This window comes from Diadema setosum, chromosome 2, assembly GCF_964275005.1.
Source record: "Diadema setosum chromosome 2, eeDiaSeto1, whole genome shotgun sequence".
In the NCBI taxonomy this organism is placed as follows: domain Eukaryota; kingdom Metazoa; phylum Echinodermata; class Echinoidea; order Diadematoida; family Diadematidae; genus Diadema; species Diadema setosum.
Genome location: NC_092686.1, coordinates 37,901,171 through 38,189,528, shown reverse-complemented (window position 1 = coordinate 38,189,528; position 288,358 = coordinate 37,901,171). Strand labels below are relative to the sequence as shown.

At 38.8% G+C, this 288,358-nt stretch overlaps 6 protein-coding genes, 1 long non-coding RNA gene and 1 other non-coding gene across 8 annotated transcripts in view; 4 read left to right on the top strand and 4 right to left on the bottom strand.

Moving 5' to 3' along the window:
• LOC140242463 (ATP synthase subunit gamma, mitochondrial-like) overlaps nt 1–515 on the bottom strand; it is a 14,717-nt gene extending 14,202 nt beyond the window's left edge. The window contains exon 1 of the mRNA XM_072322199.1: nt 387–515. The gene's annotated coding sequence lies outside the window, so the exon portion shown is untranslated. The remainder of the gene's footprint in view (nt 1–386) is intronic.
• Nucleotides 516–8,112: 7,597 nt separating this feature from the next.
• On the top strand, nt 8,113–56,349 carry LOC140242453 (NUAK family SNF1-like kinase 1). Its single transcript, XM_072322190.1, has 7 exons — nt 8,113–8,409; nt 12,927–13,047; nt 17,857–18,005; nt 25,417–25,482; nt 53,232–53,351; nt 54,016–54,148; nt 54,362–56,349. Exons 1-7 carry the CDS (start codon nt 8,182–8,184, stop codon nt 55,510–55,512), a joined length of 1,968 nt encoding a protein of 655 aa, XP_072178291.1. The 5' UTR covers nt 8,113–8,181; the 3' UTR covers nt 55,513–56,349.
• A 3,831-nt stretch (nt 56,350–60,180) lies between these two features.
• On the bottom strand, nt 60,181–68,061 carry LOC140246289 (creatine kinase, flagellar-like). Its single transcript, XM_072325755.1, has 4 exons — nt 67,869–68,061; nt 65,991–66,054; nt 65,036–65,194; nt 60,181–63,948 (listed from the first exon to the last, which is right to left on the bottom strand). Exons 1-4 carry the CDS (start codon nt 67,897–67,899, stop codon nt 60,564–60,566), a joined length of 3,639 nt encoding a protein of 1,212 aa, XP_072181856.1. The 5' UTR covers nt 67,900–68,061; the 3' UTR covers nt 60,181–60,563.
• Nucleotides 68,062–77,170: 9,109 nt separating this feature from the next.
• On the bottom strand, nt 77,171–97,928 carry LOC140244838 (FYVE, RhoGEF and PH domain-containing protein 6-like). Its single transcript, XM_072324451.1, has 20 exons — nt 97,797–97,928; nt 97,105–97,109; nt 96,200–96,262; nt 92,979–93,252; nt 89,988–90,142; nt 89,185–89,341; nt 88,650–88,737; nt 87,102–87,152; nt 86,542–86,600; nt 85,456–85,527; nt 84,866–84,934; nt 84,273–84,356; nt 83,519–83,595; nt 82,669–82,771; nt 80,781–80,924; nt 80,226–80,325; nt 79,587–79,690; nt 78,849–79,037; nt 78,079–78,173; nt 77,171–77,440 (listed from the first exon to the last, which is right to left on the bottom strand). Exons 1-20 carry the CDS (start codon nt 97,926–97,928, stop codon nt 77,404–77,406), a joined length of 2,058 nt encoding a protein of 685 aa, XP_072180552.1. The 3' UTR covers nt 77,171–77,403.
• An 11,117-nt stretch (nt 97,929–109,045) lies between these two features.
• LOC140244826 (uncharacterized) lies at nt 109,046–234,539 on the bottom strand. Its single transcript, XM_072324442.1, has 4 exons — nt 234,296–234,539; nt 162,810–162,898; nt 110,792–112,167; nt 109,046–110,746 (listed from the first exon to the last, which is right to left on the bottom strand). The coding sequence occupies exons 2-4, from the start codon at nt 162,838–162,840 to the stop codon at nt 109,046–109,048; spliced, it is 3,108 nt and encodes a 1,035-aa protein (XP_072180543.1). The 5' UTR covers nt 162,841–162,898; nt 234,296–234,539.
• LOC140242446 (uncharacterized) lies at nt 113,942–117,936 on the top strand. The gene is made up of 4 exons (XR_011902137.1): nt 113,942–114,704; nt 115,381–115,516; nt 116,154–116,251; nt 117,813–117,936. It is a non-coding gene; the product is annotated as an uncharacterized lncRNA (long non-coding RNA).
• Trnas-gga (transfer RNA serine (anticodon GGA)) lies at nt 124,653–124,725 on the top strand. The gene has a single exon. It is a non-coding gene; the product is annotated as a tRNA-Ser (tRNA).
• Nucleotides 234,540–243,785: 9,246 nt separating the features above from the next.
• On the top strand, nt 243,786–281,101 carry LOC140242435 (alpha-aminoadipic semialdehyde synthase, mitochondrial-like). Its single transcript, XM_072322174.1, has 21 exons — nt 243,786–243,946; nt 249,544–249,854; nt 254,285–254,461; nt 256,298–256,450; nt 256,833–256,979; nt 258,132–258,210; nt 260,812–260,939; nt 262,021–262,416; nt 263,238–263,297; nt 263,931–264,004; nt 264,775–264,893; nt 265,934–266,063; nt 266,746–266,856; nt 268,131–268,239; nt 270,267–270,343; nt 274,663–274,897; nt 275,945–276,040; nt 276,773–276,894; nt 277,357–277,445; nt 278,769–278,945; nt 280,634–281,101. The coding sequence occupies exons 2-21, from the start codon at nt 249,600–249,602 to the stop codon at nt 280,747–280,749; spliced, it is 2,850 nt and encodes a 949-aa protein (XP_072178275.1). The 5' UTR covers nt 243,786–243,946; nt 249,544–249,599; the 3' UTR covers nt 280,750–281,101.
• The last annotated feature ends 7,257 nt before the right edge of the window (nt 281,102–288,358 follow it).

The window sequence follows — 288,358 nt, the reverse complement described above, 5'->3', positions numbered from 1 at the left end:
GAAATGATGTAACATGCATGTGTTGTGACAGTAGAATTTGCTGGCTTGCGATATGTGATAAGTGTCTCGATTCTGGAGGTCGGCTGAAAACTGGGGGTTTTACTCTAACGTTAGTGAATGCATTCACTTCACTTCATTCACTTCATATTTCATTGAAATGGGCCTGCGCCTGCATACTGCAGTCTGACTGTAGTGTAGTGTAGTCGACAGTCCGCAGCCGGACTACCTTTTTTAGTACCATGATACCACTACCTTTTACCATACTTCTAAGCTTCCTATGCAATCAAAATTAGGATTTACATCTTCTTGAGAACCTGAAAACTCATTTAATGTTTATTACATACACTTAAAATACACGTCAAATAAGAAACAAGCTCTTTTCTTACCCCTCTCTCCGGCACTTCGATATCCGCCGGTTTCACGCCGAATACCATACGAGACCATTCGCTAACCACATACCAATGCACTTCTTACCATGGGGGGAACATGCAAAACCAGCCGGAGGCAAGAGCAGCGAAAAGCGCATGAACCAGTTAGGTCACGGTCAAACTATAGAGGGCGCTTACATTTTTCTTAGCATTCCAGACCTGCAGGGCCCCGTTGCAAGAAAGTTGCAATCAGCAATTAGCAATTAGCAATTAGCAATTAGCAAATAATTGCTAATTTTGAAACAACCATTCTGATTGGCTCAGGGTCTGCCCTATTAAGAAGACATGCATGCAACAATGATTTTGATTGGCCAGTGACAATCAGTTGCAAGTTGCGTTTAAACGCAAAGTTTCTAGCAACGGGGCCCTGGAGGATAAATTGACATTATACTACGCGAAATGGGAAAACTATACTTCATACAATACCGGGTTTAATTATTGCATCTTGTTAAGATATATCTTTTGTATTTACCTCAGCGAATCTATCTAGAATGATTCGAATCTCCTGTGTTTTCAGCTTTGCCCGCTCCACTTGCTTATTTTCTCCGATCCTCATATCATTAAATACTTAATCAAATATTTTTTGGTTATGAATCTCCACTTGCATATTCACCCTGCGAGATATTAGTCATTATGATGTTCATAACTGGTGAATAGGATACATCTGAAAGATTTTGAAAGTCCATCACCTCTCACGTTTTTTGTATTTGTTTTAGATAAAATCTTTATTCAGACTGATGACTCCTTTCCTTGAGTAGGAAGGCTCAGTGTCGTAAAATTATGTATATTCCATTTCTGTATGAGGTGTTTATTGTACATTCATGAATCATGTCAATGTGTACAATTTATGTATGTTTTATCTATACTACTTTGCACACAACCTTTTGTTTTCCGTTAAACATTGTATTATAGTTATATTTTGTGTCATTACAATGTAACAATTTCATTTGATTTGTCTGAATAAAGGTTATAAAAAGCGTCAAAAAAAAAAAAGACCTGACAGTGGCCACTCTGCCCTACTTTGGCAAAAGGAAAACGTCCCTGCAGGGACGCAACTTGTATTATAAAGAAATCCACTCAAAAATTTTATCAAATTCATAAGAAAGATTTTCAAAAATCCCTGCAGAAAATGTTGGATGGAAGAGGGCTTAACAGTACACCACGAATTTTTTCTTGGGTATTATAATCAGTATGTGGCACTAAAAAAGACAAAGTATCGACAAGCATGTTCTTGCCGTTTTCAAGTCGAGAGATATACGATTATTTCCATCGCCATGGAAGCCCTCTGAATTAATTTTATCATAGTGCAAAAAAAAAATGATCAAAATCGGATAAGTAATAAAGAAGTTATGACATTCTGAAATTTCAACATTTTCGGAAAACACTTCTTGACCAGTGGTGTAGTATATTCAAATCAGCAAGTAGATGACGTTATGCTCTCACAATTTCTTGTTCATTTTCATTTATAGAAATTACAAAAATCTCATATATCATTTCAGCTGCATTAAGAGAAAACTTGCCTTAAAACTACCAAAAATAACAAAGATTACATATTGTCTCTGATACATTTTGTTATGGGAATATGTTCTTACCTGTATTAGCTAAAAAACAACATTTTTTTTTTTACCGAATTCCACATATAACATTTATACAGGTCTGACAAATTGAGAGGACATGAATCAACTCGCTCATTTAAATGTTCATAAGGACTGGTCAAGAAAAAAAGAAGTATATATATATATATATATATATATGTATACATGTATATATATATATATATATATATATATATATATATATATATATATATATATATATATATATGTATACACATATATATATATATATATATATATATATACACATATATATATATGTACATATGTATATATACATATATATATATATATATATATATATATATATATACATATATATATATGTACATATGTATATATACATATATATATATATATATATATATATATATATATATATATATATATATATATGTATATATATATATACATATATATATATATATATATGTATATATCGATGTAATGACGCCATCACAATCATCATGTCTTCATATTTTTCTTTTGCTTTCTTCTTCCTCTTTCCTATTAGATTGACCCCCACACGCCACGCGTCTCAATTTCCTTATAATGTATTCAGTGGCCTTATAACCCCTACACTAACGACAGATACATGTTTCCACATAATACGACGTTATGTTGCTTTTGTTCTGTGCTGTGTTTTGGGGCTTTTCCTGTCACATACGTGTTTATACCTTTATTTTGGTTTTATGCCGATTATTGTCAATTGTATAAGTGTCACAATAGTTTTCGTATAGAGGAGAATATTATTTATCATTAGATTTGTAGAGCCTTCTTTCTTCTCCTTTTCACGTGCCATTAAATCATTTATTTTTTGTGTGATTTTTGTTCATTTTGATGAAAATAATTTCAATCATTAATTCAATAACAATCTTTAATATGGTATAATTAATAATGATTATGACTGCTAGTATTTATTTAAGACATAAAGACAGGTAAAGACATCAGTTATTATCAACACAAGCAGGAAGCAGAATTCGAATCGGGGCTGCTTAAATTGAAAGTCTAGGGTCTTATCCTTATATAGACAATGTTTATATTTTAGTTGTTAAAGTATACAGCTATTTAATGAATGGTAATCACGACATTTTTTTTTTTTTTATATTCACTCACTTGTTTTACCGGCGACCTACAGGTCATTGTCATCGACAACAGAGTCGGTTGCGGCTCTGGTCGCCAACTGGTCGCCAATTCTTTATAGCGCCCTCTGACGATAAATTATAAAACGTCAAAGTCATGGAATTCTAAAGTTCTACTTATAGTCATTATTCTAAATGACATAAATAATTATTGCAAGCGAATTAAACGAAGAAATGATATCACGACCTCACACAAATCTTCAAGATTATTATCAGTTTTCCTTTTTTTTTTTTTTACATGATATCGACATGGAAGAAAATGCATCCTTACACAATTATTTTTTTTTAAATGCATATTAGTGGTAACAGTAACCTAGGATAGGTAGGATTAATCGCTAACAAACAATAACACACACTTTTTTCATTCTTTATTCGAATTTCGTTCAATTTCACACACACACACACACACACACACACATATATATATATATATATATAAGTAAACGAATCAGTAGAAGAAGAACGCCGTAAAAATAATAAATCCTAGATCTTGAAGATCTTAAAATCTAGGATTTATTATTTTTACGGCGTTCTTCTTCTACTGATTCGTTTACTTATTATCATCAAGATGCCGAGCAGACCAATTTTCTTATTACGTTTCTGTACTGTGTACTTTTTCTGCTACTCTTCCGACTGTTGGCGATGAGGCCCTTTTCAGATTCACTGTTTTGGAGCCGGAGATTTGCCATGTCATCTTGCAGTCATGACTACGCGTCATTGGATGCGTCACTATGGACACTGTGCGCTACCTCCATTCTGTTTAGCGCGGTGACTTCTTTGAAAGGTGAGTTTCAAAATCCGTCTGCCCATGATCAGACGTGTTTTCATGTCTGTTTCAGAAACGGGTTTGATTAACATCTTTTGTCACACCATGGGCACTGATGAAGAGTGTGACCTTGCCTTTCAGTATTTGAGAGCTATGCTCCGTTTTTAAGATCTTCAAGATCTAGGATTTATTATTTTTACGGCGTTCTTCTTCTACTGATTCGTTTACTTATTATCATCAAGATGCCGAGCAGACCAATTTTCTTATATATATATATATATATATATATATATATATATATATATATATATATATATATATATAGATAGATAGATATACATGTAGATATATATAGATATAGATATAGATATAGATATAGATATAGATATAGATAAATATGACGATTTTGTTCCTGCAAAATCCAATGGGAGACTTTCATGAACTAATGACAGCATAATCACCTCAGCCCACCAAGGTCCTGTGATGCAGTGCAACCAGTAGTAACTAATAACTTATTAAATCGGTGGAAAAAAGAGATCATTTTCATTTTTTTTTTCGCAACTCTTTCTTTCATGTCCGATTTTGATTTTTTTTAAAAATCTATCACTCTGCTCATCGGATTCAATTCTAATGATTTAAATAAAATGTGAACATAGAGTACTTGATAATAATACTAGTACACTGATTTTCACTTGCATCATTCCGTCACATGTTCAGTGGCTATAATATGATGGCGATAAGCTTTGAAAGAAGCCAGCCATATTTACAGCCAAATATGATATTCAAGTTTATTCAACCCTACATACTCTCCATTAAAAACATGGAAATACTCACAGAACATATTCAGAAACGGAAATGTAAATTAATGTACGAGAAGTTCATACGGGCCTACCTTATATAGAAATATGCTTAGCAGGAAAGGAAATAATGGTTTTGAAGTGCTATAAGCAAGTTGTAAATCAATATAGTGCATCCATGCCTCATGAATGAATCATTATGAGGAAAGAAAGGATTTTCCACTTGAAGATCGGAAAAACTTTGCCTTGAAAAAAAAAATCATGCAATAATCTTATCATCGCTTCCGCGACATTTATACACTTAATTCTTCACACATACAGACACACACGTTTTCAAACAGCTTAGCATTTGGGCGTAACTGTGCAAAAAAAAAAACAAAAACAAAAAGCAACAGCAACAACTTTCGAAACTAGCTGATACAAGAAAAAAAAAAAGCATTATAATCTGCACGTCGGTTTGTGACGTAAAGGTACGTAATTGTGTCCGACTTTTAATGTCAACGCCATGTTGAATGTTGTTCGGGGTTTTCCCCAGACAACTTTATGTCTGTGCAGTCTGTCATTATAATTTTAGCTCATAATTAATATAGATGCGCGCTTATGGCGTGTGGAAAAGTACAATCATTTTAGATTTCCAGGCCAATAACAGTAACTTCCAGCAAATGAAGTCAAATCCTGGCGGACAATGCTGTGGAAGTTTCATCATCATTGGATATAGATTGAGAGCGTTGTGGGATTTGAGTTTCGAATGTTATCACAGCTTAAAATAAAGGATGGTGGTTGACCGTGGTTATGATAATAATTCTCACAGATCGCATACTTTGGGCAAAAAGAAAAAGAAAAATATAAGCCGACAGTTTAGCAAGTACAGTGTACATTCATTTCCCCAACAGAAGTCATTGCTGCTACGTTATTGCAACATATACGCGCGCACACATAATATAATACACAGATAAAATGATGGGAAGGCACGAGTTTTTTTTTTTTTTTTTTAAGCTTTTTTAGATTTCGCTTCAAAACGGATATCGGAAACATATGAGTACATAGATCAATAAGAGACCTATGAAGTATATCATTATGACATTATTATCTCGTTTATCTCGTTTGCACGTGTGGGCGCTACTGATATTACTATATATTTCGTGAAAACAAATGAAACTGTGAAATTTCATAACTTGTCAGTTCCGATCTTAATTAAACCCGCACAAATTTTTGCAAGTACATTTGATTTTACTCCATTCATAAATCCAACTAGAACACGATGGGGACTTTAAACCTGTAAGGAAATAACCTCTACCATGTCTACCACATTTGATTTGACTTTTATGAAAAGAAAAATAAGATCCTGCCATTAGAATGACAGAGGTTTCCTCAAAATCGGATTTAAACTGAAAAGTTGCGGAGTTTAACACATTCGCATGTTTTGTTTTGTTTGTGTGTGTGTGTGTGTGTGTGTGTGTGTGTGTGTGTGTGTGTGTGTGTGTGTGTGTGTGTGTGTGTGTTACAAAACAGTTTGATACTAGGCGTAACCACCAAGTGCCGAATTGGGAAGACAGCGATGATGTCATCAGCTTCCAAGTCTCATATTGACCTGTACATAAAACTTTCCTATTATGACGTCATTATTATCTTCCCTTTTTGACACGAAATTAATTAGAAGTAGTTGCGCATTCGTGTCCAGTTTTTCCATTTGTATAATAGCCTATAGGAACAACGATCTTATTGGGGAAAAGGATGTAGTTGCCAAATCATCACCAAAAAGAGTCATCATTAGACCATTTTTGGGTTTATACCGATGGAATAAGGGAGTTCTGAGGTAATGACGTCATTGCCTTTGCTTATATGCGTGTCTAGATCCTGTCAGCGTTCTGTGACATCTTGTGAAAATGTAAAACGCCCTAACTGTCTTATTCTACGTCCCATTTTTTTTTTTTTTACTTCGACCATTCCGTTTGTCTGATTTTTCTTCATTTCTCAAATTCAACTTGAATATGGTGTGGATAGCACTTACAGTATATAACTGGGTTAGCCAACTGACCGGCTACAGCTAATTAAGCGTTACCAATAAGTTTTGGATGACTTAGGATGACCATTCCTACAACATCCCCTTTCTCTGCGATTCCACACAAAATATGAACTGACATGTTCAGTATAGAGGTTCTCCAATTGCTGCATAGGCTGTTATATACTTTTAACAATGTTTCTCCAATGGCGAAGATTATATCCATGATAAATAATAATATGCCATCGTGTAGGCTTTTGAAGGTATAGTTAGAATCCCACAGATTTGGGCCTTGATATACATTGATTACCTATATCATCATCGTCGTGGTCGTGGTTGTCATCATCCCCATCATCTCTCTGGAATAACATCGTTATCATTTTCATTGCTATGGTAACTAGAAACCGGAATATACAGATAACGGAAAAAATAACGAAAGGATGACATAAACCCGGATGGATGGAGTGGTAATGGTGAGTACCGGTACTATTTGCAATTATCGATTAAGGGATTATCAGTTACTGGGCTACGTTTATTCATATGATAAAGACTGATTCCCCCGATTCCGCCTTCTCTCTTCCCAACAAAATCAAACAAAGGAAACAACAACAAATCAAACAAAGGAAACGCGAATCGTCGTTTGATTGCGTAGGAAGTCTTCAAAAACCGATTTTCAGGGGAAATCCCTGTTTGGTACTCGTGTACTCGCGCCACGGATTATAAAGAATGTGCTCAGTTTGTAATCTCAAGTGAACACTCATAATCATTAGCGCGATGACCTTAAAAAAATAGTCCAGTCTGTTCACAGCTGCTGATGCTTCGTTGCACACGCGTTGCACGGGTCCCGAGTGTAGAGTCCTCGCCGTACGTTATTTCGGATGCGAACTTCGATGATTCAGTTCCGAGGAGGCAGGCGCTCGCCGCGTACCGATCCAACAATCTAGCTCTCACTTCGTGTGAAAGGCGGGCCAATATCACCCTCTCGCTGTCAGTCTAGCTGCTATCGTGAGCCAGGTCACATATCTCCTGACAGTCACCGGTGTGTCTTCGTAGTTGAATTGCCTCGAATAAGTTGTGCCTCAGCTCATATTCACACAACTCAAGTTTGGAAGTGACTGTCGAATAGTCTCACGTGCATGCATGCGACGGTCTTCTCAAGTACACCACCATGGTAACTAGGCTTGAAGCTCCAACTGTGTGAATGAAGCGTGCTGCTCTTTGTTCAATTCCAGCTCAGCTGGTCTTTGTGTGACATTGACATTGGAACGAGCTGTTGCAGCTTATTGCTTTGATTAGGTCGATATTTGTTTGTGATTGTCCAGATAAACTATAAAACATTGAGAATAATAAACTAGCCGTCGGTCATAACCTGCATCGGTGTTGAGCGCATTGGGTTATCATTTTGATCCAACTTGTCAGTGAGACGCAATATGACGGGCGACAGTCCGGTCACTGCCGCCGTTAGGGAGAGCGATAACGGCAATGACCCTTCATCCTCCCCCGTGCTGCCCGGTGCGGCTCCTAGCCCCTCGGCGGCCAGTGTCAAGCACCATCGGCATCGTCACAAGCTGAAACACAGATACCGCTTTGAGAAAACGTTGGGGAAAGGAACCTACGGGAAAGTGAAACTTGCTACTGAAATAAGCACCGGGAATCAGGTCAGTACGAAAAAAGAAAATGTCATTTGAACCTGTTCAAAATACTCTGACATGAAGGTAAATTATCACGAATAAGAATATGTGAAATGTGTACATTGCTTACTGTGGTATTTATGCTTGAATATGAGAGCAATCAGCATAATCAGTTGAAGTTGACGGTAAAATGAGTGACTGAATTTGCTCTTGTACGTAACTGAGTGTGTGTGGCAAAGATACATACTTAGTGATATGTATCTGAATTTGACATCATTACTAGAGGTGTGCAATGATTCAAAACAGTTGATCATGAGCTTCAGATTTTCATGGGAGTCAGTTAAAATTGGTAACCTTAGCTGTGCCCTGTCCAAAATTGCTCTACAAAAAATTGCACAGCTCACTAGTGGCAGCATGCAGTTTTGACCGATAGATCGGTCTGTATCTGGTCGTCGGGGGGGGGGGGGGGGATGTGTTCCGCGGAGACTGCGTCTGCCTTCACGGATCCCTGGAGGAGAGCGATAACGTCGAAAAAATAAAAGACTCCTCCGGGCAGACGGATCTTTCTGTCTACATGCAGTGGTACCTTTAAACTGTGTGTCGCATGATGAGCGATCAACCAATCTGATAGCTAAGACTACTTTTTAGGTGTTGTATATTCTAATCTCTATGGAATCAGATGTCGAAAAAATTAAAGACTCCTCCGGGCAGACGGATCTTTCTGTCTACATGCAGTGGTACCTTTAAACTGTGTGTCGCATGATGAGCGATCAACCAATCTGATAGCTAAGACTACTTATTAGGTGTTGTATATTCTAATCTCTTTGGAATCAGCATGTGAATTCACAATGAATTCACAATGAACACCGATTAAATTTGTACAATAGAATGTGCACAGTATGTGAGATTTGATTTGATTTAATTTCTGTGAAATCAAAAATATTTAAGCCTCTTCGACTTTCTAAGAACATTGTAATAGATCTGAAAAATATATTGTTTTTGTACTGTCACTCCAAAAAATTATCTAAAGACTTTGCTGTGATTGAGAAAATCACAGCAAAGTACAGAGGCTCAGAGCATTATTTTGTAATTTCTGAACCTATCCTGGTGTCAAGCTTTAAACTTAACATTTTTTCGGGTCGATAGTAGGCTTTCAGAAAAGGGTGTAGTCCATCAATTTGTAGTCTCTGCTAGTGGCTTCAAGAACTAAACAAAGGGAGAACAAAAGAGTGCATTGTTCACTCACATAGTTGGCTTCAGGGAGTTTGCTTAGGGGGAGTTATCCAGTTTTACTGTGCCATTGTGATGATACAGTAATCCTTGTGTGATCCATGTAAGGGCTACTGTCATGGATAATGGTATTAGCATCAGACAGGAACTGTTGTTCCTGTCTGAGAAAGAGTCATTTACAGGAGACAACAGGAGCATGTAAGGGTGTGGTAGAGGAGAGACCTTGATTTCAAACTCGCAGACAGTGCCTCTTTGTTTGTTTTTTTATTTGTTGGCAACTAAATCAGGAGACTGTCTTCATATTGGTTTTGTAGACTGTAGAACATTCATCAATCAGTGGTATAGACAGGAACCCAAAACTAAAATTAAATCCTTAAAATGTAATTTGTGTTTTTTAGAGTGCTTAGAATCATACTCAGTGAAAGTAAAACATATTGCTGCATCTTATGCCTTTAGGCCTATCAATTAATGTACTTGGTTTGTCTACAAGCTTCCCGTGTATATAAGACAGAATGTGAATGAGAATTGGTGACGAAGATGCAATGAAAAAAGTGAGGCATGAAACTGAAAGGATTCTGTATGCTACTGTGCATTGTTATGGATACAAAATGTGTAGACAGCTCTTTACACTATTCAGCCAAGACCATTAAGGCATATAGAAACTGCATGGGATGGCTTTTTAATCCTGCTGTTTGCACTGTTTTTTTAGGTTAACTAGATCATTTGTTGTTCATTTTGTATTTACTACCTCCGCCAAGGAGATTTCTATCACCGTTGGTTTGTTTGTCTCTTTGTCTGTTTGCTGAATAACTCAAAAAAAGATAAACAGATTGAGATAAAATTTTCAGGAAAAGTTGAGAATGACCCAAGGAACGGATGATTCAGTTTAACCCGTTGAGGACGAGTCCCGAGTATACTCGGGCAGGTGTCTATGGGAAATGCGTGTTGTAGCAATATCAGTCCGTCCTCAACGGGTTAATGGTATTTATGCAAATTACTGTCTGGATCAAGGACTTTAAAAAAAAAAAAGGTATTTGTTTGTTTGTTTGTTTTTTGTTTGTTTGGTGTTTTTTTTTTAAGGATTCTTTATCAGTGGGAAATAGGACCATTTTGGTACATTTTCTGGGTTTTGTAACTACTTTTGAAGACTGTAGAGTGTTATTAGTCATGTAATTGTTCATAATGTCAAACACACATGTTAACAATGACTCCCTGCTGTATAAACTCTTGCGAGAAAAGGGTCAAGGAGTACTTAGCCTCAAAAGCTTTAGATCTATCAGCCATGCAATTGCTTCATGCTATAGTTACCAAGCATATACAGTATGACTTTACTTGCTTCTGCTTTCTTACACTTGCTCACCATCTTGTTGTTTGTCTGAAATGGCTAAAGCAAAATAAGTTTACATGCATTTTCAGGATTGGTAAACATTTTCTTCTTCTTCTTTTTTTGTTAAGGATTAAGAACCAGAAAAACAAAATAGATTCAGAGAGAGACAGCACAAGTTTTCCGAAACACCCTGCGGTGATGGAGGTCATTGTAGTTTTCGGAGAAACAAGGAGGGTCCTTCAGGGAGGCAGACAGGGGGAATGGGATAGAGCACGTAACCATCTACCTACTCTGTCTCTGCATGGTTGTCTGAAGTGATTAAAAGCCAGACTAGGAGTCTGCTGATGTTTTTAACCCTGAGTCAAGACACTCATGAGAGAGACAGAGAGGTACAGCCAACAAACAATGACCACAGAGGGAATTCCAGGGTTGTTGGAAGGCATCCATGACCATTTGTTGACATTAGCGACACTTGTGAAGAGCTTCATTGTTGTCCCCTTTGTTCTCCACCTTGCCAGATTGTGGAGACAACCTGAATCCCTTTACCAAGAAAAACAAGCTTGATTCTGAGAGAAACTGTCCCTGCAATATACTGTTGGGCCTACTTCACATGTGTCATATCATTTTTTGCCTCTATCCCTTTTCTCCCTCCTTTTCCTCCTCCTCCTCCCTTCCTCCTTGTCTTCTTCTTCTTCTTCCTCCTCCTCCTCCTCCTCCTCCTCCTCCTCCTCCTCCTCCTCCCCCTCCTCCTCCTCCTCCTCCCCATCTCCTAAATACTTATTGTCCACATCCTCTTCTTCCTCCTCCATGCATTGCATAGTGTCCCTTTCACCCTTTCATCTCCCCCTTCATTCATCATTAACATATAAAGTGTCAATTTTGTCCTATGCAATCCTTCCTTCCTTCCTGATAAGAGTCATTTATCATGGCTCTGAATTGAGGAGAAGGGGAGAAAATGGGAGCATCTTTGTAATTTGTACAGATTGTTGTGCATACATGAGTCATGTCACATAAAATGCTTTAATATATCCCGATATTGATCATATAGGCATGATGTACACAATTCATTAAAGCATTCCTTGAAATGTGGTATTTTAAAACCTCCTCTGGCAGGATTGCACTCTGATGTAACAGAAAATGTACTTATTTGTTGATAAAATCTTTGACACTTCCTGGTTTACGGTGGATGTAAACTCAAAACAGTGCAGGATGGGACATCTAGGGTCAGTAGCACTTTATCTCATGTTTACGTAAAATCTTATCACATATATGCACTGACCCTGTCTCTGTTATACATGATATATTTGTAATTCTGAGAATGATAGCGATCAGACAGTTGTTTAAAAGAATGAGCACGTGATCATCACTTTGCGTCATGCATTAGTGAATACCATCCAGCATATGAGACTGTTATGTAAACATAGACTGAAGGTTAATTATCAACTAGCATGGTGCCACAATTAAATGTGCATTGTAGCAACCTGATGCTTTCTGTAGGATAGACCTACCATATGAACAAAACACAGATTTGCATTCATAAATAATCATCTGTATTTTTCCATCATTTACTGTCACCAAACAGTGACAAATTAAATACTATCACTCTGAATTTTATTGTGTAAAAACGTTTAGATCCTGTTGACAGTGAGACAATCAGAATATTTGGCTTAAATTTCAAAATTTTGTTGACCATTCTGACTCAACTGAACTTTGATTGTGGTAACTCTAGATCTGTATCAACTTTAGGATGTACAGCTGTATATTTGTATGTGGGTCATTCCCCATTTTTACAGTAGGATGTGTGAAATTTATCTACTTTTTATAGCAAACAGTTTACATGCATTCAGTGTATGTGCTATTCAGCATTCATGAATCCTAAAAGATCATAAAAAGTAGGTTTGGCTCATCAATGCACAACAAATGCAATGGTGAACAGTAAAATTTAACACCGACTTACTTTGAGAAATCTCTCATTGCCTTCACTCAGGTTGCAATCAAATCCATTCCAAAGAACAAGATTGAAGATCCAGAAGACATGCGGAGAATAAGGCAGGAGATAGAGCTTATGTCTACCTTGGACCATCCCAATATTGTGAACATCTATGAAGGTAAGAAATGTAAACTTCTGTGTATAAAGTCAGAAAATGTGTTGTTGTTTGTTGGTTGTTGGTTTTTTTTTTTTTTTAGCTTGGGTGCACTCAGGGTGCTTGTGAGGATTTCAAAGATGAAATGGTCAAAAACCTACAGAGCACATAATATTTTTTTTCCTGAATGATTCAAAAGAAGCCAATGCAGCAGATGGTGAAGTCATGTTAAAAATTTAGATTCTGAAAAAAATCCATTCAGTGATGACTCGTGACACTTTATACTATGTGTTTCTTTGTGCTTGAATAAAACCGATAAGTAGATTATGGTCATATATGACACAAATATTTTCTCCCTTTTTTTTTTTTTTTTTGTCTTCATGCATACACTGTACTTCTGTTTCGTCTTCATGCATACTTCTGTTTCTTGAATTCTCAAATCTCAAGATTTGTATCCAACACATTTGTGCTTTTGTAAATCCCGCTATCATATTATATCACCTGAATCTAAACCACAAGAAACCTGGGTGGAAAGACACAGTTCATTCTAAATGCAGATGGGTAATGAAATGATGGGCATAGAGGACAAATTATTACATGTCTAATTCATCTGGTAATTTCCTTAATGACAGCGATCGAGCAGTTTTAATCACATTGTGTCGTTTCAGCTCGCTCCACTTTTGTGGCTTTTAATCGCAGTCCCGTGATGCGGAAAGCTGTTACAATTATTCCCATAGTCAGTGACCCTGGAATGGTGCCTCAAAGGCTGTGCAAATATATGTTTCAGATGCTATTAAAGGCATTTGCTTGAAAATCACACTTCAGTAGATATGAGATGCTTTTTGAAATGAATATTGTTAAGGAGTTTGACATTATTTGTAAGTAAAATGCCTTGGTATTGATGTTCTGCTCATCAAAGAAGCAATTACATGTAGAGGTATGAAATTAGATGGAATGTGATAGAAATTCTGCAAAATCCCATGCTTAAAGAGGATTCAAGCTTTTTCTCTTGCTCTTCTCATTAAACTTTGATTTCATCTTGTCTCAGCTACATTGTAGACTCCGTCATAGTGGCTGTTAGTGATTTATGGCTATGCATGTTGACTCATTGTAATGATAGTCCTACTGCCTCGATGTATAGTACTTTTGATTTACACACTAAATGTCTTCATTTATATCCATTATAAATATGCTTCACTAGACAAAACAAAACAATGTGTACCATAAAATCTGACATTCATGTGTTTGATTTTTGCATACGATGTTTATTGTGCTGATTATGAGCATGCAGAAATGAAATAAAATCAATCGAGACATAAATCTAAAGTTCAGTGTGTCATGTGGACTGCAAGAAAGGATCAAAACAGACACCAACCTGCTACATTGGGGTTAAAAAAAAATGTTTGCCAAGAGAGCAAACATTCACCCCAATGCCATGGCAAACCACAGTCGAGTCTAGACATCAGACAGTGGTGTGCCATTGAGCAATGCCAAAGCTCTCATGGGAATGTTTTGTTGTTTAAAAAACAGCAATGTGAAGTTCATGTCCCTGACAGAGAAAAAAAAAATGTGAAAGAGAAACTTTTCTGAAATAGTGTGTACTGGAGCAAAGGTACTTTCTGAAAAAGAGAAAATTTACCCCTACATTGAGAAAAACGTAATCAAAAATATATAATGGGATAGGCCAAAACAAGGAGTGAAATTTGACAAAATATGTCTTTTTAAAAAATGAAAGTTTGATTGGTGGCAGATGCAATGTACAGATGTAGTCTGGCAGTACATTCTTGTGGGTAAGACGGATGCATGCCATATCATCCTATTGGTTTTACCAAATTTGCAGACATTCTGCTGTTGTTTGAAGTGTTTCATTTTGATATAATACAAAAAGCCTCTTATAACTATACATAATTTAATGAGTGACTTTAAAGGGTCAGGACTTATCTTCTTAAAGTTTAAAGGGGATGGCTAGTAACTGATCAGTGGGAATCAGTGGGAATGCTGAGGGATGATTGTTCCAATCCTTGTGGGATTCATTTCAGAGTACATTATATATCTATTGTTGTGTGAAAATTATTTGCTTCAGAATAGTCTCATATTCAAGTAATGTGCAGTTTAATGTTTCTAGGTTAGCATGCCTGTATAGTGATGGGGCATGAAACTGCACATTACTTGAATATGAGACCGTTCTGAAGCAAATAATTTTTACACAACAATAGATATATAATGTACTCATGGAATCCCACAAGGATCGGAATGATCATCCACCAGCATTTCCACTGATTCCCACTGATCAGTTACTAGCCATCCCCTTTAAAGGAGAGGAGGCATATCAATAATATAAATCAAATATGTCATAAGTATGCCTTGAGGACAAGCATTAAGTAGTTTCAATGTCTGCAATTGAAAGAGCTATTCAAATGCAGTACCTACTCCAATCACTTTTACTTTTCGTTTCTGACAAGTCAATGCACATGTCATTCATTACCTTTTCTTTATTCTGTCTTTATGTATTTTTAGACTGATACTTGCTCTCTCAACAATGGAAAGAGACATGCCTATTACATCAATCACATTAGATTCATCAGCATGATCATTTAGATGAGAATTACATTAAACATCTGGCCAATATGATCATTTCCTGTTATGTTTTTGTATCGTGTTGCATCCCTCTGAAACATGCTCGGCACCATGATTACAAAATGCTAATGACATTTAATGCAAGATGGTGCTGACAGTGTTTAACCACACGGCAGGAAATACATGTAGCTGCTGGTGAAAAAGGACCTCATCATCCTATGTTTTTGCATCTGATCTAGCTTGTGTAGGATGAATCATATGAGTATGATTTCAGTATGCCTAGGTTTTAATGGTCTCCATCACAAAGCATGGAATCTGAAGACCATGGTCATGCAGATTTGAATTCCCACATAGAGCTACAAACTAGATTACTATACGTATGTGTATGACATGTGTGTTTCATTATGTACCGTAGTTGTTTTCCTCAGTCAGCCACAAATAATGAATTAATCAGTTATGGTACAGTTTAGACACTGATTATGGTAATCTTGTCAGTGAATCTAGCACCTGTATTTTGAAAAAAAAAAGTAGTATAAGTGAGTGACAGTATTATTATGCAGGTGTATTTTATGACAAGGAAATTAACCAGACCAATAATTTTCCAGATAAACTGTCTGCTTTTATTGTGAAACACAACAGAATAGTTGTGAAGTCTTGGTGTGAAATATGCCAAGCATGGCCAGTGACAATGATGAAACCAGTAGACAGTATCGGGCTGTAGTCCACTGTCCTTCATGGGAGATTGCATTTTAATTTAGATAAGTGTGAAGTATATTAAGACCATGCATGTCATACCATACAACAAACCCCTCCCATTTTTCAAAAGAAACGAATTGGTAAATATCGGGGGGAAAAATAACCACAAGTACCTGCAGTACCAGGGTAGAAGCATTTTGCTGTCAGGGACTTGGCAGTGTTTGGGACATTTAAAGATCACTTTGTGCTTTTTCATACTTGCCAACTAGTAAGATTTTATCAGATTCAGTAAGATTTTTTACGTTAAAAATGGCAAAATCAGATTTTCTGTCAGAGAAATCAGATTTAAAAAAAATATCTAGATACCTTTCATGTGTATTTTCTGAAGATTTGACCGAAAGTAAGATTTTTAACTTCAGTTTGCATATAAAATAAGATTTTTGCAATCCACGAGTAAGATATTTCATCTTGAAATGTTGGCAGGTATGCTTTTTTGCAAAAATGACAGGATCAGGATCTCACAGAACAGAGGTATTGTTCTGTGGAATGAGTCATGCTTGAATTAGTGACAACAGAGATTGGTACGGTTGAGACCAAACTGGTGGTGCCACTATTACCCACATGCTTTAGTTGTGTGCCAAGGTAAATCCCCTTCTCCAGCCCTCCTGGAGTCCGCCGATTTTCGGGATGGGCAAAGTTCGCCAACTGGCTCAGAAGTCAAATATTGACAGGAATTATGAAAATAAGTCATGCTTTTGTTTGCATGGCATCATCCCCGCATGTGGCTGGGTGTTGTGTGAATGTTAAACATTGCGCATCAGAGCTGCTTTGAATAGTTATTATGAGCTCAAGGCAAAGGCAAAGAGTGTGGGGAAAACCTCTTGGGAAAGGCAAATATTGTCAACCAAAGAATCTCGTTAAGAGTGGCATCATTCTCATAAAATGCAAAACAAACACATCTAAGTAATCAAAATTACTGATACTGTGTACCCTCAGCAGTCTAGAGATGTTGACAAAAAAATCCCTTTACAATGTCTGTTCAAGCAAAATAATGTAGAGCCTTAGATAATGTAGTTGTATGGCAACATTCCAACATGATCACTTTAATAGTGTACATTTACTAGAGGCTTCCTGTAATAACATCAAACTTTGGAAATGGATTTGCATCAGTCTTTAATTTTGTGATGTTCCCTCATGCCTGGATGATGTAGATCAAAGGTGATACCCATCCCAGTTCTAGGTGATGATTTTGTACATCGTATGTGCAACTACAGCACATTGTGATGTAACACATGCCTAAATACAAAGTTTATGAGATGTTCTAAATTTGCTTTCACCAAACAGTACGCACACATGTACAATGGTATTTTGATCCTCAAGCAATTTTGTATTTTTTGTCTATATACATGTCAACAGTATAGGTGATTTCATGCGTGGTGGAGAGGATGATGAAAATGTAACATTGGCAACCTGTCTTATCATTTATAGGTATGTAAACATTTGCAATGATTATACATGAAGTGTTCATTTTGGTTTCCTTTCTTGCTATACATTTCGCAGTGTTTGAGAGCAAAGAGAAGATTGTCATTGTCATGGAGTATGCCAGCGGAGGGGAGCTTTACGAGTTCATCGACAGCAACAGCACCCCCGTGGAGGAGGTACAGAGAATCTTCAGGCAGATTGTCTCGGCTCTGGCCTACTGCCATCTGGTAAGGGTCCCAAAACCATCCACCTTGTAGATCTGGAGTATCACTGCCCACAAATGATAGAGTCTAGTTTTCTCTTACAAAAATTACCAGTTGTAATGCACCATGACCGCAGGGTGACATCATAATGGGTTAGGGCATTTTGTAGACTCGTTCCACCATCTAATAGGTTGGGAAAGAAACGGCATTCTTGCAATGGCTGAGCTAGCTAACATGAGTTTGGCATATGTTCAGCAACTTGTATTTCAAACTTAATCGACAATTGTGTAATGCGTAACATACAATTGTAGCTGTAATTGCTCTGCAACAATCAGGTCCACATACATTCTGAAATGAGTCATGAATAAGAGACAATGTCAGTGAAGAGTAGTGCATTTTCTCAGCAATTACCCAGTACACATACATAGAAACTATGATATCCATAACATTTCATCCATCATGGGAACGGTGTTTGACTGTAGCAGACACTATTGTCTGCATACTGTAAACGTCTATATTTTCACACAATTAATTTTTGGTGCCGAGTGGCTCAAAAACATACTCTTACTTTCTTGAATTTGCACTGTGCAACTGCTTTATACTTAGCATGTTTTCATCCATTCACAGCAAAGTTGTGTTGCCCTATCCATTCGAATGTGTGGCCTGTACAGAAATATGAATAAATTTTCTGCACACGCAAATTCCCTCGAATGACTAGGGCACATGCACACACACACACACACATGTACCATGAAGGGCACCACTGACGAAGCACAAGATTCAACTCACACAAAATGTGCAAAAAAAATATGAAGATATTATCACAGGTTCTAGAATTCGTACTAGGCAAAAGTAGCACAAAATAGGCACATATTAATGTACTGTGAAAATTTCTGCATTGACAGTATGAGACAGGTAGTGTATTGCTGCTCCCATGAGGAAAATTTTAATATTTATTTTTTCCAATGATTTCTGTCGGGGCAAGTTACACAAGTCCATCTTTTTGGTCAGCCGCAGGACAGGGGGTGCAATTGTGTCTGTGGGGCACCACAAAATAAACAGGGAATATTGTCTGTGATGTGTCATTAGGTTTGTGTGGTCGAGGACGAATACATCATCATCATCATCATCACCCAAAATGCTGATGGTTTATCAAGAGGGGTTAGTGGGGCATATAGGAACAGTATTTGCTATGACCTAGTACCCTCAGGTCAATGGTAATGCCACTTCCAGGCAGTCTCTCTATTTTCATTTATCCTGATAGTGAGAACTGTTGCTGATGCTGGCAGGCAAAGCAGGCTATGCACTGTGGCTATGCACCATCCTTTTCCTTTTCCTCCTCTTCCTTTTCTTCCTTCATTTTCCCTTCAATTTTTTCTCTTCTTTTTTGTTTGTCCTCTTCCTTCCCCTCTCATCTTTGTTTTCCATTATCTTCAACCCATTCTTCTACAAATCTATCTCTCTTTTTTTTTCTCCCTCATCCTCCCTTCCTTCTCTTCCTCCTTCTTTCATCTCTTCTTTTTCTTCTTCTCTTCTTCTACGTCTTCTGCTTCTTCTTCCTCTTCAAGTCTTCCAACCGGATGGACTGACTCTCAGTCTTAGGTACAGTCCCCCCAAGTTCTAGGGTTTGCCAGACAAGAGTAGTTTGTGTGTTATTGGCTCAGGCTCAAGTCCATGGGGGCCCACTGAGGAGGAGGCGAGAGATCTATCACTGACTTCACGTGGCACGGAGCCTGATGTGGTTCAGCAGGGGTAACCAGTTCACTCAAACCAGCCAAAAGTTCTATGGGTCCTAGCTGTTGAGTGACAGTGATGTGCCTCATAATATTTAATGGGACTTTTCTCCCCCCCCCCCCCTCTCTCTCTCTCTTTGAACATGACAGGTTTTCATATCTGTGCTCTATGAATATGGGTGGACTGTAAACCATTTCATGCATAATTTAATGCATCTTATTTCCCCTCATGTTGCAGTTCTGTTTCAGTCTTTCATTTGTTGGTAAAGCATATCAAGATTTACAGAATCTACAGAATTCCGAACATAGTGAGTGCACTGAATTAAGTGTATGTGTAGGCTATTCACATTGTACATGTATGTACTTGGGTACGCTTCAAATCTTACCGTGTAACACATACTTTCTCTCTCACACTTGTATGCAACACACATGCGCACACCAACCTTCGTGAAGAATTTGGAACAAATAAAATATGACATTGCACTAAATACGCTTCTCATTTTGGGACTCAGTGTTTCCCCCTTCATTTATCTACAGAATATGGAGGACAATCTGTAAACTTTTGCCACGTTTATCAGTGTCATCCTTCAGAGTTTAGCCAACAGTGGAAGGGGGAAACGTTCCCATCCTGCACCCCTCTTGCCCTCCCTAGAGGTGCTTCTTGCTTTCAAGGGCTTTAGCTGGTGGTTTTGATCCTCCTACAGGAAGTGGGGAAGAAAGGGGGGAAAAGATCTTGAGTGAGCTGGTATTGAAGAGGCCAAGTATGCCAGCTATGTAACCTTGGAGTTGAACTGTGTCTGTTAGATGCTCATTTCCTCCCTAGATGTGCTACTTAGGAGCAGTATGTCTGAATCTAGTCTTCACTGTGCAGACTACACAGATATTGGTGCCTGTTCTTCATGCTCTAGGTAGAACGTAGAAGTCTTTAAAAAGAGTTGGACCACAAAGAACTCATGTTTGTCACAGAGAGAAACTCATACTGCTTCGTGATGAATCTGCTGCAGTGATAGTCTGATTTTCTCAGTGTTTCTCTTTCACATTATACATCTTCACATTATTTGGGCAGAGTTTATTGGCAGGCATGTGTATAACTGTACTACCACATCTGTACCTCTGACAGAGAATTATCAGGGATTTTAAGATAGCAAAGGTGGTATGTGTAAATGAAAATCTAATCTGTCCCCACGTACAGACACCCACCACTATGTTGTTTTGCCTTTTTCTTCACTCTTCTGACATTTTAAAGGTTGCTTTTTCTGCTATGACTCATTCCTTTTACTTTTGACCATCTTATCGTAAAGTGCCTATCTGTGGCTGAGTCACCTGGCATTAGCAAACAACGGTCTGCTGGAGTCCCCCCAACGAACATGTGGGAAGTAGATGAGTGATTGGAGAAGACTGTGGGGGGGGGGGCAATTGAATTACTAGAAGACTTTGTTACAGAGTCATGAATGTCATCAGGGTGGTGGATGATGGTGGAATGTTTGTACCTTTACCAAATGTATCTTTGTGGTAAAGAATGTGAACTTTTTTTTTTTTTTTTTTTGGGGGGGGGGGGGGGGGCAGGAGGACTTATTGAAGGGGGAGAGGCCAAGACCAAGGAAAGCAGGTTTGAGCAGAATGGGGCTAAACCCACCTGTCAGAGGCTCTACCTGTATGATACTATGTGGCAACTCTGTTTTGTGATACAGTGTATTTGTCCATTGTGCAATGTGACATCATTATCTTTTGGGAACTCTGATTTTATGCTATAAGGCTATGGAGTTCCAAAAGTGAAATAGCTGATGTTTCACTTTTCAGGTTGCAACAAAAAGTAGGCCTACACATTTGAAATTGAATCCAATGTCAAGCAAACTTACTTCTTGATGTCAAGGAACAAACCTGAATATGTTAACATCCCTTTATTATATCTTTTTGAAAAATATATGACTAGTAAGAAATGATGGCTTCAGTATCATTGTGGTAAATTTGTATAATGTAAATGATTTTGTCTTTGGTGTTTTCATCACTTTTTCCAAACAAAATATCAAGGGAACTCTAGAATGACTAGTTCATCAAGCAGAAAAGTCAAATCAGGGTTATGTTCTTCCATTAGAGCTATGTGCTGGTGATAAGGAAATTGTTAATTGTTTACCTGCCTGTATCAATCATATTGATGTACTTCATCGTCTGACACTACGTCAAGGTCATATATCGGTTCAATAAAAAGTATACAAGCCTGGTAGAAAGAAAACTTTCTCTGGACTACCCCTCCCCCATCGCCCATTCCTGTTTTCTTCTCTCCCTTGTGCTTCAATGTGTCCCTGGGCTGTTGTGGCCTGCCGTTTCCGCTCTTTGTTGCGTTCACGCCACATCGCGGTGAGGAAATTGAAATCTACCGTGACAGCTAGCGAGTCGGTCGTCATCACCGGTTCCCGTCAACCCGGCGAGCGAGCGAGCGCTGCCCCGCAGTGACTTTGTACTTGTCACATGTCAACTCGATGGAGGGGGAGTTCAGTTTGAATGAAACCAACAGTGAGCAGGTCGTTGAGCTTGGATCATGTACCTGCCAATAAGACTGTTGACAGCTGCTCAACTGGTGTCACACACTTTTATCTGTGAAAAAAAAAAAAAAAAAGTAAAAACTTCCACTAATTCGGACACCTTGCTGCTGCAGCACACATTTTTCATTTATTTTTATTTCTGAGAATTTCTTGTTTCTGAATTGCAGTGAAAAGTGAAGCTGATACTTTTGTTTGTGTACCGTCAACCCATGTTAGTTTCATACACTAGTCTCCTGTTGTATTGGAATTTATTATGACACGTCCTGCATGCAAACAACTTGAGATACACATTATTCATATGTGCCAAAGATTAATACAGCGATCGTAGATTGTGAATGTTTTTTATGATGAGTGGATGTTATTATAGCAAGTGGTTTCTATGCGAAAGACTTGTACACAAGAAGAGAAAAATAAAATTTTCAAATGCAAAGTGGCCAGTGAGAAAACAATCAGATGGGGAATTTTTAGCCATCACAAACAGAATTTCACCATGATGACGAACTCATTTGCCTCCAATTCTTTCCCTTGTCTGCTAAAGTGGTGACATACCAGACTAAACTATGTGACTTTTCTTTTTCTCTTTTTCCCCTACTGCACGTTTCTGGTTGACATCAATTTGATATTTGGCGGGGTCAAAAAGAACATCCCAAGTGTACCAGAGAATGAGTCATATTAACCCACCTGGCCTTTCAGTGATGCGGGAATAGAATTACATTCTCCGCCAAGTTAAACCGTTGTGACAGGGTCCCAAAGTCTGTCTAATCCATTCAAAAGCAGAATCAAACACAAATAGTACTGTTAGACATTCCAATTCTTTTTCGATTCTCCTTTGTGTCAGAGTCTATGGAGTGAGACCGAACAGGTTGGGAATGTGAAAACAGTTATGAGTCAATCAAAATTTCCCCCCAGATCAGCCGATCTTCTTGGGACTGTTGCCCGTGGTCTTTTGTTAACCCCGCCTTCTTATGTTCCAGCAAACCCGCTCCAGGCCATTTTCTACAATAGATTGGGAATTTGAAGAATGTCCTAGGAGTACAATGCCACAAATAACAAATCGCGATCTCTCTGCTCTCTTTCCGTGTTGCCTGGGACCAAAGAAACATGCCCGCTTGTAAAGTCAGTGTGTTAGACATGATATTTTTAGCTGTTTGAATTTTTTGCTGCTCTAAATTTCAAGTGCCCTTTTGTGACAGCGCAATGATTTGACACTACTTGTTGTGCTTGTCCTTGATAAGTGTGCACATACGTCAGATATCTAGTATCAGCTGTCAAACATGCTTTTTTAGTTCTTTTCTCTCCCCCCCCCCCATCATGCAACCCATCTTAGTACAGTTTGTTTTTGTTTCTTTTTAACATGTTCAAAAATGCGAGTACAAAGAAGTCTATCCATAGTTGTCCTTCCAGCCAAACTTTTGTTTTAAGACAATCAAAGTAATGTCATGATCTTATTGTTATGGTTATATTCCCAGCCTGAACGTTGAGAAACCAGTTGCATAGATAGGTTTATACTAGATGTAAGAGAGCCTAAGAACCCAAGGATAAAACAAAACCCTTCATCTTCATCCCAGATGCTATAATTGGTACACAACAATACAACCGAAAGTCTAAAACACTTGAAGGAGTCGTTGATATGCAAATTTATCATGATAGCTGTACATTTCTTGTATGACGATTCTGACCAAATAAGGTTGTAGTTCATTTTACAAATCTTGAGTATGCCATTGCTTGTGGGAGCTGGATGAACTATGTGTGGGTAAAGGGTAAATTACCATATTCTCAGGAGGCTGAAAGTTGAAACAGGCCTTCGAGAACAAAACAAACAGACAGCAACTGCTCCGTCTACACGTTACTAATCACAGGTGAAGATGACTCCCAATGTTGTCATGATATTGGCCAGCGACCCAGTGACCTCTGCTTGACAGGGGGTACCACAAGTGGTCTGTTTGGGTGACTCATCCCGTTAAGCCTCCGCGTGCTTGTCCAATCACAGAGCCCGATGGAAGCCAGTGATGGTCCCCTAATCTGAGGCTGACTGCTTGTAATGAATCCCATCAAATACATTACAAAAAAAAAAAAAGATCAGACTGTGAATGAAACCTCACACACACACAAACGTAAAAGCATATATTACACAGAGAGAATGTACACATAGAAAGAGTAAAGTTAAGAAAGAAAGAGAGAAATATATACCCTGTTCAGAGTGCCCATCTAGGAGGACCTCAGGAGGACATGCTGATGAAAATTAACATTTTTCTAATACTTACTGGGCAGGGTGGGGGCCTTTGAGAGATACCCTTGTTTCGAGTCCCCTTTCCATGTAGTGCGAAGTTGACGCACTTTTCTATGGAAACCGTGAAAGGGCATGTCTTAGAGAGAGAGGCGGCAGTTTCTCGTGCACATATAATATGCGCACTCCACATAAACAGCGCGGGTCACCGGAAGTGTATGCCGTGCCATGGTCACCCCAAAGACCGTTTAGAGTCCCCTCATCTAGCACAAGTCCAGCACAACTCTCACCCCTCATCTAGCACAAGTCTAGCACAACTCTCAGAGGTTGTGGTAGACTTGCGCTAGGCTGTCTAGTACGATCTTTACCTCAGAGTCACCTCAGACACCTTCTGCCAGGACTGTTTAGAGTAGACAGAGTTATAGAGAGGAAGATATGATATGCTATGTGGTAAATTTGAGCCTGACAAAATTAAAAACAGGAAGACGTACCTTTTTTTGAAAGGTACCCGTACTAAAGATGAAGTGTATTCAACCATGGGAAAAAGTGAATGTAGTGGATGAAAAGCAGCTAAGCATTAAATATAGACAGAGTTAGCATTGACTCTTGGGTTCATTTCATAGAGAGGTTTATACTTCTTGTAAATAGCAGCTCCGTGGTAGCAACTAAGCTCAGCTTTCAGTCTTGTTAATGCTGTTGTAGCTGCAATAAAAATTTCAACTGACATTTTGTTTTTAGGTAATGAGATGAAAAGCAAAATGTAGGTTAAATTCAACAGAAATTGATCATGCATTGTGGTGTTTGACATGGAGGAGGAGGCTTCCCAGTTTTTTGTCAGTGATTTTCATTTTACCCTGGTGTTTCTTTTTTTCCGCCAAGACAAATATCCTAAAAACTAAACTGATACATATTTCTTCTGTCTTTCATTACAGAACAACATTGTTCATCGTGATCTCAAGTTGGAAAATGTCTTGCTGGACCAAGACGGAGATGCAAAGGTGAGAATGCGTAGCAGTTTGTGCTTGCTAGTCCCACAGGAACAAGTCTGTGTGGGCATGACTCTCTCGAAGCATCCCAAATAATGCTTGCATACAATATAGCCATTGCACAAAAATTGTCATCAAAAGGAACATATACCCAGACTGTCCGGGAATCCCAGTGCACATTCTTGTAAACAGAAATGCGTGCATGATCCTGTTTGTAAGTAGTTAAATGTGAGACACCTATGAAGCAAATACACATTGTGCACAAAGAAATCACACAGGTTTGACAAGAGCTACCTCAAACATTAAATACTCAAAGTGGGCGGGGATTTCAGTTGTATTTTTACACAAATTTGTTTGATCCATAAATAAGGCACTCTGCACTGTGATATTATTTGCACATACCAGAAACTACGTGCTGCGTGCTGTACTTTATAATGCTAGGATGAGGAGTGTAAATATGGTATTTGTTTTGCACATTCCTGTTCCGTGCCTAATGCTGCTTTTATAGACCGAAGTGTGTCTTTAATATGTTGTCATTCAAACATCACCATGGTAACCACATCTGGCCAAGTCTTCAGCTGTGTTGTCACTCATCAGGGAACGGTTGTCTGGTGTCTTGTGACAGAGCAAAAAATTGATGGTGTCATGCGGGGAGATGTCAATACCAAGTTGCCAATCATCATGGCACGCCCCAATAGGAGACCGTAGCATGACTTCAGCAAATTGACTATTTGCGAGTATGGTAGGAATTTCAAAACAGGGCAGAACTACCACTGATACATGCACCAAAAAAAGGCAGAAAGAAAGAGAAATACAATTGTTATGTTATAAGTGATGTTTGTGCAGTCGTGATACTACATGTAGCTGGTTGCATATTTTTGTGAAGAGGTCTAAGCATATTTGAGAAAAGGTCAAGGAAAACGTGATGAGTATAATTCATCTTGAGGAGAAAACATTATAAAATTCAAGAGGTGAAAAGTCATAACCATGTGAGCCAATTTTCGTTTTCTTCTCATAGCCTTATCTGGACACATGTAATTTGATAACATTTCTGAACACAAAGCTTTATTAAACATTGTGTAGTGAATTTTAAGCCACACCTTTAGAGTGGCTTAAAAGAACCCACAAACTCTTGTAGAAGTAGTGGCGACAATGAGATATGCTTATCTTGAAACCGATTTTGCATGCAGTGCTCTGTCAGTTCTCAGTACCTCACTTCTCAGTGCCTTGTTACTGGTAGAAATCATGTATCCCATTTTTGCTGTTGTTGTTCCCATAGAAAAATGAAGAGAAAGAAACCAGAGTAGAGAAAAGTTTGAACAGCTGCCTGGAGGCCCCTTTAACACTGACATCATTTTGCACTCCCACAAGTCTGAAACAATTCTCATTCGATGCCAAGAACTGTCACACTTGTCACACCCAAGGACAGAGTTTACCCCAAGAATCAACCTATACCTCCCTGCTCCCCCTTTTTTTAGCATGTGTGGTACAGTGCCCTGAGAGTCTATGCTTTGAGTTCTGACTGTCACAAAACCCCATAGCATGGTACGCACTGTCCAAAGTCCGTGGTACAGATAGAGTTAAAGCCACTTTCAAACACACCATGTTATAGATATGAGACCATTCACATCCGGTCATTGCATATTCATACAATGCATGAATATTTGGTGTGTTAGTATGATACGATATCCTGACATACATCAACCCTGTGGCAGCATCAGACTTCACGCTCTGTCATGTTTCGTGGGAAGCTCATGAATATGCATGAATCTCTGCCTCGTGCAATATGAACTAAGAGCGGGTTTTGCACATCGTGTTTTACTGTGCAGTGCATTCATCGGGTTATTCGTGTTAACCCTAGTGAGCACTGCAAATATTTGAGCCCTGCCTGCTCATACAACATATGGATTAAAGTATTCAGACACGATATATGTCGCATGTATATATGCATGCATTCATTGAAATTATACTTGTATTGTTTCAATTTACGAGCATTTAAACACATAAAAACGTTGTATAACCATACATTTATATCCAATTATGAACAACTCTCTGGTCTGAAAGGGGAGTAAGACCAAACAAAATGTTTCCACTTCACATGTCAATCATAAATCAAATTATTTTGGTCACCCACTGAGGATTCCAGTAAAACGGTGGGGTGAGTTTGGTCGCATTCCAGGAGATGCTTTACTCAAAGATAGGAAAAAGGTCCAGACCCACGAACAAATTTGCGAAGCCTCTTTTTAGCAACTACATACCAGATGAAGACCTGTGAACTCTAAAAATTAAATAGGAAAAAAGTGAGACAGCAACCAAAGTGGGCATGTGTGGATTTCTCCGCCAGCAGTTTCTACAAGTGGAAAACATGTTTACTGTCTTTACCCAGTTTTCCCAAATCTCCAAAGGGAATGGTACAATGTAACCATTTAAATGCGTTGCTGGAAATTGGAGCTGATGTGTTTTTGTTATCACGGTTGTAGTCTAGCTTTCCATGTTTGGTACAGATCACCTGATGTTATTTCAAGCTGGCGAAATGTCTGCCACTGAACCCCATGCACGCCATGTCAGCAGGTTAAGTGGGGGAGGGGCAGCAGCTGAAAGAGAAGTCTTACAATGTAGGAGTTGGTAAACAGCAATGAGAAGGCCCTTTCAGATTGTCAGAAAAAAACAGATCTCTTTGTAAACATGTTCAGAAGAAAGTTTTCTGCTTCTCCAGTATATATGTATTTTTTTATGTTTTTTTTTCCACAAGTCTGAAAGTAAACTTGACTGATGTTCTTCCCAAATACCCATGTCATGTTTGGCCAGTTATAGTCTGAAGGTGTTATGGCCATCAAGCTTTGCTGGATTCACAGTGTGCATTTGCAGTCTGAATGGTTTGATCTCTTGAAAGAACATTTATTTTGTTGTTATTAAGAGTCTGAACACATCAAGAGATTGTCGAAGACACAAGTATGAACGAGTTCACTTACAAGTAAGTCTGAAACCTCTTTAAGCAATCAAGGCAGTTTGTGCAATGTTGCTCCCAGGGGAATGGGCTGTCTTTTGTAATGCATTTCTTTCACCACTGTATGACATACATCAATATTGTGCAGTGCCCTTTGGGCAAGTAACATTCTTGCCTGGAGTGTGCATGCAGTGACTTGTGAAATTAAACCTGTTTCCTCCAAATAGATTAGGATTGATAAGTCTAACCAACAAGAAGAAAGAAGAAAAAAGGGCTTATTCATCCATCGGTACGATTTTTTTTTCTTCTCTTCATTGGGGCAGAACATTTGCTGCATGTGAGTGGGATCTTACTTTGAGGATTCATGATTGGGATTATAAAACAAATAATGCACAATAAACACATCCCCAGCAGTGAAAGAGCAGTCTAAGTTCTACTGGAGCTTGATTTCATTTATGTTATTTTTTTACACTTCCCTCTCTCCCTTCTCCCCCCCCCCCCTTACACACACACACACACACACACACACATTAGTAGATTTGTTTTTATAGTAAAGGATCTGCTTATTACAAGAAATAAAAAATCTTGCAGTTGAATAGGAGTGATGCTGTTTTTCATAATTTTAAAGCAATTTGTATCATTTCATTTCAGACGTGGAGAATTGACTCATGTTTTGACAGATGTGTCATTTTTGGGTCTTAATCTGGAGAATTTTACTGTATTTTCTTTCCCTCTCTTTTTTTTTTCTTTCATGATGCTCAATCTGCTGATCCCTCAGCACGAAGCATAGAAAAGTGAGGATTCTACTGGAAGAAATGAACTCTACTCACTGGATGGAAAGTTCCATGAAAAGAAGCAGTGTGATTAAGAGGTTTACTGCAAGCAAATTATAGATTTATGATTGAAATGTATTCAGAGAGAAGTGACCGGTCAGGTTGAAGGATAATGGGCATCAGCTATTTAAGTTTGGTGCCTTTGGTCATCTCATCCTTGCAGAGTGGATCTGACCACTGCTGCATCCACTTTACTTCTCTTCAGGAGGGGGTTAGCCTCGATAGAGAGTTGAACTCCTTTATTAGGGTCCTGCCTGCAGTTTCCGATAGCGTGTGTGCTCCGTTGATTCCTACATACCAAGGTTCAGCTCTATTTTATCAGCACAGCCAGTCTGCGCTGGAACAGGAAATCTTCTAATTCGCAGACCTCGACCAGACAGAGGAGGGGCTCTGTCGCCATGGCGACAAGAGAAATGTATTGTGATGCATCTGATGGTAACAATGCAAGTCTTGTGCGTTTATCCCTCGTGGGGTGAAAGTATAAGTTACAGGAAGGCCACTTCCTGGCTTGGAGATGCATGTTCAGGGACAATCGAAAGTACCCTTTCAAAATGCTGTATGTTTGTTGCAGTTGTGTCATGTACATTGTATGCGAGCTGAGAATTTGTTACATGTGTGGTAACAGAAGACAAATTCTCTTTTGTTGGTTCTCGGGCTCATTATTGCAGTCTGTATGAGACTTCCATTTTGACTCAGACTTCAATGTGGCAAATCTCTGCTGAAAGTATGTGGTAGAATAATCTGTGAATGCTTCATTTTGATTCTTTCAGAAAAGACAGGCCTTCATGAAGTCATACCAAGTCGGATATTCCACTGTAGGTCCTCAAATGTCATAGCATTGTAAACTATGATTGATAGCTTCACAATCTACCCACAACAATTCTTGTCAAAAATTTGCACTCAACATCATTCACATGACATGAGACTGAATTGATTTATTATCGTTATATTAACTAGCCTGCAATGATGTAAAAATTCTTGGTAATCCAGGTAACTGGACTCTTGACCACAAATGATTCTGTGCTTCTCAAGGTTTTCTGAGGAAGCCTTGTGAGCAATGCAGCATTTTCCAGCATGGGTTGCTTATAGTCCAGGAATACGGTACTGGAATTTTCACAAAGTCAAATCAGTCACAGTTTGCACACCTGCTGTTAGAGCAAGTAGGAAACCTAATATGAAATTTATTATCTGTCCTTCCGCCTCTTTGTTCAGTTTCATTTATTTTAGTTTGCATCCTGGTCTCACAATGTCAAGTTGTTTCAATTTCAGTTTATTTTATTTGTACAAATGGAAAAAAAATGAATGTAATAGATTAACCACAGTTTAACTATGAAAATGACAAAATGAGATACATGTATCTTACTCATAACATAGACATACAGGTACATGAAAGAAATGAAATGTGTGAACATTTACATATTTCAAAGTGCAAGCAGAGGAGACCGTTCAATTAATTAGCAGTGTGTGCTAGATTGGGATGACTGCCTAGGAGTAACATAGAAGAAAATTCAAAATTCTTATTGGAACTAGAGTAGTAACGGCCGAAGGAAAAAGAACAAACTGTTATCTTGGATGTTACTTGTAGTATCAGTGAAAACCTACAATCTTCAATGGAATATTCTTTTTTTCCTAAAAATGTGTTGAAAAGCTAAATATATGAGCAGTTTGCAGTCCTGATTTTCACAATGCAGGAATGGTATCTTCTCTAATCTATGTACAGTGCATTTTGTTTTTTTAAACGAAATGAAATGAATACAATGTTAGAGAAGGAAAGAACATTGATGCCCCTCGTCATTGACTCAAACTTGTGCTGTGATGGCCCCAAATCAAATATGCTACAAGATTATGTGATGTGTGTTGCAACTCGGTGCAGTGTGCAAATCTGGGCGGCCAGATACACCACTAATCACCAGGGAAGTCGTCGTCTGCATATCAGCAAAGGGGGTCACTTCCTTGTTTGGTATGTAAACAAAGGGCAAATATTTGTTATTATTTGTCAGCGATACCAAATCCTTGACTTTTTCATATATCATGCAGAAGATTTATTGCCCTGTGGGTTTTTTTTTTCCATAAACCATTAGTAGATGCTTTATTATGATTTTTTTTTTTAAAGCCATAGTACACCTATATTACATACCACTTAGTATAATCAATTCATACTCTTGAAGGATTTAGTGGCAAGTGAAATAATTTCTAGAAATGGTTTAATGTGAGCATTTCTTAACCATATGCCTTCCAGTTTAGCTGAGTAAGAGATTTGTATCTAGTTCTTGAGGCATCCATGGGCAAAATAACTTCAGATTGATTTCATATCATCTCTCTTTGGAATGAATATGAACATGGGAATGTTTTTGCCATGACATAGTAAGAAAGGAAAAGTGGCTTTCTGCAGTGAGTGTATGTTGGACTAGGTACTCAGACTTTGTGTGTGTTGGGGGGAGGGAGTTGGGTTGTTAGGGGGTAAGGTGGACTGGAAGTGATTAATGCGTCCTCCGAACATTTGTCGAGATAAACCGCAGGCAAACCAGTCCTGACAGCAAGCATCCTTCCGCCATATGCAATCTCTGCGAGTCAAACATTGCTCCATTAATCAGTGTTTTTGTGCTTCCACTGTGGGCTTCAGCTGATGACCGCTCAAGGTCGCATATTTCCTTTCAAGTTCAAGGCTGTACGAGATGTTATTATCAAACAAAATACAGGGATTAAAGGGCCACTCTCTTTTAGTAACTACAATCAACCTTGCTTAAATAGATCTCACATAAGTCGTATCATCGTCTAAGTCGAAGGTCCTCTTCACTTTATATTCTGTTGATCTTAATCCTTCATATAGTCGGGTACCTAAGGGGGGGTCACCGTGCATCCCCCCCAGGACTCCTCGAAACTTACATTTTCAGGATCCTCATGACATACCAAAACATAATCAAGATGTTAACAGGAACGAAAAGTGGCTGTTCTAGGTGAAATTTAATGTATTCTATTGTTTTTCATAATTTCTTATGTATTTCTTTGTTTTTCAACTTTTTCAACTTTTGTTTTTTCTTTGTTTTTCTATTGGAAATTGTCACTGACCACTTTTCTACCATAATTAGCACAAAACTAATCAATGAAAGTGATTAATTGTAAAAATAATCAGGTTTTTATGACCTTCATGACAGAGCACCTGTTTTCCATTGGAAATGTACACAAAATCACAAAATTGTGCCCGTTTTGGGAGGACATTCCGTTACAATAATGGGCGTGACTTCGCAAAAGTATACGCGGATGTTGCAAATTTGGTCTCAAAAGTTGTGCGAGACTTGAACAAACAAAGTCAAGAAGCCTTGCGACAGATTTATAGCGCGAAACTTTGAGGGAGGGGGGTGGATCCTCCTTCCCCCCCCCCCCCCCCCCCCGTCCTTAAATGGTTAATGTTGCATGAAAAAAAAAATCAATTTTCACATAATCTCATTTTTAAGGAGGTGGTATGCTTTACTAAGTATTTATCCATATCTTTCTTTTTGATAAACCGACAGTCACTTAACTTCGTGGGTGCGTTTGACATATAAATGTATTTCTTCTGTTTCCACGACAACAGGGTGTGCTACATATTATGTATGTATGTGCCTACATAGGGCCTACATAGCAGGGTACCTAAGGGGGGGGGGGTCACTGTGCACACCCCCCCCCCCCCCAGGACTCCTCGAAAATTACTTGAATTTGTTTTATTCAAGTCTTGCACAACTTTTGAGACCAAATTTGCAACTTCCCCGCATACTTGTGCGAAGTCACGCCCATTTTTGTAGCGGAATGTCGTCCCCAAACGAGCACAATTTTGTGCTTTTGTGTACATTTCCTATGGAAAACAGTGCTCTGTCATGAAAGTCATGAAAACATTATTATTTTTACAATTAATCACTTTCATTGATTAGTATTGTGCTAATCATGATAGAAAAGTGGTCAGTGACAATTTCTGATAGAAAAACAAAGAAAAAGCAAAAGTTGAAAAAGTTGAAAAACAAAGAAATACATAAGAAATTATGAAAAACAATAGAATACATTAAATTTCACCTAGAACAGCCACTTTTCGTTCCTGTTAACATCTTGATTATGTTTTGGTATGTCATGAGGATCCTGAAAATGTAAGTTTCGAGGAGTCCTGGGGGGGATGCACGGTGACCCCCCCTTAGGTACCCGACTAATAAGTTGAAGTTTCTCACAAAGTTGAAGCTATTTCTTCAGTCCAAATAGGTTCGACTTCGGCAAGGTTGACTGTAATTTTCAAATTAAGCATATGACAATGTGATTTCACAGTTTGGTTGCTCGGGAAGACGTTTTCAATCATTTCAGACAAACGACATGAACTATGACATTTTCTCCGTAGACTTGCTGCAAGTGACAATAGTGAAGGCATGATTGATATGTCATGCACAAGAATGGCTCACACTGCTTTGATTCTTCTTTGGCTCTTTCTGATTTTTGTGACATGAGATTGTGAGAATATAGAGATCATATTATCTTTGTGAAGGCAGCAGCAGAACATTGTGCCAACATGCCAGTCAGTGTGCTAATCACAGGCTGTATCATGTTACCATGGATGAGGAGTTAGCAACTTGACGTCAGTTCGTCCTGTCATTCTTTTTTTTTTTATTTACTTATTCAGCCAAGTATGTGAGATGTTATTGCTGTGGGGAAGAATAATCAGTGGGCTTCCTTTTCTGCTATGAAATTACTAGAGTAGATATAATCTATTCATGACTTTTCATCATCCGTGGATTTGTCACCTTTAGCTTGTTGTTGTTTTTGAAATACTTTGTGATTAAATCGTGGGTGTGTGGAATGTCTGAAACAGCAAACATAAAAGTGAGTGAGTGCAGCCGATTTTTTTTTTTTAAATAGAGGCTGCATTTATCAACTTTCCCATGTAATGTTTGAAATGTATTTGAATACCCACTATCAAAATGTGTTTGCAAATGCCTTTCAGATCTTATTAATTGAGTTGTTGTGTGTAGTAAGTCTGTCATGAGTAGATTGAGAGGCCTTGTCACTGCGCAGCCCCATTGCACAGGTTGACCTGAGGAGTGGATAGTATAGTCGGCAGTGGTTGGCATGGGCAGGTCCGAACTATGAATGCATTTCAAAACAACTTTGCATTTATCAACTATTGTCAAAGTATTGCTAGGGGATATATGGTTTTACACTTTGTTCAAGTTGCACAAAATAGACCGTTGGTTGCTTGCACCAGCCTAGACTTGAAATTTGGGGTCAGCCGTTTGGGATCCAGGAACTTAACCGCTCTGACCATAATGGTGATTTGTTTGTTTGTTTGTTTGTTTTTGTTGACACTTGCTGGCTGAGCTCTATGTAGAAGTTCAATTATGACTTTGTCTCTGGTACGGGAAAGAGTATGGGACAAAACATGCTCAACCTGGCAAACCACACTACACTTCTTCTGTTATGTTGTGCATTGGATTCTTGGCTATGTTCCATTTATGCTATGAATTGATATATTGGGGTTTTTGGTGGGTTTTTTTTCTTCAGCAAGGTAGTAGATATGGATGAATCAAAGGTAAACACATAGAATAGTGTTGTCACATACAAACCATCAAATCTGAACGTAGTGATAGTAGTGGTCGAATTAATGGTTGAAGTAGTGGTGACATGATGTGTCATGACATTAATCATTGTGCATGATCACAATTATCTGTCAAAATGACAGAGAGTCTTTATCATTGTTTTGAACACTCTGAGTATCGTGATCCATAGACCCTGGACCTGCAGATTTTCAGTTAGGCTCAATACTGAATTGATTTGTTCCCGTTGATTTGTTTAAATTTGCATTTTGTCACCTTTTGAAGCAGGGACAGTTGTAAAACTCAGTTTTTGCCTTCATCTTCAAGGATACAGAGGCAAAGTCATATCAATGTCAAATCAGAGATCAGAGATTTGTGTGTGTGTCTTTTATTTCACTCTCTCCCTCAAGCAGCTGGCAGAGTTATCCAGTAATGACAGACAGTTGTGCGAATCCGGCGTGATGCATGAATTACTCACGCTAACCTGGAATCCTCATCAAACCACGGCCAATAATCGGTCATTATTGTCGCTTGCCCTCTCCCACCAAGGCTGGTCATCATACTGGGAACAGGGGTAACCCTCGTGATATTAACCTAGGTTCCATGCTATCATGCTCTACTTTCTTTCTTTCTTTTGTATCATGATCTGTTCCTACTTGACTCAGTGGGTCTAGTACAAAGAGACTACCACCCATCATTAAACTCCACCACTGATGCCTATAGAAGGGAAGATGGTTTGGAGGGGAAGGGGCTCAGAGAGAAGGAACAGGAGGAGGAGGGGTGTTGATGAGAGTTTTTTTTTTTTGAACACCAGACTCTCTGGTTCGATGAATATTACTAACCCTTTTCCAAATCCTTTCTCTGAAACGACTTGAAACTAGGCTGCTACTTGATATCAAGACAGAGGAAATATTGAAGATGGAGGAAGAGCAGAGGGAGTGATGGACTGATGTAGGTAGAAAATGGGAGTGTGGAGGGATTGGATGATGCATTTGTTGGGGTGACGACAAAGACCTCTTCTTCATCATAGACATCTTTGTCATCGTTGCCAAGTATCCAAGATGATTCAGTGGCAGTCATCCATGTGTTCAAGGTGCCTGGGGAGAATGGAAGCAGTAGCTTACCAGTAATAGCTTCTTCATCAGCCGATCACATACCAATTCCAGGTACTCGAGGATCAAGAAAAGTGCTGCCTCACAGGGCAAAAAGGCACAGCAATTCAAGATTCTTAGTTCATTATCCCAAGGGAGGTATCCCCATTCATGCATAACGAATATTTGAATGCATCAAAGAGATTAAAAAAAATAGTGTGTCCCATGTTTTTATTAAGTGAATTCACCTCAGCTGTGATGATCACACAGACCACAGGTGAATCTCGGGCAGTGCAATAACCCGTCATTAATGAGAGGATGATGTCACCGTGTCGACTGCTTGTCTGCCGTCATGTGAGTCATGCGATTTCAAGGGCGATGCGGGAATCACTGGCTACTTGCGGCATTCATAGAGGACAACAGGCTTGTAAAGCTTAGCCATGTGGCGCACACAGTCTGCCAGAATGGGTGGTTTCAAAGTCCCTCCTCTCCCCAGATGCACTGATCGTGACAAAAACGCATGCTTTAAAATCAGAATTTGCATGCAGTCTACTAAGGGTATAGATTTTATGCCAATAGCTGCATTTTTCTACTGGGAAGGTAATACATAACATTTGACAAACTTGTGAATATTCATTGCATATCATTTTTTCTTCTTTTATTGTGTTTCTCAGCTCTCTTCTGCTTTATCTATTCATGCAAACAGAATGCATGTTCTGCTGTTTTAGATTAGTGTGATATTATATGCTTCATTCCACTGAGAATTTTCCTTTTTTATGCCGGAGGGAACAAAACATAATTTGTTAGAATTAGCACATGTATTTAAACAATAGGTAATAAAACTAATCAGTGCAATAATGCCATCTTTAATATGTAACCACCGACTCAGTTGATATGTCTGAACTACCGTTATGATGTGGAAGGATTGTTCATATATTAAAGTAGCATAATTATTCAGGGGTTTCATAAACCAGGGAGTGTGCCCGTGAAGAATTATTCCTTTGATTATTATTTGATTATATCAGAGATTTTACTTCTATTGGAATAATGAATACAGTTGAACCTCTCGTATCCGGACAAGTCGGGACCGGAGCTCATCCGGATAAGGGATTTGGCCGGATACGGGAGACTCAATGCTTTATACATGTACATATACATACACATGTACTTGTAGCCCATTGTAGTACCACATGTAGTAATGTGTATACCGCAACCTTTTCATTGTTACACTCAGTAACAGACCCCAAAATAGAGGTTCGTGTTTGCAAGAATGAAATCATTTTCTTTTATAAATTCTTGGGATGATTTACCTAAATCATTATTAAGAAATGTATCAAGTATATGTAATTCATGTGTGTTTGTGTATAGGAGTTCTCAAGGAGTTGGGAATCCCCCTTTCCTCCCGTAATTCTTTAAAAAAGATAAAAAAATCACGGCGAGATTGCGTCCGGATAATAGAGAGATCCGGATAAAGGGAGGCCGGATAATAGAGGTTCAACTGTAGTTACATTCCTTTAAAAAAAATAAAAAATAAAAAATGGGAGGGGTCGCAGAATAGGTCTATGTGGCATTTACATTATTGTACATCAGTGGTATGGCGATGTTGTGTTCTTGTTTGACTAAGCTTCAGTTTATCTTTCTTTAACTTCATGATTAGGCTACAGTTGATCATTCTGAATGTAAATTATGTATTTATTTTGTGCTTGAAGATATGTTCAATTCCATTCTTGCTTATCTTCCCCCTCCCCTGCTCTTGAGAGGTAAAGAGCAGTCACATATGATGTAGGAACCAGATTGTTCTCGTTATGCATTAATCCTTCCTTCCGCTATGATTGAGGGGGATTTATCAATGATAGGATGAAGTCTTGTCAGACATTGCAGACAGGAAGTGGATCATCGCTCTTTGGATCTCAAAAGATGACAATGTTCTTTTCTTTCTTTGACTTCTTTGCATTTATTATTTGAGGGTGTGGGGGAGGGCAGTGTTTATAGGATATTCCTTTGACCATGTGGTGTGGTACGTGCTTTCTGGACTCTAAGGGGGGGGGAGAGCTAAACAAGTCATAAGTGACTAGGGAAGTGGAGAGGGCCTCGAGGGGAAACCTTGGGTTGTAAATGGGGAGGACCTCACGTTTTTCATCACATGTCTCTGATGACCTTTTTTGCCTTTTGTAGTGACCAGCTCTAGTCTTGCCACAAGAAATTTGAGAATATCTGTAATTTTCTGTCCTCTTTTGCAAACAAAATTATTGCACTGCATTTGCATTCCTAATCCAGATAATCAAATCAATAGGTGCCGCAGCCATCAGCACTGGAGCAAACTGTTGTGACACCCTTGTATTTCACCTTGTTGAGCTGCATGGCTGAGGTGTCGGTCTGGAATCGAGACTATTCCCCTACCCAGTTTTGAGCTGACCCTAAGCCTGGCCTTCCATATACTGGCTAAAGGGAAAATGAGATACAACATGTATTATTAATTGGGCTCCAGGGACAAAGAAGATAGTGTGATGAGGGTTTGGAATCCCGTCTCCTCGTTTCTCTGACATGAAGGCCATGCTTTATGTCTTGTGATTACTTCTCCACCGCATCGCCTGAGGAAGCAATTTGTACTCCAGTCATCCTCTTTTCATGTTTGCACAAGTTTGCCCATGTCTTGTTCTGGTGCATGATTGTAGGTGTCATCACTTGAATACCAAGGGGGCTTCCTCAACCAGTGAGTTCTCTTTAGCAAATGTGGTTCAGATCAATTTTAACAAGTACTAGTATGGGGAGAGAGATTTGGGAGGGGGGGGGGGGTGGTGGTGGGAGAGGGGAGGGGAAAGACAAGACAGAATGTGAGGGTGAGATGGTACGAGCGTTATTGTCATCAGATGTATCTTTTGGATGTGAGTCAACATTGGGAGGATGGTATGGTGAAGGAGACACAGTATACCACAAGTGGGTGATTGTGGCATTGGAGAGGGATAAACGATGTCTGCATGATGATGTGTAGGCCTAATCCATATGGCAACGAGCCAATCGACGGTGAATTGCATGAATAATCACCTGATAGTGACTCTCTGTCCTTTTAAAAAGCAAACTTGGACTCTGTGTCAATGCCGAAACTCTGCAATGGTTTGACTTGCAAAAATTGAAATCCTATTATTTCTCTATGAATTGACCCCCCCCCCCCAACCACAGCAAGTTCAGCATTTCATCGAGAGATATATTTAATCTAATAGGGGTTAGCTAGACAATGAAAGTTTTCAAATTGTTAATCCACCGCATCATTTGATGGCACACTATGGAGGTAGCTCTTGAACGTTCTGTTATATTGTTCTGCTTGACATTGTTTTTATCTATATTAAACATACATTTATACATCATGTAGAATGAGACTATTGACAGAGATATAAAACCAGTTATACAGTACCTGTTGGAAATGTGATGTAAGAATGATCCTTGTGATGTTGTCTTTGTCAAGAGACAGTTCTGCGGCAGTGGTGCCAATTCTTTTTTCTTCCTTTGCACCAGCCTACATTTGCCCCGAGGTGATTTCTCAATAGTGCTATGCTTTGAGACGAAGTGGAGGTGCATATCACTGTTGGGAATATGTGGCGTATGAATTTCATAACGCTTGTGGTGCATTGTCTGTGTTTGAGGGTCACAGCTGTGTGTATTTATGGAAGGGGAAGACTAGCATACCACTGGCAGATGGAATGATGGGATGAGAGATAGGCAGGCATTGGAAGAGATGAGATGATAGATGAATTGAGAAAGATGTAGAGAGAAAGTGAGAGATGGAGGCAGCTCATGTACATGCAACAATGTGTTCTAATACTTGGGTCACATGCATCTGCTGCAGAGCTGCATTGGTGTCAAGTACAATGTGTAATTAATTTGCTTTTGTAATTCAAATTCAAATGCAAGTACTTACTAATGAACTATTCAGTACTATTATCTTTTTAAGGAAAGCGACAAAGGGATGTAAGGTGACATAATTATCAACTATCTTGTGCTCAGGGATATTATTACAAACATGATGCAAGTGCAGAGTCACGATAGACAGCATTATAATAGCGCCTCTTGGAGTATGGTGTATGGTATGTCTTTATCACATACATCAAACATCATGATGTATACAACATGCTTGATACAACTGTTCTTGAAGATACACATGCAGTCTGGAAGTGGGCCTATTACCAATGGGGGTGGGAGGAGGGGGCAGGGTGTAAGTTGATAATTGCCTTATGATTGCAGGGTCACTCCACATCTTCTGAAGATCAGCGTCTGGGTGACGTCACAGGAAGGCAATCGGAATGGGATGAGCCATCTAAGCTGTGTGAAGTGAAATTCCCTTGGTAGCAGCACATCAATCATAGTGATAGCCTTTCCTCCAGACCCAGAGAGGCACGAGACTGAACTCTTACACACCCCTTTAACCCTGTCACCACTGTGGAGGACCCGTTTGCGTGCATACCCAGTGGGCACATTGAGATGGCGGGGCTAACAGGGTTAATAGTGACCTCACATCTCTCCGTCCGTCATTTCAAATGAGGAGAATGAGACCGATACTGTCCACCCACTGACTGGTATAGCAGACAGCAAGGCAGACATAGATGCAGGTGTAATAACTGTCTTTAGAAGCTCTTTGGCGGATGGAGGGGGTACTCAATTGGTGTTTCAGACATCACAGTAGGATGCCCTCCTTTGCCAGCTGCTGACCCTATCTAGGTCAAAGTACCCTCTGCTCCTTCCATTTCTCCTCCTCCTCCTCCCCATCCTCTACCTGGAACCACCCCACCCAATCCCCCATCCCCCAACACCTCCTACCGAGGACCTGCCTCGATCCCTCCCTCATGATGCACATTCTTCAGGAGCCACTCTCTTTTGACATGTCTATTGCATGGAGAGCTACATTCAAGAGTGCTATTTTTAGGGTTTGATGGGTCGTATGTTTACAATATGGACTTTTGTTTACAATATGGACTTTCACAGGCACCCCTTCCAACAGGTCATAAATATTTTATATTATTATCCACACCTTGCCACTATAAGTCACATCTAGTATATATTGAGTTGGCATAGATACATGGCTTCCAGTGTTTGTTGGTGTGACAAACTAGCTCAGTTGCTACTGCTACCAGTCAGGAGCAATAGGTTTGTGAAAAATGAAAGAGGACCAAGGGAAAACCATTTGGCCTTTCATTGGATAAATTGTGCTGCCAATTATATTGATTTAAAAGTTCTCTTTAACAGTGTCCATGAGAGCAAAGAGAGGGATAATTTTCTTGAGACAAAAAGAGTGTGGGTGCTGATTTGTGAAATGGGGGGGGGGGGATGGCATGTGTCTGTCCATGTGGATCTTGAATACTCCCCAGCATGTCAACACCATGTCCTTTAGACCGTCATACCTTTTAGACCTCTGGATTCAATAGCCTCTTTTATGCTGCAAGGATGTCAGTATAAATACTAGACCTGTGCTGTTACATGTGCTCTCACAAGAATTGATTTTGTTTTTCTGTCTAAGGCTTTTGATTAGACTCTTTAGAAATCCAGTCAGTGTTCCACGGGTTGAGCAAGGACAGGTAACACCCTCTTCCCCATCTTGTGATTACATTTTATCCTAACATGTAGTAAAACATTCTCTGTAGTTTGTTGCCTATATGTCTTACATTCACTCTTCTCCCTTACCCCCTGGCTGGTCTTTCAACCCAATTCTGATGAACTCTCTTTTAAGCTGACCTCAAGAAAAAAAAAATAACACTTTGAAAAAAGATATTGGCTGTCGATCTACATTCAGAGCAAGGTCTTTGAGCCCTGTATAAAAGATAAGCAGGGTTATATGACAGCATTTTGTTGTGTATTGGTAGAATGACTTTATCAACCTGTACACAGTGTTGTCTAAACAAAAGTTTGATGGAAAAGTTAAAAAGGGATACTTTTGTTAGTACCAGTAGAAAGAATGAAGATAAATAGGTGTGTTCACAAAGTCCTTAATATGCTTCTGAATGCTGTGTAAAGCCCCTTCACCTGATGTGAGATTAGAATTGAAAAATTTGTGGTCGTGCAAGTCACTGCGTGTAGAGTCCAATAGTAATCATGGGTTGGTAGGAAATGCACGGCAGGAAACACAGATGAGGCTGGTTTGTGGAAGGCATTGAATTTCATCCGATGACCTCAAAACCATTATCAATGCTACGAATATTGCAGCAAGTGTCAGTAAAGGTTTTGGTAGCATTCCCTTTGTAGACCCCCCCCCCCCCCCCCATTGTCAAATAGTTTGTTTAGATGGCATCCAGTGGCAAAAATAATTTGTTTCAATTTTAATCACCATTTTGGGTTATGCTGGAACAAACAAAAATGCCCCATTGGTTGTCTCAAATACTCATTTTGTTTTCGAATCACAAGGCAAATACATTTGAAGTGCTCACGTAACTTTCTGACTATAGCTGCAGAGTTGTGATTGTGATATGAGTGTCTTTTCTGTTTATCAATCCATGTTAACATTTTATCCACTTTCTTTCTAGATCCTCCACAATATACCATTAGTGGAGGGAGCTCCAACCTTTTTACTGTTTCATCTTTGCTTTTTGTGTGTTTTGGCCATATCTAATTGCCACCACAGTGCGGTATGTTACCCAGAAGCAATATTTACCAGCTACGTGTAAGTCCCATGGCGAGTTTCCAAGTAAAGTGGAAGTGTGAGTGGTTATGTAATCATTATGAGTTCCTCGCATGTCTGGAATGATTGTATCACAACAGCTATGTGAGGTCCTTCGTCACCACCGGACACTGACGAAGGAGCACATCCTTTTCTTAAAAATGCACGACGTAGCCGTTGGTGCCGCTGTGTAGGTGGTGGAATGTGATGATGAACTCCCGTCAGGTGGAGTAATTAGCGTGGCAACGTCAATGTCTTGTTTTAGACCAGGAATGTATTCGATACGGTTGGCAGGAATCTCTCGTGTGCCAGCTGCCCTTGGACCTCATAGCTAATTGATGTGTGCTTTGATGCAGTAAATTGATTAACTCCTCATCTGGGTCCTTTGTACTTTCTTACCACTCAAGCTGTTCTCTACCTCTCACCACCCCCCCCCCTTACTTGAAGATTTCGTGACGGTGTGACACACGCTTTATAGTGATGCCTTCTTGTTTCTTCTTGCGAGCAGTTATTCTTCTGTGATCATACTTACATTAGGCCCGTTCACAAACAACGAAAATCGAAATTTCAGTCGCGATCCAAATTTCGATTTTCTTTTCGACCGTTCATACACAGGGAAAAATCGCACTTCGCAGCAAGGAAAGAACGATCAGTGGCCAAACTGCGCATGCGCGAAACTTGCATGACCGAAGACTGACCCCGCCCGCAGTCCCAATAGAGTTTCGCACGCGCTACGAACGATGGGATTAAAAATACCGATTTCCGAATCTCGATCGCGCTCACACACACGACGCTTGGCAAAATAATCGCGATTATTCTGAAAAATCGCACTAATAGTGCGAGTTGGATCGCGATAAGGATCGCGGTAATTAGTGAGATTTTTCTGTCCACACTGGAAAAAATTTCGAAATTTTGATCGCGATAAGAAAATCGATTTTTAAATCGCACTTTTTCCCTTGTGTGTGAACGGGCCTAGTGTACACTTAGTAACTGCAGACTTCATTCATGCAAAAAAAAAAAGTCGTAAGTTTTCAATCTGCCATAGGAATTAAATGGCATACTGTACTTTTACTTTTACTAAAAGGATTAAAAATGCCTACCCCAACCCAAACACACCCATTTTAAGTCAGGTTTACAAATCTTTTCACCGTAATGCTTGTAACTAGGGAGAAATGGTCGTCACCCTGCGGTCACGTCTTCCTGTCGGGCACAGTTAATCCCCGTGTAAACTGAGAGATGCGCTGAGTCGCTGTCATTGCCACGCTCGTTCCACTCCTTGCTGATGAGCTAACGAATATCAAGACATAAGTCTCGAGTACATGTAGCAAAGGTATGGAGTTGGGGGGGGGAGGGGTGGGATGGGATGGGGCGGCAGAAGCACAAGATGAAAGGTTGAAGGAGGGGGTAAGGTAAATGGAAGGAAAAACGAGACTGCAGGAAGTGGTGATTTGAAGCAAATGTGCTGCCCTCGCTTGCTCGAGTTTTTCCGGGGAGAGCAAGGCAAGCATGAGCCATTGATACGGGGATGCAATGAGTCACAGCTTTTCTGTCTGACATTTGAGATCTGAGTAAGATCTCAGCCAATCTGTGGGGATTAGGAGGTTCCTTTGAATTGGGTTTGCTGCTCGGTATGTTTCCCAGTACAGCTCCATGTGTATTGTGTAAAGGTTAGAATAATAAAAAGGTATTTCTTTCTTAATTTCATGCACAGGATGTAAGAAAGTTTTGTCTCCCTAAAAAATTGGCTACTTTTATTCTGTAATTCCTTGTCAAATTATTCAGGTAACCACAGCTACATAATGATTGGTGATTTGTTTGTTTTGTTTTTTTCTTTCATGAATTTCAGGTCTCATTTCTTGTGCCTTATGACACCAGATTCATGCACTAGTATCGCTACAGTGCACCAATTTCTTTGCAGCAGTATGGAATGTCTCATTTCCGCCAAGCACTGAGAGAGGAAAAGTGAAATGATTACAAGAAGTTAATGCTAACTGGCAGATATGTACTCCAGGGAAACTCACTCACTTGGCCGGAAAATAGGCAATTCCTGTCAGAGGTGCACCTTATTGGAAGTTCAACCCCCTCCCCCATCACAGTGTTGTTGCACGGAGATGAGAGAGCGAACTGAAAAGCAATTTTCAGTTGAAATCTCACTTCACTGTGCTCTATGACGAAATGTTGGTGATAATGGGATATGCTAAAGATCATTCCAAAGTATCATATTTGAAAGCCGTGTGTGTTTTGATATCACAGAGGGCAATAAGGCCACGTTCATGCGAATTTCGTAGCCAGAATCACAAACATGAATCATGATTCAAAACGGCGTTTCAAATCACGGTCTCAGCGGAAGAGCGTTCATGCAATGCTGATTCTGGCTCAGCTCATCCTTTGCCATTGCGCAGCGCACTGCGCAGTTTGACCTTGTCTCTGCAACTCGAGCCAGACCCCCTTATTCCAGCTGTACAGGCCTTTACGGTTTTATTTCGGTGAATACTTTCCGATAACTGGCATTCAGGCTCTGCCCACAGATCGAGGAACAGATCGAGGAATAATCCTAATTCTTCGTCTCTCCAATTGTTTCCCTTGGTAGACACTGCGCTGCAACCATTACTTTTATCAACTCAATCGGAGAGTAATTACATGTATTATTATATTAAACAGTTAACGTTAGATACTAGCATAGGATCAGTGTATGGCGTTGATGTAAACAAACAAGTGCAAGTATGGTACCAAAACACACGATTCATAAGACGTACACAAGCGCGCGAACAGAACTAGAAGCTGTGCATGGGATACCCCATGAGACACGCATGCGCACAGCGCACAATGACGTCATAGAATCATGATTGAAATCACGGTTGCGTTCATGCGGTTTCTGTGATCGTGATTCTGGCAGAATCATGATTCAAAACGCCCTTTTTTCTGCGTTTCAGATCGGCGTTTTGAAACGCGTTTAAATGGAAAAATCACATGAACGCAACGCAACTAAACACGTTTAGTGACTAAACGTGTTTAGAAACGCAATTCTAGTTTCGCATGAACGCAGCCTAAGTGTGAAGTATACTGGCATGCATGAGGCTGTATACCACAACCATTTCATATGCTACTGTAATTACACTTGCTTGTCAGATAGATGCCCAAGTACGTTGTTTGCTTTTTCTTTATGTCTGTTTCTCCCTATTGCCATTTTTACACAGTTCAAGAAACATAATTGCAATGCTGAATTACCAGTACAATTATGATTACAATATCTATCAAAATTATCGTCCAAATCTATCATCCTGAACCTAATCCTAACCATAACCCAAATGTTAACCATGAACCTAACTTTAACCCTAATATCTTTACGCTAACCTTATCACTAACCAGTATTTAGCCCGGTTGGGGGGGGGGGGGGGGTAATTGCCCTGATACACATCCAAGAAGATGGGTATCCATGGGCGTGGCATGTTGATGACCCTGGACTGAGAATGATGAACAGTGGGATGAAACCGTGGAAGTGAACAAGAGAGCTTTTGCTCAAACCGTAGAGCTATTGTAGCCCCATGTTTCAAACAATAGTCTGAGGCCTCGCAGCTTGGTAGACAGCGTGCCCATCAGGAAGTCATCCTCTCGTGCCATATTGTCCTTTCTCATTGCGTGTTTAGGGTGTCGTCTGCCCAGAACCACTTGCTGTGACCGGATTCCAGGTCTCTTGTAATGCCAGGCAGCTGAGGAATGCGCTTCGGTCCACTGGCATTTGTTTTCCCCTCATCTGCTAGCATATGATATGACCTGTCAGCATACCTGAAATATTCCAGTCTTTCCACACTACAAAAACAGTTCCAAGCAATATTATTTGCCCCAAGTGCATTTTTTTATTTTTTCAGTTATCACAAGTAGATGGCCTTGTCAAGAAATTTGGGCTAAATTAAGCTATAATAGAACTGCTGAAACCATTGTGGAGCTTTCTTGGAAAAGACCGGCATTCTCTTTTATCTGGCAGTGCTATTTTGAAATATTTGGCTATTGACGTTTCAAGCAGTATGCCCATTAGGTTTTGTCAGACCTTAGTTTTGATACATGTTTTTGTGTAGTGTAAGTTTACTCATGCAAAAAAGGAAAAGAAGGATTTAATAATTTTCCAGTATTATCCCTTAATGCTTATTTGATTGATGACCCATCTTGGTATAGTATCGCAAGTCACCACCTCTCTCAGTGATTTAGCAACAAAAAAATCTTTCTTTGATCCAAATTGTATTTAACCTTCCTGACACTTTTGACAACATCTTCTTGTTTTGTTCACTAGCATTGAATGAATTGATGGAAACAGAGCACTCCATAGACGAAATGGCCACATTTTCAAAGTTTTATCAGATTGAGAGAAACTCTGAGAATTCAGACGCTCACGACTGTCTCTTTTGACATATTGTTACAATGCCCATAGTAGTTCCCCCAACCGCTTCCCAGCCTCTCAATTTGAAGTCGGTACAATTTACAAAGGAACCACGTCATACATCTTGTAACATGTGTTTACTTTCTCCCTAGTGATAGTGTAGACACTTCTTGTCGTTGTCGTTGATGTTTTGTTCTTCTATAAAGCAAAGAATGAAAAATCCTTGGGTGGAGCAATCACATCTAGGGCCCTGTAGATTCCTGGCATAGTAATCTATTGTTGCACGCTAGTAAAATGTGTGCATGGCACCTGCTAAAATCTACACTAATACCATGTCAATGGACATGTTGTTGTCGTTGTTGTTTTTGACTGCATTGTTCCCTTTGTGCCAGCTGGAAGTGCTTCCAAAGGAATTTGAAAATGGAGGAGAATAGAATTGTGGGTGGCAGAGTAGCGGACTTTAAAGGATTGTCACTTATCCTGGCAGAGTAGCGGACTTTAAAGGATTGTCACTTATCCTTGCAAGTGATGAATTTATGCAGCTCCACAATGAAAGGATGAATAAATAGTGTTCTTTTGTTGCTTGCATTTGGTACTTCAGAGTCATTCAGCTGTGAGTCCTGTTTAATGAGATTAGGATTTCAGTAAGAAACACCACAAATGAAAGCCAGTGCTGCTTTGTGTATGGGACATTCAAACCTCATTTGTTAGTTTTCTTTGCTGTAATCTGTGTATTGGTAGTGTATACTAGTAGAAGTTTCTATAAACCGCACCCGCTGGTAAACTACTTTTCTAGGCCACTTTCTTTTCAAACTCCCACAAGCATCCCTAAAGATTTCGGCTCTCATCTGTATTGATTATCATTGACTTTGATCTACGATTTGAGATTGAGTGATATCCTTTAAAAAGAATATACAGTTACAGACATTTTTTTTTCATTATGTCAGCTGACTTATAGCACAGACTGCTAGAGTACCAAAGCGATGATGTCACTGTCTTTTGTTATAGCTTGGGTTGGAACCAGGTGCAAGCATGGTTAGGAACAATAGTGTTCACCTGCCCAGGCCAGCCAGGTGAGGTTGTTTAGAATCAGTTTCCATGGTGATGAATGGATGAATGGCTATGACATCACACTTTGGTACTCTATTGCAATCAGGTAGCATCAACTGTTCTACCCTGAGCTAACCAGCTGAAGTGATCCATACCAGACAGTGTACATGGCATGAGTATTTTGCATTTGTATCAAGGTATGATACCAATTTAGGAAATGTGATACCTGCAGTGGAAATACAATTGGGACAAAGTTATGAACATAATTCGCGATCAGGAAGAAGAAGTCATGTGAAATCCGCTCGGTTCACGCGACAGTTCTCCAGGCAAGCAAATCCTTCCAGTGAATCACCCTGTGCCCAATAATCATTCTCTGTAAAGTAAAGAGATGAGGACATGCTGTAAAGGATGGAAATGTTGTCTAAAGCTGTTTCCATGATGTGATGACTTTGGAGTTGTCAGGTGGCATATCTTGTTTGCTTTCATCATTGATTGCTGCCGACTTACTTTAAAATTCTATACATTTTCATTGTGTGATTATCACTAAGTCAGATTATTCTTAACTTTCATATAAATGTGTTCTCTCTTTCATTACTTTTTCACACATTTTTCAATTTTTAAGGTCTGTTTGTTGAGGGTAAAGTTAACATTTTTCAAAGAAGTTGGAAAGTTTGGTTTTGCATTCTGTGAAATTGCATGCTCATATTTGGAAGTAACAAAACTATCTGTGATATTGTAGATCCCTGAAAGAAACAAGAAAATGATAAATTGAAGAAATAGAAAAGGGCTGTTAATCATACTTTGCGCCATGAGAAATCTTGGTGTATGCGACATTTGAGAAGTGGATGTTGTTACAAGGCATTTAAAGCTTTGAAGAGTAAACTCTGAAGGTGTTTACTTACTGTGGGTGAGGCGAAACTTTGCAAGCAAGAATTTGAGTCGAGGAAAATCATGCTTGATCGTAGACTTGAAAGCATTAGTGTGCTCCAGGCTCTGTCCCTGTGTAGCCTTTATGTTCAAAGAGCCGACATTTGGTGAAACGTGATATGCAGAGAATGTGACTCTACATCACAACCACACCTTAGGTAGGCAATACCAACCGTTCATGCAAAAGTTGGTCAAGAACACCCCCCCCCCCCAAATCCCTGTGGTACAAACCTCCATCTTGCGCCCATTTCCGTTCTGGGGGAGTCCAAGGCGAGGGTAAAAGCCCCAAGTTGGCGGGAATCACATGTCAATTACATATGAAGCAGGCTAAAGGTGTGAGCCATGTACTGTGTGTTTAAACAAACAGGAAAACAACTGTGTTCTGTATACCTATAATTTCCATTGCATGATGCAAATTTGGATATTTTTTGTTGTCTATTTCCTCAAAAACTGTTGCATTGTAGACGATCATCTGACATTCAGACCTTCCTTTGGAAGGAAGCCATTTTGAAATTTAAAATCTACTGTCTGCATCCAGATATTACTGAGTATCTAATTGCATTGAAAGTCACCTCTCTTTAAAAAACAGAACAATATTTTTGACAGATAATGGCATCCAAGGAATCAGTGAAAGGGAAAACCAAATTATGCAGTTGATCTTGTCTGGCATCTCTAAAGCATTTCAATCTCAATCACAAAACCGTGACGTATCTCTGGATGCCTGCCCCCCAGCTTGTGGTGAAAGAAGTTTGGTCCATCAATTTCCAGGTTCTGAGAACTGTATCCAATTAGTTCTGCTGTATGATAAAAATCAAGACTTGAACAATTCAAGAAGAGTTCAATCACCTGAAGAAGGGATAAAATTTGACTGGTGCCCTGTCTTGCTTTAAAGGTCATATGTCCCTTTTGCAAATGTCACAAAATTTTTACATGGCTGAAGAATAATGTCTCCCAGCATCGTGTATGAAATCTTACTATGATACACTTCAAGAGTTTATTTAAAAAAAAAAAGATGAAAGAAGGAAAGGACAAAAAAAAAATGAAAAACTTACCTGTCACTTGAAAAATATACTTCCCTTTTGTATGGAGAATAACATAAATTTTAGGGTTTGAATAAATTCGCTGGAAATCTGTAGTATTGTTTCTCCCTCAGTCAGAAAGAAGTCTCCAGTTTTATTATTCTGAGGAAAGATCAGAATTACCTACCTCTAAATTATACCACCTTTAAATTAAAAGAGTCTACATGTAATTTTCAGCATTGCAAAAGGGTCACACAAACTTTAAGCTTGTGAAATATATCATGTGTGCATTCCTAGGAGACACAGGATTCTGTGGTAATCCTGCCGTTTGCCTTTCTCTCTCTGTCTTTGACAAGGCAATAAAGATTTCTTCCTGCGAAAAGGCCAGAATATTGGCAGTGAGGGCATAGAATGACAACAGCAGCCGCTTACCACCTCCCTGGTGGGAGTCATCAGTTCATGAAAGATGTATCTTTATAATCTTGAAGAATCATTGTTCAGTCTTTATGGACCCCCCATGAAACTGATCATGTGCATTGTTCATTCAAGAGTTTGACAAGGGTAGCCATGGGAATGAGTTGTCCCATTAAAATTTGGTGTATCATGCATTGCATTAATCTGCATTTCAATCTGTCAGCAAATTTGATGTTGTAATAATCTAGATATAAAAGATAAAGATTCTATCTTATGCATATCATGCAATCTTCTTGACATGGTTGCTTGTCTGGTGACGAAAGATGGCTCGGGTGATGATTTAGCAAGGAGCATCATAGGTAGATGCGTCAAGAACATTACGTCACAGCATTGTGTAATCCTACCGCACATTTTCAGCGTGCCTAATTCTATAGAAGGGTACACCTAATAGCATGTCAGCATTGTGACACAAGTTAATAGTCTGCAAGAAACCTCCCAGTCAAATGAGCATGCCATGCTACATTTGCCATTTAAATCATGTGAAAGTAAGATCAAATTTAGATTTCCCTCACCTCAGCAGCCCACTCAAGGCATTATTTACCATTTACAAATGAAGCAAAAACCTAGCTTTAGTGCTTCAAAATAGTTCTAAAATGTGAGTTAGGGATAGAAACTACCAATGTAAAAATTTGAATCAGTATGACTAATGTCAAGTATTGTTAAATGTGCAAAATGCGAACAATAATTTAATAAACCTGTTTCTAGACTAAACCATCTACAGTTATGATTTGTTGAGAAAAATAGTGATATTTCCTTATATTTTAGGCTTTAATTGGAAAATTTTTACATGGTAGGATGTTTTGTGATAAAACTGACCTACACATATGTATCAAATGTGATATCTCAAACATTTTAAATCACTGCTCCCAATGGTAAACAGTACCTTTAAGTGTTAGTGAACCTGGCTGAGCAGGGGTCTCCCCAGATGAAGGGGTGAGGGAGAATGAGGGGGTTGGTAGTCGCCAGGGATTCAGGAAGTAGGGGTGGGGCAAGGTCATGGGATGGGCTGTACCTCCTCCTACACCCTTTAACACAACAGGAGATGGCTGGGCCATCAGCAGAATTCAGAGCCATCACTCAGCACACAATCCAGTTTTCAAAGTTCTCCTGACACCATGTGGCGGAGTTTAATGGAAGAGTCTGCCATTTTTTCATCGAAATAAGGATTAACATCTTTCTTCTTCTTATTTTTTTAAAGGCTCTTTTAAAGGAAGTAGCTTTGTGGCATACATTTTTATTTATTTTGTTGTTAGTGATGTAGAGTCTGTCTGTATCATGTGTATGACTCTCCTTGATTTGCTGGATTCTATTTTGTTGAACTTTACTTGGCGCAGACAGCCACAACTTTGATTAGCCGATGCCTACAAAATTACATAACTTTGTTATTTCAATCACAAAGTGTCAATGCGAATTAAAAGCATGTTGCAAGAAATGAAACTCATTGTTCAAGTATTCCTGAAACATCTGTCAGATTGATTCAGAAGAAACACTTGCATTTGTTCCCACAATTTTTCGCGTGTAAGGAAAAATTCTGAAAATATGCAGCAGTATTGTTAATGGAAAGGGTTATTTCCGTGGCTTGTGACAAACTGCGGCGTAAATGGGCCTCCTGTTGACTTCCGACCCCGTCAGTAACTCTCAGGGGCAGGGAGGGAAAAGGAGGAGTTTTGACTGGGACTCCTTCTCCCCATCTGGTGATGAATATTGACAGGAACCCACTGGGGCACTGCTGTGTTCACACTGGCAGTGCCTGGGAACCAGTGTCTGGCAGAACAGTTGCAATAAAATCTTCAAATCAAGCATTTGCCATGAAGTATTGTCCTCTCACAACACCCAGATGAATGTCCTACAAGATTTAAGGGGTCACCCCAGATACAGTGCATACATGAATAGTGTCACATCAGTAACAAAAATTATCTTTAATCATATGGGGAAAAACACAATTACAAACAAACAAGAATGAAAATCACACCATAACAAAACAAAATGATCTCAGTAAAACAAAAGTGGCATAACTTGTATTCAGGTTATCAATGATGACCTGCAGGACTACTTGCTCAGAACATGTATTTGTAGTCTGTGTAGAAACAAAGTACACAAAATTATCCTATCAGAATATCATTGCCATGTAATGATATGATAAGATAATGGACTCTCCGGCTACTATCAGTCAGAGTAAACTGTAAAACACTGCCTGAAGCTGCTGTCTACTCACAAAATGCTATCAGGAAACAAAAGGAAACAGGATCCTTTGCGATCATCAGGATTTCAATATTTTTCCGCTCTGAAAGGGTAAAGACAAAAACCAAGCAGAAAGTTGGAAATTAGAAAGGGGGGTGCGAAGAAGAAGAGAGGATATTCAATCAACGTGGGAATGCTAGCTCATTTCTGGGGAGAATTTTCAAGACTTCATCGCTTGCTCCAGGTTTTACTGGCAAAACTATCAACATTGTTCTCAAATCTCTCTGAGGTTACGAAAGTTAGGCAAGGGTAGTGGGGCACAGCTGAAGGGTGCAGAGTGTCAAGATTTGACTGTCTAGAGGATTGGAAATGTATGAGAAACAATAGAGAGCAGGCTTATGCCTTCTCCTTTCCAGTGGACTGCTTTTTCATGATTAAAAGCTCAGGATATTTCTGTTAAAACAACCAAATAGAAATGTAAGAAAGCATTAAGAGCATGTTTACTCAAAAGCTGATGTCTCCAGAGTTGTAACACATTCATCGTAGTTCCACAGACAAGTCATTCAAAATTTGCTTATGTTTATCAAAAGTTCCACCAGGGGTGCAAAGTCACTTGTCTAATTACTTGTTTGTTTTCTTTTCTACCCCTTGTGGTTTCTACCTCAACAACAGATTGCAGACTTTGGGCTCTCGAGTTACTATAGCGACAATGACCTCTTGCACACATTCTGCGGAAGCCCGCTCTACGCGTCCCCCGAGATTGTCAGCGGCCAACCTTACCACGGGCCGGAGGTAGGTGCAAGTTGGGAGGAAGGGAAAACTTTTAGAGAGAAATATTCCTCTTGCGTTCAAGTTTATAGTATTGTGAAATCAAAATCATTCTGAGCTGTAAACTTTGTATGAATATCTTGCAAAATAAGAAAGATGTGGAATTATCAGGTTTCCCGCAACAGTAATATGCAATCACATATGCAAATCAAGGCTTGCAAAATATATGAAAACCACTCTGTGTAAATTCTTGATACACTAGATCCTCAGTTTTTATACTTCAGTAGCACAGTGCTTCAGTGTTTCAGTGTCAAATTGCTTGATATTATGATAACTCCCTCTTCTTGGCAAATCACAGCTAAAACCATACCACACTTTTATATCGCATTTTCATAATACTGTAAAACGAGGAATGTTCGCATGCATTTTAATTTTGCAAGAGCCAAGATTCGCCAAAATTAAAATGCATGCGCGAGTTCTTGTCTACACTATATATGCATTGAATGCCAGTGGCAATTAGCGGAAATTTCATCCTGCAATAAAAGACCACGGCTCCAATTTACAAAAATTTAATGTCGTTAATTTTTCTTGCTGTACAGTACTCTGCTAAAATCAAGTAGAGAGTACCCTATACTCATATTCAAAGGGTAAACTTGACTTGGTCAAACATGTTTGTCTCCCTCTGTAGGTGGACTGCTGGAGTTTAGGTGTCATCCTCTATGCCATGGTGTACAAGACGATGCCATTCGGGGGAGATGACTTCAATCAACTGAAAAGGCAGATTATGGAGGGGCGCTACTATGACCCTTGCCCTGGATCTGGTAAGAAATTTATCCCTAAATTGTACAATTCTTATAAGTACAATGTAAGAGCATTCTACATTTTCTTTACAAAAGTATCTAATGTGCTTTCAAGGAGCAAAATCAGATAGCTAATGAGATAATGATATTTGGGCAATGTATGTATGTATTTTTGTTTGCACTTTTACAAGTTTCTTTAACTTTATATGATTTTTGCTTGTCATCACTCTCCAGTGCCATCCCAGCTGATTCGATTCCTCCTGACGGTGGACCCACGATACAGAGCAACCATTTACGATGTGGCTCACCACCCCTGGGTGTTTGGCGAAGATGCAGATGAGGTCCTTGCCCTAGAGCTGGCAGCATGTGAGGGAGAACGCCCCATGGACTCTGTAAGGGAGCAGGGAAGTACATCATCCAGTGACACAGAGAGCGAGAGCAAGCTCGTTGCTGTGCAACCGAGGAGTATCCTGAAAGGCTCGTCACAAGATGATGAAGTGTCAATGGAACATTCAGCGATAGGCGCAAATCCTCAGACACTGCCAGTGGAGGCAGGCACTAGTATCTGCTCAAAGGGTGATATGTCAAACCTCCAAGCCAAATCCCCTGGCATGCCACAGACACCCAGTGCGATTCAGCATGAAACAGACAGCTTCCTGAGCTTAGCTAGTTCAACAGCAACTCTTCCAGCAGAAAGTGTCAGTGCAATGCCCATTGGTGGCGCATACCAAAGTTCCAGTGTGGCTTCCAGTGACCAGGAAGTCGTGAAGCGAAGAACTGATAATGGGAAACAGCTGCGAGTGCAGAGACCTGCAACAGTTGGTGGTTACTACCCAGACTTACCTTCCCCAAGGACATTAGTAAGACAGCTGACGGGAGAGGATACCATCTTTGAGTGCAGTGCTGATGAGAAGCGGTCCAGTGCGCGGTTGTCTAAGCGCATCTCCTGTGGCAAGTACTCCAAGATCGCAGAATTGTGGGAGTCCATCTTTAATGAAACACATGTGCAGGCCATGATCTCGTCGGGAGCAGCGTCGGGCTCCAGATCGCCAAAGTCAGAGACGGGCTCCGAGGAGAGCTCAGGCTCGAGCTCCAGTGAGGATCTCCTGGACATCCTTAGCTCCACCCAGCTAAAGAAAAGCTTCAGCAGCTCCTTCAGGCACACCCGGCAACGGTTCATGGCCCATCGGCGCTCCATGCGCACGCACAAGGAGATGATCATCATGGAGGCGCACCACCATCACCAGCAGCAGTTCAGGTCGGGGGCGTTCTTTGAGAAGCAGGAGTTCCGCAAAGGCGCCCGTGATTCCGGTCTAGGTGATGACCTAGAGAGCCTGGCCAAGGTGTATCAGAAAGCCTTGGAAATATCCAGCAATCTCAACTGATTAAGTGATCATGGTTACCTGATGTAATGCAAGCTGGACTAAAATTTAAACTTGCTCACCACAGGCTCTCAACTCTTTAATGCTATTTTGCCAACAGAGATCAGGATTGGTCCTTTCGTATCAGAGATATGAATTTACTTGCTGCTAATAACATTCACAAACATTACTCTTCAAATGATGGAAAACTTTGTCCAAGAAATATCTGGTATGTTAGTTATGGTTCAAAAGAATCTTGCATTCGACCTAGAAGTGTCAGTGAAAATGATATGTCAGCAAAATATTCAGCTTGATTGTGCTTCATCGTGGCCAAAATGAGGTTCTTGCTTCACTTATTTGATGTTTCAGACCCTTTCTTATTGGACAGTTCCACATGATTGAACATGTGGTTGAAGTGATGAATGAAGTGTGATGAGAAATTGTGCAATTATATTTTGCTCTTTGTTTTAGTATTGGCATTGTTTTTAAGAAAGTTGGTCATATTCATAATAATGTGTAGCTTTGTGTGACCTCTCTTTACAGGTGAGACTGTGAACTTGATTGGTATCACATGTGACCAAGGCATCAGAATTCACATAAACATCTCGAAAATGAAGATTGAATTTCATGAAGCTTGTCAAAGAGTAAAAGATTCAACTAAATGTTGTCATTCAAAGTTAAGAAGATGAGTGTGTTAAGCTAAAGGAACATTCCACATGACTGTCTGATAGTGAGCCAAAAGAAGAAACATTGTGCACAAAAACAAAATCAGTTTATGTATCGTCGTTCAATATACAGATGTGAAATTTTTACTTTTCTTGCCACAGAAATTATTCTTTCATATCAGCATTTGTAAGTGCAAGGATTTATCAAGGAAAGAGATATTGATGCTCTTTGAGAATAGCAATGATGTCTTCATAATGGTGTCTAATGAGAATTTCCACAATTGTCATTCAATGTGAATGACGTCAAACAAAGTGAAATCCTGTGATATAATTCAATTTACTGGCATTTACATGACTTATTTCCCTCCTTTTTGATTTGTCTGTAAGTCTTTTCCTTCTATAAAAATTTATCTCTTGTTGGCTGATTGTCTGTGTCATGAATCCATGGTACATGATGGCAGTGCCTTAGTTACCTAGTAGGAAACGCTTTTATGGACAAAGATCTCCCCAGGAAAATACAGCCTTTGTAACTAAGTGGTATGTTTTTAAATGTCTGAAAACATTACACATTTGATAGCAATGATTCCAGTATTGCATTGGTAAAGCTTGCCCCACCCACATCTCTATAGAGATATCATCAATCAAACTTTTCCTTGTGTCATCTTTGATCCATGATGGCAAGGAATTATATGTTTCCATGGCAATCACACCATTGCAATCTCATCCTCCTACTTGATATCAGAGATATTAGGGTCCAACTTTTGAAATTCTAAGCATTACCATGTTTATGATTGGAACAAATCTTATCACATCTATAATGACATGGGTTGATTTTTTCAAGTAGATGGGAGACATATTTGAGGTCAGTTCTGATGTCACATATTGGTTGTTACAAGTGAAAACCTTCAAAACATACCCCGACCCACTAAGGTATGTGGATGTCATAAAGATAACCTTTCCCCAATAGAATGCCTAGGTTCAGGGTGTTGGTGTGAATTTTCTTTGTGTTTATCATTGCTTTCAGGTTCTATTGATTTGTCCAGCAGTTGCTGTAATCTCTGCATTCCTACTGATCAGGAAAGTAAGAGCACCCACTTTGATTGACATAAGTCAGAAAAAATAGATGTATATTCAGAGATATACCATGAATGCATGAGCTATGTGTCTCTCAGTCATGCCTTGTGTGTTGTTTGATTTGCTCTTACCAACCCAGTGTCAATCTGTAGTGAATGCTCTTTGACGTTTTTTCAAAAGTCACCGATATCTCTCTCTAAATCCCCCCCCCCCCCCGCCCAAAAAAAAAGGATGCTCTTCCTTTGCACTGATCCTTACTTAAGTGAGATATGTGGTATATGATGATTCATAACATTGCACAATGTTTTCAGCACAGCAGTGAGATACATGTTCAAATGAACATGCTCATTTACAAGGTTGAAGTCTGTCACTTTTTTTGAGTAGGCATGGAAGTGTACCAACTGTGCACTACTTGTACTTTTGAGGGGTTCCATGGATGAAGAAATGAGCTTATACTGAAAGTACAGTGTACTGGTTACTGGAAGGAGTTCAGTGGTAAGAAGTATAGATGTGAAATGCCATTTTTAAAATGCCTCATTTGTCAATATTTATTTGGTTGTCAAATTGCTTTGCGAGAATGCTGTGTCGGTGACAACTTGAGCCAAACCCAAGGCAGACAATCACCCAGTCTCACCAGACCAAATGTGAACCCTCTTCATTATGTTTCAGCTTTTAGAATTCAAGATGGAGTCCATTTCTAAAGATGACCTGCTTATACGAAAGATGTTTGGTTTGATCCTGAGATGCATAAAGCCATGATTAGACCTTGAATTCGGGAATAGCCCAAAATGCCATAAAGGCAAGATGGGGCAAGGAATCTTTTAATCTTCGTATGTTGGTTAAATCACATTAAAAATCCAAAGTTAAAAATCTAATTCTTGCCCATCTCAGCCTATATCCAGTAATTCCGGCAATCAATCATGTACTCACATCTAGTTAGCACCATCAGGGCTATATTTGCTTGTTTGAGGGGTTTTTTCTGCCCTCATCCAGCCTTGTAAGAATGTTAATTTAATAAAAACAAAAGTGTGAGAGGAGGAAGGAAATTAGCGTGTAATATTCTTTGCCAAAGGTGAGCCCATTTACTCAATTACATTACTCAACTGTTGTCTGTGGAGCATAAAGGCAACTTTGTACATCTCTGTCAATTTTGCAATAAAATTTGTATTTTTATAGCATTTGTTATACTAAGTATATAAATTGTAATGCATGGATTTTATGATTAACTTCTTGGTTTTGTTATTCCAGTAATATATATTCAGTAAGCAGATTATGACTTCATTTGCACTAGTCGTGAATATTGAGGAAATAAAATTTCCTAACCCAAGGTAACAAAAAGTGTTTTGTTTGGTCAATGCATTGCTGCTCTATGTGTTTCTGAATTAATGGATGCTTTGCAAGGAACATCTACTAAATTGAAGCTGCAGGTAGTGGCATAAATGCATGCTTGTTGGTGTGAATTATAGTGTGTGTGTGTGTGTGTGTGTGTATGTATGTATGTGTGTGCATGTGTGCATGTCACAAAAATAATGCAGTGGTGTTTTTTTTAATGCAACAAGATAATCACAAAAATAAATTACAATACAAATCACAATTGTATATCCACATTAATGAAAAAAAAAATGAATTACAAAGAGAAGCTGAGAAGTGTAACTGGAAGTGTAAAGGTGAATGTCTGCTTATTGGTGTGCACTGTAGCGTGTCTGTGTGTCTGTGTGTCTGTGTGTGCACATCAAAAAGAAAGAAAATGCAGTGTAGTTTAATGTGACAATATAATCACAAAAGCAAATAACATGATTATATCCTCATTGATCATTAATTTAAAAAAAAAAGATTTATGAAGACGAGGATGAAGGGTTTTAATTATCATCGTTTATAATGGATTTTTTCTTTCTTCAGAAAAGGCCTGGGGACAAAATGTACAAGCACTGAGATAGCATAGACATACATAACATGTTTTGTGGGTTTTGTGATTTTTTTTTTTTTTTTTTTGATGGCTTCTACCAAGGACACAGTGTGTTTACAAATGTCTTGTCAAGGATGACAAGACAGGATTTGGACCCCATCAGACAGGGTTTGGACAGGGTCTGCATTAGACAGGGTTTGGACCACACATCTCTTGTTTATTAAGAACCTTATCCACTACACCACAGAGCTCCCACAAAAGGCAGGTTGAAAAGCAGTGACATTTTGGTGCGTTGATAATGAGAATGTATGAATGCAATTATCTCTCGTACAAATGTAAAAGGTTCATTAAATGATAGACGGCATTACGTTAGCGTTCAAAATGAATCTCCAGATTGCTCAGAAAGACGGCGGCATCGAACCCCGAACCCCGAGCAAAAATACACCTGTAGAATTCTTTTGTGCATGCATAAAAAACTGACAGCTGTTTGAATGATTACAGCCGGTTGGAACTCCAGCTCTTCCCTTGATGCTACATTATTTTACACACACACACACACACACACACACACACACACACACACACACACTCACACACACACACACACACAAGTGCAACTGCGCCTATCAAGCTGTATATCACACATCCCGAACAGTGATAACACATACTGTACACACATACACGCACACACATGCGCGATCAAACACTTGCTCATTCATAATTAGATTATGGTGTAATAAGAGGTGAAGCTTCACTGCATGGTTTTCATTTTCCCCTATCTCTTTGTTTTTATGTAGAAACCAACAGGTACATGAATAGGCACGAAGCAAAATATCAGAGCAATAGCTCGGTACCGAGATATACTCCCGGAGTGTATAAGAAGCATCACAGATATGTTAACTATTTTGTGATGCAAATTCGCCTTCACCATTTACCATTTTCAGACATTTACTTTTACAAAACGATACTCTCATGGCATATGTGTGAGTGTGTGTGTTTGTATCTGTGTGTGTTAGTATCAAATTAACAGAAAGGCTCACAACATAATTATGAAATGTGCAATATCATCTTTTAATGCGACCATCTTCACTTAGTAAGAAATATGGTGTATCAAAATAAGCTCGCAGATGATAATATACTTTGCCATTATAAATGTACAATGCTATTATGTTTTCTATGGAAAGCTTTTTAAGTATTGTCCATGAATTTGAATCATTATTGCTAATTTCAATCGGACTCATTATTTCATTACTTAACGTCATGCTACTTTGAAAAAAAAAAACAGCGTGAAGGTAGTTGATATTCTGTAGGATAATTTTCTAAATTCATGTATAATTTGCCATGCCACAATTGATATCTACGGTTGATTACAAATGATTATATTTAGTCCTCCTGAGATATTATGCGATTCTAAAAACGGCTCCAGGGTTCTAAGCTTCCTCAGGCTCAGCCTGGTCCGCTTTAGTTGGTTCCTGCAGTTCTTCGGGCAGCAGACAGTTGATGTCCTCTCCCGCCATCAGAGCTTTCTCCAGCTTCACGAGTAGCGTGACCCCGTCAACGATCCGCTGGACGAGCTGCACTTCCGAGTAGCCAATGCGATCTGAGTTGGATATGTCGAAAGTGCCATCGGTAGATGCCGTGTCTACTCCTCCCGTTCCTCGCTTCTGGAGCCGCATGTGATCGAGGATGGCATCGAAACAGCTCTTCTGACTCAGGAGCGGCACTTTGATGTGGACCCCAGCGCGCAGCCCTGTGCCAAGGTTGGACGGACAGGTGAGAACGTACCCCAGGTGCTCATTCCACATGAATTCATGACCTTTGGCCTTGATGGCGTTTTCCACCTTCTGTAGGCCATCGCAGAACCGCTCGAACACGCGCTTCATGTTGCCACCCTTCTCCATAGAGATGACTCTCGTGTGGTCCTCCTCGTTGATCCAAACCAGGAAGTTCTTTTCGTTGTTGTGCCAGATACCACGGGCTTGGGGCCAGTCACGTGCCATGTTGGCGCAAAGGAGGAGAGGTGATACGGGCTTGTCGAACAGAAAGTGATCTTCAATGAGCTTGTCCTGCTGCTCCTCGGACATTCCCGTTAGCGGGTAGTACTGACCCCTCAGAGGACCAGTGAGCGTCGCCAACGCGTCACATGCGATAGCTTCTACAGCAGCACGTTCCTGTCGAGTGCAAACCGGTGGTAGTGTGTACCCACGGATACTGCGACCAGTGCGCACACGACATGATAAGACAAACTCTGGGTCAAAGTCATCCCCTCCGACAAGTTCAGATGCATTAAGGTTGGTCGGGTGTTTAGCTGAAGGGGAATAACCATTGTGTCTTGCCTCTATTACTGGATCAAAGAGAGGAGCAAACACCTCGTAGCTTTCTTCATCTCCAGCCACCAAACCTACGGTCATGATGAAAGGGTGACCTGGGTTATCGACTCCCGTCTGGATGCAGTCATCCAGCGTGACTCCGTTCTTGGTCTTCACGTTGCACAATTTATTGAAGACATCCTCAGTCATACATCTGGCCATCCAGTTGTTATGCTGAGACAAGTCTGGGTAGTTGGAGCTGGTGGGCTTGATGGGTGGCCGTGGGCGACATTTCTCCGGAAGGAGATCGGCAATATCATCACCCTTCTCAAGAACCTTTTCCATCTTCACGAGCAGCTCGACACCATCAACCACATACTGGACTTGCTGCACTTCAGACGAGCCAAGTCTGTCAAGGTTAGAAATATCGAAAGTGCCGTCTGTAGAGGCAGTGTCAACGCCACCAGTACCCCTCTTCTGCAGTCGTAAGGCCCTCAGGATCTGATCGAATCGAGGATATTTGGAGAGGAGGGGCAGTTTGACGTGTACACCCCCACGCAGGCCTGTTCCCAGATTTGATGGACAGGTCAAGACGTATCCGAGATGTTCATTCCACATGAAGCCCTTTCCGTCCTGCATAATCATGTCCTCAAACTTTTTCAAACCCTCGCAAAAGCGTTTGAAGACCGCTCTCATGTTCCCGCCTTTCTCCATGGATATGACTCGAATGTGATCTTCCTCGTTGACCCAAACGAGGAAGTTCTTGTCATTGTTGTGCCAGATACCTCGTGCCTGTGGCCAGTCGCGATGCATCATGGCTGCGGTGAGAAGTGGCGAGACTGGTTTATCAAACAGGAAGTGGTCGTTGATAAGCTTTTCCTGGGTTTCATCGGACATGCCCTCAAGAGGGTAATATGATCCCTTGAAAGCTCCTTCGAATTTGTCCAGCGCTCTTACTGTGATTTTTTCCACGGCTGCTCGTTCCTCTCTGCTACAGTGTGGGGGAAGAGAATAGCCTCTGATGCTGCGTCCAGTACGCACACGACAGGATAGGACATAATTTGGATCGAGCTTGTCTCCACCTTTCAGATCTTCAAAGTTGAGGTTTGTGGTGTGTTTTGCATCTGCCGGGTATCCACCGTGTCTTGCATCAATTACAGGATCGAAGAGTTTGGCAAAGACGTCATAGGACTCCTCATCTCCTGCGACCATTCCAACTGTCATGATATGTGGATGTCCTGGATTCATCACACCCGTGCGGATGCAGCCTTCAAGAGTGAAGCCATTCGGTGTTTTCTTGTCCTTCAGCTCTTTCCAGATGTCATAGGTTAGACAGTGAGCGAGATGGTTGTTGTGCTTTGAGAGGTCCGGGAAGCCCTCTTTAGCTTGCTCCGCCCTGACAGCCGCGGGATCCTTAGGAATAAGCTGCTTGATGTCTTTCTTCTGTTCCAAGGCCTTCTCTAGTTCAACGAGCTTCTTGACGCCATCAACGACTGACTGGACTTGTTGCACCTCTGATGATCCAAGTCGATCGAGGTTGGAGATATCGAACGTACCATCAGTGGAGGCAGTGTCAACTCCACCTGTTCCTCTCTTCTGTAGACGGTAGTGAGCCAGGATTGTTTCAAAGGCTGGGTGTTTGCACAGCAAAGGCACCTTGACGTGCACTCCAGCACGGACGCCTGTGCCCAGATTTGATGGACAAGTAAGTACATATCCAAGATGCTCGTTCCACATGAACTCATATCCTCTCGACTTCAGAAGGTTTTCCACTTTGTTTAGGCCAGTGCAAAATCTCTGGAAGACATTCTTCATGTTGCCGCCCTCCTCCATAGAGATGACTCTCGTGTGGTCCTCCTCGTTGATCCAAACCAGGAAGTTCTTTTCGTCGTTGTGCCAGATTCCGCGAGCGTCAGGCCAGTCGCGAGCCATGCGTGCAGATGTAAGCAGTGGTGAGACTGGTTTGTCAAAGAGGAAGTGATCTGCAATAAGCTGTTCTTGCTGCTCATCTGTCATTCCCGTTAGCGAGTAGTACGATCCCTTGAGGGGACCATCCAAAGATGCCAAAGCTTCCGTGACGATCTTCTCGACATCCCGGCGCTCTGCTCGCGTGCAGTGAGGCGGGAGTGCATATCCTCTGATGCATCGACCGGTCCGCACTCGACACGATAGAACATAGTTCGGATCGAGATCGTCTCCGCCTTTGAGGTTATTTGGATTCAGGTCGGTGACGTGCCGGGCGTTGCGCGGGTACCCATTGTGCCGCGCATCGATGACGGGATCGAAGAGATCGGCGAATAAGTCGTAACTCTCCTCGTCGCCGGCGACCAGCCCAACGGTTTTGATGAACGGATGTCCAGGGTTATCCACCCCCGTCTGCATGCATCCATCCACTGAATATCCGGATAGAGTGCGAAGGTTGCAAAGCTTGTTGTATATAGCTGGTTTCAAACACTCCGCCAGGTAATTGTTATGCTGGCTTAGGTCGGGGTAGTTCGGATCAGGCCTTAGAGAAAAAAAAAAATGGAGATATTGTTACCTATTGTAAGATTTCTCGTTGTTAAGATGATCAAGCGAAATATTTATGATCTATCATAGTATGTTTCTCTCTACCCCGAACGCCACTTCATAGATATGGCAAATACAACTGAGGAAACGCAACCGCCTGATGAACCAGAATACCGAATTTAATAAACAATATACAGGTGTATTGATGATAATTCTAACTTATTGGCCAATCGTGCATTTAACAAACTTACAATCAATCGTAACTCTGTATAAGCCATACTGACCTAAGCACGCGTACTGATTTGTCACCGCACGACTTATTTTAATTGTTGTTTTGGAGGCTTCCAATAGGTCTATTCCATTTCTGATTCTCACATGTCCTGCATATTAATTCATACGTCTAGTCGTGGGCAAAGCATTGACGTATATTGTTATTTCTGTTGTGCTGTTACGTCTTTCGGTGCTTTCCTTTGTTTCTGTTTAATCAATTTTAATAAAGTGATGTTGTTCTTCTATATCGGATTCCTAGTATTTTGTAGATGACACAAAGACCCAGCTTTAATGCTTAAAAATAGTTCTATAATGATAATGTGAGTTATGAATTTAATTCAGTATTACCAATTAAGTATTGTTAAATAGATATAATGTGAACAATAGTTATGTATAATACCAAATTTTCCTATTTGGAAGACTATACCGTCTACAGTTATGGTTTAGACAGAAAAATAAAGATATATCCTCATATTTTAGGCTTATCAGGAACTTTTTATTTATTATACGATGTTTTGTGATACAAGTGACAAACATATATGCATAAAGTGTGATATCTTGAACATTCTTTTATGTTAAATCACTTCTCCCAATGATAAACACTACCAATTGAGCGGCGTCGAAGGCTTTACAGATCTTTTTTTTTTTTTTTCTCGTGCCTCATTGTTTGTTTTTTAATCTCTCTCTCTCTCTCTGTCATTTTACTCACGAGTCTCTTTTTCTTTTCTTTTCTTTTTTTTTGGGGGGGGGGGTTGTTGTTGGTGCTGTTGTTGTCGTTGTTGTTTTTGTTGTTGTTAAGGGTAACCTGTACTCACGGAACGTCCTCAGTCGCATCTTTCGTGAGATTTTCGGCCGCCTTTGGCAGATTCTCAGGCTTTCCTGCAGTTTGCGCTTTGTTGGGGGCTGGTTTTGTTTCAGCTTGCTTTGGACCAGGTGCTGTTGCCGTTGTCGCTGGTGTTGCCGTAGATGACGCTCTGTCATAATATCGAATCACAATCAGATTACCAAGTCACCGATAGGTACCTACCAATTAATATTATTGTCAACTACACACTCGGTCCAATATAATTATCTTACAAGCATACATTTATATCGAATAACAAATGCGTTTCCCAAAATGGACGAAAATGTCGGGATACATTTCCTTCAACTCTTCCAATGGTGTGGCTGTCATGATAATAATGTAGAAATCACTTATCTTTGCTTTTGAAGGTGTTGAGATTAACGTAATCATACTTACGTGTCAATTATCGTTTCCTCTCATACAAAATAAAGTTGTTCATAATCGATAGGACACGGTTTATTTAGGTTTCTCGACATAATAGATCCACAAGTACTCGATTCTCACAGTGTATTTTACAAGCTACGATCACTGGATTCTGAATTAAACGAAAACATGCATAATCAGAAATAATTGAATATTACTCAGAACAGCTTGATTTCTCTGTGGCATTATGTAGATGTGCGACGAAAGACTCACTTCGTTTAAGATGTCGTCGCAGTTATGTTCTGTGTGTATAACATGCACAGACAATACGTTCTTTCCCATTTCGCTCAGAATATGTCAAATTATTCAAACACTGTCATGTAAAGGAAGTATATAATAATTCCTCCAATCATTTCTACATGATCTGTCCTGTGCACAATAATTTCCGCTATTCTGATGTTTTGTTTATCTGTTTATACATTCCCGTCCTTTATAACGTGTTTGTATGTTTGTTTGCTTGTTTGTTTGTTTGTTTGTTTTCTTTTAGGATTATTACAACTCACTGTTTCTCCTTGGTATGGGCAGCCTTCACAACGGGTTTTGAGTCAAATCCTCCAGGCTGACCACCTAAGAATGCGGACGTTGAAAAAAAAAAATGCATACCGGTGATAGCCCTTTTAAAACGATGCTTTGTGTTGCTATTTATACATTATTAGACAGTGGGTGTTCATTGCCAGGCCACGTGCAATACTGAAAGTTCTTTTGTTTCTTAAAAGAGTAGTAGGCCTATACGTATTCTGTTATTGTGGGGTGTGTTTTTTTTTTTTTCATTTGGGAGGGGGTATTTGCACAGATGACAATTGCGTGGAAAAAAAAATAATGTGGTATATTACAGTTCATGGCAACCAATCATGGAGAATTACAGAATACCGGAATACCAGAATTACAGAATACCAGAATACCAGAATTATACAGTATACCATTTTGCAGCGTAAGACGCTGCAAAATGAAACTGTGATCAATCGAACATGAACATGTGTATATCATTAACAGTTGCATGGTGTCTTTGTTCAATGATGAACAAAGGATTGTATAATTATAATTTCTTGACAGCAACAGAGCATTTCCCCTACGGAGATCAAAAAGAGACATGTTGTGATGTCTCGACATCACATCATGCCCATGTTGTGATTAGCATCATAAACATTAATTTCATGCATGAAGTTTCATACATGAAATCTTATGTACTTCAGTAATATCAATCTATTTCAGAAATTTTATGTATTCAAGAAATGTTATTCTATTTCATACCAGAAGTTCATGTAGAAATCTATGAAATTGCTAGAAAGATATGTCTGAATTCATGCTGACACTATGTGCCACTCGGTGAATTTCAGAAATCATATCATCATCATTGCCGTCCAATGACCCCTCTAGGTATAGCACCTATAACAATTCAGTTAGATATGCTATAACCTCTATCCATTACTAATATTATCATAATTAGCATTGTCTATCAATAGGCCTAGACTTCTACCCGTTCTTCTCAAAACGGGTGGGACGCGAAATTCTAGCAGGTGAAGATTTATATTTGATCTAACTGTCATGGGCCTCGAAAAATTGTGTCGATTATAGGAGCCAAAAGCGGGCCTTGAGTTTAAAAAGGTTGAGAAGCGCACACCACCACGTGTCTAGACCCCTAACTAGACTTTCTACATTAATCGCTTCTAACACCGTCTAATCTGACAGCGAAACGTTCCATATTTCTACCCGTCGTTATGACCATCCCCACTAACCACCACAACCACTAGCAGTTGGAATATCTACATGTATTTTTCTACCAATCACCGTCATCACCACCGTCAGTACCAGGCCAGTATGCCATTCTAGGGCCTAGAGCCTAGTTATTCTATATATCATGATCAATCTAACAATTCTCAATATCTTTATTATAGTCTAAATGTCATTATCAATACCCCACATAGCATCGTCTCCAACAGCCAACACCTGGGGGCATTTCATTTGTCCGACAAAGTTGTCGGACAAATTTGCTCTCAGCCAATCAGATGCAAGGATTTCAGTAACTTGTAACAGTTTGTCAGAAAAATATCCGACCAAAACGCTTCATGAAATGCCCCCAGGTGTCATCCTCGTGATATCTTTTTAATGAGACTGGTGTTCTGACGTGCATTCAGCTGAACTCTCTGACGAAAAGTCTTTATCGCAACCACGATACCATTATCTCTATTTATAGGCATCATCATTATCGATATTATCTGTCCAAAATATTCTGAAATACAAACTATCGTATAAAGATAGATTATCTCTTCCCTCTCTCTCTTCCCTCTCTCTTCCCTCTCTCTCTCCCAGAGTGTCTAAGTATAGCTCCCACAGGAGTTGAGGTATAATCAGCCGAACATCACGATGTCATACATTCATACCTGTTTGTTGGGTAGAAACTGCACATCCCATGATTCCTCTAGATTCTCTGAGTCATTGGCGAAAAGAAACTTCGGTTTGATAATGTTAAGTTTGTATTGTTGCTTTTGTAATATTTCCGTTCCTTTTTGTTTGGATCCAAGTCGGTAGCACTAGCCCGCTTGTTGTGTTCCTGTGCTGCTGTTTAGTTATCAGTTCGTGTTTCTGTTTTGTTATCATTCAGGAATCACGCGCGTATTAAAAATTAGCATTTTCTTATATCATAGCAACCTTGTGCAGATCTATACGCAGACGCTCAGATATCTGTGAATGCAAGGCGCAGAGTAGATTATGACGTCTTTTATTGAGGCGCATTTGGCGGAGAGATTAAATTTGGACATCACACTTATCCCGAGATGCTCTTTTATTCAGCATTTGGGACATACTTTGACGGGACAATTTTACATCGCTGTGCGACATTTCGGATTCATTAAATTACACTGATATTTTCATCATCCACTGTGACATGAATAAACATCACTTGCCTGATTTTCATCGCAATATATTTCATGTTTTGGAGAAAACTCTACGCCAGATTTTCAAATAACTTTGCGTGGTATGTGCGTAGATTATTACATCCTCGTATCCATAGCGACAAGAGCCCCGCCAGCGCGCATCCTCTTTTCTCTGCTGGAACTTGCCAGTGAGTGCGCCAGTTTATATCTTGGTGCATTGTCTTGCAATACGCGTTATTGTGACGTCATTATGGAATCCGATAACCACAGGCGGCTTCGACATTTTAGTTGAGGAAGTTGCCGTGAAATCAGAATCATCTAATTTCGTCGTATAATCATTAAATAACTTTCAAATCTCCTAAACACACTGAAGGCCTCACCACTTTCATGCGCTCACCACCCTTCATATGCAATCCACCTCGCACCCCCCCCCCCCATGGCCTCCCGTCCCCACGCTCTCATCCCAATACTCATCCTGGATAAACGTTGTCTATAAATTTTGTCAACTGGGCTGTTTCCGCTCTCAAGCGTAAGCTTATAGGATACAGCCTTTTTCTGCAATTGCTTCCCTGAGATTGTACCTTTGAATTATTTTTCTTTATCATTAATGTACCGTGTAATTTGTATCAAATATTTATCAGTATTTTGTATTCATCAAGTTTATCAATTCTCCCTCAAAAATCCTATGATTTGTGCAAAAGAAAAATGTATTTGTTCATTACAGTTGTCATGAAATAAAAGTAGAAATGAATAAATATCAAATCTTGAAATCCTGTCTTTGATTATCGAAGAGGCTGTTTAACATACCCAGGTGCGGCTACCACTGACGAGAGAAAAGAATACCACCTCGGAAGTAACAGAAAGGGTAAACTACTGCATGTCAACATGGTTGCTGAGATAGCTCTGCAAGGTTCTGATCACCATCCTACCAATCATCATCCAATCCGAGACTCAGGCAGTGGTGAAAGTCGCTATTGAACAGCTATCCAGTTTCCGGTTGTCTAACACCGTCTCCATTCTGGAAAGCAGGCCAACGGATTCAAAGTCGATCGGCCAGAACAGTACTATTCGCAAAGGAAAACACGCCAAAAGTGTTTAAAGGGACTGTACAGTACTGGTTGAGGTGAGGATTCAGGTTTATAACATTTTTTTGGTGATATAATGAGAAACCTCCTATGAAATATGAAAGAGCATGCAATTTTAAGAAGGATTTAACGTTTATTTGATGAAAATTGGCCTTGAAATGACCGAGATATCCAAAGGGCGATTCTAATAAAACTGACTGGGCACGACTTTTATTAGGATCTCTTTCTTTTCCCTTGTTTTTAGATATATATCAATCACTTCAAACCCGATTTTCATCAAATAAACTTTTGATTCCCCTTAGAATTGTATGCTCTTTAACATTTCACAGAGTGGTTTCTAAATATCTCTTAAAACGTTACAAGCTGAATCCTCACTTCAACCAGTACTGTACAGTCCCTTTAATCCAGAAGCATATACTGTATTGATCAGCTCGATATTTTTACTATGCTACTATGCCTCTCTGAAACTACACATTGTACTTGTAACGACATCAATTTTTTAATTCACAAACCGATACTTTTTTTTCTTACGTTTTTCACAAAGACAATAATAAAGACAAGACAATCGCAAGATTAGAAATCCGTATATGGTGCTTATGGTATTAGTGTATTCCTAAAGCATGTAAAGGATGATGTATTCATGCATGTTCTCGGTTACATTTCGTTACTGCAAAGACTCGCAATTCCGAAAATGAAATGAGGTTCGTTATTGCGACGGTTTGTTTATCCGGAAATGAAAAAAAAAAAAAAAAAAAAAAAAAAAAAAAGAGGGAGAGAGAGAAAAAGGTTCGTTATTCCGAACGTCCGTTAATCCGAAAACAAAATAAGGTTCGTGATTCCGAAGAAATTTCATTTTCGTATTGAGGGACCTTCGGAATAACGATATTTATGCCATTTGTGGGATTACGAACCATCAGAATAACGAACCTTTGGAATAACGCCACAAAAAAATGTCCGGAATAACGAACCTTATTTCATTTTCGGATTAACGGACCTTCGGAATAACGAATATCACGAGTTTCTCTCATGGAGAATGTTAAAGAGAAAAGAAGCTCTTGGGTTGTCATTTATTTGAGGAACCGTGTACATTCCTCAAAAACTCTCGAAGAACATGTACATTGATGACTCGTTATTCAATGATAAGGCTATGGATGTGATAGCGCCGTGTAGGCCTACAATTTGCCAGTTTGTTTATTGGGTGATTTCAACACAAGAGCCAGAATGTCAATAGAATGTGGTACTGCGATACATTGTTCCAATGCCTCAAGTCACCAATTTCCTAAAGTCATGATAAACATATGCCTAACGAGATGCGACAGTAACAAGGTAGGCCTACACTGTATGAACAACATCACAGCAGACTGCTAGAACGTAGGCCTATGGTAAGATGTTTTAATACTGTATTAATGATTGTAATGACCGCTTTGGATCAGATGAATATTATGGAGATTTTACTTGCGGCCTAGTTTTTGCGTTGCGTCACAAGAATTACATGTGCTTCGTTTATTCAGTGACTTCAACGTTGATGCATTCTATCCCATACTCTTCGACAAACACAGTTCCATTGTTATGACAGTGGGGGATTTATGAGCTGACCAGGAAATCACTTAGGCCTACATGACCAATGACAATAATGTTTACACAAAATGGTTGAAAGTGAGAATGGAAAGCTAACTCTATGTAAACAATTTTGTAATTACTGGCAGGCCTACACTTACAAGTATTAAACATTGTTGGAAGCATTGAAATATTGGTAGCTATTTAAAACTGAAAAGGATTGTGAAAAAAAAAAAATAATTCAAGAATACCTTGACAAATGTGGTCCATAAGATGAGAGACGTTCATCCAAAAGCAGACGATAGTACTGATATGGTGAAGTTATATAGGAAACGTCATTATTTGCACAATAATTGAATATACTCGCAGTAAGAAAAACAGCAAAACGTAGTCTAATGAAAGGAATTAACGTTCTCTATTGTTTCATCTATAAAAAAAAAAAAACAGGCAAAAGTAATAAATCACAAGTTATCCGCAGAGAATTGATAAGACAAGAAAACGTTTAAGCACGTACACTGTACTGCATTTCGTTTATAGACAGTTTGCTGTAAATCTGCACACAGAGTCAAACGTACATGCCAAGTTTATGATTATTGGAAATTATTAATCTTCAAATGGAAATAAAGAAACTAAACTACCTGTTGATTTAGAAATTCTTCAGGAACCGCACTTCATTAAGTTGTCTCAAAATTCAATTTCATAATGAATGTGAAATTCAATGTCGTAATCAATCTTGGAATGACAGAAATAACCTTTGAAGAAGTAGTCAAAAAGATTGAGCGCCTAATAAAAAAAATCAAAGCTCACTTCACGAATGTCTGAAATCCAGCACGTAATTCCTCACATACTATGTCGTTGGTAAAATGTTAAATGCAGTGCATGCATTCGACAGTGAATGGTTCCAACGGAATGGACGATAGGTTTGCTATACATTGTACCTTCTTTCCATGAAAAAAAAAAAAGTTATCAAGCGATCCCTTACGGAGGAATAACTCTATACTGAAGATATTCAAACGCGAGATCTCTCTCCCCCCCTCTCTCTCTCTCTCTCTCTCTCTCTATTGCTGATCTCCCTACAAAGAGAATAGCCTCGTATGGATTCAGATGTTGTAATCATCATTTGTATAGTGTCAAAAATATACTCCGATAAATGTATTCATATAGGACCATGAGACAGTGTGTTTTGTGTAATCTCACGAAGCTAGGTGATGAGTTAATTATCTGATTGAATGCCCCCATTTTTTGCAAATAAGCCTTGCTTATTCTATCTTTCTACAAGGCCTAACAGTATAAGATGAAGGAGCTCTTTAATCCTACAAATTCCAACCTTAGCTCAAATCTAGTAAAACTTTGATTATGCAAGGCGTACATGAAAGAGTTCATAGTACAGTGTATGCATTTTCCATTATATGAATGTATTTTGTACTGAACTTTGTGCATTATTTTCACTCACTTTTGTTGTTAGACTTTTTACCGCTGCTGGATAGTGCTTTCATGCTTTGTTTGTTAAATCATGGACCTACTTTTAGGTCCATGGTCTTCCTATCTCCCCCTTTCTCTCTTTTTTTCTATTCTCTTTGTTTCTGTCATTGTGTTCCCATTTGTTTTCATACAAATTTACATTCATCATGATATTCATGTATTGTGTAAAAATTTATTTTCTTTTTGTATTGCATATTCTCTTTATGATGTGTGAAAAGTGGTTACAATTTGCAATTCTGAAGGTCTGTAATTCTACGAAATGAAATTTTTGTATGGTTTGTTATTTTGGAATGAAAAAATCATAACTGTTCTGAAGTGTGTGTGTCATGCATACGCCTATACATTGACACATACATGTACAGTCAACCTTGCCGAAATCGAATCTGAAGAAATAGCTTCGACTTACAGAAAACTGAACTTATGAGGGGCTAAAATCAATAGAATATAAAGGGAAGAGGACTCGACAAGACCTTCGACTTACGTGGTTATTCAACTTACGCGAGGTCGACCTAAGCAAGGTTGACTGGTCAAGGTTTAATGTCTACTCTCATCCTGCATTGAAACCTTGACACCGATGGCCATTGTTATGCAATCTTCTCATGAAGACATACATGTATATTTTACATACACACACACACACAAATATCCTCTCCTCGACAATGACTAGACTTGCATGAAAGTGGTTCTCTACCATTTCTGAGCCATATCCTGCACTACGTGCATCAATATTCTGCATACACGCGGATCTTGGAGCACACTGCCGATTTGCAAGGCAGGGTAGTTTACTACACTGTATTGCTGTTCCAGTTTTGATGCACTTCCTCACACAACCCTGCACAGCATACCATATCTCCCTTTCTGCTCTGTTGGCACACAAATCTATAACACAAGGACACACATGTGTTCTTTGATAAGAATGTAATCATTTTAATATTGCTGTGAAGGTGAGGCAAAATAAGTAGGCATTGGATTAACTGCTGCAACAGCAAATCAAAATGAGAAAGATCCTTCTTTTCTTTCCCAATGACACAAATTACATAATTTTGGTATCCAAAGGCAAAAATAAAATATCCTTTGTATATATATATTGCCTTGCAGAAAATTTTCTGAAAACAATCATCTTCTCCATGTATGAATATATATATATATATATATATACTGTATATGTATATATATGTACAACTCTATAATATACAAAACTGTAAAATATTTGTTCGAAGATCAACTGATGTCCAAAGCAACTGATAATGCTTCTCAGTTTTAGGTACAAATTGTTGTTCACAACATAATAAGCCTTGTGCCTGTTGTATGCCTTTGTTGCACTTTTCAATTCTGCAAAATAAATGATTGGCCTGAATGTCTGGAATTGGAACCTTTTGCAAAAGGAAAAAATCGTGGTTGTAGTATTGTAAGTGTGCTGAATCAAAGTTGCATAAATTCCTCGGGGGTGCAACTGTGGCAATACACGAGACATCCAACACAAACAAATTGCAAGTGTGATCCCCCTGCAAGGCGCGACAAATAAACTTCCCTCAAAATTGTGTTTGGCATATTTTCATTGGTCCACAGATATCATGCATGACTGCATAGCTCATTAGGTGAATATATCAATTAACTTAAGTACATCATATCCAATCCTTATACTAAACTACACAATGCGGAGAATCCAGGTTATTCAATGAATAGAAACTGATCAGAAGTGTGTGGTTTTTTTTTTGTCAAATTCATAAATCTCCAACTCATGGCAAGATGCAGTTCTACTATATCACAAATTCTTGATCACACGTAAAATTCTGGTGAGTATCAACCATTACCCAAAAATATCCTGCGAAACATGCTTGGATTTGTGAAAAATCCCTTCACAATTTCAGAAGACTGGCCATTTCAGATTTGCCACCTGGAAGTGCAGTCACAGATTTGTGGCACATAAATTGTCATTTTAAAAACCACAAATAGGCCCTAGAAAAAAAAAAGAAGAAAAAAACAAACACTAACACACTCTCACACACAACCCCATCCCCGTAAGTATTTCACTTTCCATTTATGCTTCACACATTCTGTCCTACCATTTTAACGGCAAATGTAATATCAATGCTGATTTCAAAAAGTTGTATCATATAAGTTAGCTTCCAATAATATGTACATGGGAACCTTGGCGAATCATCTATGTACAGGTCAAACTCATTCCAGTGAGACATCCCTAGTGCAGCCATCAGATTCAAAGGTTGGGTTCACTGGGGTATGTACACAGGGACTTCAGTCGATAGAAGTAGCCTCCTTGATTTGATTGAACTCCCTCCTAGATTAAGTATGTTCTGATTGCATCACTATACAGTCAGGTACGGTGCACTCCTGTTATTATGAAATTGTTGTTACAATGACGTAAAGATTCAGGTCCCAAAATTATCATCTACACATATCTTTCCATACTTATCTGTTCTGTTATAACAGAATTTTGATATTATGAAAGAAAACTGCCGGTCCTGATGACTTGTTTGTTAAAACAGGAGTGCACTGTATTCTCATTATCATCATTAATACTACAATCAAGATTAAAAATTGGTTTTAATTCCATTTGTGATAATTGCTATTGTAATCATTACCAATACAGAGCAGTTGATACTATGTTGGAGTTGGAATAAAGATATGCTGGATAGGAATTTACAATTTGGCACTTGAGATATAAATCGCAATGCCAGTGAGAACGCTTTCTTAAATGTGGGTTTCCAGAACACCAACAGATTTTTTTTTTTTTTAAGCTAAACAAAAGAATATATTTATTGACATGTATAAACATTTCTTAGCTACTTTGAATATATCCCTCTTCACTCCTACCCCCTTCTCGCAATTGACAATACAAAATTTTGAGTGCAAGAACTTTGCTGAAACCATGGAGACTCCAGCTGCTTTGAAAGGTGTCTCCAGCGAATGAAGTACAGTCGACCTTGCAAGAGTTGACTTCGCTTGGGTTAAAAACTTGGTCGAGCCAAGAGAAAAAAATCCTTCTCTTAGACGGACATAAGCACATGTTACTTTTATCGTGCAGTCATAATGAAATGTTGAATAATCTTCTCTAGTCCCTTTGGACTGGACTTTGATAAGGCTGACTGTATCTACTGAAATACTTGATGCACTCTTAAAGCTGTGACTAGGACAGTGCTACTGACACTAGGAACCAAAGACTAAACTTTCTACTCACTGACATATTATTTCAGTAAAAGAGGCACTTTGTGATTGTGTAACAGGAGTTATTTGTTTGTGAAGGACATCTGGCAAAACGGTGCAAAAAAAAAAATGATTGGAGTACACAGACAATAAATGGCTGCCCAAAAGTTATATTGAAGCCCCACAACAGTGAGTCATCTGAGCAGCAAAAGCAGAAACGTTTTGTCACGCTTCATTTCACATGGAATTTTGAATGGAATGTCGGCCTGTAACTTGGCTTAAACAAATACATGAACTTTGCAATCTTTCTCTGTACTACATACACTACATAGATCATTCAAGTTTGATGAGCACACTAAGACGGTCACTCTGATATCAAAAGTTAGAGCAAGCATGCCATACACCTTTTGTGAAGCCGATTGTTCTTTTTCTTGCAATTCCTGCCACTGTTATTCTACAGTGTATGTGCATGGAAAAATTCATTATTGGCAGAGGTGCACTAAGCCATTTGAATCAACAAGACTGTATGAATAGAAAAGATTATCGAAATTTTTTAGGTATTTGCAAAGAGAAAGCCCATTTTGTGTAGTTCACACATACGTCATTCAAGAAGAAACAAATATGTAATGCTGTGCCGAAACTTGCTGTCATACAGAATACATGCGGAAATTGGTGTGCAAGTAACGTGGGTGATTGATAATGCTGTGCAAAATCTTGAATTGTGATGTCTCTACCATACAACATAATAAAGTTGAACATACAACACACAGACAAGCATAAACCATTTTGTCAGAAACTTTTAACATGGACACAATAAAGACGTGGGTACATTAAAAAAAATCTGAGGACTTCTGAGTAACTTTTAGAAAACCATTTGAACTTTTGATCATCTTAGTTTGTCACCAGATTACTTTGCCATGCCAGAGTGTTGGCTATTTATGGCCTTCTGCACATCAAAACAGAAATTGAAGCTCTTCTCTCTATTGACAGCAACCATTAAAATTTTTCTGTATTTTCTCACAGCACATCGGTGGTGGACATTATCATATACTGGTCTCCTCCAATCATGCTATCATAAAAATATTGTACCTTGTTCAGACAAAAATGCAGAAAATGCAATGCAATTCTGAGTTTTTATTTTGCATGCCACCTTCTCCTTTTGGGCATTAGCCCCTTGTATTTAAACAAGTTGAGGTACGGCATCACATGTGGCAAGAGCTGATCTTACTTCTAAATTTGAAAAATGTTCACATTTAGTCTGTTTTCTTCATAATATTGAAATGTTTACTAAGGAATACCTGCGTTAACCATATTTGTGAAAATATTGGCATAGAATATACTTGTGTGTTTCTGGATAATGTTTGTAGTACAGGGCCCCATCAAAGGAGCACTTCTTGAAAAGTTCAGATCCTTTTCCATGCCAAATGCAGGTGCACTGGTGAAGACACGCAAGAAACATGGCAAATTGTCACTTCATTGTGGTATCACACATGCACCATTGCATACTGTCACTACACCAACCCATCCCAGTCTAGCGGTGCTGCAGCTGCTTCAAGGGATTACTTTCGTTTTCGTCGAGACTCAAGATTTGCCGAAGACGGCAGAATGGAAAGAATTCATCTGCAACCACCTTCATCCACCGTCCATGAAGTCTCTGTTGGGGCCCACTGGCCCAGCTCTTTCGTGATGCTTGTCTGGGATGGGCAGGGGGTGTCGCTTCTGGGAGAAGAAATCCTTGGGATGAGGGGATGTGGCTACAGGCAGCTTGCTTCAACCATCGCCTCATTCCACCTGGAAAACAAAGAAGGGGGGTTTAAAATGAATAAGTTTCCCATCAATTACACAGATGGTAACAACAGGGATGTGTTTAACAGATTTGACTGAAGAAGGCTAATTCAATAAGGTTATGAACTTAACCACAGAAGAAAACAGACCTTCTCATGGATACAGATCTGTGTATATAGTAAATACAATGGAAATCACTATATAACTGGAAAGTGCTAGTCTTTCGCAAGGACGAGTTGTCCCTGCTTCTATGCAACACATACATTTGAAATAGCAGCATGCATTTGAGCGTGTAAGAGAGAGGGTTGTAGATGTCTTGGGTAAGAAGTATCCCTCGCAGTTCAATAACAAAGTGTAATAAAAGAACATGTCTCTCATCAAAATAATCTAGATATATGGCTTGGTCCCACCACACAAATGAAAAACTCCATAATCCATTACTTATACACACACACACACACACACACACACACACAGAGAATGACAGCATCACAATTAACAATGTAATTTTGGTATTCAAGTGTACATTTTTCTCAAATAATGTTCAATGCTTATGGTGCTGCAAGAAAAACTTGGCAGGGGATTGGGGGGGGGGGGGGGAACAGTAACGAAAGGATTGTTCTCATGACTCCTCCCTCTCTTACCTCTCGCAGGTTTCTACTGTGTCTGCCCTCAGGATGTGCTTCATGGGTCCCTGGGTCAGCTGAAGGATAAGGCCTGCCTCAAAGCCCTCAAATGGCTGCAGATGGAAACGCACCAAGACAAGGATTCATGTCATAAGTCATGCAATATCTTCTCGTCTTATATATACAGAAGAGTAAGGGATCCTCCACAAGGAAAACATACCAAGGCTGTGGATGGAGTATTGCAATGTCCAATAAAAGCACCATTTTGAAATATTCAATGTGTCACACATCGATTGTACGTTCGTGAAAGATTTACTCTTCAACAACTCTGCTCTACAATCCAATGTCCTTCACTTCAAACATCATCTGGCAATCATCAAGGTTTCTCATTGATCAAATGCTTGTGAAAGACTTTATGTAGCAATCTGTGCTCTATTTCCATCTAGTCAATAGGCTGTAATTAAGATATCTTTCCTCGCAACCCTTGTGCTCTATTTCAGTGCAGGATTTAGAGAAGTGGTCAATTGACAGCCAGTGTCTCGGTGATGGAAACATTTTCTTGCTTATATTCTGAAAGGAAATTGATTAACTTCTTTCATTCAAGGAAAAACCATTCACAAAAAGCTCTTCATTCAATGTTACCTATCTATCAATGCTCCATGACTATTTATACCTAACAAGGGCTTTCCACCTTTAAATTTCCTCTGGGTATTTCATAGTGTAGTAAACAAACAGCAATGGCATCAGAAAACTCTCTACGGGTTTTACTTCTCATTTTAGATACTGACCTCATTGATGATGCAGACCGCGTAGCCCAGGAGGGGCATGCTCTGCAGGGCTACCACATCCTCGCTGGCCTTGTAGGAGTAGAGCACCTTGTCCTTGATCCGGTACCACAGCCGCTTCCAGTCCTTTTTTTGCTTCCGCATCCACAGGTAGCCGCTCATCGACGAGTTGGTCTGGTCCTTGGCGCAGACCTGGAACAAGTTAGAGGGTGGGTGTGAAAAGTTTGACAAACAGAATAAGAGAAATGACGCCACTCCCCTTGCTCCGATCAAGTGAAGTTGCACAGCTAATGATCAGGGCACATTGTGTTGCTCTTAGTGTCACAAGACATGACGGTGAATCATTATTTCCCTTCCTAACCACCTCCTTCACATTTTCTGCAGAGATGCTAATATCAATGACACCTTCATCCTCATAAAACCTGGTGTCCTCTTGGCAGGTCTGCCAACATTCCCACATCCAAATCAGGAAGATTCCACACAGCAATTGGGGAGATATCTGTGTGTTACATGCATTTCAATGGGTGAAAATAATTCCCAAGTCAGGGAGATTTTATCAGACATGACCAGATTTTTGACATTTTCAGGCAGACTCCTGCAGAATTGGGGAGACTTGACAGCTCCGTCTTAGATGCCAAATCCATTCATTTTACTATTTGAGTTGTTAATATGAATGAAAACTTCTGCCTCCTGGCCCTTTTGGGTGCAGACTTATGAAATCACTGGCAAATGGGAACTCACTTTAAGTGCACTGGGTCGGACAGGCTGCCTGTTGGACTTCTTGCGGTTCGTCTTGGATCTTTCCTTCCTCTCTTTGGGGGAGTCTGTGGTTTCCCTGCCTTGAGCTGTAGGAGAAAGAACAGATTTTACCTTTAACTGTTATTTTCTTCAAATAAAACCCAAAGAAACAGTTGAGCATATACTGGGTACCACGAATTTCACTGCTAATCAACGGGAAGACAACAAATGAATCAATTTTGCATCCCTCTTCATTTAAAATGCTATCATTTCCACCCAACTGGCGGAGTGTTATATTTTAAGATGACGGCATCAATGTATTTGATTCATATAGCTATTGACTGTGCGTACATGTACAAGCAAACTTCATAGTAAGTGATATTGTTAACTGTTGAATATGGTTGTTAATCAATCCAGCATTTCTCATATATGAGAGAGACAAGACTCCTTGCACTCAAGTAGCAAATGGTAAATGCGTACTTAATACAGCTTCAGGCAGCAAATGGTACTGCAGCGTTATGATTAATGGTAATTGCACTGCGTACAGTCGGCTTCTTGCCAATTATCTTGAGTTGGTTTTCCCCCACCCAGCGTTTTTTTTTTCTAATATGCTCCACTAGATACCAGTAAGGTTTCACTCACATGTCACCAGGGTCTCGTAGCAGTTGTCGCACACCCTGGCCTCTTTACTCTTGAGGTACGTCAGAGGAGCCTTGTTCCGCGAACAGTTGCCACACGTCACCTACGAAAAGATACAGCAAAGTTTGATCAACAGGGCCCAGATTATTGTCATATGGCTGCCCCTAAGTGAAAAGTGCAAGAAGCCTGTACATCCTTGTTTATACACATCACTCCTTGTTTTCTATCGCTTCATAAGTGCATGTTCTCCTGTAAGGTTTACTGCTAGTTATAGCTGTGTATGAGGAGGAAGATGGGAAGGATGAGGATGAGAAGGAGGAGGAGGAGAAGTGGTAGTGGAGGAGGAGGAGGAGGAGGAAGTGGTGGTGGTGGTGGAGGAGGAGGAGGAGAAGTGGTAGTGGAGGAGGAGGAGGAGGAGGAAGTGGTAGTGGAGGAGGAGGAGGAGGAGGAGGAAGAAGTGAAGGAGGAGGAGGAGCGAGGGGAGGAAGAAGAGGAGAAAAGGAAGAGGAGGAAGAAGGGGAAGAGGGGGAAGAAGAGGGGGGCATGTGGGGCACTCACCTTGCCGCAAGCCCTGCAGTGGTGCCGCCTCCAAGTGATGGTGAACTCGCTGGTGCAGATCATGCACATGGTGACCCGGCTGTCAGGAATCCACAGGGGAGCCTTGCGGCCGAGGCTGGATGAATCGCCCTCGGACAGTGTGGGCTGCAGAGCAGATGAAAGAAAGAATAGAGAGGGAGGGCTGTAAGTTCATTCCCATCTTACTTCCTATTAAGAACTGATCAAAAGTAGCCAAACACATCATAACCCATGCTACTGAAAATTTTGTGAACATCTTCAAGGCAAACTACACAAACAGCAGAGGTGATAGATCATCAATAAATAAATCCACCAATCAATAAACTGAAGACTAGGAATAAAATTCTAAAATTCTTAAGGGTTGAGGAAACTTGACCGATGTCAACAGACTTGAAGCTGCACATCCGGCACTTAACTTGGCTTCACAGTTAAGTGTTTATAAAAATCTTGCTGCTCACAGGGAAAGGAATAACGCGAATGGAATATTGCCCTTTCTTCTTTTTCTCATATACACTGTAGCAACTGCACATCAATTTCCTGCTGAATAATGCAGGCAATATCTCACTGACAGATACAGATGCACTCATGCTCTCAGCCAAGCAGACAGCAAAAAAAGAAAAAAACAACAACACATATGCCTCTGGCACCCTTTGGATGGAGGCATAAAAAAAGGAAAGAATGTTGAAAGAGAGAGAGAGAGAGGGAGCCAGCAAAGCAAGTGAGCAAGCAAGCAAAGCACTTTTCCAAAGAGTCCCTCAGTGCGGCGGCGTAGAACATCACACTTTGCATTGATTTCAGGTTGTAACTGATAAGAACTGGCTAGAGGACCCTGTTACCAGTATACTGCCTGAAATAATGCACCGTGTGACAGGAGGTCTGAAGGAGAATCTTTAGGGCCCATCTCCCCCGGAAAAGCTCTCGCTTTGCTGAAAACGATGAAATGTGTGGGCGGCAAGAAAAAGGGACATCTGACATGTGGCATAACGTGAACAGAACTCGGAGCAAAATGACAGATCAGCAGAGCACACTGGAGGCAGCTCTGGATTTGCAGTTCAAAGTTCTGTTTCTTTGCTTTGCTTTTCCCATCTCCCCAGATAAATATAAATTATGGCACTTGTAGGGCTACTCTTTAATGAGCTGGTATCCCGAAGCCATAGATGGCAAAGAGGAGATTAGTGCTTGGAGGAGGGGGAGTATCTTTCAATTTATCACAGCTGCCACACATATTGAGAGACTGACACTTTGTGTCATGTCTGTGATAGACATGTACTAAGGCGACATGTTTTTTTTTTTTTCTTTTTTTCAGCGTAAGGCAAAAATCTCACGACCGACACTCCCACACAACAAGAACCGAGGGTAGAGTTGCCATTTGTCTACAAAAAAATCTGTTTTGTTGATCATTATGGCCCCAGGAGAACAAGTCCTCTCCAAATTGCATCCTGCCTCTTCCAGTCTACATTTAACTTCTCTGTTTTGGCACAGAATAGCAGAGATGTTACATCAGATATTGTCCAAATGATATATCTAAGTATCTTTCTCAATATTGTTACATGCTAACATGACAAAAACAACACCACCAACAAAATTTTCTCAACAATATTGGAACAGACCTAACACAACAGAAAGTAAATGGGATAATTTATTTTCCCCTATATTCTTTTAGAGGACTTATACATCAGAGATTTGCCTGTGGAATATTTGGACTTGTTAAACTACAATGGCACATCAACAAGTATTCAATTAAAAGAAAAGAGAGGAGGAGAAAACTCGGCCACGCTTGGCAACACTTTCAAGCAGTACTGGAAAGTGCAAACAAATTTCAGCGGTTGGCAATTTTAGTTGCAAGCCTCACAGCATAACGACAACTCACTCGGAGCTCTGGTCGGCCAAGCCCGAAGGAACTCTTTTTGCTCTCATACTCCTCGATGGTCTTCGTGAGGGCATCGTACCAAGAGTCACCATCCTCCTTGGACCTGGGAGGGGAAAAACAAAACACAAAAACATTTCATCATCATTAATTCACTACTGATAAGTTATGGGTGACTTCAGCTTTCTTTTAAGTAAACATTTCTCAAATATTCGCATGAATTAAGGAGTTTCCCTGTCCGACAGAGCCCAAAGACAAAGAAGGAAATTAGTCTTTGGATTTTTTCATCTCTGTTTGTCGATTATTTTGGAAGGACCACTCGTTTCCTTATGAGAGTAATTCTGATGACATGGACAAAGTTATAAGAAGTTTGAAAAGAGAAAATCATATCACAGAGGTAACAGCAATGTTTTGGAGAAATTCAAGCGGTCATGGTCCACCCTCCCCTCCCTGACGTAGAAGAGTTGATTCCGACAGACTCTAATAAAGCATGAAGTGCTCCCATCTGGAAACCTGAATCTTCATACTGCCGAACGAGAACACTTGGAAGACAGTCAAGATCATATGTGCGCAAGACTGAATTGAACGAACCCTCTGAATTTTCATCCACCGCTTCCAACTGCAGTGGCAAACTATGCATACTGTATACGCCTGTATTTCGCGAGTCTCAATTTTCGCGAATCGGGAATTCCCAACGATCATGGTGGAGTCATGTACTGAACAGAGAGTGTTCACGCGTACGTCACATTCACATCGGGATCAGAGTCAATATTTTCGCGTGTCTTTAATTTCGTGAACAGCATCTGACTCGCGAAATGCGAGAATAGAAGTCAGATGGAGGTGGAGAACTTACGAGGCCAGTAAGGTGAAGGATCTCTGCACACTTATGATACTCAGTTCATAGCAATCATCTTGGATGTTCCTGGAAACCTGTTGGAAAAAAGACCAAGAAATTGACAAGGTCAAACATTTTCATTAACATCTTCTTTATCACACCATATGGATCCCCGGTACAGAAACTGATGTAAAACAGAGTCGACCACAACAGCATTCGGGAGGTATTCTTCTTCTTTCTTTTTTTTTTTTATAGTGAGGAAAGAAAATTTTGACTTTGTATCATGAACAGGCATTAAAGTGTGCTATTCAGAGTGGGGATGTTGTTCTACTTGCCATTAAAAAAACAAGTCTCTAGCATCAAACACAGAAAAAAGAAATAATTATTAAGTTCTGCTCTTTTTGCTTACTTACATGTAGGTAACAGCAGCAAACAAATTTTTAAATAATCTTTCCAGTTGTGGAGAATATCTTTGATATACTATGACATACAAATTCTGAATATAAGGTGTTATTTTGAACATAAATGAATTGGACGTTACAAGTCAGCATCACTAAGCATTTCATTAAAAAATCTCAAAATCTACTCCATAATAATACACTTTTCCATAGTATAAACATGGCTGTTTTCTTCCTAGTATATAAATGCAAGTGGATGCTTGAAGTTACGTCTTCATTCATGCACAGTACCACTCACAAAAAAAAAGTTTCAAATTCTACCCTTAATTGGGAAAAACTGCCTCAAAGAAGCAACAGATTGGAAGACACCTCACCTTCATTCCAGCCAGTGAGAGCTCATTGTTCAGCTTGTACTGTCCAGGTGGGAATGGAGTGGTGTGTAGGAGAATATCACTCAGCTGCAGAAAAGAGAATAAAAAATTGTAAGAAAATCACCTTTGTTTTTCATTTTTCCTTTTTTCTTTTTAGCAAGGGATGCTGCAAATCGCACACCTGGATATCTTTACTCAACACTAGCCTCTATACCAATGGCTACCAGGAGATCTGCATTCATTCAATATTCCATGATTCCCCCCCCCCCCCCACACTTGTTAACAAGATGTACACATCCCCTAAAAAATGTGAAAAATGGTCAGCAGATAAGAAAAACGTAGAGTGGAACCCCTCTGTATCATGGATATCTGGTTAGGATAACTGAAATGCAGGCACAAGACAAAATACATCTACAATTGCACCAGTATTGTAATATATCCTGAAAAAAAAAAATTGTCCACTATGGCACCCAATAATTTCCTTTATGTTTCAAAGTAGATTATGTTGAATGAATTGCAAGTCACACCTGCTACCAAAATTTGACCATAGTGTTCAAACAACGTTGAACTGCTACTGAAATGGTAAAAGGGCTTACCAAGAAGAATTTCCTAGGTTGGTTGACCCGACGTGACATTTTCTGCAGCTCTCCTTCCTTGATGAATATCTGAAACGACAATTTCGTAATCTTCTAATACTGTGGAGCACACATAAATACTGAATACAAATGGAGGAACAATGAACCCCTCCCCTTTCACGATTGCCTCATTGCTTGTGGTGGACTAACTCGGTCAGCAATGGGAAAGAAAGACACAAATGAGCATCTGGAAAAAGAAAGAGGAGAACTTTTATATCTTTTGTCGTGCCCTAACACTTAATATAAACCCCTTCAGTACATCACAATGTATATTGCCAAAGAAGATGGTTTGCAGTGTGCTGTTGGTCACAAACAATAACCGACTCAAATCTTCTGCTCCCTTTAGAAAATTTTAGTGTCAAACAACGGAAATGGGCCCTTCAAACTGTTCTTGTATCAAAATCTGGTCAAAGACAATATGACAAACAGTCTTCAGCTGACAACCAGAAGGGCACAAACTCCTGGAAAAATTCTGTTTGATGTTTTAACTTTCCTTCTGGCTCTCAGTAGACGAATGCTGGAATCCTAAAGACAGATCTCATGACACTCACCCTGCCTGGCTTCACGATCTCCTGACTGCCGATGAGACTGTGCTGAATGGCTAGCAGCTTCTCAAAGTTATCCTGTCACACAGACAAAAATGGCAAGATGAACAAATAAATCATACATAAAAAGGAACACTGTTTCACAATTGTCTAGTGTGAAAGGTCTGATCTGCATGGTCTCCTATATGTGCTTCCACGGCCCGCATTCTTAAATAAATATGAAGCTATGCAAACAACAACAAAATCATTTAAAAGTTAACCCCTCATACTTCACAACATACACTATGAGTGACCAGATTTACCACACTAAATATTTGCCATAGACAACAGTGTTACAATAAGCCATTCAGAAAGGTTCATGACCATGGTGGTATTTGTTCATATACCTCTTGATAGTGACAGCATAATTCTCTAAACTTCTGCATGCTTGTGTGTTTTTTTTAATTAGTCTGCACATTATAACTCCAGTCAGCAAAGATGGACAGAGTGAGAGAGAGAGTGTGTGAGTGCAAAAACCAGCACAAGATATACTTGTTTATAAGAATGACAAAGTCTTTTTATTGCCCAAGTGGGTCTGACACTAGAATAAGATCATTCCCCACCCAATGGAATAGGGCAATCCACCTCAAACGTACACACATCAATCAACCTGTCTGACAGTTCTACATCATACATGCATAATCTTATTTCCAATTGATCTCAATCAGAGACAATGCATAAACATAACCTGCTGTCTGGGTGGTTGTAGTTTATGCATACACAGGCTCTTAAATAATTAATTATCCTGTCAATGTTTCACAACAAAGGACTACAATCACTTCAAATAGTGGTCAGCAACCTTGCTCTCTGTTTCACATGTAACATCATACCTGCCAAAAGCCAATAAAGTCTCCCCTAAATCACTTTGAAACCTGAAGTGCTCTTCTTCAATGGCTCATTCAGCCATACACCTCTGAGGACTATTAGTGATCAGAGACGAGCTTTACGTTACAACCATGCAATCCATTAAAACTTTAATTGGAAATAATCTGCCGCTTGTATTGCATCACAGACTAAAGTGTCGAGTAATGAATGTCCAATGAGAATACTCACTCCTTGTCTCATACTCTCGTTGGCGTGATTGGCTACCTCGCTGACAATATTTAGGGCATCTGCGAGGAGGAAAAGGGCATACTCCATGTTATTGTCAACATCAAGCAATATACTGATTCTTATATAAAATGTCAAGGATTGCCATATTGCCATGCCATATTAAGTTAAGATGTGAGTAAGCAAAATTGTTCACTAAATCCTGCCAAAATGTCACAGTCACAGTTTATTAATAAATAATGGCAGAAATATAAAATCATTAATACAGAATGTCTATCACTTTCTATACTGTCCTTTTATACATTATCTAACATGCATATAGTTAGATAGATACACTGTAGACTGGTAAGTAGGTAGGTATACTGTAGGTAGATAGATAAATAGATACACTGTAGATATATCAGTTACTGCTACATGCCAGAGACCCAGTACAGATTGCTGGGCAGTAGATAAATAGATACACTGTAGATATATCAGTTACTGCTACATGCCAGAGACCCAGTACAGATTGCTGGGCAGACTTTCTGTATTACTGAGGCCAGTAAGACAGTTTAGATTCTCACCTGTCGTCTTTTGATGTTCCTCACTGTTTGCATCAAGCTGCTTCAGGTAATCTGTGAAAAAAGAAAGAAAGCAAGGGCTTTATCAACTTTAATGCAGACACTACAGCAGTATCAAGTTTGTTTACTTAACCCTAAAAAGACTGGGGGGGGGGGGGGCCTAAAAGGCCCCCCCTTCGACATTTCGCGCGATTACTCAGCAACACGCAATGCTCTCGCCGCGATGCTCTATGACTTTTTTCTTTCGAGTTTCCCGCACATTTTGACACCAAATTTGTGACGCCCGGGTGTACGGTTCTGAAGTTACATAACTTTTTGTACATGCACGTGAGACCGAAAATGGCTCAAAAATGTGATTTTGTGTACAAAGTCAATACAAATTGAGTTTTATCACATGGTTCATATAAATATGCTTATTTTTACTCTCAATGGCTAAAATCAATTTGTTTTAGTAGTGTTATGCTTCAAAAAGGGTCTGCCACAAATTTTGCTGAAAAAAAAAACAACAAAAACAAAAGGTCAAAAAAACAAAGAAATACATAAGAAATTCATAAAACAATAAAATAAATAAGAAATTAATTTTGATACCAAATTTTTTTTTCAAGTACATTTGCTAAGAATGCTACAAAGAATTTCTAGACCAAAAATGAGCACTTTTGGAGCTTTATTTACTGATATAGATAAAAAAAAAGTGATTTCTCGCATAAATTAGCATAATTAATCAAAATAAAATAAAAGAAGACTATTTTGGAAAATTTAAATATACGATCTTGTAGATTACATCGCACACTACCATTGTGCAAATTTCCGCGGCGATCGCGCGATCCACGGCCGAGATCTTAAGGGGGGGCCCTTTAGGCCCCCCCCCCCCCCCCCCCAGTCTTTCGAGCTACCAAAATAGCCCAGTCTTTTTAGGGTTAACTCTTTTGTGGGAAGAATGGCTGGAAGTATTCAGATGTCTGAACCTTCAGCAAAATTAAACACATGGGGGGGGGGGAGAGATTATGCTGAAATTGAGCATTTCATAAGCAAAGGTCAAGAATAACACTATATCGCAATATGTGCAGTCAACACATCACAATTCACCTCAAAGAACTTTCATTCAGGGTCTTTGGATGGATGCTGTAAAGATGACAATGTTACAGGTTTTCAAAACAAAAAGTTCTGATATTGTCACTCAAGGTTGGTTATGAAAACCAAGGTTGCTGTAGCAATAGCTAGCATGATCAGGGTCTTTATCAGTCAAACCTCAACACTTGCCTTGCTGGAGGCATTAATGGAAGACAAAAATGGGCAAACAAGGTCCTCTGGAGATGTTTGGTCTAACCTTACGACAGTTTGACACCACTACGGCACTACCAAGTCTGATGCCAGTAGCTGGCAAAATGAGAGATTTAACTGTGATGAAGAGAGGTCTTTCAATCCACAAGTTTCACCTTCCTCTCAGTGAACCCCTCTCATGCTCACAACTAGAAAGTATCAATGACACTTTGTTCAGTAGACCTGCCTTTGACAACGGAAGGGTTAATATTGGGGAGGCTTGTGCTTTACCTGTGAGGAGCAGCTTGTACTGTGGAATCCTCTGGACAGGCTTCAGCATGTAGTGCTTGATGGCCAGGCTCTGGCACCTGGGGCTCATCTGCAAACAAAAAGACAATCATGAGTCATTTTTTTAACTCCATCTTATTTTAACTCTCCCCCTCCCCAACAGAAGATAGGCCTGTACATGAATCAGGTGTGAATAGGCTAATGCTAATGGCATTCCATCACCAGTGTACATCTTTACCTTCCTATGGATGCAAATCAAGAAGTCAATAAACTTAACTAACCTATTAACAAGTATTAGAAACTGTTTGAGTGATCAAAGACAAGCTAAGAGCACTCCAATAAATATACTCTGGTCTCCTCACATCTTAAAGTATTCAGGCAGAGTAAGCCTGGGACAACATGTACTTGGGGTATGGAATTGTTAACATTGGTCATTAGGCCCAGTGGTTTCTATTTTTTTTGTTTTTGTTTTTGTTTTTGTTTTTTTTTTTTACCCATCGCGATACCAGCAATTGCACTTTAAAATCAAGTCACTCACCTCAAATTCCTTGACTGCCTGGCAGAAGAGGGGGTATTTGTTGCAAGCCTCGTCGAAGGCAGCAGTGATGTTCTTGAAGTCCAGAATGTACTGGGAGTACAACTTGAGAAAGTGGCCCTTGGTCAAGAAGATGTCTGCTATCCTGGGATTGGTGGACCTGACACACACACACACACACACACAAAAAAAATAAACAAATAAATAAATAAAATATGTAAAGGGGCGGGGAGTTGTGAAAACAGAGGAATAACAGTGTCCATATCAACTATGAACATATGATCCCTTTATACTTCATTTCACATTTCTTTTCAGCAATGTGGCATCTTGGCCAGGAGCTTCACATGTAGAGTTGCAAGATCAGAATTTTCGGAAGTTTAGGGTAATCTCAAAAGTCAGTGGAGACAAGGGAGGGAATACATCTACCAATCATGAATGCAGAGTTCGCAAACACTGAAAACTTTAACATCAGTCATAAATGCTCATTTAACTCTTTGACTTGTGATCAAAACATTTGACTTCTAGCTTGTAATCGAAGGAAAATCAGATCTCCACCAAGTAATTCACATACAGTCAGGGTCTTCAATCGTGTGTAGCACTGGTGCTGGTAATTATGTCAGAGTGTTACAAACACACTGGAGTATCAGCCCACGGCAACCAAAACATGTTGTAGGGAATGTAAGTTTTTTTTTTTTTTAATGAATGGGTGCTTGGCTACCACAAGCATGAAGATCATTCCTCAGAATGTCCATTCCAAGAATTTTTTTAAAAATTAATATTATTATTATGTTCTGACTGTCACTGACCAGTTCCTGATCCTGGACTCAAGGTCGGTCAACAGACACTCATTGAATATGAGGAGGTGGGGCAGGTGACCGATGATCTGGTCAAGCGTGGCCTTCTCGATGAGGGGCTTCCCTCCAAGTTTCTTGCTCTTCTCATCAATGGCTTGGCGGAGATCCTACAAAGTCGTGGAAGACGAGGGAAAAAGAAAGCGATTGCAAATTATGTAGCACCATCTTGGGCAATTTGTAAAGTTATGATGATCCACAGCATTTGTATAGCACTACATACTGTACTTGTTGTAGAAACATGTAAATAGTAAATACATACTGGGGTGGGGTGCGATTCTGACATCATATCAAGTAGACAGGCTTGATGCCAATGAACAGTGTCAGATTAAATCAGGAAACTATACATGAGAGGTTAAGTACAGGGCATCACATGTAGTTTTATCCTCTTTTTCCACTCCACTAGTTCTACACTCCATTTCCACAAAAGATAATATCAAGAACTGTTTGCAGTTAGTTTACCCACAACTGGGTAAGTTGATCCTCATTTAAAAAGTTTGTGGCCTAAACAGAACTGAAGTCTTGTCTGCAAAACCTTGTGAAATTGAAACCCACTGACTCAAAGACTGAAGAGCCAGACTTTGGACAGAGCACAGATTTTACACAGTAATCTCATGGGGATATCTCTGTGTTACGATACTTAAAAAAAAAATTAATCTTACTGTACTCGGAATACTGTACATGCATTAAGAATGGGAGAAATCTGTGAGGCTTTCTATGAGGAAGGGAAGGAAAAAGGGGGGAAGTCTCAACCAGACTGCAGATAATGGGTTTCTCTGGTCTCACTTCAGGTTCTTTGAAAGTGGAGAGGTTTTGCAATTACCCATACATGTATGCTAATCACATTTCCGTCTTATCATAGAGGCATTGTGCTGACGGTGAACCAATGAGCAAAGAACTCAAATAATAATTCCTTGATCAATTGGTAGCATAACAATGAAGGGGGTCTCTTACAGTATATTGCCAATCCATTGTACATGCTAATCAATCTGGTTATCTATTTAGTCGAGTAATGATTTATCAGGGAATGAATGGGGGGGGGGGGCATACCCAAACTATCTTTTCATTTTTCTATATCATAGTAATATGCTCTCAAGGAGTATTGTTAACTAACACTCCCTTTAGGACTAATTAATTTATGGCAGCAGTAGCTTGTAAAAATGCACCTCCTCTTAGACTTTCTTGTGTAGTAAATCTCCAAAAAATGACGGGCAATCCAGACTGCTCTAATGGTTTTACTTTCACATGCAAGATGGCATGCGGCTGTATTCTTGCTTCAATTGGACGTTATCGAGACTGCGTTAGTGTGCTATGACCATACCACATAACATTCCCCGTGTGGCTGGTATTCACTGCAGCAGTGGTTTTGTAGTCCCAAGATATATTTGTTGCTCATAGCTGTTGTTATTTGATATTTGGGTGTTTAGCCTTTTGATTTTCAACCTACAATTTTAGTATTGGCTGAGGTAAGGAGTTGGCTTTAAACATTTTACGAGATATTAAGAAACCACTCAATGAAATAATGAAGAGCACACAATTCCAAGGGGAATTGAGAGTACATTTGATAAAAATCGGTTCTGAAATGACAGAGATATCCAAAAACAAGGTAAAACAAAATGATATTAATAAAAGTCATGGCCTCTCGCATTTTTGTTAGGATCCCTTTTTTTTTGATATCTTGGCCATTTCAAAACCATGGATATCTTTGGCCATTTCAAGACCAATTCTTATCAAATAAACTGTTAATTCCTTCAAAAATAACATGTTCCTTCATATCTTATCAGGTTTCTCATTATCTCACAAACACACACAAAAAAGTTGAAATCTTGCGAGCCCATCTAAACCAAAATGGTACCATCCCTTTAACCATCGAAATGCCTACAAACATAATTAGTATGATCATTTTCAAAATCTTGACCTACATATTAAAGTGCATTAAAAATTAGATGTGTTATAGCGTTGTGAGGTGTCAAAAGAGATTCTGAAATTTACAGCAGCTTTACCTTCGTAAAACTGCGGCTCTCAAAATACCCTTCTTCTGATTCTATCACAACAGGGAAATTGATGTATAGTGTGGGAGTCTCATGCTGAATTTGTCTTCAATGTCATTAAGACTCCCCCACTTGAAATTACATTACAGCTCTTTACTTATCCTACGGTGCCTATCAAGGAAGTTAGTAAGATTTCCCGTATCAGATGTCAAAGTTCACATAGCCTATACTACGAGGGTTGAAACAGCTAGACATAGGCGACTTATATTCCACATGTGAGCATTTACATCAGATTTTGCTTAACATTAGCATTACCAAAAAAGAAAGCTTCTTCTCACAATATGCAATATAAACATTTGAAGACTTTTTGTTCCTAGTGAAAAAAAAAAATTATCGAGTTCCATTGCTTCCTATAATGTATGTGTAATAAATATTCCTATAATGAAAACCTTTCTTCCAAAAAAGCATACCTGCAACTACATCACAACACATCACAAACAAATACAGTTCACTGCATTGCCATACAATTCTGCAAAGGTTTTAATAAAAGGCATTCAGACTTCAACACTCCTTATACACAGTTTCTACTGCAGCTCTCATACAACTTGTGTGGATAGCATCTGTTGTGATATACAATACCACAGCTTGCTTAAGCTTGAATGATGTAAGTTGAAGTAAGTCCTGTCTACTGCATGGACTCTCGTTCACTGTGATATAACTTCCATGATAAATTATCTCCAGAAATTCTGTTCTGTCTGGCTAAACAGATATGAAGCTCGCAGATTACCAGCTTTCTAAAACACGGGAAACAGGAAGCATTTCCACTGTTGTCACAGCGAGTAAATTTCCAGTAGTCAAGAGGGATACAATACACATGTAGGTAATAGGTACACAAGCTACATTTTAATACTGGTGAACGGAAAATCTGCTGGAAGTGTGCAGTGAAGTTACTTACCACATTCAACAGCTTGAGGACGTCAACAAAGACCTTCTCCGAGTCCTTTATCTCCTTGGCAACCATGAATGCCTTCTGCGCCTTCCTGCCCAGGCTCTGGAGTCGCTTCCGAGCGTCTGGCAGCTCCTCCTCCTCGAAACCATCGTCGCTGATGTGGATGTCTGCTACGCCGGCGTAGTCATCTTCCTCGTCCTCGTCGGACTGCGAGGCGAACTCCTCGCCACCGCTGCTGTCGGAGAGGCTGACACTCCTGTCCGACGGAGACCGGCGAGCCCTGCAGAAGTTGAAGGGGGAAGGGGTGGGAGCAAGGAGAATGTTTTAAAGAAATTCATATTTATACTTTCAACAACTTCTTTCCTCAACCTAAAATAAAACAGAAATAATAGGCAGATATTTTCTCATGGCGATTGGTATACATGTACTTATGCCTCTTCAGAGACAGACCAGAACATTAAGCTTCTTATCACTTTGTACAATCACAACTTGTTCACTTTTTTATAAGTGGTTCCACCAAAACAATGCCAGTCCTTCAACACTGGTAGTCATTGTACAGTTGTGACAAACGATTCTCACATGCTGCTGAGCTACATTCTTGACAAAGGTGCAGAGCTCATAAGAATCCACACCGTGTATGCAGCATGGGACTAGACTGCTTCAACACCACTCGTTTTCACTTTCATAAGAGACAGCAGCCTGAGACAAGTACTAATAGGCCATGACACACGGAAATCAAAAGCTCAGAGCGAACTTCGCTCTTTACAGTTTTATACTTTGAGTCTCCATTTTCGACCACGAATATTTCCACAGTGCATTCATACATACCACCATGGCTCTTCCACCACAGGAGAATACGAAATATCAAACATTTTTTTTTTCCTTCTCAGAAAGCTCCAACAAGTATTTCAAAGTGCAGCTCACAAGCAGACTTCTTGTAATAACAAAACATTTCACATGACTACCAGGAGCTAAACTTGTCTCATAAATACTATACACAGTCTACACAGTCCACACAGGAGGCAATCACTCGCTTTTGACCAGCACTATCCCCAATCCTTCCTAGCCATGTGACAATGGTCGGACGCAGTGTTTCAGATCTCTAGTGCTGTAAACTTAGTGACTGCACTGTTTGGACTCACAGCGGAGATTTCCTCTATAACTCTCCAGGAAGTACAAAGAGCTGACAGGGCACGAGAAATGAGTCAATGTCAGATACAGTGCATACACACCATTACAACCGTCTTTCCTTTCCCCAACTTGGGGGAAGTAAGTCTTAAAAAAAAAAAAAAATAAAAAAAAAATAAAAATGTATCTTGTTGCACCACATGAAATACAGCTGTCTGATATTCTGAATGAATCGTCTGGAAGTGGATTGGAAGTAGAAAGGAAGGTGGAAGGGGGGGGGGGGGGACAGCTAAAACACCTGCACATATCCACTCTCTCTTCCCTACATCAACACTGTCAAAACATGTGGTCATCTGAACTCTTGTGAACAATGAAAGCAGTGATTAAACAATGTTATAATTATCCCATTTGGTGCATAGTTCAGTTGCATCACAAAATAGCCTAAGGCACAAAAAATGCAGCCAGCCACAAATATCAAGGAGATAGCACTATTAAACTTTCTCAATAAACCATCACAGTGATGGCTTGTTCTAGAAATGGTGAATAAAAACTATTGTTCACATTTTGCATATAAACCTAACAATACTTTAATAGCATTGATAATACTGATTAAAGGCCCAGTTTACCTTTGGGAGCAGTGATTTCAAAAATGTTCAAGATATCACATTTGATGCATATGTGTAGGTCTGTTGTATCACAAAACATCCTACCATATAAAATTTTTGCAATAAAGCCTAAAATACGAGGAGATATCAGCATTTTTCTCAATAAACCGTAACTGTATACGGTTTAGTCTGGAAGCATTCTTATTATAACTATTGTTCACATTTTGTGTATTTAACAATATTTAACATCGATTATACGGATTCAAATTTTTACAGTGGTTGTTTCTATCCCTAACTCACATTTTAGAACTATTTTAAAGCACTACTGTTGGGTTTTTGTTTCATCTGCAAATAGTAAATTATGCCTTTAATAGTTTCATGTTGGTTATTTTTATCCCTAACTCACATTTTATAAATATTTTGAAGCACTATATCTGTTGGTTTTGAGGTTTTTGGTTGTTGGTTTTTTTTTTGCATCTGCAAATGTTAGCAAGGGGATTAAACCATGCCCAATTCACCTGCTTTTCCATCACGTTTATTATGTTACAACACAACACAACACAACACAGCAATTAGAGATTGTGTCATAAGAACTACGCAAAATCTAACCTGAACTGCAAGTCAATGTCGGGATGCTTCTAAGCCACCAGTCAGCTTGCCAAGGGCAAGTGAAACTTATTGATGGAAAATTGATATATGTGGGCAATATATGCATAAAAAGCAGCAAAAAACAAAACAAAAAATAATAGATTTAGAAATAAATGGAAATGAGTGAAAAAGTGTCTTTAAAGATAAACAAAAGGAAAATTGAAACACTGATAAAACATATCTGTAACAGTCCACTTCTTCAGCAAGGTTTACAGTGTACAAATGTCATGCCTCCCCATGCAATCCATGTCTGGAAGAATTACCACCATTAAGACAGAAATATAATATATGATGGGAGATGGGAGTCTTGGAATCAAGGCACAATGCTTGCATGTTGCAGCAGCAGCATTTTGAGTTTCCTGCTCTCGAAAGGAATCCACAGAAGAGGATGGATTATAGATGTTCATACCTTACTGAAATTCAGCACACAGTTTATTTGATTCCAGTATCACAAAGAGTACCTCCTTGGTATCACATAGCAGGATAGGACACACTCACAAGCATCCACAGGAAGTTAAATATGCACTTTGGAAAAACACAATTCAATCCTTCTGCAGCAATTCCACTGGCAGACGTCCACTAGGTGGTGTCCTCCGAGTAGTGTAACATTTCTCTGGCCATACTCTTGTTGACCACAGTCACGCTCTGGAGTATCTGTGGCATGCCAGCATGCTAGACATGAATCAACTCCTGTAGCTTTCTTTTCCAGCAAAGACACTGCATCCCTTTCTAACCTTCTATACCCCCCCCCCCCCTTACTGGTCAGTTGGTAATCTGTGACCTTTAACCATTTAACTGCCACCACTGGGTGCAAGGAGGAAACATTGTTGAGGGACTTTGACCCACGATTCCAGGAAATCGTCATTGGGCTGTGAAGAGAGAGGCCAAAACCCGAGGCACAGCAGGCAGCTATGAAAATGGGGGAAAAAGGGGGAGGGAGGTCAAATTTAAGGGGCATCAAACTCTTGAGAAGACAAGATTTATTTCCCCTACTTCACTACTTTCCATTTAGTGTTACTGTTTCTCAGTGGATAAGTAATCAAAATGACCACGAATGTCATTCCACTGACCAGTGAGCCTTTTACAAACACAGGTCTTCCCATCTCTGGTACAGTGTGCCCCCAGTCTGACCACAGAGAATGAGCAATAGTCAAGTGACCCACCGGTCAAGCTGTATTCCAGACCATCTATTAGATTATAATATCCTATCTTCAAAAATAGCAGCCCCCTTTGCACACCCAAGAAATTAACTCATCGCACAGGTGAACATTTTTCCTTCAGTTGCGATGACCCAACACAAGTAGCCTTGTCACCTTTCATAGAGTCCTATGCAAGCAAACATACTTGGGCTAATCATCCTCCGCCCATCCTATTCTATCAATATTCATTCTTTTACTCGTCATCACTTCCAGTTTACGAGTGAATCATCAAGATGACAAGAATTCAGGGTAAAATCTTGTTTTCTGAATGGTCATTGCTTCTACCTTTTATTCTTCAGTCAAGTAAACATTGCTAATGTAAATGACACAGGACATTGGGACTATGTCAATGAGAAAGAAAAATACATAAAAATAAGTTTTCACAATATCCTACAACTGAGGAAATAATACATAATCTTTCACTAAGATTTTTTTTTTTCCGGGGGGGGGGGGGGGGGGGTGGTCTCTGTCACCAAATACTACCTCAATGTTACAGGACACTTTTACACAACAGATAAAATCAGACTTGATGAATGTTCTCAAAGGAATTACCATACCTGACCACAATGACAATGAAGCCAGAAATGAAAGACGAATCACAAAGATGACTCATAGATCAACAATTTTGGCAGTCACAAAGGCCCGTTCTTCCAGTTTCAGAAAACATAGGATAAAAATAGCTCACTTCAATGCTCTACAGCATTTTTGGGTGTTTGTATCTTCCACACATGCAGTTCAATAACATGTATCATCTGTACCCTATCATTTACATATAAAGCTAAATATATACATCATCTTCTAGCTTCTCTTTGCTGCAGATCTATTGGATGAAACAATACAAGAAACAGGGCTGTCAAAGATGGAGTTCTCTTTGAAGAATCCATCTGGAGGTTGTGATGTTGATTGGCTGTCTTCTAATGTCTAATGCCTCTATATTATATATAGATATTTTTTCCCCACATGCCTGCTTCCTTTCAATAAACAAACCCCAATTAATTATTTTAACTTGCTATGAAAACTGTGTCTTGTCATCTGGCAGAATACAAAGAAAAAGATATTTACACACACTAAAGATATAAATGCATGCTCAATAAAATTCCTTGGGGGTGCAAGCAATGGGTCTCATCTTATGGATTGACAGAGATTGACAGAGAGAGAAAGAGAAAGAGAAAGAGAGGGAGAGAGGGGAAGAGGGATGGATCTTCCAACCACACATGTCCAGCCATGATTGGTCAAGCACTGACCGCCCTGCTCCTGCCACCACTCAGCCAGCTGCTTGCCCATTGGTCAGAGCGCAGCAGCCACACAGGGAAGGCCTTGGGTTGAGGGTAGGCGATTACATAATAGGCCAACCATGGCGACTGGGCGTGATACATGGTGACTCTGCATAGACAAGCCTGCTTTATATGCGATGCCAGCCAGCATGGTCCTAAAAGCTCCCCTTGACCAGCCAGCAAGAATAGAAAAAAAAAAAAGGGGGGGGGGGGTAGAAGAACCAGAGGGGGGAAAAAGTAAAAAGGCGGCAAACTTCTTTCATGTGTGCTGGACAATCGATGTGCCCTATACAGGGAACACCAAACAAGGACAAAGGGGGAGGGATACAACAAAATCAGGGAGGGGAATTCATGCATGTAGTATGGCTGTCTCCACATGACTGGACAAAAAACCACGTAGCCACAGTGGTATTCTGTCAAACCACATGGAGTTCTTACCATACCCCCACCCCTCCCAATCCAATCCTCAAGGAGCATGTAATGAATGAGTTCATGTAATCATGATCAGGGGGGTGTTTCATAAAGCTGTTCGTAAAGTTACGAATGACTTACGAGCGACTGGTGATCAGTTCTTGTGCTGAATTATGGAAATTCTGATAAATATAGCACATCAGAACTGATCACCAGTCGCTCGTAAGGTCGCTCGTAAGTTGTTCGTAACTTTACAAACAGCTTTATGAAACAGGGCCCAGGAGATGAACTCAATTTCCCAATCATAATCTACCTGTTGCTGTTAAAGGGACATTCATCTTGATATCTCTGCTACCATGTTTGATATTAGACATTTATGATATTTTATTATTTCAGACCTTAGCCGCAGCAGGCTGGGCACACGCCTCAAATAAATTGAAGGAAAAAAAATACAAAAAAGTATTTATTTCACTTTTCATATCTCTACATAAATAACCTGAAATGACAGGATTAAATACTTCGCTAAATTTGGAATGTCCAGTATAAAAGCATGCCTCAATCATTCCTACCCACTGTTTCTTTTATGATGTGTCTGCCAGGATTCAAATGTTCAAATTATAAGGCAATGTGTCTTGAACTTAACTTCATGTTCACATTGTAAATAGACTTGATACAAGGGGTTGGGCGAGAGAAAGATAGTGCAGCTCAAAGTGATTGGTGGACAAGACATACTGTACACAGAGCTCATACCCAGTCTGAAGAAAGGAGGTCTGCACACATGCTTGCACAAAATGGGCTTTCATGTAAGGTCTTTGCGGTAAACGCATTATGTAGAGTTTGTAAATGATCAGTCTCAAATCGATCCCAATGTATTGCAGAATGTATCCACTATGTATACTGTAAATATGTTCTATGTGAGCCCGTCATATTGAAGTCATTTATATCCCTGCATAAGTGGAGGTCAATACAAGGAAACCTTGATGAACTCAAGCTGGATCAGCCATCGAATTCTCTTCTACTGTCTTAGCTATCACACTGATTCTTTACACCTAACTAGTCATTCAGCTACATGTACAACCATTCCTACACTTCACTTTGGAAGTGTAAGTGAATCTTTATGTTTTTAAGATTATCTAAACTTACAGGAATGTTGGAAGTTACTTTTTGTCATATTCACCATCAATTCATAAACTTCTTCAATCTTGTAACTGATAAAAAATCCCAGGTACTTTACAGCAAAAAAAAGATGAAATACAACAGTGAAGTTATCAATTACATGTCCTTTCTCAGACTTTGAATTGCTCTTTAAAAAAATCCCCTCATACATTTTCAAACTGCCTTATTAAATTGTCAAAGACAGGAAATTGTATTTCTCAAAAACAAGACACTGTTTCCATCCAGCAGGCAATTATTTTGGCAAATTGGGAGAGAATTCTAAATATAAAAAGTCACATTTTGGCCAGTTCTACGTGTAAAGTACAAGGGCTAGATTATCACATTCACATTGCTATGATATGGTTCTTACACTGTATTTCTTCATCTTTTGTCTTTCAGTTTCTGTGGAGGTTTTTTTTTAATCTTTATCTAACCTTCCTGAATTAAAGGATATTATTTTCTCATTTTGCTGCCCATTTTCTGCTTCAAGTTAATATCAAATTCCAAAGACAATCTTAAGTAGAATACATTCTGAACATCTTTTAATTACAGTGTATGTCTTCATATTCCACTCACAGAGACTTAGTGACTACATATAATACCTTGCTCTGTCTACTGTAAATACTCGACCATTCCATGCAACTTACATTGTAATTCATCATGTTCAAGTGGATGTTGGGTAAAAGTCAGGACATGTTTAATTCGGCACACAAGAACATGGGGGGCAACTACAACACATATTGGACCAAGAGCATCTTCGTTATCTTTTGAAAAGTAATGCAGTGGCATAATAGTCACCACTAAAATGGAAGCGCAGAAATTGACCAATGTTTTCTTTCATTCATACATTTGTGCATACATACATACATACATACATACATACACACATACACACACACACACACGCACACACACACACACACCTAACTATCACATCTACATTATATTCTCAAGGAAAAGCTATTAAAAAGATCATGAAAGGATAAATCATAAAGGCAAATATGACATAAGGATCATTCTCTGCCCTCACCAGCAGCCCCCCCCCAAAAAAAAAAAATTCACCAAACATCACGAAATGTCATACTTCCTGTCACACACACACACACACACACACACACACACACACACATACACACATGCACACTCTCTCTCTCTCTCTCTAAAGCACATGGTCCGGGTCACCTACTATGTCTTGCTCCCAATATGTACAAAGACAGCAAGCAAGAATGATAAATTTACCTGATTCGGGGGCCATATCAAAGAGCGAATGTTGCCGAGCAGAATGGCTTGGAGCGCCAAGCATTTGACGAGCGTGGCGGCACGAGTAACAAAAGGGACAGGGCTTAGATTCCTCGTGTTCCAGCAGATGCTACTGCTACTGCAGCTAGCTAGTCCAGCACATTGGTGGCACACATGGCTATGGTCGGGTGCTGGTGCTGGGCCCAGCACAAGCAGAGCAGGAAGTGATGGTATGTCAGCCAGGGCCCAACCTTCACTACCCTGTGGCTCTGAGCAGACTGTGGTCCAAGTACTGCATTTCACAGGGGAACTCTGCACCAGCACCAGCACACCAGCCTCCCCCACCACTCACTCTACTACCAGAGCACTTGTATGCAAATTTCAGCATATTTTCTCTTCTTCTTCCTCCAGCTTGCCACCCTATGGAGCTCCATTTTCTGTTCTTATCTCTGTCACCTTCTCTGCCTGGGTTTCCCTCTCTCAGGTCCCTCTCCCTCCACAGGCCCAGAGTATTTTGTACAAGCCACAAAGCAAACTTCCACACCCCCATTCCATATGCAAAAGAGATCGCTATCAAACCCTATTGCATATGCGACGAGTCCAGGTGTGTGTATATCTGTGTGTGAGTGTGTGTATGTGCTAACTTCAGCAATGACTTAGTGGGGGGATTAGCACTGCCCGGTTATGTAATATTACATAAGACACTGAAATGGCAAATGGGGCAGGATGGTAAGATGAGGGGAAAAAATAAAGCTGGCAGGCTGTAATGCTCAGACAGCAGGCTTTCCACCTCCCTTCTTATACAGGGAGTGCATTAGGCATAGTCGTTCTTGTAAAGGGGCCTAGCAGGCTGTAGGTAGGCGAGGTACATGGTAGATATCTGTGAGGCAGCCATTTTATTTCTCTGGCTTCCCCCACCACATTTCTTCTTCAAATGGGAGGAATCTTTCCTTTAGTCCTATACACCTCTCACTGATTTCTAACACTTTTTTTTTTTCTGGAATCCATAACCAAATTTCCTTTTTACATGTATATCTTGCCAATGTTTATGCATATATTAACTTACCCATCAAGACATTCTTAAATCATACTGAAATTCTAACTACACAGTGTTCAATGCCTAGGACTGGTGCAGAACATATAGGCCCTATAGAGAAAAGGAAAATGATCAACAGCGAGTAGCACAGTACTACCTACAGCAGAAAGATGGTTTCTCTTAAAGATAATATAAAGTTTTGGTATTACCTCAAAAGTTTCCCTGAATTTCCTTGTCTTAGTTTGTGTTTCAGGTTAAAGTACCTTTCATATAACTAACACTGTGAGACTTACTCGCCCCAAAGTGCTCTCATGTCTTAGTAATCATGCAATAATGGTTTCGTACCAGAGCCGCCGCCGTACGGCGGCGAGGTAGTACACGTATTGTGCGAAACCATTATTGCATGATAACTGCGACCAGCAGCGTGCAGCCCCATACGCATACCGAGTAGCTAACTGCGACCAGCAGCCCCATACACATAGCGTTATGGGGCTTCGCAATGTAGCTTACAGGATCATGAACAGATTTAGTATCGCGGGTAAATATCAACTTAAAATCCAAAAAATTCTTCAATTTGAAGACTTACCAATAAGTTGAAGTCTTGAAAACAGGCTTCGCGCAACGTTTGGTTCTGCCAATAGTCCCTTTCTGTTCGAATTGATGACTGAATGTGACTCGGTCGAGAGGACCTTGGGAGAGCTACGCTGAATGCTAACGGCCAGCGCATGCGCACACAAACATCTTATCCGTTCGTGGATTTGAAATTTGTTCGCATGTGATGTGTGCGTATGCGCTGGCCGTAGTAATCAGTGTATGTAGCTCTCCCAAGGTCCTCTCGACAGAGTCACATTCAGTCATCAATTCGAACAGAAAGGGACTATTGGCAGAACCAAATGTTGTCCGAAGCCTGTTTTCAAGACTTCAACTTAATTAGTAAGTCTTCAAATTGAAGAATTTTTTGGATTTTAAGTTGATATTTACCCGCAATACTAAATCTGTCATGATCCTGAATGCTACAATGCGAAGCTCCAATACGCTATGCGTATGGGCCTGCTGGTCACAGTTAATTGCATGATTACTAAGAAATGAGAGCACTTTGGGGCGAGTAAGTCTCACAGTGTTAGTTATTTGAAAGGTACTTTAACCTGAAACACGGAAATTCAGGGAAACTTTTGAGGTACCAAAACTTTTTATTATCTTTAAGTATGTGCTAGGTAACACAAATGGGCCCTATTGATCTCTCACCTTTTTATGTGCCATGGTGGAAACCCCTATGTGCCACATTATTCTGAGACACCAACAATGTCATGCTTACAGAAAACATTCTGTTTTTCAAATCTGTTACTTCTACAGATTTTTGTTCAGCTGGACATATAGTGAGTAAAGTTGTAGAGAAAATGCCAAGCCTTGCATGGATGTAATGCGTATCACAAATCTATGATTGTTTTTCTTTCAAATGACTCATATACTGTAAAACAAGGAATGTTCGTGTGCATTTTTATTTCGCGAATTTCACGTGCCAAGATTCGCGAAATCAAAATGCACACGAAAGTTCTTGTCTACACTATAGGCCTATACACTGAATGCCAGTGGCAGTTCGCGACAATTTCATGCCGCAAAAAAGGCCGTCGGCTCCAATTCGCGAAAAATTCATCCCCCTAATATATCATGATTTACAGTAGCTAAATTACTGTAAAACTACACTATAGGCCTATACACTGAATGCCAGTGGCAGTTCGCGACAATTTCATGCCGCAAAAAAGGCCGTCGGCTCCAATTCGCGAAAAATTCATCCCCCTAATATATCATGATTTACAGTAGCTAAATTACTGTAAAGGCATGACTATTGCATACAAAATAGCGACAGAAACTTAGAATTTACACCTAAATCCAGTAGGGAACACCACTTGTTAGTCTATCACAACATAAAATGCAAGCTGCTAGTATATATGAGAGGAACGAAAGCGCGAGAAAATGCTTTCATCATACTGCGGCATTTGGCGATTTATCGATCGGTTGGGCGGGTTTGTGCGTTTGAGCAGAATATGCAAAGTTGGCACGCCGTCGACTGAGTCGGACGTGCGAACTGAGCACATAAAGAGTTAAGACATTCAACCCGAGCTTAGAAAAAAATAAAAATCCGACTTGTCAACCAGATATACGGGCATTCTGCAAATGCCCTATGCATTTCACAAGCAATAACCATTCATTTTACTGGCCCCTCAGTGAGTTTTAGTTACCTGGGCCACCAGAAATTATGGGTTTGTATCACCCTATCTTACCATTCATCCACTGCACATTGGTCATGAGTAGGAAGTTTGTAATTGGAACACCTGGAACGGGATTCAAATAAAAATGACCATAACCTCACCACAATCCAAGTTCATAAGCACAAACAGAATTGCCATTGGAATGATGCTACTGGTCCCCACATCTTCACTTGGCAAGCTTTGACTGAGTGGATTCACAAGTTGCCTTTATCTGGGAAGAATTTCCATTTTGTGGAGTTCAGAAACTAATTTGATCACTACAGAGATCCCACAGCAAACATCGTCGCAAACATTTTTACTAAATATTGAGCAAACCTCTCCTTTTCTGAGGGAACAAAATAACAAAATATTGAATTGTCATGGATAGGTCCATTTGTATTGTAAAAAAACCCCAAACCCTTGTGGTTTCCTGGCAATTGTAACTTTCTAGGCTATTGAGTCAAAAGGGGGCCTGAGCTTCCGATCCTAGCAGATTGTCCTCTTCAGGGCTAAATGATGAACATAAAAGCTGGTTAACCATACACTTATCATAATATTATGGATAATATTTTTCTGGGTTACTGGTTTAGTAAGTTGGATGCTGTGCATTATTATATAGTGGGGTGTGCAGGATCTCCAAACAAGCACAAGAAGTAATGTTGCACGATTATTTTGGAGGACTGATATGTCAAATAACCAGAATTATCAGTCATCAGCTGGCATATGCACTTACAAAACAATACAACAGACTGGCATATCCTTTTTTTTTTTTCTAAGGCACTTCTGAGGTTTTTTTTTCTTTTGTTCAGTATTTTTCAAAGAAAGTATGGGTAGAGCTGCCTTGCAGCTTCTGACAAAACTCTACAGAATGTGAGAAACACCCAAGATGATGGTTTCACCAATGCAAGCACCCATGATGACATTTTTTAAACTCATGCATTCAATTCCCAAACTTTAGGCACACCATTGTCTTACAATTGTCATAATTACGGTTCAAAGTTCACCAAAGAATTGGTTTACGAAAAAAAAATTGCTTTCAAATTTGCCTCATTGATACATCAAACTTACAGCAATGGTGTTACTCTTCTGACTAAATTTTACAAGGTACACCAATTGTAATTTACCTCAAGATTCTATTGTGACTCTGTTTAGAGTGCTGTGGCAGAGACACATGGAACAAACAAAGTCCTCTACTTCATCAGTGGTCTGTGAATTATCAAATCTCCATGCATTTATGAACAAAATAAACTGATTACTCTATTCAATTCCTACTGTTTTTGTAAATGGACTAGGATAGGACTGTGCCAGCACACAATAAATGCTCTTGGGGGTAAATCATTTCCTTTTATAGGTGAATGATTCATTATTCCCATGCAAATTGATTAAACTCTGACATTATCACAGAAAGATATAAAATTTGTACCTGCCTTAGTCTGAGTCCTGAAAGTGGCAAACTCCCTCTAACAGCCAAATGTATGCCACACGTACAAACATCCAGAACTCAAGGGGTAAAAAGCGTAACAGCTGAATGGAACAGTTACACGAGATACTTAATGTAACTGGTGGTTAATCAAGAAAAAATGACATCGCAGCACGCAGCTACTACACATGCACACACACAAACCCACGTAATATAGCAGACCGGTTAATAAACCTACACCATGTACATTGCGGCTGGCTGAAGAAATATGGAGCCTCTGCAGAGGAAATCATAAACTCTTTCCACTTTCTATCTCCAACAGAGCATGCTGGAAGATAAAGGCCACTTTTGGTTTCTGTGATTGATTGAAGCGCGGATCGTGGAGCACGCATGGTGGGGAGTGAAGATCATCAACAAATTAGTTTCTGACTCATCTGATTTGGACAATGGTACCAACTCTTACATCAAATATGCAAGTTTCACACCTGCAAACACTCCCTTCTGAGATATAAATCTGACACCACATATCTATAAAACTATATGCTAAAAGAAAATGACAAAGTTGCAGGTGAATCATACCACAACATTCAATCACGCGGTAGGGTACTCTGTGCATATGGTATCCTCCATGTCCACATACAAACAGAACTTCATGCTGAGAATGAGGTACGTGCCATTCCATGTGAGATAATTGGAAATGGAATAAGAAATAATCCTACATTTAGCAGAAATTTATATTCTCAGTGTCCTTTTGACATTCATCTCCCCCCCCCCCCTACAAAAAAAAAAAAAAAAAAAGAATGCCTCAATCTGGAAAAACTTCATGGCAAACACATAAAAAAACCTACAACCTCACCCATGGTTCCAAGTTCCTTATTACTTCTGAATAAATTTGTGGGGGAAATTCTGCTTGATAAATGAAATCCAATGGCATGATGACAGATCACTCTGAAAGTCCAGACCTTTTCTGAAATTCCACAAACACACTGCAGAATATCACCAAGTATATATCTTTCTGATACAATAAATTTTGATCCCATTTTCATTTTGGTTACTGTTACCATTAATCCCTCGATGCCAAAGTGAGGTTTCTGCAATCATAATGAAAACAACATGCAACATTTCTCAATCTTGTTGAGATCATTCATAAGTTCATTCGCTCACTCATTCATTCATTCATTCATTCATTCATTCATTCATTCATTCATTCATTCATTCATTCATTCATTCATTCACTCATTCATTCACTCATTTATTTATTAATACAGACTCACTCACTAAATCATTCACTCACCTGCTCATTTATTCATCCATTCATATATATCTTTGCTCAGTTCTTTAAAGGACAAGTTCACCTTCATATACATGTGGAATGAGTGAATGCAGCAATATTATTAGAACACATCAGTGAAAGTTTGGGGAATATCGGACGGCCCTTTCACAAGTTATGAATTTTTAAAGTGTCTGCTCAGTCACTGCTGGATGAGAAGACTACTGCAGTGTATGATGTCACATGCGTACAATACAAAGAAAATATAAAAATATAAAGAAAATTTTACATATTTTTATTTTTTTAAAAAGTGCATATTTCCTCGACTTGTCCATTTATGTATGCTACGGATAATATTATTCCCCCTGCTTTCTGAAAGAGGCAAGTCAAGCGTAACTTTATTATGCGAGAAAAGTGAAAATATGTTGAATTTTCTTTATGTTTTCTTTATGTCATTGTACACGTGACATCACAAGCTGTAATAGTCTTCTCATTCAGCAGTGACTGAGCAGAAACTTCAAAAATTCATAACTTTTGAATGGGTTGTCCAATTTTCCTCAAATCACTCAAACTCTCACTGATGTGTTCTACTAATATTGTTGCATTCACTCAATCCACATGTCTACGAAGGTGGACTTGTCCTTTAAGAGTCATTTGCATGACAAGTGGCTGCAACTTATTATTCATGTACATTTTAAGTCACACGAGATGAATCCAAGCAAGTATGAATGCAATGAACACAACAAAGACTCATTCCAGGCTCTTTCAGCACATGGGAGCAATAAGAAATCTGCATCAGTACAGAGAGAGGTCTGGGAGGTACTCTGTTGAGACTGATTCGAAGTTTGAAAATTATCTCCGCTTCTTCAGACGTTGATGGAAATGACTGAAAAATCTTCAAGTCCATTCTTAAAAGTTGGAAAGTCACACACACAAAGCATATTGCCGATGCAAAATTAAAGTTTAAATACATCACGTGCATTATGATACTAATATCGTGAGTTACACTAAATTCCCACATTGTATGATGATATTGGGAATTAGCACTCAACATTTGCCCTGGAACAATTTGCAGAAATCACCTGAAGTAAAAAGTGGTACTGAAAAAAAAAAAAAAAGTGGTACTGAAAAAAAAAGGCATCTTTTCATTTGTCGATGAAACTTTTCTATTTACTTCCAACATTTTCCAGAACCAAACCATACAGCCATGAAATAAGAAATACAACAGACAAAATGATACTAATATCGTGAGTTACACTAAATTCCCACATTGTATGATGATATTGGGAATTAGCACTCAACATTTGCCCTGGAACAATTTGCAGAAATCACCTGAAGTAAAAAGTGGTACTGAAAAAAAAAAAAAGTGGTACTGAAAAAAAAGGCATCTTTTCATTTGTCGATGAAACTTTTCTATTTACTTCCAACATTTTCCAGAACCAAACCATACAGCCATGAAATAAGAAATACAACAGACAAAACTGTGTCTTTCTAATCTATGTTTCAAAGATGCTCTTCAGTGGATTAGCATGCAGCTCTACATTTTCTTTGCTTCTTTAGAATTGATACGTTTTATTTCCAAACCGAATGTCAGAAACAAAATCATCAAAGAATGATGTTGACATGTAGCTGTATGTTCACAAGTGGCTTGATTCAATTAACAGCCACTTTACAAAGTAGCCTGGATGAATGAAGATAACATGTATATCATTGCAAATTGTTACTCATGCCGCTGTAATAATATATTTGTTCACAAGCAGCTTGATTTGATAAACAGAAACTGACAAAATGGGATGAATTAAGATGATATGCATAACATTTTGCAAATTGCCAATGAAGTGCAGTGTAATTACTCAAAATGGCAAGTAACAAATGTAATGGAGAGAGGTGTGATTTTTGGAGTTGTTTCACATCAATAGTAGATTGGCCAAGACAAAGCACACAAAAGTATGTAATACTGAGTTTACATGAGTGGCAATAAATTTCATCTTTCTTTCTTTCTTTTTTGCCCAATCCCTCTCTCTCTCATCTCTCATCTCTTTATGATGTTTTTCAAATTAGTTACTACCACAGGTTAACACAGTTACATTGCATATGATGACTTGCACCACTGTATAATGATTTTTTTCCAAACAATCATATTCCAAATTATCATATTCATTGAACTGTGTATGCATCAGTGAATGCTGAAATCATATTTAGCAAAATGAATGTTCTCCAGTGGAAGAAAGCAAAGGTTAAGACATACTCCTTCTCCTGAAAGTGCTAACTGCTCGTATGATCATAGACTGCAGTTTTACAAAAAGAAAAACAGAAGTTGTTCGATCAAGTTGTCTGACAATGACAACACACAACTCAGCTCAATCTTTTGAAAAAAAACCCAAAAAAAACAGCACCCATGAGAAATGAATATGGAGATACTTACAAGGATACATGCTCTTACCTGTCTCCAGCGCCTTCAACACCCCTTGGTATATCCATGTAGCTGTGGTTGTCAGCTGAAGAATCCGACTGGATGCTGTGTGACCGCCGAGGCTTCTGGGGGGCCTTTCTCTTGGGGTGGTTAACGGAGGAGCGGCGAGTCTTTGTCACAACAGGGCGTAAGAAGACTTGATCCAGCTCTGGGTTAGGAGGGGGAGGGGGTGGAGGAGACGGAGCTGGAGATGGAATGTTGTTAGAAGCAACCGAAGGTATAAACTCTGGATAAACATAGTCATTATCTTTCTCTGCCTCATCATTCTTGATGGGCTCCAGATAAAGGCCATCATCGATGTAGCCGCTGGCCCTATTCGAGTTTGTTTGCACCGTTTCTTCACTATTGCACGTTGGAGGTTTCATGTTCCTCTCCAAGGTTTGCTTGCCTGGAATGAGTTCATAATCATGATCCCTGTCCCCATCCGACTCTTCGTCTTCCTCAGGCCGACCAGGTGAGTTTGCTTCAGTGTAGATGTTGGCTTCACCTTCTTCATCAGCAGTCTTTGCATGAGCATTTTTAATAGCATCAGTGCTCCCTGAAGTTATGGGGGTTGTGGACACTGCACATGAGGGTTTGGATGGTGGAGCATTCGGCCGCGGTGGTGCCGGCCTCTTTGGTGTTGGTGTTGACTGCACTGATTTGGGCCTGGTCAGTGTCGGGGAGTTGGGCTGGGATGCAGGAGACTGCACCTGGATTTGTGGTGTAATTTTGGTGGGCTTTGGGGATGGAGGAGCACCCGGTGGAGGCGGTGGGGGACAGCTTGGTCTTTTCGGAGATGTTCCTCTGCCCTTATCCCGCAACGTTTTCTTTGGAGATGAGTTTGGGGACCTTCCATTGACGGGACTTCCCTGACTTAGGGGGCGTCCATTGGGCACTGGAGAGGAAGGAGGAACAGGACTGGTGTTTCCATCTGGTCCATTTATGGAGGTAGTGCTGGCTTGAGAAGTGGAATCAGGGATGCCTTCCACGGAATGTCTGTTTGTTGGTCGCTTTCCTGGCTTTTCAGTCACGGGTGGCCTTGTTTTTCTCAATCGAATGAGTTGAGAAACTGCTTCTCCTTCAACTTTTTCTGTCGGAGGTGATTTGGAATCTTCTAGACCCTGAGCTGGTTCACTCTGGGGTTCTCTTTCATCCTTCTCCTTGGCAATCAATGGCATCTTTTCTGTCTCTTTTGTACTTTCTTCTTCATTACTTGATCTCTGCCTATTAAGGTCTTGAGTTATTTCACTGGTAACTTCCTTTTCTGTCTCTGAGGTGTGCTCAGCACCGGTGACACCCTCAGTACTGCCCTTTGGTGCAGATGGCAAATCCACAATTTCCCAATCTGAGTGGTCAAGGTCACTTTCATCCCTGTCAGGTTTGCTCAAAATCTGATTCAACTTGGTGCTGATTTCATCACTTTGCCCCGAAGGCAACTTCTTCTCTTGACTAGGAGAGGTAGAGTTTATTGTCTTAGCTCTGATTGGCTTTGGTCTTGGGGGTGGCGCTTGGACAGATGTTTGGTGGGTCAACCCAGGTGCCTTACTAGGCGGTGGAGGTCTTGCTGGCTTGGGCTTTCCCTGGCCCCCACTTGCCAGCGAATCCTTAATGGACCTTGCATTACCTAGTGCTAACTGATCAGATGACTTGATCGCCTTCCTATTTCTTTTTAATGAGCTCTTCTTCTCCTCTAAATCAATATCTAGCTCTTGTTGTACACGATTCATAACACTCTCTGATCTATCTGGAGATCTGTCCCCTGCACTTCCAGTGTCTTTGGCTTCTGCAGAGTGAACAAGTTTGTCATTTCCATAATCCTTGGTTTTTTCTACTGGTGGCTCAGATATTGGGTCACTTTCTGACATGCTTTTCACCCTCCTTGGTGGTGCCACAGGACCAAATTCCCTCTGAGGTGCTGGTTTCCTTGGAAGGACTGTGGGGGTTTTAGGCATGGATTCATTTCGTGAAACTGAATCAGTATTCCCATACAGAGAGTCACTTGATGATGGAGTACTTTGCTTCTCAGATTTTTCGCTCGAGTTCGAGGGACTATTCGTGGAGGTGTCTGAAGGCACAAGGTCTGGAAGTTCTGTGGACCTATTTCCATTCAATTCCGGCTGATCTGACGACAATGCGGATTCTGCACTTTGCTGCTTTCTTGGCTTTCCTTTGATGGCAACTCTGGACAATGAGCCAGATGAACCGGCCATCGCTGAGTGTCTCTTTGGTGGCAAGGCTGGGCGAAGGGGCGCCGGCTTTTTTAAGTGTTCTGGTGACTGTGAAGAGATGGACCTATCTGAATTTTTTGGAGTTGTTGCATGTGACTTCTGCAAACTTGCAAGACTTGGCTTCTTGGGGCTGACACTGGGTTTTGGTCTCTGGTTTGGGGTGGTGGACTGTGCAGTGTTTGTATCAGATTTTGAAGCTGATGCTGGTCCATTACACAAGGGTTCTGAAGTCTGTGTTACATTTTGCAATTCAGACGTATTTGATGTTCCATGCACTGTGATGTCAGCTTTCTCATCTCTGTCACAAGTGACTGAGTCATTCTTGGGGCGAGAGTCGGAAACAGAAGAGTTGGAACGGACAGGTGAACGTCCTGGTGAAGTCCTGTGAGGGGCTGCAGGGGGAAGATCAAGGCTTGATCCAAGGGTTAATCTTCTAACTGGAACATTTGGTCTCTCTCTGGGCACAGGAGCAACACCATTCGCAGCCTTGTTCTCATGACTCGTTCCATTGGATGTTGGCACATGGGGTTCATCCAACCTATTCTCATCTGAGCTTTGTGTGGATAAAATCCTCTTGGGTGGCACTCGTGGTCGTGGGCTGGGAGACCGCTCGGCAGGCCCGGCACTACTCTTGATAATGGTCTTTCGGGGCTTTGGAGTTGGTCGGTTGATGCTGCCATCGGAACTCGGGACTTGCCTGCTCGGTGGCTGTGGTTCCGAAGCTGGCACTGCAGGAGCAGCCGGAGAATTGTCTAACACACTGTCTGCTGTATCTTGCACGTTGTTGTTCCCTGTGGAAGGTGAAGCGATTCCTTTCGGCTTAGGTGCCAGAGATGGCTTCTTTGGAAGAGGGGGATGAGCCGATGGACTTGATATCCCTGCAGTAGAAATATGAGAAGACAAATACACTGTTTATTGACAATCTGTGCCATATATTTACAAGACTGGAGTGGAAACACAGTTATATGAAACCTGAGAGTATGCACACACAAGTAAATCACGTCTTTAGAGTGGGTAGAGAAAATTCTGCATTCTCTTCGTTAGAGAGCTATTTGTTCATTTTAACTGGTCACACGTTGCCGCACACACACATTTACAATGTAGCTATTACTGCCTCTGCATATGCATGCATTTGACACTACTGAAGGAACATTTGTACATGTGAAAATAAACTATGATCATGCCCACTGTCATCATATTCTAAAAATCATGCTTTGCTTGACCTATCATGTTCATAAAGCATTTTCGAATAATTTCAGCCAATTCAATTTTGGGCACGTGTTTGTGTTGAAGGGTTTGACCTTTGAACCTTTTTGTGGAGGAGGAACCCATCTTAACAAAAGATTAATTTCTTCACACAAAGGGCCTATCCTTTGGATACATACATATCTATGGTTCATGCAAGAAAATATACAATCATTTATATAGTATCTCTGATTGACAAGCCAAGGAGTTTGCAACACAGCTGCCATATGCAATGTCATTTGCTGCTGAGTGAGCAGACTGCCCCGAAAGTCTGCTCGACTAAAGTTAAGTTACAGTTCCCATTACAAATCATCAAACTCTATGCAGGGAGTTCAGCTACAAAGCCATTCATCCTGATCTGCCATATTTTTTTTTGAAACTGAATGTTTCTGGTAGCTTTTGGTGCAAATGCAAATAGAAACTTTAGTTTCATTAAGATTTTGTATCTTTTTCATGATGTTATTTCTCACTATCAGTGTAAACAGCCCTTATCTTTCAGCTCTGCCCTTTCTTTTAGTTTACACTTGATCAAGAGTGCTTGATTCTAATGCTGGACTACAAAACGGATTGCAATTATGACTCAAATCATCATTCGTTTACACAACCGAAGAAGGCTTCGTGGATTCTGCAGTTTTGAATTTCAGAGTGAGGAGGGAAGGTTTGGCTTCTTTCCGAGTTCCCTATCAACCACTATTGAGTTGTAAGTAGTACACATTTTGACTTCAGTGTGAGCATTTGAGGAGTGTGGTCTTTCTGAGGAAGTGGTTGAAAGGTCACCCAAGGCTTTGCCCCCCAAAACATGATTAAAGGTCAATTGCATTCACCCGACTGTTTAAATCCTTAATTTTGGCAAAACGTGACTGGAGAACACCTCAGGACCATCACTTGAAACACACTGGGAATTACAATTCAAATCACCCTCTGCGATTCCGGATTGCATTCACACGGCAAGAATGCTTAATTTGAAACACAATTCCAGTAATGCATCATTACAACCATGTTTCAAATCAAGCACTTTCAGTACGTGTGAAAACATGGTGTCTCATTCATATAATCTGTTAGCATCTTGAAAGGGTTCAGTAATCATAAAGTGCCAGGCAGTTACTGCCAAGATATAACAAGTACATATGGGCAATTCCACGGTAAATGGGTAGTTTTATGCACTCAAGACATGGAGCAATTTCATTTGAAAATATTTGTTTGAATCATCTTTTTTTCTTTATTTCTTGAATAAATGTGGTAAGGTGAAATAAAATATTCAACCTCGTTGAGTCCTGTTGTTATTTTTTTGTGATGTGCTGGTTTGTTTGTTTTTATTTGATATTATTGATAATGTGCAAATTTGAAATAAAAATTGACATACATTGCAACTTGTATAAAATAAATTTTCTTAGAAGTCACGCATCCTGGGTGGATTATAATTCAAAATTTATCACCAACGCACCGAGAAATCATTTTCTTGTTCGCCCTGAACGATTACAAGAGTTTTGAGAGAGTGGAAAGCAAGCTGGACCGAAAAGGTCGGCGTTCTGTCCTACTTCAGTTACGTACGTTCGGCCTCAATTTCGTTTGGTTTCCAGGCGTCAGAGTGCAGTTATTTTGTGTCAAATACACTTTGCTGACGACAGTTTCAAGTTAGGTTTCACTAATTCAACAGAAAATTAAATCAAATATTTAATATCCGTCTTCAAAGTTACCAAATTCAATTTTCTGTCCACGCCGCGAACGTACGTAACTGCTAGTTGAGACACTCCAGTGTCGTTCGATTTAACACAGAAACGCTGACACTACCCTGAAGTTAGACATCTGCCTTCGGTTTCACGCCACAAGCATAGCTGTCTTTTCAGAACATTTAGTTATCTAGCTTCAGCTTCCTTTTCTAATTCTGTCCAGTATGTTACGTGCGTTCAGTGGGTACGCTCCGCTAGGTGGGACGCACGAACGGTGGACAGAATCGCCAATCGGTCTTCGTTACGTGTGTTCTGAACGCGCGTAACTCAGACAGATTGTTCCCATGTCTTGCTTACCTCCTTGTTTCGCGCCGTTCTGTCCGAGGTTGCGTATCGTTCGCATGAAATTTCCCGTGTTATGTCTGCATTGCGTATGTGCAACCCATCGACTGCTCAGATCTGAATATGACGGAGGTGATTACGACTCTCGCTGACAAAAGGTAAATGTTGCATTCTAGAGTAGAATCTTCCGTAGTTTTAGGATTAATGGCCCTGCTGGCATTATTAGAAATTCTTTTGAGATTCTCTGTATGCTAGCTTTCACTACTCGTTTTCGAGTTTACACGGACGATAACTGAGCCTAGTCCCACATGTGTTATTTTTTGTCAGTAAATTCTTCGTTGCTACCAGCTTCAAATAATCTTTCTTTTCATCTTTTCGTAATATTTTTTCCTCAAAATAAAACCAAACTGACAGTGACAGAATAGCAATGAACGAAAGCTAAGCCAAGAGTGGTACTTTAGATGGTTGACTGTCCATCGTGAGCTGATGCACTGTACGAGTGTTATATAGAATTTAGAAAGCCAGGCTAGCGCTACGCTACCTGTCGCTAGTGACACGAGTCCCAAGTGTAACCACACGATAACGTTAGTGTATGTAGACACCCATGATCAAACAAGTTACAAAAGAAAATTTACTAGGTTTACATCGGGATTTGACTTGATTTATTTCTGCCTAAGCAACCAAAGTGCAAACTCGACTTCCAACGTTGTTGATGTTGTCCTTCACTTCAGCCACATGAGCTCAGTCTACTCATCATTGCACTACTTGCAGTTCTCTCATGATTTCCATGATGTGATTTATTTATTTAGATTCTATTTCTATGTTTTGATGTAGACTAGACAACTACCAACTTATGTGAGAAGCTGTGCTGGCCTGTTCTGCACCTTTTAGTGCAATAGTGAGTGACCAGAGCGTCCCTTCGATCATCATGTCGGTGCCCAGCCTGTCTGCTTTCCAGTGTTACGGTGAGGTGTGTATACATATTTTTATGATTTTGCGGGAGGGCTCATTGGAGCTAAGCGACCCTGACTCAATGTACAATCTGTTCATAACACCCTGTCTTGTGTGGCCTGGACAGTTGTCTGTGCAGAGCCTCATTCCAGCTGTTGCACCATCCACCATGTTTGCTCTTTGCTGGCCTGTGTTGTGTCCTAAAAACAATCCCTGTGATGAAATCAGCCCCAAATCTTTCTGCTCTAATAAATATATGACATGACCGAAGTTCCGCAACTTCACTTAGCAGAAATTCTGCGATGTTGTGTTTATGTACAGAGCTATTTTGTATTTATTCAATGAAGATTGTAAATTTGTATTGCATACATGATTTAATGACCACTAAGCAAATTGTGTAGGAGAAATGAAATCTCTTTCTACAGTGGAAAACAGACATTACAAGTAACAGTAATACCTTTCAAAGAAGCCATGGCCTCCATATTTTTAATGCCATGCTATTATGTATTGTAAATATTTCATTTGTAGATGTCGTAGAACTGGTACATAACTAGTCTTCATTTTGTTCTCTTCATGATATTTTGGTCCATTGTCATGTAGCCACATCTGTGCTTATTTGGGGTTTTCTTCTGATACGATTATCATTTTATTTATAGAAGCTGCATGGCCCTGTTCTACAGCCTGTGGTGGAGATTTTCCAAGTGCCCAGAGCATCCCTTCATCATGCCTAGCCTGTCTGCTTTGCAGTGATATGGTGTGAATGCATATTTTCGTTTTATTATGTAATCTTTTTTTTTCTTTTGGCCAAAAAGGCTGCTACATTGGCACTCTTAAATATGTTAAGGTTGCGTATTTTTTTTTTTCAGACCATGACAAAAAAAGGTTCCTTTTATTTACAGGACTATTTCTTATTCATTTTTAAAGCACATAAATTTATAGTGCATACATGAATTAATGATTGCAGAGCAATTTGTGTAGGATGTTTGTTGGAGATATTGAATTGCTTTCTACAGTGTAAAACAAACATTAATTGTTACCCTTCAAAGATAGAAGCCATGGCCTCCATTTTTATTTATTTTTATTTTTTTTTACACTATGGCATATTCTTTTTTATTATGAAGATTTTATCATAGATATCTTTTTGAATTTTTTTGATATTTTCATGATGTTGCAATCAATTTTCTGTATCGCAAGTGTGCAAAAAAAAACTTCTGTGCATGCTGAAGAGCTCTGTCACAGATACACTGTGGGATTCTTTTGCGCCCTTGTTCACTTCTGGTTGTCTCACGCTAAGTAGAGGTCGCAGTTCCCATATGATTCAAGGGAGTTAATCGTCTGCTTTTCCATTGCCATCCCTTTTTTTCTTGGTTAAAATTCAGCTGAAAAGAGTTGAAAGTTTCTAAGTTTTACTGATTTGCGGTCACTAGAGTCATGGTTCACTACTGCAAGGCTTCAATGTGCTGGTCACATGATGGAAAGCGAAGAAATCTTCAACAAAAAATATCCCTGGATAAAGATAAAGCATGATCTGAGTGCATGTGCAGCCAAAACTAGGTCAAGTTTGTCCCGTAAGCTATCTCATAATGCATCTAAAACACTGCTCTCCGCACGGCACCTAAGGTATTGGCGATACCAAGAATTACACCTATCCTAGGTTGCTAGGTGGGTTGATAGATTGGAGGTCAATTTTTATTTTTCTATGACAAACCTACATTGCTAATATGTACAGAAGTATTCTGTATTTATTTCCCAAAGTCTATAAATATTGCATACATGACTAAATAATCAAACAGAAAAGAAATTCAAGAGGGCAAACATTGTGCAGAGGTGTTGATGCTCAATTGCTGTCTGCAGCAAAAAATAAATATTACACATTACCTTTCGAAGATAGCGCTAACCCGCAGCCTCCTCCAAATTTCTATAATCCTATATTCAAAACTTACTGGAAATATTTTATTATTAGATATCTTTGAATAAAGATTGTAAGATAAAACACAGCTCTTAAAAATGGGATGGCTACCCATGCTTTTGTTGTCTACAGTAACAGTTTTTTTTTCCTAAAATTCCATTTTTTTTTTAAGAGTCTACTGTATTTGTAGTTCGTGTATTTTATTGCTTGGTTTACGGAATATCTATGCAGCAAAATGTTCAACTATATTTCAATTGCAGGTGACATGTACATGCCTTTTGAACAATCTTTTATCTGCACTCAGTATATAGGAATATTCCAAACTTTCAAAAATTTTGATAAAATGAACTCAGTATATGTATTTGTTGATTATGTATATAATTTTTTTTTTTTTTTTTTTTGACAGGTAAAAGACATCCTGGATGATGACTTAATGGGGAAAAAAGAGGCATGGAGTTTTCATGTGGTCAATCAAAGACGACATCTCCGGAGAATCTACAAACAACATCCTGTGCAGAATGCCTGATCCCATTCTCTTTGAGGAGCAAAGCACCACAAGACAGCAGTTGTTGTTTTTTTTTTCCTTCAAGTTGTAAAGTATATCAGATGGTATGACTTTAGCTTTTGACTTTTTGCAAGATACAATGTACTAAGAAACCACTTATGAAATTTTTATGAGCATACAATTCTACAAGGAATTCAAAGTTTAGCTTATGAAACATGGTCTTCAAATGGCTGAGGTATGAAGCCACAAAGTAAACCAATATTATTGAAATAGAAGATCTTGGTTTCAACTTTTATTAGGATCACTTTGTTTAACTTTCTTTTTGGATATCTCAGCCTTTTCAAAACCAATTTTCACTTAAAGTAGAAATTCAAAGAGCACGAAACACAAATTTGATAAGAAAATATTGAATTTGAACATCTGTTCTAGGTGTACACAAAATATCGAGAGAAAAGAACAATCCCAACTATTTTTTATTAATTATTGAAATCGGACGAAAAAGTGAACCCGAAATGGCCCGATGAACGGTCTGCCGATACCCCTTCCCGATGACGTCACGCACTGGATTCTTACTCTGAAAGTACACGTTCGCTCCATAGACTACTACCGTGAATTGTTTTCAGTGTTGTGTTTAGGAGCCTAGCAAGTCCAATTATTTAGTTTATTAGCAGTTTTCTTGCATGTATCCTTGTAGTTCACAGTTTTTCCTTACATTTCATCCTCATAAAGTATGAAATTTGTGAATGCTAGCGGCGCATAAAAGAGATTTCTTTCAGACGTTTTTGTCCGCATTTCGGTTCCGTGCCTTCAAAAAGTAGATCCGGTCACAGCAAGCTGGATGGTACGTCTCGCTCTCAGCTGGTCTGCATCGGCTGTTCATGCACTGTGCTGGTGTGTGGTTCGCACTGCTTTGTGTGTATTTGCGTGTGTGTGAATATATTAGTGTTCGTGCTCTGATTTCTTCCTCGGTCTAGTGAGAGCTGTGCGTAAACACGTGTGTGTATGGAAACATTTACTATTGTACGTACTTCGAACATGTGCGCCAGCTCCATGCCCCCTCGACGTTCGACGCAAGATTCCTGCAGCTGATCACTCGCTTTCTATGCATGTTTTTGTTTGTAATAATAATGGATGAACATAAACTCAATACTGTACGAGTAATGTTCGCCACACGTAATCTGTGTATTTCGTATACTGTTCTACGAAGCGAATTGCTACTTACAGAGGTGGAAGAATGAGCCGTGAGGAAGTACTTCTTTTTCCACATTTTTGTCTAAACCGCCGCCGTCATTCATCGTACATACTGATCGTCGAGACTCTAAATCGTACTGAGCCGTATGTTATACTGTTTTTCATTTTTTTTAACGTCAAGGCAGACATCAGACATTTACTTTACCATCAAACGCAGCTGAATGTTACTGTTATTCATTTCGAAATGTTATAGCAAATATCCGACATTTATTTTAGCATCATATGGAGCAGAATGTTGCTGCTATTCACTTCCAAACGTAAAAGCAATCATCTGACATTTATTTTGGCATCTTCTGGAGCCGAATGTTATTCCTATTTACTTTCGAAAGTTAAAGCAAACATCCGACATTTATTTAATCATCGTATGGAGGTGAAAATTATTGTTATTCATTTTCGAACGTCAAAGGGATCATTCGACATTTATTTTAGCATCTTCCGGAGATGATATTATTGCTATTTACTTTCGAATGTAAAAGCAATCATCCGGCATTTATTTTATCATCGTACGGAGTTGAATACTATGGTTATTCATTTCCAAACGTCAAAGCAAACATCAAACATTAATAACTATTTTACCATCGAACGCAGCTAAACATTACTGTTATTCATTTCGAAATCTTAAAAACACCCGACAGTTATTTTAGCATGGTATGGAGCAGAATATTACTGCTATTCACTTCCGAACGTAAAAGCAATCATCTGACATTTATTTTAGCATCTTCCGGAGCCGAATGTTATTGCTATTTGCTTTCGAAAGTAAACACAAACATCCGACATTTATCTAATCATCGTACGGAGTTGAATATCATTGTCATTCATTTCCGAACGTTACAAGGGATCATTCTGCATTTACTTTTAGCATCTTCCTGAGCCGAATGTTATCCTTATTCATTTCCGAACGCAAAATCAAATATCTGACATTAATTTTTGCATCGTAAGGAGCTGAATCTTACCGATATTCATTTCCAATTATTTTAGCATCTTACGGAGCCGATTGTTACCGCTGTTCATTTCCAACAGTAAAAGCAAACATCCGACTTTTTTGGTGGCCCGATCGGGCCACCAAAATCTTCATTATTTTCTGAAATATTGTCGGCCCGACGTACGTTTTTTGGTGGCCCTGGGCCACCGGGCCACAGTTAGTGTCGAGCCCTGTCTAATGAATGTAGATGATCGCAAGTGTAACAATGAAATGTGATTCGTCCCCCCCCCCCCAAAAGAAAAAAAAAAAAAAACATGCAAGAATGTTTGTGATTCCATAGCTGCGTTTATCCGGACATGAATCTAAAAAAGGAATTACAAAACCTCTTTATTATTATCATTATTATTATTGACGAACCATCAGAAAATCAAAGCTAATCTTACGTTCAGATTAACATTTTTTTTTTCTTTTTTCATTGTCGAATTAGCAAACCTTCAGAGTATCAACTCTCGAGCTAGCTGGTTTCATTTTCGGATAAACGAACTTTCACAGTAACGTGCAAATATTATTTTTTTAGTCGGGCATAAGGAAATGTTCAGAAAACGTGTATAGACGGGTGGTAAAAAAAGGAGAAAAAATAGGTTTGAATTTTAGTTTGGCATCGCGTCTCTTTGCGTGGTGCTCGTTATTCCGAAAAAGAATAAGATTCACTATCCCGATGCTAGTTATTTCGAAACACGCATATTGCATGTGCGGATGTTTGTTAATCCGACAAATTTGATTATGGCTTGTTTAATTTGATTTGTGGTTCGAAAAGTTCGTTTATCTGAAATTGAATTACGCGGCAAGAAATTTATACTTATTTCGTTTTTGGATAAACGAACATTCAGAATATGGAATGTTTTTGAGTGACTAGACTTCGAAATAACGAAACTTAATTTTCATCTTTTTCTCTTTTCGAGTTAAGAACCCTTTGTTTCAGTTTTTGGATAATTGAACCCTCGGGAGTGACGATCTTTTAAAGTAACGACCAGTAACCTTTCTTTCCCCCCCCCCCCCCTCTCTCTCTCTCTCTCATAAGTTTATGTCGTAGTTTGACATCTTTAATTTTTTGTTTGTCCGGTATTCATTATTCTTAAAATAATGAAAAAAGAAGAAGACATGAGATACATTTGTACGTATTCTATAATTCGTTATTCCAAATCTGAAACACGCAAAATCCCTGTGCCAATGTTTTTCTTCCGAAAATATGAGGGTTTGTTAATCCAAACATTTGTAGCATTATTCTGAAGTTTGGTTAATGTGAAAATGGGGAAAAGGCTTGTTAATCTGAAAACGAATTGAATTTGTTCCCAGATTAAATTTCTTCTTTCTTAAGTTTTAGATTAGCGAACCTTTGGAATAAACAACTTTTAGAGTAACAATCAGCAACATGTTTTCTCTTTTTTTCATAACTCAGAATAGAAATAATGTACAAAATGGAGAAGTATTTTAAAGCAGGAAAATAAGGCATTTCAAGTTTAACACTGTTTATTTATTTCATTTTTCTTTATCGGTAAGTACAAACAATTACAAGAAATAGAAGAGGAAATAGAGAGAAATAGAAAGAGAGAGAGAGGGGGAGAGATAGCCCTATTTTAGGCAAATTAAATGAGAGAAATAAAGAATCATTATTACGTTTGTCATCCTGGCTGGGTCTTCGACTTGTCAAACATTTTCCCTGTTCATTCCTCCAGGCCCCAGACTGTTCATGACCGCCAAGAATGCGCCAGTACGCGCGGTTTCTTTTTTGTCAAATGGTCTCTCTCCTCTACCCCCCATCCCCAAGTCAGGCACCTTGCCGTCGTGGAATTTTTTATTGTTTCTTGGTAAACTTGGTGTTCACTTTTGACTGCGCGTGCACTGTGCTCGGTATCCACATGGAGCACGCACAACCAGTGACTACCCGACTCACCTGTAGGCAGCTAACGGCGAGCACAAAATGGCAGTTTTTTTCTGCTACCGCTATTTTCTACTGCCAAAATAGGCTAATACATCGTATTGGAATAAAAACTTTGTTCCATATCGATGAGCGTTGATGTGGCATCGCAATGCAATACCCGGGCTTCTTCAAGTAAGTCAGTGTTCGACAGTTGTTGAAATCGTGACATCGCTATGACAGTTGTTAGTTTTGGGCTTGCGTGTGCATGATTTCATGGGTTTGTTGAAGGGAAAATGTGGAGAAAGAAGGTGGCTTCAAAATTATTTGCCTGCCCGATTCGGGCAAGCATTTTTCTCCTTGTTCAGAACACATGTAGGACTTTTATTTTCACTTGCCCGAGCAATCGGGAAGTGCTTATGTCCGCCCTGCTATTAGACCTTGCTAGCCTAGTAATAAGTATTGTACCTCCTTGGTCTGACCGGTTTGAGGTCAGCAACTAGTCAGGCGCAATGGCGTGATAGCTATCATAGCAGATGTCATTTACGGAAGTTTTACGAGCGTGTGCACACTGGTGAAGCAGTGATGTAATTACTTGCGAAAACACCGAACCTTGTCGATGTCGAAGATTCCACTCCTTCTCTTCCCACCTCCCTGGTTAGAAACTCGTGTAGTCGTACAGTATTACCAGGGAGGTGGAAGAAAGATTTCTTCCACCTCCCTGGTATTACAGTACATCGTATCGGGCGCGAACGTAAACAAACACACGTGGTTATGCAATTGTTCCTACGCCAATGAAAGTACTTCCATGACTTGGCTAATCACGTAACAGGCCAGGCACGCAGGCAGTGAGGATGGTGGTGCGGCGAGCGGCTACAATGCGGATCGGAGCAGTAGAGCCACTTCACCGCGGATTAATACAAGTACATACTGCATGCGAGCAATCGCGAGCTACGAGACTGGGCTGCACAAGTTGTTATCTCGATCCTCGTTTTAAAATCTCTCCTATTTTGATATTTCGCCATTTTTCGTAAGTCTGCTTGTTATTGTCAACATCACCATGTCTTAGATTATCAATCCTGTCATGGGCATCCTCATGATTTCCAATTAAACGCTTCATGTGACCAGCGAAACTTGAACGTGCTAACATTACAAACGTAAGGAAAATAAGATTACCTAAGTAGCTTGAATTCCTGAATATTGACAAAAATATCTGTAAGAATTACAAAAAATCGAGAGAGAAATGTTTCTTCATTACTATTAAACCATGAAAAGTTATATTTCGTTCAATTCGACTTTTACATAAGGAAATAAAATGCAAAAGAATCAGGTTGTACCTCCGTTAACATTGTACACACATTCACCGGGCAGAGTCCGCAAATCCAGTGCGTGACGTCAGGCGAAACGGGCATCTTTCCTGACGAATTGGCCCTTATCAGGCTCCAGAAAACCGCAGTTTTTCGTGAGCGTTTACTTCTTTCTAGCAACGCGAAAGCGAGGTAACAAAATTCCATTGCCTTCCATGTCTTCTGAGCTTTCTACTGATGCCTAAATTGCAGAATTTAATGATCTCTTTGAATGTCTACTTTAAGTAAACTTTCAATGCCTTTAAGAGAACCTGTATGCTATTTCAAAAAGTTAAATGCTGAGTCATCACCTAAACCAATACTTACCATCCCTTTTGTTTTAAAGCAAGATATAAACAGGGATACAACTGAATAAAAAAAAGTTGTTACATTAGCTGCTTTGTTTCTTACTGTGGCTGATGAACATTAAGGCGATAAAAGAACGAACAATGTTCGTTTGTATTGTGTTCAGAGCCTGTATGTTGATCAAGTTTTGGAATATGATGACTGAAATTCCAGAATGGGCCCTATACACCATTTGAATACATTGTACGTATGTATCGAATGGGCAGGCACATAAAAGGGTGTTTTTTGTGTGTGTGTGTGTGTTTTTTTTTTTTTTTTTTTTTTTTTTTTTGTGTCTAATTTACAAATCAACTCATAGGTTGTAAAGTTAAGAGTTCTCTGACAGTACCTGAACATTTCGGAAAGTGTTATTCTTTGAAAACAGTTGATGGCACATTAAATTCTTTGTTTCTTACTGTGGCTGATTTACATTAAAGGTCCAGTTTACCTTTGGGAGCAGTGATTTAAAATATGTTCAAGATATCACATTCGATGCATATGTGTCAGTCTGTTGTATCACAATATCCTACCATTTAAAATGTTCGCAATAAAGCTGAAAGTATAAGGAGATATCAGTATTATTCTTGATAAACCATATGTTTCTAACTATGGCTGATGGACATTAAGATGATAGAAGAGTGAACAATGCAAGTTTTAATTCTTGTTTATGGAGCCTGTATGTTGATGTAGTTTCAGATGTGATAACTGAAATTCAAGTTTAGGCCCTATACACCATATAAAAATGTACACTGTATTGAATTGGCAGGCAAAGAAAAGGGTGCTTTCAAATTCATGGCATTTTTCCGTCAAGATGTTTTCACTGCTGTCAGGCAGAAGCTCGGTGGTCTAGTGGAGATGACGCCTGTCCGGAGATCAGGGGGTCGTAGGTTCAAATCCTGCTCGAGTATTGGGTACGTCCATGATTTATTAACATTTTTTTTTTTCTGCTGTCGGGCAGAAGCTCGATGGTCTAGTGGAGATGACGCCTGTCCGGAGATCAGGGGGTCGTAGGTTCAAATCCTGCTCGAGTATGTACGCTCATGATTTTTTATATCATGGCTACTATAGAAACACTGATCAATTCAGTGCTTATTTACGTTGATGTAGGGCAAATTGTCAATCAGTTGCAAAGGATGCTTTGTTCTCTAATTTACAAATCAACTCATAGGTTGTAAAGTTAAGAGTTGTTGTACAGTACCTGAACACTTCTGAAAGTGTCATTCTTTGTGTATTGATTCCCTATAAGGATTATTTCCCTAATGAATGTTACAACTATTCATTTTCGAATGAATGTAGATTGAAATGAACAGATTTAACTGTTGCACAATCAAATAACAGTTTCTTTTCACATTGAAATCAGTTACTGGTACATTAACTGCTTTATGTTTCTAACTGTGGCTGATGGACATTAAATGCAATAGAAAAACGAACAATGCAAGTTTTAATTCTTGTTTCCAGAGCCTGTGTGTTGATTGAGTTTGGGATGTGATGACTGAAATTCTAGTTTAGTCCCTATAAACTGTATCAATACACATGTATTTTTGTATCAGTAAAAAAAAAAAAAGTTTTAAATTTGGACAGGCAAATACAATCCACTTGATTTACATACGTGTATGTAGGAATATCAAGGTGTAATGGACACGAAATGATAACTGCTGACCCAATGACAACAGCAAAATGCTCCTTTGCTTACAGTATTTTGATATTTCAGCCTTTGTATATACTGCACATTGTGGTTTAAAATGAACTACACAATATACTGGAGAACGGGAGTGTATTGTTAACCTTGGAAATTAAAAAACTCTGTGAAGTTCAAGTTTCTGTCCTACTCTTGTGTTACATGCGTTCACCACTAATGCAGTGATACATGTCATATCATGTACTTTGGAATTTCAAGAAACTCTATTGCAAAGAAGCTTTGGCTTTTCCTCACACACACATGCACCCACACGGATATGAATATGACAACAGTTCGCCCGATTATGGAGGAACTTAGTACAAACACGATCTCGCCTTTTGGATATGATGCACAAATTTTCTGGCATTAATCATGAATGCACACTTCAAAATGACACAAATAATGAATATTTTCACAAATATGGACAACCTAAATTGTTCTTATCATAATGTATCAGTACAATAAATAGTGTCAGATGATTTCAAATCAATATTTGTATTCTTTGTATGAGGAATCCATCATTCCAATATTTCTGTCCTACTCTATGTGTTACACGCGTTCGCCCCATACCTATTACACATGTCTTACTTACATACCCACTCAAGCTCTATTTGAATACAAAGTTATCTTTTCCTACTTAAAAATATTTAATATAGGTATTAGGCAACCAAACTCTGAAATATGGATACTCTGAAGACAATTTTAATTTTTCATGTTTTTCCAACCTAAAACTACCCATTTACTGTGGAAATGCCCATATACATAAACACATACATATATGTACACGTATATGTACTGGTTATTGATTACTAATGGAGCTAGTCGAAGAAATGAGTGAAAGGAAACTAAAATATTGAAGAAACTACATCAACACAGCTCCCTCAGTCTTCATTAGTTTAACATCCTACAAAGATACCAGTGGGCACAGGTGCATCTATTCCTATTTTTAATTTTCCCACTACACTAGTCAGCTTAGTGGAAAAAAAAAAAAAAAAAACTAGTATATTGTTGTAACTTCACAATAAGGATCACAATGCACATAATGAGAAAGCCATTATGTGGCCCCACAGCCGTGCCGCGCAGAGCCGAGCCAAGCCAAGCCGGGCAGCACAATTTCCTCATGATAATTATCTGCCCCCTCGCCTCCACGCTTTCAACTTTGCTCTATTACGTAAGAGGACAATAGTTCCACATCGGGCCAGCATTTCTCATTATTTGCACTAACGATTTGCTGCACTGGGCCTTAGATGAACGTATTAGAAATAGATAGAGAGGGAGAGAAACAGAAAAAAAGATAGACAGACAGACAGACAGACAGACAGACAAAGGCGGGTACTCAGGAAAAAAAGAAGAATATTGTGTAATCTTGAGCATTTTTAGAAAGCCTCACAGAAGATTGAAGGATTAAAAAATTGTGGAAAAATATATCCATTGACAAATGCATGTACACTCTGGACATCAGAATACAATCTAACTCGTGTGTGGTTATTTGAATTATTTGTAGCTGACTTGTTTGAAATTACATGGCCATGCCTTCAAGGAATTTAAAATTTGTCTTGTATAAAAATGATGACACAAAATGTTACACTCTCATTAAATTCACACTACTGGGAATATAACATTAGAAAAACTATACAGTATATGCCTCAAGATTTACACACACACATACACACACACACACACACACACATACTTTAATTCATGAAATGCATACAAGTCTCTTTACTGAATGATGGTACCTACTGCTGATCATTCTTTCTACATACTCACTGGCCTACATATGTTTCATATAAGCTACTAGTACAAGCCTCATTTGTACTGAGCAGGAATAGTTTCTCTGAAAATCATCAGAAAAATACAATCAGTATCACCTGGGGTGATATCAGTACATATATCAGTATCGCCTAGGGCAAATTATTTTTTCAATAGGGCCTCACATTTTTTTTTTCAATAACAACAAAATCTCGGAAGTATAAGCATTATAGGCCATGAATATTACACTGTAGGTGCCTTTTCGACCAATACAACACTAAAAACATTCCTTATAACATTTCTTTTGTGTTACACAAACCTACACACAACCATGAAGTACGAGATATAGAATTCATAAAATTACCAAAGGATTCCAGAGTACAAAATGAGACAAAATTCCAGTATTAGTGTTTCTGAAGTTGCAGATTTCCTTCACAAACATAAAGAGAACTACACTCTAGAGGCTGGTGGTTTATGCAGCTGCCTTCATTACAACTCAAGCCATTCCATTTGATTAGGAGATTATAATTAATCACCAAGGGACACCCTATCTACTCTCCAAAATTGTATATTTGCATACCCCTTGGCTCTGGGGGAGATAATTTGTATTAATCCTACCATTACAGTGCTCCCCTACTAGCCTGGCTATTAACAACAGCTGAAAATGACCTTCATTAGCACAGGCTAATGCCACAAGATATAAGGGGGGTGGGGAATAAAATGAGAAAAGTTTGCTGCTCTTCAAAGACCCTGATGTGACATGGGTTCAAAGGTCACAGCTGATAGAAATCTTCTTCCATAGACATCTCACCTAAAAACCTGATGCAATCACTGTCAGTGTAACAACTTCTAAATATACCAGATTTGAAGCAAATTATATGATTCAAACAAAGGCGCCTGAGGAAATAGACTTTGCAACTGCAGTTTGCCAATCAAGTCAGATTCAGGAAGTTCATTAGCAGGCATCAGCAGTTATTTGTTATTACTTCGTTATCATGTTATGCAGGTCTTTGATTGCATTTTCCACAAAGTGTCTTTCTCTCTTATCTATGTGTGTGTGTGTGTGGGGGGGGGGGGGGCTGGGGGAGGGGGTGCATATGATCCAACATATTCAAGGGCAATATGATTGCATACATAGTGTATGTCAATATTTTCTTGTCACTTTTGACTAGTTGGATTGATTATAAAAGTGAAAAGTTATTGCAGTAGGTAGTGAGAATAAACTTGTTTGTTTGCTGGTGTTTTTTTTTTTTTTTTTTTTTTTTTGGGGGGGGGGGGGGATTGTATTTAATTTTTTTTTTCATGTTATACCCAGAATGGGTAGAATGGGTTGTTTCATGTATGATTTAAATGAATTAATAAAGATCAAGGAGGGGTGTGGGCATGGCTGGCAATTCAAGTAAGATTTTACATGCATTCACACTGGAATAATGACCATGGTACTGTATACGCCGAATATTTCGCGAAGTTTTTATTTTCGCGAATTTCGCGAGTCAACTGCTATTCGCGAAATTAAAACAAGCGAAAATATTGACTCTAATGCTGATATGAGTGCGACGTACGTGTATATGTTGCTACCCTCAGTACAGGACTCCACGATCGCGAATTTAACCACTCGCGAAATTGTCGGGAAGTCCCGATTAGCGAAAATTTAGACTCGCGAAATATATAGCGTATACAATAGTTGATACAACAGTAATTTGTAGCCATTGTTCTCATTGGCAAATGCGAACTGTATGAATAGATACCACGGTAATTCACTTGGTGTCATTCTCATTTATGAAATACATGTACCATGGTATTTCAGGTAGGCATTGCGCATGCTCATATTTCCAATGGGGAAGAGACATAAGATACGTCAAGTCATGCGAGAAATACACTGCGATACGATTGGTAGTATTTTGTGACAAGATTCACACTCAAATCTTGCATGTAGGGCCTACATATTTTGTGTGAGGTCTGAATTTCCACCCCAAATGCCATGGTATTTTGCAAAGTATTTTGTGCTGAATTCACATTCACAAGACAAAATCTGGTGAGAAACATTGTAGTATTTCTCTGTCAAAGGGTATGCAAATTTTGTTTCTTTTTTTTTTTTTTTTTAATGAGGAGATGCTTTTTCACATGCAAAATAATATGGGAGTAAACCCCTGTGTGCCACATTATTCTGAGACCACAACATAGTCAAGCTTTGAGGAAACATTCTGTTTTCAAATCTATGTCACTTTAATAGATTTCTGTTACCCTGGACATGTAGAGAACAGAGTTGCAGAGAAAATACCAAGCTTTGCTTTGATGTAAATTGTGTGACAAATCTATGATTTCTTTTTCTTTCTAATGGCCAGAAGCTACATAATTGTAGAGGCATGACCTTTCACACAAAACAGTGACAGAAACTTAAAATCTATTTGTAAATCCAGTAGGGAACACCACTAGTCAATCACCACATTAATTGCAAAATACATGTGACAGGAATGATATTGTGAAAAACACTTTTATTGTTCTGTGGAATTTGGTGCGTAGTTTGTGTATTTGTTTGAGCAGAATATGTGAACTTGGCATGCCATCGACTGAGTCAGGCATGCGAAAGTGGCACATGAGGAGTTACTTTATACAGAAGTAATGATGATTTCCAATCTTGTTTCTGTTTTGCTTTTTCCCCAAATGTTCTAAGGTCTTTGGCACTTTACTTTGGCATTTTTATTCTTGTACAGGATAAGGATTTATTTTGCCTCTCTCCATGGATGTGGTATGTTCCTCCAAGGAGGCTTGTTCCTCTTTGGTTCTTCCCCCTCAGATTCCATCAAGATTACATCAATGTAGGCTGGCAACCACACTCAACAATCATGGCATGAAACGTCTGTGGATGAGTCTAAGTATGGGTCCAAGATGATTTAGCTAACCAGTCAACAACAGGATAACAGGCTTAAATTACTCCAGCAAGATGGGGGAGGGGACTGAAGAAAGAGAGAGAATGAAAGAAACTTGGAGAGAGAGACAGAGGTACAAAGCAAGCAAAAGAAAACCAGAGAAAATAAGCTGTCTGCTATCAATTTGAGTTGTTACATAACAGCTGCCTTTATCGGCACCATTTATCAGAGGATTACCCTGACCCCATAGTGACCCCCAAAGGGGTGTATGGGGGAGACCCTGGCAATCAAAAGAGGAGGGCCATTGACTGGAGGGTGAGAGCACACCCCTGGGTCCCATGTCCACAGGAGGAGGTGGGGATGGCCATCTGAGCCAACAATCTGCAGCTATGTCTCAAGGACAACCTCTCTTCCTGAAGAACAAATTTCATGAAGTATAAAATCAACAAAATGCTGCCAAGCTAGTTTCCTTGGGGAGGTTTTGGGCAAGATATTTTGGAGGATCGTATCATGGAGGTACCTCCATGATCATATGTAGGCCTATGTACATCCCCGTTGAAAAGAATTTTAACAAAAATGCAGCCTGAGCTATAACAAGATATATCATCACCTACATGTAGAAAAGATCCAAGAAGCTGTTGCGGATGCCCAACCATAAAAAGCTGGTAATCTCAAATTAATGCTTCCCCGTTCATACATGTAAACATCACATCAAATCTTTATTACATGTTGATCTCTACCAGATCAATGCCTTCCGAGTATCCATTCAGTGCCGTGCCCATAAAGTTGCCTTGTGAGACAACACTTTTTGTGAGACTGAAAGTGGTTTGGCCAAATAAATGCAGTCAAGCGGTCTGCTTCATTCGGAGATCACATTGGAAGTAATGTTAATAGGCCTAATGGTATACTAGTGAGTAAGTGTGAACCATCTTCATCTGAAGTGATGAGGGGGGGGGGGGGGTTGGAGGAAGGGGCTATGTCTTTACTATTGATTTAGAAGCCAAAGAAAGAATGGATACATTTGCATGTCACAGGCATCTACAAAATCTGTTGCTTCCTCTCCCTAGTTAGATTACAATGACTGAAGCTTGAAATCAATGCTCACAAAAGCTCAGCAGCTGATACCTCCTGAATTTCCAACAATGCTGCAAGTGGCACGCTTGATGAGTCACGAAACAACAGTCCTGGGAAGTAGACCATAGAGAACATTTAGCCCAAAACAAAGCACATCAGTCAGTGCTGGGGGCAGCCAACCATGCAGGCAGCTGCTGGACCCAAGAAACAGAGATGACCACTTCCCGGAACAGAACATCAAACCATTTCGCGCAACACCTGCTACACTTTCGTTTTTCCACAATTTTTCGAACCCAACTGGATAAGGTTTTATATTATACGGTCAGCTCATCAATTTCCCAAACTGAAACTACGGTACAGCTTTCGGTTATGGAGTTTTCCTGGAAAATTGCAAATGAAGTCATCGTTCAAATATTCAAGAGTTTTTGATGGGGTCAACTGCGGACCACTCTTTTCATACAGTTTTAGTTACTACTTGCAGTTGCAGAAGATTTACTGTTGAAATACACATGTAAAAAGCTGTGGTAGTCAGTAGCATTACATAACAGCAGTGCATCTATTCTCTTGCAGCTTGTGTTGAAGTTATTTTTCTGAAGGTAGCCACTTGGATATGATTTTTTTTTTTCTGGCCTTGAAAGACTGGTATGAATTATACCAGCAAGAAGCCCAAAGTGAATGGTAAATAGTGTAATGAATTAAATCATGGTCAGGATTCACTATTTCATGCAAAGAAAGAGAGAAAAATATAGCTCTCCCTCTCGGTGAATGGGTAGTTTTAAAGGGTCTTTACAGTATATGGACACGACACATAACTATTGCATATATTGAAATGAGTGTTCTCTTTCAATCATGGGGGGGGGGGGATGCATGATTAAAGGGGAATTCTATTTAGCTATTTAGCATACAAACAAAATGTCACACACAAACAAATGTGCATCATGATCTTAGCAGAGGTAGGGCCTACAATCACTAACTCGTACTTGCCAACAGTGTCCTTGTCAACAAAATATCAAGGCAAAAATGAATTTTCAGGAGTGAAAATCAGATCTACTAAGAAGCCATACTTACCTACACCATTAAAGGTAGGGAATCCCATTTGCATGCCTTAAATGAAGAGTTGTATAAACACAGTGGTATGTTGAAGAGAGTATCATTTTAGAAACTCCCATAAAGTATTGAAAGTGGAAGGTAACATTTAGTACATTTTCATTGACCGTTAGATTTTGAATAGAATTCTTTTCGGGGCTCACCGTAAATTCCAGTACATTACTAGGCTACCTTTGCAGACCCATGCACTGCATGTGTGTCCATCATGTATATTTTGTGAATAAAGTTCATCAAAACTTACAAACATTTCTATATACATTCTTGCCACACACTCTATATGTTATTACATCAGCTCTTACACTTTTAGATTCGTGTTTATAGATAAAAAAATACAGAAGACTGCAACAAAAAGGCTTAAGTGTGGCTGACACACAGAACTACTGAGTAGTTGAGTTTTGTGCATTATTCAAATTGTAGATAACTGTTGACTTCCAAATTTCTAAGCAGTGGCCTAAACAAGTCTACTAAGGTTCATATTTAATGTTTTGCTGCATTTTGGGAGTTCTGTAAAAGGTATCCCCTACCTTTAAAGGACAAGTTCACCTTCATAAATATAAGGATTGAGAGAATGCAGCAATATTAGTAGAACACATTAGTGAAAGTTTGAGGAAAATTGGACAATCGATGCAAAAGTTATGAATTTCTAAAATTTTTGTGTTGGAACCACTGGATGAGGAGACTACTAAGGCTCGTGAAGTCATTATGAGTACAACAGTATAAAGAAAATGTAAAGAAAATTCAACATATTTTCACTTTTTTCGCATAATAAAAAAGCACTTGACTTGCGTCTTTCTAAAGGCAATGGGAATAATATTACCCATAACATATGTCGGTAACGAGTCAAGGGAATGTGTACTTTTTTCAGAAGATGAAATTTTGTGAAATTCCCTTTATATTTTCTTATATTGTTGTACGCATGCGACATCATACACTGCAGTAGTTTTCTCATCCAGCGGTGACTGCACAAAAACTTCAAAAATTCATAACTTTTGAATCGATTGTCCGATTTTCTTCAAACTTTCAATGATGTGTTCTACAAATATTGCTACATTCTCTTATCCTTATGTTAATGAAGGTGAACTTGTCCTTTAATGCTATTCCCTTATGGCAGGTAGGGTAAGGGAATAGCAATGGGTAGGTAAGTATGGCGTAGTCTGCCCTAGATTGGAGGGTCTAGGAGAATTTGTGTTTACAAAATTATTCATTTGTACACTCAAGACTATTATCAAAACCTTACCACTAATCTGTATAGCATACATCTGAATTTTGTCTTCATAAACAAGAAATTCAGAAGAATTTGCCAACGCGGAAGAATTTGGGGGATATCAGAGAAGGAGTCAGCTCCACCTTTCTTGATTTGACATGGCGTTGGATCTCTAGACCCAAACCCACATCATTACGAGACCAAATTTTCCTTTACATTCTGGTTTTAATCATCCAGGGTTCAGTCATCAGTGCCTGACATTGGCTACTTAGGCCCGACTGTTCAAGTCAACATCAATTCAGCAGCACAACTATATAAAGACCATACCTATATATAACAAACAAGACCTTTGAAGCATCTACTCTCGGTTCTTGTAATAGCAGCACTAGGACAATCAATAGTAATTGCTAAGTACATGTACAATTCAATGAATTCATTATGAACCACCTGTGCTCAATTTCAGACACACTCCTTTCAAGTTTTTAATTCTTCTTCTAAGACCCCCTGAATATATAATAAAAAAAAAAAGAAATTAAAAACTTCACACCAATTGTAAAAGTCTGCCTTTTGGCAGCACCTTCTCCATCTACAAAACAATGGTGAATGGTGTCAAAGAATATGGGTATTGAGAACAGGGGTACCATTCAGGCGAACCCTCTGTTTTGTTCCCTACACAACTCTCTCATCACATTTTTCGTCAACTTTCATAAACCCTCTTTTATACAGCTTTTTTGGAGAGGGAAGACCCACAGCAGGAGGTAAGGAAACTCAGAATTCCAGGCAATTTGCAGCCCCAGTGTTTTCCAAGGTCTCTTCCTGCATGGTGAAAAGGGGGAAAAACTCCCTTTTTTTGTTGATCTTTTTTGGAGGCGCCCACAGGTTATGCAGCTAAATGATGTTCTTTACCAATTAACTCCCACCAAAAGCCACTATTCTATTTCAAACTGCTTTCAATTTGATACGCTGAGAGAGTCTGAACACTAAAAGGGCTGGCAGGCAGGGTCAATACCTTACTGGACATTGGCAGTTACAATATCTTTCTTTTTTTTTTTTCAAGAAGGAGCGGCCATATCTTGTCCCCTTTTCTTGCTGCTGAGCGGCATGAGTTAAACACACACATACTCACAGAACACAGATACAAAGACACAGGCAAATGTGTGTTGAATTATTGCAAACTCATCTCATAACATTCTGTTGCATACCTGATAATAGACAGAAATTGTATCTGTACGCATTGACATTACTCCAGTGCTGGTAAATTTCTGTACGACATAAAATACAGACCAGTGAGTACAATGCTGAAAAAAAAATAGTCTGATCCGAAAGACATTTGCAAACGCATTTTGATAGTGTGTACTGAAATGGGAGAGATGGTAATAGCAGCCAAAGACAGGGTATCCCCTCTTCCACTGCCCCACCCCTAGAGAATGAAGGGGGGGGGGGGGAGAAGAAAGTGGTTGAGATAAAATGATCACACTGTTCACAGTTTTACAGGTAGTTGCCCTTATCAATTTGCATATTATTGAAGCTGGTGCCAAGAAGAAATGGCTGATGTCTCATTAACCCTACCAGCACCCCAATCTAATGATGCCACAGAAAATGTACAAACGGGTTGCCCCATGGTAATCAAACACATACTGAACATGTTACGGCAGTGGGTTATTGATTATACAAACACAATCCATTACCATCCAATCAATCCTATGAATTTTATCCTATGAATTTGGGAACACGCATTTCCCATAGACGCTAGCCCGGTGTGTTTAAGCATTGAATCTCTAAAAACATTTCGTAATCGTGATTTACAGCTTTCTCAATGTCTGCAAGACTTTTTGATATGTTTTAGTGGCTTTTGACACAGTTGCTTTGCAACAGTCCCTTGAAAGTTTCAGATTTTTTTTCTTAATTTCATAGTCAATGTGAATGGCCGTATTAATCAGTCACATTTGACAGAAGTGTAGCAGCAAACCAAAGATGTGGCAAGAATGATTTGATATAACCCTTTCTTCATGTGTGATGACTTTAAAAACTATTTGAAGACTAAAAAACAATTAAATTCTTGTTTAGCTCGCAATGTTAGCTGAGTTAGGTCATGGAAAAGACAAACCCAAAGATATTTGCAGCCCCCCCTTTTTTTTTTAGAGTTAGTAGACTGACCATTGCAACTCTCGACCACAAAGAGAAGATTAAAACATACATGATTTACAATCCTTCCAGTCAACTTCTGCTCAAAGCTTCATTTGCTTGGCATCATTAGAGTGAAACAACCCCACCACAAAATATTTAGTATGTACAGACTGGACCCAAAAGACTAGGTTTCCCCTTCTATTTCCCTCTGCTGTGCCTCTTTTCGCTCTCTTATTTTTCTTTCTCTTCTCTTCTGTTACGTCCATTCATCGACCAAAGACCTTGGGCCCACCCAGATGGTCAGTTGGAATGTAGGAAGAAGCTAGGAAGGAATTTCAGCTCTGCTTGGACATTGGGCAGGGAAAAAAAAAACCTGGCCAGCAAACCAAAATTTGGGTTTCCTGTTACACATCCCAGTTTGTCCAAGTGGCTATTCACACCTGGCAGTGAAAAATCATGCTAACTGAATATTTGCAACTTTTATATAGTGAAAGTTGCTTCACACCTGCACCACAGGTCATATGAAACCTTAGCAAAAACATTACAAAACTGAAAGGACAAGTCCACCTTCATATACATGTACATGAGGATTGAGTGAATGCAGCAATATTAGTAGAGCACATCAGTGAAGGTTTGGGGAAAATCAGACAATCCATTCAAAAGTCATGAATTTTTAAAGTATCTGCGCAGTCACTGCCAGATGAGAAGACTTCTACAGTGTGTGATGTCACATGCGTAGAACGACATAAGGAAAATATCTGTAAAAAATTTTGACAAGTTTCATTTTTTGAAAAAAGTGCAGATTTCCTCGACTTGTCGTTGATGCTGGTTAAGGGTAATATTATTCCCCTGTCTTCTGAAAGAGGCAAGTCAAATGTTCTTTTATTGTGCTAGAAAAGTGAAAATATGTCAAATTTTCTTTATATTTTCTGTATATTGTTGTACATATGTGACATCACAAACTGTAGTAGTCTTCTCATTCAGCAGTGAGTGAGCAGAAACTTTAAAAAATTATAACTTTGAACCGACTGTCTGATTTTCCTCAAACTTTCACTAATCAACTGTGTTTCATTAATATTGCTGCATTCTCACAATTCACATGTCTTGAAGGTGAACTTGTCCTTGAATGAAGTGTGATTTTTAGCCTGATTTTGTCCTCATGATAGATAGTTAAAGAACCCTATCTACAGGAAACATGATCATTTTGTCACATCCACGACCCCCTCACAATATCCAGACAACTTTCATCAAAATAGGTATTTTGTGAGTTTTCAGGCAGCTGTACAAACTATTAGGCCCGTTCACACACAAGGGAAAAAGTGCGATTTAAAAATCGATTTTCTTATCGCGATCAAAATTTCGAAATTTTTTCCAGTGTGGACAGAAAAATCTCACTAATTACCGCGATCCTTATCGCGATCCAACTCGCACTATTAGTGCGATTTTTCAGAATAATCGCGATTATTTTGCCAAGCGTCGTGTGTGTGAGCGCGACCCAGATTCGGAAATCGGTATTTTTAGTCCCATCGTTCGTAGCGCGTGTGAAACTCTATTGGGACTGCGGGGTCAGTCTTCGGTCATGCAAGATTCGCGCATGCGCAGTTTGGCCACTGATCGTTCTTTTCTTGCTGCAAAGTGTGATTTTTCCCTGTGTATGAACAAAAAAAAATCGAAATTTGGATCGCGATTGAAATTTCGATTTTCGTTGTTTGTGAACGGGCCTATTGTGTCACTCACACAAAAATTGCATTGTTGTATGCAAACCACTTAGCCAGTCATGCTACTCAAATGGAAGTTTTCCCCAATGTGATAAAATGCTGCACTTCTCAGTTGCAATGCAAACGGGCTGAGCATGCAGTCTGACATCGCAAGTGTTTAATAGCATCGCAAAACTTTCCCAGCGAGAATTGGCCATCATTTTCTTTGCTATCATTTCCACACCAACAAATGACCCAAGAGGAAATAGTGAGGCTAAAATTAAAGGCATAGTTTACCATTTGCAGATGAAACAAAAACCCAGCATTGGTGCTTTAAACTAGTTCTAAAATGCGAGTTAGGAATAGAAACAACCACTGTAAAAAACTGAATCCGTATAATCGATGTTAAGTATTGTTAAATACACAAAATGTGAACAATAGTTATAATAAGAATACTTCCAGATTAAACCGTCTACAGTTACGGTTTATTGAGAAAAATACTGATATCTCCATATATTTTAGGCTTTATTGCACAAATTTTATATGGTAGGTCGTTTTGTGATACAACAGACCTACACATATGCATCAAATGTGATATCTTGAACATTTTTAAAATCACTGCTCCCAAAGGTAAACTGGACCTTTAATGGGGGATGAAATGGTTTAAGTTACCTTTCCCTTTCTTTATTAGCTAGCATATAGTGTGGGAGTCATTGTGTTTACATACTGAAACTCTGATGACATGATAGCATATTGATTATCCTAGTACTCTGGATAAATGCCATCACTAATGTTTAGCTTTCTTTAACCAGGCTAATCAAGTTTCTGTGCTTCACGGCACACTTTTCATTTCTACTTTCTTGGATACAGAAATACACCCAGATGAAGAAAAGCTAGTAGGCTCTATAGGTACTTTATACTCCGTATAGGGTTCCCCTATCTACACCTAGGAGGACCTCAAGAGGACCTCAGAACATGGCCAATAACATTCTTCAGATACCATTAATGCATTTTTGTGGATCACAAATTGTACGTGCTGTTACAGTCCAGCTAAAATGTCTGTCGCATCTCACTTGCTAAGTTTATTTGTAACTTTCCATACGCCTACACTCTTCACTGACCAATGATGGTTACAAAATATAGGAAATGCTTCAGAAGTTGACAACCTTGACAAGAGCCCATTGTCCTTTAATTTTTTTTTTCTCTATACCCTGAGAGAAGACAGAGAACTCATTGTCCAGTAATTTGCATATTCTCCATGAGACAATGCTGATGGAAGGAGCGCTGATTGGCCCTTTCTGACGTTCCTGTAGCCATGGTTACGAGAAGATCGCACAGGGATGGCATCTTGGATCGCAGATGCAAGCTTGGGGTAATGAGGCGCAGTCATTATCTTCGTGCAAATGAACACCTACGCATCCATACACACAAAAGCAGAACACACACACACACACACACACACAATGCCCACACTGCCAATGCTTTCTACAATAGTTGGCATGGACTTCATGTTGAAGATCGAAGTCTACTACAGATTACTGAGCACCTTTGACAAGAAAAAAAAAAAGAAGAACAATTTTTTCAAATCAAGGAAGTATCACATACAAACCTCCTTGGTTGAACAGAGCTTGACATTAACATTTTCTCTCCAGTGGCCTGTTCCAGCCACTAAAAAGTAAAACTGTAAAATTTGAGATTTTGGTGGTCTAAAATATAAGGAAACATAGCAATCCATTCTGAATCCAAAGTGCCCAGTTGGGCACACAAGAGATGGCCTTTTTGGAATTTTGGTGGCCTGACATCAATTTTTAGTGGCCCAGCACCAGCTGGTCACTATTCCTGTCAAGCCTCGTTTTATCAGGGAGACTGCATTGCTTTGGACATCACATAACATGCCAAGTTTGTGTGCAATAAAATATGGACACAAACCTGGGCCAGGACCTACTAGTCTCCCCCCCCCCCCTTTTCTTTTTCTTTTATTCTTTTCATGAGAGAATTCTTGATTTCAGAGTGAGAAGTATTGTGCTGTCATGGGAAACATGTCAGTGCGGGAAAAAAAAAAAAGGCAAAGAGGAACTGCTACTAGACCATCAAGAGAAATGTGAGCATCACTCATTCCAAGCGAGGAACAGATGTGATATATTGGGTGCCCCGTCCTGCAAACCAATATATGACATCATCATGTATAAAGAGTGCCCTTTGCAACAAACTGCGAAACAAGCATCGATGCCTGCACACGACAGGTGTGTTCACATGCTTCCTACATTTCGCTTGTGAGTAACATTTGGCAAATGTTAGATCCATGCTCACAATCATCTTTACATACTTCAATAGAAAAGTAAAAGCACAACTCGCCAACAAAGCCACACCAGAAATGAAGAATGGCGTTTTGAATCGCGAGCATAAATGAGCCTTCTGCCATGTGTGAAGTGAAGAAGGCGCGTGCTGAATCGCACGCATACATGGCCGAAGGTCCATTTATGCACAAGAGTTGTCCATTTTTGTATTATGTGGCAAAAACAAAGAAAAAACACACACTTATTTTGTTTGCCATCATTCACAAATGGGTAAAAAAACTAATCCACCTGCAAGTAAAACATTTCAAATCTCCGAACTGTGCATGCCTATACCGTACCATTACTGCAGCAGGGCCCTACGTACAATGTAGCCTCATTCTAGACCTAGTGTAGCGAGTTGCATTAAATTTTGTTTTATTTTCTTTTTTAATGTTTCATTTACACAAACTGCACAAGGCATATTACATCATGAGGTTTTCCACACACAAAAAACCAGCAATTCAAAATGGATGATTTTTTTTTGCATCATGAGGCTGATCACACAAGATAACAACTATGTTGTGTGTCCACACACAAGCCGGGAAAAACAGTCATTTTGAGCACATATCTTATAAGGTACATGTACATGAAGTATGGTGTAAGATTTATTCTTAATTTCAGGGTTCTGATTCTGGCAAGATTGTAGACTGGGCTTCCATTTCTCTTAACAAAGAATTAATGCAGAGAAGCTATTATAACAAAAGATAAAAGAAACCCTACAATTATTGTTCTGGCTCATCCTATTTTTTGTCATTACCTTTGCAATTACACATAAGATAATTCCCATGCAAGGATTTTGTGGGATATATAGCAATATGTTTGGAGGCTATTAAAGACTCCTGTAATGCATTTTTTTTTTTTTGGTGTAAAATCCTATAAAATTCTACAAGAAAAAACTAAATCCTGAATACTTGGGTTGTCTTTCTATCGACTGAAGGCTGACAGTTTTAATGAAGAGATGGTGATTGTGTATTCAATTTTCCTTCCTTCACACCATTTTGTTGTTGTTGTTACTGAGAATCTATATTTATTTTAACTTTCCATCATTCACCTTAGTCAGTTAATAGTGACAATATCAATGAGGATTTGGAACAGCATACAAATGTATTAACATCCCCAACATGCTAGTCACACTGCATGGTCATACAGTGTACATGGCAAAATGTCGGCGGATATATGCCTTATCAATTTCCTGGAAGACATGTACATTTGATCACCAGGACTCTGCCGCCGATTACGTAACTTGGCACAATCTAGCGGCCGCAAAGAATTCTATCATCGGTTGCTGGTATATTGACACAATGGTGGGTAACCAAACTCATACGTAAAGACTATTATGTCACCACGCTATCTGTTCATTTCAGCCAGCATCTTTTGCCTTTATTAGATTGGTACCCCAGGCCTCCATCAGTTCTGGTTTTATCAGCGATCAGTTTTATTGCGGACTGCATCATCAGATCTTTTGTAAACATTTACAAAAAAAAAACTGTGGACAGTTGTATCTGACAGTACACAAGTTTTCATGTTTAGCAAAAGTTTGTATTTCAATTGAGTTTAAAAGTAAACTATTTCCATTATTAGATAGATTTTACCTAGCTTTATGGCTATTTCATCTCACAACAGATCTAATGAGAACATCTACTTAGGATATCTTTCTTGATATAACCTGCTAGTTCGCCAAAACAGACAGTAATGCTTGAATAAACTATTCAGCAAAGTTTCATTAGCATGGTGATAGATTTATACTTGGGTCTGTTTAAATAATATCGGCATAATTTTTCATGGACATTTATGTGCATTTATCAACAGCTCACTTCTGGCACAGAATTAAGGTTTCCAAATGACTTTCAGGTAGATTAGGGCAGATGATAAATGCAACGCTGTTTTGACTATGGGGTTAGAAACGTCTTTCTGAAACTCTGAAAATAGTGTTATCCCAGAAACGTGTTTCTACGGAGATGATAAAACGCAAAGTCATTTTGAAACACTTCTCTATATAGGCCTAGGACCTACATATGCCAACTGCACGATCTGTGCTCCTCAGGTCCAACTTCACAATGGCGCTGTGCAGGGATGAGGCCTTCCTCCCGACATGCAAAAGAGATGATAAATGCAATAACTCAAGAAATGCAATCTGAAAGGCCTTTGCAAATGCATTTTGATAGTGGGTATTGAAACATGTTTCAAACATGGGAAAGAAGATAAATACAGCCAGAGAGAAATCGCTTCTCTTTTGCTGCTGACTGTCAGCAAACCTTTGCTTTTATTTATTTATTTGTTCATTTGCTAGATGTCACTTCCAGAGAGTCCTCCTCTAACATCCAATTATTACCTCATTAGCCATCTTTCCTCACAGGGTCTCCATCCCTTGAGAAAGAAACTTGATTCGGTTTTTAATTACGGGTCAGAACCAGAGGGCATTGGGAACAATTAGAGGGAAGGGGGAAGGTGCTTAATGAATAGGCCTTTGGTGAGTCGATTTTTTTTTTCCTATCACATGCCACCAATATTTACCTAAACAAGGCATTGTTAAAAACACAATGAAGCATTCCATGGGGGGGGTTAAACATCGTCTAAAGGTGTAAGATGAATTTTGAATGCAGGCATTTGTAGATCACATGTACAGTTGACAAAATTCTCACAGCATGAGGAGACAGTCATGCAAACAAGAGAACAGGTACAAATCTTATGAAGATTTCAAAAAAAAAAAATCATTTCTATTACCAAGAATTTAGCTTGTAATGGGAGGGGCACAACAATAGCATAATTTGGCCCAATTTCTTTGTATGACCTTTTTCTTCTCTTTCTTCCTTTTTCTCCCTTCCCCTTTATTGTATTTTTTATGCACCCCCCCCCCCCTACACACACAAACCAAGTCCAGAATAAGGCCAGAGAAAATACATTATGTTTTTATGAGATATGTGTATATGCGATTGTAACCTCTCCTCAACATGAAGGGAGGTTGCTAAAGATGCTACAATTAATGCATGGCCACAGAGTAGGTGAACCATGCAGCAGACTAAGGTTACTATGGCAACTGGCTTAAGGGCTACCTCAGCATTATGTAACAATTTTTCTTGAATTTGATAAGAGGTAGATTGTGTCATTCACAAGAGGAGAAAGATAGCAGTGGAAATAAACGGGCAGAGTTAAAGAGATGCATGGATATAAAAATGAAGTGAATATGTTTAAACTTTTAAGTCTAAAGATCTCTCTTATACATTAATGACAAAAAAACGGACTGCACACAAAGCATTTAATTCCACGTAAAGCATTACCTATTATAACTGTTATCTTAGTTTTTGTTTTTTCAAATAAATGTTGGGACAAAAATTCACTTCTTACTCTGGCACCACTCTTTTCTCTCATACTTGCCTTAGAACGGGGCATGTAGAAGATTTGTTTATCAATGTCTGCCATATAGCAGTCAACAATTATTGATGACCCACCTTCCGAATCTTCTTCGTTATCAACTCTTATATCAATCATCTCCACAATACACAACGTGATGCACACACACACACAAAAGCAAAGAGACAGACAGACAGACACACAGACACACATGTACACACACTGACACCAGCTTCCAAGAATTGTGTCTTCAAAAACATTCTACACAATGAGATATCTTGGCCTTTATGAAGCATGACTAACCAGTGGACAATGTATTCCCACTGCCCTGTGTTTCTTTACACAATCACAAACTCACGACTCAGACTGGGACTTCTTGTTTTCATCCAGCCACAGTAGCATTTGTCACAAGATGTCTTGTCATGTCTAAGTAGCACAATACTGATGATATGCTCCTGTTCATACACACACAAATTTTTATCAGTTTTCAACAGTTAATTTTTGCAACGTGATAATGGTCTTGTGTGTGGATACACACATAGCCCACCTTGTTAACCATCACAATCTGCATCGAGATGGAAAAAAATGTCCATCTTAATTTCTTTGATTTTTATGATGAGTTGTAATATCTGTTGTCCAGCCCCTTTCTTTCTAACTGTTAATTCTATACAACAAAGCAGTGTTGTACTCTTGTATGTGCCCGCAGATATACAACAGGGATCAAGCGCAGGTATTTTTTTTTCCTACTGTACACACTACTACCAAAAGATGCAACAAGAGACCAAAATTCTCATTGTGGTGGCCATACCAAATTATGAAAAAAGTGCCTCCTTTTTATTTCTTTCTTTTTCATGTTGTCCACTGAGGTTTGAGCATTGTTGAGTGTGCTTCATGAAAATAAAGGACAGAACAAAAAAAAAAAAAGACTGTGAGGGAAAGGACGGATTGACTCCACCACATGTTGAAATAATAATGGGGTTTGGGGAATGAGAAGCATTTACTTACGGAGAAGAGGTTGGAAAAGTTCCCGCCATTTTCAGCTCTAATTTCCAGTACCCGCCCTCTCCCCCTCCCATCATCTTCTGCCCCCCCCCCCCATATCCCTCTTCCTCTTCTTCTTCTTCTCTCTCTCTCTCTCTCTCTCTCTCTCTTTCTTTCTGACACACCCTCCCTTCCTCCCCCTCCCCTTTTTCCCAGTCATTTTTACTTTTTCCTATTTCCCAGCTCATTTCTGTTCTTTCCTTCTCATGTCTTCTCTGTCTACATTTTTCTCATCATTTGTCACAATACAAAATTAGATGTACAACGTACCAACAAATACCAACACGAATATGTTCTGCGTATCATGATTTCAACATGGGGCTCTGCAACACATCACAATCATTGTTGAGCAACTACAGTCATAAGATATCGATGTAGATTTTGATTCATCCAGGTAGTATGCTAAAAGCGTGTAAATCAAATCTGTTCGACTGGACTTACTTGTGAAAATCACGGAGAAAATGACTTTTACAGTCATAAGGGTGTTAAGGGATGAAGAAAACACTTATGAAATAATACAGAGTATACCGTTTTAAGAGAAATTCAAAGTTTATTTGATGAAAATCGAGTTTGGAATGGCTGAAACATCCAAAAACAAAGTAAATCAAAGCAATCGTAATAAAATGTGGGTCCCACACTTTATTAGAATTGCTTTGTTTTGGATATCTCACCCATTTCAAAACCAAATTTCATTAAATAAACATTGAATTCCTCATGGAATTACATGCTTTTTCATATTTCATAAGAGGTTCCTCATTGTCTAAAAAAAAAATGTTAGAAACCTGAAATAAGGTACAGATGTATCAACCAAAACTATACGATCCCATTAACATTTTCATACATAGGCCCTATGATCTCTATACTGATATTGTGTTCTGTACCCACCCATGTATACACCAACCAATATACTGTGAAACCAGAATCATGCACAGCATGAAACTTTTGCAAATATTGCACTCAGTGTATTGCATACACAAACACGTTTGCATGCATTTTTTTCTTGGAATCTTGGCTCCTGGTGAAACTCAGGCAAGTTTCATGCACGTGTAAAGTTCTGGTTAAAGAGTAACAGAACTCAGTCACCTATGTGAAACTGGATGCCACACCTGATGTATGATGATAATTTAATGACAATAATAGTACGCCTAATAATAAATCGTGCAGATGTATGTCATTTGTCATTCCCACTGGCAAACTAAGAATGAAAAGCTACAATTTGTCACTACATGTCCATGCACACAGTGGAACATTTCAATTGATGTGACGGGAAGGAAGTCATAAATTACATAAGGGAGGGGGGGGGAGGACAAGACAATTTGAAGGACATTGCTAATCACACTGTCCACACATGTGTCCACAGACATGCTTGGGAGGGACGGTCATTTGCTCATCCTATTCAAGAACAAACTTTTTCACGGCGTCACTCCATAAATGAACCTGATCGCATGTTCCGGGGGTAAACATTGTGTAATTCTGTCAGGGGGTGCGTGTTGGAGATATTTGGGTATGATCCCTGTTACTCCTGTTTGATTTCCACTGCCATGCACAATGGGAACCACATCATCAGGCATATCAAGAAGTTTTAAGAAGTATCAAGAAGTTTTAAGAAGTATCAAGAAGTTTTAAGAAGTATCAAGAAATTTGTACAAAAGTTTCATGCACACAAAAATTTATGGTTTTCAGTATTTCTGGTTTTACAGTAACTCTATCTTTTTTTTATTACAAGATGACAGGTTGTCGTGAACAATCAGTTTTCAAGCCAAAGGAAGAGTACAGATAAGGATTACATGACACATGAGGAAAAATGTAGCTTGGTCGTTTCCATATACTGTACTCTTTAGTTACCAGCGATACTAGCGGCATTCAAGAGAGCTCTCAAGCCAACAAGCGCTTCCTTATAGACAGATGACCACTTCCCTAAACCAGCTTGATTCAAGACCCAAGCAGTATTCCACAAATCAATCTGTGCTTTGTTCTACCCTGACACAATTAGTTTTGAAAGTGCAGCTCATTACATTGGCATGACTCAGAAATGTTAGCATCATAATTCTACATTGTAAATTACATCTAGAGATTTACTACGTCTGCCAAGTTTTGTGATGAATCTGATTTCACTGAATATCAGTTTTCCTCAATCTGCAACAGAGCTCCATATCAGGCCCCAGGGATGGAGGGAGGTGACTAAAATTAGTGATCGTGTAATCATGTTTGATTGTACCAACACTGCACGTGGAGTTATAAGAGGAAATCATATGTGTTTGCTGCTAATTAGCAGCATTAGTCACAATGCTCATGCGCGGGGCTCTATGTGAGCAGTGGCCCCAGGCCACCGCTGTTCACAAACATCAATGACAGGCCACCAAATTTTCATAAAGCATCTGATAGGGCAACTTTGATTTAATGGTTCCTTTTATTTTGGGCCACCAATATTTCAGATTCAAAGATTTCAGTAGCTCAAATGGGCCACCAAACAAACAAAAAAAAGCTAGTGTCGAGCCCTGATATTGCATGATGCACAAAGTCAGTCAGCTTCCTCCATTTTGGAACAGGTCCTCAACTGCAATCTTTTTGTCACACGTAGCTTGTGCTGGACAAAATGCAATCACAGTACATGTACTTATCACCCCATTCCACTGGGCAGCTGTCGCAAATTACTGCTTGCTCCTCAGATCTGCTCTTACGTAATCTCTGAGCAAGGGCACGCCCATTGAGCACAGTTTAGCCATAGAGGGCGCTGATCACACTTGTGGTAAAAGCAACATTGCTCTCTTTGAAGTGGTTTTCTTATGTGCACTCTCTCTCCCCCTCATTACTGCTGTAGAAGTATATTAATCCATAGCCTTTGGGAGCCAAATGGTTCATATGCTACAGTGTACTATAAGTCTCTGGGGAGTTTGAATCTCTGTTCCACAATTGCAAGGGAGCACCGAAAAGCCTCAGTTGTCATAACCTTTCGGAAAGAACCCTTTAGCCTCATAAACATGAACAGAGTAGCTAATGGCACAACAATGGGAACATGCAGTATCAGTACACTTACTGATATGATTGGCAGAATCCAGTATCTTCTGCAAAGTGGTGCAATTCATACTGTCTCATAAAGCCAAGATGTACTGAGTTTAGTTCCTCTCTGCACAAGCACTGCCCAATCCTTGTATGGCGCGTTTGACCACTTCAAATACTTTTGACAACAGAGGGCAGTATTCCCTCTACACTCACAGTGACATTGAACCGGGTACTATACTTCATTGACAGCCAGGCATGACTTCCGTGTGGTCTGGACAAAATGAAACTAACAGTAACTCAGCAGGGACGTCATATTGAAATTTGCTGTTAAAGAAGTTATTTTTCTCTGTGAAATAACACAATCCTTGCAGAGACAATTTTTCATATTGAATGAAGAAGCATCATTTGTCTCTCCCATAAATAATACAAAGATATACTATACTGACATACATACATGTATGCATAAAATTATGTACATACATGAATATCATATACACACATGCACATCCATTTATATGAATTCTAGGCTGTGTTCATCATACATGTACTCACGATATAAAACTTTGATATGAAAAGTATGCATAAAAAAGCTGTAAAGCACAGAAAAGAAGACTTTGTAGACTGTACATGCTGTATGGTATTTACCGGTATGTTTATATCGTGTATGCTTTGGTATGCATGTATACAATACATGCATAAATGTATTTATATACATGTGTGTATTTACACATGTGTGTGTGTGTGTTGTATGTGCGTATGCAACCTACAACGAATACAAAAGAATGTCCATACATATGTCCTTCTGTATATGTGACGTTTTAGCGGAACAGGAAATGAGTGTCAGGAAGTTGATAGAGTCCAGGCCTTGATGTGGAAGCTTCCATCAACTTTTCTTGCTACAAAATTTCCTACATCAGAGGCCGGGATGCAAATAAAAACAAAGAATCTAGCAAAGAATTGAATGAAAAAAATCCAAAACGGAGATCAGAGAAAACGAAGCAAAGCAACAAGAGAATATTTTATGTATAAACATGTATTTAGCAGGGCTATGCAATGTTGCAGTTAGCAGGTACTGAAGCAATGAGACATTCTGGCATTGCTACTGACAAATTAAAATGCTTCCATGCAAATCACAGTAAACAGAGTTTAGTCCCTTTCGGAATTGGTGTTTGCTGGTCAGCATCGCATCTCACAAGAATTAAATTCATTTGTAACATACCAGCACTCACGAATCTAAATTAAAAGGTGGTATTCATATTAACAATTTAGGCCATTTGCCTTCATGTATGTGAAAGATGTTTTATCTCTTTACAAGAACTGAAACAAGGAACATTGCAAGACTTATGAAGATCAATGTTCACTCTTAAATACAGAAGAACCGTTTCCTACATGTCTTTTAGAATCATGTTTCAGGCTGAGCATACGGTGTATTTCCCAAATACTTATTTTTCAAACCATGTTTGGCCTAACATGGCCCAACAGTCATTCAATTAAAGTTTGCTTGTTTGTTTCAATTTCTCAGCTTGTAACTCATTTTGGCCTTCTGTTCATTCCCACCATGGTTTTTAGACAAATGTATTGGCTCTTGCATGTCAGTGCATTGCGAGTTGCCTGTTTGATTGCCTCACCATGGAGTTGGTGACACAACAATTATATGGAATGTCAGTTGCTTTGGCAAGTCAGTTAAGATATCCATCTTAGTGTCTGCACAGCTTATAACTCACAAACATTATTAGAAACATCCAGAACTTCATCACAAACAAGTAATATTTGCAGTCTAAACCATCTTGTGGTATCATCTGGAACTGCATCCATACCACTCAGTTTTATATTGTCATTTTTAAGTTAACTGTCATGGAAGTTTGGAGGACCTGGAAAGAATAAGGACACTCTTGAAAACTATGGGCAAAGCAAGGAGAGTACTGTAAAAGCGGATACTTCGTGCAGTTCATTTTTTTTGCGCTCGGCCGGGTAAGATTGGTTTCGCATGTATCTGATTCCGTGGAGTCAAGACATGCGCTACTGCAACATATAGGAAGCAAATATATTCGCATGCTTTAATTTTTGCGCTAGTTTCTGGTTGCGCAAAATGCGCAAAAATTTCAACACCATGGAAATTTCCACTTTTACAGTATTGCAGCAATACAGCTTGAATGCAATCCAGACATGTGGTGGGTCTGTGGTGGCAACCTCATGGTTACGAAAACACAGTGACAGAGAGTATTAACTTTGATGTTGCTGGTTGTGCCACCTTATTTGTGCTTGTGGTCGATACTGTGCCTAACATTACATCCCACACACCCACAATTCATACATCAGGCAGGTTTAACCTTGAAATGCATCCTGCCTTTGGTTACTATGCCTGACTGAAACCAGTAGTCACACTCTGAACTCACGCAGGTCACTTGTCATCCAATAGCATATCAATCGAACCATACAGTGTAGTTAACCTGTTGAGGACGAGTCCCGAGTAAACTCGGGCAGGGGTCTACGGGAAGTGTGTGTTGTAGCAAAATCAGTCCCAGTCCGTCCTCAACGGGTTAAAGGTGCCCAAATCGCTCTCTTCAGAGGGCACTCAAACTTGCAGTGTTCACCAAATGGGACTATAGCCAGTACCATGACAGTTTACTCTTCACAACTTCCTCTGCTTGTGCAACTTCAACCACTGTTCATATACTGTAAACACTATACATTTCGCACGGAGATTAAGTTACAAAATCAGGACTTGCAAAACATTTACACAAGAAGCAGAATTTGAAATAGAGAATTCTTGTGACAGGATTAAAAAAAAAACAAAAAAAATATTGTCCTTTTTTTCAGAAACATGATGAGGTCAGTGATTTCCTGACATGAAGATGATTCTAAAGAGTATTTTTGTTAATTGTGCAATGGGAGACTTTTTTTTTTTGGATGTGCTGTTAATTTTTGTGAATATCATCACTCGACTGATGACTCTCAACATGTTTCCAAAATAAGTCAGCAAGTGTAGCATTATATCGCATCAAACTCTCCTAGGAGGCAGCATATACTTGGGCAAGGGCTCCCTCTACAGTTCAGTGAGCGGAGCCTGAACTCCTCTGATGGGCCAGCTCGAGGGGATTCTATCTGTTCTTTCTCTCCGAGTTGACTTCTCCTCCCAACAATGATTCAGCTGCCAACGAGTGGGTGGCAGACGTTGGCAAACTGACCAGTGAGTCATGCCTCCTGCCAACCACCTTATCCTCTGGCGAGGCGAAACTCTGCAATTATCAAATCCTCCTCTCTCTCCCCAGGCCCTACCTACTTCCACGTTGGATGCCTCATGTCAACTGGACACACACACACACACACACACACACACACATGACACTGTCAATTTCTGATGTACACAAATCAACAATCAATACTTTATATTATACAGAAGTCATTTTGCCAGTCTTAACTTCATATTGATTTCTTTTACTTGTTCTGCATCATGAAGGAAATACTGTAACAGAGTAAAATACACAATTAAATACACGCATTTGTACATGTTCATTTTTTTTTAAAAATCTGATCGAGATAGATGTAAATGTCTGTTTCATTTTCAGTTATAGATATCTCGGTTCAACGACATCTACATGTTTAAACAAACATTCTTGGCTTTCTATGATGTCAAGCAAATAGGTCCTACACATGTCACAATGCTTAGATCATTTTTGAAACTCCATATTGACTGCTACACAGCTGCTACAGGCCCTTTATAAAAAAGAAGGAAAGACTGTTGAAACTTTGAGAAGGATATCTTAAACATCAATTACTGAATTAATAAATGCCTTGGAAATAATCAAAACATGGACTACATATTTATCCAAAGGCCCAAATTATTGCCAAGGATACAGGCAGAAATATGCAAGCAGGTGATATTGAGGTGTATAAAGTGGCGAGAAAGACCATAACAACCACATATTCCTGTCTGCCCCTTTATGCCACGACAGCTAACCTTTTAGTGCGCGACTGTGCATCATTAGCAGAGGAGGGCTTTACTCCCTGGAGCAGGCTTGCACTTAGACGTCTTCCTACAACAACGAACACCGCCTTTTCCCCATCTCCTCCAAATTTCTACCCAAAAGACTCTCCCCAAGTCACGCCGGTTTCCTCCTCCAGTTTGATGAAGACATTTAGGGGACAACAAAGAGGGAGCAATTTCAATTGGACCCCACCTTCCCCCCCCCCCAACCAAGCTGCTGCTCATCCCCCCTCAACCACCAATCCAACTCCCCTCTCCCCCCACTAAGCTGCTACCAACCCCTCTGCCCCCCCCCCCCCAATCCTCTGTCAGGGCATTCGCCCCAAGAATCCTGGGGACTTGATGCAAAAAAAAAATCTCAAATGAACTATCAAGTAAGTAGGTTGCCGTGGCAACAGACGATACTGATGGAATGATTCACATCTGTCTGCAGGGAGATCTGGGGGGAAATGCATTATCCATAGCCCATGTGCCGTCTGCTCCTGCTGCTGGTATTAAGGTTGTGGCGATGTCAAGCAACATTTGAGTTTGCAGATCACAGAGAGGTCCGTGGAAAATAGAGCGAAGAGGGACCCATAGGTGATTGCATCGTAACCGACAGTATTTTGCTCCTATGACGCATGCATCATGCATCGCATTCAAAATACAGCCAGCACATGGCGTACAATTTTGTATTTCATCGCGGCATTAGAAGTAATCCACCAAATGAGAAAAGTTTCTTTTGTTGTAATCGAAGTCGACAGAAGAGTCATCGGGTTTTCAAAGTTTGACTTTTCTTTTAGATGATTTGAAATGACTGCACTATTTCAAAATGAATATGAAATAAACAAACATTGGTTTAAAGGGATGGTATAATTAGGTGATCCGAGTATCCTCTCGGATCACCTTCTGTATCTGTACTGATTCTTTATTCTTCTTTCTTTGTTTCTTTCTTTATTTCTCCTCAAAAGTTGTGCAGAGGTTAGCTCAGAAAGTGCATTGCTTCTCAATGTCAAACTTATACCATATATGTGTCATGTCGCAAAGACGACAGCGCAAGTAAAATCATAGTGATCAGTCGACCGTGACGTCACTATGACGTCATTATATGAAAACACATTTTCATGCATATCTCATTAATGGCGTGGAATATTTCAATGAAATTTACGTCACATATATTTCAAGTCAAGCGGATTCTACTCATATGCTCAAAATTCATTTTTATTTCAAAACGCGCGCGTACGCGCGCGTTGAAAAATTTGTATGCTCAAATCGAGCTCAATTTTTTTTTGCACACGTTTCAGACCATTTTGAGCATTTTTTGAAAAATTGAAAAAATCGGACGGACGCGTACGCGCGCGCACATATTCGCACGCAGAGCTAATATGAAATAGAAATTTTCCATTTTTTCACACGGATCGGATGTCCAAAATGTCAAGGATTATTTCTACCAAGTTTCAAGTCGATCCGACTCAATATGACGTCATACGGGCCCGTCAAATTCAAAATTTCGCGCGTGCGTCAATGGGGATACACAGTGCAACTATGCCAAAAAACCGCCAATTTTAAATCCGATTTTACTCGTCAGGATGGACGGTGACCCCCCATTTTCTTGACACATTCTGAAAGCTGATGAGTTGTACATGTCATTTCATGGGTTGGCTATGCTGACAAAATGATTAAAAGATATCAGATTTCTTAATAAAGTAAAAAAAGTAAATTTTCAAAATGACGTCATCAAATTTCAAGTTTACTCGAGCGTATCTCACTTTTCCTTTGCCAATTTTCACCCAAATTTCAATATGTTGTAGCTTATGAAATGCTCTTTCATAAATGTCATTACGCAATTTTGATTAGATGACTACATCACCTCGAAAAAATGGATTGAAAGTAACCTTGTCAAATTTGACCAGTTTACGTGTAATCTCTATGGGAGTGCAATTTTTATGGAAATGAAAATTGACATGACTATCTTTATCGAGCACTAGCTCACTTATGCTTCAGTAAATTTCTCTGAGATTTTAATATGTTGTAGCTGAGAGGTAGGGCTATCGTGAGTGTGCCCTTCGTTTTTTCATACGATGTCGGGATCACGTCAAAAAACTTACTTGAAATTAAAGTTTATCTTCGATGTATTGAAATATTTCTTTCTTTTTGCAACTTTATGTGCAATAACTCAAGAAAAACATACCCTATCACCACCACATTTTGCACATGTTTAGTTCATGTCACAAACATTATTTCATAAAAAAACAACTACTTGATCAGACGCCATCTTGGACATGTAAATTAGGGTCAAAGGTCATAGATGTTTCATCCTGTATCTTGGTGAATACATGTCCTATCTTTCCCATATTTGGCACACGTAAAGACCATGTTACAGGGATCATTTCATAAAATAACCACTTTTTGCTCAGATGCCATCTTGTCTGTGCAAAGTGGGGTCAAAGGTCATATGTACTTCTTTTTCTATCTTCGCTATGACGTGTTATCTCTATGGGAGGGAATTTTTTAGATGAGAAAATCGACATGACTCTCTTTATCGAGCACTATCTTACTTATGCTTTGGTGAATTTCTCTCAGATTTTAATATGTTGTAGCTGAGACTTTGCAGTATCAGGACTCGAATCATTGATAAAAAAAAATTGGATCACCTTAATTTGTCATTGATGACAAATTACAATCTCTAGTTTTGGTTGAGATGGGGATTCACGTTTTAACTTTTTGCAAGATAATTAGAACCCATCTATATAAAATATCAAATTGGCTCTGAAATAGCTGAGATATCAAAAAACAAAGACGTCCTAATAAAAGGTGGGACCTACCTTTTATCATAATTACTTTAATTTACTTTGTTTTTGACAGTCATAGGTGTAGAATGCTAAAAACATCTTTTAAAACCAGTTCAGGTTTGATGTACCTGAGCATGTGTGTGTTTGTAAGATTTCCTATCCCTCCCCTTCTTTGCAACTGTGGTTCCTGCTAGTAAACTGGAATCTATAACACAGTGAAAGTTTGCAAACTTGCACATCAGTATACACATCCATTGGTTAGTTGAACACTCAAAGTGTGACCTTCCACTGTCCCAATTTCAGCATTTCTTGGTGTGAAATCCTGATCTGAGTTTGTAAATATTTCATTTCCCGCCTGTGGTACATCACCCGTATGTTTCCTGGCAACCTGCACGAGGCCTAGCCCCCTGTGGCATTACTGTTTGTAACAGCCATATATTACATCAGTGTGCTTAATGGTATGAAGTAGGTTTGTTTGTTTTTTACCCATTGGTTATGTGTTCATAAGTATGGCCATCAGAGTAGAGAGGGATTTTGTTGTTGTTGCTGTGTTTAAAAAAAAAGAAATTGGACCCTATTAAAAAATAATTTGTCCAAAACAATACTGACAATAAATCTGGGCCCTGTTTTATGAAGAGTTAAAATTGATTATATAGTTGATTTCAACTGTAAGTCTATGGCAGCCTGTGTAGTAAGGAAATTTAAAATCGATTTTATCTTTTGATAAAACGGGGCCCAGAACATAATAAACCTTAAACATATCAAACATTATTATTAACATTGTTATGAAATACAATGTCTCCACGAGGGATCTCATAAAGCAGGTCTCCACAAGGGAGCTCATAATGAATATGTGACCCGCTACAACAAAAGGATCCTAAAGTCGCTGACGGCTGAGCCGAGAAAACCCGAGTTTGAAGTCGCATCATCAAAATTGGTCAAAACAATCGGATTTCTGTTTTTGGCATAATTTTTTAGTCTAATGCTTTGTCTATCATCTGCCGAAATTTTGAAGCTAAATGATTAAAGGAAAGGCAAGAAATCAGCGTTTTTCTGGGCCATGATTTTCCGACTTTCAACGTAACAGAAATGTGTCCGAAGATTTGGATTTAGCGCCGCAGCTAGACTCCGCCCCTAGCAACGAGGGAGTGATCTTATTGGTCAATTCCTGGCATCCTGATTAGTGATTGGTTGTGCGTAGACAGCTGGTGCTAAGCTTGAATGAACACCGTGGAGGTCGCTAGGAACATGCCTTATATTGTCAAGCAGAGAAAACTGTCTCGCCTCCCCTTGATCAAGATAGTGTCGGAAGGAAAACTTTGAAGGCGTTTTTTCTTGAAACTCTGATTTCCTCAACCACTTGACATGCGCTAATAAAATCATTGATATCTCCACAACCGAGTACTTTTATGGGTTGTGCTATATATGAAATTGAAGTAGAAGAGTAAGGGATTAATGTCATGCCATTTTCAGAAAACTGTCCTCCCCCAACTTTCAGATCCTTTTGTTGTAGCGGGTCACATATAAAGTAGAGAGGGCCATTTTGTTTTCTCGTCTACCTGGTTGGTGAGAGTCAGGAGACTTTTATCATGTGACTCGCAAATTCCCTCCTCTACTGTCTTACCTCTCTGCATCTTTGAACCTCAAATGTCATGGTCCTTGGCTAGCTGATACAAGGCTAGCTCAGCACTTCAAAACTAAGACAACCCTTCAATGACAGTTTGCTTGTGTCCATGCTTCATGTTTCGGTGCTTTCACTGTTTGATTGGCCTATTGTTACTTGATACAACTGTTATGATTAACGTATAGCAAAAGACACTTAAAGGACAAGTTCACCTTCATAAACATAAGGATTGAGGGAATATAGCAATATTAGTAGAACACATCATTGAAAGTTTGAGGAAAATCGGACAATCCGAATTTTTGAAGTTTTTGTGCAGTAACCACTGGATGAGAAGACTATTGCAGTTGATGATGTCACATGCGTACAACAATATAGGGAAAACATAAAGAGAATTTCACAAAATTTCATCTTTTGAAAAAAGTACACATTTCCTTGACTCGTTACCGACATATGTTATGGGTAATATTATTCCCCCTGCCTTTACAAAGAGGCAAGTCAAGTGCTCTTTTATTATGCGAAAAAAGTGAAAATATGTTGAATTTTCTTTACATTTTCTTTAAACTGTTGTATGCATATGACATCCAAGGTGTAGTAGTCTCCTCATCCAGCAGTTCCAACACAAAAATTTTAAAAATTCATAAACTTTTGCATCGATTGTCCAATTTTCCTCAAACTTCCGCTGATGTGTTCTACTAATATTGCTGCATTCTCTCAATCCTTATGTTTATGAAGGTGAACATGTCCTTTAACTACATGCATATAGGGATTGACTAAACTTTTTTTTCTTTGCTGGCATGTTACATTTAGGCTACTAAAATCTTAAGCATTCAAAATTTTGATGGCCAACATAAAAGGACAGGTAACAATCCATTTAGATTCATAGTTGGGAGTTTGGATGTCCAACATCAATTTTTAGTGGCCCTGTGCAGCTGCAAATATCAATCCCTGGGTGTTTGTGTGTGTGTGTGTGTGTGTGTGTGTGTGTGTGTGTGTGTGTGTGTGTGTGTATATATACAATTCATCATAATATCACTGCCAAGTACTGTGACCATACAGACTATAGAACTGGTTGAGAAAATTCTGCAATCTCATTGGTCAAGAGCTGGGCACTGATTTTGACCGGCCGCACACTTGATGGGTATCATTATGATCACTGATTATTGTCACTGCGAACATACTATCACGCACTTATAGCAAAAGTTTGTGCACTTCAGCAAAGCATTTGCACACTTGTTTTGGAGCAAGAGATAGCTAGCCGTGCATCCAGTAAATTTGCCATGCATCAGCAATTACCAGATACATGACTGAAAAAAAAAAGTGGTAAAAATTTGTCTGCCATTCTATAAAACAGATGATGTATGTGATTTTTCATGCATCAGAGGGAAAAGTAAGCAATCATTACCAAGGGAATCTAGTCTGAACCCACTTGGCTACACTCTGAGGGTTAAAACTTAACAGTAATATTGTCTGTAAGGATGATGAATTTACTGGATATTATAGAACTGATTGCTCAATCAGCACTTTGCATATAGTCCCATACTTGACTATATGCGTTGGTTTCAGCAGGTGACTCACGGAGTTGGAAAGACCATGCTTTGGTTGTTGGGGTGTAGGTCCCTATAGGGCCCACCCATAATTACCAACCTTATTTCTGTTATAAGTAGCAGGACCTTTAATCTCTATTGAATATGGTATATCTATATAAATTGGATACTGTATGAATATGTATACACACAAACAAACACAAAACACACACCTAATCACACACACATAGCGAGTGAAAGGGCAGCCTGAAACAGGCCATTTTTAGTCCTTGGGAAGGGAGAGGTGCTGAGTAGTTTCCTACAGCTGCGACATAATGACATCATACAGGAAATCTCATCTAAAGTTAAAGACTTATTTATCTATTTATTTACTTATCTATTATGTATTTATTCATCTATTTATTTATTTGTTTATTTATTGAGTTAATAAGCTATTTATTTATTTATCTATCTATCTTTCAATCTATTTACATGTATTTATTTTTCATTTACTTACCCTTTTTTTTTTTCTTTTTTCTTTTTTTTTTTGCTTAGCTTAACCACCCTGTCACAGTTTGTAACCTCCTGATCACTGGCCAAGAGCCAGTTTTTTCCCTGCAGAACTGTCCTGATAGGCTTGGATGTGGATAACCATGTTTTAACATCATATTAACACAACAATAAGTCTTACACCTGTAAATAGAATGGACCAGCGGAAGTGCCATCACTTTGTTGTACCAAAGATACCAACAAAAGAATTGGGAAAAATTCATAAGAATCCAATCATATCAACTTGGTTGTCTTATCTGGAGGCTGGACATGCTTTTGTTTTTAAAATTCAGTCGGATTGTATATTTTTCGAATAGATTCAGAAAACATGAAAGTTTTTAGTGGTGACTCCATAGTCTCTGTTCAAGAACCCTTGAGCTGAGTTTGAGCAGGAAAAACCCATGCAAATGCCAGGGCTTTTAAGTGAAACTGCTTGCTATACATACATATGAAACACTTGAGTCTTTGCATCATTCACACATTTTGTTGAATTTTTCCATTTTTAAAATTTCTAATATACAAGTGTCTGTGGAGAAGAGTTGCAGGTTTGAAACCTACTGGATAATAGCCCCCCCCCCCCTTCCCTTTTTTTTTTAATCCCCCTTTCTTCAAGCACTGAGTTTCTTTCAAATTTCATTTTTATAAACACTAACAAAGGCTGCTGATTTGGTTGTTTTTTTTCTATCTCACTGCTAGAAACAAACTGTTGGCAAGTACCTCAGCACCTGTATATTGGAGCTCAGAGATATGCCACATATGCTATGCTCTACATGAAATCATTTGACATACAGACATATAGTAACTGTTATTATCGCTATTTGGACAAGGAAATGAACAGGTTATCACACATCCGACTTCAAAAACAGTGAGACATGTGTCCAATAGTAGTGAGGCTTGTTTAATAGCATCATCCAACTTAAGGTTTGGTATCGCTTTCTGCGATAGGGGACAGGAAACCTCTCTGACAGAGTGAAGTTGGTATTCTGAAGTGCTTTAAAGGAGTGTTTCCTTCCTGCTGGCCTATAAAGTAGTTTAAACCAACATTCCTCCTCAACATTCCATGCTAGATATGTATTCAAGTTATTATCATTATCATTATTATTATTAGTAGTAGAAGTAGTTATAGTAGTAGTAGTTAGTAGTAGTAGTAGTAGTAGTAGTAGTAGTAGTAGTAGTAGTAGTAGTAGTAGTAGTAGTAGTAGTAATAGTTAGTAGTAGTAGTAGTAGTAGTAGTAGTAGTAGTAGTAGTAGTAGTAGTAGTAGTATTTTTATTATTATCAATATTGCTATTGTTGTTGTTATTATTTCTAGTGAGTGTGTGTGTGTCTGTGCTTGAAAAACAGATGTGACTAGGGTATTACATCATTTCATTTTTAATTGGTTGTTTGTCTGAACTACTGTACGAGCTGAAATTTTCGCAGTGGTTTTATTTTCGCGAATTTCGCGAATCGCCTTTGAACTGCGAAAATAACATCACGCAAATACTTGCGTTCAGTTAGACCGTCGCAACCGCGAAATTAACAACACGCGCAAATGTCCTCCAAGTAGCAATTCGCAAAAAATATCTGTACGCGAAAATTTCAGCTCGTACAGTATCAAACTTTCTATGTGTGTTTCTACGCGTGAAGGGTCTATTGACAATGTGGAAAACAATTTTCCATTGTGCTGTATGCAAGTTTGAAAGGGATTCAAAATTACAATAATGCAGACCTTGTGAGATATTGGCTTATATGGCCTGCCAGACCTAGCGATAACTACTACTCTAAATTCCGCAGGAGAGATACAGAATCTGAACAGGTTGGTGAGCAAATTGCTAGTCATTGGTATAAGGTGCAAGCTCCCATCTATCCTTCATTATGTGCACAAGAGGTGTCACGCGAGTCTGTAGTAATGGTATAATTATTTGTTCTCAATGTAAACATAATCTGTAGGAGACTTAAAGGGTGTGTACAGTTCTGGTGGAGGTGACGATTTAGCGTTTAACATTTTGCGAGATATTAGAAAGCACTCTATGAGATGTCAAAGAGCATGCAATTCTAATGGGTATAAAAAGTTTATTTGATGAAAATCGGTTTTGAAATGGCTGAGATTTCCAAAAACAAGGTGAAACAAAGAGATCCTAATAAAAGGCGTGGCCTGTCGCCTTTTATTATTATCACTTTTTTGGATATCTCAGCCATTTGAAAACCAATAAATAAACATTGAATCCTTCTTAGAATGACATGCTCTTTCATATTTCATAAGAGGTTTCTCATCATCTCACTTAGGAATGATATAAACCTGATTCTCCACCTCAACCAGTACTGTACAGTCCCTTTGAACACCGCAATTCTGGTCTTCAAGAGGTTTTTTTTTTTTCTCTCTTCTTTTCTGGTGTGTGTAAGTGTGCGTAAACTTGTCTTGCACATTTGCAATGAGTTATCATCTTTTGAAAGTGAAAGAAAAGTGAAGAGTTGCAACAATTCTTATTCAGTTCATCTGCAACGACTCTCTGTTTTTAAAACTGTACTTTTGCTTCATCTGAATGTGGGAGTCCGTGGTCCAGTTTTTATTCTCTTTAATCTGGAAGTCAATGTGTGTTGGTGGCAAGAGCTTAACTCTGTTGATATCATTTCTTTGTTGTTCACTTTAGTGGCCACCCTAATGCCCATGAAACATGCGTATTACTTCCTTTTTGTCAGAAGGCCTCAGAATAAAGTGATGACCTTCCTTGGAGTGGTCTACGTCAGTTTCACTATCACAAAATGAGTGCGTCCACAGATCAATGTTTTATAAGAACAAGTATTTCCAGAAATAAAAAAATCAACTCTAATCTGAGTATGTGTTAATAGACAGCACAATTGGAACTGGCAATACACCATGTATTGTAAAAGTGGAAATCTCAGAGTGAGTAATTTCTCATGATCACATCAGGCAAAAATGAATTTCACATGTTTTTGACTCCACGGAATCAAAGTGATACGTATTAGTAATTTCAAGCAAAAATATTTCACAAACAAGCAAAAATATTCACTAAATACAAAGTTCAAACAGTCTCCTGCAGATAAAGTAAAATTAGACAAACATAATTGGTAGAAGTTTAAGCAAAATCACACTCAGAAAGAGGAATTAAAGGACAAGTTCACCTTCATTAACATAAGGATTGAGAGAATGTAGCAATATTAGTAGAACACATCATTGAAAGTTTGAGGGAAATCGGACAATCCGTTCAAAAGTTATGAATTTTTGAAGTTTTTGTGCAGTAACCACTGGATGAGAAGACTACTGCAGTTGATGATGTCACATGCGTACAACAATATAAGGAAAACATAAAGAGAATTTCACAAAATTTCATCTTTTGAAAAAAGTACACATTCCCTTGACTCGTTACTGACGTATGTTATGGGTGATATTATTCCCATTGCCTTTAGAAAGAGGCAAGTCAAGTGCTCTTTAATTATGCGAAAAAAGTTGAAATATGTTGAATTTTCTTTACATTTTCTTTATACTGTTGTACTCATATGACATCATGAGCCTTAGTAGTCTCCTCATCCAGTGGTTCCAACACAAAAATTTTAAAAATTCACAACTGTTGAACGGATTGTCTGATTTTCCTCAAACTTTCACTGATGTTTTTTACTTATATTGCTGCATTCTTACAATCCTTTTAAATGTGTATGAAGGTGAACTTGTCCTTTAATGGAAACTGAAAGTGATGGGTAGCAACAGAATATGGCCACTCACACGTCTCCTCCTGAAATTAAGATACATTTTCACTAAAATTTCTTTTTCAAAATGAAAATAAAAAGGAATCAGTTGTATCCTAGGTATCAAACTATGGTGATCTTTGGCACTGGCAATTTTTTTTTTTTTTTTGGGGGGGGGGGGGTGGGGGAAGAGAAAAGGAATTTAGCTGCGCAATTATTGAACAAAAATCACAATTTTTAATCCTTTTTTTACATGCCACTGGAAAAGAAGTGAGGAAATGATCTCATCGCCTCTTCTACTTTGCATATAGTGGTTGCAACCAATATCAGCATAGTGTGGCCTTCAGTTAATCATCAAAAACATGCATGGATGTATTATCAATTATCTGAAAATACACAAAATGGAAAAAACAATCTATATAACAAAAAGAAAATGAATATAACATATTGTCTATACTCAGTGATATTCCATTTATAGATTTTTAGAAAAAAAAATGATTGTGCTGCAGCACCAATTCCTTGTGTTTTATATCATTTGGATTTTTTCCTCTATGATATACTGTTAAGGCTATACGCTGACAGAAAATGCTTCCATGGTAGAGACAGGTGCATATTGTCTTCCCACACAGGATATGGTGACATTGACCACCAGGTCAAAGCTTGCACACATAAGCCTTTTAAGGAAGCTGGAAATGACCTCAAGATGCGGTCGATTAAGTCTGGACCCATGTCATTCGGTCCCAGCTCTGGAAATCAGTGATCACATCCAGGTTTTCTGCAAGACCAAGTCCTCATTGATATTCCATTGTCATATCCCAGTGAATGACAATGACCAGAATGTGGTCACTAAACCAACATCCATACAGCTGTACATAGTTTGCATTCAATTATTCTATTCCATGAAACAGTAGCACTATCACTGTTATACAAACTTTAAAACTTGTTTTTCCAGTTCAGTTCATACCGCGGAAATTCCCCCCTTTACAATTACAGGACATAATTGCACTATGATTACTAAGGGTGATTTATGCTCAGTTTCTGAAGGCAGTATTAGTATTTTGGACTACTGATCTGAAAAGCTGTTCATGAGAGGGTACTGTTTATGATCAATTTTTTTTCAAGCTCGAGCGAGAGCCAATATCACGAACATGTATTGCGCATTGCTGAAAAACTCTACACTCCTATAGTAGGGAGCTGTTCCAACATATATAACAGTTGATGTCTTGATTGTGTGGAATTAAAAACACGCAAAACTCTTCTTACCTCACCGAGCGTGAAAAATTAGTCGTGCGAAAATATCCACCTTTACAGTATTGCGTTTATGCTTCCTCAGCAAACATGATTAAAGAGAATTGCCAATTGTTAACATGATATGCATTTATGTTTCCCCAGTAAATATGATTAGAAAGAAGCGCCGATCATACACACACCTTTTTGTGCGTTTTGAATCGGCGTTTTGAAACACTATTTATATCAAAGCGAGTCGGGACGCAACCATGTTTGTACCAATCATGTTTCAAAATGCCGATTATGGCCCCCGAAAAAGTTAAACATAAACACACCCACACATGTACAATATATACTTGAGGCACGAATCAAAGAATTCTGGAACATTTCCTCATGTACATTAGTGGGTAAGGAGGATCCATATTTTGCATATAAGTAATTTTTTCTTTTTTTCTTTTTTTTTAAAGGAATCATATTCTTTCTACGGTCCAAGATATCTGTACATTACCTTTGACGATATCCATCTGTGATGTCTGCATGTGTCTCTTGTGGTGTAGCAGTCAATCAACTCAATGTCCGACATCTAACTCAGCGACTCTGAAAGATAAAGCATGGAGAAGAGTCAAATATTTATGTGGTTTACAAAAACAAGCATGCAGATCATTGCTTTCTCTAAACTCAAGAGCTGTAAACTGTGTATGTTCCACTTTCGCATGCCTGACTCAGTTGACGGCGTGCCAAGTTAGCATATTCTGCTCAAACGCACAAACCTGCCCAAACCGGTCAATAAATCGCCAAATGCCACACTACAATGAAAGTGTTTGTCAAATTTCCATCCCTGTTACATATATAGCTTGCATTTTATGTGGTGATTGAATATTACATGTTGTGAGTATTCAGTACTGGATTGGCGAGTAGATTCTAAGTTTCTGTCACTGTTTTCTGTGCAAAAGTCATGGGTCTACAACAATGTAGTTACTGGTCATTTGAAAGAAAAACAATCATAGCTTTGTCATACAGTGTACATCAAAGCAAAGCTTGGTCTTTTCTCTACAACTTCGCTCACTACATGTTCAGGGTAACAGAAATCTGTTAAAGTGACATAGATTTGAAAGTTACAAAGTTTTTCCCAAAGCATAATCACGTTCGTGTCTTAGAATAAGGCCCCCCCAAAAAATGGTTTGTTTGCCCTTCGCGACCGACCGAAAATCACAGAAATTTCGGGGGGGGGGGGGGGTTTGGGTTTTTTTTTTGTTTTGTTGGTTTTTTTTTTGCTCTTTCAAGTTTATTTTTTCCACAAATTTCATCTTCTGCAAATTTGTGAATGGTTTTAAACCCCAAATTATCCATTTTAAGCTAAAGAAAGAATGAAAAAAAAAAGTCTAAAAATGTTTTTTCATCTCATTGACCCGTTGTAATCGTGTTCGGGCCGTGCGGGGCCGCAGGCTACATTTTATAGCATGCATTGCATGCTAGCTACCTTTTCGGCTCACGTGCATATAGGTAGTGCGCTAGCTAACTAGCTACCGTACCGGCTGCGGTGCAGAGCAGCGCGACTGCCAAGATGGCCACTTTTGCAGCATCTGTTACCAGCTGTCAAGGCACTAAAACTGTTTGGAGTTCAGTTGCTTGCATCGTGCTGAAAAGAAGCTTTAGAATACACTGAAACGCAATGTATAAAAAATAAAATGGCGCCCCCATATGATCGGTGCAAGAAGTAGCTCTCTACGTTGCAAACTGTGCAGACATAAAAAAAGCCCAGTACGCGTAGTGAAAAACTCAGGCGATGCCAAGCTAAAAATAGATTGATTTGACGTGCGATTCTGCGCATGCTAAGAACATGTTTTTTTCTTCTGAACGTTCCCGTCGCGAAAATCTTAAGCTCCCTATTCATTCAATAATACATCAATGCTTTGATACCGATTTTCTTTGTCAATCAACTTGTGCCTTTACACAAAAATCTGTTCACGACTCATCCTCTTTACTGAAAGGCAAAATATCAAGAGTAAGTGTCAAGGAACATATGGCAATACATATATCCGTAGCTTTCAAAGTGTCTAGCATGAAAACCGAGTTGTGCTTTGGGATGTGTACTGAAGTGTGTTTAGGAGTCTCTTTTGGGAATGTCCCTAAATGCTTCACTTCCTTGTCCACAGCAATAAAACATAGCAATAAAACACTGCAAAAATATATATCTGGACAAAGTCTGCTGTTTACCCCCTGTTTCATTCTTGTACAAATGCCTCTGTGTGTTTGCATAATAATGTATACACATACCTGCACACATGTATGTGGATATACGTACCCATTAATAAGCAATGTGTCATTTATACACCCACGCACGGATACAAATATAAATATACACGCAGAGTCACCCACACTTAATTGATACTAAGATAAAAGGATTTGTCACCTTAATATCAAATTTCAAATTCATACTGTTTTTACTGCTTGAAAAGGTCAAGATATGGGTAACATGATATGTATTTTCGATCAGATATTGATACAAAGGTATGAGATTTATCCATTTACTTATCCACTACTACTACTTATCCATTTACTTCATTAACATAATGTATATTATATAGAATCACATCAATCCTGACAATGCACATCAATGGTAAAAATATGAACAGTTCAAATTGCTTATGCCAAACTGGTCCACTTCACATCTATAAAACTTTCAAGTGTCCTTTTTCTTAGCAAGTTTCAAGTGTATGTATGAATGAAACAAACATGGTTTTATTTGTTTCAATATCCATACCTATACAATCAAAACATGACAAGCACAAATGAGAGCCAACTAACAAAGTCCATTGCAATGGGCTAGGCACCTACAGGCCAAACATAATAGCCAATCTCACATTTACAATGCATTATATGCACTTCAGCGCGATGGTGCCATTCTATGAGTAATTTCTGGCCCATAATCATTCGAAGTACAATACCCAGACATAAGCTTCTGTTCTTGCTCAGGATTATGGGATTTACTCCTAAATGATCATTTATCTGTGACTGCTGATGAGTAGAAGTGATTCTCTCCATAAATTTTTTCTGATTAGATGCACAGGCCTATACATGATATGGCAGGAATCAAGCACTATATATATGGCCATTTGTGGTAAGACCGTAGAAGTCTGTGGTAGTTATATCAACTCCTGTACTCTGAAATACAGTCAAAGCAGGGTCATCACAATTGATACACAATGATTCATGTTCGTATTAATAACACTTATGATATATCAATTCACAAAGTGTAGAACCTATGTAGGGGTCTACATATATTCTTCCGCGCTGCAAGAGCTCTTGATAATAAATGGTCATAACTTGAAGAGATGTTTTCACATATAAATATGAATGATGTCACAGTCAGGGATTCCCCGATTTCTGATGACGGCGATGGATGGAATGATGGTGCGATATGATATTCAGTAGCTCCCAACGCACCACCAAAGGAAAAACAAAAAAAGATCGCGTTCCAATAATTTCCTTCAGTAGGCACTTCTAAGGAAATGCACTGGGAGGAAGTGCACTTTGGTTTGTATCCTGTCATGGAAGCTGTTGTATGGTAACTCCTGCACTCTGCGCCATGTTCGGCTCATTCAACGGCGATGGCTTGTTTCCGAATCCTCTGCATCGCTCCCTATACGCCATCCATGTCACTTGCAGTCAATGACCCACTCGTGACCTCATCTTTCACACAGCAACATTCCTCCCTTTTGACAAATTCTACACATTAATGCTATTCTAGGCGCATGCATATCAGGTTACAATGTTGATATAGCAGGTGTCTAGCTCAGAGAAAGAGAGGGAGGGGAAAAATCTGATCTTCAGACTTTTTCTGTATTGTTATTTTTATTCCAAGTGGGCAGAGTGCTACAACTTAAAGGGATGCTTCACTTTGTGCTCACATGAAAGTTTCTTTGACATTTGATATTATAAAGGAAAGACAGTTTTGGAATTTGTGAGATTGCTCGCATTTCCATAAAATGACAATACTGAGCACAATCTCCCTTGCAAATCAAACAGGATTATGATTCATAAAAATAATATATATTTTGTTAAAGGGGCTGCACAGTACTGGTTGAGGTGGGAATTCATGTTTTGAACATTCCTAAGTGAGATAATGAGAAACCTCTCATGAAATATGAAAGAGCATATAATTTTAAGAAGGATTCAATGTTTATTTGATGAAAATTGGTTTTCAAATGGCTGAGATATCCAGAAAAAAGATAATAATAAAAGGCGACAGGCCACGCCTCTTATTAGGATCTCTTGGTTTCATCATGATTTTGGATATCTCAGCCATTTCAAAACCAATTTTCATCAAATAAACTTTTGATACCCCTTAGAATTGCATGCTCTTTGACATCTCATAGAGTGGTTTCTGAATATCTGCACACACCCTTTAACCTTGTAAAGACACAAAATTCGCTCTCTTCTCTCTCTCTCTATCTTAATCTCCTCAACAGATCACTACTCAATCATCACAATTCTGCTACTCAATGCAAAGGATAAATTGACTTCTGAATTTATTTAAAAGAAAAAAAAAAGAACTTTGGCAGACACGTGTGGGCAATAGGAGAGTTGTAACTTAAGAACATCCTCAGTAGATTTATATGTGACTGTATTCAATAATAATGTTTTGTGAAAACCTTATTTAAAAAAAAAAATCCATACATCCATTTTTTGTCTGATTCTAATCATCACTGCATAACTTCCTTTGATTTGATTACATTCTTGTCATCAAAGTCCACTTAAAGGAATCGGATAGCTTTGGTTGAGTCCTAACTTCAGGTTTCTAACATATTTTGGTGAGATAAGGCCAAGTAAAAAAAGAAACCAGTTTCTCGTCCTCGCGCGCATCGATTTTGGCCGCCGCATCGATTTTTTGACTATTTACTATTTTCAAAATGGCGCTGAAAATACCAAGAAATTAATAATTCTCGTCCCAGCCCGCTCCCCGCCGGCATCGATTTTCAGTTGCCGAATCGACTTTTTTGATATAACTATTTTTTCGGCCGCCGAAAAAAGAAATTGACAATAATATTCACCTACCAATGGTGATGTCTCATTTCTAATTATGCCTTGCGTCCTCTACTTAGCTGTAGTACAGCTGTAGCTTCTGTATTGCGTATGTAATAACGCATGCATTTCACACTGCTCCACAAAGCAGTCGAACTATAGTTGGATGGGCGGGACGCGGGCGGGCCTGGGCTGTGATGTACAGCGCACTCGGTACGTCGTGAACGCGATAGCGTCAACATTTTTGCGAACAATCGCTGATATTCCACGCGTATTTCGCACATTGTTCGTATTTTTCCCCGTTTCTCATATTTTAGGCGGATGAATTGTACTGTACAAATGCTTGTGAGGATTGTATGGAGTTTGTATACATTTTCCTGTCATTGTTACTATGTGCATATGCGTGCAGTGTCGGAAGGTACGGTAATGCAGTGGCCGTGCCGCACCGTTTATTGGCAAAGTGTGCGTGTCTGTAGCTGTGTAGAGGCCCGTACACTCTGCCTCTGTAACGTTGCATCTGACGGCGATGTATTGTTATATTTTGAAGATAAAATGAATGCGCTTTTCCAGCAAATGTAGAATTATTAAATGGGTGTATCTACAAAATAAATAACTTTTCCACGGTTTCTGGTTTGTCTCGTATTTCTGCGGGATACTTTTCTTTACGATGTAAATTCACGGACACGGCCGTGAGTCGTATCATCTGTAGTGTGGTACTTAGTATACAATCATTCATCATCCAAATGATGAGTGATTATCAAATGCCTTTTTAGAACATGAAGAAACATCTTTAAATGTTTAATGCTATAATGCCATATCAGTATCATTTTGACATCCATCTGCAATTGTACAAGCCAGTTTCCAGTTGAATGTGCTACAATTGTACTGTGAAGAAATGCAGATACATACCAGCTGTGTGGACACAAAAAGTCACAATCACCAATGATAAATAAAGCAGTGTTTTGAATATCATGGAATTTATTTCAGTCGTACATTTGTTGAAAGACATGTTTTATACCTGTTTCAATTAATAGCACAATACATCAGAATTGCAAGTACACTGGTATCAGAAATGCCATTACAACACTAAATACCAGTTTTAAGATGGTCATTTTCCCTTGACATCTGTAGTGGAAAGAAAAAGCAAATGTATTTCTGCATGCATGAAGTTTCATTTCAAGTATGGTACATATATATATTTGTTTGAAAATGCACAGAGTGCAGGCAAGACATACACTTGGGACCTGGTCTCTCATAACACAGCTACCAGAGTGATATTTCATTTCATAAATTGGATATAGAAAATAGTAAAGCCCTCTCTCGTTACCTTTCTCAGAATTACCGGACGAGAAACACATATTACTTTCATTTTTAACAATCCTCGAAAAAATAGTAAGATATCAAATAGTAAGGACCTCCCTCATCGCCTTGCTCAAAAAACCCGGACGAGAAACTACTTTCTTTTTTTACTTGGCCTAATGAGAAACCAGATTATGAAAAAGTGAAAGAGCTTGTAATTCTAAGAGGAAATCAACATTTATTTGACGAAAATTGATTTTAAAATGGCGAGATATCCAAAACAGAGCAGTCCTAATAAAAGGTGGGACCCACGTTTTTTTACTATTGCTTTGCTTTACTTTGTTTTTGGATGTCTCAGCCATTCCAAAACCAATCTTCATTAACTCTTTAATGTGCCACGGTGCGAACCCCCTGTGTGCCACATTATTCTGAGACAGCAATGTAGTCCTGCTTTGGGTAAACATTCTGTTTTTTTCAAATCTATACATGTAACTTTTACAGATTTGTGTTACCCTCGACATGTAATGAGCAAAGTTGTAGAGAAAAATGCCTTGCTTTGATTTGATGTAAACTGTATGACAAATATATGATTATTTTTCTTTCAAAAGATTAGTAGCTACATTTTTGTAGATGCATGACTTTTGCACAGAAAACATTCACACAAACTAGGAATTTACTTGCAAATCCAATAAGGAACACTAGTTGATTTTCAATCACCAAATAAAATGCAAGCTACGTGTGACAGGAATGGAACCGTGAGAAACACTTTCATTGTACTCTGGCATTGGGCGATTTATTGATCGGTTTGGGCGGGTTTGCGTGTTTGAGCAGAATGTGCGAAGTTGGCATGCCATCGACAGAGTCGGGCGTGCGAATGTGGCACATAAAGAGTTAAAGAAAAAACAACTTTGAATTCCCCTTAGAATGGTATGCTCTGTACTATTTCATGAGTGGTTTTTTGGTATCTCGCAAAAAGTTAAAAGCCCAATCCTTGGCTCCACCAGTACTATACCATCCCTTAAATTTTGGAGTGGAGTGTCACTGTACTGGGATGTTGCTGTAACAAACACTATTCTGTATTACTCAATATGGGCAAATTGACTTCTGGGAGTAACAATAGCTGATGAAAATGTAGACCTGTGTTAACGAGTGCATGCTCACTTCTAATGACAGGAAACTATTAGTGGTAATACAGCACCTATAATGGACCAATGGGGTTGTGGTTTCAATGTGTACCAATGCTGATAAATAATTTCTCTCTCATTTAATGACCAGTCTTCAGGGCATCTCAGAAAAAACAAGTTTATGCAATTTCATCGCTTAGGGGCAGGAACGTTATACAAACTATTAAAAAGCATAAATTTTGACCTCTTCAATCCCTATTCATTTGTGCTCTAGTTCACATGAGATATGAATACCAAGACACTCAAGCCACTCAAAATGGATAGCATGATTGATTTCATGTATCTTTTTATAGAATTTTACAGGTTTTCATTGACTTTCTGTTTCATTTTCCACTCAAAGTATACTAATCTAAAAGTACATAGCAGAATTAAGTTTTATTTCCCTGCTTTATTTCCCGGTTGGATATAGACAGAGCTCTATAAATCCAACTGCAAGGGAATATGCAGACTTAATTTACAAGGAAATTGCATTCTTTATGAGAAATGTATTCTTTTTTTTTACTTTTGCAGATTGTTTATGTAAATATTTAATGAACAAGAAGGTTTAAACAGCACTGTGCACACCAGCCCAGTTATGAACCGACATTACAATTTTATCAAAATCTAATCACAACTGCAGAATATCTTGTATCTTGAAAGGATTACTGCAATTTATCCAAACTTTATCTGCACATTGGGTTTCTTAGTATATTCCACAAATCATAAAATCCTGATCATTTTCTGAGGACTGCATCCTTTGAATGCATTTCATTTCAGTATTCAACCTTTATCCCAGTTTTTTTTATCTCCCTTTTAATATTTTCTCTATCTACCTATCTATGCATCTATCTATCCACCTATCTACCTACCCATCTGTTTATCTATATATCTACCTATCTATCCATGTATCTTTAATATTGATCCTTCTATCCATCTATCTACCATATCTATCTATCCATCCATTGATCCATCCATTTATTCATCTATACATTTATCTAAATATATTTCTATCCATCTATTGACCCATCCAACCACCTCCTATCAATCTATACTATCCATCTATCGACCCATCAATCCATCCATCCATTTTTAAATCCAACCATCTTTGATTCGTGTTTGTTTTCTTCATACAAGTCTTTCCTTCACCATTTCTACCATCCATGACTTTGATCTGTCTGCCAGCGATGCCCTGCATATCACAAGGTGATACAGCGTTCCATGATTTCGGCAGCCAATCACAGACCTCCACCTCGCCAGGCTCGGCTGAAAAAGTCATCCCCGTCGCTGGTCATTGGCCTTTTCGAGCACCCAGCAGGTCACATGACTAATAGCGTGCAGCATATATATGTGATTCTCCCAATTTATTGGCAAAGCAGATATTGGCGATAGACAAAATCTTTACAAACCATGCCACAGAAATTATATTCTACATGCACTCAGCTTATAAACAGATTTTGCCCAAAGACTTCACCAATCTGTGAATTCTATTAGGGTGATATCATTAAACCCGGGAGGATTATCAAATTCAGCGATCAAATCTTCCTATGCTTAAACTTGTGGCTGTACTGGGGATCCCTGTACTCCCAGAACTGAATTCATCGAAACAAACCTATCCAAGTCATATTTAGGTTCTTGCCAATTTGAATGCATATGATGGAAACCCAGCATCACTCTGACTGCATTTTACAGCCTCTGTCCTTTCACCCATGTAGGATTCTTGTGACAACTTTTGTCACATGTGCTGCTCTTTTTTCTCTGCGAGAACTTAAGGTCAAGCACTCCTAAAATTTCTCGCAGAGCGAGTTAAGTACTTCCAGATTGGTATTCTTCAGAGTTTATTGGTGAAGGAAACATTCCAGCCGCACTTGATACCAATAAACTGTAAAACACAATATTTTCGGGGCATGAAATTATCGCAAATTGGAGCTGATGCCCCTATTCGTGGCATGAAATTTTTGTGAGTTGTCTCTAACATTCAATGCGTATAGTTAACACAAGAACTTTCAAGTGTATTTTTATTTTGTGAATCTTGGCTCTCATGAAATTTGCGAAATTAAATCGCAGCGAACATTCCTTATTTTACAGTAGTCACTCTGCACCAACCTGGCCACATCAACACCATCTTTGGGCATGGGTGTGCATTAAACATGATCCTTCTCTTGGCTAAAGAGTCATCTCCCACATCACATACAGAGCACCAACTTTCATCACAAGATGACCCTCGCAAAACATGAACAGACACACAAAAACAAGAGCAGTAACATAATCCTTGCGCAATACCCTGCTCCTGACTCCCAAGGTTAGAGAGACCACATGCACACTCCAAAAATCTCTGGTAAAAGGGTGCTTTTAGCGCAACAAAATCTGGCCCGAGAATTGTAAACAAGAGACCCGGAGGTCTCGCGCTCACCTGAGTATCGCAAGTTCACCATCAATGCATTCTTGCAGACTCTTACCTGAGAACATTGGAAACTTATGGTGGAGGGTAGCTTTGAGAGCTAGCATGCTACCTGTCAAGTTTGGTGAATATTCATCAAGGGGTTTCCAATGATTATGAACATTAACAATTTACATCACCATTTGGACCCATCCCACCCTACTTCCTTGGGTCCCAAGGGGGGGGGGGGGAGCAGGACACCCCTAATTCTGCCATGTACAAACTTGAAACAGGGAGGTGCCTGAAACAACAGTCATCAATATATTGACTCATTGTATTAACTTAGCTGAATCACTTCTGGTTCTAGAGAAAATCTTTAAAAATTCCTTACTGGGGGGGGGGGGGGATCCTGGGGGCCCCCCAGGTGGGATATGGTGCCCATTTGATGGAATTGCGATTCTATCACCCTAGGGATGCTACCTGCCAAGTTTAGTGAAAATTCATCATGGGGTTCTCAAGAAAAATATGAAAATTCACAATTTAGGTACCAATTTAGGCCCCCTGGGGCCCCCAGGTGGGACATGGTGCCCATTTGATGGGAATGAGATTTTTCACCTGAGGGATGCTACCTGCCAAGTTTGGTGAAAATTCATCATGGCATTTTCAAGAAAAAGATGAAAATGTACAATTTGGGCCCCATTAGGACCCTTCCCGATTCCGCCATGAACAAACTTGAAACTACAGTCATCAATGTACTAACTCACAGTATTAACTTTATAGCTTTATCACTTCTGGTTCTAGAAAGAGGTTTTTTAAGATTCCTTAATTTTTGGGAGTTTGGGCCCCTCTGGGGTCCCCCAGGTGGGGTATGGTGCCCACTTGAACAAATTGAGATCCTATCCCCCTAGGGATGCTACCTGCCAAGTTTGGTGAAAACCTGTCCTGGGGTTATCAAGAAGAAAATGAAAATGTAAAAAGTTTATGCATGACGGACGACGGATGATGGACAATGGACGACGCACAACGCATCACGCACGTCGGACAAAGAGCGATCGCAATAGCTCACTTGAGCCTTTCGCTCAGGTGAGCTAAAAAAGGGAAGTTCAATTCACTTTCACACCTGCACATTTCTTTTAAAGGGCTATAGCGTTTTTTTCTCTCTTTTTCTTTTAAAATTTCTTTGAAATTTAAAAAGAGGTTAACAAAATATCTTGAAAATCGTAGCAAAATCAATCACACATTTATGTTGTGATATTTTTGTCTTTATTTGGTTTCTTATGAGTCCTGAGATCCTACTTTGAACACACACACATCTCTCCTGAGGTATTGTTCAATGACGGCTTACAAGAGATGGGGGGGGGGGGAGGGGTATCTTTCTTGAGATAGGGGGTTAAAATAAGACCTCAGTTGAGAAGGGGGTGCATTGACAAGTGTTCCGGATTAATTGGGAGTCCCCACAGCAGAAAAAGCTTGCAGAAAGCCTGTGAAAAGGGGGTTTGGAAATTTTGGCAGTCCAGAGATGGGAGGTGCTTACAAAGTCACAGAATGAGCACATGTGCCTGCCCTAAATGATACGGGGGGGGGGGGGGGGGGGGCAGGGAGGGATACTATGAAGAAGAGTCTCTAGAATGTCACTACAATTCTATAAGGACAAAAATAGTTACACAATCACTCCACCATGCCAAGTGGGCTACAAAGGGCCATCCTCTGCTCTAACCCTTTTCACCAAGCTGTGCAATTCTCCAACTTCTTCCTGCATCCGTGTACAGTCTTTTTGTCATCCATTGTGGATGCATTTAAATTTCTCCTTAAGGACCTTGTAATCCACCATTCCTCTGTATTATTCATTATCACAGCAGAATAGGTCTACAAAGAGGGGGTCGTCCCCTATACAAGGAAGTTTGCAAAGAAATGGGACCTCGTCTACGCAAATAGTGCAGAGAATTCAAAACTACAGAAATGTCAGGGGATTGTGAAAGAATCACTGATGGTTGACAAGTCTGTCTTCTTTAACTAAGAGAAGCTTATGCAAAAAAAAAGTTATACATATGAGCAAAGTTGTCTGACAAAGGTATACATCCTAATGACTGAAGAGTCGCCTTCATTATTGCTGCATCAAACATCCGAGGACGAGGAACAACATCAGAAATGCAGCTGTCCTTTTGAGTGAGGCAGTGTTAGTAGGTGTGTGTATGCGTGTCATCGACATGAGATGGTGGGAACGTGGGGAAACATCTGCTCGTGAATGTGTGTTAGCACATTATGAAGTATGATGCACTCTGTGGCACATTCTGCTTTTTTCTCGCTCTCAAATTTGACAACATGACCTCATGATGACTCACTTTTGACACTCCGGCACAAACATTTCCCGCCAGTAATACTGACTGACACAATGCCGTACAATTGGCAGCCGGCTCCTGCACGTTGTCACTGGCATTTCAAGACAGTGGTGGTTCACCAGAGTGTTAACATGGTGTGATATTGATCACAGAATGTTCATTCATATCTTCCTTAGATCCCACGAGGAGACCATACCACAGACCGAGCATTTCCGTTAAGTTGTAACTTCATTCACAAAAACCATATAAATTCAAGGATGGGAACTTTTAGCACCTGTCAAAATCAAATGCTGACTCGCCGCAAATTACATAGAAATGTTTAAATGGTTGATAGAAAACCAGCGGAGGACACATGGAATGATATTGTATGGGACCACAGAATACAAATTAAAACATTGATTACTCTCACAACAGAGTTTCATCTATGATGTAATGAACACAATGACACATTATTTCTGCCCTTACCCCACATAACAAAATTTGTCACATCTGAAGGGAATTATGTTTCATATATATTCATTCAAAATGAAACAACAAATTTCCAGAAACAAAGACACAAATAATCAGCAAACGACTACAGCCAAGGACAGAGCTACATATACATGTGTTAGACAGAGCTATAACAGATTGACAAGTAAGATCATATTCCTGAATCATATCCAAAGCGTATGGGACTCTGTACCAGAAACATCTCTGATTTTGGGCGAGGACTTCATGCACACATCTGTATATGCACTTGACCCGGTCTTTCAGAAATATATGCATTTAATGAGGGGTAACCAACGGCCAGTATCACTCCCCTGACCCCCCCCCCCCCACTGAATCGACATCTTTATAGCACACCCTGCACACTTGCAGTAACCCCACTATCATTAGGAATCTGTCACTCTCCACTTTTCTTGGGAGCAGAATCACGTTTTGATGGTTTTACCAGACCACAGCAGACTCATGTATGAAATAAAACAAACCAACACAGACCAGACATACGAAAGTACCCGAGGTAGTTTTTGCACATTAATACTAAAATTCTCAATAATGACTGATGTAGTGCACCCTATTTCAAGGATATCACACCATTCCAAAAGGTTTAATCTTGTTTTTTATGTATGTCAAATAAAAGATTTACAGAATGGCAGAGTCATAAAAAAGATAAGAGATAGCACTCATGTTTTGTAATAAAACAAATTGCATTCACTCCATTTACAATTTTATATGATACACAATGATATAACGAGGGTTTGACGGAGAGGAGCATCAGCCAAGAGAGGAGTTGAGTAGACTGTAACGACTCTCCATCCGACACGACTGCACCTTTAAGTGGGCAGTAATTCATAACATCCAGTCCAGCGGAAGCGTTCAAGTTGAGGCAGACTTGAATGGAATCGGAGAAGACCCCCATATGAGGTCCCTGACGCAGCAGCAGCAGCGCGTCCGTCCGAGAGAAGGAGAGCAAGAGAGCATCGGTTGGGAGGAGGGGACTTGGCTGACTACACACACACATCCATCAGCATCAACTCGCCCACCGGCAGTCGGTACCCCTGACTCACGTATTCACCGCTCGAAAAATAGAGTCGATTGCGCTTAAAGGCTGAATGGGCTACTTGTCTTCCCCTCCGGTGAGTGTTCGGACGGCCCCACTCGCGGTGCCGGCCTCCTGCAAGCCCACCATACAGTCCTTGATGATTTCAGCATGAATGCTCCAGGTCACTTTTCTGGCCCCAAAATGAGTGAATCATCACACAACTGGGGCAATGTATGGTATATGCACTGTCTGGCCCTGATATGATGTTATCTATGATAGCTGGCCATGATAACTCTCTCATTTAATCACTGTCAGTCTAAACTCGTAATAAAACAATAATGTTGTGACACCAAAACAAATGACACACACAGTTTGCTGATCATGGCTAGACCATAACTTTCTGAATATTTGTTCTTTTTGCTCTGAAGACAAGACAAAACAAAACAAAAATTTCAGTGACTACCTTCATACAATACCAGATTTCCTTGGAGTTGCACTTCTTTTCAAGAATTCAAAACTCAAATTTGACATTGACAAGTTGTGATTTATCATTTTTTTGTACAGACTGAAAGTCACTGCCATTGCTCAACCTCTAATTACATGCATGTATGCACTGGTTTTGTTTTTGTTGATTTTTGCTACGTGTTGATAGGTCTTCTGGATTGACTGCATTGATTGAAAACTTCTCTTGGAAAACATACCTTTGTGGAGAGTGTGTAGGCTCTAGAGAGGCATTCCTTTCTGAATGATTAGGTAATTTCTACAGCAACAACAACAACAACAACTATAACACAACTGAACATCTTGCCATCCTATACTGAAGCTACAGTTTACTTTGCAGGTATGCTATGGGGCTGTTTATGTAAAACTAGACACATTCGCAAATCAGAGCCAACTGCCTTTTTCACAGCATGAAACATTTTGCAACACGCCACTGGCACTCGCCATCCATTACGTCTATTAAAGACAGGCAATAAGGAATTAATTCTACTATCGAGAATCTTGCCTCTTACCAAAATTTCTGGCATTACAGTATTGAGAAGACGCTGGGATATCAAGTCTATCGATCGCCGACTGATATCTATGCAGCCACTAATTTATTTTCCTCTTTTAAACGTTGATTGCACATGGTGACAGTGTGTATGAACATGTTATTCTTCTTCTATTCAAGGTATCTTCAGGTGAAAAGCAAAAAATAATGATGAATCAGCCCTGTAAAGCCACTGTCAAACATGACAGAAATGACCCAGACTACTATTAAAATACTGATATTTTGGCATGATTGCTGTATCACAGATTCAGTAAGAAGAAAACTGTATGTCTACTGCTGTTAGACCCAGAGGAAGTGGGGGCATTTACAGGTTCCCACCACAGGGATTGTCAAATCCTGCATGTCCAAGAAACTGAATCTCAGGCAGAGAAAAACATCCCATTTCTCTTACCCCCTTTCCCCTACCCCTCAATCTTGCCTCTCCTGAGAGATATGCTTTACAATCTGTGGGGGTTTCATACTTTAATACAAAAGAAAAAAAATTGTTTATAAACCTGTTTGTAAATGGTGAACAAATGTTTACTCTGGTTAATTTACTTTCTGAGAGTCCAAAAGCAAGCTTGAGCCTCACATTTCTGCCCAGCATATTTCTCAAATCATGTTTGCTCAATTGTGCTCAGGCGAGGTGCAGTCATCAAAATTGTTTGATTCTGGTCGCGTATTTGTAGTCTGAATTAATGCTTTGGCCTCCAAAACAAAATTGAGGGGATGAAGCTTAGTTTTCAACTTCTTGTTCACTTCCATTGTGTTCGCTTAGAAACGCACTCTTGCATGCAATTGTATCAAGAGTTGTACGTTTGACTGATCGGCCATGGACTTTGTGACACAACTATTGCAGGGAATATCATTTGCAGTTTGCATTCAGCACAGGGAAGTCTGTTCTGAGTCAAACTCTGCATAACTCCATCCATGCATGTTTACAAATGCATTGTAAAGACAAAAACTATGATTATTTGCAAGTCTGAAAACCCCCTTTGCCCCATGTATTAGAATGTGATAGGGAAAAGAACAAGGAAAAGAGGAATTGCAAGGAGGAAATAGGGGAAGGGGGAGGGGGTAGCAGACTGAGTATCCACTTGATAGGAATGTCATGTGACTAATTGGCAGAGGCGAGCAGAAAATTAATCATAGCTGCTCAGATGTAAACAGGCCTCCACACAAGAGGCTTTACACCTACTGTAGTAAACATGATAACGATTCCTATAACTATATCAGTGGTTAATCGCGCGAGGGAAGGGAGGGGTTCTTATTTCTCTCATGTTATTCTGATAGTCTATTCAACCCAGAACTAATTAATTAAAACAATAAGCCACAGAAATCACAACAACATCAAAAAGGAACTCAATTTGAACAAATCTAAAGGGACTAGGGAAAACATTGATCACTACATCAGCAGACAGCAGATGATAGAAGGATAGAATTACAATGTATGCAAAAATAGAATAGCCTTCAGAAGAATATAACTTCATGTACGTGTGTCAGGCAGCAAAAATGAACTTGAATTAGGGACCTCATACACGAGAGTAAACAGTCCTGTCCACTGAACCACAGCAGCTTCTATGTACTCAAGGAAAGGAGCGCTCACACATATCTACAGTGTATAATCATCACATGTTGGGAGTATTTTAGACATGCAAAGTGGATGGTGCACTGTTCATCCGAGACGACAGTAATGGGCAAACTGTCCATTTACTGACATTTTCAAGCACTGATTAAGAGTGCATTTCATATCTTGTGTTTCTTCACATATGGGTTAAAAGCTATCTTCATGATCCCTTATACACACAGAAACCATTCCCTGCATATTGTACAATATTTCATATCTGACTGACTACAGTTCAAAACATCTATTATCTTTTTCAACAATAGTACACACACAATAACATGAAAGAAGATCACCACAAACATAAAAAACAGATGTCTTTCTCTCTCTCTGTTAAAAAAGGCCCCTTGTTCCAGAGCTTAAGTTCCATGCCAACAAACAATGACCATTTTTTAGTGCAATGAACTCTCATACAGGTGCCTGCCAGAGTATGTGATGTCACAATGGCTTGACATCTCCTTTGCACTGACCAAAGCACATCACAACCAACAACAGCAAATATTGGGGCTTAAAACGGTAAACTATAACAATATGAACAAGAATCATAACTCGGCAGCAACCACACCATAACAACCGAACAATGACAATCATAACAAATAAACAATATAAACTATCTACCTCTTTGTAGATTTGAGGGGTATAAAGATATTTCCTGAAACGTTGATGTGCTATAATATTTGGCCCACAACTTTACAACGATAAAAAATGGGGAAAAAAATGTCCTTTATCGGCAAAAACGTCTACAAAAAGACAGTCTTCTCCTCATATCAGAAATAGTCTATTGGAGCCCTTTTTACACTTGTGTTTCTTAACCCGTACTTTCTCTGACCCAGGACTATCGTTAGTACCGTACCAATTTTTTCAGCTTTTTACACTTGCCATTAAATCCCGTACTAAGCTCTTGTCCTGGGCTAAGGAGAAAATTGACCTTTTTACACTCATATTTCTTAGTCCCGTACTTTCCAAACCACATGAATATTCATGATTATGCTGTGCACTGTACAAGTACACGCACGCATCGGCAGCACTTGATTACCTCGTTTCTGATTGGTCAGTGGGGGTCGGACTTCGTCTCCGTCGCTTAGCCCCGGATTATTTTTTCGTTCTGTTTATACTCGCTTGCTTGGCACCGCAATTGCGGTGCTAACCCTGCTATTTTGCAGGGCCAGATAGTACAGGATTATCGGTGGGGCTAGCCCACTTTGGTAAAAACAAGTGTAAACAGAAAGTGGGCTAAGAAAGTGCGGTACCAATGGTGGGGCTAAGGCCCCCCCCCCCCTTAGCCCCACCGTTGGTACGAGACTAAGCAAAAATTTGCAATTGTGTAAAAAGCCCTTAAGAGTGAAGTAAAAGCCTGGATTCTGGCAGTGTTTGCTTCAAATGATGTCATAAACACACACCGCTTTATATTTTGTTCTGAGTATTTACTCTGACTTGGGCAAATATTTGACTAAAAGCAATCTTTAGTTTAACCCACACAGAGTTGACAGTGTTTTGAAAAACTGTATGTAAAGATATGAAATATACACCACTTGAAAACTCTTTTTCAGACTAGATGGTTCCAGTACACAGAAGATAAAACTTGATGGTTGTACCAAATATTGAACCATTAATAATTGTTGGACATTAATAATGCATTACATTCTCTTCTTTTCATCTTTTATATAGCCATTTCACACTTTGATTAGCAGTTTAAGAACAAATTACTTCATGACATTTATCATTTATGTTATTGTACTGTATAGAACATTTAATGGACGATAATATTTCAACAGTGGTAATGCAGAGATTGTAACAGCAAATAAAAAAACCCTAAGTTCATTATTAGTGAGTTGATGTCTACTTGTTGCATTACCTCAACTACAATGGACATTGTATGTCCATACAGTATACAAGTTTCAGATCACAATCTGCGGAAAGTTAATTGCCAATGAAAACCCACACTCGCTCCAACATGAAAGCAATGCACGACTCCATGATACAGCACGTGGGCACAGCATGATGCATCATCAAGATACAATTTTAACACACAACTTATAACAAGACACATCAAGTTTTGTGATGAATGGGAGTGTGGTAATGATTTTGTCACGATTTGCAGAAAGGCCATGGACCCATGTACACGTTTAACACTAATCTCTGAACATGTTTGCTTGATTAGTCTATTTTCATGAATCAAAGTGCTACAAACTTGCACCCGACAAACTGGACTGTGCAGTGACTTATGACTGTTCTGTATGTTCAGTACCATGTGAACATAGCAGCATGTTGTACATGTAATGTCCCCAGAGCTATGGCAGCCCAATACCCTTTGTGTAAGTACAATGTACTATCAAATTTATTGGTTTTGCTTCGTACACTGGGACAATCCCACACTTAATGTCATGTATGAATAGAAAGTGAAGACTGTTCCAGTGGTTATTATCCGCACACTTCCCGTGAACAATGCGCACATTTTAGTAGCTCGTGCAATGTTAATCCTCACCTAGTCCCACGTATCCAATTTCTCATAAGTAATATCACCTCCCCTGCCTGTTCGTGCAACAGTCCTGGCTCATGGGTTCCACAGGACAACCTGCGTGTACAAACTTGTATGACTGGAGGCAGATTAATTCTTAAGATACCGCTAAGAGTATGTTTACGCAAGATTTCAGCACCAGTACCACATACTGCCAATGCCGCTAGAGCTCTTGGAGTAGTATGTGAACATCGAAACAAATCCTGTGTCAAGAACAGACTGTGTCTGCTCCAAATGGTGGGTCTGCTCCTAAAGGTGCAATAATGTATGAACATACATGTAGTAACTGTCTCATACAGCTATAACTCTACCTGTCACTGTCCCTTTCAATCCACAGGTTTTTATCTGTTTGACCTGACCATGCCTATAAAACTCCCCCAAACCATATCATTCAAGTTTTGACCTTTGACCTCTCTAAACTTATCCTCAAATTATGTTTCATATCATTTGTTCAATCCCTTATGAACCCTTCTTAATTTGGCCATCATGCTCATCTTACAAGCATCCTTTGACCTTGCAACCCCAGTTTTTGTATGGACATATATTGTTTTTCCTTTCTATATGATTGAAAGCTCCATACTCTAGCTGGCTCCCTATTAAAGTTAATAGATTATATGCACATGTATGCAGATGGATGGGTGGATGGGCAGATAAACAGACTGGATAAAAACTAAAATCTTCAGCTTCATTACTGGGGGGGGGGGGGTTATCAAAAACTAAAAATCAACATCATTACACATTTACAAGCTTCAGTTACATTTACACAGACTTTGCACACCCATATTGATTGCAGTAAGTTTGGTGAATAAACTGAATTCACAGCCCACAGCATATAACAACCTAAGAAACTTTTTGGCTGTTTATGGGTGTGTTTATCAACTAATTTCTAGTGCAAAACTAGGGTTTCCAAACAACTTTCAGGGAGTTTTGGGCAGTTTATAAACACAAAGCAGTTTTGATGACGTGGTTATGGGTATAGAAACGTGCTTCAAAGATTGGAAAGTATACATGCAGCCTATGAGAAGGTTCTAAGCTAGTTGTGAGGTACATATTTTGTGATGGAGTTTCTCACTACCAGGTATACATGTATTTCCACAAAACTATTTTTCTACTCCAGTCGCATCAATCCTTATAAAGAATGAAAATGACAACACAGCAAAACGTGGATTATTTATATAATCACAAGCATAACTCTCCTAACAGTTGTTTAAAGGGGAAGGCTAGTAACTGATCAGTGGGAATCAGTGGAAATGCTGGGACATGATTGTTCCAATCCTTATGGGATTCATTCAAGAGTTCATTGTATATCTATTGTTGTGTGAAAATGATATGCTTCAGAACGGTCTCATATTCAAGTAATGTGCAGATTAATGCTCCGTCACTGACCAGGGACGCTAACCTGGAAGCATTAAACTGCACATTACTTGAATATGAGACCATTCTGAAGCAAATCATTTTCACACAACAATAGATATACAATGAACTCTTGAATGAATCTCGTAAGGATTGGAACAATCATCTCCCAGCATTTCCACTGATTCCCACTGATCAGTTACTAGCCTTCCCCTTTAATTCTACCATAAAGGTTCTACATTCCCAAGAGCTATGTAAACTTAGACAAATTTCTACCTGCAAGTCAAACTGATAGCAAGCTACCTGGTACTTGTCTTCACCTCACACCACACATTAGATTTTAATCTTACCTAGCAGAAGTCTCACAAAGAGAACATTTATCACTTCTCTGAGTAAACTTCCTTCTTACAAGGGACTGTTCTTTAATGCACTTTTTGAACAAATATCTAACCATTAATAATATTACACACACTTCACCTGATTACTTCCTCATTTCAATTTCTGTTGGAAAAGAAATCAGGAACAGAGCACTGAAATTTGATACAACATCTGTTTAACAAAGACCATGTAGGTAGGTACATTGTAATTGGTGCACGGTCACGATACTAAAGCATCTTTTAATCAGCTGAACTTTGGATGGTATTCAGCTAATATGATGAAGTTTATTTCCTACAACTGGCAGAGGAAGAACAAAATAGTCAGTTGTGAGAATATAAAGACTGTTTTGGCTGGGTTTTTCTTTCCTTTCACGTCCCCATACCCTTGAAACGTTTGGACAGAGGATGGTTCTATGACGATTTACACGTGTGCACAATTGGAAAGAGTGAGATTTTTAAAAAAAAAAATAAAAAAATTTGAGGCAATATGCAAATGTCAAACATTTTGATATATCTGGATGTAAAACTTCACTATAATGTGGCAATTTACCTCCCAACCAAATTGGCCATAACAGGTATTGCACTTTGGGGGAAAAACTTTGCAATAATTTACTGCATGCAGTGTGTTTGCATACTACAAAGTCAAGTTTTGGTGTTGTTTTTTTTTTTTTTTTCATATCTCACAACTCCAAGCATTGTACATAAACATCCTGTGTGTGCTCAATTCTATTTCTGCTTTCTGGCAACATGGTTAGATTTTAAGTGTACTGCTTTACATGTGCACCAGTGTGTGGTTGGTATACTTTGACCTCTTTTTTTTCCACTTTGTGCCAGGCTTTGAATATGACGTATTGTACCATCCGATTTTTACCTAGATCAGGTTCGAGACTACGACCGAATCATCACAAGTTTCTAGCATTTATACACAGGAAAGACAAGGAAGTGTACAAACTTATTTAGATCTGAGGTGAGGAGATTTTCTGGGAAACTGGGAATGCTGAGAGCAAGAAGAGACCATTGTAAGTTAACAGCTTGCCACTCCTGGCATCTACGAAAATGAGAATCACGCGAAGAGTAAAGTTTGGTCTCCGAGGTCTATCACCCAAACCAAAGACTATATTTCACTCTTCCCCGATCGCACACACTTCTAAGCATCCAGAATTTCTGTTTTGCTCCTGAGCATCAAATCAGTAGGACTGTGAAGTTTTTGAGGGAAGAGCAAATAATGCAGATCTATAGTAATCTCCTAATCATGATTTGTGTAGTTAACTGGGTCACCCTCAAATCCGCCCCTAAATACAAACAATCATACACAGAAGCAGTGGCTCAAATTGACTAAGCACTGTTTAAGTCGTACAGTATGACGCCACACACACTGCCCACAAAAGAAAGTTCAAAAGAAATGTGTGTATCGGGGGAATAGACCATGCCATTTTTTGTCATGATACACATATTATAGCAGGAAGTTGTGTGGGTTGTAAATATGCTTCTGTTTACTCGCACCACAATATTTTGAGAGACGCTGTTAGCCACTGTTTCGGAAACATTCAATTGATGGGATGGCACAAAATTTTGGCATCCTGAATCATCTCAAATTCAAGATCACGTATACCTGCAACATTTTGGCAACGTTTCACTATTGAAAATAGAACACTTCCATCGTGAAGGTAGAACAAAAAAATAGAATAAATATACACTGTATATCACCTGGGATTGGTAATAATATGAGTCAGATGAGTTGTAGTAGAAAGCATAAGCACCATTACCACAACACATACAAGATCTGAATATGGAAATGAGTTAGCTAGAATATCACTTCATTGATCATGGGTGCAAAGAGGCTTACACAACATGCGCTTATCTGCTTTATATCAGCACGGACTACAGATCTACACTGATAGCTGTGCATCCAACTTGTGTACCAACCTGTGGCTAAGGCAAAAACTGGTGGGTTCAGCCATGTACAAAGTCCACAGCATTGGGGGAAAATAGTGCAGAATATCTTATGTCAAGTCCCAAATTTGATATTGATCTTTTGCCACAAGTTCCTGATTTTCAGTGTCGCAATTTTTCTTTTTTCACGGAAGTACACTGACACCTGAGACTTGCCACTCCTGGGCACCCTGCATATGAGGTCAATGTACCAAGGAGGGCATCTCGCTCTTGCACATACTCCTGGCAGTGAGTTCAGCAAAAGGCATCCACATCATCCACCCTCTTCTCCCCCTTGTGTTACTATGGCAACAGAAGCCTTCAACTACCTGGCAAGAAAGACACTGATTTACTGGCAGTCTAAAGTCAAACTTAAGATTAAAAGGGCTAACTTGTAGAGAAACTTAGAATAAGTGGTATCATGGTGTGATGGACTTTTATCAAAGCTGCATCTGGTGCATAAATATCCAGCACATTACAGGCTGAGTGATAATTATCATAAGAAACCTGGGGGCCATTCATTAAAAGTTACAATTATGGTATCTTTGCCATCCAATGGTAACTTCCATGGAATTCATGGTACAATCGAAATGGCCAAAACTGTGTGATGAGTTTTTTGTTTTTGTCTTGGGTTGTTTGTTGTTGTTGGTGGGTTGGTTTTTTTTTTTCTTTTTTTGGTTCTTTTTTGACAAGGGCCTCAATTTCATGAATGCAGGAGGAAGAAACACAGCTGAGATTTGGTATTCCTCATGAACCTTGAGCTCCACTCATTTCATTTCATTTCAATTTATTTATTTTCATTTCCAACACAAAATACAACTAGACTCGGAATTTGTCAAGACTGACAAATTAGGTGATCCGATTTTTTTTAAATCAATGATTCGAGTTTTCACCTGAGATTACGGACATTGGTCGTGTGATGTTTGGATTCTCATTTTGAAAAGGGAGTCAGACCTGCCATCTTGGGTACCGAATTCCGTATACACTATCAAAGATGCAGAATGAAGTATATTTGACCTTTGACCCCACTTTGCACCCCCAAGATGGCATCTGAGCAAAAAGTGGTTATTTTGTGAAATGATTCTTGTATATACCATGGTCTTTGCGTGTGCAGAATATGGGAAAGATAAGACATGTATTTACCAAGATACAGGATGAAACATTTATGACCTTTGACCCTAATTTACATACCCAAGATGGTGTCTGATCAAGTAGTTGTTATTTTATGAAATAATGTACGTAACATGAACTAAACATGTGCAAAATATGGGGTTGATAGGGGCTATTTTTCTTGAGTTATTGCAAAGAACATTGGAAAAAGAAAGAAATATGAAAATACATCGAAGATAATCTTTAATTTCAACCACGTTTTTGGACGTGATCCCGACACCATATGAAAAACAAAGGGAACACGTACGATAGCGCAAAGTCTCAGCTACAACATATTAAAATCTGGGAGAAGTTCACCGAAGGGTAAGTCAGCTAGTGCTCGATAGAGACAATCATGTCAATTTTCACATCTAGAAAATTTCCCTCCCATAGAGATAACACGTCATAACGAAGATAAAGAAAGAAGTACATATGACCTTTGACCCCGATCTGCACAGACAAGATGGCATCAGAGCAAAAAGTGGTTATTTTGTGAAATGATCCTTGTAACACGGTCTTTACGTGTGCAAAATATGGGGAAGATAGAACATGTATTCACCAAGATACAGGATGAAACATTTATAACCTTTGACCCTAATTTACATACCCAAGATGGCGTCTGATGAAGTAGTTGTTATTTTATGAAATAATGTACGTGACATGAACTAAACATGTGCAAAATATGGTGGTGATAGAGTATCTCTTTCTTGAGTTATTGCAAAGAAAGTTGGAAAAAGAAAGAAATATGAAAATACATCGAAGATAGGCTTTGATTTCAACCAAGTTTTTGGACGTGATCCCGATACCGTATGAAAAAATGAAGGGCACACTAACGATAGCCTAAAGTCTCAGCTACAACATATTAAAATCTTAGAGAAATTCACTGAAGCATAAGTGAGCTAATGCTCGAAAAAGATAGTCATGTCAATTTTCATTTCCAGAAAAACTGCACTCCCATTAAGATAACACGTAAACTGGTCAAATTTGACAAGATTACTTTCAATCCAATATTACGAGGTGATGCCGTCATCTAATCAAAATGTTGTTATTATATTAATGAAAGAGCATTTAGTAAGCTACAACATACTGAAATCTGAATGAAAATGGGCAAAGGATAAGTGAGATACGCTCGAGTGAACTTGTAATTTGATGACGTCATTTTGAAAATTTACTCTTTTTATTTTATTAAGAAATTTGATATGTTTTAATCATCTTTCCAGCATCGCCAACCCATGAAATGTCATGTACAACTCATCAGCTTTCAGAATATGTAAAGAAAATGGGGGGTCACCGTCCATCCTGACGAGTAAAATTGGATTTAAAATTGGCGGTTTTTTGGCATTGTTGCACTGTATATCGCCATTGACGCGCGCGCGGAATTTCAACTTTGACGGGCCCGTATGACGTCATATTGAGTCGGATTGACTTGAAACTTGGTAGACATATTCCCTGACATTTCAGGCAGGCGATAAGTGTGAAAAAACGGGAAATTTCTATTGCATATGAGCTGTGCGTGCGTATATGCGCGCGCGCGTACGCGTCCGTAAAATTTTTTCAATTTTTCAAAAAATGCTCTAAATGGTCTGAAACGTGTGCAAAAAAAATTTGAGCTCGATTTGAGCATACAAATATTTCAACGCGCGCGTACGCGCACGTTTTAAGGTATAGATGAATTTTGAGAATATGAGTAGAATGCGCTTGACTTGAAATATATGTGACATAAATTTCATTGAAAAATTCCATTCCATTAATGAGATATGATTGAGAATGTGTTTTCATATAATGACGTCATTGTGACGTCACGGTCGACTGATCACTTTGATTTTAGTTCGATTGCCGTCTTTGGGAGACGATACATATATGGTATAAGTTTGAAATTGATAGGAAGAGGACTTTCTGAGCTAATCGATGCACAACTTTTGGGGAGAAATAAGAAAAAGAAGAAGAAGAAGAAAGAATCCGTACAAAAACAGAAGGTGATCCGAGAGGATACTCGGATCACCTAATTAGAGAAATAAATGTACATAGCTATACAAAATCAACAATAAAGAAAAATACAGTAGACAACAAAAAATATGATTTTGTGCTTACACTTGTGACTTATATGATTTTACTGAAACAAAATTGTGGGAAATGAAGGGGGTGCTGGAATGTAACCTCTCCATTGTTACTGTACATTGCAGAGATGTTGACATTCACATACTGGTACATGATCGCATATATTCCGACTCTCTTCTTTTTTTGGTTTAGTTTGTTTTGTATATCATGTTAATGGTAAGGGTGCAATTAATAGCTAATGCCATAACCATTAACAAGATGAACAATCTACTTTACATCCTTAATTTTTGCCTCAAACAGAGGATCTTTGCATTTACAAATGAGGAAGTTTATACTTGATAAAGTTGATATCACACATGCCACATCTCGAAACACGCAAGACATGACATATAGATGTAGGCTATTATTTCCATCTGTGTGACAACAAAAACAACAAAGGCATTCATTATGCCTCACATTTCAGTTTCAGGATGCAATTAAGAATGTAACCTCTTACACAACTATCTGCTTTCTATGATCAAGCCCAGTATTGATGTCATTATGCGGAGTTTGATTCCTGAAAACTAGTTGTTCAAGATCAACGTATATAGTTTGACATCAGACTTTAAGGAACTTGATCTTATGAAACAATCTAGTAGTCAATAATCTGGCACATCAAGAGGAAAAGAGACTTGCATGAATTGCCTAGTGAGGTTAAAACCTGAGCAGATTTGGAAAGTACAGTAAGCATTATCCAGTCAGACTGTCATCACCATTTGAAACCTTTACTGAACTGACGTTAAGTTCTTTTTTTTTTTCTTTTTCTTCTTTGTTTTTTACATACATTGTAATTCTCGCTATCGCCAATGACGTAAAACACTCCTGCGCATGCTGAAGAGCTCTGTCACAGGTGCACTGTGGGATTCCTCGGTCCCTTGTTCACTTCCGGTTGTCTCACGCGAGTCGCAGTTCTCATACGATTCAATGGAATTCTTTGTCTGCTTTTTCGTTGTTAGCCCTTTTTTTCTTGGCTATAATTCAGCTTCAAAGAGTTGAAAGTGTCTAAGCTTTACTGATTTGCGGTCACTAGAGTCATGGTTCACTACTGCAAGGCTTCAATGTGCTGGTCACATGATGGAAAGCGAAGAAATCTTCAACAAAAAATACCTCTTTATAAAGACAGAGCGTGATGTAAGTGCATGTGCAGCCAAAACCAGGGCAAGTTTGTCCCATGAGCTATCCCATAATGCATCTGAAACGTTGCTCTGCGCACGGCACCTACGTATTGGCGATACCCTCAATTGCTGACAATACCATCTGGTTACTGTAGTAGTTGATGCACGCACTGACATAGCAATGCACCTGACTCATTGCATAACCCACTGAATCTACTTCTTAATATCTTGGAAGCCCCCCAGTTATGACTGATATAAGTTACAATGTTTAAAGACCAAATACGTCTATTCTCCATGACCAAAATGGTTCTCTTTGCCTACTTTTATGTAAAGAATGGTTTATTCTCTTTGAGATGCGTTCTTCTTCTTACAAAGCAAGAATGTTGCGTATCTGGAATGAGCTTTAAAGTGAAAACTAAGTTCTGGTAAGGGCTTGAGAACCCGTCTGGCACCATTTCATATTTGCTTGCAATATATCGAAAGAGTCTACAAAGAAACTTACCTGGCTGACGCGGTTTGCCGGAATGATGAGTCGTTTTGGAGTATTTTGAGAAAAATAATAAAAGTCGGTAAACCGACTTTTATTCCAGAAGGCTCCAGACTAACTCGGTCTCAGGGAAAACTCGACCCTATTTCAGACAATTTACACACAGTTCGTGATCGCCATGTTCATCAGTACTCTATAATACTACGGGCACCGGCCAAACGAGGCCTTACTGAGCAGACAGGAAAGTGCGTGCTAATCCTGTACAAAACAAATGGACAGCGCGCGGTCCTCAAGCCTACTAGCAAAGACGCTTTATAATACGCACATCACCTCAGTTGCTGAGACGCGCGGTCTTTGAAGTTTTTGTTGTTGTTTATCAATTGTCTTTGATTGTTTTTAGAGGTGCTTGAGAGGCGCACACTAATTTTGCATGCGCGCCAAAGAGGTTTTTGATGCGCGTGTTGTAACAACTCGGACCATTACTGCGAGTAGCCAGAACGCTACAATGTAGTTTATAAAGGCCGCTCCCGTATGCATAGTACTGTACAATCAAGAGGGAAAACCAGTAGCAGTACAACTCATCCCACCGTCAAGCAAAGCGAGGCCGAGTTATCCCCGAGTCCGAGTCTAGCCTGACCCCGTTCGGGTAAGTTCCGAGACTGAATGTTTTTGGTTAATATATCCCATTTTCGTCCTTACCCATCGAATATCTTGTTATTACAGCGTTATTCCGCACATTTCCTAGGCATACGTTCACATTTTGGAGCAAAATTTGACAACTTTTGCAGGCATACCAGAACTTTGTTTGGGCTTTAAGAGAAGACACTGAAAAACTGTATGTCTTTGCCTGGAGGGTTTTTCAGGATAATATTGTGTTGAAAGGAAATATGAGCATAATCCAGATTTTTGTATTATATCACCTATGACATATATATTTAAATCAGTTGAAGGAGAAATCCACCATAAAAATAAATACATTTCAAACAAAAGAGAAAAATATTCCCTACAGAACAACACAAAAATGACAAAAAGCAGATAAGAAATAAGGAAGATATGACATTTTGAATTTTCACATTTTTTCCAGAAAACATTTCCTGACCAGTCACTGGCAATGATTTGCATACAAAAATATTACAAAAATTATGTTTTTAGCCAATGATGTCACCAACCACACACCATTCCCCATTTATGGATGAGAGTTATGATAGGCTATTACTGCCATGGAACAATTTAATGCAAAGGAAACCATTTTTTTTTTCTCTCTCTCTCTCTTTATTTCCTCTCAAAGAGACAATTTATCTAAGAATTATGAGCTGGCAAATTGGAAAATTATGAGGCAATGATATCAGCACTAATTTCCACATGTGACTGTGACAAGTTTCACTTTCCTTTAGAAACATAATATTCTTGAACTTTACCATTCCACAAACACTCTTGTCTGGTACATGTACATTGTATGTCCAATTTCCAATACAGCATTTATCATTCTGGACTGATTACAAGCTACAAATTGTACTTGAACATGGACTGGAAATGCACATTTGTGTTTCACGTGATCCACAGTGGGATATACCGATGTATTCATGGGACACGTTTCTATGTGACCCACCTATCAACTTATCAACATTAGAGAAGTTCCTGCATTGGTTTACACTTGTTTATTGGGTAGTTTGTATGAAATGAAATAAAGGATAATCCACACATGGTATCAGACTTAAACTTCTTCGTTAACTTAAGGTTTGCTACTATTTTGCTCTGCAGTTTGATTGTATGTGATAAACTCTGCCTGTGCCTGCTGCAGCACAGTAACTCTGTATTACCGGAAGTGCACAGTAAACCCTGAAAGTGTGACCCTATATTTGACCTCAGCATGTTGCAGGCAGGTACATAAGATCACCTCATTCCTTTGTGTGTAGCAATCAGCCATCAAACGAAAACAACCACTACCAACTAAAATGTCTACATTCATATGCGATCCAACAAACTAAAACTCATCTCAGGTTAATCCCAAAGAAGAGCTGATTCATATAATGAACAGATCTCAAAAAAAAAAAAATTGTAAAAACAAAATGACATAAAACATGGGACACTGCAAAGGACAAAAGGCAAAAAGCAAAGTGATACAAAAGTGTCTGGGCAAAGTTTAATGTTCTTAACTTCCTTTCTTAAAAATATAAAGCTTATAACACATCCATCTAAAAGATTAAAGACCAGTGGTTAGTTTATACACTGTATGTGTGTATAATGATGTATATGTACATATTTATATATTGATATATTCAGGCCCTACAATTTTTCATAGGGGAGGACTCATTTTGCATATTATCAACAGATTGCTGATATATGATATGAGATTGTCATCTAAGAGATGGGGCACATGAATGACACCACGTACAAGTGAAACTCTGAAGATGGTATAGCATTGGGTCACTGCCCGCATTGCCTTTCTAGATACTGCCACGGCTGATAACAAGTAAGCCAAGTGCCTCATCCTTGCTGTAAAAGCATGCCGCTGACCTCTTTCTGCCCGTGTCTGCTCCACATTCTGCTCGCTCCCAGACTCCTCGACTCAAGAAGTATGAGGGCACCGACGGAGACCGACTAGCTCCTCTTTCTGTTTTTACGCCACCGCCGCATAGACCGATCGCCGAGCAACGTACATTAGTATGCACTGTATTCCCATCCCCGTGCCCACAGCGGGGCGATGCGAGACCAGACACAGAGCAGTTTCGATACAACGATATCTGTGCATGAACACACGTATGATGGCTGTTCCTTTACGGCATTGCTTCCATACCTCAACACCCCCACTTCGTTGTCTCTTACCACTGTAACTTTGGCTGCCCTTTTGTGTATAAAGTTATTCAGTCAGCACGTTCCATCAAAAAAAGTGAGCTACCCATGGAGACAAATGTGGATTTAACAAAATGTCACACAGAGAACACAACAAAACTTTGGAATATGGTGACAGAAAGACAAGCACTAAGCTGAGAGAGCCAATGGTTTACTGCACTCTAAAGGGAGTGAATCATAAATTGGTGTCTCATACCATAATCAGTACATCTTCTCAAAATCAAAGAAAACACTAATTCCTCTGGCACCCTTTTAAGGTTGAGGCATGCCAAACTTTATCAAGTTAGAGGCATCAGTCACCTTCATCAAGTTACAGGAATCAGTAACAAAAATTTTCATCCATTCAGTAAGTATTTAATTGGATGTACAGTGTAGTTAGACCATTCCAGTTGTTTGTAGAGAGAGCTATCTTCTTCAGTGTGAACAATGGTTGAGAAAAGATAAATTCAAGAAGACTAAAAATGAGCTGATCGGGAACTTGGCAACCAGATGACACAGTCACAGACACCACGGGTCCAGAATATGGCAAGAGTTTTTGTTTTTTGTTTGATTTTTGTTTTGTTTTTTTTAATGGAAGATGCACAAAAGAGATGAAGGAAAGAATTTGGTATGGCAAAGAATGCATCAATAAAGTCTTGGGAAGAGAGGTCGTCAGTGAAAGTACACAGCTCTTACTCAGATTCAGATTTCAGATTTAGATTTATTCAACACTTTCAGTAAAAAAACAAAGGAGAATACAGAAAATTGACAACACCACATACTATAACAAGAAAAGAATAATCACAATAAGCATCAGTACGAATATACAATACATTTGAAAGTGTTCGGAGACAGACAGAAAGGCTATACCTTATATAAAAGTCCTGTCCCCACACTATTTCATTCATAAAATATCAAAATATTGAATGAAAACATTTCTTTATGAATTAATACACACATACATACACACACACACACACACACACACACACACACACACACTGACGTATTTTATAAGAGAAAAGTTTATCACACCATTTCGGCATACTGATTTAAAACATGCAATCTTAATTTTCTTTTAAACACATTCAGCGATGAACTCTGTCTTATTTCGACCGGAATAGCATTCCAAATTTTGGGTCCATTAAAAAATGTAGAATTATATGATGGCATAGTTCTGACATAAGGCAATGTAAATTTATCTTTGATTCTCATATCATATCTTATGTTATCACTTATTTGAAAATAGTTAATCAAACATTTTGGAAGCATCTACCTAAAGCATAAATACATAAAAATTGCACTTTGATAATAATGTATATCATTAAGTTTTAAAATCTTCAGATTAAAAAATATAGGCAATGTATGGGCAAGAAAATCACAGTGATGAATAATACGGACCAGCTTTTTCCGCAATGAAAACAATCTCCTGGCATTGGTCATACCTGAATTTGCCCAAGCTATTGCACAGTAGTTTAAATGAGGTGATACAAGAGTATTATAAAGAAGAAGCAACACCTTTCTTGACAGAAATCGCAATTTATAAAATATTCCTACATTTTTTGACAATCTATTGCAGACTCTAATGGAAAGGACAGTGAAGAAATAATTTGCATGAAGTACGCTTCTATAGGCATACGAAACTTGGACAACAAAGAATACAGGCATCAAAGACACCGTTAAGAACTGTAGTCACTCGATTTCAGAAACTGTCAAACTTGGCTGACTGAGTAGTAGGCCTGTAATAGTTTTCACAAGCATGAAAAAAAAAGAAGAAACAATCCAGCATATACAAAAGCTTTGGGATTTATACTATAACTATCTTTGATCACCACTTTATCCTTCTATTATCAAGTGTGACCCCCCCCCCACCACTGATGGATAGAGCATATACCCAAAGATGCCTTGTTCTAATTAGCAACTCATCCTCAAGATTGTTAACCTTCAAGTGTGTCTGCACAGTGCTAAACTATAGACAAGCTAATCAATAATCTTGAAGTTCTAAACTTGAAGTTTAGAATTTCAAGTTAACCTTTAAGACTAGAAACGTTGTGCGAACCCAACTAACATCAAACTCTGTTATGTGTCCAGATTGGAGCTAGAATGGAGATGGAAGAGGAATCTCAGGAAGGAAATGAGTCAAAATGAGTCATGTTAATGAATTCTATAATAGAGGGTTATGTCATAAAAATGACATAAATATAGAGACATGTTTGACAATATAGATGGACTGGCCTCTTAAGAATAAGAGTCAAGTTTACGTCAGTCGCAAGGAGGTATAGTAGCCATCTCTTGACTGCTAAATTGTTGTAAAACACAGTTTGACCCTACAGCAGCATCATGCACGCTCACACGATGTACTGTATACACTATATTTAGCAAGTCTACATTTTCGCAAATTGGAACTTCGCGACGATTTCGCAAGTGGTTAAATTCGCGATCGTGGAGTCCTGTACCGAATGGTAGAATGTATCACGTATGTCACATTCATAGCTTGATCACAGTCAATACTTTCGCCTGTCTTTAATTTTGCGAATAGCACCCGACTCGCGATATATTCGGCGTATGCAGTATTGTTTCTGCTGGAGGAATCTCTCCTGCATTCCATGACATTTACCAAACACTTTCTCTGCATACCAAATGACAGGTGCATGACCATTTCCACAGGTATACTCCTTATGATGGGTTAATGAGCATTTATTCAGTTGTGCATTTACAAGCTCTTCTCCTTATAAGTTTCACTGCTGATACCTAATGAATGTTTTTGTATCATAAACATAAACAACAAAACAAAGCAAATACCGGTATGCACTCATTTGTTACATGCACATCTTAAAGGTCCTGTTTACCTTTGGGAGCAGTGATTTTAAAAAATTTCAAAATATCACATTTGATGTGTAGGTCTGTTGTATCATAAAACATCCTACAGTTGTACCATATACATGTATATATATAGAATTTTTTTTTTCAATAAAGCCTAAAATATAAGGAGATATCAGTATTTTTCTCATTAAACCGTAACTGTAGACAATTTAGTCTGGAAATATTTTTATTATAACTATTGTTCACATTTTGTGTATTTAACAATACTTAACATCGATTATACCGATTCAAATTTTTACAGTGGTTGTTTCTATCCCTAACTCACATTTTAGAATTATTTTAAAGCACTAATGCTGGGTTTTTGTTTCTTCTGCAAATGGTAAATTATGCCTTAAATCTGTAAAGTGCCACAAGTATGCAAGAGTTTAGAACATAAACAAAAGTAGGGATTTCCATGGTACAATATATATGACCTTTCACTGAATTGAGATTTACGAAAATCCAGTCGCAATTCATTAGCGCAGCCACTGCCGGTACATCACATCAGGTTCCATATAAACTGCAATTGTAGATTCATTGAGGTGCAGATTATTTCACAGAGATCTAATCACATCAACAGAGGGAGGTTCCCCATAGAATGCTTGTAATTTCTATCATGCAAGTGACATTTGGTATCGCGCCACTCATGATCAACATGCAAATGCCATTATTACTTTTTATTACTCTCCTGAATACAGTGTACATATGCTTTCGATTCACACATGGACAGGAACGGACAGCATACACTATTCACTACTGACGGAATACTCTTTCGGCAACCCCTATATAATTCCAGTAAGAATGTTTCATGCTTATATTGGCTCATTCTTTTCATTTCTTTTTTTCTGGTTTAAAATTTAACAGTATCTTCAACACTCTACTGGTCAAAGATATCTTGACACTTATTACAATATTTTGTCATTACAAGTTATAACAAAAGGAAAAGGTATAGACTACCAAATTTGATTTCTTTTTTTAATCATAGTCTGAACGGTTTAAATCATTAGGATTATACTTCACTTGACCACAAACTTTGACTAGGTTTACTAGGCTGGAAACATTTTTTTAAAAAGGTTATAATAATTAGCAAAGTCTCAAAATAATCTTCCAGGATTTATGGTAAGTTTTGTAGCATGTGAGAACTAAATGAATATTCCTGAAATTATATTTCACAACATGAATATCATTTACTAAAGAGTATGGCTTCATTGTTTTAACCTTCATCCTATGACAACATACCCATGGCTTAAGCATACTTTGGTGTTTCTTTTATGCCATATAATACTCGAGTCAACACACTGTGGTTATACTGCCAGCACTGACTGCGCAGGTTCGATAAAAACAGGAACTGTTCGTGACCTAATTATGTATTGTCATGGCTCGCAGTGAAGTCCATAATCCTTTGTCCCGGACGCCCTACAGGGTATAGCAGAGAACACTGCCAGCCCTATCATACAGGAGGCAGAAGAAGGGTAGTAATCAAAATAACATACTGTCATGAACAGCGATTTATGCCCTTAACAGCACCAATGTAACTCGATCTCATAGATCAAATGTATGGCATGTGCATCCGCGCACGTTTGTGTGTCTGTGTGTCTGTGTGTCTGAGCGTGATCCATGGCTATTTGCATGCCCCTGCCATCACCAAGAGACGGGAGCAACTTTAAAAGGTCAAGTAAAAGTTCCCCCTGTCTGAGGAAGCTGAAATTGTGTCAGGAATATTATACCTACCATCTTCATCATTTCCTCCCGGGCTGCAATTCTGCAAAAGCCTCCAAATTCACTCCCTCCTGCCCTGCCCACTTCACCTGCATCTCATAATATCACATACTCCACACTCTGAACATATGTAGGGCTCGTTCACATCTTACTTTAACCTAAGGTCAGACAGACTGACAGAAAGACAAATACAATACGTATCACTATCTCATTTAATCTGTCAAAGCCTGTGAAACTTTTACATCCCTTAATTTCCTGAAGGGTTAAAATAGCTTGGGTTATATAGGTTTAAAACGAACTGAAATATTGTATTATGTATATTGTGTAATAGATTTTTAGGGTTTTGTTTGTATTCATTGTGCCTGTCATAGACATATTCAATTGTGATGTTTGTATTGTCGTGATTATTTTGGTACAATGCAATGTCAATGGAAACCAAATTTCTATGTCTGACATAGACCAATAAAGATGAATGAATGAATGAATGAATTTCGGGTTAGATTTTGACTAAATTGTTTGACTTTACTCTATTTCACTCTACATGTATTTATTCTGAAGTAAACTGAAACACCAGTTGGCATTTCACCTTAAATGGGATACACTTCCTAATCTGATACTAAATAAAGGAGAATGTGATGATTGCATGTGCATATCAAATATTGACACGTCACTTACTGTACATCCATGTTTATGGCCTTTAATCACAAATTTATATGATCTCAGTATATATCAAAAAATATATCACCTCATATATAATGACTCATAATCTCCATCCAACAAAAAAAAAAAAAAATTGTAAAAATAACAGACCATGCCCCTCAATTAAGAATTCAATATCTTTGGAGTACGAGCCATGTGATATATTCAATTAACTTATCGTCAGAAGAGGCCAACGCATATGGGGATGACACTAATTGATGTCCACTCTTTGTCTTACATAAATCTGGACAGGAAGATAATTGGCATTGCAGGCAGGTGTTTTCGGCTGCTAGGGTCATCTCACAAGGAAATTAAGCACACACATGCACGGATAAAAACAAGTTTGGCAGAGAAGTGATGTGTGATTAGGTTTACCAATCTCTCTCTGTTGTTGTTGGGTTTTTTTCAATTATATGCTTTATTACAATTTCTAAATGATTGTATCTGGTCAGAAATGGCAAGCACGTATCAAGATTCTGGATGTTCTGGAGTCGACAAAAATATGTGCACTGTGTACATCATGGCTTTTTCAGCTACTGCTCTAGCATCAAATCCTAGAGAAACGACTTTAAAAAAAAAAGAAGAAGAAGAGAGAGGGGTCAACTGAACTTTTACAGAGTACTTTTCATCACATGATACATCAATCCTTATAAACTTTGAAGTCCAGCTTTCAAAAGAGAAAGGCAGATACTGGCAATGATAGGCACTAGAAGAAATTAACCTAACAGTTAATTGAATTAAATCAGAAAATTTCAATGAAAATTAAAAAAAAAGTAACTGGATCTGCCTCATAGATAGGAAAAACATTGAGTCATGTCTCACTGCTTACAATGACATACTGGCTGTTCTCTTGAAGGAATATATGTGTCTTTGACAATGGTAGTTACTTTATATCATCCCTACTTAATCAAGAAGATGACAGGAATACAATGGTCAAGTCACAGGGATGCGCAAATAGAACTTGCATGTCACTGATACGATTAATAAAAGACATTAAAGCAAAAAATGTCATCTATAATCAGTCTAGAGCTGTGCTTCTCATCTTTTTAATGCAAAGCCCATTCTGGCTCTTATAAATTGTTTTTCAAGGTCAAGTTCGATTGAAAATAAATATTTTGTTTTCATTTTGGGGCCGAAATCGCGGCCCACCGGTTGAGAAGCGCGGGTCTATGGGAACGTGCTTTCCAATGTCTTTTGTTAATCAGTTTTGTATTTTCACAATGATTGAGAAATTATGTCATTGACAGAATCATTGTTTTGAAGCCTTTTTTTTTTTTTTGCAAGTGTATTCAAGTAATCTGAGGAAAAATAGTAGAAACAGTTTAACAGATATATGGCACATACGTAGATATTCTCATGGCTGCATGAGTGATGATCAGAGTTTTATGAATCAATACAAGTTAACATACATTAATTTGCATTGCATAGTCCCTTTAACAGATTATATATGTCTTGACTCCACTGCCATGCATTTAATATTTATTACTGGCATTGGGTTGCCTCTGGCAAGTACAATAAATTGATTCACAGCTAACCTTTGTGGTAGAAACACCAAATGGGATTTAAGTTCATCACGAAGGTGGTCTGCAGACATCCCAAAGGTTAAAGAATACAAATTACTAATCAACTATTATCATGCCTGAAACCACTTGTGAAAACCTCGGCTACCTTCAGGCTGACAGGTAAGTTTGTGTGGGTGCGTGTGTGTATGTGTGCATATCAGCACAACATCAAGACAAACATACAATTTCATAGACCGTTTAACCAATATTTCAAAACAAATAAAATGGTGGAATCCATATCATTAGAGTCGTACAGGTATGTGTTTACATGCATTTGTATTTCCAACCATACACATATTTGTCTCAAATCATTCCATACTCAAGTATTTAAAAAAAAATGTACACACAAACATGATCTTTTAATGAATTTCATACAGAAACTCCAACACAGTTTGGAATAATCTCTGCATTAGAAGCCTAAAGGGCTTCATAACTGCATTGTGTACAATGCCTTTCCCATGGAAAAGAATACAAATTCTACCATGATGAAATTGAATGCATTGTATGTAACAAAGATGTCTTTATATCTTTAATTCCAATTTTGAAAAACAGAAGCGAAAACCAAATTACCCAAACTGAAGTCAGCAACCCAAACAAACGCATGGCATCCAGTGTGTAGCACAGACATCCTATGACGCAGAGGACCATCTGCCTGTTATCACACTTCTACCAGCCGAGCAATGATTCATACCAGAGCCCTGGAAATCCACTGAAAGGTTAGCACAGCTATGCCGAGGGGGAGGGGGAGATAGCCTACTTAAAACTGCATATAAAATATGTGCCAAGGCACTGAGAAAACAGCACATTACATGTCATGCCCCTCCAAGACAAGCATTTCCATGACTAATAGACACTTTCTGCTGAAAAAAGACAGTGAAAATCAACTATTCCACAGAGGTGAAAACAAATGGCAAAATTTTCTTTCAAATTTCTTCTAGTCATATTTAGTCACAATATGCGCATTGGAGACGGTACGTAGTGACACGACATTACTACAGTCCAATCAAACAGGGAGCAGGCTTGTGCTTTCCGAGCTGTACGTCGCCGTGACTACGATGGTGTCATTACAATTCAAGATTCCTCCCTGGTTAGCCGTCCTGTCAACCTGCCTCCTCATGCCTTGTGGTTCTGAGAGGGGACTCTCTGCTACAAATCACATTGCTATACACACATGAACAGCATCTAGACTTGATGGGGAAGGACGTGGCAGTTTCATATCACGACATAAAGTACCTAATGAGCAAGTAGTGTATCGCATGCGCGATACCTCTTCATAGAAAAGAGGGAAGTCTCATATAGTTTTAACAACTTTATCACCTTTTGTTATAGCGGTTTATGATTTGGCATTAAATGTAGATTGAAAAGACAAGACACACACGCACAATACACATTACCTTCCTTGTCAAAACTTCTTCAGAAATTTATCACATATACTACAAAGTGTCAGTTGATTTATGGGTATGCCCCTCTTATTATCCTGTCAAACTCTCTTTTTTTAATCTCATTCATATTCATAATTCATTTCCTCTGTTCAACAATATAATGTGACAGAATAACAGAGTGCTTGGCTATAACATCTGGACATAATGAAATGATTGCATGCATCAACAATAAAAATGCTTAAAATATAAAAATTGTTATTTATTATGACACTTTATGGTTTTGTTACACAAAAAAGAGATGATGAGACAGTATGTGAGATGCAGGAGCCTCAGAAAAAGCAGTGACTGTTGGGACTAGCCTCTGAAGTCGTGAAGAGGGAATTATTGATTCCTCTTTAATATGTACAGGATGTGCATTGTAGTCTCAACTATATGAGCAAGAATGATATTGTACAAAAGGGTTAGTCACTACTAACTATGCCATATTTAGATTGCTTATATTATAAACTATTGCTAGGCTTTACCGTGGAGAAGTTTTACTCCATAACCCTTTTGCTTTATCATCAAAGCTTGCCTCTGGAAGAGAGAGAGAAAAAAAAAAGTTTGCTGACCCCCCCCCCCCCCCCCCCCCCCCCCCCAATGTGTCAGCAGCTGGGAAGTAAGGAGGGAACAAGATACATGACCTCATTTCCTAGATAACTGTCATCAGTCAGTCCAGTTTTAGGTATGGAGACTTCCACAAAATTCACCATCACATCAAAGTGCACATGTCATGTTCTCCACAATATGAGACATCTATGGTAGATATAAATAGACCACGGACAACATTACTCAAACTAAATAATGAAAGCTCGGCAATTACTGCAGACTGACATTTGGTGGGTATGTCTAATGTAATTACAAAAAAGTCTGTCTGCACTAGCACACAATGTCTTTGCCATTTTTTTCAACAATGCTACAAAGCTTCAATTACCCTTTACAAAATATATTATATACACATGTGTATAGAAAGCTGGTAAGTATATATACACACATATCCCTATTTTTTGTCTTTTATATTGGAATTTTGTTTTCATTCTGGGTGATGACATAGTCACAAGACAATGACGAATCGCACTTCAAGGTCTCTAAGAGGATGTTAATAGATGAGTCATTGACAATTATACTCTCAAAACTTTCAAATGTAAATTCCACCAAAACGTTTCCTACAGTTGTTTTGCTTTCAATGCCTTTACTTGCAACAACCTACACGTAATTTGAACTCTCCTTTATCTATGCACATTTTATAATGGATGTGACTGTGGTTACATGTACCGGTAGTCACTCTGATACAGGAGGGCAATTTCCCTTGTTATGTATGGGAGTTGGATGAGAACAATACATCTTTTGCCCAGTTAATTAGGTGATCCGAGTATCCTCTCGGATCACCTTCTGTATCTGTACTGATTCTTTGTTCTTCTTCTTCTTCTTCTTCTTCTTCTTTATTTCTGGACAAAATTTGTGCATCTATTAACTCAGAAAGTTCTCATAGTATCAATTTCAAAATTATACCATATATGTATCGTGTCCCAAAGTCGACAAATTTTATAAAATCATAGTGATTAGTCAACCGTGACGTCACTATGACATCATTATATGAAAACACATTTTCATTCATATCTCATTAATGGAAAGGAATTTTTCAATGAAATTTACATCACATATATTTCAAGTCAAGTGCATTCTACTCATATTATCAAAATTCATATTCATTATTAAGAAGCGCGCGTACGCGCGCGTTGAAATATTTGTATGCTCCAATCGAGCTGAAATTTATTTTGCACACGTTTCAGACCATTTGCAGCATTTTTTGAAAAATTGAAAAAATTGGACGGGCGCGTACGCGCGCGCGGATATACGCACGCACAGCTCATATGCAATAGAAATTTCCCGTTTTTTCACTTTGATCGGATGCCTGAAAAGTCAAGGAAAATTTCTACCAAGTTTCAAGTCAATCCGACTCAATATGACGTCATACGGGCCCGTCAAAGTTGAAATTCCGTCAAAGTTGAAATCGTCAATGGCGATATACAGTGCAACTATGCAAAAAAACCGCCAATTTTAAATCCGATTTTACTCGTCAGGATGGACGGTGACCCCCCATTTTCTTTACATATTCTGAAAGCTGATGAGTTGTACATGTCATTTTATGGCTTGGCGATGCTGAAAAAATGATTAAAAGATATCAAATTTCTTAATAAAATAAAAAAAGTAAATTTTCAAAATGACGTCATCAAAATTCAAGTTCAACTCGAGCGTATTTCACTTATCCTTTGCCGATTTTCACACAAATTTCAGTATGTTGTAGCTTATTAACTGTTCTTTCATTAATATAATAACAACATTTTGATTGGATGACGGTATCACCTCGTAAAAATGGATTGAAAGTAATCTTGTCAAATTTGACCAGTTTACGTGTTATCTCTATGGGAGTGCAGTTTTTCTGGAAATGAAAATTGACATGACTATCTTTCTCGAGCACTAGCTCACTCATACTTCGGTGAATTTCTCCCAAATTTTAATATGTTGTAGCTGAGACTTTAGGCTATCGTAAGTGTGCCCTTTGTTTTTTCATACGACGTCGGCATCACGTCAAAAAATTTGGTTGAAATTAAAGCTTATTTTCGATGTATTGAGATATTTCTTTCTTTCTGCAACTTTCTTTGCAATAACTCAAGAAAGACAGCCCCTATCACCTCCATGTTTTGCACATGTTTAGTCCATGTTACGTACATTATTTCATAAGATTACAACTACTTGATCGGACACCATCTTGGGTATGTAAATTAGGGTCAAAGGTCATAAATATTTCATCCTGTATCTTAGTAAATACATGTCCTATCTTTCCCATATTTTGCACACGTAAAGACCATGTTACAAGAATCATTTCACAAAATAACCACTTTTTGCTCAGAATCAATGCCATCTTGTCTGTGCAAAGTGGGGTCAAAGGTCATATGTACTTTTTCTGTACCTTCGTTATGACGTGTTATCTCTATGGGAGGGAATTTTTCTAGATGTGAAAGTTGACATGATAGTCCTTATTGAGCACTAGCTCACTTACCCTTCGGTGAATTTCTCCCAGATTTTAATATGTTGTAGCTGAGACTTTGCGCTATCGTCAATCTGCCTTTTGTTAATTCATACGATGTCGGGATCATGCTAAAAAACTTGGTTGAAATTAAAGCTTATCTTCGATGTATTGAGATATTTCTTTCTTTTTGCAACTTTCTTTGCAATAACTCAAGAAAAACAACCTCTATCACCCCCATATTTTGCACATGTTTAGTTCATGTCACATACATCATTTCATAATATAACAACTACTTGATCGGACACCATCTTGGGTATGTAAATTAGGGTCAAAGGTCATAAATGTTTCATTCTGTATCTTGGTGAATACATGTCCTATCTTTCCCATATTTTGCACACGCAAAGACCGTTACAAGAATCATTTCACAAAATAACCACGTTTTGCTCAGATGCCATCTTCGGTGTCCAAAGTGGGGTCAAAGGTCAAATATACTTCATTCTGTATCTTCGTTAGTGTATACGGAATTCGGTACCAAAGACGGCAGGTCTGACTCCCTTTTCTAAATGAGAATCCAAACATAACACGACCAATGTCCCTAGTCTCAGATGAAAACTGTATGGTCATGCCTTTTGGGATCAGGACTCAAATCATTGATTTCCAAAAAGATCGGATCACCTAATTTGTCAGTCTTGACCAATTCCGAGTCTAGTTTCATTTTGCAAATATTGTACTGATGGAAAATTTGATGACATTTCTGAATTGACACTTGGTCTTATCTAATATCCTATGATAACTTTGTCATTTTCTCAACTTAAAAATCTTATAATTCTATGTTTACAACTGACTGCAACCCTCCCTCCCCCCCCCCCTCCATCCAACACATGCATCACACTAGAGAACAACATGTACCCAATGCACTTGTCAATGTAATGACTCACCCCACTACCCCCGGACATGGGTGCGTCATTTCCTCGTTTGGTCCGTCAAATTTGTGACCCAGGTGTTCGTCATTTTACCAGCTTTGTCCGTCAAATTTTTGACCGAGGGGTGCGTCAAAATCCCATCATTGTCGGTCAAAATTTTGAACGAGGGGTGCGTCATGGTACGTCACTTGGCTATGGAAAATAACACGCATTATTTTGAACCGAGGGGTGCGTCATGGTACGTCACTTGGCTATGGAAAACTGCACGCATTTTTGCACGCTACCAGTACCAGATACACGTAACGCGACTGAAATTACAGTAAGCGCTTTCCCGCGGCAAGTGAAAATCAAAGTCGGGAAGCGTTTTGGAATAAGGGGGAAAACAGCTTGCCAGAATCTGGCAAGCAAATAATTTAAAAGCCACCCTTTCTCCTTACATTTTCCCTCCAACAAACCCATGAAATCATGCGTACTCAATCTCAAACCAGGGACTGTTCAGCGATGTAACAACTTAGTTCAACCTTTACTGTAGAACATTTAGTGCCTATTGCATATTGCGATGCAACACCAACACACATTGCTATCGAAGAAAGTTCGTTTACATTCCAATACAATGTGCGTCTAAATGATGTTCTGTGGTGAAAAGGCGAATTTTTGACAGTAAAAGAAGCGGCAGCAGAAGAAACTGCCTGCCGCATGTCATTTTCTGCTCACGGGATAGCCCGACCAGCAGAGGCGCGACGCTGTTACACTGTAGCTGTGCGAATCTCTACGTACAGCGACTGGGCTGTATGTACATAGTTACTCGTGGGAATGCTGTGGCGTGGTGTGTACCTGCGCATCCGCCGCCACCGGACTAGCAATGGCCGCGCACACAAAGCGCATCTGCACACATGGAATTGTGATTGTCATGTATGGATTGCATGCACAGAATACTATACGGAATATCGTAGCAGCAGCATGATGTACGGTGAATGACAGTACGGTGCTTACAGGGCCATGGTAAGGGAAACTTGCCGAAACTTTTACAAATTATGTTTACGAACCAAAAGAAAATGAAATTGCTTGAATAAAACGTATGCAAAAATCGTTTCAGTATTTACGGGGGTGCGTCAAATGTACCGAGGATGTCCGTCAAAAAAGTGACCGAGGTGTGCGTCACTTTCAACGTGTTGTCCGTCAAAAAAGTGACTGTGGTGTTCGTCACTTGCAGCGTTTTGTCCGTCAAAAAAGTGACTGTGGTGTCCGTCAAAAACCCCGTGTGGTCAGTCAAAAAATGACCATGACGCATCCATGTCCGGGGGTAGTGGGGTGCGTCATTACATTGACAAGTGCATAATTCAATTGAGGAATTTCTCAGTGATCTTTAGCCAATTCCAATTTGACTGAATTTTGTCAACTATAACTTTGTGAGTGATAAGTTTGAGCATTTCTTATGACTCTGCGACATTTTGCTTCATCCCCATCTGAATAATATAGCTGAATGGAGGCACATAAAACATTTGAATGGTTTGAGTTCTCAGACTAGGCAGGTTGTGGAACAAACTCATATTTCAATGTTTTTCTTTTGTTTTCATTAAACCTTACTGCAATTGCTACATCTTCTTCAGACATAGATGAAAGAACTTACAAAATTCAAAAATATGAAATAACTGCATTTGCTCCTTCCTAATATTTTCTTTGTTTTGCCTGAAACAAGATTTGTCATGACCAGACGTGAACTCTTGATTGCGCCAGTCATTGGTGGTGCAGTCATTTCAAGAAAGGAAATTGAAGGACACTAGAAGGAAATGGAAATCTGTAGCAATGTCAAAACTAAACTACCTACTCCTACGTCCTCAAAAAAGAAGAATGTAACAGGAAGGAAATCCTCTCTATATATATCTCACTATCGAGCTTATTCTAAAAAGAAAATTGGATGGAGCTTAATGAGCATAGGTACAAGTGAATTTGATATGAACTATTTCAAGGTGTAGCATCTAACTGGGGAGATTTACGTATATAGATGATTTACAACAATTCATGGTTCGTGGTGTTTTCTTTTTTCACTATGCAATATTGAATCAATGCAATTTTCTTCTACACAGCAGTAAATTGCAAAGGAAATGTCATGCTTGCAAAAGTCTACATGGTGAAATTCTAAGGTGTTTTTTTGTTGGAGAAAATAACATAGTTAAATTCATTCAAAATGTACAAACAAGGGTACAAACGATTATGATTTGAAGAAAGGCCACTGAAATATAGAGATGGTTCTACTCTACAACTATGAAACAAAACAACAAACTGTCAAAACCATAAAGAGGAGGATCAGCAGCAATCCACAGAAAAGTGGTTTCTGGAATTTGATGGGGTAAGGAAGTATGTCCACCCCCCCCCCAAAAAAAAAAAAATAATATAAAATAAAAATAAAAGGCATACAACAAGGCTGCATTAGAGGCATAATTAACCTTTTGCAGATGAAACAAAAACCTAGCATTAGTTTTGAAATAGTTCTAAAACGTGAGTTAGGGATAGAAACAACCACTGTAAAAATTTGATTCGGTAAAATCAATGTAAAGTATTGTTGAAAATACAAAATGTGAACAACAGTTAAATAAAAATGTTCCACACTAAATTGTCTAGGTAACTGTTTATTGAGAAAAATATAGATATCTCATTATATTTTAGGCTTTATTGCGAAAATCTTACATGATAAGATGTTTTGTGCTATAGTCAACAGACACATATGCAGACTACACTATGCATTAAATATTTTATCTTGAATTTTTTTTAAATCACTGATTCCAAAAGGTAAACAGGACCTTTAATCATCCACAATTTAGGTGGGTGAACATATCCCTTTAATAGGCATAAGATAAGCCATGCAGTGGTGCATGATGAGTAACAGTCATTGATCAGCAAAGTACACAAAGAAATGAAAGAATGTCCTTGGCCCACTTCATCATTTTCGGTGGTACGATAGTCAAGTGAGAATTTTTCCCTTCGTGCTTCATAATATTAGCACTGAAGAATTAACCATGCAAATCTCTGGAAAGGAAGACAGCTGAGATTCTGGTATCCAATGCAGGACAGGGAACATGACATATTACACGTTGTATATCTTCAAAGTCTAGTTATGGAGTCTACAATTACTAATAGCATACAATTATTACTGTCGTACTTGCTTTATTGCAATCATCTGAAAAATTAATTTTGATACCGGAGAAGCAATGGGCCAGTACAGAAGAAGGCATACCATTCTATTTTTCTTAGCTATTTTTGTCATGGTATAAACTGTTATGATGTGTTATTACCAACTCAAGCAATGAATCACTGAGGCAAATTTTGAGATACCGCAGGGTGGCAAAACTTTAACTCTCAATGCTATCCCTTTTCTCCTACCCCCTCCCTCCCCTCCCCTCTCCTTCCACACAACACGAACCCCCCCCCCCACACACACACACACATTCACACCACCTACAGGCAAACACTCTGCGAGAGTACAGCAAACTAATATTGCCTGCCTTCACACATTCAATCACATAAGAGTTAGTCACACACGAACAATTGAGTGTCCATGCTCGTCAGGCTGGGTGGATCCGTGACACGCTTTCTCTTCTCCCTATCGTCCCCTTTTGTGCGTTTTTCGGGGGGTGTGGTTTTCGCACGTGGAGGCACAAAATTAGCCCCGACAGCCAAGAACCTTGGTTACCCAGATCGGTTCCTAACTGCTTTTCTTGTAGAGTTGTCTGTGACACATAGCTCACGGTACTAGCAGGGGGCTTTAAAGGGAAACATAGTCACCGCCACATAATCTGGACAACACAGGGTGAGAGCTTTTGTCAAGAGAGTGTCAAGCAGGTTTCCTAACCATGGTTTCTAATGAAAAGAGGTAATGTTTCCAGTCTTCATGTGCACATCACCCCAAGTTGAATACTTGGGTCTAAAGACGAAACGGTGAAGAAATAACAAGCAAAAGGCAATGATTGCCTGCTCTTTTACTTTCATCATAGTTGGCTTCGAAAAGTAAAACACAACAAATCCTTTCAAAAGTTTGTATCTGTTACTTTTGTGCGGACACTGAAGCAGGAGCTTGGCATTTAGGAGGCTGCATTAGACCACTCATATGTACCACTGGCATTCACTGGAATGTGTGCAGTTGTGTGTAGCATCTGTAGGGTTAAGAAAGACAGTGATGTACTGTGCATATTTCATGAGGCCCTATAGCGATATTATAGTTATGGTTATCTACACAGTTTCTATGGACGTACAAATCAAATGACTTTCATGCATACCTATGTACAGTAATATTCAGCCAGCTGTAATTCATTTTTTTCAAATGTAGAGCTCTGAAAACCAATGTCTTAATAATCTATATCATTATCTAAAATCAGAGCTATTTTGTGAAAAGAACACACAAAGTCTTTTCCCTTCCCCCCCCCCCTTATTTTTTTTCCTTTGGAAGGGGGAGGGCAGGTTTGCCTCCCCCCCCCCCCCCCCTTGTTGTGTTTATTGTCATGTTACTCAGCATGATGTATCAGACTTGAATAATTTACACATGACCATCTCCATCTTCCCTGCTGCTGCTGCAGTAATCCTCGCCACATAAGTGAAAGTTGAACATCCTCAGCCTGTGTATTATGCAAATGTACAATATCGACTCTAGAATGTCATAGAAGTCATACAAAAAGGAAACTGGTGCAATAAAATGGCAGGATGCAGCTACGCTGTGCTGTTGGGAAAGGTATAGAATGGCATCTTAGCCGTATGATAAACACTGGGTGAAGTAAGATGATTGAAACAAATTCATCTTGTGCAGACTACAAGTTTAAAGGGAAGATAAACCCCAAGAGCAATGTGGATTGAGTGAAAGCAGCAACATTAGTAGAACACATCAGTGAAAGTTTGAAGAAAATCGGACAATCGATGCAAAAGTTATGAATTTTTAAAGTTTTGATGTTGGAACCGCTGGATGAGGAGACTACTAGAGGTTATGACGTATGAGTGGACTACAATACCAACAAAATATAAAGAAAATTCTGTAAAAATCCATTTTTCATGAAAATTACAAATTCCATCAACTTGATGTTGACATATGTTAAGGGTAGCAATTATTCCCCCTGCTTTCTGAAAGCGGTTGGTCCACTGCTATTTCATAATTCTAGAAAAGTGAATTTTTGTTGAATTTCCTTTATATTTTCTTTGTATTGTTGTCCACTCATACGTCATATCCTCTAGTCTCCTCCTCCAGCGGTTCCAACACCAAAACTTTAAAAATTCATAACTTTTGCATCGATTGTCCGATTTTCTTCAAACTTTCACTGATGTGTTCTACTAATGTTGCTGCTTTCACTCAATCCACATTGTTCTTTGGGTTTATCTTCCCTTTAATCCTTCCTATGCATATTTGCGCATAGTTTGTTTTTTGTTTTTGCTTAGTAAATGCTGGCTCATGATGGGGATCAGTATGAGCAACCACAGAAGTTGGTTTGAACCCAAGTCCACACTCAATAAATCTTGGTTCCATCCAACCTACATTCAGAACTTGTCCTTTCTCATGGAGGTGCAAAACACTTTGGTAACACTTTGGTGAAACCAGTGCCCTTCACATGTGCAGCCCTCAGCAGGTGACATGTGTTTGTCAAAGAAGGAAATACTCATAACATCACTGCAATTTGAGCTGTTACAGAGTAAACTCAATGTTTTGTAATCTCAAACAAACACAAAAAAGTGAACCATGCAATTGTTCATCGTGCAAAGTAAAGTTTTTAATTCCTACTATTAAAATGACTTGAAAACTCAAGGATGAAAGAACCATTTGGAAAGTTTTTACAAGTAGGGGAGAGGGATATCACTCTCTTCGTTAAGATTCATGGCCTTACGGCAAGAAAACCATTTTGCTGGACATATTATGTAAGAAATGCCCAAGTTACTACTCTATTTGAGGAGCCTGGAGGTCCTTTAACCCTATCATGCCAGGGACTTTGGATGGTGTAGGTATACAGCGCTGCAGAGCTGTCTGTGCCAAAGGGCCCTCAATGCACACAAAGGGTTAACTATAGTGGGCTAAACTGACCCACGAAATTACAGTGATGCAGCAAGTGATCTGGAGGTACGTGGGACTCACCATCCTCCTATCATGGTCATACCGGTCAGATAGGCAGGTGGTCAGTCCGTCCACTGGCTCACAGCTATTTCAGCCTGGCGCTGCCTGTTATCATCCCTTGCACCTTGCCACATCTGTTCTCAACATTATGACACATTTCGGGCGCCAGGGACAGGAATTTGCGTGAATCAGACATGTGTGTGCAGATAAACATCACCTGCAAATCTGAACTTTTTGAGCACAGGCTTGTAGATATTCAAAACTGCAAATAGTAACAGTGTTTTTACCCAAGCATGCAGAGCCCCTCCCCCCCCCCCCCCATCCCCCTCCCCCACCCCCCCCCCCCAAAAAAAAAAAAAAAAATCTCCACAGTTCCTCATTCCACTGACAAACGGTTTTATTAACTAAAACTGCCAAATGATCGCAAGTCAAATACTTGTAACCAGGTGCAACTTTGGTACAGAGGTATGAAATACTAGTAAGTTCCGCACCTCAGTGGGATTTCTTTTGTTTGCGATATCCTACAAGCATCCACACAAAATGTGTGAATATCCATTTCCACTGAATGGATATTCAGCTAAGAGCCCCATATGTCATTAATTCCACTTACTCAACAGTGAGTTGTAGTTATCCTGGCTAATTGCAGGCACAAGGGTTTATAGCTTCCTGAAAAATTGTCCACTTCTTCTGCAAAATGTGCCTTTAACATCACATACAAAGTTGGTCCTTATTGATACAAATATCGAACACATGCCTCCTATCCTGGTGTACAATCAGCATATATGAGGCAAAGTGCACTGCAGTCATCTGTTATGCCCTTAAAAACCTTTCAGAGAACATGAGATTCATAAAATATGTTGTACATTATATATGTCCCTTCAGTCAGTAGGGGGGAGAAAGTGGCATAAAAGAAAGTGACATAGACTGTGCATGTGATGCATTTGCATGTGATGCACAAAGAAAAGTCTATATTGCCCTCATGTGATCTTCAATGGAGATGCAGAAAGGCGTAAAGTCTCCATTGGTTTTTGTCTAGTAACTTTCTAGCATTATACCGATACCTAGCAAAGGCAAAGCTTGCCATAAGGGTAAGGCTGTACAGGGGAAACCTAATCCGCAATAATTTTGATGAAAACTTTCAGTTTATTGACTACACATTGGAGTATAATGCTGTCATGCAATGTTCATGCACTTTAAAATACAATCATTATTTTGTATTTTGATCCCTGAATATTAGGGCAATGACTATCTTTCATGGAGTGTCATTGATAGTCGGCCGTCATACAGCAGTACCCCATTAGCAATGTGAGCTGCTGTTTTTAATAGAGGAAACTGTGGTTTACCTGCCACCCTGTAATAGCCTCTAATATTTCATGGCCTTCTAAAGAATGAAACACCTTGGACTTTATTCATACAAGACTTGAATTGATTCCTGCCTTCTGGATACAATGACAGCTTTATTAATCTTTAGGCACAATTCTGGCTGGTCTGGAACCTCTTGTAATGCTATGATTCAGCCACCGGAGTTCATTTACATACAATCTTTTACAAGGTGCTCTGGGTTCGCTGGTAAATAACCCAACTGGACTATGCCCTCAAAATTGACTGATACATTTTTCTTTGTCAAAATACAGCTGTACTTCTTGCTCAGATACAGAATATGGTTTCAATAATCTACATTTGTACTCTTGCTTGAAATAAAGGAAGTTTTGCCACTGTTTGATCCTGTGATGACTGTATACAATAAATGTGCAGGGCAATGGGCCTGTCATGAATAATCTGGGCAACCCCAAAATACTGTTTATGCCACATATTTTGTTAGGTTTTAATCTTTTGAATTTTGCCAGTTGGGTGCTATTTCCAAACTTAACAACAACAAAAATTATCAACTCTGATCTCAACATGAATGCAACATATGCGCATACATATTTCTCCATTCATTACCAGATACTGCACATCACAATCAAGAATTTAATCACATGCAAAATTGTCGGAAAATCCCTGAAAAATCAGACTTGGTAAATATATATGACGTATACGGTGTATATGAGTGACTTCTGGTACTCTGGTTGTGCAGTTTGGGGTAAAGAAAAGAGGAGAAATGAAGTAGACATTGAAAAGATTTATTAAGATATAAATTGTGGTGTTTGTGGAGCAATTTGTATAAAATTCTCTTGTTACCCCCCCCCCCCATATCTATTTATTTTCTTAATTGAGCGTAATGATTTATTGCTTTTCTCTGCTCTGACTAAAAACATACTCTACCTCAGACATCATCAAAAAAAAAAAAAAAAAAAAAAAAAAAATACATTACTGCAATTTCATTCCCCTTTTCCTTTATCTGAAATGGAACAGTTCTGAAGTTAAATTGCATAATATTATGTCATAGTTTAGGACAGATACATCACCATTTGTTACAGGGACAAAAGAAGGTTTCAAATTTACTGCTCGGTTTACACAATTTCTTGTACATTTGTCAGTCCTTGACTGAAGATATCAGAAGGATTGCTCAGTTATAAACTGTGCCTGAATCAGTAGACTAACTGGAGCAGCACATGAACAACAAGGGGGCCCCTTGACTCTCGATGCTTGCAACAATTCCTACATCGTATGATTCATGTTTCTGATCTGAAGCAAGCACTGGGTAGCATAAAAATAACATTTTACGCAAGATGTGCAAACACTCCCTTCTCCTCTCTGCTATGAAATGTGCAGTTGCTGGTAGGCCTCAAAACAATAGAAAGACGGAATCGATTTTGTGAGAAATGTGGTATCTTGGCACTGCACTGTATGCACAACATGAAAATTTATCCGAGAGAAAGTTGCTCTGCATTCCCGAGCAATATCCCATTTTAGTATGTTTCTTCAAATTCTATGCATTATATATCATTTAACTCCTTGTGTGCAATGTTCACATGCCCAACTCAGTCGACGGCTTGCCAACTTAACATATTTTGCTCACACCAACAACCATGCATCAAACCAATTTGTTCTGAATACTGGCCATTTGCAAGAAAAATAGCCATTACAAGTTTCTCTGCACTTTTGCTGTGCTGCATTTCTAGCATAAACACTTCTTTTAAAACGTTATGTGGCTTTGTAAAACATAATGTTTTCCTTTTCCAAAAGCGCTTATGTTTTGTGGTTTCAGAAAAATGTGGCACAAAGGTGGTTTACTCCATGGTGCACAAAGAGTTAAACAAAGGATGTTTCGAACACCTAAATAGAAAGCCTGCTCTCGCTTGCCTGACGTACACAAACCAGATTTCCAGTATTATGCAATAGCTTGTCAGTAGGTCCTTACATGACAATGAACTTTGATTAATAATCTTCATTAGCAAACCAGCCTATTCATACAACTGAACAATAGGCCTACATTTAATCTGAGCTACTTAAATCAGACATGTACACAACATACTGAGATATTACCACCTTCTCTCTAAATTCCTTAGATTTAGATGAGGGACAAATCCAAAATTAGATAGAAAATATCAATCTAATAGATTTAGAAGTCAGTCTAGTTTTTAAGTCTAATTTTGGATTTGTCCCTAACCAAAATCTCATAGATTGATTTCCAATCAAAGGAATTTAGAGAGTTTGAGATTTGTATGTCTTCAAACACTATGCTTAATAAACCGTGAAAATTGCTGTGTTGGTCTCACAATGGTAGCTGTTAATCATTGCTTTTTTTTTCTTTATGTCACCATTGCAGGGCATGCATTCTTTTTGTCATTATATAATCACACATATATTTTGTATTGTACTTCTTCCAAATTGTTGAAAACTATGATTTGTCAAATGCATACTTTGCATCATGTATTACCTTTTGTTGAATGGTAATAAAGTAAAGTATAATTGAGGTGATGCGATAGTCCACTTTGTGGTAATGTGACTAAAATGATATCTTGCTCACTGCTTTCAACGATCATACTACAGTAGTTTCTGCATGTTAATGGGTTACTCCTATTAACTGAGCCATTCGGTTGCATGGGTGTAATCTGCTTTCATTGGCAACTAAGTGGAAAGTTACTTTTATAACTAATGACTTTCTCTTTCATAGCGAGGTGTCATTAACAAATGGGATCATCAATCCTGAGCAAAATAGCAAAGTTATTTCAAACATATTCCTGTGGAGATCATAAGTAAAGTAAGTGAGGATTTCTGGGATACCAGATGGAGCTAACGTGACCCTCTCATTTTCCATGGTTGACATACAATATCTTATTTCAATGTAGTTTTATGAACAGAAGTAAATCAGCTTCTTCATAAAAGACCAATGCACATTACACGACATTGTTGCAATTCAATAGTTATACGACCGAGCAACCGGAAGTGTAACATCACCAGCCTTACCAGTTTCCAGCCATCATGCGTGTGGGTTGCAATATGTCAGTCATGAAAATTTGACATGTTGAATGTTCACAAGCAGTTGCGAAGTTGTTAGCCAATCACGTTACGGTACATAGTATCTACTAAGGTCACACCTTGCAAAATGAAGCCTAAAAGTGACAGCAAGTATTGTACTTGGATTCACAAGCTTGATGAGCAAGTGGTGAAATTGTGGGCAAAATATGTGCCTTTAAGTGCCTTTACGACTCTCAGTCACACTTACTCCTCCGAAAGGGGGTGGGTAAATAATCAAGTAGAAAAAAAATAGATCAAACGGGACTGCCTAGCCAAGGAAGATACATTTTTGCTCCATAAACAAATGCCACTGAAATATCAATGGAATGGCTATAATTTCTGCAAAGAGAAATCCAAGAAATGATTAATGACATTTGCAAAATTTATTAAGAAAAGTTCCATGCTAGACTTTCTTATGTGATAAACATGAGTTCAACGCCTATCATTGCTGTAAGTGTAAATCATCGCACATACTGTATTGATAATGCAGTGAGGTAAAGCATATCGGTCACACGGATGAGCGTACTGTACAGTCAGTATACACTGTAGACTACCGTACCTACACTGTGTATCATCATACAAGCATATTATTATGTTTAAGGTTGCGACTGGGCCAGTGGCCAGCAATATATCACTCTGAGTTACATCGATAGCATTGAGTAGAGCATCAACCCAGTGAGAGATTGCGCAACTGTTGTCATGTCTTTTTGAAGAGTCTAGGAGAATTCTTTACATGAAAAAAGTGGATATTTTCATGGTGTGGAGATTTCTGCCCATTTCGCACTACCAGAAGCTAGTGCAAAATAAAAGCACGCATATATTTCTGCATGCCACATGTTCCAATAGTTAATGTCCCAATTCCGCAGAATTAAAAACACATGAAATTCATCTTATCCAGCCGAGCGTGAAAAATTACTCGCGCGAAATCCACATTTACAGTAATAATACAGCAAAAAGAGTACCTGCCAGGTAGTTCACTTTAAATCAACTGCAGATTTGTTAGTGGTTGTACTGAAATTTCAAAAGACTGTCTGCATGTTGCGCATGGTTGCGTAGAAGATTACCTCATTTATTTGTCATACATATACAGTTGTACACCGACACCAAACACTCAAAATCCTTCCTTAGTGATGTCATATATGTATACAGTTGTACACTGACACCCAACACTCAAAATCCTTCCTTAATGATGTCATACATGTATATACAGTAGTACACTGACACCCAACACTCAAAATCCTTCCTGGCTGGTGTGAGATCACTGCATGGTCTTCCTTTCCATTCACTTCTCTCCCTTTTGTTGGTTAACTGCTTTACAAACCACAGTGTCAATGATTCATCTTCTCAGGTTTAATACACTGTTGTACTCCTTAGGATTGCAGGTTTTTAAACCCTATTGTGTTCTTTGTTCACTGATCAGCATGCAGGCTTGAGAGCTTTCTTTGCTGCTTGGGACAGATGTCTGGAAACTAACTGTAGATGAAAAGAGATTATCTCGTCCCCTTAATCCCTATTGTGTCACCATGGTCCTCCTGTTGGACTGAAGCACATTGCTACACCTGAGGCTTGCTAATTGATGACTAATTTAAGTTTGGATGAATTAAAAATGCTGATGAAAAAGCTTGAAGAGTTTAATAGTAAAGCCTATTAAGTGTCTGAGCACATAAAGGGTCAAGTTTAGCAACTCGACTACAATGAGCAGCATGGTTCTGGTGATGTCATCATCTTCAATAACTTACACTCAATTTCACATCTCATCACGGGGAACACACACATACATACATGAAGAACAGGACATCAACCCATGACATCGGGAGGGAAGAAAGCAGTCGTAATTGAATCTGGAAAATTTTCCAACTCCCATTCCCTGCGCACCGGCATGGCATCTATGCTATGGAGATGACAGGAGATCTGAAATGGGATGGCACCTCCGCGATTCTTTAGCGGACTGGAGGAAACGAGGGCAAATGGAGACCCAAGGGCGTATCACACACTTCCAATTATATCAGACCCCATACCTTCCTCTCAAGAGGTATGGAGCTTCCCGCTCACCTTGTTTACCATGCGACCCCATCGCCAGCCGGCGTGCCCGACAGCACGGGCAGGAGATGGGGGAGACATTTGGGAGGGAGCTACAGCCGCGTAAACAGCTTGACTCATTAGCCACTCTTCCTTGTTTACAACGAGAGCAGCAGAACAGTTCTGCCTCCGTTGGAACTTTTCAGTCACGGCACGCTATGAACGGAAACCTAGTTTATGCCCCCAGCACACAATATGAGCATTTCTGTCTTTTTTCCAAAACAAGTCAAAAATGTAAATCTGCACTGCAGGCACTCATATATTTGTTTAAATTTCAGTATCATGATCAAACTTGGCATCAATCCCTGGTGTGATTTTGGTGTGAAGACAATCACCAGCAATGCTTACCGGTAATAACCAGCAGACTAAACCTGATACACTTCATGGCTTCCATCATTCTTACTTGTGCAGTATGTGATCAGGAACAGAATCAATGCATTTATATCCAAAGCACCTACTTTGCAATGTGATCACTTTAATAATACACACTATGTATATCAAAATAAACAGCAATGTAATCTACAGATCCACTGTAATTTGAGCTGTGCATAACATTTGAAAAATGTGAGTACAGCATCTCTTGGCTTTTGAATAAACTAAATAACTTTGATATGTCCAAATATTTGTCCTCAGGTCACATGGGCAAGTCTCAATTTTCCTGGCAATGGTTGAAATGTTTTCTCTCATGTGATTGTCATCAAAACTAGCGAATCTTCTGTAACTCAATACTGGTGTTTCCTAAAGCTCTGTGGGGGAATTTGATTTTTGTTTGAGTTTGTATGATAGCTCATTCAAAGTAGGCATGTGTAACTAGTATTATAGTTTCCACGGGCTACAAACTGTACACTTGTGTAAGATGGAGAAATAGGGAGTTTATACCTTAAAACAGAACAAACCTTATGTAATTTATAAGGGTCTCTTGATTGACCAAGAGAAGAATTTATCCCCATTTCCTGCCCCAATTATACTGTCTAAATATACGACCAGTCCAATCCAAAACCCTATGTACACTTCCCAGCTTTATAGTCTCATATCCTTTTATTAACAAGACCATCAAACCTCCAATGAAACCTCCATTCAGAACCCAACCATCTTTGTTATTACTTTGGTTAATCTCTACTCAATAGTTAATCCTTCCCTTTGTCCTCAATCAAGTTTAAGTAAATTCAGACTAACTGTGTTTACAATTCCCACCGCCAGTCCCTTACACAGTACTGTTCAATGAACCTATAATCCCCATATCAGAGACCCTCTCCTACTAATCTCTTAACTTCTATCCATGTCCCTATATATCTTCTGCTTCTGGAGTTGAGGAATCAATCTGACTCCGGCCCCGACTCTGTTCGGTCATGTGCCAAGAAGGAGTGGAACAGTATTCTTTATACATACTACCGACAATATTCCCTCGTCAATATTATGCACCATTCTGGAATTCCTGATCATTCTGGATGCCCCTGTCTTGGGCAGAAGTCCTAAATTGTGCTTCTCCCTAGCCATCAGATATATGGCTATGTTATATACACTGTATACTTGCTGTCATTCTACGCTGGATATACAGATTGTGTATATCTACTACCAATAAATATACACGCGTATGAACTGAATATCAAACTGTGTACTTGGTATTTCTTCGCGTCTGGACGTACCGTAAGAGTTGTGATTGTACCACGCTACATCACCCGACAAGGGACATACAAATCACGCTCTTACACTTGTATGTTTCATTTAAAATCTACGGAAGAAATCATTTTCAGGCTTTATAAATCTACAAAAATGTAAGTAAAGCTTGATATCAAAGGCAATAAACATTGTCTGTTTGAAAAGGGGTTCACAGTGAACATCTCCACAAAACATCCACACCAGCGCAGTTGTGGCTGTCTTGCCACTGGCAAAAAGTAATTCAAGCCGAGACAGATATCACATTTTCTCCTGATAATATCATATTAAGCCCCCTAAAACTGTTAGTGACTCACTGAGCCATTGATATCGATAATGCAGCTTGGGATTTTATATGCAGAACTTAGGGTTCAGGTTCTACTAAATTGCATCACAGCCTTAAAGGGCAGGACATAGTTGGGGCAAATAACATCTCAAACTGAAGACAAAACACATCACTTTTTGTGAAAATCTGCTTCAAAATTCTCATGGCTCAAGAACCTTTAGACAGTAAAGGCTATTTTTTAAGCCTTTACCATAACTCTGTCACATAGATAAGCCATGAAATTCTTGGCAAATCATTTTGCGGCACTTGCACAGCATTCTGAAACTGCAATCTGGAGTTTCAAAAATTGCATTGTACCAATAAAGCATGGGATAATGCAATTCAGGTTTATTCTGTTCTCAACGCAATTTCTATATTGACCCAGAACGTTCTGGGACAAAAAAAAAATGGAGTATAATTTCATAATAAAGAGAAAGATAACTATCTTCAGTCATATCTTGCATATAATGGACTTTTCCTCATAAATCTGTTCTCCTTAGATATTTCTTTGGCTCACTTCTTTGTGCTGATATTGCCTCTTAAGTTGTAGATCCTTTGGAAATATTAATCGCCGCTTCCTTAATCAGCATTTCGGACGATGGTGCGCCTTCTCTCCGCCCATGCAATCACGAGCTGGGGGTGGGGGAGGGGGGGTCATGCCGCTATTACTGCTCTTAATTTCCCCCCATCACTCCGAGACATGATTTGAGACACGAGACGCTGGGATCATGTATTTCAGGGCAACCGATTATTATTCACATCCTCCTTATCTTCGAAGGTAAAACGGGGAAACGAAATGGGAATGGGGCATTTGAAGCGTCCTCACGTCGATACCAAGATGTCACTGACAGAGTGGGGATCTAGACTCAAGAGTATTTCATGGGCTGGTCGTATATTATCCAGATCGTTTATAGATCACATTCAAAATCACACACTTGATTGACAAGTCTTGATTTTATGTCAGTTTTCTTTCACTTTCACAGCTGACGGCATACAAATATCACCCTGGTGTACAATGTAGATCCAGTCACGGATGCAGTAACAGCAACAAGGACTATACAACCTCTGCCTGTTCCTGGTCCTTCTCTGTACTGCTGCAGCCACTTTTGCATTCACATAAATGCAAGATATGTCTCCTAAAAGGATTGGGACAATTTTCATAAAAGTTCTTCAAATCAAAACTTGGTCAGCAGTCATAAACATTTATTTATCCATGTCAGAGCTCTGCAGCACTGTACAGTCACCATATTACATCCAGTCCCTTCATGTATCCTGAACAAGTCAGATCTTCTCGTGAACACACAATTACCGTATACAACCAGTACATGTATAGCATTGAAGAATGGGTCTTAAAGAAACTAAAATGTAAGTAATGCAAATGCTTGTTGACTTGTGGTGATTCATGATACTCTCAACATAACTTACATAGCCAAATAACTAAATATGTGCCATAATATGATATTATTTCTACTATTTTTCTTAAGATTAATTGGATATGTTCACAACAACAAAAAAATTCTAAACCAAAATTCGGCCACTGACATCATCTGTCAATTAACAAAAGACATCAGAATGCATCTTCCCCCAGACTCAGCATAACTTGCATGAATTATATGTTTCCATGTTAATAATATAATTATTACTTTCTAAAAACAAAAGACGCTGCAGGGAAACATGCAAGTTATGCTCAGTCTAAGGGAAGGTGCAACCCAATGTCTTATAGTAGACTTGCTAAGGGGGTAAACGCTGCATTTTTTAGTACAAATGTCCTACTTGGCTCAGATGTTCCCAAGGGCAATTGAAAAATTTTCATGTAAAGAGACAATCTGTATCTATGCAAATAAGCCTTAATTTGCATAATTTATACAAAAATACATATAAAAATTATAAAAAATATATGTGCATCCAGCAGAAATGCATAATTTTTTAGTTGTATTCTATAGAATAAGTGGAAACAATTCCTGCAAAAATTGATTTCATACCTATGTAAATAAATATAAAATTTGCATAATTACGCAAGGTATTGTGCAAAAATCTGCATTTTTGAGAGAATTTCTAAACTATTAAGTACTGGATCTTGTATTACAAAGTTTGAACCTGGGATGGACGTTCCTTGGGTCAAACGTAAATGATTCATCTGAAGAGACAAACTGTCTCTATGCAAACAACCTGTTATTTGCATAATATGCATATCAATACATACACATCTATAGATAATCAGAACAAACAAAAAGCCTTAATGTGACATGTCTTGAATCGCTTTGGACTTAATATCCAAAAAGCTGATAGAATAAGACAATACTCTCACAACAACACTTTTCAGTTGCATAAATTGTTTCCATATTATTTAATTAACTTAGGCATTTTATGCATTGATTATGTAAATAAGTACACCAGTCGTGAAATTTCGAAACATATCGATCTTTGAAATTATTTTTGCTATCAATATTTCCTCATTGCATAAATGCTTCGCAAGGTGGAAAAAAATAGCAATCGATAGTGACACTCTTTAAATACGATTATGTAAATTTAAGAGTAGGGCCTACATATGAACAGATGCAAATCGGAACAATATTGCTTACAAAAGGACTGTTTTTCCCTTGCAAACAGTACACAACTGAGGTCATGGTTAGAAAATCATTACAAAAAAAAAAAAACACACTACCATAGTGAAAGTGTGAATTCTGATTTTCATTGTATTTTGTAGGCAATCAAGAGGCTTTTTACATCAAACTGATTATAAACTTGTGCAAATTATGTGGATGCACGGGTATCTGCACACATTAAGAACTTACAAGCTTGAGTTAGAAACAAAGTCTGTTTCTGAAAAAAAAAATGTTAACCCAGTATACTATGAGCTACTATGGCATGGAAACTATGCTAGGAAATGTATACACAATAACCTTTTGATAAGGCAATAATATGCAAAATTGTCATGTGAAGAGTAGGACCTATAGGAGATGTTATACTTTAAGTCAAATAATCTCAGTCTCTCACTTAAAATCAGTCACTTTCAACCATAAATCAAAGCAGAAATAATACGTTCATAGCCATAAAAGAGTATATTCGATGGCTCTTACGATATACTAGGATGTGATTTATCAACAGATCGTCACAGACTACTGTTTACGAGGATCGTAAATGTCATATTCTCCCTGGTTGTGATTGTTTTCCCTTTTTCCAAAGAATGTTATTTTCCACCACATATCAGCTAATACCTGTATAGATGATCATGACCTACATGATCTTGAAGCTTTTTCCAAAAAATGATTATGTTAACTGGTTTAGTGTAAAGATGTCAGAGGTTAAATTAAAAGAAATACATTGGTGAAAATGTAAAAGGTAAGAATGTCAGAGGTTATACATGTGTGCATCAAAATTAACTTCCATGCGACCCATACATTAAATGTAATGATGGTGCACGTGACTATACCATGTCACTGAATTCCATGTCCTTTCCTACTTCTCAAGAGGAAACAAAAACACTTGAGAGGGGAGGGCTTAACATTTTTTCGATAATCAACAAAGGTATCACTGTCAGGTAGAACATGAACAAATATGTACATATTAAGTTTCATGATACCTTTATTCACATTCAAGATATGAAAGAAAAAGTGAAATATAGCACTTTCATCACAGCTATAACATTTTGGCAGGAAATTTCCCAGAGAATATCCATTAGGTAATACATGTATATAATCATTAAGTTTCAAGAAAAGTCCTACAAGTATTGCAAAACCATGAGGGAAATAGAGAAATTTTGAGGGCCCAATTTACCTTGATCTTTGACCCCTGACCGTTGACAAATGACCTCTAAATTCCCGAGAAAATCCCTGCCAGTAACAAGTTCCATGAAGACACATTGAACCATTTGCGAAATACATTGAAAAAAAGTGCAATTTTAGCATTTTCACCTGAACTTTGACCTTTAACCTCTTGACCTGAAACTGTCTGGCGATCGAATCTCATTTTGGTAGTGTATGCAGTCACTACGTTTGAAAAAAATACCTTCAGACATGGCATGAATATGGGGAAAATAATGAAATTTTAGCATTGACCTTGAACTTTTTGACCTTTGACCTCATGCCGATTTTACTTAAAAACTCCTTAACCACTTGCCCCATTATACGTCATCTTTGGACCATGTTTGGTGAAATTTGCATAATCCAGTCTTGAGTTATCGCGTAAACTGATACAATTTCTTAAGTCGACCTTGACCATTGACTTTTGGTACATTCGGGTATTAATATGCACAATATGCTAATTAGGTGGTATTTGCATAGACAAATAGTGTTTTGATATTACAAACCATTTCCTTTTGACTAAAGGAAATGCATAATACTTCCATAGTTTTCATCATAAAATGCAGTTCTTAGACTGTAAGAAAAACTTTGAAAATAATGTTTTTACTTTACTTTCTTAAGTATATTATGTAAATTAGCTGGTAATGAGGATTCAATTATTCAAATTCTTTCCTCATTTTGTTTCATAAAGTGTTTCTAACGGGTTATATCTAGGATGAGATTTAAGGGAGTTTCATTAAGGCTTCATTAAGGCTTTTTGCTTATAGATGTGTAGGTATTGATATGGATATCATGCAAATAACAGGTTATTTGCATGATATCCATATCAATATGAGGCAGTTTGTCTCTTCAGATGAATCATTTACTTTTGACCCAAGGGACATCCATCCCAGTTTCAAACTTTGTACTACAAGATCAAGTGCTTAATAGTTTAGAAATTCTTTTAAAAATGCAGATTTTTGCGCAATAACTTGCATAATTATGCAAATTTTATGTTTATTTACATAGGTATGAAATCAATTTTTGCAGGAATTGTTTCCACATACTCTATAGAATACTTCTACCACATTAGGTATTTCCGCTGGATGCACATATATTTTTAAATAATTTTTATATGTATTTTTGTATAAATTATGCAAATCAAGGCTTATTTGCATAGATACAGATTGTCTCTTTAGATGAAAAAATTCCAATTGTACAGAGGAACATGTGTGCCAAATAGGACATTTGTACTATAAAATGCAGCGATCACCCCCTTTTTCGCCCTTAGCAAGCCTACTATTAACATTAGCAACGGTTGACGGATGATGTCACTGGCAGAATCTTGGTTTGGCATTTTATAGTTGATGTATCCAAATAATCTGAAAAAAGAGGAGTGTTTTTGTTTTGTTTTGTTTGTTTTTGTTTTGTTTTGTTTTTGGGGGGAGGAGGAATGTTAAATGCACCACAATAGGGGATGAGATGCTATGTGGAAAGAACAAGAGAGAGCCTGCATCCACAGACTAGCTGTAAAACTCAGATGAACCTGCTCAGAGTTCAGAGAAGGTCATGTGTAACAGACACGTGTACCAGGAGTCCTTCTTTGCAGTAGACCCTGCGATGAATGTGTACCTACAATGTAGGTGCCTGTACATTACAAAGTACATCACTCAGAAGAAAGGCAGTCTGGCAACAATTTGGACATGCTCACTTTAACTATGTAATAACAGTCAGTCTACTAGTATCAGATGTGAAAAAGACACAAGGTTGATTTGTCTGCATTTTTAGCATTCAACTGCTAAAAAGTATGATGATGTCATCACAAAGGGATCATCTCCAAAAAAAAATTGCAACAGTGAGAGCATAAATATCATAAGTAATTCATTATGCATAACCTTGTAATTCAACTCCACATATTTGCCTATGAGAAAGTGATGAATGTAATTTTGTACTGTAAGATAACTACTAGTATTGAAGTCTATTCATGAGGCAGACTGTACTTCATACTGAATTTCACTAGCAATTATACAATTGTAGTACTGATCAACCATATTTTCAGCGGAATCAGCCTGGCAAGCAGTCAGTGCCTTTGTTGATAACCAGTCAACACTGAAATTGCAGCATCAGAAGAGATTAGCATAATATAGTAAAAAAAAAAAAAACAATAGGCTGTGAAGTAGAGGGGCAAAGGGACAGGTCAGGTACAATGTATTATCCTCCTCCTGCTTCTTTTATCAACCCTATATAGCAAGAATGGTGGAGATCTCATAGCAATCAGATCCCCTACACAATTGTACGGATAGCCCTTTCAATGAATTCTAATCACTCAGCCAGTTGTAATTAGCTTTTTATTAGTATGTCCACACATAACACACGGATAGTCCTGTCAATGCTTCTACAACCTAAATCCACAGTTTTATGGCCAAATGTTGCATGGACCAGCTCTTGCCCAGGACAAGTAAATCTTAAGTAAGAATAGCAATATTGAGAGGCACTTGTCCCATTGACAAATCCAGTAATATACAATAGTAGATGAGGAAAACATTTGTCACACCCTTATTGAAATGACTTTACATTTGCACACTTTTTCCAAAATGATTTACAAAACACAAATGCACACACACAATGCATTTAAAATTTAAATTGGAAATTGGCTTGTGAAGAATGATGCACACATGGTACTGTCACGTGCAGATATATGTATAATTTCAAATAAAATACATATTATGGCAAGTAATTTGCACAAACTTGAGAAAATGAGGACTACTATGACACAGCAATTAAGTACAATATATAATTTTCCTAATCGTAATTCAATGACAGGTCACCATAAATTCAAATGATACCCAAGGGTCACTTGATTGGTTTTCACTGCATGGTACAATGTCGCTGTAATTCTTTAATCATACTACCACAGGGTGGCTCCATACATATGGGTGTAGTTATATCTCCGTGACATGGGTGCAGAAGAGTCCCGCATCATTAAGTGTAATACACGGACTGTGTGATGCCACGCTCATCAATCCAGATCGCTCTTTCCGGCCTCGGCAAATAATCCCGACACGGGAAGCATGTGGCATTTAAGTGTGAACGGGAACAGGTAAAGCATGATTAAGCATTCCAAGCAGTGCCGAGAGAACACGCATTAAATACAGCGCCATCTCTCTAATCTTGAGCCAGCCGTGAATGTGCAAGAGTCTGCGATGCTGCAATGACATGTGGTCAAATCCCCACCATGATCCAAGCGAAGGGGGTTGATATGATTGAAATGTAAGTCTCGTGATTTCAATTCCCAAAACGGTCCGACTATTATGCAATACTGAACCCATGTACTCATTAGTGGCATTCACACCAATGCAAAATAGCGGGATACAAACTCTCAAGATTTCCACGGCTTTCAAAATCTTCAGATTTTTGCCAGTGTGGTATATAAAAATCTCACTAAATACTATGATAAGTATCACAGTCCAAATCCCCCAAAATCTTGCGATTATTTCAGAATTTACCATGATAATTTGAGAAACTGCATGATAATTTGTACCATGGTGAGTGTGTGAACGCTGGAGCAAATAATCTCACTTAGGTCATTTATGCCATCATTCAACACACAAGTCACAAAAGCAAAAGAACATGAACACAAGGGCAAGGGTAAAGTTTCTCTCTCTGCAGATTTTGGGCATGTGCAGTTTGGTCTACAAATCATCGCAACCAGCAATTTGTGGGATATTTTTGTCCAGCTGAACGGGTGCAAAAAATCTTTGGATTTGAATCTTGTTCGACATCCAGCTATTTTGTCTGTGTGAATAGCACTATGCAATACTTTGCATTGAATTGTTCCATCAAAATGCTCAAGGTACATAATTCTCCAGAATTCAATAACAAAATTCATTACGGATGATCATGTTGAAAATCAGAACATTCAAGTGTTAAACATTTTGTATCTTTGACAACACTTTGTATCTACTGATTCACAATGTTACACATGGCATTATAATTGTACATCACAGGAAATCTGAGTAAAAATTATACCACAATAATTTAGATAAAAACATTCTTTAATTTTTTTTTTGTTAGGTTACTGAACAAATTGAAAAATCAGTATGTAAGTAAAATCACATACCCGATACCTAAGAATGAACATGATGGATGTTTCCACAGCATTTTAGGTACACATGTATCAACTACTGTAGTCACTACATGTACATGTAGATATTCAGTGGAGGCGCAAGTGTAAGAGACTTGAAAGAAATCACTTTATCTGGTAAAAACATTCCTTCAATAAGACATGAATAAAAAAAAAAAGAACAAGGAAACTAACTTCATGCTAGTTCATTACTCGGTTGTCTCTAAAGTTAAATCACACAATCAAATGCTAAAGATAAAAACAAAAAATAGGGATATTTGTATCAACTGAATATGTTACACCTGTGTACATCTCCTCAAGTCTAGCTTTGTATCACTTGATGGAATTACATTACATAACTGGTAATTACACAGGCAAACATTATCCTCTGACTAAATTGGTCAATTAGGCACTGCCTGCAACTGACATGCCTTGCCAAAACAATTGCTCACTGTACTTCTTTGTGCTTGTTTAGCAGATGGTCAAAGTTTTACATGTACACATCTTAGACTTGTCAAATACCTCTGCCTCGATTTTCACCCATCCCCTCTCTTTCCCCACTATAAAAGATATTACATGGTTGGTATTTGCAGCTCTGCAGATAGACCAACGAAATGATGTTCATACAACCTTGGGCACTTTGCTGTACATTAAAAGTAGGCTCCCATTCTGTTACAATGTCATATTTCCAGTCAAAGCACTCTTCTAGCATGCACACATAGCCTGAGCAGCCAGTCACTGTAGATGTGGGAGGATTTTTCGCACACACATGGCATGACATACACATGGTGTACACAATATGTGTGGCATTTGTGAGTCCACTGACCTTATGCCCGAAACTTAGCTGCACAAGTCATGAAATGCAACATTGAATGTTGTGATCACATTGAGGATTTAAATTCCAATTACGTTCACATGGTGGTCTATAAGTTTATATTCCTGTATGTGGCATGGAAGACAACAATCTTGATATTGTGTGTAAGTATGCATGATGAGTATTGCCACAAAGTGCATGCCATGAGCATGTAGTGTCTTATGAATCCTTGGCCTACAGTTGTATATGAAGGCCCCCAGATGCTGTATAGGACTCTTGGTGCTGGCTGGTGCCATCTTAGCCTTTATCTCTCATCATTTGACTGCAGTGAATATGCTGTAATCTGAGGACACAAATCTTTAACCGGTTTTTAGTACAATTCCATAGCATTGGACTCACTGGCTAATTTCTGCTTTTCAGCTTGTTGTATTGTTCTCCTATTGTTGAATGTTTTGTATGGATGTTGGACAAAAATTGAAGCATGTTGCTGCTGTGACAGCTAGAACTCTTTATGGACCACCCTGCATTCTAAGGCACACTACAATAACTGTTGTTGTTTTTTCTGAGTGCACTCAAACATCATCATTCACAAGTTTCTGACTGGAGTGCCGGATCATTCAACACAGACGGGCAGTTCCGTAAAGTCGGACGTACATTTCGGACACTTTGAAGGCCTGGATTTTTATTGTCAAAGGGGGCATCTATGTTTCTAAGTGTGCAAGATGTGTAAAGGTGGTAGTACTATAAACTCACTTATTATTATGGTGGTACCTCGCTTCATTATGGAGTTATGTGTTAAAAATACCATGGTGTCGGACGTACGCGCACGAAATGACTTTTTCAACATTGAAGATTCATGTTCAAAAGTCTGTGATGTGTGAGGGCTTACAGTAAAACTGATACTAATTTTGATTGTATGAAGGATTGAGCTTTGTAACATATACCAGCATTATATATAAATCTGTTCCGAAAGTTGTGTAAATCATCAAAGTATGTCGGTGTCGGACGTACATTTTACGGTGTTGGACGTACTCGTGTAAAATTTTCAGAGGGTACGTCCGACACCGCTTCGGCACTCCGTATTTTCGGAAGTACAAAGAATATTCAAGTAATAATTCATATTTTAGACTCATAAGGTAATACTCCATGCAGACATATATATTGAACATTCATTGGAATTTACTATCTTCATTTCAACCAGTGCGTAAAATTGAGAAAATCAGAAACGTACGTCCAACACCAAAATGTAATTTCCTATTTTGAAGAAAAAATGGTCAAATTTTCCTTGTATCAAAAGCATTTGTACTCATAACAAATTGAATTCATTCAAAAGCAATGATGAACTCTTTTATTTTTTGATTCTTACTTCTTTTTCCAAATGCACATTGATGTAAATTACCCCCAAAAAAGTTTGAAAAATCCACAATTTTGAAAATTTCTTTGCATTATCAAAGATTAACAAAGGTCAAAACATAATAGAACAAGAGAACAGTCTAATTTGATATCTAGCCAACTTCAAAATCTTTGAAAAAAAATCACAGCTCAACATTCAAAATAAAACTTGTGGCCTTTGTGTTTTAAATGCCAAAATACAACAATAAAACTAAAGTTATTTGGGATCGATGTAACTGAACTTTTTATAGACCTACTATGTACATACTGTACTATACATATTGTACAGCCCTTGTAAAGACCCTAAATCATAAACTCCATGAACAGATACAGTAAATTCTACTTAAATCCATGCTTCAGAAAATGTTTTATATTATATAACTGTATACTGGATGCTATAAAATGTAAAATTCAACAAGTTGCAATGTAGGTACATGTTGTATGTACACTCTCCAATGTATTTTGAGAGACACTGCGTGATCAATGTAATGTTGCCATTTTAGTAGAAATACAAATTGTAGCTGCCTAGCTTACACAGGAGAGATTAACAAACACTTCCCTATCATTCCAGTGATTGATAAAACTCGTTTATTTGAACTGCAACCATAGCACTTAAGTGTGTGTAGATAGGTGCATTATCATGTACTTAATAATTCAAATGTTATATTTTTGACCAACAGGAATAGTGAATAACGCCTTAATATTTGTTCAAATTTAAGATGAGTTTAATAGGAAAGCTGAAAGAATTTCCAGAATATGCAATTATTGCATTACACATATACTACTTAAGGTTACATGTGACTTACACAGAATATTATGAAGAATGATTTGAACAAGGCTGCTTTTAATACCCCATATGGCATATTGCATGCACATGTACATGTACCCAGATTCTACAGTCATAAAATATAAAAAAAGAGTGTCAATCTTTAACACATTGCACACATGCTTTTCTTTCCACCAATTCTGAAAAAAAAAATACTTAGTGGATCATGCCCTTTTCTTTCTTAACCAGCAACATTCGTGTACGTGTATGTGCTGAATTTCAAGAGAAGAAAGTTTGATAATACAACTTACTAACCTATATGTACTTTGTCAGTCTGTGTTTCTAGGGCACCAGTTTTTGGCTATCAAAAGGCAAGTTCACCTTCATGTGAATTGAGAAAATGTGGCAATATCAATAGAACACTCCACATCAGTGAAAGTTTGAGGAAAATCAGACAATCTATTGAAAAGTTAGGAATTTTTGAAGTTTCAGTGCTGGTATCGCTGGATGGGAAGACTATTACAACTTATGATGTGTTAAACAAGAAAATATGAAGAAAATTGAACATGTTTTCACCTTTCTCGCATAATAAAAAAGAGCGCTTGACTTGTCTCTCTGAGAAGGAAGTGGGAATAATATTACATTTGAAGGGATGGTATACACAGTTTTCGTCAAGATGAGGTTCAGGTTTCCAACTTTTTTGTGAGATAACGAGAAACCTTTTATGAAATATTAAATAACATTCAATTCTACGAAGAATTTAGGTTTATTTGATGGAAATTGGCTTTGAAATGGCAGAGATATCCAAAAACAAAATGTCTTTTTAATAGTAAAATGTGGGGCCCACCTTTTATTAGGACCAGTTTGCTTTTCTTGGTTTTTTGACATCTACATGTAAGTCATTTCAAAAAAACAATTTTCATAAAAAAACTTTGAATTTCTCTTAGAATTATATGCTCTTTAATATTTCATACACTGTAAGTGGTTTTTAATTATCTCACAAAAAGTTGAAATCTGAATCCCCAATGTCAACCAAAACTACTGTATACCATCCCCTTCACATTCATCAGTGACAGGTTGGGAGAATGTGTACTGATTAAGAAATCAAATTTTGTGAATTCTCTGTGTATTTTCTTTATATCCTTCTATGCACGTGACATCATAACCATAGTAGTCTTCTCATCCAGCAGTGACTGCATAAAACTTTAAAAATCCATACATTTTGAATGGATTGTCCAATTTTCCTCAAACTTTCACTAATGCCCATGCATGGAGGTGAACTTGTCCTTTAAAGAACAGAGCAATGCAATCAATAACTCTCAAATACAAAATGCTGGATTCAAGCAGGGAAGTGAGACTAAAATTTTCTCTCACCTCCCTGATTCAAGGGGCTAGTCATGCAGTAAAACTTTTTGTGTAAAATATTTTAAAGATTGTTCATACAGAAAAAAAAAATCTTCAGCAATTCAAGCTTTTCTGCAAATCAGGTGCTGAATTCTGCTTTCTGTTGAATACTAGTACCCTTAATTGGGGTACTACAATGTAAAATTTAAAAAAATCAAAGTGCCTAGTTCAGGTTGATCTATTTTTAGCGGCACCGACCCTTGTTGGCAGACATGCTGTAACTGTATTGAACTGCATGCTCCAAATCTCTTTTATAACTTGACTGTTCAAAAATTCCTCATAATTATGTATAGTGCGATTATTTGCTTTGATTTTATCATGAATTCATATGCAGAATACTCTACAATGAAGAAAGGTGTAAACTTAGCTGTGCCATGTCTGATAAAATTGAAATTGAAGGGGTTACTGGAGTGACAATATGGTGTCGGACGTACACAGTGTCGGACGTACATTAAAAGTGTACGTCCAACACCATGATATCTCAGTTTTGACAAAGCATACAAGTGACCTTTGATGTTGGTTACATTGCCTATGACAAACTTACTTTGCATCCTAAGTGATATGTTTTATCTCGCTTCAGATTAATGTGAATATTAAAAAATGTATGTTCACGGTGTCGGACGTACATCAGCAAAGTGGTCGAACCTGGGAAAACTGTTACTAAAAAAACAAAAAGACTGGGGGTTTTCTTTGATTAATAATTGAAAAGTGTACCTTTCAACCTTATTGGCAAGATATAAGAGTTGTGTAGATCTGAATTCTTCAAGAGATAAATCAAAAGTATATTTTGGTTATTTTTTTACTAAAAATGAGAGGAAAATTAGCCTCTGACTTTAAAACCTGTAATTCTTAAAATACACATAACAAGTTGAAATAAAAAAAAGTCCATGAAAATATAATCTATGACGATTGATATGATATGTTACTTGCAGTGATTTGACGATTTTGAAATTTCGATGTTGAGGTTTACTATTTTACGGAATTGCCCAGACAATGTTTTTTGATCCCACACAAAGTGAAAGCACACAAACATGTATGCTGACACATGCATGTGTCAACACATGTGTATTCATTACATTGCATGTCTGTTTAGTTTACAGGATGCGTCATAAACTGTCAAATTCCAATAATCCATGGACTGAATTTAAACCTGTACATGTACATGTACCTTTTGTGAATTCCAGGCTTTAGAGTCACACAAAGTTTGACCACAAGTCTACAATACGAGGAAGGGATTTCCTAAGTTTGAAAGGAGGTGCATAGAACCAAGTCACACTATCCTTTCATCTTCAACAGAGACAACAGATTTATGCTCTGTGTTGTATAAAAGATTATGCTCTCTACATCCACATCATGCATTTGCCCAATTCATCAGCATACATAGTATACAAATTTTGTAGTCTTATCATACTAAAGCACACAACTATACTTTTAATAACTTCAGGTTGTTCTTGGCAACCACAGATCTTGCCCAAGACTTGCAAACTATCAAATGCACACCAATAAACAGGAGAGCATGGTCTTAAATGTATTGTTATTTCATATAAAGTAAATTCTGTTGGATGTCAGTGGGTCATTATAATTATAACCTCTGCTTCATGAAAAAAAAGGAACAAATATAGCTTTATGTATTTACAGGAACAAAGAAAATCAGTATGTAATACAAAACAACAGGTCAAAGTCTACCCAGAGGTCACAGCAGTTTGCTTCCCTTTGCAACATATTCATGATGCTCACATACATACAAATAATGTCACTGTACAGTTGTACTATAAGAATATTCATGTTAAGATCAGAAATATCCCATGTGAAAACAAAACACATCAAAACACATCCATGATCACTATTCTCAGCAGTTAATCTAGAAGCTGTGGCTATAGTGTGGCCATTCTCTTTAGCAACATGAACAGATTATTACATAAAAAGAGAGGTGCAACTACATCTAGTTTGTACCATCATTTGTACACCAACAACATTCCTCCTCCTTTGGTCCCAGATGGAATGTTAAAGAGTAATTTGAAGAAGAAGAACACAATAAACAAGGTGGCACAAGTTCATCAAATTCTGTAACATTTTGCCAGGGTTACACAATTAGTGGACAGAAAACTCTTACTTGTTACAAATAAAATAGTGAGACAAATACTAGTCGAGAAATTCAGAAAAAAAAAGTTCTTGTTTATGAACCAGTATAGACACTAGAGATGTAGAGTTTCTAAATGTTCTGTACTAGCCTGTATGTTTATATTCTTGAACACTTCTGTCCTTTTCCCCACACGCGCAATGACATCTAGACCCCCCTCCCCCCCCCCTTAACTTGTTAGAGAATCGACTGTGTTGTTGCTGTTTTTTTTTTTTTTTTTTTTTGGGGGGGGGGGGTTGTAGATAAGCACAAAATTGCAATGTCTACACCACACGTATTCTTAACAATAGTCCACTACCCTCATATCTATTTCTAGTCATAATATTCAGTGTAGACTATTCTAGGGAATTCTACACAGAAAAGTAGAACAAGTTAGACCCTATATCAAGCTTTAACTATCTTTTAACTCAGGTCCTCAGTAAATGCTGGGTTGAATGACAGGATTGCTAAAGTGGATACTCTACCATTGTGTTTACCAAGTAGAAATAGTCTAGATTTGTAATGTACCTTCTTTTCTGATTCAAGCGCGATGCAAGAGAACAAACACAAGAAGTGTCACACTTACCGGTTCTTGTGTTCATATTCATATGATTTAATATCCAGGTTACAATTTCCATTACTTTTCCGCCGTTAGTTTTGGTAGCTGACGATGTCTGCTTTCGAACTCCTTTGTTTTGTCATGTCACTCTGCTTTCCTCGCCTCTTGGGAACTTCACGATCGAGCAGGACGAACTAGCGAGGATCAAACAATAAAGCAGACGGAGCGGTGTTTATACAGGAATCCGGATCATCAGGCACAGCCACTACTCAACTGTATAAATGAATGGTAAGGTTGCAGCTCTGCTGTGCGGTGTAGAGCAGATACCTATGTAACCTACCTACCAGGTCCTCTGGGCTGCGAATACTCACGTACATACCCTACGAGGGCTGGAAAATCCCGGAAGTGGATGACACACGTCGATCATTGATCCGATCTTGTTTGGCACAAGATGGCAGTATACTACGAACGCCAGAAACCCGCTCTGACGAACGCTAGTCACTAGCTAGCTCTGCTGATCTGAGAAACTTTGAGATTTCATATAAAAGTGGTCTAACCCAGAGCCACAATGACGCATTACCACCTTTGATTACTGTTCTGTGGCTGGAACAGCACAATTTCATGCGATAAAACGACAATTATCTCTCCTAGTTTATAAGTTGTAGGGTTTACACAATGACAAGAAACTCGCGACATGTTCAGGAAATGAATATTGAGCGTGGTGTGTATCCCGTATGAAATCATATTAATGTTCACCCGTCAGCATTTTACATTCATATCGAAGTTATCTTGACTTTTTAATTGATACCCTCTATTCTTTCAGATGCCAAAATTCACGGGGATTCCAAGTAAAGCAGTAATTGGCTATAATTCTAGAAAGCAATTTAATCCTTATTGAATATTTGTCCCATAGGGAAGAACTCTGACGTGTTATATTAATTAAAAGTGAAACAAAACATTAAGGAACAGTGTTTATTGTAAGTTTTGTTGTTGTTTTTGTTTTTGGTTGATCGGTTGGTTGGTTGGTTGGTTGGTTGGTTGGTTGGTTGGTTGGTTGGTTGGTTGGTTGGTTGGTTGGTTGGTTGGTTGGTTGGTTGGTTGGTTGGTTGTTGTTGTTTTTGTAAGTGAACAGTCTCGGCGACCTCGGGTATACATGGTCGTATTCTTGTGACAGACTAATCAGCTTTCTGCTTCCATCTTAATCGAGTAATTGAAATCTACTAAAATAATATCCCCGTGATAATGGCAATGCAAAGTTTACCAGAAAGGCAAAAGCGTAAATGACACAAACGAGGTAAAACACAGGGCCGGCGGAGCGTTTTTAAAAGCGTGGGGGCCCACTTCCGGGTTTCATGAGCTATAAAGCAAAAAAAAAAAACAACAACAACAACAACAACAACAACAACAAACATTTTCAGTGGAAAAACATAACCTTACCGCGCTCACACTTCAAGATCTCTATCTAGGCCTATTGAGTGCCGCTTACGTACTTCCGGGTTAAAAAAAGTGTGGGGCCCAAAGTGATGACACCTATGTATTTCTTTGTATGGTGCACAAAAAGTGTGGGGGCCCGAGCCCCCACGGCCCCCACGGCTCCGCCGGCCATTAAACACTATATATACAACTGAAGAATGAAGAAACGTCATTGATCATGTACGGCCCACGAGATCGACACTGGGCAAATAAGGCCCACCCTTGAGTCTAGGCCCATGAGTCCGACAGAAGGCAAACAAGGCCCATTGCAGGAGTCCGACACTGCTTCATAAGCTCCGTAATGTAATGAATGTCGGGCTCATGGGCTGTTATGTAATATGACTCATGTGTGTCGAACTTCTGACATGCACCCATGGAAAAGTATCAACAAGTGAATGTGATGTAAAGTTCATAATGATTATTCTCGAAAGAGTATAGTCTTGGTAACGCACTATACTGATATGTTATTGTTTTCGTTAATGACATGCCATTTTTAACTTGATTTTGATAGACACTGTGTAATTAGCAAACAGAATAATGGCTTGACGCCGTCCAAAAGAGTTACATGAAGAAAAAAAAAGTAAGGAAAACCACGAATATGAAAATTTTGAAATATCTACAGATAGTATATCATCAATAGCAACCACCTTTAAATGATTATTGTGTAAATCAGATAGATTACGCCCATCCCACTGGAATTCAAAATATAGCCTTTTGTATAGGTTTATTGAAAGTCATATTTTGTTCATTATAGTTTTTTTCCAGGCAAGTTTCACAGTTTTGTAATTCAATTTCGTAAAAAGAAGCATTCACTTTCGTCGAAATAATATGCTCATGCATCGAAATATGATTAATTCAAAATCATTTTTTCGTCGCCCAAATTATAGGTTGATATGGCAACCAATTTCGCATTTGTTCATACAGAGGCGAAACCAGGGAAAGCGCAGCGGGCGCTCCCCCCCCCCCCCCCATTTTGTGAAAACAAAAGAAAAGATGGGAGGACGCATGCGCATGTTAATTTAAACGTATATACATGGATCACACTTGTGATGATGAAGATAAATAATATTTATCTAGAATGAAGATTATAAAAATGAATGATTATGATCATTATGAAAATGAATATGTCAAATGAAGATTATAAACACTATTATGATGATTATACTATGATAGAAATGCAAGATGTAAATTAAATACAAATGTATCACAAAAGAAACAATGTGATAATCATGATGAATAGAAGGATCATGTTGTTCACATAAAGTGTTGAGCCAAGGAAAGGTGTTGAGATGAAAAAAAAAAAAATGCTGATCATAATGATGAGATTGAGAACAAATTAGAAGTCACATGAGATGATCACATGGACAAATCACGTTTGCTAATATGAACGTGTATTATGCGGAATTGAAGGTTCAGTTGTGAAAATCGATCACTCAAAAATGAAATTGAAAGTGCTTTGAAGTGTTAACCTTTTTTTTTTTTTTTTTTGCCTGTCAGCTGAAAAAAAAAAACCCTAAGTGGAATGAGAAAGATGAGGTGAAGACCCTTTTTTTTTTTTTTTTTTTTTTTTTTTTTTTTTTTTTTTTTGCTTGTCAGCTGAAGAAACCCGCAAGTGGAAGGAAAAAGATGAGCTGAAAAAAAAAAAACCAACCCGGAAGTGTTGCGCTGAAGGCCTTTAAAAAAAAAAAAAAAATTTGCTTGTTAGCTCATGAAACCCGGAAGTCCCCCCCCCCCTCCCACACACACACACACACACACTTTTGAAAACGCTCCGCCGTCCCTGATACGAATTAGGGTTGGGCCATTTCATGGCAGCGTTTTGTCTGCCAATCATATGCAAGGATTTCAGTAGTTTGTAACAGTTTGCCAGAAAAAAAAAAATACAAAACGCTTCATGAATTGCCCCCCCCCCCCCCCCGAATGCATATAGAATGAAAATGGAAGACAATTTCACGAAATTGGCCAGGGAATCCTGTAATAGAATCTGCAACGTGGCACAGGTAAGTCCTGCACAAGACACCAAAGTAGATGGAAGTTTCACCACGTCACCCTCTCGCACAATCCCTTGTTCTAACATTTGTAACCTCCCTGCATTTTCGTCTAGAACAAGGAGCTAAGGCGAGTTTCATTTATCTTTATGCATCATTTGATTATTTATTAATTTAATTTAGTTTCATTGCCTTCTCGACCTAAACAAGTTGCCTGGGCACTCTGAGGTCGCCTGTCGCAATCCCTCACCAATGCGAGTTTCAGGCGAGTTAACAACAGGGCGCCCTCTCGCAGAACGTCCGTGTTTCGCCAATTCGAATCTTTGGCCTTGAACTTGAGAAGCGATTGCGGAAAATAGGTCTACATGCTTCACGTTGTATTGTTTCATTTGTTAATTTGATTGAATTTCTTCGCGTTCATTTTCAACGACAACCCAGTAACACCAACAAATATTAATGTTTTTGCTTCATGGTCACGTGGCTTGTGTGTGGGAACAGTTCACTTGTGCATGACACAAGGGAAACAGTATACTGAGCAAATGGGAAAAAGTTGAGACAGGATGTGAGTGAAAGTCGTGAGAAACAAACGAAGAAATCAAAATTCACGTAAAACACAAAACAAACAAAAATATTTTACACTCCTAAAACTATTTTAAAAAAGTTTTGAAAAAAGTTATAGGGGATTAGAAAGCAATATCGTGTTGGAATTCTTAAGGTCATACTTTAATCCGAATATGAAATAAGGTTTGTTATTCCGAAGATTTGTTGGTCGGAAATGAAAATGAAAAAAAAAAGAAAGAAAGAAAGATCTAATCTGCTCTGACGGTTCATTATTCCGAAGAAGAAATAAGGTTCATATTAGGAAGGTTAGTTAGCACACACCTTTCCACATTTTCGGGTCAGCGAACGTCCGAATTAAAGAACATTCTATATCATTCTCGGATTTCCGTACCTTCGAAAAATCGAAAATCGTTTCATTTTCGGACTTAACAAGCCTTAGGAATAACGAACTTTTGACAGCATTCAATAATATTGAATGTTCGGATAAACGAACCCTGTTTCATTTTCAGTGTGGTTCGGAACTATGAGCCTTCGTCGATCGTCATAACAGTGAAGATATTCATGTGGACTTGTAAGTTTGATCAATCTTAACTCCCTCCCAAACTAAAACAATTCTATTGGTATGCATGTACCGGTAATGGTATTCTGTGTATACCAACACATGCGATCACGCGAAAGTTCATATTCCTGAATTGAATCAATTTGTTTGTTTGGCACTGTCTTCGAGTATGGTGTACCCGATTTTTCATTTCAATCTATGTACCTTCAAAAGCAACCTCAAAACTTTTTGTTGTTGTTGTTGGCTTTTTTTTTCACATGTTACCATATTGTTTAGATATCACCATGCTTGTTTCTTGTATATTCAAGAGCATGTAACTATCGTCAATTAAATGTAAATTCACGTCATTACCATATTTGCAGCACCATATTTATGACGAATATGATTCATTAGTATGCTCATTGAAGTATAGGCAATTATGAATATATCAATTTACAGCTTAACATTTGCCGAATTCATATCTATCAAAAACAAATGATAATAATGATGATGATAATGATAATGATAATAATAATAATAATAATAATGATAATAATAATAATAATAATAATAATAATGATAATAATAATAATAATAATAATAATAATGATAATAATAATGATAATAATAATAATAATAATAATAATAATGATAATAATAATAATAATGACAATAATAATAATACATAAGCCATATTATATTTGTCTTGTAATTATATGAAGAGTTTGTTTGCAAAAACCGATAAGTCCATTTTTGAAGATTTTGAAGTACGGTCTCTGTCATAAAGTACAAAATGATACCTTTCAAATGATATATTGGTCACTACATATAAAGGTATATTTTTGAAGTTATGGTCAAAAGAAGCAAAAATTTTCTTATTATTCTCTTTATTTTTCTTGACCTTTAATCGCAAATATCTCCATTTGACAAATATGGACTTATCGGTTTTTGCAAACAAACTCTTCATATATTTTGTGTGTGTTTTTTTAATCACTACCTCATCATCTGGAGAGCACGAACAGTTATCCGATGGTCACAGCATCAGGGAGACTGGGAGAATGTGGCTCTCCCAAATGATCACTGGGTGAACTCGCGGTTTCCACTAGAAGGAGCTATGCAACTTTTTATAAGTCCCCTGGTTGCAGCATAGTTCCTATACAGGGAAGCCTCGCCTCAGTGGTTGCAGCTCCATCCTTGTACACACTAGATAAGCGAGTACACTGTATAATTAGCTTTTCATTAAATTTTATAAAAGTGCATCTACAAAATGACCAAAGAGGCAACACCTCTACCTCTCTTCCTCTTTATATCATCGTCTGTTTATATCCATATATATATATATATATATATATATATATATATATATATATATATATATATAATAACAACAATAAGAATAATAATAGAGAGACTCTTAAAGCGCTCATTCTACCTAAAAAGATACTCATGGCGCTATAGAACAGAGCACATAATGTATCATGTCACAACAGTATCACAGAAGATAATAAGAACAATAAACAAACAAACAATATACGTACACATACATACAGGTAAATATTGTCAATTTAAATAAAAAAGGTATAGGTCTTGAGGTTCTTTTTAAAATCATCAATAGAAGATGCTTGTCGAAGAGATTTTGGCAGGCTATTCCAAAGTTTTGGGCCCATGTATGAAAAAGCACGATCCCCCATAATTATACTTGATTCGAGGTACAATTTTAGCGAGTTGGATGAACGGAGATTTCGTTGTGGTTGGTGAAGATGAAGATTATTTTAAAAGTAGGCAGGGGCAAATTTGTGCAATGTACGGTAAACAAGAAGAAGAATCTTGAAGTTAGGGAGCCAGTGTAGGGACCGAAGTATTGGGGTAGTATGCACAGTTTTCTTCGTGAAAGTAAGTAATCTAGGGGCACAATATTCTGAAGACGATGCAGTTTACCGAGTTCTTTTTGTGGAAGGCTGCAAAACAGAGAATTGCAGAAATCTAGACGAGACGAAATAAGAGCATGCATCAGTTTTTCTGCTGCTTGATCTGGTAAAATATCTCCGAATTGAGCCCAGGTTACGCAAGTGAAATCTTACAGATTGGGATACATAATCATGAAATGTGGTCTTTAAATTTCAGATTTGCATAAAAAAACAACACCAAGAATACGAACTTTGTTCGAAAACTTTGTTCGAAGGCTTGATATTACTATTGCCAATTCTAACATAAGATGTATATCAGAATTCACTGTAGACAACATCTGTTTGGATCCTATCAGAATAAATTCTGACTTACTGTCATTAAATTTGAGACCATTTCTGTCCATCCATGCCTTAACATCATCAATACATAATTCTAATCGTTTTAAAGCTTCAGAGAGATCAGTATACGTATACAGACAGACCGATATATGACAGATAATCTGGTCTGTGTGTCTTGCAAGGGAAACTCGAGAAAAGACATAAAAGAAAGGTTTCAAACGACGACTCTCCTGTAATATTTTTTTTTCAGACATGTTTAATTTCTCTTATAGCACAATGTGTTTATTTTCCACAAAATGTTATTTGATTTGATTTGATTTATTTATTCTCTGTATGCCATTTTTTTTTTCAAATACATCAACTTTCTGCAATTTCATTAACAAAGTACAAAATACCGGTAGTATACTTAATACAATTTTCATCATTTTCATCAATTATGCAATACATCTGTAGTATAATTACATGAGTAACGTGTTAATAATTTGCATACAGAGCGATTGCCAATAATAAGCACAACGCTTGACTGTTTGGCAACCGATAACAAATAACATTATAGTGAAGAAAAACAAGAGGGTCCAACATGATGCTCGTGGAATAAGGGTTAGGGAGAGGGAGAGGGAGAGAGAGAGAGAGAAGAAGAAGAAGAAAGGAAGGGGAGGAGATGATAAAAACCTCCGGATACTAGTCTCGCCAGATCAACTCGACATACCTCTATACTTAGACACATACATACATGCACATACTGTATTTATACTAATAAATTACAGTGATGTATTCACATAATAAGTGTTGCTTTTGTCCTGTAAAAGTTACATTGAATGAGTAAGAGAGAAAAAGAGAAGAAGACAAAAAGCAATCATCTACATACACAGCATAAATTTCTGCGTGCCCTTTCAGGGCAAGACGTTATAGTGAACCATGATTCGCCCGACATAACATGAATAATGAACAACAGAGAAGGAATGAATCCCAGTGGATCAGAGGAGCACAGTATACTGCAGGTGCATCCGCACGTGCAGAGACTCGGAGAGAAAGAAACATAATAGATACAACAATGAACAAAGAATGAGTCATCAAGTGTTTCTACAGAAGGTATCACCGGTACTGTGAAATCAACATTTTCTTTACTGCTTTTTTAAATGAATGAATAGACTTAATGTTACGTAATTCAAGTGGAAGTCTATTCCAGATATCTGGGCCAGTATGTCTAACTGATTTGTGTGCTAGGAGTGTTTTAGGGTTACTCAGGTGTACATCCATTGCTTGCCTTGTAGGATAAGAATGGATTTCTGAGTTCAGCTGGAACATATCAATAAATGAAGAGGGTAATAAGTCAGTATTAAAGCGGAACATCAAAAGTGCATTTTGTAAGGTGTGGATGTCGTTCACCTTTAAGATCTTAAAACAGAAGAAAAGGGGATCCGTGTGATCATTGTAACCAGCATTTGCACATATACGAATAACTTTCTTTTGCAATTTTAATATAGTATTGTTAGCAGACACCGAGTTTGCCCATATCATATTACAATAAGAAATGTATGGTAGGATGAGTGCATTATAAAGCATAATCAAGATATCAAAAGATAAACAATGTCTGAGTTTACATAATATTCCAACATTACGAGCAATAGGAGATGAAATATATTTCACATGATCATTCCAAGTAAGAGTTTCATTAATTACAATTCCAAGAAATTTAGTGGATGTTGTCCTCTCAAGAGGAATTAATGCCGTCTATTTTTAGAATACATTCAGTGTCACTACAAATCAGTTTCCTTGGATGTTTGAAGTGCATATAATTTGTTTTCTTTAGATTCAAAGATAAGATATTACTTTTGAACCACTGAGACAATTTTGGTAATTCATTATTTAAAGATCTAATAAGACATTGAAAATCGTTATACATCGATTGTTAACACAAGGAAGCAGACAGAACAGGACGCATAATCACCCTATACAGACAAGGCCTACCAATTTCATATGCTCTTGATGAGAACGATCTTTTAAAAAATAATGACACTTTGACACTTTTTGCATCTAAACCTGTAGGAAGTCACTTTATCAGGAACGGAACATAAGTTATCACTATAGGTGCAGAAATATAAAAGAAAGAGAGGGAGAGAGAGAGAGAGAGAGAAAGAGATTTTATGTACGTTTGCTTGTGTGATTTATAAATTTGTTTCACCGATTGAATGTTATGATTTAAGTTGAAATTGAATAAAGTCTTCTTCTTCTTCCAGATTGAATCATCATACTCATCGAGTGATTATGAAAAACAAAACAAAACAAAAACAAACATGAACTTGACCTCAAGAAAATTACAACTTGACCACGCGCAGAGGTCGTGTGCAAAATGTTTTCCCAGAAAGAGGCGGTTTGAAGGTGTGTGTTCCCACTGCCATCTGATTGGTCACAAAGTAAAAAGGAGGAATGTGTGTGTGTGATCGTCTTATGATCGATATTTTGTATCGCCGGCCATTGAGTAAAAGGGTGTAACGGAACGAGTCAACACTAGGAAATCGATTATGCACTATCGAGTTTGAGTTTGGGGCATCGATATCTCACTCTCATGCTTGCATGCTTACATGTGACGTACAGTACATTCTGTATTGCATACATCATATAACACACATAAATGCGTGCGCCGCCGCGTCGCGTATATGAGCGGATATATGTACATAGAACTAATTATGTATATGTTGCGATTCGTGTATGACACGACGAAGCTGAATTTGGAGAAGTGATATGCATCAGACCGTAGAATACTAGCATCGCGTCGCCGTTGTCCCACTTGCTTGGATGGTCAGACGTTTGTAAAGAATTCAGGTCTCCTCAGAACATCGAAAGCTTTCCCCCGCTTTTGTCAATTGTTGTAAGTATCCACCATAGTCATAGAGTCTACACCAAGTCCACTTCAGTAATCGGTGCAGGGTCTTGTATCCCTCACACGACCCGTTTGTGCGGATCCCGGGCGGGGAGCTACTGACACTGTACTACACAGCTGTATGCCTGTTACAGTAGGGGCAGTAGTAGCTGAGCCCTTCCTTGTCACAGTTGAGATCTAACGTTACCACGTGAAGCCGTGAAGGAAGGATCCGATCCTGGGACTATCCTAACTAGTTAAGGGTTCATATCATGCACACATGAATCTACTCTGTTTGGGCCCTTGAGTTTGGGCATTAATTTCATTGACCATTGACAGAAGAGGGTCAAACGACGGGACGGGTACGCGGGTCCTTGCCCTGTCTTCAGACCGCACTGCACGGGCAGTCTCTTCTGGTTCTCTCAGACAGTAGATAGACAAGCCGGTCGTGTTTTGGTCATCAGCCAAATTGGGCCATTGGGCAGAATTAGCAAAAAAGCCAAAGGAGGTTCTGCTTTGCAACTGCAAGTCACGGTAGGTTAATTTAATTTACAATGTAAAGTTTAGATTTAATTTACCGGGTACCTATCGACTGGTTAGAATAGTTACAGACGAGTGAGAGTGTACAATTCTAGATGAGAATCTAGGCCTTCACCCTGGAAAGTTGCCAAGTATTTAACACGTTTACCTGTTAGTTGTAGACTAGATAGTAGTACCATAGGCTTTGCTGTAGTAGAAACCCTATTCAAATTGACAATTGTATCAGTGCTTCGTTCAAGGAAGTAGATTTACGGTAGTTCTATCTCTTAAATCATTGATTGTAATATTCTAGAATTTGTAGAAAATATATAATGTAGTCGTAGAACTCTATTCTAGTAGGGTAAGAGCACCAGCATTCGGGCAGCTACCGGTATTCGGTCACTTATCACTAGTCACCAGCCAGTAAGTTCAACTGTCACACCACACGCAAATCACATCAATTCACATACTTGCACACTCATTCACAACAGGAAACTCCCTTAGCCCCCTCCAAAAATCCATCCAAAATCCCAAATTTTACCGTCAGAAGTGCAGAATCGGCCCTATTTTCCAAAAGCGCGCGTGGATAAGGCCCAGTTTTAAGAGTACGGGTCGCCGAAAAAGCGCTAAAAATCGAGAAATACGCCGTTCTCTCGCGGGATTTTTTGCTTATCGCAAGCTTGGAGTGTAATGGTATCCTCAAAAACGCAAAAGAAAAACAAAATTTCCGTATGTGCCGATACAGTGTCTCAATGTACAAGAGATGAATGCAAGTGCCAAGTCCCCAGTATTCGGTCACCAACAGGCGCCGCAATGTCCCCGATGCAATTTTGCGCCAATAAGGTAGCGCTCACGCGCATTTTTCAGCTGCCTTGAACACGCATTGACTTTGAACGCGCATACCGCGTGACCGAATACTGGTGCCGATGACCATATACTGGGGAATTTTCAAGGTGATATATTTTGCGATTTTGTGAAATTCTGTGTGATATTTAACAAAATGAAAATTGAGATTAAAGAAATTTGATATATTTCACATACATTGCTGTAGATATGATGTATGTATAAATTATTTTAGTTTGAAAAATATTGCAAAAAAGCTTAAGTGCGTAGACCCAGTATTTGCGGGGGCGCTGTTGGATGATAGTGCCGATCACCGTTAGCATTGATAGGAAGATTGCCGAAGTTGAGCTGTCATCAAGAGTAAAGCGCGTAGGTGTTGCTACTTGTAGGTAACGTTGCCGTCGTTGTCTTCTCTGCACATTACGCAGTCTGTAGTGATGTCAGGGTGCATATTACTTCCTAGTGTGATGTCACAGAAGAAGTTTGTGAAAACTGTCATCGTCAATCGAATCATGAGCCAAAGTGTGATAGGACCACTGACTACAGCGGATCGGACTTCTTCGGACTTGTGGAAATGGGTCACAGCGTAAGCGCTGACGAGGATTCGATAGCATAGGTCTCTGTAGGAAACTTGCACCTAGCGCCCGCGTATACATTTGAGTGAACCACCCGGTCTACAAATGTATGTGCCTTTAATATAAATGCAAAAGAGGACTCAACCAGGGAGCTAAAAATCAATGTGCAGTGATTATACATGTAGCAAGTTGAAAGAAGTCGCTTTTATTTGAGAAATGTATGTATGTGTGTGTGTGTGTGTGTGTCTCACTCACTCTTTGTCTATCTGTCTGTTTATGTGATATAGGAGTAGGAAAGTTCTTGATCTCACTTCATTCAACTTGTCATGATTAAATCAGTATTTTTGTACATTGATGATTTGCTCCCGGTCACTTGAAAAATTTGTGGCATAATATGTATGGACTGCTCAAAGTTTCAGATTGTACAGTCTGTGGACAGTAAATACCGTGATCACTCGTGAAGAGAAAGTTGTTTTGAGCGATGACATCACAGTCTATGTTGATATTGACTTTTCCCGATGACTGATGTGGTTCAAATTTATGTGAGTGATTGAACAGTAGCTTTCAAATTCAAGTATATCCTGTGATTTTGGTGCAGTTTGGGTTTCCAGAATATCAGCATGGATTCGAAAGTACATGTACAGTGTACTTTAGTACCCAAAAGTTACATGTATGGTGTCAACAACGTCCACCATCACATATTGATTAACTCCTACTAGTCCTAGATTCTATAATTATGTTCTGTAACACACTGCATGTGTTCTCTAGCTCTTGGCAATCCAGGCTTTTAAGGGCCATACACAGTTTGACCTCAAAATGACTACATGTACATTTGTAGGTGGGCCCTACCCAAAGTCACACACACTGCTCAATTAGGGTGCTTTAGCAAACCGATGTTGTATGTCCCTACATTTGTACAGTACAATGTTTGTACACGATTGCTGAGACATGCAGGAAGGGCAAACGTGCTTACTAATCCATGATTCAAATAGATCATATTAGAAACAAACAAACAAAAACCTGAAAAGAACAAGAAAGAGGCCTGGAAAATTTTTGTGGGCAAGTGCGGATGCATGATAATGGTGCTGTTGTTTGCTAAGTGTTGATGGTCGTGTCAGACTCCAGAGAAGCAAGGCAGATAAGTGTAATACATGTGTAGCACCAAGGAGCTACTACAGACATGGAGTCCCAACAGAATTTTTACGACCGAACACTTTACACAACGCACTTAACTTCAAAGTGCCACAGCGACGTTATCACCAAAATCTTGCCACCGGCGACAGCTGCAGCGCGCTTTCAAGATTGAGTTCGATGCCACAGCTCTGTCCGTTAGTGGAGGAGAGTGGAAATTGTCGAAACAAACACACGTCTCTTTTGTGCTTGCGCAGTCCATAAGTCAGCCATTTTAGTTTGTGCAATCGAAATCATCGAATCCCCAATGAAATTTCGAATCTGGTGGTCGTTATTTCGCGAAATTTGGACCTGAGATGGGTGAGTTATGATGAAATATGTATAAAAACATGCTGTATTACCTTCACTTTTTAAATTCCTCTACATGAAACATGACTTTTGTGGGAACTTTTAAAGTAATTTCAATCGAAAGAGGATACTTCAACCTTTCGAATGCAACCGAGCATGAGAGTGCCAACAGATGCCAACACATATTAAAATGCATTGGAAGTGAGCTGACGGTGGGCGACACTGTCGTCTGCTCATGTCTTAATACAGTCCCATTTGTTCATATTTGTGTTAGTCATCAATTCATGACAAAGTTTTGATCTCTGCCCAGACTCAGACTTGATTACGAATACGATCCATATTACCATCGCTTTTTAAATTCCTCTACATGAAACATGACTTTTGTGGGAACTTTTAAAGTAATTTTGTTCGAAAGAGGATACTTCATCCTTTCGAATTGAACAGGCAAAATCAAGCAGTGCGAACGCCATCAATCGCATGCATTATGCAGTGTCTCACAGAAACTGCACAAATATCAACCAATTCCGCACTTCCCCCTTCAAACACACATTTCCGAATTACGGATTACAAGTGGGTTTTCCCCGATGAAAACGTGATCCCTCCGTTACAAATGTTTAACACAACGCAGTGCGGAAACCACCAAAGCGTGCGATAGAAACGCCAAACCCAGGTGAGTATGCCTTGGACGTGGACACAGATATCGTAAATCACGCTCGGCTCCCCGCTGCGTATACGCACGTGCGTAGGAGCGGCATCGAAGCTAGATCAAAGAAGGTTGGCTGGATGGGACTCCATTGTGTTTGTAGTAGCTCCTTGGTAGCACCATGTCAGATTTGAAATGTCAGTCAGTGTCATGCACATTTCACATTCTTGGTCAAATGCATTGCAAATTCCGCTTAGCTTACCTGGGCCAAAGATTCCAGTGAGCTGTTGCAATCATTCATAATCTGGCATCTGGCATGTGTCGTGCCTAAGCTTTTTATATTATCATCTTCTTCTTGAAGACAACTGGAACATGTTTTTACCAAACTGGCAGGTAGCATCCCTATTGTAATGGGATCTTGATTTCTTCTAATGAGCACCATTTCCTCCCCCCCCCCCCCCTCCCATGAAGGCCCAATGTTTGGTCTTCTTCATGAAAATCCATGGTCATTTTTTTTTTTTCCTCACTGAACTTGGCTGGCATGATTGCTCGGATAGTGGAAGTGATAAAGTTTGTACATGAATGGGCATTATACACCTATATGCAGAATGTGTGGAAGGTGGGAAGTTGAACTTGCGATAGCCAGGTAAGTGTGAGACACCCCCCCCCCCCCATCTCTCTCTTTGTTTTAATGTAGTTATGCATATTTGTCACAAGTAGTTTGCATCACAGCAAGACTGAGAGTTTACTGATACAGAGAGTAAACAAGGAAAGTCAATCATAGCATATCTTGTTAAAAGAGAGCTCACAAAAATTACTCGGCTCATTCAACAATAGAACCAGTGGCACAGATTGAGTTAAGGGATAAGTCCACCTTCATATACATACGGATTGAAAGAATGCCATAGAACATATCAGTGAAAATTTGAGGAAAATTGGACAATCCATTCAAAAGTTATGAATTTTTGAAGTTCCAGTGCCACCATCACTGGATGAGAAGACTACTACAGCTTGTGATGTCATGTGCGTAGAAGAATGTAAGGAAAGTATGGAGAAGATTCAACATATCTTGCCATTTTTCTTGCAGAGTAAAAGAGCACTTGACTTGCCTTTTTCAGAAGGCAGGAGGAATGATATTACCCTTAACATATGTCAGTAGCAAGTGGAGGGAATGTGAACTTTTTTCCAGAAAAAAAAAAATGAAATTTTGTGGAATTCTCTTTATATTTTCATATATCGTTCTATGCATGTGACATCATACACTGCAGTAGTTTTCTCATCCAGCAGTGACTGTGCAGAAAATTTTATAACTTTGGTCCGATTGTCTGATTTTCCTCAAACTTTCCATGATGTGCTCTACTAATATTGCTGCATTCACTCACTCTTTATGAAGGTGGACTTGTCCTTTAGATTATAAAGTAAACTAGTAAGTATGGACACAATCATAACATAATCATGCCGGACAGGGGACAAGCATGACTCTTTCTGTTTTATGTGCCTGTTTGTCAAAATGATGTTTTTACTGTATGTCTGTAAACATGCTACAGGTGACGTGAAACTAAAAGAGGCAGGTGGAGAGAAGTGTTAGACAAGGGTCAGCATCATGTGGCGCATAAAGACCACCGCTCAGCGCACCCTGCCGTGCCTGGTGTCCCAAGCCACCCTCTGCCGCCACATGAGCGTCGTGGTGCCGGCCCACGTGAAAGGCAAGCAGCCTGTCATGGCCATCAGGCGGGAGGATTATGGGTCCCAGTGGGAGCGGAGGGCCCCCCTCAACCCCCTGCACGTCAAATCCTTTGTGGACCAGGGTGTCAAGGTGCTGGTACAGCCCTCCAACAGACGGGCTTATCCTGTACAGGTGAGGAGTCATACCATCACATGGTGCTACAAAAGTAAACCCACTAGCCCACTTGCCTTGGGCAACTGACTCTCACAGTCAGGCAAGTTAAATGCACTGGCACTTTTCCTGAATGGGAGTTCATGCGAGCTGGAGAAAAATCTTTCATAGAGCTCCGGTATCATGTGTGACAAAGGAGCAGTGAATCATATCGTGCAGTTTATTAGGTCCTTTTTGTTCTGTAACAACCACCACCCTCCCCCCCCCCCCCCAAAAAAAAAAAGAAAAAACCAAAACCATACCAAGAACCTTCCCCTATTACAACCCCTACCCCTCTCTCATAAAAAAACCAACTGATAACAACAACAATACCTGATAACCCCCAGCCCCCACAAAAAGTAATAAAAGTAAGTCACAACTACTTGTAAAATCTAAAGGTACAAAGCTTATATAACGGTAGGTGAATCAGAATATTATAGCAACAATAGTACATCATTGATAAATGGTCCTAATTCAGCATGGATGCACATATATAATGTGTCAGCAGACTGGAATAGAATGCTTTTAGAAAACAATCTGTGAGGAAAGTGTTTTGCTGAACTCATGGCAGAACGATCCTGTCTTTCTTCACGACATCACTGTAAGGTTTCTGAAGACAAGCAACCATAATGGGTTTCATTCATTTGTATACAGGCAAAGATTATCAGAGTCTGAGAATTGTACTTTCTTCCCCCTTTTTATTTGCCACCCAGGGTCAAGCTTTTCAGAGTCTATTGGGTCCACTGGCTTTTGTGTTATAAGTTTGAGATGGATAGTCAAAGGACCTTTTGAGTTAGCCTCTGCACAAGATTTGAGGAGAAAGAAAAAAGGATTGAAGGAAGAAAGAAGATTTAAGAATTTGTACAGATACAGAAGGTGATCTGAGAGGTGCTATAATTTTGGAACTTTTCGCGCATTTCGCGCAACCAGAAGCTAGCGCGAAAATGAAAACACGTGAAAATTTTTGCATGCCATATGTCCCAGTAGTTGATGTCTTGATTCCGCGGAATTAAAAACATGCGAAACTCTTCTTACCCGGTCAAGCGCGAAAAATTAGTTGCGCGAAAATATCCACTTTTACAATACTTGAATCACCTACAATGTAATAATTACCCCATCCACATAAAAGTGTTTATGGGGGTATATTAGAATTATTATAATAACACCTAGATAGATCCTTGTCATTTGATTCATTGTTTGCTATTGATGATTCATCCCATCTTACTAATCTTACGTCTATCATTCATGCAATTCTGGCTCCATTTACTGTGCAATCTTGGATCCGTATGATTTGCTCCACTGCATGCATGCCGAGGTAAATGGCTGGCACATGTGCGCATGTAAAATGCTTGTGTGTGCAGTGTGTAAGCGACAGCGTGCTAGTGTAAAGCGCTCAGTGAGCACTCTCTCGATCTCAGATCCCGCACATTCTCTCTGTTCCTTAATTCATAAAACATCAAATGACAAGGATCTCTTTCAGGGGTTATACAGAGTATAAAACAAATAATAAATGTTTTTCATTCGTGTAATGGACAGAACATTTTATTTGGTGAAAGAAATTATTGATCCATTCAAAGAGCCTGCGCCTCATCAAATGGATCATTTCATCTTTCACAGCCGCATCACATTCTTGTGTGCACTCTAGCGGTCACAAACCTTGATGGATTTCTTTGAAATTTTGTATGGAGATTCATATTGGTAATATATCTCCACACCTATAACTTTGGGTGATGCTGCCTCCAGTGTTCGTCTTTCATAGGGTAAAATGCCATATTTTTGTGCATACCGGTAGTTTGTGTGCGCTCTAAGACAAGTCACATTTGTTAACGGATTTTGTTCAAATTTGGTATGGAGGTTTATCATGATGTAATCTACAAGCCTATAGATTTTGGATGTGCTGCCCCCAGTGTTCCTTCTTTTATAGGGTCAACTCAAAGGTCATGTTGTTTGTTGATAGTTTGTGTGTACTCTAAAGCTACATTGTACATTTCTTAATGGATTTGTTCAAATTTGGTATGAAGGTCTACCATGATATAATCTACAAGCCTATAGATTTTGGATGTGCTGCCCCCAGTGTTCCGTCTTTTATAGGGTCAAAGGTTGTTGTTGGTAAATGTTTTAGGTGTGCTCTATAGGCTACATTTCTTAACGGATTTTGTTCTTTTCATCAGTATACCATAATGCATTGCCATGGCAATGGCAAATTTTTGTTAAAATCTTACAAAATGTTGTGGATCGATCTTCTCTCAGTTTTACAGCAATTCAGTTGAAATTCAGCATTGTAAGATCACTGTAATGTGTTGTATAATCTTTATCTTTCGTTTTTGTCAGAGAATGTGTTGCCATGGTAACAGTGTATTTTGAATGAAAATATCATGCAACATATTTTGGAATCATCCAACTCCCTCAGTTTTTTAGCATTTGGCTTGAAATTGGGCATATGTGTACTGCTGTGAAATTTATGTAGTTGTGCAAAATTCATCTTTTGCTAATGTCAAACATTGTGTCGCCATGGTAACAACATTTTTTTAAATAAAAATAATAGAAATTGCCAGTTTATTTATCTAACTCAGGTTCTGAGCACTTGACTTGAGATATGGCACTTGTGACTAACAATTTTTTAAAAGAGCAAAACACATCTTTATTCAATGCTGAACAATATGTTGCCATAGTAACAACATTTTTTTTTCAGTAAAAAGCATAAAAAGTTATTGCTGGTTAAGCAAATTCCCTCAGTTTTAGGTGGGAGTATTAATCACATTAATAAAGGGATGGTACAGTATTGGTGGAGATGAAAATTGGGCTTTAAACTTTTTGTGAGATACCAAGAAAACACTTATGAAATAGTACAACAGAGCATACCATTTTAAGAGGAATTCCAAAGTTTATTTGATGAAATCTGGTTTGGAATGACTGAAACATCCAAAAACAAAGTAAAACAAAGTGATCGTAATAAAATGCGGGTCCCACACTTATTAGAATCGCTCTGTTTTGGATATCTCAGCCATTTCAAAACCACTTTTCATCAAATAAACATTGAATTCCTCATGGAATTACATGCTCTTTCATATTTCATAAGAGGTTTCTCATTATCTCACCAAAAAATGTTAGAAAACTGAAATTAGGTCTCAACCAAAACTAGTTGTGCCAGTAATAAGTCTGTGTTGGATCACAGGACAAACTTTAAATATCACACACCACCTGTGATCAGCCGCCACCTGCCATCACCTGTAGATGCATTTGCGTGTACTATTGTACACTGACTTCACCACAGTCCAACCTGTTCAGACTACGAACTTGTTGCTTAACTCTATGAGTCCACACTAGGCGTTTTCACATCAGCCCGATAAAAATCCAAGCTTGAGATATTTTTCGCGATCGCAAATTAGCGCACTATTTCATTTCCTATTCACATCAGCCCGAACATTATCAAAAAGCGCGCTAGTTTGCATTGATTATCCTGCTATTTCGGAAATTTCCTGAGTTGGACTCGAAAAATTTTCTCGATCAATTAGCACGCTAATTTGTATTCACATTATCAAATAGCACGCTATTTCGTGATCGGGTTAATTTCCCAAGTCAGAAAATAGCACACTATTTCGAAACATCGGGCTGATGTGAAAACGCCTATTGTGATCTACCTATTGTTGTTTATGACTGTTATTTATCCTGTAACTTTCTAAATGATCTATAATGTCTGGGCAAGGATTACACAATCATCAATTCTTGGTGCAGTCATAGTCATTGAGCTGGACCATGCATATTTCCTGTTTTCTTTGGACTTTCATATGACTAATGAAATAAACACACACATTGTATCAGGCACAGAGTAAAAGCATACTGAGCTACTGATAGGCAGGGCAGTGTAGCGTAAGCAGAACTTTGCAAGTGACGGAAAGATTGAGAGAGATCAATGGGATTCTGAAAAAAAAAAAGAATAATAATACACTGGCAGCACCAGCACTAGCAGCTGTTGAAGCAATTCATGCTCAACACCAGCCATTTTGATTTGTTCAAGTAGAACAAAGAATAGTAATTTGTTCAATTTCAGTATGTGAAACCAACTCCCCCCCCCCCCAAAAAAAAAAAAAAAAAAAAAACACACACAAGAAAACAAACTATGTTTTACTAAATGATTGTGATGTAAAACACATACCATTTATGATGTTGTAAAACAATGTGTGAAATGTATGATCAAGAATTTTAAGAAACTTATACTGTAGCAGAGAAAATCAAAGATGATCATATCTAGACAACACACTGCATATTAATGAGCGAATGCTATCAGCCACTTGTGGTTTACCCCAGTTGACTAGCAGTAGTCAGCAAAGGGTATTGTGCCATACGAAGAAGACTGCAAATTGCATAATATTGATATATTTCCAGTGATTTGCTTCTTAACTTCCTCACAGGATTACGAGAGGAATGGAGCAATCATTCAGGAGGACATCAATGAGGCCTCCCTCATCATGGGGGTGAAGCAGGTCCCCATCCCGCGCCTCATCCCCAACAAGACCTACTGCTTCTTCTCGCACACGATTAAGGCCCAGACAGAGAACATGCCTATGCTGGACCAGCTCCTGGAGAAGGTGGAGGAAAATTTATCCCAGTTTGGAGTTCATCCATTTAAAAACACGTGTAGAAGGAAGCTGAGTGGTGCAGCAGTCACATGACCTGCGTTGAATTTAGATAATAATAAACAGCAACAACAATAGCAAAAAGAAAATGATTTGTTTTGTAGATACATTGCATTGTGATGCATTGTAGCTAGCTAGCTAGATGTACGTATATGTATTGATGGATTGATAAGATGGGTAGGCAGGTACATGTAGAAGGAGAAGTAGATAGTATTTGAGAGGGTGAGAGAAAGAAAGACAGAAAGAATGTGAAAGAAAATGGAAGTGGGAGAGATGTCCTGTTTGCAATAGGATCCAGTATGTGGCATATTATGAAAAGATTGAATATCTGTTTGCCATAAACATATTTACAGCCTATCACTCATTTATACTGCAGTACACACTGTGGCATGCTCTTTACATAACCCAGGCTTTGTGGAAAACATACCCTCAAATACAGCAGTGACAAGTACTGCAGTCTGTACCAATCTTTCATTCAAACCTACACTGTACAATAGAGTGCTACAAAAGAATTTTGACCTTGACTTCAGTTAATTATGCTGAGGTTCCGCCCAAGTAGGAATTGCACAGTAGCTCAAGGCAATATATCTCAGTTTGCACACAATAAAGGTATTCATCCATAGTGACAGCCACTGTAAAATGTCCAATAGCATGATTAATACTAATAGTCATTTAAGCTCCATTATGTGAGACAATGCTGAGATAAAGCTGGCAAGTTTCTAACTGTGCGTACTGTCGTACAGCTTTTGTTGTCACCAAAATGGGATAGTGGCAACTCTGGAATCAGTATTATTTTTTAATTTTTTTATTAAAAAAAAAAAATCAAACATAGCGGTATAACAGTGTCAATCAAAAGTTCAAAAGTTCTGGATATAAAGGATTATCATTCTTTTCACAACACAGTGTTATGGCGCATAATCATCTAAACATTGTAACACACAACAGATTTTCCATTGACCTGAACACATAAATGTACTAATTCTGTGCCATTGAAAGAGGAAACTCAAGGAGAATAGATTATATTAAACGGGTTAGTCAAATACCGGTAAGTGATTGGCTAAACACAGTCACATGATGGAGGCACATTCATTATGTTCGTCCATGGGCAGAACATTTTTGTAATGTTTTCCCATGGGAAAACATTTTCACGTAACAAATGACAAACGATACTGAACGATTGAACGATCATATTTTTCACGCAATCGATAGGATAAAGTTGCCTGTTCCATACAATGTGAAAAAACAGATTTGAGTAATCGATATAATATAACAGATGATGACTTTTGTTGTCGAGAACATGTACCAAACGTTCCACCCTCAGGGTTTGAAATGCTATTTCGGGAGGCTGTAAGTCCCTCGACTTCGTCTTGGGACTTATAACCTCCCTCAATAGCATTTCAAACCCTTCGGGTGGAACATTCAGTATGTTCCCTCCCCCGCCAGTCATCATCTATATATCATGTATCTCTAGGCTTACAATGCACATAACAATAGAAGCGGGGTGAAGTATAATTTGCTTCTGACCTGTTTTGATATGAGCTGACATTGCAACAGATAGGGATTTATTTGTTTTTTTTCTATGACATTAGTAGTTAGATTTATGATATCGTAATCTTACATTTTTTTTATTCATACTGCATTTTAGATGCATATGCTCCTCATATTTCACACTTTTACTCTGTTTCAAATCAGCAATCATTGACTAGTACTTGTGTATTTCTGTTATTCTCCCTTCATCTACTCCTTTCTTGGACCCACTCTCCTGCTTTCCACATGAAACTCTCACAGAATATACGACTGGTGGACTACGAGAAAATCGTAGACGATAGTGGCAAACGTCTGGTAGCCTTTGGGAAGTTTGCTGGCATCGCAGGAATGATTAATATTCTTCACGGTATAGGACTGCGACTTCTTGCCCTGGGCCATCACACGCCTTATATTGTAAGTTATTTTGATTGTTTATCTTTGTTGTTTTATGGGTCCAGAAATGAGAGAATACACAATTAAGTGCCGTTATGCGTTCTAGTGTGAACATATGCTAGTGAAGAAAGATTTCCCTTTGCTCTGTCATGTTCCTGCAATTTAAAGAAAAAATATACAAGCTCTATCTTAAATACTGGAACACATTCTTTTGTGTTTAAGAAAAGAAGAGATCATAATGGGAGTTAGGCTGAAAATTCTGTATGTGTATTGATCTTTGCGTTAAAATATGTAAATATCATGCAAGACTGCACCCCCCCCCCCCCAGAGATTTACAAATCAACTTCCACAGTCTTATAATGATGTGATTACCGGGTATGCAACTCTGCTCCTATTCTCACAGCACATAGCAGCTGCACACAACTACCGGAATAGCAGCATGGCCCGGCAGGCTATTCGTGATGCTGGCTATGAGATATCGCTTGGTCTGATGCCAAAATCTATCGGCCCACTTACATTTGTCTTTATGGGCTCTGGAAATGTGTCACAGGTAAGGAATTTTTCTTTTTTTTCCCCTCTGGATTCACTTGTAGGTGTCAGAGACTGTTCAGATTGATGATTATTGCCTCCAGTTGTGTTTTGTTTTGTTTTGTTTTGTTTTGTTTTGTTTTGTTTTTTCAACTGATTGACAAAGTGCCCTTTGCCAACGTCGATACGCATCGATCATTCAGTGTTTTTGAGTGTTCCATACCTGCTGCCTGCCGTGAGCTATCAGAACCATTGATGGCTATCAGGCAGGAGCTTGGTAGTGTAGTGCCTTGCATGTAGTAGATATGATGCCTTTGTTGCAATCAAGATTGAGGTTGTGGGTTTGAATCCCACTTGTGTATGTATGTGCATGATTTTTCTTTGTTTGTCATAGTGAACACTGAACAATTAATGTGTTACAGTATGCTAATTAAAGACTCTTCCTTGTCTCTCCAGTGTGCCAAAAAGATTTTATGTCAGTGTTCATAATAGAGGGTTCATCAAAAGATTTTTTGCAACAAAACCATCAGGCATCAAATGAAATTTTGTATCAGTTGTTGTTATCACCACTTATTAATTAATTCCAGTCCCACAATATGCAAGATGGATTTGAATTTAGGCATTTGAGAACACTTCTCCTTGTTTTGCACTCATCTGATTTTGAATACGGTATTATCACAGATTGAAGAGAAAAGGATAGAGAAAGTTATTCAGAATCAAATCACTGCTCTTAGAACTACTGAAGTTCTCTCAGAAATGTTTTAATGTCTGTGTTGAAATCCACAGTAATCATCCACCCTTAGATTTGAGACCTACAGTTTCATGTATTAGGGAGTTTGTTCCTCAACACATATTATTTCTCCCTTGATGGAATTTCAGAGACAATTTTAAGCCTTTAACATGGCTTGTCTTTGTGACATTGGTGCTATAACTCCAGAGAGGAATAGAAAACTGTAAAAAGGGATACCTCAAGGAGGTTGCATCAAGATCAAATTTATCTTGTAGCTTTGTCGAGCAGTTAAGCACCCAGGGCTCTTGCTTATGTTGGTGTGAGTATCAGTGTGCATATATGTGTGTGTGTGTGTGTGTGTGTGTGTGTGTGTATGTGTGTGTGTGTGTGTATTCTGTGGTCAAGGCGCTGTATCAATTTATATCATTGTGTTTGCTCTGGCAGGGAGCCAGGGAGATGATGGAGGAACTGCCAGTGGAGTATGTGGAACCACGCGACTTGAAGGAAGTGGCCCTGCATGGAGGTAATCAATGGGTTATTGCTGCTTTTGCTGCTTCATAAAGACACACAAATATTAAAACAAGAAATGTGTGCCTCACAGTTCCCCTCAAACAAGTCCCACCATTATAGACTAGAAAGTCTTTTCTTAAACTGTTTGTATTTTGAAGTTGAAAGCAGTATTGGCTTGTGTACTTTGTGAACCGTGCTGTGGACTTTAAAAAAGAACAACAACTGTCTGACATTTCCTTCGAAGTTGATTGTATGCCAGTGTTGATACATCGTCAAATTGTCAGACCTACATTGAAGTTAATTGTCACCGTGTAGGCCTACCCAATGGTGCTGGAGTCAGTGGGAACATTATCCATTCAAAATACTTTTGTATCTGTTTTTATGCCTCCGCCAACGAAGTGGCCGGAGGCATTATGTTTTCGGGTCGTCCGTCCGTCCGTCCGTCCGTACGTACGTACATCCGTCCCATTTTGTTTTTGTCGATATCTCAAGAACCGTGTGGTGGTTTTACATCAAACTTGGTATGAGGGTATATCCTGGGGGGATAATACTTTGTTTGGATTTGAGGGTCACGGGTTCAAAGGTCAAAGGTCACAGGTTATTTTGTGAAAAAAAAAGTTGAAAATTCATGTTTTTCTCCATATCTCGCAAATGGTTCAAGGTATCTTCATGGAACTTAGTATATATGCTTGTTCCAATGGGCAGTGATTATCTAGGGAAGTTGGGGGTCATGGTTCAAAGGTCAGGGGGGTCAAAGGTCAAGGTCAACTCCTCAAAATATCACTACTTTCCTTATATTTATGCAATGCCTGAAGGTTTTTTTTTTTTTTTTTTAAACTTGATGTATGCATGTATTACCCAATATATATTCTGTGGGAAGTTTCTTGCCAAAAGGTAAAATGTCAAAGGTCAAATGAAAGTGCTGAATTGCACTTTTTCCTCCATATCTCAAAAGTAACTCAAGGTATCATCATGAAACTTACATATTTATGCATGTTCAACCTAACAGTGATTCTCTTTGGAACTGTGAGGTCAAAGGCCAGGTTTAGATAATGCTATTTTCCCATTTGATACTGAAATTACACTTTTTCTCAATACCTTGAAAATTACTCAATGCATAAACTTATAAAAGGCTCAAAAGTCAAGTAAAAATCATCAGTTCCCCAAATACCTGCACTCTGACATTTTAATCATTCATCCAATTGAACCTAGTTCTAGGAAAGTGAACATTCAGCACATTTGTGGCAAACCTGTCATTTTCATATTTTGCCAATTGTGTGAAACTGTCATCACACATTGTCAAGACATTGTACTATAGACCTATTAGGAGAACCATGCATTATGGCGGAGGCATATCAGTCGCCGTAGTGATATATCTAGTTTAGTTTTTTTGTCTAGTTGACAATATCATACTTGTTCTTGTAGATTCACAACAGATAGGTAGAGTATTTGTGTACTAGTATAGTAATATATCATCTGGGGGTTTTGCCTTTCCAATTCATAGGTCACTCACATGTATCAACACAACTCTTCCTCTTCAATCTCAGTTCGAGTCCTCACGCATATCAAAAACAAAATGGGAGATTCAACTTGTGTGTATATATAACATGCCCTGTTGCTTTTATTGTAGCACAAGCTTCCACAATACATTCCACCACACCGACTAGATACATCTGGCTGAGAGCTATCTATCCCATGTCTGCACTCTCCGAACTCAAGGATCAGACTCCCTTTCCTCTAAGAAAGCTAGCCCACAACAACTCTAAACAAAAGATACTACAGACGAAGTTCATTCCCCTAGAGTTAATCCCGCTATGTACAGACCCAATTACATTCAGGGTGGCCATTCAATTTCAAACAATGCAACCCCCAACCTGTGCACATAAAAACATTCATGGCCCCAAGATACAAAAGAGTTGTAGATCCCTCTAAACACATCTAAAACACTAAACAAAAAGTAAGTTCCCCCTAAAACAAACATCTGTAATTTATGAATCAGGAACCTTTGAGGAAATCTGAATACAGGATCATGTAGCTGTATTTCTCAACTACCTTTCATGTGAAATTCAGTGGATATCATTTGGTCACGCTTGAGTGAGCATGACTTTAAAGTCAAAATGGTCACTTTTTGAAGTTCACAAGCCCAATTTTGCAACTTTGATTTGGTGATATCGGAACAAATTTCAATTTTCCAGGATAAAAAGGCATGCAACGTATAATTTATGTGCTTCTTATCGTACCATGTGACTTGTGCACAAAATTTCACGGTTGAGTGAACACATGGTGAAAATTACCAAAATGGCCAATTTTACATGTTTCTCGTGGTAATTTCTATCAATTGAGATTGAATTCGTGTGTTGAACAGTTTTAACACACAATTCAAGTAATTTCACGGTAGAATACAAATTGTCCATGGTTTAAACTACGGTTTCAGTTCTACCACCTTCCTGAATTCGGGCCCATATGTCAAAGCATGTCTGCATGTATCAAGTTGATTATCTATAGATAAGATATAGAACAGTAGGTGTAAATTGTATAACATTATTTGATTTTTATTTTTTGGTCAGCTATTACTGGTTCATGGATCATTCATTTTTTCTCACACTTCATCCAGACATAAGAAAGGTGTATGCCACGGTGGTCCACAGGAAGGACCACATTGTCAGAAAAGATGGGGGAGAGTTTGACCGGGCCGAGTATGACATGCATCCCGAGAGGTACAAGTCAACCTTCAGTGAAGAGGTAAGGTCTCGCAGGTAGTGTTTCTCACTGTTGGGGCGGGTCTAGGGCAATTACCCCCTGGGCAATTACCCCTGGGCAATTACCTCCTGGGCAATTACCCCCTGGGCAATTACCTCCTGGGCAATTACCCCCTGGGCAATTACCCCCTGAGCAATTAACCCCCCTGGGCAATGAACCCAGACCAGTGCCATATATAGAGTCTGGACAACTGCTAAATTGGATGCAATGTTGTTTCCCCATCGTATTATGCGCTAGGGAGTTTGCGTGTGCGCTCAGATGTAAGTAATGAAAGCAAGCTGAATAAGGGGTAGTGAACAGTGGGTATTGCCTATGATTGCACTTTGGTAACAACATGGCTCTACAAAGATCACAGGACCAGTTTTGACCAATCACAAACTTCAAAACTAATAAGCTGAAAACCGAGTTGGGCAGACTCTCTTTATATACGGCACTGCCCCAGACCCTTCCCCTTCCCCTGACCCTAATCCTAATCCTGAACCTCATCCTAAACCTAATCCAAACTCTAACTCTAAACCTAACCCTAATCCTAATCCTTACTCTATCCTTATCATTAAACCATGTTTAGCCCGGTGTGTGTGTGTGGGGGGGGGGGGGGGGGGGGAGGGTAAGTGCCCTGATACAGTTGGGGCTGTGCAAAAAAGTCAAAGAACTACTGGTAGCTAGGATAGGTCAATGGCACTTTGTAGTTGCCAGTTGTGAGAGTATAATGTAAAGAGCTGCTGTGAAGGTTTGACAATCAGTTGTTGCTCTTATCATTCCAAATTTTGCAAATGTCTCTGTGAAAAATGACTTACCTAATCTCTACATGCCCCCCCCCCCCCCTTGAAGGGGGAAAATGAATTTAAAAGCTTCCCTGAGTTGGGAACTTCTATAGCTTAATTGGAAGCATGTGGCATTATATTTTTCTCGATGGAACCTTCTTGATTTCAATGTGTCAATGTTGGCAGCCCTTCACTATCAGAATACAGTCATACATGTGTGTTGTATAGATTACCAGGTTTATTTTTGTTATGATTTTATGAATCATGTGTGTGAAAAATCTGATTTGAATGACTGTCAGATTGGACCTTGGGCATCCTGCATCATCAACGGTATCTTCTGGGATGTCAACCATCCCCGGTTCCTTACCAACATGGACACACAACCCCTACTGGGCCCTGTTAGCCACCCGCAGACCTCCGCCGTGCCCGGTTGTCCCACCCTCCCGCACCGCCTCCTTGCCATCTGTGACATCACGGCAGACCCCGGTGGCTCCATCGAGTTCATCGCCGACTGCACCACGATCGAGTCCCCCTTCTGCCTCTACGACGCAGACCATAGGCACCAGCACTTCAAGTCCCTGCGGTTCTCCGGAGACGGAGTGCTGGTCTGCTCCATCGACAACATGCCCGCCCAGCTGCCCAGAGAGGCCACTGACTTTTTCGGTGGACTTCTGGCCCCTCTTGTCCCTGAACTAGTAAGTGCAATTGCACCATAAATGTCCAGGATACCTGCAGACCATACACAATATATGTTACTGTAAACTGTAAACATGAACCATTTCTTTCTGTGGACACTTTCACAAATATTTTGCACCATTCAACTAGTGTGAAAATAACAACATGTGAATATACATTTATATAGTTAGAATAAAGGCATGTATAGACATAAGTGATATATATTTATATTATAGATATTAAGAATATAGACAGAAATACTCTCATGCTGGAAATTATTAAAAAAAAAAAAGTTCTCTGAAATTTGTCCAGAGCAAAAACTCAATCATGTGGCAGTTTTCATCCTTGCAATCACACTTGATGTGCCCATTGAATGTTCTGCCGGTACCAAGATGCTAACCTGCCACAGTGCCAGATTGATATGGAGACTTGGGATGAATAAATGGACATGACTCTAACAACACATATATCATAGCCTTGGAAGGAGGGGGGGTTACGAAGTTGTGGATTCAGTGTTGCATGCAATGCATCTCATCAAATCAACTGGGTTAGACAATAGCTGTCAGTTGATGTAAGAAAAACATTCATATTTTGTTACATTGGAGGCACATTAAAGGGATAGTTGGTTTGTAGCTGCAGGCAAAAACTCTGAACCTGTGCGTAAAAACACATGCAGCTTTCATACAATTATTTTGGTGCATGTAAATGATATAGAGTGTGTGCTTTATTTAATTTTTTTTTTGTTGTTGGTGGTGGTGGTGTTTAGTGCCATTGAGCTACATCAATTTAGATTGTGACATACTGATATAATTAACTCCATATATTTTCACTCAACTCACAGTTGACGTCAGATGCAACAAAGCCATTTGAACAGGAGGACTTTTCTCGTGTCATCAGAGATGTAAGTTAACAATGCACCTGACTATCGTAGAGTGAGATTTCGTATGTAATCTATTTCACCATACTGTGTGTGATGTCATGTTATCCATGTATTTTTTTTTTCATTCCGGAGGCATTATGATTTCGGGTTGTCTGTCTGTCCATCTCTTTGTCCTTCCGTCTGTAATCAATATTTTGGACAGCATACTAGTAACTTAAGAACCTGTTGTGGTTTCCAAGGATAGCTCAAATTCCTTAATACTTACTCTCTGAAACAATTTAGCCATCCAAATGAAATCTGGCTCAAAGAATTTGTAAACACCAAACACATATGGGGTTCTGCCATCAAACTTTCAAACATGTCATTTCAATTTTTTACCAGTCATTTGAATCTGTCGTCGCGCAATGTCATGGTGTGCAACAAACCTATGGGAGAATAATGCCATATGGCAGAGGCATGTCAGTTGCCATAGCAACATTCCTCGTTTTTGTTTGACATGTTGTTCAGGTTTGTGTGTAATAAGTACCCATCTTGGTCAGTATCTGATTAGTTGCAATTTCTTGATTATTAGCAATGTCTTGACAACTTTGATTTCTATGTTGTTTTCTTGTTTTCTCTTCGTGACATCATCTCCATTTTTTTCTTGTATCAAAGGCAATAATCTGCTCCAATGGAAAACTGACAAACAACTACAAATACATCCAAGACCTACGGGACAAAATTGATCCGTAAGTAGACATACCGTTCACAAACCCTGAAAAACTTGAAGCCATGAAAAAACAGCAAACAAACATCACAGCTTTCATGATATCATAAATTTTGATTCAAATGTTAGTTTTTGAAGCAGTAATTGACAGTGTGTAAAGTTAAACTTGCAAGTTACTGCAAAAGTTTCATTGTAAATTCAGTTGTCTCAATGAAAGCACCATATAACTTGTTTGTAGAAATAGGATTAAAGGAAAATATTTGGGAACATCCAAGTTTTTGTACTTATTTTCCCCCCATAGCGCTAAGAGGCATTTCATGTGATAATGTGCTATATAAATGTTGTGAATTATTGTTATTATTATTATTATTCTTGAGGAGTGTAGCTCCTCAATAAACTCTTGTCTCCTTCCAACACATAGACCATGAAGTAATCACAAGAGTGAGCAAATCAAAGGTGACCTCCTTTGTCAGATAGGCAAATTGTGACATAATTGCACATTTTTGCCTATAAGCATAAGACTTGGCACATTGGGAGAACATCATGTTCAATACATTTTAGAGATAGGAACCACCTGGAAAAGGTCAAAGGTCATTTGGCTTGACATGCTGATGACCTGTTTGTTGGGGTTGTATTACTTTCAATTTTTGAGCTGATATTTTGTTTTAATTGTTTATGTATATATATATATATATATATATATATATATATATATATATATATATATATATACACTGCATGTAAGTATGTATGCATGTGATCTAAATGCTTCTGGCTGAAATTCTTTTGTAGGAGAATACCCGTTGATATGGCAACAGCAGAGAAGAAAGTTTTGATCCTTGGCTCAGGAATGATGGTCCCACCAGTCGTGGACTATCTTACCAGAGACAAGACTGTCGCCTGCACTATCGGTGAGTTCTGATACATTCCTGACACTGAGTTAGTGTCCTCTGCGTTGTTGTGTATATTATATACAGTATATATACGTGTAGGTTTTTTATTTGTCCAGGAAGTCAGTAAGTTAGATGATTCATTCAATGTGATCTAATAGTCTTGCGTGAGAACTGCGGAGGGAGTGGATTCATGTCTCAGACCATGCGCTTCTTCATCTCTGCCCAACAGGTTGGTAGTCAATGTTGTTTGCGTGGAGGGGCAGGATTTATGCCTCTCATTTTGAAGATGGTATTTGAAGAGGTATCTTTTAGTATCATCAATTTATATGCTGGTTGTTTCTCAATCTTCCTCTCTTTTTGAGAGATGGGTCCTTGGTGTTGTGTAGTGACAAGTTACCTCTTCTTAATTTCCTTTGATCTTGGGAATAAACTCCATGTCTGGCAGCTGTCTCTGCAACAACTTCTGCAGACTCTCCTCTGTCGATGGCATATTTCATCATTGTTGTTAACATTAGCTCATAACATGGGATGATGAAAATGCCTTTTTCACATTTTCTTGAGGCCTTGGGGGAAGATACCTGCATATCATCACTGTCAGTGAACCGTATTGCTCCTAGTCACAGACAAGGACAGTATGATTCTTTGCTGGTCCAATTGTTTCTCGCATCTGGAAAGTACAGCTACTCAGTAACATATCTGTCATGTGGTTATCAGTGGTTCACATGCGAAAACACTCTTTTCAGAAGGGAACATGTAACTCTCTTGAATGCTCAGTTGAATGCTCAGTCAGAAATCACTTGTATGTGTGTCATCGTGCACTTAAAACCGAAATCGCTGCTGAATACAATATCAAGAAACATGAACAATGAACATTTGCTCTTGAAATTTCTTGTATTGAACTGAAATTTACACTTATATAATCACAATTAGATGTGCCAGGGATGTGATTAATAAGACACATATCATGCATTAAGATGCATGCATTCCCCCAATAAAGAAACGGGCTGTTGCAAAGTCATGATTCATTGGTAACAGTGGCTGAATTTGTCTCATTGCAGCGTCGGACATGAAGGAGGTTGCGGAGGGCCTGGCCAGTCGCTATCCCAACTCTGCGGCCATGTACCTCAATGTGGACAGACACCAGGAAATGCTGGATAAGTGTGTCAAGGAACATGATGTTGTCATCAGGTAAATATGGAATCATGCAGAGGGTGCAGATGAGCACATAAACATCTGTGTATCTACAGTATCAGGATATGTAACATTAAACTTATCCTCTATAACTTTGATACTGATGTGAGATTACAAATGCTACTGCCTACTTATTACGTACTGTGAAATACAACGAAACTTGAGAGAGCATATTTCCTTGCCTTTGTAGAGTGAGTCCTAACCAATAATCTTTTCAGAAGCTTCACATGGAATGTTGCAGCAGGATGAACTTCCTGATAGAAAATGCTTTTATCTTGCTTTCATCATTCTCTATAGGAATCCATATAGGATGAATCTCAAAAGCCGTGTTGATGCTCCGTTTCAAAAATTCATAGTGCTTAATGGTGTAATGATAAATGACATTGAACTTGATGGTTATAGCATGTGACACCTGATGGTTATAGCATGTGACAAAAATTACAGATTACATTTGAGTATTCATTTCATGAGTTTTCATTGCTTTGTCACATCAGTTTTTTCTTTCACCGTTGGTCATCCACTGCTCTACAACTGAAGCTTTTGTATAATGTGTAAAATCTGTAATGCATTTTTCCTTCAGATGGCTTATTTTGCCAGTGATTCCATATTGTTGAGTTAAGCTGTAATTCAGTCATCGCCCGTTGTCAAATGTAACCATGTATCTTCATTGTGGTTGCAGTCTCCTGCCCATGCACCTCCACCAAAACGTTGCGCAACTATGCATACAGCACAAAAAGGACATGGTCACCACAAGCTACACAGCGCCCTCATTCAGAGCGCTGCAGCAGAGGTGAGCAAACTTCAGAAGGGAAGAATTTTTTCCCCCCTTCACATGGAAAGTTATGCTTTCAAAATATTACAAGCATTCTAATACCAAGGCATAGCCCTCCTTAAAGGGGAAGGCTAGTAACTGATCAGTGGGAATCACTGCGAATGCTGGGGGATGATTGTTCCAATTCTTGTGGGATTCATTGAAGAGTACATTATATATCTATCGTTGTGTGAAAATTATTTGCTTCAGAACAGTCTCATATTCAAGTAATGTGCAGCTTAATGCCCCGTCACTGACCAGGCATGCTAACCTGGAAACATTAAACTGCACATTACTTGAATATGAGACCATTCTGAAGCAAATAATTTTCACACAATAATAGATATATAATGTACTCTTAAATGAATCCACAAGGATTGGAACAATCATCTCCCAGCATTTCCACTGATTCCCACTGATCAGTTACTAGCCTTCCCCTTTAAGAGCACAGAAATGATATTCCAGGTATTTTACTAGTAAGTTGTGTGTGATATCCGTTGTAACTGTAAGACCAAGTAATCTGCAATGGAACCTGGAAATATTTGTCCTATGGCTGTCTATACTAATCATAATGCTGTGCTATAGTCTAATGTATGTTGTGAAACAGACTTTGCCAGTTCGTCTTTGAGAAAATGCTACCATAAGAAATTGTATGATATATATTAGAGCCAGATTTAATTTTGTTAAAAGGACTAAAATGTATTAACTCTCATTAAATCAACCCGCATAGAGGCTTGCCTATGATACTGTAGTGCTCAGCCTTTTTTTCCTTCTGGTGACCTGAGTGACCTGAGAGTACTGTAAAACCAGAAGCATTCATGACATGACACTTTCGCGAATGGCCGACTGAAAAAAATATAAGTATACTACATGTACTTTGATTGATGATTTATTGAACACACACTGCTGGTCAATATAAAGCACGCAACAAAACTAAATATGCACTCGTTAACATGCTTTAAAAAAAAACCCAAACCAACAAATAAACAAAAGAGTGCACACTACTATGATGCATACTATTATGAGTATGGTGTACAGCTTTGCACTGGCATTCAACACGTTTATTTTACTTCTGCAAATCTTGGCTTCTCGCAAAATTCCCGAAAGTTTCATGCTCACAAAAATTTCTGGTTTTACAATGCCTTGGCCCCAGAGAAGCAATATGAGTTGCATGTGGTCAGTATTGTCCAGTCTGTCCAGCGTTAACAGCAGTGACACTGTAAAGTCTTGTCTACCATTCCCCTGTACTGCAGTGCCGAGGATGCTGGAGTGACCCTCCTAACAGAGTGTGGGCTTGACCCCGGCATTGACCACATGCTGGCCATGGAATGCTTCGAGAATGTCAAACAGCGAGGGGGAAAGGTGAGAGGTCACCAGTTATTTTGTTCACCTACTTTGCCTATGAACAAAACTTTCCTTATTTCAGTGTGGCAGGGGGTCAAGTGAACAGTAGCTCACTAGGGAGGGGTTTGAAGGAGCTATCTGAATATGAAAGCAGCTGAATCCTAGCTCTGATACACTCTGATATTAAAATGAATATCTGGCTGTCTTGCATTAAACAGAGAGACTGAAGATTAACATCTGGATAATGCATGTCACTGGAAATGGTGTTTTGTATCATTTTCATGGTCTTGAGAGATATGCAGGTATGATGCAAGGCATGCTGTACAATATCCATGATGAGGCATAATAAAAACAAAACACCCCAAAACAAGAAATACACACACACACACAAACACAGCAACTTATTTTCCAACATGAATAGATTGTTGATCATCATATTTTTTGTTTGTTTGTTTTTGTTTGTTGTGTTGTTTTTGTCAAATCTGTTATGATTATCCATTATGGAAGGTACAAAATAGTACCAGGAAAAGCACATTACAAGCTATGCATTCATATCTTTCAGACCAGGGATGGTGCAGTCTAATATTTGGTTTTAAAACTGGTGCCAACTTTATTCCACTGTGATGTTGAAAGTGTGAGGATTTGTTGCAGTGAACCAAAAGAGGTAATAGTATGTCACCAGGGGTGATATACTTAGGTGCAAGAGATTAGAGAAAACATAGACCAAAGCAGAAGTAGCAATTCATCAAATCATGAGGCTAACCAGTGCATTTTTTGTTTCTCCTTAATGTCAGTTTTTATGCCTCCGCCACAAAGTGGTGCTGGAGGCATTATGTTTTCGGGTTGTCCGTCCGTCCATCCGTCCGTCTGTCCGTCCTTCCTTCCTTCCGTCCGTCCGTCCGTCCTGTCCGTCTGTAATGAATTTTGTGGACAGCGTAACTAAAAAACCTTTTGAGGTATCCTAATGAAACTTGGCCTGTATGTGTATTAGGGGGTGAAGTTGTGCCTATCAACTTTTGGGTGCACATGCTTAAGGTCAAAGGTCAAAAGGTCAAGGTCAAATATGTAAAATTTCACTATTTCCACCATATCTATGCAATGCCTGAAGATATTTTCTTGAAACTTTGTGTATACATGTATTACCCAATTAAGGTTCTTTGGTGAAAGTTTGGGGTCATGAGGTCAAAGGTCAAAGGTCAAAAGGTCAAGTAAAAATATTAAAACTTAACTTTTTTCTCTGTATCTTGGAAATTGTTCAAGATATCTCCATGGAACATAGTATATATACATGTACTGACTGGCAGTGAATATCTAGAGAATTAAGGTTCATGGGTCAAAGATCAAGGGCAACACTTCAAAATTTTACTATTTCCCTCATATTTATGCAATGCCAGCAGGATTATCTTTTTTTTTTTACACTTGGTGTATGCATGTATAACCTAATAGAGATTTTCTGGAAGCTTTCTTTTTTCTTTTTCTTTTTTTTTTTGTTGTTTGCCTCAAAGGTCAAAAGGTCAAAGATCAAGGGAAAGTGCTGAACTAACTTTTTCCTCCATATCTCAGAAGTGGCTCAAGTTATCTTGAAACTTACTACGTATTTATGCATGTTGTGCCTGACAGTGATTATCCTATGAATTTTAGGGTCAAAGGCCAGATGAAAATGGTAACAATGAACTTTTCATTATAGAAATTGCACTTTTTCTCCATACCTTGAAAATTACTCAGTGCATAAACTTATGAATGGGTCAAAGTCAAGTTAAAGTCCGTAAATCCCCAAGTACATGCTCTCTTATTCATCCAATTAAACCTACAAGTGGGTCAAGGAAGGTGAACATTCAACACATTTGTGACAAACTTGTCATTTTAATATTTTGCCAATTTTGTGAAAATGTAATCACATATTGTCTACATGTACTATAGACCTATTAGGAGAATCGTGCATTATGGCGGAGGCATACCAGTCGCCTTAGCGACATTTCTAGTTGATTTTTGCCTTCGCTATTGTGGATAACATCTTCCCCTCCCTTCTTTTCTCTTCCTGAAAGGTGACATTGTTTGAGTCATGGTGTGGAGGTCTGCCAGCCCCAGAATTCTCTGCCAATCCCCTCAAGTACAAATTCAGGTGAGAGCAATTGGCATTTCTACCTTAAACTATGAAGTCACTGCACTGTGATCACAGATTATCACTGCTTTAGTGGAGGAGAATGCTTGGATATCATTAAGAATGAACTTTGGGAAGGGGGTCATTTACAGGTATTTAATTTAGGGCGTATCAGGGCAATTACCTTCCCCCGGCTGAATACTGGTTAGTGACAAGGTTAGAGTAAAGATTAGGGTTAGGTTTAGGGTATAGAGTTTGGGTTAGGGTTAGGATTAGGTTCAGGTTGGGTCAGGGGAAGGGTCAGGGGAAGGGTCGGGGGGTAATTGCCCAGGGGGTAATTGCCCTAGACCCATTCAGGGTACCCTATCAATGGCAGAGTAGGCCATCTTGTTATGTCCTGGTTGATCATGGAAAAGTTAGCTATGACTTGCTGTGTTCTACCGTATTAGCAAGAGGGCTCCCACACAATGGTGGTTTCCTTGTTACACAGTGTAAGTTGCCGCAAGCCTGCCTCTTACTGCAGAAATGTATTGATAGCATGGCAGTATTTTCATTCTATTTTAGCATAGTGCAAAATTCCCAAAATTTCCACACTTTGAAGTATGTAACATTCACATTACTGTTCTGCATGATAATCCCCTTGTATATTGCTTAAAGTACTGATTGCAATTTAGAATTTCATCTGCAGCTGAAAAAAAAAAATGCAAAAGAAAAAGAAAGAAAGAAGAATATCCAATTATTTGCTGTGAAGTTACTGCAACGCCGAATATTTTGCGAGGTTTTTATTTTCGCAAATTTCGTGAGTCAGGTGCTATATGTGAAATTAAAGACATGCGAAAATATTTACTCTGATCCCGATGTCGATGTGATGTACGCATGTACATTTCTCCGTTCACTACAGGTCTCCACGATCACACATTTAACCGCTCGCGAAATCATTGGGACTTCCCGATTCGTGAAAATTTAGACTTTCGAAATATATGGCATATACAATATAAGTTGACATGTCACCATACACTCAACTTAGGGCTGTAAGTAGTCGGTGAGAAGGGGAGAGGGAGGGAGGGCGTGGTAGAGTTTGGGGAGAACAATGACCATATTGGTTCTCATGGCCACAGTAGTAGGCTGCTCTTAGTGGTTACCATAGCAACACTAGGATGATATGCAATGAAGATTGAAATACAGTAGTCTGAAAAGACAATAGCAAAAAGTTTCTGCTTTCTCATTAACATTTATCATGTCACAGTTTGTTTGTCCAAGGTTTAAACAGTTTTCCATGTTTTTCTTTACAGATTAAAATTGGGCCCCATGTCAGAAAAAGATTGGTATGATAATTCTTTTCCCCCCTGAGCAGCATCAAATTTTTTGCTGGTAGTCCCGATCACAGCAGCGGGCTGCAAATGCTTAGCCATTGTTTGGAGAGTAGCCATACATTGGTGCTATTTTGGGGATAGATATGACAATATCAATCAAAACACACAGGTGTGCAAGATGCACAATGGTGGCATCAGTGTAAACACTGCATGGCTCAGCCACTGGGTGCTGCTCCCACTATATAATCGAGGCTTGACCAGTGGCAGTGTTCACATCTCATGCTTTCACGTAGGTTTATCATCCACCTCCTTGCCGTCTGGTTGTTGGCATATTGCTCTTTTACTAGGCAGTGTACAGCAGAAAGCATGCCTGCGCAGAATTTCAGATCACTCCGCCGTCGGGTTTGGTGATGAGAGTTGCAATGTTTCTTGAATGTCTATTTCTAGTGATATGTTTCTGTTTGTTATGAAGATCCAAAAAAGCCTTAGAAAACCACGTGCCCGCATACTGTAATGTCAAAATGGTGTTCAAAAACATATTATGTAATATGTAACCCTCCCCCCCCAAAAAAAAAAGAAAAAAAGAAAAAGAAAAAGTAAAATGTTTATAAGGTTTATCACATCCTGAAATATAATTTTTCCATACCTCATTACCCAACTTTGATAATGCCTGACTGTAATTCTTTGTCAGTAACTCAAAAAGAGCATGATGTCTTTTAAGATTTTTTTGTATTTGTCTACTAAAATGACAACATTGCAGATTCCAGTGTTGTATATGGGGAGGTGTATCAATTGTACAACCAGTAATTCAAAACAAATTACAAAAATGCTTCTTCTAAAGTGATGATGGCGACTGCCTCTCAGTGGCTTGACCAATTGTCATTCAGATGATTTTTAGGTCTGCAGCTTTAACTCCAACTTCAAAATGTTGACTGGCAGTTGAGGCAGTATCACAGAATGTTCCATGAGGGGCCATTCTGTAATAATCCAAACTGCAGTCAGCTCCTCTCAATAGTGCCTAGCCTAGTTTAGACCTGATACTGAGTGTACTGAGTACTCTTCATTGGTCTAAACCTATATCCAGCCAGATACAGGGTATCCCACAAATTTCTCCTCTTTAAATTGTTACACAACTTTCCCATGTTTCCTATTTTGTTTGCCAATAAGGAGCAATTGTTTTGAGAGCTGTCTGTTGTGAGAGTCTGTCTGTTTGTTTCATGTGGATAAAAGGGCTGGTCTCCCCAGGTGTTTGTGTGTGTGCGTGTGCTGGCCTGATTTGGGTTTTAAGCTCCCACCGACGCATGCTAGCTATATCACAAACTGATGCAGCCTTTGAGATTCTGTGTAAGAGTACATGGTACCTACAAAGCCTTCATTTATCTATTTACTTTTCATTCATACTTCCACCATGAATTTGCAAAAGTCTCTTCCACTTGACTGAAATGCAGTGCAGTATACTGATGGCACATTGACTGTTCAAGTACCGTTCTATTTCTATTCATTCACAGGGCTATCAATTGATAGTCCCCCTGTCTGTGCCCAGGGCAACATAACAGGTTTCATCAGACATCTTGGCCATTAGGTGACTCATGTAACTAATCCCTATACAGAGATGTCAACCATTTCTTTTTGGGGGCATCATTTTGTGCTGTGTTTTTTTTTTTTTTTTCAGCTCAGGTGAGCTATTGGGATCATTCATCATCAGGCGTCTGTCATACATAATCCGTCGTGCGTGTGTTTTGCGTCAACTTTTTACATTTTTCAGCTTCTTGAAAACCCCATAAATACATTGTATTATCCACGAATGTATTATTTCTGCTCTTCCATTGCATCTCTACTATGTTAGAGTTGTCTGTCGGAATTTCAGTTGAGTCATTGTGCAGATTTATCCCTCTCTCTCTCTCTCTTAGATTGCAGAACAGCACCTTTTCATGGAGAAGTTTTCATTTTCTGTGTATATTGCCTCTTATTACATGTGCTGCAATACAGTACAGTGTTGCACAACAGCTGAAAATGTAAAGTAATAAATGATGAAATATAAGTGAAATAGTCTACATCGCAGCATCAACATTTCAATTATTCGCATATTACCAAGTAGATGTTGCTGTGCTGTTTTTGTTGCAAATGACAGATAAGAGGATATCTATAGTTGTATCAACCCTGAAATTATTGATATTCATAGTTATGTGCATCTGCCACACCCCTCCTGCTCTTCTTTTCCAGCTGGAGTAGATGTTGCTGTGCTGTTTTTGTTGCAAATGACAGATAAGAGGATATCTATAGTTGTATCAACCCTGAAATTATTGATATTCATAGTTATGTGCATCTGCCACACCCCTCCTGCTCTTCTTTTCCAGCTGGAGTAGATGTTGCTGTGCTGTTTTTGTTGCAAATGACAGATAAGAGGATACCTATAGTTGTATCAACCCTGAAATTATTGATATTCATAGTTATGTGCATCTGCCACACCCCTCCTGCTCTTCTTTTCCAGCTGGAGTAGATGTTGCTGTGCTGTTTTTGTTGCAAATGACAGATAAGAGGATATCTATAGTTGTATCAACCCTTAAATTATTGATATTCATAGTTATGTGCATCTGCCACACCCCTCCTGCTCTTCTTTTCCAGCTGGAGTAGATGTTGCTGTGCTGTTTTTGTTGCAAATGACAGATAAGAGGATACCTATAGTTGTATCAACCCTGAAATTATTGATATTCATAGTTATGTGCATCTGCCACACCCCTCCTGCTCTTCTTTTCCAGCTGGAGTAGATGTTGCTGTGCTGTTTTTGTTGCAAATGACAGATAAGAGGATACCTATAGTTGTATCAACCCTGAAATTATTGATATTCATAGTTATGTGCATCTGCCACACCCCTCCTGCTCTTCTTTTCCAGCTGGAGTAGATGTTGCTGTGCTGTTTTTGTTGCAAATGACAGATAAGAGGATACCTATAGTTGTATCAACCCTGAAATTATTGATGTTCATAGTTATGTGCATCTGCCACACCCCTCCTGCTCTTCTTTTCCAGCTGGAGTCCGGCTACCGCCCTCCTGTCGCTAGGGCGCGACGCCAAGTACCTGAAGGATCACAGCGAGATCTACCTGCCTCCTGGGATGCACATGCACTCTTCCAACGTCACGTCCCTCAACTTCCTGCCCGGCTTCAACCTGGAGGGCTACTGCAACCGAGATGCCATGCAGTACGTCTTCCTCTACGGCATCCCCACGGCCGGCAACATCATCAGGGGCACCATCCGGTACAAGGTGAGTTGAGGGTCTGGTTCCCTGGCTGGTCTTCTGCCTGCCGCCCTCGGGGTACTGGAGGCAAGCATCAATTTGGGGGGATGTCATTTAGTCAGTGCCTGTGGTTTTTTGTCTTTTTGATTGGATGACTTTTATAGTTTTGCTTTTGTGGTACACCATGTAGGAAGTCCTGAAAAGAACAGTAGAGAGAAGAGATGGGAAAGTGCGAAGAAAATTGAAAAGGAGGGGGAGTACAGTCTTGTTTTGAAGTGATCTGATAGGAAGGTGGAATGGTCATGTGGATCACGTGAAATGTACTTTGAATGCTATGTTATCATCACAATAATTATCAAATGCAAAGGCCCAAATTCATGAAGGTGGTACAATCTTTGCCCATGGTTTAAACTATATGGACAAAGACCATAGTTTTGTATGGGGCGCCAAGTGTCGCATGGCCTATTTCGTTATGAAATGATAACATTTCATCAACGAAACGAAATAGTCATTTTGTAGATGAAATGACTGATTTCGTAAAAGAAATAGGCCATGCGACACTTGGCACCCCATACAAAACTATAGGCTTTGTCCATGGTTTAAATCATAGACAAAGATTGTACCACCTTCGTGAATTCGGGCCAATAGGTTTATGTGATATCAATGCTATGATATGGTTACATTATTTATCAAACACAGAAAGGTGGAAAATGATGTTAGTGTGTCATGATTTTATCTATGTTACTGCACTCTGTAAAGGAGAGTGAGGTGTGATTTATCATGATAATTTACCAATGATTCTTATGTAATTGATTATCAGTAGCTAACTGTAAGCATTTGAATGGTCAACAGTCACACACAAGAGAAAGGAGAAACAAAAAAAGGTGGAAAAGTGGATGTGCACATATCATGTTGAGAGAGAAATTCACACATACACTCACGTATACATGCCTACTCACTCTCACATACCCATACAAACATGCAGAATAGATCTTGAATAGAGCTCATGCCGTTTGAACACATCATGCTCATGCAGTGGTTTTCCCAAATGCTAACAATGATTCTTTCCGGCAGGGCTACTGCAATATTGCCACAGCTCTAAGAAAGATTGGACTGGCTGACATGAACCCCCACCCAGCCCTGGATGAAGATGCACCAGAGATCACATGGGTGAGACAACGGCCACATTTTTATCCCTTGAATAGTGACAACACTGTGTTGCTTCACAGGCATCACTTGAAAAAGCTCACTATGTGTGTGGATGCCTCAAGAATATGAAAATGAATTGAAGTAAAAGGAATGCATGACTAGATTAGAGATATTCATATCAAACAGTGAACAAAATGAGTTTTAGGAGGACATGTAAAAAAAAAAAATGATCTTTGATTATGAGAAATATTAAGAGGGTGATTTCAGTGATAGACTTACCCCACAAAACAAGATGATAATTTATGGGATACAGCAAAGGGAACATGAAAATGCACAAAGGAGAGTGGAACAACATAGAAAGTCACGTACAGAAGTGCCTCGCTTTTATTTTATATATTTCATAACTAGTGGTAATTCATATGATAATTTTCCCTCTTGTGATTAAAACCTCATTTCACTGCCTACAGTGGTTATGTTGTGCTTGTTTCTCCATTACCCTGATGTTTTGAGATTATACTTTTCTTTCATAGACTCTGGACTTACATGTAGACATTAATTGCTTTTTGCCAAATGATATTCTTCAGGTCCTTCGTAGACTCTGGGCATTTATTTGTATAGAGAATAAATTTATGCCCAAAATGGTAATCACTTGTGACATTAGTAAATAATGTGTGACAAAAAATTGGTGCGATCTAGCCATCACCAGTTTTGAATACAATGCTATTGTTTTGTTTTATATTTGTCCACCTGTAGAGGGAGCTAGTCTGTGTCACCATGGGAGAGAGCATGGGTAAAGAATTCACCGAGGAGGAAGCAGAGAACATGGTCTTTGAGAAGGTTGGCAAGGACATGCAGCGGCTTAACGCCATCAAAGAGTAAGTTTGTGATTTTTACCTCCGCCAAGGGAGGATGTTATGTATTCATCAGTGCTTTTTTTTTTTTTTTTTTTTGTCTGTGTGCAGAATAACTCAAACAATAAACGGATTTGAATGAAACTTTTAGGAAAAGTTTGTAATGACACCAGCAACAGATGATTAAATTTTGGTAGTGAACCAGGAATTTATATGGATTTTTGAAGAATTTTTTTTTTTATTTTGTGGTGGCAGAGAGGGTCAATGAACTTGAGAGTTCAAGCTGAGCTTATTTGAGACAGGTGTCTATTGGAAATATGTGTTGTAGCAAAATCAGCTCAATCTCGCATGTTAAGCTGTCATGATGAAGAATGTACAACAAATTTGATGTCAATTACACCAAGGCTCTCTTTGTACAGACATCAGTAAATCTTGTGAATGAATATTCAGTGTGTAATGCTATTTTGTTGGTTTGTCTGCCTGTAGGTTGGGACTGATGTCTGATCAGGTAGTTGAGAAGTGTCGGTCTCCCTTGCTTACCCTCTCTCATCACCTGAGTCAGAGGTTATCCTATGGTAAGCCCCTCTTCTACCCTATTTCAATTATATACATTACTTCTATATATTCACTTGATAAGTTCCAGAATTCAAATGCACACTTATGTGTCAAGCTGTTTCATGAGTTATATCACCTTTGAAGTAGTATAAAATGGCCAGTTCATCTGTACTCTATGCCATTCATTCAATATTTTGTGGCTATATGTATGTGTGCTTGTTTTCATCGGTGTGTGTTTAAATATCGTCGCTGGGGCGACAAGACTTTGTATCTACAAAATGTCAAATGTTCAGGAGAGCCAAAAAACATGGCGGCCAAAGCACTATAGCATATGGGATAGCCTTTACTTTGACGTGCCGTGGTGGCTTCATTTTTTAGAGTAAGACAGTTGGGATTTGGACAGGACATAACTTAATTAAGCCATTATTTGACTATTAATCCAAAAAAGTCATTTTCACCAAAATTGCAAATACAAGGTCTTGTCACCCCAGCAACGATATGCTATTGCATTATTCTGACAATGGGGATTAGTGCATTGACATAAGTTTTGATAGTGTTTCATGTTTTAAATGTCAAGGGATGGGTCATTCTTAGTAACATAACAGTATGTTGTGGGGCCATTGCAGTTTTTGTCTACTCCCTGTGTGCATTTGTATAATTCATGTCTGCCAATTTTCAACAAGTGTAAGTGTGATTCAAGGTTGATTCATGGCACACATGGACTAGAGCATAATTCTCCACCCTTAGGAGACATAGTCAACTCATCTGGAATATGCCTTCCCCATACCTTTACTCAGTTTGTATCAGAACTCATTCCACAGAGAATACCAACAGCCCTCCCCCTTTTCTTTCAGGACTTAGACTCATGGGCCTGAATTCACAAAGGTGGTACAAATGAAACCATGGTTTAAAACATGGACAAAAACCATGGAGCGCCAAGTGTCGCATGGAATATTTTATTACGAAATCAGTTATTTCATTGATGAAATTATCATTTTGTAACGAAATGACAACATTTTGTAACTAAATGAACATTTCGTCCACGAGATGATAATTTTGTTAACGAAACGGTCATTTTGTCAACAGAATGACCAATTTCGTAACGAAATATTCAGTGCGACACTTGGCGCTCCATGGTTTTTGTCCTTGGTTTAAACCATGGTTTCATTTGTACCACCTTCGTGAATTCGGGCCATGGTGTATTAGAAAACAGAACACAAAGAATCAAAACAACTGCCATCTACTAACTCACTATGGAGAAGAACAAATCTCTGAATAGCAAAAAAAAAAAAAAAAAAAATTAGTGCCGTACCTGACAATAAATAATTTTCAAACATTCTCAGGGGAGGGAGAGCGTGACTTGGTCATCATGCGCAACGTGGTCGGAGTGGAGTGGCCAGACGGCAGCAAGACCCAGGAAGAGATCGGCTTGACCGTCTACGGAGATCCGTATGGCCTGTCAGCCATGGCCAGAACAGTGGGCTACCCAGCAGCCATCGTTACCAAGATGATACTGGACGGTAAGAAAGCTTGACTTTAACCCTCATCAGCTTTGCTGTAAAAGTGGAAAAAATATTTTTGCTTTCCATATATTCCAGTAGTTGACGTCTGGATTCCGGGGAATTAAAAACATGCGAAACTCTTCTACCCAGCTGAGCGTGAAAAATTAGTCGCGCGAAAATATCCACTTTTCAATTCAATTCAATAATGGTTTTATTTCAATCGCATTGCAGTCAGAGACTGGAGTGCACGATGTTACAATGAAATATATCACATACACAATACAGAAATGGAGTTATAAAATTACAAAAAGCATTTCCATTATGATCACATATTTAACCAGGATATGGACTCGAGAGGAAGTGAGGAAGGGAAGAAAGACAGAGATACTGATAGGGGGTTAGAGAGGCAGAAATGAGGGTGGGAGGGAAAGGGGAAGCGGGAGTCCGCGTTAGAAAAAAAAAAATCATAAACATCATCAATTAAGATACATAAGTTCTATCAATTCTATAATATTGTTAATTACTTCAAAATGCTGGAGCATCCAAAAAGTAATAATTCCATAAAATGAATCATTACTTTTACAGTAATTCACTGATTTGCACCGATGTCTCACAACTTTATGGTCAAGGAATAGGAAAAACATATTCCAATCCTACATAGAATTGAATCATGATGACCATTGCACGAGGGTAATAAGTACTGCTCTGCCCAAGTGAGATGATGACTTTAATACTTGAGCCATCTTAAGCAGCTTGACGGGGTTTGGAGGAGTGCATGGGCACAAGAACGGTCAAGGGACTGCACTGACCGTTACTAAAGTCCGTAGTTAAAGGGATGATATAGTTTTGGTTGAGATGGGGGAATTTAGAGTTGAAATTTTTCAAGGTAATGAGAAACCACTAATGAAATATTAAAGCGCATACATTCCAAGAGGAATTCAAAGTTTATTTCATTGGTTTTGAAATGGCAATGATATCCAAAACAAAGTAAAACAAAGAGGTCCTAATAAAAGGTGTGTCCCACCTTTTATTAGAACCTCTTTGTTTTTGGATATCTCAGCCATTTTAAAACCAATTTTCATCAAATAAACTTGTAATTTCTCTTCCTATGCTCATATTCCTTATATCACACCTAAGAGCTTTTTGACTATCTTGTGAAAAGTTAAAATCTGAATCCCCTATCTCAACCAAAACTATTCCATCCCTTTAAGAATCTCAAGCACATGCATACTTATTCAAATTCATGAAATTCTTCCGTCGAGATGTTTTCATTGCAACTGATTGACAAATTGCCCTACATTGACGTTAATAATCACCGAATTGATCAGTGTTTTAATAGTAGCCATGATGAAAAATCATGAGCGTACATACTCAAGCAGGATTTGAACCTACGACCTCCTGATCACCGGACAGGCGTCATCTCCACTAGTTTAGATTTGTGATCAGTTGTAGTGTTACATATGATAGTGCATATTTTTGTCTTGGGGCAATCCGCCATTACCTGCAGGACAGTGACATTAAGAATATACCTTGGTATTCTCATGTTCTTGCCTTTGAGCCCAGCTAGAAATGTGGCCTTTGACGTGATAGAAACCTAATATCATGCTCTCTCCCTCTATCTCTTTCTTAAAAAAAAATCCCTTCTGCACTGTCCTCCCCACCCCCCCCCCTCCCCCCACTCTTGAAATGATGATTGACACGTGAAGGCGAGATCCAGCAGAAGGGCGTGGTCCTACCACTGTCAAAGGACATCTACAAACCCATCCTGAGTCGTCTCATGGCAGAGGACATCCGGGCGTCCACTCGCACCATCAACCTCTAAGTGTGTTTCCCCCCCGACGATCCCGAGGTCAGCTGGTAGGGATCCTCTCTTGCACGTATGTTGCAAATTACAGCAGCAGCAATGACACAGCAATGTGGCAGCAGCGGTAGTTTGCGGTGCGAGATGACAAAGGAGCGGCGGAGGACGGGAAGATGACTTGATCATGGAAGGGGGAATTGGAGTAAGGAGAAACATCAGTGGGTGGAGCTCCATGGAGCTTGCCTGTGTCAATCTGCGTGTACATCAGCCGCGTGTGCTCTCTGCTGTATACCGCATGGTATATCAGGAGCAAAGTGAGCTGCAATCAAAATATGCACAACTTCAGCCAATTAAAGATGAGTAAGATTTTGTAGTTGACATGCTGCCCATCTCACACAGATGTGTATGTATCTCTGCTTTGCAAATGGGAGCTGCATTTTAAAGAATGACATCACCAAGTTTTGCTTGTTTGTTTGTTTGTTTTTATCTTCTTCTCCTTGACTCATATCTAAGATTTTATTTGTGTGTGTGTATGTGTGTTTGTGTGTTTCATGTAGTGCCAAACACTCTAAATTTGGGATTGGTATTGTTCCTTAGAGGGAATCATATGCAATAGTTTAACTTTAACTTTAGGTATTTCATGTATAACATATGCAATCTAACAGCAGGAAAAAAAATCACAACAAACAGGCGCATATAGCTTCCTTGCACTTTTCTTTGTCTTTATGTTTCTGGGGAAAATGGAAGTCTCTTTATGGCTCAGTCTCTTTTTCCCTTTCATGTTATCTGACAGAGTTTGAACAATTCTTGAAGGACAAAAATAAAAACAAAAACCTGCAAACTCCTTATGCCATTCTTTAGTTATTAACATACACGTGTAGAGACTCAGTTTGGAACTCAATTGCTCTAGTCTGCAGTACATCTCTCATGTAGGCTTCACTTTGAGCAGACTGGATCTCCTGTAAAAATGTTCACAGCTGCAAACAAATCACATTTTCTTAGTGCTGAGTGATACCCTATCATAAGGGAGAGAATGGATGCTTTCACTGTGCCAGATGCATAATGGAGTCACCCAAGTATTATTCAAGATGTTCCTGTTCAAAGTCATGGACAAAGTGGTAACCCTCAAACGGGTCTACACTCATATACAATGTATAAATAGAGTTTGCAAAGGCTAAGGAATATATTGTACTCTCGTTCACTTGGCTAATGTATTACAGAACTCAGAACATAAAATTGTTTTCTTTCATTGTCGTCATACTGACCTTTTTGATCTAAGAACTGTAAATGGTCCAAATGTGTGGAAACTTAAACAATGTGACTTATTATTGTCAATTCTTCAAACAGTTCAGCTGAGGTGAGCATAATTTGATGTCATGATCGACACAGGCCAGATTTGATTTCTTTGAAGGGAAAAAGATAAGTATCGCAAAAGACTTTCTTGTTGTACAGCCATTGAAGTATATAAAAAGGCAATGATTAGATTGACAGTAATGTCAATGTCATTGAGTCTTTCCTGTTCTTGTACGTGTATTGACCAAACAAGAGTGCTATAGGCTGAAGCATGTTTTTCCTTTTTTCTTTTTCTTTTTTGCAGTGTTTGACCGACATCTTTTCAGAAGTGTATGTTTGAGTGGCATACTCTGACTGGAAACGTTAAAGAGATTTGTTGTTCTATAGATGAAGTTCAGAGTAGAATTGGTCATTTTTATGATCAAGACATTTATATTGTATGTACACTGTGTAGGAGCATGTAAGTTTAGTAGTGTAGAAACATTGCCCATTCAGGAGGCAGCATCTACGTGTGTATTTCCAAATCAACCCTTATTACTCCTGCTTACTCACTCACTGCACCTATTTGTATGGAGGAGTGTATTCCCCCTCTTGTATGCCGTATGAATTATTTAATGCACTTATGTTCTCTGTCAACAAAAATCATGCATGGAAAATAGAAGTGGAATGAAACATAGGCCATGCTGGCAGTGGAGGATGCTTGGTGTAGATTTTAACCTAGTTTACATTCAAAGTGTAGCTTTGCAAGTTGTGTATTCTTTAGCACGCATTATTCGTAGTCCATGCAATATTGCCCAGTGTGCCTCTCTGCATTGTCTCCATCATGTGTGTGAACTCATCCTCTATTTAAATTTCACAGAGTTCATTTCTTTCCAAAGATGTTGTTGCATTTTTGCCATGGACAGCTGAATTATTTTATTGTATTTATTGTACCTTCATTCTCTCAAATCAAAATCTTTTGTATCAAAGAGGCTTGCAATCTTTGTTTATCAAAAAATCTGGCCAGTTGCTCTGAATGATATACTTGATCTGAAATTCAATTCCATAAAGCTCTGTTGTAGGAAAACATTGTTTAGTTTTGTTATAGGGGGTTTAAAACTTAATTAGCACATTATTTAACGACAGAAAAAGCACACTTTTACAATATCTTTTCGGCTGGCTTCCCTTGACTATCTTTGAACTTTGAGGCATTTTCTAAAGTCTTCCTTATTTTTTCTATCATTATTATTATTATTATTATTTTCATTTTTTTTTTTTTTTTGGGGGGGGGGGGGGGTTACTGCTGAAGCTGCACTTTCCACTCCCTTTGGTTAAAACTTTGTGTAATGTGTAAGTGAAGCATGATCTATATATTTATTATATATGTGGTTTCTTTGCACCATTCTCATCACCTTGTGTTTGGAAGAAGCATCTCAACTCTGTGGGAGATTGCTTCTGCCATATAGAACATTTCACCTGTTTGCTCACAGCTGTTGAAAGAGGAGGAGGAGGAGGAGGAGGAGGAAGAGGAAGAATTGGAATCACGATAGCATGTTATTAAAGGGTACCTGTCATGGCACGTTATCAAAGGGTACCTGTCATGCACATGTGTGTAGCAGATATGGCATCTCATGGCTTAATGGAAAGTAACAGGGTAATACAGAGTAGAACCTAGTATGTCACTTTGTGAAAGATAGAGGCTGGTTGGTATATTTTTTCTTCTTACCTCTTTTTTTTTTTTTTTTTTTTTTTTTTTTTTTGTCTCTGTGCTATCATTATGGGCTGAAATTTGACATTTACAACATAGCTGAAATATAAATATGGAACTGGTACATTGTACATGTACATTATCCATTGTTAGCAGTTTTGATGCTCTCAAGGGTTCTGAAATTTGACTGCTGTATCTAAATTTCTGTCAGTAAGGTTGTTACTTTACAAGTCTGCATGGGTGAAGATGGAAGAAAAGCTATGGCCTGACCACAAATTGTAATGGTCACATTTTTTTTTTTTTTTAATAGTTATCTGGAGGTCACAATAATTATGCCATAAACATGGGGAAAAGGTATACTCTAAAAGTGGTAAGCTGTGTACAGTTGCCCGTACAGACTTCTGTCTGGTGAAAGGTCATATGTCGGAAAGTGAGTTATTTCATGGAAGAATAGAGAATGAAACTTCTCACTAGTTGTGTATTCAGGGGGATGCAAGTCTGTGCAAGAATTGTGCACTTGACAGAAAGAAATTGTGCCATATTCCTTACTCACTGTACTTCTATATTATTTATTTGCCCAAGGGCATTGGTACTCATTTTACATATGTGGCATTATTTCACTGGCCCCCTTTGTATCAGCTTTGTAGGTGCATATTACCTTCCCTTCATGATATCTACTTGTTTGTTTGTTCTTTAATGTCACCTTGTGACATAACTTATTTTGCATTGCACATACATGTAGAGTGCACTGCAGTGTATTATTTAAGAATAAAGATGTATTCTTGGCTTGTAGTTCACTTGGATATAGGGTACCTCCCTGAATATTTGTTATTCTTTTATTTTTTAAACTATGCAGTGGTACAGAAAATACAGAATTGTCAGCAATTACAGCTAGAAACCTATATTTGTTTACACATATTTGAAACTTTGGGGTCATAGTTTGTAGATCAGAACTAGTAATGTTGTATTATCACGTGTGAAAAATGACATTGCGCTAATTTTTCAAGATGCAAAGTCCTGAAAATGATGTCCAAGAACCGTGTGTGCAGTAGCCAGGAATTGTAGATTTATGCAAATGTGTGTACAAACTTCACAAAAATTTTAATTTTCCAGGAAAAAAAAAAAAAGAAAAAGAAAAAGAGGAATGGACTATACAGAAGTAGGCATCAGAAATGAAGTGTTTGATCACTTAAAGGACAAGTTCACCTTCATAAACATAGGGATTGAGAGAATGCAGCAATATTAGTAGAACACATCAGTGAAAGTTTGAGGAAAATTGGACAATCGATGCAAAAGTTATGAATTTTTAAAATTTTTGTGTTGGAACCGCTGGATGAGGAGACTACTAAGGCTCATGATGTCATATGAGTACAACAGTATAAAGAAAATATAAAGAAAATTCAACATATTTTCACTTTTTTTGCACAATTAAAGAGCACTTGACTTGCCTCTTTCTAAAGGCAATGGGAATAATATTACCCATAACATATGTCAGTAACGAGTCAAGGGAATGTGTACTTTTTTCAAAAGATGAAATTTTGTGAAATTCTCTCTATATTTTCCTTATATTGTTGTACGCATGTGACATCATACACTGCAGTAGTCTTCTCATCCAGCGGTGACTGCACAAAAACTTCAAAAATTCATAACTTTTGAACGGATTGTCCAATTTTCCTCAAACTTTCAATGATGTGTTCTACTAATATTGCTGCATTCTCTCAATCCTTATGTTAATGAAGGTGAACTTGTCCTTTAAGCACCACTTCTACACACTTTAAGGTAAGTCTGTGATCAGATAGAGCAAAATAAAACCTTTCCAGTGATATCTCACTTTTGTTTCATATCAAGGAATATTCTTGAATTCTTTACGTTCTTTGTTTTTTAGCAGCTTTAATTGCAAATATCTCAAAATCAACAATAATGGAGTTCAATTCTTTTGCGGTCAAACACGTCGAACAACCTACTGGCTACTATGATGACTACCTCTGTACATAGGTGGTGAAGATAACATGTTCTTCAAGTGTCCAAGCACTTCTGTCATTTGTACATGTAACCATAGCCTGACGATGTAATCATGTGTGATACCTATGACTGTACGGCTACTGATAATCATAATTTTATTGAATGTGTGTGTGCGTGTATGTGTGTGTATGTAGTCCTGAATGGCAATTCTGTATCGATGCTGTCCAGTGAGATCCCTGGATTAAGTATGTTAACACTGAATATGCGCAAATTCTCTATTATGTATTTCACTTTCTGCATGTGCATGTGCACAAGTTTTGTTGTACAAACGGAATGCATACTGAGGAATTCAGTACAGTATACAAATATGTTTTCATGATTTGACATGATTTCTAACTCCAGTAAATTTTAGTGATGATGATTTAGGGAGATAGAGCACTAATCTGTCAGTGGCCAGATCTGAGATGTAATATTTTGGGACTTTTATGGGGCAACTATGAGAAAATAACAGAATAACGCTTTTTAAGAAACTTACTCTGAGTATTTTTGTGTATTTCCTTGTGTGAATAGAACATTACATACAACAACATATTATGTCATCTTAACAAACACGCAAATCATCACTACCTTACCTTATTTTCTTATTTTTTCTTTAACACAGAAAATAAGATTGCTCTGGATTTCATGGCAAAAGAAAATAAGCAAGTACGCAACTACATTTGTACAACCATGTGGATTTGACCAATCAGGAACCGCCATTCATGCATCAAATATCACTGACAATATGATATCTCGTGAAATTGCTACAGTACACTCCCGTTTCAATGCACATTGTTGTAACAAAATTTAATTTACAATGTAGTAAAAATTCAGGCTGCAACATCATCCCCTCAATGTGTATTTCATTACCTCCGCCAAGGGAGGAGGTTATGTTTTCGTTACCGTTGGTTTGTTCGTTCGTTCGTACATTTGTCCGTGTGCAAAATAACTCAAAAAGTAGTTAACAGATTGGGATGAAACTTGCAGGAAAGGTTGAGAATGACACAAGTAACAAACAATTAGCTTTTGGTAATGATCCGAAAATTTGGGGGGAATTTATGAAGGATTTTTGATATTTTGGCAGGTAGGGTCAATGAACTTGGGAGTTCAGGCTGCCCGTATTTGAGGTTTGCATGCGCGCACTAAAGTGCGTGCTCTAGTTTCTGCTGGGGAGAAACGCGCCGCGTATCTGAGGGTTTATGACGTAACAAAGGCTTCTATATTGGGAAATCGGGCGATTTTTCAGTGGGTGAAAATCACTAATCTCTATGGAAGAGCAAGATCATCAGTGGAAAGTAACTGGTTGGCGGAGGTCTGCGCTCTCGGAGTGCTTTTCTTGTTGTTTATTTATTTGGTTATAACCAATTTTGATATAACGAAAGAAAACTGCTGGTCCCAAGGACTTTGCCATAATGAGAGTCCACTGCATTTGAAATCAAGGTGTGATTCAATGTCTCATGACAAAAGAATGGATGAACAAGATGATATTTGACTTGACCATCCGAACATTGCATGCTCTTCAGTAAGACAACATGGGCATGGCATCTCATAAGGATAACAGTGAACAGGTTTAGTTTGAAAGGTAGAACAGTTTCCATATGCCTGCAGAAACTCATTTTTTCTCTAAAATATGCACTTTATATGCATAAGAAATGTGTGAAACAACACCGTGATAACACAATTTCAGTTGGGTATTTAATGACAAAAAATACAAAGTATTAGCCAAAAAGTTATGCCAAAGATATTACAATCGCAGAGCATACCAACTGAAGTTGCTACTTCCAACATTTTAGAATTCATCACTATTCTGGGTAAGAGTGAATAGCATGCATCTTACTGGGGAAATACTACTGCTAGGCCACAACTGATCATCAGGTAACGTTCTAACTACCCACTATGAAATGAGAGGGCACTTCAGGAATAAAAGTTGTGTACTATGATTGAAATTATTTCACGCTTTTCATCTACTAAAAAGACTTGCTTCCTGGCAAATCATGCTGGCGAGAAAGGTTTCTTGGTCGACCCCGTCAAAATATTGCAAGCATATTCCAAACAGTGGAAGATGAATTTCGAGCCCTACTGAGAACTATGTTTTTTTCCTTCAAGCTCAAATCAACTATGTTAAAGTCAAATCTGCTGTGGACTACAAGGTAAACTTCTACCTAGCAAGGGATATTCAAAAAGATGCAATCCTACATGTACTGACACACATTTCTCATACATTTGTCAAAAACTTTACCCAAGTACAGTGAAAATTTTACCGACACCACATGGATACAACAAGGAAAAGTAGAAATTACGCGGTGCGTAACATATGTCCCCGCCGGAAGTAGCATTTTGTAACAAAATGTGCAATATAGGTAAAAAATCAAGGTCAAAGGTCAAAGAAGTCAAAGGTCAAAATTCTGTGTAGAAGTTTTGAAGCCCTCACCTAGTGCTATCACATAAAGCAAACGGAATCGAAATTGGGTTAGAAATGGCGAAGGAGTAGCATTTTGTAGCCAATGTACAAAATAGGTCAAAAATCAAGGTCAAAGGTCAAAGAAGACAAAGGTCAAAATTCTGTGTAGAAGTTTTGAAGCCCTCACCTAGTGCTATCACATAAAGCAAACGGAATCGAAATCGGGTTAGAAATGGCGAAGGAGTAGC

Excerpts from the sequence above, each read along its gene's own strand:
- LOC140246289 (XM_072325755.1), bottom strand. The coding sequence starts at position 67,899 with ATGGGATGTGCAGTTTCTACCCAACAAACAG. Across the intron at positions 65,195-65,990 it reads GCCCATACCAAGGAGAAACA|AGCGTCATCTACGGCAACAC; the intron begins GTGAGTTGTAAT and ends ATATTATGACAG. Across the intron at positions 63,949-65,035 it reads GATGCGACTGAGGACGTTCC|GCCTGATCCGAACTACCCCG; the intron begins GTGAGTACAGGT and ends TTTTTCTCTAAG.
- LOC140244826 (XM_072324442.1), bottom strand. The coding sequence starts at position 162,840 with ATGCAGACATCACAGATGGATATCGTCAAAG. Across the intron at positions 112,168-162,809 it reads ACAGATGGATATCGTCAAAG|GGATATCAAGTCCATCGGCT; the intron begins GTAATGTACAGA and ends TTTCTACTGCAG. Across the intron at positions 110,747-110,791 it reads CTCCAGATAGATCAGAGAGT|AAGAAGAGCTCATTAAAAAG; the intron begins GTTATGAATCGT and ends GATTTAGAGGAG.
- LOC140242453 (XM_072322190.1), top strand. The coding sequence starts at position 8,182 with ATGACGGGCGACAGTCCGGTCACTGCCGCCGTTAGGGAGAGCGATAAC. Across the intron at positions 13,048-17,856 it reads TATTGTGAACATCTATGAAG|TGTTTGAGAGCAAAGAGAAG; the intron begins GTAAGAAATGTA and ends TACATTTCGCAG. Across the intron at positions 54,149-54,361 it reads TGACCCTTGCCCTGGATCTG|TGCCATCCCAGCTGATTCGA; the intron begins GTAAGAAATTTA and ends ATCACTCTCCAG.
- LOC140244838 (XM_072324451.1), bottom strand. The coding sequence starts at position 97,928 with ATGTATCACGCCCAGTCGCCATGGTTGGCCTATTATGTAATCGCCTAC. Across the intron at positions 89,342-89,987 it reads GAGTCCAGGATCAGGAACTG|GTCCACCAATCCCAGGATAG; the intron begins GTCAGTGACAGT and ends TGTGTGTGTCAG. Across the intron at positions 84,935-85,455 it reads AGATCGTGAAGCCAGGCAGG|ATATTCATCAAGGAAGGAGA; the intron begins GTGAGTGTCATG and ends TTGTCGTTTCAG.
- LOC140242435 (XM_072322174.1), top strand. The coding sequence starts at position 249,600 with ATGTGGCGCATAAAGACCACCGCTCAGCGCACCCTGCCGTGCCTGGTG. Across the intron at positions 263,298-263,930 it reads TTTCTCGTGTCATCAGAGAT|GCAATAATCTGCTCCAATGG; the intron begins GTAAGTTAACAA and ends CTTGTATCAAAG. Across the intron at positions 276,895-277,356 it reads CGGCTTAACGCCATCAAAGA|GTTGGGACTGATGTCTGATC; the intron begins GTAAGTTTGTGA and ends GTCTGCCTGTAG.